At 41.1% G+C, this 253659-nt stretch overlaps 9 protein-coding genes and 1 pseudogene across 14 annotated transcripts; 5 read left to right on the forward strand and 5 right to left on the reverse strand.

Moving 5' to 3' along the window:
• The first annotated feature begins 28004 nt into the window (after positions 1-28004).
• nckap1l (NCK associated protein 1 like) lies at positions 28005-60865 on the forward strand. Its single transcript, XM_015959112.3, has 31 exons — positions 28005-28213; positions 29169-29279; positions 29534-29626; positions 30509-30565; positions 30778-30920; positions 31810-31900; positions 32019-32156; positions 33210-33258; positions 33872-34028; positions 36272-36328; positions 36430-36526; positions 36665-36774; positions 36924-37056; positions 37152-37233; positions 38296-38354; positions 38443-38588; positions 38676-38808; positions 38965-39084; positions 39427-39566; positions 40113-40244; positions 41560-41778; positions 42047-42177; positions 48218-48315; positions 49793-49886; positions 50517-50599; positions 51983-52063; positions 54283-54376; positions 54458-54574; positions 55147-55256; positions 59606-59695; positions 59944-60865. The coding sequence occupies exons 1-31, from the start codon at positions 28124-28126 to the stop codon at positions 60058-60060; spliced, it is 3372 nt and encodes a 1123-aa protein (XP_015814598.3). The 5' UTR covers positions 28005-28123; the 3' UTR covers positions 60061-60865.
• Positions 60866-64500: 3635 nt separating this feature from the next.
• On the forward strand, positions 64501-81409 carry LOC107385307 (dual specificity calcium/calmodulin-dependent 3',5'-cyclic nucleotide phosphodiesterase 1B). The gene is made up of 14 exons (XM_015959109.3): positions 64501-64693; positions 66327-66440; positions 68687-68869; positions 69142-69208; positions 69329-69445; positions 69715-69855; positions 73065-73165; positions 75114-75239; positions 76762-76863; positions 76959-77079; positions 78602-78683; positions 78944-79061; positions 80780-80916; positions 81259-81409. Exons 1-14 carry the CDS (start codon positions 64641-64643, stop codon positions 81354-81356), a joined length of 1560 nt encoding a protein of 519 aa, XP_015814595.1. The 5' UTR covers positions 64501-64640; the 3' UTR covers positions 81357-81409.
• Positions 81410-85086: 3677 nt separating this feature from the next.
• On the reverse strand, positions 85087-120221 carry LOC107385309 (protein phosphatase 1 regulatory subunit 1A). The gene is made up of 7 exons (XM_015959110.3): positions 119869-120221; positions 105889-105949; positions 96738-96775; positions 96549-96612; positions 95658-95840; positions 88427-88555; positions 85087-85391 (listed from the first exon to the last, which is right to left on the reverse strand). Exons 1-7 carry the CDS (start codon positions 119947-119949, stop codon positions 85312-85314), a joined length of 636 nt encoding a protein of 211 aa, XP_015814596.1. The 5' UTR covers positions 119950-120221; the 3' UTR covers positions 85087-85311.
• A 9756-nt stretch (positions 120222-129977) lies between these two features.
• Positions 129978-132805, reverse strand: npffl (neuropeptide FF-amide peptide precursor like). Its single transcript, XM_015960094.3, has 3 exons — positions 132183-132805; positions 131201-131316; positions 129978-130426 (listed from the first exon to the last, which is right to left on the reverse strand). Exons 1-3 carry the CDS (start codon positions 132330-132332, stop codon positions 130306-130308), a joined length of 387 nt encoding a protein of 128 aa, XP_015815580.3. The 5' UTR covers positions 132333-132805; the 3' UTR covers positions 129978-130305.
• A 4841-nt stretch (positions 132806-137646) lies between these two features.
• itga7 (integrin, alpha 7) lies at positions 137647-174050 on the reverse strand. Of its 4 annotated transcripts, XR_008560389.2 has the most exons (26): positions 173616-174050; positions 159530-159657; positions 159181-159260; positions 158846-159101; positions 157566-157697; positions 152084-152291; positions 150224-150420; positions 149965-150053; positions 149758-149885; positions 149488-149583; positions 149359-149420; positions 149066-149235; positions 148818-148964; positions 148537-148652; positions 147681-147867; positions 147532-147606; positions 147356-147435; positions 147188-147265; positions 146177-146279; positions 145874-146089; positions 145526-145642; positions 145332-145445; positions 142097-142195; positions 141843-141968; positions 141208-141372; positions 137857-138035 (listed from the first exon to the last, which is right to left on the reverse strand). XR_008560389.2 is itself a non-coding variant. In XM_054736022.2 (25 exons), exons 1-25 carry the CDS (start codon positions 173822-173824, stop codon positions 137880-137882), a joined length of 3345 nt encoding a protein of 1114 aa, XP_054591997.2. In that variant the 5' UTR covers positions 173825-174050; the 3' UTR covers positions 137647-137879. The 4 variants fall into 4 exon arrangements, 3 of the variants coding, with proteins under 3 accessions (XP_054591997.2, XP_054591991.2, XP_070406022.1); XM_054736022.2 differs by lacking the exons at positions 141208-141372; positions 157566-157697 and adding an exon at positions 156858-156965 and having other exon boundaries at positions 137647-138035; XM_054736016.2 differs by lacking the exon at positions 141208-141372 and having other exon boundaries at positions 137647-138035.
• Positions 174051-192697: 18647 nt separating this feature from the next.
• Positions 192698-194599, reverse strand: LOC107385304 (cytochrome c oxidase assembly protein COX14 homolog). Of its 2 annotated transcripts, none has more exons than XM_015959107.3 (2): positions 194532-194599; positions 192698-193108 (listed from the first exon to the last, which is right to left on the reverse strand). In XM_015959107.3, exon 2 carries the CDS (start codon positions 193097-193099, stop codon positions 192923-192925), a length of 177 nt encoding a protein of 58 aa, XP_015814593.1. In that variant the 5' UTR covers positions 193100-193108; positions 194532-194599; the 3' UTR covers positions 192698-192922. The 2 variants fall into 2 exon arrangements, with proteins under 2 accessions (XP_015814593.1, XP_054592201.2); XM_054736226.2 differs by having other exon boundaries at positions 194439-194560.
• A 195-nt stretch (positions 194600-194794) lies between these two features.
• LOC107385303 (pre-miRNA 5'-monophosphate methyltransferase) lies at positions 194795-196183 on the forward strand. 2 transcript variants are annotated; one of them, XR_011520124.1, is made up of 3 exons: positions 194795-195025; positions 195318-195955; positions 196045-196183. XR_011520124.1 is itself a non-coding variant. In XM_070549375.1 (2 exons), exons 1-2 carry the CDS (start codon positions 194819-194821, stop codon positions 195855-195857), a joined length of 747 nt encoding a protein of 248 aa, XP_070405476.1. In that variant the 5' UTR covers positions 194795-194818; the 3' UTR covers positions 195858-196017. The 2 variants fall into 2 exon arrangements, 1 of the variants encoding a protein (XP_070405476.1); XM_070549375.1 differs by lacking the exon at positions 196045-196183 and having other exon boundaries at positions 195318-196017.
• LOC107385909 (UPF0739 protein C1orf74 homolog) lies at positions 195906-197650 on the forward strand (annotated as a pseudogene).
• A 2872-nt stretch (positions 197651-200522) lies between these two features.
• On the reverse strand, positions 200523-210041 carry LOC107385302 (protein shisa-5). The gene is made up of 5 exons (XM_015959105.3): positions 209785-210041; positions 207881-208040; positions 205994-206139; positions 201809-202027; positions 200523-201485 (listed from the first exon to the last, which is right to left on the reverse strand). Exons 1-5 carry the CDS (start codon positions 209849-209851, stop codon positions 201304-201306), a joined length of 774 nt encoding a protein of 257 aa, XP_015814591.1. The 5' UTR covers positions 209852-210041; the 3' UTR covers positions 200523-201303.
• Positions 210042-212772: 2731 nt separating this feature from the next.
• On the forward strand, positions 212773-219330 carry alas1 (aminolevulinate, delta-, synthase 1). The gene is made up of 11 exons (XM_015959104.3): positions 212773-212916; positions 213729-213962; positions 214232-214414; positions 214488-214628; positions 214755-214974; positions 216031-216215; positions 216317-216496; positions 216617-216781; positions 218354-218622; positions 218717-218879; positions 219001-219330. The coding sequence occupies exons 2-11, from the start codon at positions 213758-213760 to the stop codon at positions 219159-219161; spliced, it is 1872 nt and encodes a 623-aa protein (XP_015814590.1). The 5' UTR covers positions 212773-212916; positions 213729-213757; the 3' UTR covers positions 219162-219330.
• The last annotated feature ends 34329 nt before the right edge of the window (positions 219331-253659 follow it).

The following is a 253659-nucleotide window of genomic DNA, read 5'->3' on the forward strand; positions in this document are numbered from 1 at the left end:
TCCTATTAAATATTCCATCATTTTATATGAACTGGCTCTCAGAGTAGAGCTAACTGGGTCTTCTTGGGTCTTTAAAAGATTTTCAGCTCAAACAATCCCAGTCAAACCATTAAAAAATAAATGTTTTTGCTTTTTTGAGCAAAATTAACTTGTACATCTCAAAACAAACCTTCAGATTGGAAATACCAAGTGAAACTCTAATAAATAGACACTGGTGCAAAAGTTGATTTATGTCAGTCAATCAACTTAAAAGGTGAAACTAATATGTGAGACAGACTTATTACAAGAAAGATATTTCAAACTTTTATTTGTTATAACTGTGATAATTATGGCTCACAGCTGATAAAATCCTCAAATTAAAAACCTCAGACAATTTGAATATTGTGAAAAGCTTCGATAAAGTGCCACACTCTAATCACCCGCTTAAACCAAAACACCTGCAAATTGTTCCTGAGGCTTTAGATGGTCTCTCAGTCTAGGATTATTTGCTGAAATGAATGACGTTTGTAATTTATTCACCAAAAAATCTAAATCAGATCAAAATGTTTTGTTGAATTTAAAAGTTTATCAAAAAAAAAGTTCTATAAATTTTTTCAGGTAATGAGAAATGAGAATTTACCTTTAGGGAAGAAATTTTAGATTTTCTATTGAAAATCAGCCTAAATTTCACATTGAATGATAACTGCAACACAAGATACTTTCACCAAAATTCAGGTGAAAGTTAACAGAAAGGATGATCACTCAGTTTTTTGTCGTTAGAATTTTACTGGTTTTTTTGAGCATTTTGTTTTGTCTTTCTTTAGTTTCATGTTTCAGCAGAATCTCAAATAAACATGAAAGAAGTGAGTGAGTGCAACAACTGTTCACACTAATCTGCCCGTTTTGAGAGGCGATTCTTTGTTCTCTATCACTGCTCGGTCTCTCTGGTGCTCAGGTCATGGTCAGTACTCTTGCTGACTCTAATCTGGCTGCAGGCAGGCCACCCGGCTCACGATCCCGTGAGGAGACCCCTCTGTGTGGCTGCTCATTCTTTTCAGCCAGCATCTAAGCCTCTCAGGAATGCTGAACTCTCATACTCGCACTGAGTGTCCAAAACATGCATGTGCAGCATCAGATTTGGTGTCAGAGCTGTTTTGGTTCATTTACAAGACGTTCGTGAGCCGTTGATAATAATTATGTACAGTGTACTCAGATAAAAGTTTTATTAAATATATAAGAGATTAAAAAAGCACAAAAACTCCTGACATCTTAAATGCAGGCTACTGATCTAATAACCCATGAGAGAAAAACTGTAACATTCAGCATTAACTTAGAAAGCTGTTCAGACTTTAGTCCCTTCTGGACCCTCCAAGTCTTACAGAATTATGCTGAGTCACACGTGACGATGTCTCAAATGGGTATGGTTGAACTCATTTACCCAGAGGCTGGAGAAATGGGTCGAAACTTATTGACTGAAACACTTGCCCCAGCTGTTTTCTGTGCAAACCCAAGGATACTGAATGGATCAACCTGATCAAAGACAAATTCATGTTTTAGCACATCTCAGTGTCATCTTTGCTCCTGTGTGTCGTGTCTTGCTGCCATTATACAGTTAAATCCCATGATAGAACCCTTCCCTTTTTACCTTCAGAATATGTGTCCTCTAGAGTCAACGGGCGCATTACTTGTTTACTCCGAGAGAGTTGAGCAAAACGTCACATTAAGATGTTTTCATGTGATCTTTTATGTTAAACTTCAGACCAGAAATGTTCAAGCATTTAGAGGATTACCACATGTGATCATCTCACAGTTTAGTTTTAATTGTTCAAACCTTCTATAATTGGCTTTTTTCATTTCTTTTTTGACAGAGCGGAGGTCTGTACTGTACTCTGGCACCACAGGTAACTTAGATAGGACAACATGGCCCTTCAGACTAAACCTCCTCATTCCACTTCCCTTAATTCCCTCCTCTTCCTCTGCTCCTGCCAGAACCCTTGACTTTGAAACGTCAGAGTTTCATCAATGGCCTTTTTGATCGTGCATGTTTAGACACAAACATGAGTTTAAAAAAAGAAGGTGGAAGCTGTTGATGATGGCAATTTTCCAAAAGTGGTAGAAGTGAGAGTGAAAAAGAATGACCTGAGGGTGGAACGAGATGATGGAGGAGGATGGGATGGGGGAGGAAATAGACACAGAAAGCTTGCATAGTGGGTTTTTTTCCTGTCTCTTAAGGTGAGTCCACGGCTGCACATGGTTGGAGGTTTGACTCTGTGCTCCCTTCCTGATGCTGCAACACAAAGAGACTCTGTGAGGAGGACTTCAGGAATGCTGAGGGGTGGCAGACCTGTGGAAGAGAGAAGGGAGAAAGAAATGGGCTCAGTAATGGATAGGGACTGACTTGGACGTAGTTGGGGGGGGGGGGGGGGTGCTCCCACTTTTTCCAAAGTCAAATTTGGTCCCCTGCACTTTTTTTGTCCAAAAACAATATCACGCTATATCAGATAGACACTGGTTGAGCACTAGGACCAAGCAGAAAAAAGAAACTTGTGTTTCCCATTAGAACCGCCCATAAACTCATCTTTCGGCTCTGCTGATATTTGCTAACGTGTGATTAGCCGTTCCTGCCACCTGTGTACTTGATAGTTCTGCATTCCTGACATTGCATAAAATTGTCTCTAGGCTTTAGTTTTATACATATTTTTTTGTATACTTACTGTAAACATCCCCTTAACCTTGGTCCTCTTGCTGGTTGTTTGTGTGTGAAAATCGCAAGGCGTTCCCTGACCAGGTGAGAGACATAGTCCCCCCAATGTGTCCTGGGCCTCCTTCCGGTTGGACATGCCTGGAAAACCTCACCAGGGAGGCTTCCAGGAGGCATCCTGACCAGATTCCCGAGCCACCTCAACTGGCTCCTCTCGATGTGGAGGAGTAGCGGGTCTACTCCGAGCCCCTCCCGGATGACCGAGCTTTTCACCCTATCTCTAAGGGAGAACCCAGCCACTCTGCAGAGAGAACTCATTTTAGAAGCTTGTATCCACAATCTCCTTTTGGTCTTTACCCAAAGTTCATGACCATAGGTGAGGGTAGGAACGTAGATCGACCGGTAAGTCGAGAGCTTCGCCTTCTGACTCAGCTCTCTCTTCACCACGACAGACTGGTACAACGCCCGCATCACTGCAGATGCAGCACCAATCCGCCTCTCAATCTCACGCTCCAGTTTTCCCTCACTTGTGAACAAAACCCTGAGATACTTAAACTCCTCTACTTGGGGCAGGACATCATCCCTGACCAGGAGAAGGCATTCTACGCTTTTCCGAATCAAGACCATGGTCTCAGACTTAGAGGAGCTGATTCTCATCCCAGCTGCTTCACACTCAGCTGCAAACCACTCCAGCGAAGGCTGAAAATCACCTAAAAGTTACTGAACCTAAATAAACCTAAACACTGCAGAAATAAGGGCACGGGGGACACTAAAGATAAACAAACTAATGACTTAAAGTGTTATAAGAACTAAATACACTGAAAGGCTGGGGGATAATAATACCTAATGAAAGTAAATGACACAATAAGGAGGGGAACCATGAGGGGACACAGGAGACGAGGACATGGAACGTGACAGACTAAACTAAACTGGTCAAAGTAGGTTGTAGTTAAGCTCATTTATAATAGATTAAAAGAAAAGAGCCACTTAATGTTTGTATGCTGTTCCTTTTACTTCTTATGTGTCTCCAAAATTCTAAACAAATTAAAAGTTCAGATACCAGCCCCCTTGGTGTGGAAACCCAAAATATAGTGATCAGTAATGTGTTCAATGGGATTGGATGTTTGTTTACTTGCCCCTTAGGACCCATTGGGTGAATTGGACTTTCTTTTCTTTTCTTTTCTTTTCTTTTCTTTTCTTTTCTTTTCTTTTCTTTACTTTTCTTTTGAAGGTGTGTGTGGTGTTGGCAGAGAGAGCTTAATGCCACATTAACAGAGCTGTGTGGGTTTCAGTAATCCCATCCAGCTCTAACTGAGAGGAGAAACACTGGTCTGTAATCAGGGCTGCTGAGAAATGCAGGAAGTGGGTCATTAGACCAAGTGAGAGGACTACCTGCAAGAGTGGACAAAAGAGCAGTGTTCTGGATGAATCAAAGTTAACAGTCCAAAATAGATTAAATGAAAAACAGACATACCACAGCATATTTATCTAGTGGTTTGTATTATTAATAATCTATGTGCTTATGAACTTGTTTTAGTGAAGTTAAGCTGAAGGCAAGGACAACTGAGGCCCTGTCCACACGTAGCCGGGGATCTGGACAGGCGTAGATATTTTTCTACGTTTTGGCCTGTCATCCACACGAAAACGGATCTTTTAAAAACTCCGGCCAAAGTGAAGATCTGCGTTTTCTCCGTTTTGGGTGTCTGCGTGTGGACAGACAAAACCGGAGTTTTAAGGTCCGCAACGTCACTTTCTGCGACAAAAAAATGCTGACATCATGTGTGCGACCTGTGTTTACACTAGCCAACAGCATGGATGCCCTCAGAGCTGCGCTCGCTTTATCAATTGTCCAAGCGCTTTTTGCTTGTTTGTTTTTGCAAGCGGAATTGCTGCTCCTTGCGGAAGACCACAGACGACGCTGACTGGATACAATTCGGGGGAAGTACTGCCGCCTACAGGTCTGGCATGTCCTTAACAATGTATTTATCCGGGTATGTGTGGACAGAGTTTTTTTTTAAACGAGGTGGTGTGCATGCAAGTTTTTGGAGGGGCGGATATTCATTTTTAAAAAACCGGCTACGTGTGGACTAGGCCCGAGTCTGTGTTTCTGTTAATGCATAAGAAGTGCTATTCAGATGAGGGGAGTCTATATGTGTGCAGTTATAAACAATATTTGTTTGAAGTGTTTGTTTGAAAAACAGAATGTAGTCGAGGGGTGTGAGATAGCAAAAACTAAGAGAAAGGCACTGCTGTGGAGAAAATGCTGGATAACCTTCTTAGGCACTAGCAGCAGTTCAACTCAGGAACATATGCAATCTCTAAAAAGCTAACCAAAAAAAAAAAAAAAAAAAAAACACTGAACCGTTATGAAGAAAACCAATTGCGCTGAAGCCCTTTTCATTTCAAAAGATTTGGCGATGGCGGCATAAAGGGGCATGCGGGCTGCCGAGGACTTCTGTTTGTCTTGGACATAAATTGCTTTTTATTGCCATCAAAGCCGTGATGATTGTAGGCTATTGTTACAAATTTACATCAAACCATCTCTGGCCTTAAAGCATCCAAGTTGAATATTAGCCCTGTACTCACTGGAAGCATAAACAGCGAGGAACAGCAGCGACTGCTTCAAAAAGAGTCCTATATAGTCTATGTGGGTGATTCAAACCAGCTGCGAGGCAGACATTTTCAGTGCTTATAGTAGAAAGTAGGGGTTAGGACCTTCATCAGTAACTTGCTGTATACAGTCCATGCCTGTTGCCTTCTGGTGATGGATCTGGAGATGGTAAGGGCCAATTTTATTTAATTACTACTGTTATATAATGAGTAAAATAGTATTGATAGTTGTCATTTAAACATTAAGCAAAGAAAAAGTTCTGTTGTCATTTGAACTATCGAAATTTTATCTAATTTTTGCAATTTAGTCTATTGAAACTTGAACAAAATATTTCCTTCAGAGGAACGCATTAGTGTTGTTGAATAAGTGCTGTCTGCTTAAAATATTCTGATTAGTCTCCTTATATGAAATTACTATTGTACTTATTCTAAAGGCGGATTCACTGAACAATAGCCTGATTTATTATCTTTTGATTAACATTTTAAAACAAAGCAGCAGCAACAACATAGTTAATTATTTTTAGACTTTAATTGTGATAACATGGGCGTTCCTTTGCAGTTTGGTAAGAAACTTAATTTAATGTTCGACCAATTTTGATGGCATTCAGAAAATGCTATTGTAAGTTTATCTATGATGTGAATGTTTGAGCTCTCATCTGCAGATAGTTTTTACTAACTGTAATGTTTGTTATGTTACTTTCTTTTAGGCTTCTTGGGAAGTAATTTGCACATTTCCTTAGAGAGAGGAGGAGGGAACCTTGAGTAGATGGCTGACATAAATGCCCATCCCATGTTTTGGTTCCAAACAATGAGGGAAAGGGTAGAAGCGATAATTGTGTGAAATCTTAAAATCTAAATCCTGTTGGTTTATTGTGAGGATTAGGAGTCAAATTCCTTAGTTGTAGCTTTATTTTAACAGTAGATAGATTAAGGTAGAGCTTTAACACTGATCTCAATGATTGTTGAAATTTAACCTGTTTCGTTTTTGACACCACTCTGCTGAACAAAAACCACACTAGATAGTTTTGTGGAGCGGGTAGGTGTCCTGTAGGGAGAGCTATTTATGTGCTTTATGGCTGTTAGCTTTAATGCTAGCGGTTAACATTTTCAGTTCACTGATCATTGATAAAAAAAGCACAAGAAGTGGCAAAAGAAGAAGTTTGCATTTTTTTTGGCATCATGTCAGGAACTTGAAGTAAAAGTAAGAAACTAATGTCTTTGGAGGTTAAGAAAATGACTAAAGCCAGAGTGGACATCAGCGCGACCTACAATAGTATGAAGTTCGATTTTTTTGCACAACAGTGTGGATCTTTTTACCTTGTGGTTTGTTTTAGTATTGGTTGGCTCATGTAGTATTAGCACGTTGTTAGCACTAGTTACAGCAGGCTGCAGCAGGGTCGTTTACGACAGCTGTAATTCCACTTTAACCTGTAGGGCAGAGGAGCAGGAAACTGCTCTGTGTTCATTTAGGTATTGCATATTATGTTTTATTTTTGCAGAAACATTATAGCAAAAGAATATGGCAATCTCTTTAAACACCTAAATTGTGCAACACTTGTAAATCAGCAGATGCACCTAAATTGAGTGCAATTATTATCTTTTAAAATATTGACTCAGTCAACGTTTCACCTTCATCTCTGTATATGAAAATAACCACTCAAATCCATGCACATTTTTCTGCTGCTCCCTACAAAGCCTCCTCTATGTGCTTGTGGAATCCTTTTTGTGGTTTTAGGTGGAACTGGTCAATACCCAGAAAGGTAAATGTCTGCATCATGAAGTGTTCACCTCATACAGACTCTCGATGTTTTTCAAGCAACATAGGGAGGTCTGTCAATGCTGAACACGGGAAAGACAAGACCCTGATTTATCCAGACTACACACAGAATAATTTGCTGTGTCTGTTTGAAATGCCAAATTCTCCCTAAAACATTTTTAAATGACAAACTGGTTTCTGCAAATACCTTTGACAAGAAAAATGACAAAATATAAGCTTTGAAATGCTTCCACAGGAACAAGGAGCCAGAGGTCTCCTCCTGTGCAGTGGTCATCCACAAATCTATTGACTATGATTACAGCAGGAGCAAAATGGAAGGGTAAAGAATAAAGAGTAATTAAAAATTAAGAAAATAACACAGAAATACATTAAAAAATGACTGTTTGTGTTGTAAAGTGACTTGGGGAGTAAGGTGCTATATCATATACTGTCATATACATGTAGTAGCTATGGAGGCTATGAAATCACAGACTGATGGTAACCTGGTTTTGTTGCTGCTGGACCTTTTTTTTTTTGTTATCCAGCAGTGTGGATCTTTTTACTTTGTGGCGTATTCAGTATCAGTTGACTCGTGTTAGTGAGAGTTGTTTTAATCCCACTTTCAACCAGTCTGAGGGGAAACAGGGAAACTTATTAAATGCTTGTTTAATAACTTTTTTGAGGAGCATCAGTTTTTAAATCTTTTTTTTCTGATTTTGATTCTAAACTGTCATCCTAAAATAACCCTTATGTTGTAATAAAGTACTGCATTGCATTGTTTGCAATGGATCTTACTCATAGGGGCAAATTAATTCTTCTGTAGTTAAAGTTAGAAGGAGGAACACATTTGCAGCAAAGAAAATGACTTCATTATCTCCATCTACCTCTTCTTTTGCTCTATTTAGCAAAAAGGAACATTTGAAGTTTCGTCTCCTGCAGATGGGTTCCACATTGCAGGTTTAATTGCATTCCTCATACCAATTTTCCACTCATCAACTAAAAAAATCCTGTTTTGTCAAAGACTTAAAATGAATATGGCATGCAGGTTACAGCATAGACATTTGTTCTGAAAAAGCAAAGACAGCACCTAAACTGCACCGCTTTCATTTTATGACAGGAGAGAAAACTCTCAGAGAAGCTAAAATCATCCCTTTAAATCTAAAATAAACTTAAACCAGTCTTGTACCCTGGTGAGAATACCAGGAGAGTAAAACACAATAAACAGATTTCTCTTTCAAAAAGTTCACAACAATTGCAAAGCCCTATATGTCCGACCCAACAGCCCAAGTCATACTATAGCTTTATTAGTCCTCAGTTGGTTCCCATTAGAAAGGCTTTGTTGGCTACTATCTCTGCTCAAGAATCTCAAACAAGCTGAACCTTGGCTCTGTTTGTGCCCCTCTAACCTCTCTCAGTACCCATTATGTTTCTTCAAGCAGTTTCCCTGGAAACCAACCAGCTCTCCCACTATTAGTGGTCAGTGTCAGTGGCCTCTCTGCTCAATGATGGTGTTGCAAAGCAACTGACGTGAGTACAGGGTATACCGGTTTTAATTTGTTTAATTGTTTTGTCTTTTCTGTTATGTGTACTCTGTAAAGGTCATGCTGCACCTTGGGTTGTGGACACAGCCCTTTAGTGACAAAAAAATCCAATATGACTTCCTGTCATATTCTGTGTCCTTGTAGTCCCCAGCTCCCTCCTGGTTTCCCCCAGGTGTCTCTAGTTTCAGGTTTATTAATTTGCTTATCTTTAGTTTTCTGTACATTTATGTTATTTAGTCAGTATCTTCCTTTTGTACAATGTGTTTCTCTCCCACTTAGTTATTAGTCTCTCCTGGTCACTTTGGTTCACACTCCCCTCCTCTGTTTGGTTTTCCCGTCCCATTTAGTAACTGATCTCACCGTTCTCTCCTCAGTTCTCTCTCTCCCACGCGCCTGCTCCTCGTCTCCTAATCACCCAACCATGTGTGTATATAACCCTGTCTGCGTCTCAATATTTTGCTGGCCCATTGCTGTTTGTTAGTGTTGTTTTGGCTCTCTCAAAGTTTCTCCAGGTTTGTGCTCATAAGTGACCTTCTGTTTTGTTTCTTGGTCATTCTGTGTTTCTTAAGATTAAGCTTGGTTCTGTGCCTTAAGATAATTGTTCTTCCTCCTGTAATACAAGGAATTTATTTTCTTAAAACCACTCCTGCCTCATGTCATTCTGGGGGTTTCTGCATCTTGGGTCCAACCCTCCTGCTTGTAACGTGACACTTTCAAAGCTGGTCATCATGAGACCTTTAAAGTAACACTAGATGTTTTTTTTAACTTTAAGCTAGAGTTTTAACATAGATCTCAGTGATTGTTGAGTCAGAAACTCGACTAGTCTGATACCTCTCTGCAGCCCTCTGCCGAGGAAAAAGTTGCACTCGATAGTTTTGTGGAGCAGGTAGCAGTGTTGTGCCCATCAGACTAAATATTTTTATTAAAATATAGCTTACAAAGGAAATACTGTACCTTCATCCTACACACCTCTAAACACCCTGTGGATGTGTTATTTTTTAACAACAAGCTGTATTAAATGAGCCCACACTGATCATTTCAGTCGCTGAAGTAACTGAGGACAGTGGTTAGAAACTTTTACAATAATTTGGAGAATTGTTTTCTTAGATCTGCGATGACCTGGCAACCTGTCCAGGGTGCGCCCCGCCTGCATTCCCGGAGACTGCTGGAGAAGGCCCAGCACCAGATCCAGAATTTGTTGAAAGGGTCACATATTTAGTTTGGTCTTGGGGTACCTTGGGATTCCCTTGGAAAAGCTTATGCATTATATAGATGTGACTACATTTCTTTTTTTACGTTTTTGCCTCACCAGACTGAATCTGAGAAGTAGAAAATGGACTTTTGTTTTATAATCAAATTGTTATCCATCTGATTTTGTGAATGCACTTGATGAAAGAATGTTTTTCTTGGAACTTTTACAGTAAATGAAAGACATAGATGAGGGGATGATCAAAAGGGAGAAATAGCTTTGGGTGGCCTGTGAGCTTCCGATTGTCCCATATTGTGTTTGGGAAACGCTTTATTATGTTTTGGGGGTGTCTATATTTTCTGAAGGCACCAGTCTGAGTCGGTACATCCTGTTTCCTGGAGGGAAGATGTTTGTCTCTTTCCTTTTCAATCCTGGGGAGCTGCCTACAGAGCTGGAAAAACTTGAAGGTCAGGATTGTTGATGTTTTTCCTGAAAAGTGTGTGTGTTGATTTTGGATGTGAGATGAAAGCGGGAATGGCTGGATAATGACATTAGTTGGAACAATTGTGTGTGTGTGTGTGTGTGTGTGTGTGTGTGTGTGTGTGTGTGTGTGTGTGTTTGTGTGTGTGTGTGTGTGTGTGTGTGTGTGTGTGTGTGTGTGTTTGTGTGATAAATCCTGGGGAAATAAAAGTGAGGAAAATCGTTCATCTTCAAATGCTGTTTAAGCACTCAACTTAAACCCCTCACACCAGCTTTAACTTTTTTTTGGTAAATAAATGATGTTTACAGTGGGATGCTTTGATCCTCCTGTCAGTTTAGTCGCTGCATTTTTCAAACAGGTTACGCATGAGAATGTGCACAGTGGTTACAACAAGGATTCTAAAAGTTCAGCATAATAAAAACTGCTAATTGACACTGCTTTCCATGTGCTGTTGATGTTAGAGATAGCCTCCATCGTGTGTTATCAATATCAGCGCAGTGGAACATTTAGCATCCAAGGCAAAATTCATGCTCTCCTCAGCTGATGGCCCAGCTGTGTGAATATGTGTGATTTTAAGTTTGTCATTGAACTGAAGGAACTCTCATTAGAAAGCTTACATAAGTTGTGAGTACACTGTAGAAAACAATATAATGACAAAAACAAAGGCATTTTAGTGCAGAACCTATTTTATACAAAATTATTTCACCTTTACAAAAATGTAGATTATGTTCGATCAGAAGAATAAAGGACACCGTTTAGTCATCATTCTAGTGTAGCAATACATTGATCTAAACTGATACATTGATTAAATGGTCATCAGTCCCAAATACAAACATTTATAGAATAATTATCTATGAAATGCACTTTTGTTTTTAATTTGCTTTATTTTGAAGTATCACTGACATGTCATTTTCCACCTGTTCCTGAACCTAACCTGCACACCTGAAGAAGCTAGCTTCATGGCAAGCCATGAGAAAAACTGTGAAGAATTTGTTTCTCCCCTGGGAAATGGTTGCGTTTAATCACTTGTAATATGATATTACCTCCATCAGTGAATCCTAAATAGGATCAAATCCGAATGGTGCTATGACTGAATTAGAGATAGTGACACCCTTAGCAGAAAAGTAGTATGCTTTAAGTAAATTTTATGAAGTATGCTTGGGTGTAAGTAACCCATGAGATAGTTTTTCCATTTAGATTTCATCTTTAAGCTGCTGTACTTCACCTTTTAGTTGTGCGTGGTTATGGGCACAGTTTGTTCACTTCTCCTAAATACAGTATGTCTCTGTCAGGCATCTTTTCCATCCCCACTTAAACTCTAAAGAGCAGGTTAGAGGGCGAAGGAATGCAGTAATCTGAGAGTGCTAAGATGGCGACAGAGGGGGGAAAGTACAGCTGGGATGGGTCTCAGGGTTCACCAGGGGACTGGCAGAAAACTGTTCAATGTTCCTATCTTGACAGTGTATAATGTTCATGCTTTCGTTCTTTTTTAAACACAGAAACAGTTTTGTTTACCTGTTTGTAGCTACGGTTTCGCCGACAGCTGCCGGCTTCTTCAGGCTGACGCTGATGGTGGCGCGTCACTTCCTTCTCCGTTTATCTGCGGGCAGCAGAGGACGTTGTCGCCCTCTACTGCCCGCTCTCCCCTCTCCGACGATGCAGTCCCATGCGTGGTCCAGCGTGTAAACTCCGTCGTCCCTGTTCATGGTCCCACATCCACGTCTCCTTATCTCTATTGCTTCCTTGATCCATCTTTTGTATTTTTGTTGTTCAGTGGTTATGATCCGTGTGCTGTCCCAGTCCATTATATGGTTTTCTCTTAAGCAATGATCTGTTACGGCTGACTTTTTTATTGTACTTTCTGCTTCTTCTTTTGCTGCTCTTGTGTGTTTACGATTTGCCTCTTTCTCGCACTCCTTTCTGTGTTCTATTGTCCGTGTATTGAGTTGGCGTCCGGTTTCACCTATGTATGTTTTATTGCATATTTTGCATGGGATTTCGTAGATGACTCCACATTTTTGTCCAGCTGATATTTTGTCTTTTGGGTGTACTAATCTGTTTCTAACTGTTGTGTATGGCTTTGTTGGTGTGTTTATGTTGTGTTTTTTCATTGTTGCTCTTATTTTTTCCGTTATGCCTCTGATGTATGGTAGGGTTATCACTGGTTTTGGTTCTTGTCTTTCTGGGTTTCTGGTTCTTTTTTTGGGTTGTTCTTTGCTTTCTGTTTTTGTTTGTTGTTTTCCTTTGTTTATTGCCCATGTCGGGTATCTGCAGGTCTTTAAAGCGTGTTGTATGTATACCTTGGACAGGTACAGGCTTTGGGGTTCTATGTGGTTCACAGTAATTTGACTATAAACATTAAAAGAGAGAAAAATGAAATCGAGCAAAAAGAAGGGAGAAAACTGCTACAGCTGAGCAAGGTTTGGAAGAGGGTGTGGAGTTTTCAGCCAGCAGTTGGGCTCTTATTCATGGCAGATTGGACATGAACATTGGGCTCTCTGTGCCTACAAAGGTGAAGTCTTCTGACCGATGCTATCTTTATGAACTGACTCCTACAAAAAGCCACAGGTTACAAAACTGAACCTCTTCCTCCTAGGCTCTGCCAGGAGGAGGGTGCCACCTACAGGTGATGAGAGTAAACAAGGAACGGACGTTTTGTCAGATATGTTCATACTGCATCCCTCAGCAGCTGAGTGTTTCATTCTTATGCATATAACTGAAGTTGTATTGTTGATATTGTAAATTATAAATAGTTTTAACGTTTCAGTGACAATTTGGTGATAATAATTTGATGAAGAACACCCTTGTGATGTGTCCTTGCGAGCGTCTGCAGCTCTTTTAGACTCTGGTCTACTTAGACTGCAGGTTGACAGTGAATCACACTGTAACCAGATAACTGGCTTTCCTTCTGAACATAGATTTAAAGGGGACATATTATGCAAAACTAACCTGTTGCATCTTTTGTGCTGCTATTAGGGTCTCAATTGCCTCTATAAACACTCCAAACATGAAAAAAACAACAACTGTCTATCCATGTTCTGTCAGTGCTTGGTTTTGGGAATTCTGTGCCTAAAACAAGCTTTTTCAAAAACTCTCTTTTTGTGATGTCACAAATGGGAAATTAGCACATAACCACTTTTCACATGCAAGCTAAAACTGCTGCTGCTGGAGTAGCAGCCGCTACTCTGAGCTCCTCCAGAATATTGGAGCTGCTTAGCTTAGCAGGGGATGAGTGGGTGTGGCCAGTTCCAGTTTTTATTTTATTTAAGTGATCGAGTCCGGAAACGATGCATTCTGGAAGGTACTGAAAATGTCAAGAATAAAATAGCTGAAATTGTTTCATGTGAGAGGGATTTATGCAAAGAACTTCATGAAAATGCTTTGTATTGACTATATAACTATTATAACTTAAGACAAAAGTCATAATATGTCCCTTTTTATATCAGTCTAGATTCTAAAGGAACCAGGTATCATGCTGCTATACAATCGACCAAAGGCACACATTTAAAATAAAAATTAAAATAAAATACAAGTGTTGTGTTTGATACTACATGTTCAACATACACAGTTTATTCTAATAACAGATCTGCAAAAACAAAATAACTGTGATGCTGTTTTGGGTAACAGATTTGACTTTGGAGGTTGTGGAAGCAGAACACAAGGCAGAAAAACTGAACGATGAGATGCTCACATGCAGGAGAGGAAGACAAGACGAAAAAAAACAACAACTATAAACCTGCAGTAGAAACGTTTTCATTTTCATCTGTCAAGCCCATCCAGTGATAGAATAATGATGAATTTGTTTACCAGGGTGTCTGATTTGAAGACACAAACGTGTCTTTCCAACGATCCAAAATAAGCGCTTTCGTGGTATCAAAATGTGTCTTTAAAACAGGAACTAAATGTGAAATCAATGGCACATATCAAATGGGATCAGAAAATACTCTCACACACTCCCATTCATATTTTTGGGAGTTGGGGATTCATGGTCTGGATGTAGATGGGTGTGGGTTAGACTCCCTATTGTAAATTGCATTTTCTGCATTTTGACCTTGATCATTGTGTAACTAGAAAGACCAGTAGAGGCAGGGTTAAAAAATCCTGTGCCATGGGTGCAGAAGCTGTTTCTTCATTTTTACAGACATTTTAGAACCCTTTCATTTTGGCTAACTTTACCTTTCTACTCATGATGAGATAATCTGGCAAGATGGATGGAAGATGGGAGAACAATAATTATTTTCTAGATGAATATAAACATGCGGCACCCATTATTACAACCACACCAAGACCTGCTACAATCCCCAAAACCTGCCAGTGAAGTAATTTACTCTGTTTCTCACCTTTATCTTCAATTCAATTCAATTCAAAAATACTTTATTAATCCCAGAGGGAAATTGATTGTTCCACCATTTTATTCTTTACCGTTCTCATTTCTTTCTCTGGACCAAAGTCCCCCTCTTTTTATTTCTTTCCCTGTTATTCCCCCATGTAAAAAAAAATTATATATATATATATATATATATATATATATATATATATATATATATATATATATATATATATATATATATATATATAACTGGCAGCTCTACTGTGTTCATGATGGTTCAGGGCAGATGTCACATTAGTTCAAACTGTGGAAATCCTTTCAAATATAAAAACTCTTGAATAGGTTTTTTTTTATTGAAAACAACTTTTTCATTCTCAGAGAGGCTGCAAATATTCCCAAAACTGAATTAACTATTTCTCACTTATCTAATAATCCTGATGAAACATGTTTGGATTAATGAGGAGTCAAAATTAGAATAAAAAAAGTAGCTAATGAAATCACCTGTCATTTAATTAGAGCTACTAGCTGAGAGGCTGGCAGGCTGCTGAGCTGTTTCTGATGTGGTGCCAAACCGTCTGCAAGTAATTTGCATTCTTTTCACTGAGAGGTTTCACAATTTTCAGCTGCCAGTTAAAAAAATACAAACTCCAAAAGCCTCACAGACAGTTTACAGTTATTTTCAGCAAATAATTCTGATTTCAATCTCAGATTTAGAGTAATTGAAAAATGTATGTCTATATTTTTATTATCAACATGATCTTGGTCACCAACTTGAGAAAAAGTAGGTGGAGAGTGTTCTGAGAAGAAAAAAATAGCCAATAAATAAAGCTACAAATTGCATTTTGAAAGTGTAAAATATAATGAACAACCTGCTCAATGAGCCCTAACAGGCTCTCTAGGATGCCAAGTTAAAAAAAAACTCAGTGGAGTGGAAATGGCAAAGGGTGCTTGGGAAATAACTCACTGAGCCATAGTGCAGACGTATTCTCACTCACACTTTGAGTTGATGTGTACAGTATCCTGGTTTGTTCAGGGTTTGGGTTTTTCTCTGTGTTTTAGTTAAAATATTGAATGTAAAGCTAATTTAGTTACTCATGGCAGGCAGCTTAAAAAAGTTAAATGGGACTGGCAGTGCATTCCTTTTCTATACAGAAGTCAGAATTTCCAAGTTGCAAGAAGGAAATGTCTGCTGTGATTACTTCCTCCAGTTTTGGAATTCCAGCTTGGAAAGTTGGGGATTCCTGACCAGCTCTTACCTCAATACTATCATGTAGTACTGACAAACACTATTAATGTAAAATCTGTGTCTGAATTTACAGAAAGCAGAAAAAGTACTTTATTATTGGATGTTTCTGTGTTTACTGGACCATCAAGTTTCTGTTCTGACTTGGAACTGGAACACCATGAGGTCAGGTAGGACGTCCCAGGTGTCAATTCTGATTTCTGAGGCCAATGGATTACAACGTAAAAGTAACTCGTGTAACTCGGGTGTTGCACTTTATACAGTCTCATCAGAGACTACACATTGAGAAGTGTGATTTGTTTCACACAGAGATTGGAAAGTGATGATGTACAGTGTTTGGGCTTGTCTCTGAAACAAGATAGTGATCTTTCTTTCTTTAATTCTACCTCTTCTATGGTATTGGGCATTACCATTAAATTACGTCACGTCCGTTGCTCTGATGGGTCCTAGCACTGTCCAGTTGGGTGCAGAGACAGTTTGAAAGCCAACTGTTATCCATCCCTGAGACTGAGTTCTTGCCAAATGGGATGTGGCCAGATTACATATTTAAATCACTTGTCAGGCTAGCAGATCTGTAAATATCTGCCCAACTTTACCAAAGATCCACTCCACAAAGTTCAAGTATTTGCACACAGTTTAGGATATTTGAGGAAAAGATCTTTATGACTTCAAAACTATTTTGACACTTGACTCTAAGTTCTGGAGAAAATAGTCGAAGATAAAAAAATAAACACAACTGAGGTAACGTAACCCTTCTTTTACTTTTTAATGTATTTATTCTGTTTAGGATATTTATGAATGTCACTGCATAAAGTATGTTACTGCTGTTAAAGTCATCATAACTTCTTCAAATCAGTAAGGGATCAGTTAGCATTTAACACCACTTTTAAAAGTATTTACTTTATTATTGTTATTGCATATTTTGTGTTTCTTTCTTTACAAGTAGGAATTTACAACTAGATATTTTCAATACCTTCCAGAATGAGCCATTTCAGCTGTGACATTACAACAAGGGACTTTTTGAAAAGGCTTATTTTAGGCATACAATTGCACAATATGTATGTCCAGTTTAAAAGATAAAGGCCAACCATTGTGTAGATTCATTACTTTTTATTCCTTTTCAATATTTCACTGAAAGAAAAAAAACATGATGCCTCTTCTGTCTCTGTGCCATGTCCCAACGTGCCAAAGAAGAATGCCGTCTCTTTCAACTGCACTTGATTTTTTTCACCATTTAGATCTGTAATTAGATGCAGCGGTGTGTTTCACAGCCACAGGCCAAATCTACTCTGGTTTTATTAAAAGAAAACTTCCAGCTTCTAGCCAGACATTGAGAATGTCTGAGATAATTAGAGGCCTGACAGACAGGCGGATTCATACATAAAACAAGGCAACCATGTAATACATGTGTTTTATTTTTAAGGTGGCTTCAGATCCACAATAATTTACAGGAAGCAACCAATAGGAACTGGCAAAGTTTCTGAGCTAAAGTTAGGTCTTGCACATGGAGTGTAAGACTCATGCAATCTACTTACCATTTCTCTTTAAACCAAACATCCGGTGAAGAAACAACTGATGACATCAAGTAGCTAATAAAGGAGACACAACATAACAGAGCAGCCAGAGGAAAGTGAGAAATATCTGTTTCCTCAAGCTACTGTCTGGCATAAAACCTACAATGTAAACTGAATGCTTCTTGCTGCAGAAAAACCTTTGTTTTTCTAATCCAATAGCTTGTCTTGTTTTCCTTTTGAAAAAAAAAAGATAAACTATTTGTTACAGATAGGGTACTCAAAATCCAGATGTCAACATTAGTCCTCCTTTAGAAAAACGCCATGTTCCTCTTTTATATTTTGTCCACAAGATTAAAACTAAACACTTTTAGAACATAAGATAAGTCTTTATGCAGATGATGTTTTACTCTTTCTCCGGAATTCTCAATCGTCTCTCTCTCATTCAACAGAACTGATAAACTCTTTTTCAAAAGTTTCAGATTACTCTATAAACTGGTTAAAATCCACAGTTCTACCAATTAATTTCTCTTTTGTCAATTTGCTTAATACACAATTGGAGTCAGGGAATATCACATACCTGGGAATTAATGTCTCTCCCAAGTTAGCAGATCTAACCAAACTAAACTACATCCCACTTTTAAAGAAAGTGGAAGATGATCTTGCAAGATGGAAATCCTTACCAATATCACTCATGGGGAGAGTTGCTACAATTAAAACGATGGTCTTACCCAGAATAAATTACTTATTTTCAATTATCCCAAACAAGCCACCAGCTGACTAGTTTAAATCTCTGGACTCCTCAATTACTAAATTCCTTTGGCAGTATAAACCTCCACGAATTAGCTTAAAAACGCTTCAGAAGACCAAAGACAGAGGAGGACTGGATCTACCCAACTTTTATTATTATTTCTTAGCCAACAGGCTGCAATATATACCAAGATGGTTGCAAGATAACCCACTATGAGTCCTGGTTAGATATAGAACAGACACTTTGCAATACGATAGAGCTTTCAGACTTACCATTTATTAGCTCAAGCATAAGAAAACATGAAGGCTTCAAAAGTATTAGTATCAGCACCTCTCTGACAGCTTGGTGGGAGTATATTAAAATGACAGAGTCTTCACTAGTACCATGCAGACGCACACCTATCTGGAATAATCCTGATATTTTGCAAAATAATAAAATGATGAACCTTCCGGACTGGAAAAATAAAGGAATCCTATACCTGGAACACATATATGAAGGTGTCACACCCTGTCCTGTCTTCTCCTAGGTTGTAGTCTGTGTCTCCGTTAATTGCTCCCACCTGCCTCTTGTTTCCCAATCACCATAGCTCCTGTTTCTCATGTATTTAAACCCCTGCTGTTCTGTGTTCCTTGTGGTGTCATTGTTCCAGTGTCAGCGTGCTTAATAAACCCATGTTAAGATATCCTACCTGCCTGCCTGTTTCCTCCCCGGTCTGGATCCACGCCTTTCCTCCGCTCCACTCCGCGCACGTCGTGACAGAATGACACCACCCGAACCCGTTGATGGATCCAGCCGGGAGATTCTGCCCTGGGAGAACCTGCTCCAGTGGCTCACGTCCGACCACCGGCCAGCTTCTCCATCTCCTTCTGCCCCAGCTCCGCCTCGCCGCCGCTGGCGTCGCCGACCTTCGGCCGCAGCGTTCCTCCCTGTCCTCCCGGAACCGGAGGCATGTTTGGACCGGGAGCCGCTGCCAGATCGCTCCAGCTATGAGGGCACGAGGCTGGCGATCTGTTCCCCCGGAGTCGGTCCACGGCGTGGGGAGAGACGCCGGAAGCCACCACAGCCCAGCGCTTCTGGACGGAGCTTCGAGCCCGCCGCTGGCCGTGCCCGGCGCGGCAGTTCGGACACGCCCCCGGCCAGACCACCAGTCCCGTCTCCTGCCGAACAGGAGCCCCCGTCGGTTGCAGAGGAAGGAGCAGCAATCGCGGCCCGGCTGATGGAGCAACGGGCGGAGCTCGGCCGGTTCCGCGAGCTCCTCAGCCGCAAGGAGTCTCACCTGGACGCCCTATCCTCCTCGTCCCAGGGCCAGAGGAGCGAGCGCGGGGTTCCCCCAGCGGAGCTCGCCGGTCAGCGGGCTGAGCTGGCCCAGCTCCGTTGGACGCTCAGCCTCAGGGAGCTACAGCTGGACGAGCTGACCTCCCACCTCTCCTCATTGCTCCAAGCCCTCCTAGCAGCGGCTCTGCCACCGGCCCAGAAGCAGACGGCACCGGCCCATAAGCCGACGGAGCGGGCCGAGAGACGGAGGGTACCGACCCGGAAGCAGATGGAGCCGGATCCGGTCCAAAACTCGGCGGTCCAGAAGTCGAGGGACCAGAAGCCGACTCCTCCGGGCCAGAAGCAGACGGTTCCGGTTCCGGTCCAGAGGCCAGCGGTCCAGAGGTCGACGGTCCGAAAATCGAAGGATCAGAAGTCGACGCCCCTGGACCCGAAGTCGATGGTGGTCGACGCCCCTTCCTGTTCTGAAGTCGACGCCCCGTCCTGTTCTGAAGTCGACGCCTCGTCCTGTTCTGAAGTCGACGCCCCGTCCTGGTCCGAAGTCGTCGCCCCTGATGACGACGTGTCCGAAGTCGTCGCCCCTGATGACGACGTGTCCGAAGTCGTCGCCCCTGATGACGACGTGTCCGAAGTCGTCGCCCCTGATGACGACGTGTCCGAAGTCGTCGCCCCTGATGACGACGTCCCGTCCGAAGTCGTCGCCCCTGATGACGACGTCCCGTCCGAAGTCGTCGCCCCTGATGACGACGTCCCGTCCGAAGTCGTCGCCCCTGATGACGACGTCCCGTCCGAAGTCGTCGCCCCTGATGACGACGTCCCGTCTGTAGTCGTCGCCCCTGATGACGACGTCCCGTCCGAAGTCGTCGTCCCTGATGACGACGTCCCGTCCGAAGTCGTCGCCCCTGATGACGACGTCCCGTCCGAAGTCGTCGCCCCTGATGACGACGTCCCGTCCGAAGTCGTCGCCTCCTCTTCTGATGACGTCCCGTCCGATGACCTCGCCTCCTCTTCTGATGACGTCCCGTCCGATGACGTCGCCTCCTCTTCTGATGACGTCCCGTCCGATGACGTCGCCTCCTCTTCTGATGACGTCCCGTCCGATGACGTCGCCTCCTCTTCTGATGACGTCCCGTCCGATGACGTCGCCTCCTCTTCTGATGACGTCCCGTCCGATGACGTCGCCTCCTCTTCTGATGACGTCCCGTCCGATGACGTCGCCTTCTCTTCTGATGACGTCCCGTCCGATGACGTCGCCTCGTCGTCTGATGACGGCTCGTCTGATGACGTCGCCGCCGCCTCGTCGTCTGAAGTCGGCTCGTCTGATGACGTCGCCGCCGCCTCGTCGTCTGATGATGGCTCGTCTGATGACGTCGCCGCCGCCTCGTCCTCTGAAGTCAGCTCGTCTGATGACGTCGCCGCCGCCTCGTCGTCTGAAGTCGGCTTGTCTGATGACGTCGCCGCCGCCTCCTCCTCTGATGACGGCTCGTCTGATGACATCGCCGCCGCCTCGTCCTCTGAAGTCGGCTCGTCTGATGACGTCGCCGCCGCCTCGTCCTCTGAAGTCGGCTCGTCTGATGACGTCGCCGCCGCCTCGTCCTCTGAAGTCGGCTCGTCTGATGACGTCGCCGCCGCCTCGTCCTCTGAAGTCGGCTCGTCCGATGACATCGCCGTCGCTTCGTCCTCTGAAGTCGGCTCGTCCGATGACGTCGCCGTCGCCTCGTCCTCTGAAGTCGGCTCGTCCGATGACGTCGCCGTCGCCTCGTCCTCTGAAGTCGGCTCGTCCGATGACGCCGCCGTCTCGTCTGGGGATGCTCTTTGCACTCAAGAGGCCGACGCTCCGTCCAGCCCGGCGTCTCCACGGTCTCCAGTTCCGATGGTGGTTTTGAGGGCAACGCCGGCCCAGCCTGCAGTGACTTTGTCGCCGGCCCAGCCTGCAGTGACTTTGTCGCCGGCCCAGCCTGCAGAGCTCCTCCTCTGCCGCAGGCGCCGGCCTCCAGAGGCCCGTCGCCTTCTCTTCTGCAGCAGGCGCCGGCCTCCAAGGACCCGTCGCCTCCTCTGCCGCAGGCGCCGGCCTCCAGAGGCCCGTCGCCTCCTCTTCTGCAGCAGGCGCCGGCCTCCAAGGACCCGTCGCCTCCTCTGCCGCAGGCGCCGGCCTCCAAGGGCCCGTCGCCTCCTCATCTGCCGCAGGCGCCGGCCTCCAAGGGCCCGTCGCCTCCTCTTCTGCCGCAGGCGCCGGCCTCCAAGGGCCCGTCGCCTCCTCTTCTGCCGCAGGCGCCGGCCTCCAAGGGCCCGTCGCCTCATCTGCCTCAGGCGCCGGCACCCGGACTCTGCCGTTCCCTGCTGCCTCTCCATCGTCCTCTGGGCCCTCCCTCCGGGTCCCCCCGCCCTGCTCCTGGTTCCTGTGGGCGTCTGGGATCCGCCCTTTGAGGGGGGGGGGGGGGGTACTGTCACACCCTGTCCTGTCTTCTCCTAGGCTGTAGTCTGTGTCTCCGTTAATTGCTCCCACCTGCCTCTTGTTTCCCAATCACCATAGCTCCTGTTCCTCATGTATTTAAACCCCTGCTGTTCTGTGTTCCTTGTGGTGTCATTGTTCCAGTGTCAGCGTGCTTAATAAACCCATGTTAAGATATCCTACCTGCCTGCCTGTTTCCTCCCCGGTCTGGATCCACGCCTTTCCTCCGCTCCACTCCGCGCACGTCGTGACAGAAGGATTGGACTTCATCCCATTCAATATAATAGTCTCCCAATTTGGAATAGATAAGAATAGCTTTTTAGAATACCACCAAATTAAATCTGTAGTAAAACAAAAATGTAAGCTCAATAAAATAGAATTACAAATACCACCAAGGGTATTAGACTTCTATAATCTCAAACCCCCCAAATTACTGTCTAAAGTATATAAGACACTGTCCAAAATAGACGATAGAATTTTAATCCCTATTGAAAAATGGGAGGTGGATCTATCAGTCAGCTTTGACCAGAACTTCTGGTCCCAAACTTGTTTAAAAACGTTTAAAATGATCAGACACTCCAATTTACAATTAATTCAGTACAAAATTCTAGACAGAGTACACTGCACAGGTCATCGGATGTTCAAGATGGGGTTTGTGTCGTCTGACACCTGTACACACTGCACAAACAACGTTCCTGACAATTACATTCATGCACTGTGGTCCTGTCCACCTGTCCAGGAATTTTGGGGTAGAGTGTGTGAAGACCTGTCAAAGTCTCTGAAATGTAATTTCCCAACCACCCCGTCTCTTTGTTTACTGGGAAACCTGAACGATGTCCCGATTGAAACATCTGTGGTTCACGTGGTTCTGACTGCCATATGCATCGCTAAGAAAACTATCCTCTTGAATTGGAAAAATAGAGAAACTCTCTGCATTAACCAGTATAGAAATCTTTTGTCAGATCATATTACACTTGATATAGCCTCTTCTTCCACTTCATATCAATCTCTCTGGGCTCCTTTGATTGGTTCCATCACATAGGGAGGGTGGGGGGGTCGTTGATGTTGTCCTGCGGGATGGTGTGGGTGGGGGTGTGTGGGGTCTGAGTTTGGAGTATCCGGATGTTCCCTGGAGGTGGGTTCACTGGGGGTGTCTGGGACTGGGGGGCCGTTGCCCCCCTCTGGAGGTGCTTGGGTTGCCTTGGGGGGTGTACTACTGGCGGTTGTGAGTGAGGCCCCGTGGGGATCTTGGCAGCGACCATGGGTCACTGCCTGGCAGCTGCATTGCCCCTGGGCGGGTCTGGGTGGGGGCCTGGGGGCTCGGGGTTTGGGGGTGGCTGGCCCCGTGTGGGGATCTGGGCGGGGCCTTAGGGGTCGGGTCCTGACATGTATGCTGCCGGGAAGAAGGCAGGAACATGCAGCAGTGCCTGGCCCGGGTTCCGGGGCCTCAGGTAGACCTTGGCTCCTCTGCCATTCCATCACAGGGGAGGGGGAGGTCCAGGAGGGGAGGACCCAACCTTACCTGGATGTCCCATGTCTTATATATTCTGGAAGTTGTGCAAATGCAGGGATGGGCATAGATATTCTGCAGGGGTGGGGCTGGGTTGGTGCCCTCGGACTCCGTGAGGCACTGTAATGCTGCTGCTTTGGGCCCTGGCAGGATGGGCTGGGGTCTCCATGCCCTGGGTGGCAGTTTGACAACAGAGTTGCCTATTGGGGCCAGTAGGGGAGCTGGCTCCCTGGAGGGCTAAGCCCAACCAGCCATTCCTCCCCATCCCCGCATATTTCTCTCCTCCTGCTCCCTCACATCATCACACAAACATGCACATAGGACCTTGGGGGGTGGGCAAGTCAGGGAGTGCGGGCATGGACCCCATTTCCGCATTCCTGTGGCAACCTGCCCCCCAATTTTATTTGCACCTTATGCACTCCCACTGACGACATTCCACACAAACACACACTTAGGGCTTTGGGAGTGAGCACGTTCAACGACATTTGGCAGGGGGATATCTCAGCCTCCTCCCGGGTGCCAGTGCCCACTTCCAATTTTAAACCGCACTTAGACACCGAGGGCTGAGGGTGTAAGTGGGGTGGTGCGGTGGCATCAGCTGGCATAGGCCAGATGATGCCCACACTGCCCGCTCACCACAGCCATGGAATACACCTCATGATCACACAACACTATATTGGAGCAGGCGGAGGGAGACTAGGGGTCTTAGCGCACCTCTGTTGTTGCTTGGCTTCCTGGGGCTGGAGGCTAGGAGGAAGATCTGGCCGTCTGGTTGGGGTCTGGGGTGGTGGGTTGCTGTGCTCAGCGTTGGGCGGTGGAGCCTGCTCATCAGCACCCCAGCAGAAAGGGTCAAACTCTGGTTACCGGTGATGGTTGTACCCAATGTGCAGCAGTACCGGGACCAGAGTGAATAGGGTGTGTATGGGGAGCATGAGTGGGTGTCCGGCGTGCATTTTTGTAAGTCTTGGGTTGTATGTGCATGTGTGAGCATGAGGGAGGGAGTGTGTGACTGTGTTTGTGTATGACTGTATATGTCAGGTGGGGCCTTTGACTCCTCCCCTCTCCTGGAACTTCTTTTGATGATATAGATCTTCGTCCCCCCTCCCCCTGCCACACCTGGTGTGAGGGGTTGTGCCTTGGTCTGCCTGAGTGTTCGTGGCAACCGGGTCTGGGGGTTTAAGATCTTTGGCATCTGCCTGATCAATCCCGGTGGCTGCCTGGTGGGGTCTGGGTCCCTGGGCTCTGCTGGGTCCCCGGCGGGGGTGGTTGCCCCTGGGTCCCGGGTCACTGGGTCCCGGGCTCGGCCGGCTAGGGGGTGGGAGGCTGCGGGCGGGCATGTGGGCTTGCCGCTGATGTCTCCCGGGACTCTGCCGGCGGCTGGTTGTGGCCCCCCGAGGCGATCCTCTGTGCCTCTCGAGGGGGGCGGGGGCCTTTCTGGTTGCAGTCTCCTTGGGGTTCCTGTGTTCTGGGGCAGCGCCTGGATCTCTGGGACTTGGAGCTCCCCGGTCTCCTGCGCATCTTTGGGGGGCAGATCTGTGGTCCCTCACACTCTCTGTTGGACGCTCCTATAGATAAACCTTACATAAACAAGCGCATGTACACACACAGGTGCTCACATGGTGCTCTCAAAAGTATGGGCTTGGGTACGTTAAACACAGGTCTTAAGACTATGGTGGGCACTTAATGCACTGTGATTTATTATCGTGATTCTTCAGTTAAGCAATGTTGATTATATTTCTTCATCAAGTTGACGCAGTGATAGCTTGATCTTGTTGTATTGTTGTTGTGTCCCATTTTTGTTTTTGTTTTTTTTTTTTGCTTTTTTTTTGTCTTTTTCTGCAGGTCCAGAAGCAGACTCTTGTTCATTATTGTTTATTTTTGTGGACCCCCCCCACCCCCCCCCCACCCCCACCCCCCCACCCCCACCACCACCCACCGTTTCTTTTCCTTTCTCTTTCACCTCTGTCTCAGTGTCTGTTCGGAATTACAAAGCATTCAAAAACAATAACAATAAAGTTTTAAGTATCAGGTGTGACATTAAAAGCTGACGCTTTGATGCTCCACCTGAGAGTAAATCTGCAAGGCTTGTTACCAGCATTCAGACATCAATTCTGTTTGCTTCACAGCCAGACAGGACACGGTAAAAACAAAAAAAGACAACAAAAAAAAAAACTAAACACTTTTTTAAATTCTCTTGGTAGTGGTAGTCATCTTATTTTTTTGAGAACTGAATTTGAAAGATAAGGTGAAGTTTATTTAAAAACTAAAATAAATCTCAGAAACAGCAACTAATAGATGTTAAAATGAGAGAAAAACAAGTTCTATTTATACTTGATTCCTGAATAAATGCAGTTGAGATGATAGCAGGTGTGAGTGGCTGAGCAGAATCAGGTGAACTGAGGACACACTGGGAAAGGAAAAATAGCAGAAAACAAATTAACAAGAAACAAGACAAACAGAAACAAAAGTAACTCACACCAAAACGTTGTTACTGATTTAAAAATATGGTATAAATGTGCTCATATATTGGTAAAGACTGTTACTGTGTATTAAATTACACTAGTTTTTTCGTGCTCTATACAAAAGTAGGAAATTACTTCATTAGAAAAAATATATGCATTTTGTTGACTAAAATTGCTTATTTTTATCGACTAAAATGGGACTAAAACTAAAATAAATCTAATGACTGAAATTGGACTAAGACTAAAATTAATTTTTAGCCAAAAGACTAAGACTAAAATAAAATTAAAATTTCCTGTCAAAATTAACACTGCGAGAGAGCCAAGTTCCTGTTTTTTCCCACTTTTATAAAATTACAGGTTTTATTCTCAACCAACTTCTGATAAAACAAAATCAAATTAGCTTCCAAACATCACACCATGAGTTATTTTTTATTGTTATGTAACTATTTAAAAAACACGAATGAGTTCCAATAACAAATATTTAGAGGTTCAGATTGGTGTACAGCCATATTTGTACAACCAGAAGCCTCACAGCACTCTGCACACATTTTATTTATTAGACAGACCATGTGCTTTGCCATCTTCCTCCTCTGACATCTGGGCTGCAGCCGAAGCTGGGAGCACGTCGCCTATTATTACCATTACAGATTGCAAGTGTTCCCCAGTGACCCTAATGTACACAAATGTGAGACAACAAAAAATATCTAGTTTTGTTGTTTTTCTCTATTGCAGAAGTGTTTTGTATTCCGTTTTCATCTGTACAACAAGTTGTGGTTTAATACATTTTAGTTATTTGATGCATCATATTACAGTGTTACAGCAGCTTTAATCATTTTTATCTGATTCACTTTCATTTCAACAGATATCCTCATTTTATTGTTTGAATATTTATCCATCCAACTGAACTCACATACACTCTTCAGCACTGAGAGATTCATAATCTTAATCTTTAATTATTAATCAGGTAATATTCCCATTTTCACATGACTTTAATCCACATCCACCTAACTCCATCCTCTCCTCTTCCTGAATCCACATCTTCCTGTCTGCTTTCCTCAGAAACCTTGTTAACAAGACTGCCGCTGTCTCAGCCTCTGCCAGCAGGGAAATAATAAACAGATTGTTTCTTTGAATCCCCTCAGTGCTAAACATTTTTTTCCTTTTTTAATGGTGCAGTATTCCAGGTTTTCTTGGTCTTTGGTTAGTGGTCTACCTAAACAAGTTCCAGCACCAGTTATTATAGTCATATGGAAGAAGCAAACACACACACACACACACACACACACACACACACACACACACACACACACACACACACACACACACACACATACACATACACATACACACACACACACACACACACACACACACCTGACTGCTAAATAACTTTGGGCTTCTCTAGTTTACATGACAAAGTCTTCAATCTGAGAGTTTCAGATTACAGGAAACTTTCCCAAAACCTAAAGTCTGACTTGAGTTTGTGAATTTGTTTAGGTAAAAATAGGTTAGGTTAGGGTAAAAATAATTAGTGATTAAAATTTAAACCAACTTTCATTCTGATTAAAAAACAAAACAAAAAAAGTGAGTTTAAAATAATATGCTTCCTATTTCGGCCCATATTTGTGTTTTGGATCTAATGAAACAAGCAATAACTTTAATGAAAAGTTTCATTTTTTAAATGTATTTAATTTATTTTTTTACCAAAGTGGGTTAATTATGTTCACTCATTGTCATTAAAATGTTTAGCAAAGAAGCAGCAAATCTGCTGGTAAATACTTCCACCTGGTGGTTGAAGGAATAACATTATCCACACATTAATTCAATCAGGAATCTTTTTCATTGCGTTTACTTTTCTTACCAAATTATTCAACCATTTAATGTTTAAACTTGTTTAGATATCTAAAAGTCTTCTATGTAACATTTGCCTTTCTCTTGTTCTTGCTGACTGCTTCCCTTCAGTAGAATAAAAGGAAGTGCTAGAGAGAACAAAATTAGCAGTGAGGAAGAAGGACTGTTTGACACATTTGAATAACAGCCTTATGAATATTTTTTTCCTGTTCAGCACAAAAATAAAAAGTGGATTATTTTTAATCTCATGAATAAATAACAAGTGACTCAGTCGTATATAATTTCTTGCCATCCAGGAGTGGCACATCCTCCTTTTCTCAGTCATTTTGTGAACAGTTGACACTCATGGCTCCACCTCCACTCTAGAGCCCCATGTGATGCCGTGACAGGGTGAGGCTCTGGGTGCACTTGTTTCTGAAGGTTCAGCAGTGTCAGGAGGCCAGGGTTTGAACGGAGGGAGAGGTGCAGTCCGAATGCAGCCATGGACTACCAGCAGAAACTGGCTGAGAAACTCACCATCCTCAATGAGAGGGGGAACGGCGTGCTGATTCGTATGAACTACATTAAGAAGGTGAGAGGACACGAGCACTCTCAAAGAGGCGAGCAGAAGCGGCAAGAAATAAGGAACTTATTCGTCTCACGAGAACAAACAAATCTATTCACTTGATATGAAAACACAAAGAGATACAGAAAGTTGAAATATCAGTACAAATACAGCTTTTCTGCCAGTCACTTAGTTTTTGTTTTAGAGTAGTTATTTATCTATATTTATGGACCTGTTGGGGCTTTAACTAATGATACAATCTATGTTTTTAAGAAGAAAGTCAGAGCTCAACAGTAAAAATAGCAACATTTTTTTAAAAGATTCGGTGAACTCATACTGCACCTGGACAAATGCACAAAATATCCCCATTTAAGCTAAGCTTTGTTTTATTGTTCTGCTTCTTGTTTTGTTTGCTGGAGTTTCACTGTAGGCAGTTCTGGCTCCAAACTTCAACTGAACTTAATCCTTCCAAGAGGAAGTGCAAACAGGAAGTCAGCATGTGGTGTCTGTCATCTAAAACGTCACTTATTCTGAACTGAAACACTTCCACACAAGAACTCTTGAAAACATATAAAAATGACAAAACTGAAAATGAGTAAAAATCCCATAAGTTATTTTGATTTCTGAAATGGTTAACGGCCTGTATTTGTATAGCGCCTTCTGTGGTTCTACAACCCCCCACATTCACACATGTGCACACATTCACGACTATTTCAACAGTTTGACAAAAAATGGAAAATGTTTGGTTTGTTGTTGTTTTAGATATTTGGGAATGTGGGCATTGGTGTGGATGTTTTGTAAACATTCTTTCTATTTATCAAAACAAATAACTTGTTTCACGTTGAGCTTTTACAAAGTCAAGCTGAATGCACAACTTATTTATAAAACTATGACACATTTGAAACTCTGCACCACCCATTATCACCATTATCACTTCGTCACACAATCGAACACATCTTCTTTAATGTTTTTCCTCCTCCAGATCTGTGCAGACTCCAAACTGCGTCCATCCTTCCTCACAGATAAAGCAATGGAACCTGCAATCAAATATATCAACAAGAAGTTTCCCAACATCGACTTCAGAGGAAATAATGTAAGTATGAAACAGTTTATTTGCACTATTTTATTTATTACCACATTTACTGTATTTATATTATGCTTGGTTGCTTTTGATCTTAAAAGTTACATAATTATGGCAACATCCAACAACAGAAACACCTTATTAAACAGTCTTTCACTCTCTTTGAATATATTATGTGTTTATTAATGTCGTCATTTTCAGTTTGAGCTACGTTCTTAATGTAAATGAATCAAACTTGATATGTGCTGTTTTTTGTTTTATTGCAGAACAATCTGACGAATATCCAGCGACAGAAATCTGATATACTCGGAGCCACAAGCAGCTACTACGACTCGTTTATGGATGTCATTGAGTTCAGGGTGATTGTTGTCTAATTAGGATTTCAGATGTCAATATTTTCTGGTTGGACTAGGCATTCATTAAAAACCAAGTTCACTGAGAAACCCTTTTTTACTTGTTATTTTTGAAATTTGATCAGTCACTCGTGAACATAATCTTCTACCCCATTTCCTGCATAAGCCACTGATAGAAAATAGACGAAAAAACGTTTGGATTAGAAAAGCCTTTCAGATCTACATCACATTGCTAAATTAACATTCTGCAACCATTTTGGCTAACAACAGGGAAGGTTGTTGATGGTTTAGCATCCAGGAGCACATCTTGGCTAGTAGAAGCTAACCATTAGCATTAGGAACTCCACAACACCACTGAACTCCTTCAGGCATGTTTACTTATGAAAATAAAACAAAAACATCAATGTTGGTATGCAAACAGAGGTCATGGTAGAGTTGTGTTGCTGTTAGCCAATTAGAGGTGAGATGTCAGAATATCTGGAATTATGACTCCAAAACCTGCCTCCTCCTCCTCCTCCTCCTCCTCCTCCTTCTTCTTCTTCTTCTTCTTCTTCTTCTTCTTCTTCTTCTTCTTCTTCTTCTTCTTCTTCTTCTTCTTCTTCTTCTTCTTCTTCTTCTTCTTCTTCTTCTCCTCCCCACTCCTCTGGCTGACTTCTTCCTGAAACAGGAACACAAGAGTTTTTCCCCCAAGAGGCTCACAAGCCATTCATTTACACATACTAGAGACCACTGCAAATGTATAGAAAAACAAGTGAACTTGGTCTTTATACATTCACAAATAACTAAATTTTGATGTTTTAGAAATATGCTAATGATCACTAATCATTCAGATTTCTTCATAAATAAATGTTGTTTCTTGTTCCTAAATGTGTTTTTGCTTTTTTTCAGGATCATGTTTATGAGTTGCTGAACACCATAGATGCCTGTCAGTGCTTCTTTGATATTGTAAGTAAATTTTGTAGGAATAAAACTGCTTTGAATAAAAAAAAACATCAGTATGCAGCACATTCATCCTACTCTCTCCAAACCCCAACAATTAAAAGTTGAACTACATTATTTCTAATGTTTTACTGCAGATTCATTGATTTAATTCCCCTCCATGCAAAAAAAGTGTTTAAGAGGAATTTTAAATAATGAAACTAAGGTTTTCATTTCAGTCTCTGAACTTTGAATTCACCAAGAACTACTTGGACCTGATCATCACCTACACATCTGTTATCATCACTCTGTCCCGCATCGATGACAAGAAGGTCCTGGTGGGGATGTTTAACTGTGCCCATGAGATGACCAACGGATGCAGGTGAGGGAAAACTCAACCTGTTTGAGCTTATCCTTCTGCAACTTTCTATTATAGATGAAAGAATGTGAGGTCTTAGAGCTTATTGTTGTTATTGCTTTTAACATTATTATGGCACTAGGAAGAGATCATATCTTAATTAGAGTGTATTGTTTTTTAAACCTTGGAAATTAGATTTGATTTTACACCCTAAACTTTAAACTTATTGCCTAAAACCAATTAGAACAAACAAAATGCTTTTATTTTACTGTTTGATTGTAAAATACTGAAATCCCATGACACATGCAGTTTAGGTTTGAGGTTTACATGAAAATAGAGACACACAGGACCAACAACCATGCATGCACACTCACACTTAACAATTTAAAGAAACCAGTCACCCTGACATCATGTTTTTGAACTGTGGGAAGAAGCTGGGCTACCCGGACAGAGCCCACGTGTGCGCAGGGAGAACATGCAAACTCCATACAGAAAGACCCCAGGCCTTGCTGTAAGGCAACAGCACTAACCACTGCACCATTGTGCCGCTAGGTTCTCTTTTTTCAGTCATTATTGTTTAGAAACCCCATCGGCTCATTCCTAATTCTTTTAAAGAGTATTTTGGTGGTTTGTAGTTGTTCCACTTTGCAGGATATTTGTTTGAACAAACAGCAGGATGTTTGTCTTAATTTAAGCAATGAACCTAAAACAAAAACATTTTACACTTGACGTGGAGCTCGCATTTGACTAAAGAGAGACCACACAGAGCCAACCTAATAGTCTTACAAGTATTCCTGTCGTTCAAACAAATGCTGTTTTAAATCTTCTCTCCAGACGCCGCAGCTTTTGCTTGATTTCCTGTTTCTTGTTTTAATTTAAAATTTCTTGTGAATCTTTTTACCCACATCTATAGCGACCCCTCCTACCCCCGATTGGGCCAGATGTTTGTGGAATACGAGCATCCATGGAAGAAGCTCACTGAGGAGTTTGGCCCTCATACCAGAGTAAATCGAACTCAAATATGTTTACCTGTTCTGAGCAGGGACAATATGCATTAGATTTGGATGCAGCGTTGGCCTGATTTCTCTAATTTTCTTCTCTTGCGCTTTTTTTAAATTTCAGTCCGTTACAGCAGCGTTGCTCTCGCTGAAGATGGTTTATCCACGCAGGAATCTGCCTGCAGAGCAATGGCGGAGTGCCCAGCTCCTCAACTTACTCAATGCTCCTGCTACCATGATGGATCCGGCCTGCTGTGACACAGTGAGTTCACTTCTGCATGTTTACTTCTGCATCTCAGAGGAGGAGAGAGAAGTTTTTGAAGTTAGACAAGATTGTTTTCCTTTAAGGCATAAACAATTATTGGACAATGAGTGGCATTGTTATATGTTGTTATGGTAGAAATAAATGTATATTACTCCATAAATGTAGTAAATTTGTAAAGTCAATTCAACATTTCATTTCTTACAGTGTATTTTTTGTCATTTTCAACAGAAAATTAATAAAATTAACTAATTTTATGAGCTAAACTTTAGTATACTTGCCTGGATGAAATAACAACAACAAAGATACAGAATTTGCATGGAGCCATAAAGAGAACCAGATTTTCCAAAAATCTTCATCAAATCTTACCTTGATAATTGTCTGTATTTTTATGCTGATTTTTAGTTAACCATAAAAACTATCATGTAAAAAATGAATATTTGGAAACAAAACATCAAAACGTTTTACTGAACAATATAGAAACTAAACCACATCTTTTTAGGTCTTTTCTAAACACTTTTCACTGCAAGCATAATGCTTGTGATAAAAACAGAATGTTAAACATGGTTGATTGTCCTGTAAGTTTGTCATGGATTTTATCAATATGTTTATCAATAACCCATTACCTATAGTGAAGAGAGAAGGAGACATAGAGCAGACAAGTCAAACAGTTATAACTGTGGCAAGATGCCGAAGCAAATGCCCCGAACATCTGTTCACAGACTTTATTTATAGAGAGGAAGATAAGAAAGGAGGAGTGAGGTCATTGTGTGAGAGAGGGAGAGTCAGTGTGTGTATGAAAACAAGAATGTGTGTGTGTGTGTGTGTGTGTGTGTGTGTGTGTGTGTGTGTGTGTGTGTGTGTGTGTGTGTGTGTGTGTGTGTGTGTGTGAGTGTATGAGAGGATGCAGAGAGGCATAGATCAGTACATATTACATCCAGTTGGTTGATTAATATACATAATTAATATACATAGATTTTTCCACAACAAAGTTAAAGCAAATTTCAAGCATTACCAAAATATTTTCATTAATGACCCTGGTATTTTCTACAGATGGCGTGTGAATACCTGCCACTGGACGTGATGGAGCGTTGGATCATTAGTATGTATTTTTGTTCCAGAAATCCCACTTTGTCAAAGTAAAACAACTTGGAGGCTCTGCTACTTTGTTTCAGACACACACACACCTATCAGCAGTGGTGAAACTCAAAGCTCAAATTCAAATAAACGGATTCAGTTCAATTACATCAGTTACTGATTTTATTCATTCTGGTTACACTTTCAAAACATTTTAATTCATTTTTACTAACATATCAAGTTCTAGCCTGGCAAGCCGTACTATATATGTGGATTTTTCTTTTATCTGATGGTACCATCTTGCTTCTGTCGCTGTGATTGGCCTGCCAAACCGATAGAACACTGTTGATTGGTAAGGCACAATAATGCTCAGGCCTGCTGAGACTCTAATGGAGAGTGTCTAGGTCGACCTGAAGAGCAAAATCATTTTACTTTGGCTACAGTCTAGTCTAGATTTCTAGACTAATTAAGTTCTGCATTTGTATTCAATTGAAAACCAATTTCAGAACGTTTTGTTAAAGAAGGAAAGAGCGGAGAGAAACCCAAATTCTCCAGTTAATGTAACCTGACCTCTAACAACGATGCCTCCAGGCCTTTAGATCTATATCATGACCACCATTAACTTCCCTTCCTTGCAGTTGGCTTCCTGTTGTGCCACAACAGCCTGAACTCAAACCAGGCATCTCTGGAGCTGTGGAAGATGGGTCTACGGAGCGGCATTTACCTCACCCTCATCAGAGACGAAGTCCTCAACATACACAAAGTCTCTGAGGACCTCCTAGACTCCTTCAAAGGGTACACAACCTTTATTCTCTTCACACTGCGGATTTTGGATGTAGGATTTAAACCTCTTTCTCAAACATCCTGACACCTTAATTTATCATCTGGTAGTTCTGATTATCTGTTGGCCTGATGAATTCTAACACGTTTTAGGAGGGATTCATTTTACATAAAGTCATTTGATTCCAAATGTCTTTTTTTTTTTTGTTGTTGTTGTAAAGGGTTTAATTTACATGTTATTTAATGAACCATGAGACATGAGATTCCATAGCAAATATGGAATCAATCTAATGGATCTTTGGGTACTTTAACCAGAAGATTGGAACTTTTTATTACAGGGATTATGTAACACTTCGTATTGACTGAGAGACAACAGAAGAGAGAGTCAAGTTTTAAAAGTTTAAAGATTTATGTAAGGCTTGACTCGAGCTGAGCTGAACCGGAGCGAGAGTTCGGATTGTAGCTTGTGTTTTGACCCAAGCGCGGAGTGACTGACGCCAGGCAGATTGACATGCGTTTGCTCTAGGAGTCAAACCATACAAAGCTGGTGAGCACGGCGGTTCCAAAAGGAAACAAGCTGACTTACTGTGAGTCGGCAGGGTGAGTGGCTCGGGCTGATCTGGTCAGAACGGGTTGAATGATCGGGTTGGGTTTGGTCAGAACTCGGAGCATAGTTCGGTTAGAATCGATGACTGAGTGGTTTGGTGTTGAGTCGTACTTCCTTATGTAGACATGGCGGGTGACGTGGGCCGGAAGGCTGGCGCTGGGGATGCTGGGTAGTGGAGTTCGGTTGGGCTGCGTGTGTGTGGGATCCTCCGGGGGAGGATGTCGTGGGTTGTGAAGGAGGCAGCATGACAATTTATTACTAAACAAATTAAAACTAGAAAAACTTTAAACACTAAATATAAGGTGTAACTAAGGTGAAGTGAGACGGAGAATGGTGTAGTGTGGAATGTTGTTCAGAACCAGCAAATCCGGAGAAACGATTAGTTCTGATGGGAGTGAAGGTGATGTCTTCGCGCTAAGCTTTGATTCAGAGATTCATAAACACATAAGACGCCATTCTGTCGGTCTACGTACCCTTGGCGGAAGTCCCCATCTAGATCAGGAGGTGTAGGGGTCCAGCTTGGACCTTTCTGGAGCCGAAGCCTGTAGAATAGCCGCGGCAGCTGACCAGACCGGTCTTTGAGATATTTCCGGGTCACGACAGTTTATCGGCATCTAACAAGACCCAAAATGGGGTCGTGATGGTTCAGCTGTTATTCTGAAAGGAACCGATGCAGCAGGTGGAACGGCACAGATTTATCCAGCTTGTCGTTGGTTCTTTCGGCTGAAGATGAAAGTTACGGATTGGCCACTCCCAAAACTTCTCTCGAACGCTTTGAACTGCGTTAAAGATAGTTTTATACTTTGGATGCTTTGGTTTATGGTCGAATGAAAAGATGACAGATTTACCAAGCACCACCAAAACTATGCCTCTGTCAGATCTGGCAGATTCTGATTGGATCAGTAAAAGCAATGTGTCATGTTTTAATGCTACGTGTGATCAGTCTCTTGTGGAAACATTTAAAGTTATATTACTTATTATATTCTACAGGATTATAATAAAGTAATTAATATTTTGATTTCACAAATTGAATAAAGTAATTAATATTTTGATTTCACAAATTGGTTCTCATTTTATTATTGACTAACACTTTGTTTGATTAGCTTATTAAAAATAGAGTTCTTTGATTTATTAAAAAGAGAGAGTCCTTTGTCTTCATTCTTCTCTTTGTCTTGAAAGGAAAACAGTTTAGGAGCAGATGCATGAGACCTTGAGCAATATCTCATGCAGATTAGTTCTTGCTGAGGAGAGGGGGGAAATGACTTTTAGGTGGAAAACAGTCATTTCATTCCGTTACATAGTTGTTTATTTAAACAATGTTTTTTTACATAAAAAAACACAACTAACTTTGATTAAAGATTCATTTATTGCTTAATGAAAAACAATCTTACATTTTGTTTCATAAATAAATAAAACAAAATAAACAAGCAATTACGAAGAACAATGAAATAATGGGAGCAATGAGAGATGATTCATAGCTCCATGCTGAAAGGATGTTATTAATAACAGAGCATTTCTCATAAAAATTTTTATTTTCTTCTAATAGAGGCTAACACTAACAATATAAAAAGTAAAACAAACATCAAATCAGTGGGTTTTATTAGAGCCCAAGTTAATTTCCTAATGAATTCTTTGTTTCTTTTCATATCAGATACCACAAGCGCATTGCTGATATCAAGGAATGCCGTGAGCATGTTTTAGCCAACTGGTAAAAGTGATTTATTTGCTTTTTTTTAGAAACATTCAATGACTTACTGTTAGTTTAAAGTGGAAACATGTGTTTGTATGTAATTTTTCATACATTTTCAGTGGAGCTATGCACAGAGAGAGGAGGAATTTTTTGAGAGGAGCTCTGAAGGAATTATGTAAAGTTCTAGAGGATGAACCAGGTCTTCTGGGACCAAAGGTATAAGAACTGTGAGAACTTTAGATAAAACACTGGATGAGTTTACTTTATTTACTTTATTTTATTAGTCCTTGTAGCTGATCCAGCTTCTGCCACTTCCTAAATCCTTCCTTCTTTCCATTTCTGGGAATCCTGAAGGCTCTGTTTGTCTTCATGGCATTGTCGTTTTCCCGCGACGAGGTCCTGTGGCTCGTCAGACACTCTGAAAATATGCCAAAGATCAAGATGCCAGAAGACTACAATGACAAGTAGGTCATTAGGATGTTAAGTTTCACTTTTGGTTTCACTAATGGACACTGGGGGGTGCTAAAAGCAACTCAAAACTGCATAGCACCCCTTTAAAGTCACCTAAACAAGGATTCTGAGTTTAATATTTATTGTTTTTGGCGATTTTTAGTCAGATGGCTGAATTGCTGTTCTGTATGGAGAAGTTACGAGGGCTAATGAAAAAGCACAGCCATGTAGTTCAGCGTTATCATGTTCAGTACCTGGCTCAGTTTGATGCTTTGCTTCTGAATGACACCATACAGGTATGTGAACTTTACAAAATCAAATATAGACTACCGTATGAATAACAATGAATGATTCTCCTGGAGGTTTATCTTAACCTAACACTGTTTTTCAGAACATGTATGTTTGTCCAGAAGAGGAGTCTGTCCTGTTTAGCTCCTTTGTCTCAACTCTCTCTGCTCTCTCCATTAAACAAGGTAACAGAACAATAAATATCACATTCAAACTTATGTCCTGGAAGCACTGTTACCTCACCCGGATGTGGGTCACTGTGCCCCACTCTGAAGCCAGGCCTAGATTTAGGGCACGTTGGCTGGGTTTTCACCCATTAAAACTCAAAGAGGAGACGTGGGTCCCCCTTCCCACAAGCTCACCACTCATAGGAGGGGCCAAAGAGGTTGGGTGAAGTGCGAGATTGGCAGTAGCTGAGGTCGGCGACCTTGGCGGTCTGATCCTGGGCTAAAGAGGCTAGCTATTGGGCCGTGGAATGTCACCTCTCTGCTGGGAAAGGAGCCTGAGTTGATGTGTGAGGTTGAAAGATTCTGGCTAGAAATTGTTGGACTCACCTTGATGCATTTGCTCTGGCTCCAGAACCAGTCTCCTTGAGAGGAGATGGATACTCTTCCACTCTGGAGTTGGGCCCCCTGACAGGCGCCGAGCAGGGGTGGGCGTCTTGTTGCCTGTACCTGTACCTTTTGCCAGTGAATGAGAGGGTAGCCTCCCTCTGCCTACGGAGGACGGGTCCTGACTGTGGTTTGTGCTTATGCACCAAGCTGCAGCCCAGACTGCTCCCCCCCCCCCCCCCACCCACCCACCCCCCACCCCTCCACCCCCCCCCCCTGATCTGAATTCAAGATGTGTTTTGCTATTGGCCTTCTGTGCACGTCATGGATTGTCCATAATGAACATCATCTTTAAGCATAAAGGTGCCCATATGTACTCGTGGCACCAGGATACCTTAGGTCACTTGTCCTAGATTCTCAGGTTTAAAGGAGGGGAGGAGCTGTTGACTGACTGCTACCTAAGTTGGCTTCGGTGGTAGGGGAGGCTCGGGTAGATACGCTGCTCCTCCACATCGAGAGGAGCCTCCTTGAGGCAGGTCCTTTTTCCTGACCTGGAGAAGGCCTTCTACTCTTTCTGATTCAAGACCATGGTCTCAGATTTTGTAAATACTGATCTCAAAACTTTAGCATTTAGTTGTTTCGTGTTCAAATTTACCATTACAGATTGCACTACTAATAAATTAATATTCTCTTTAGTGGAAAACAAAGAAGAATTTGATTTCAGAGCTCTCAGAATGGACTGGCTGAGATTACAGGTTAATATTTTTATATCATTCTACTTCTTTTGCCATTAATCACCAATTCACAACCTCATAAGTTCTGTTTGTTTGTGTTTGTCTTTAGGCCTACACGAGCGTGGCTAAGGCCCTTCTTCCAATGAAAGACTACACTGACCTGCCAAAGGTGATGAACTTGATCCAGTTTCACACCAGAATGGTGGACAGTCTGGAAGATATGCTACATGAGACATCTGAGCTCTCCATCCTCTGGTCAGTCTTTTAAAAATATATTTACATATTTATACTTTGAAATAGATTTTATGAATCCTTGTTTACATATTTTCCTCTTTTGTCCAGTTTCTACCCCCGTGTCTTTGAGAAAATGTTCAACCAGAGCAGTGAGGAGATGCCCATGAAGCGATACCTCATGTCCTTCCCCTTGGCCTGTTCTCACTTTAGTCAGTGTGCACACACTCTTTGTCCAGAAGAGGTCAGTGTTATTCTGATCACCACTTGTTGGCATTTTATTTAGTATGCACTTACTGTAGATTATTCTGTTTATATGTATTTCTGTGTTCACCTGTGCTTCTTTCTGTGCAGAATCTCCTTTATTGCTTCTCTTGTTGTTTTGCCTTTGTTTGTGCAGGCAGACATATTGGAGAAGCGAAGTCTGAGCCTGTGTGTGACCTTCTTGGACCAAATAGCTAAGCAGACCAGTGGTGTTATGTTAGAGATATGTGCTGAGCAGCGTAATCTCAATGACCAGGTGGAGTCTGGGTCTATTTAAACATTTGGAAACCTAATTATCCAGCAGGAATGGGATTTTTACTCAGTCCGGATCCAGAAATAATCAGAGCAGCTTCAGCTTCTGTGTATTTAGCTGGAGGCAGAGTGGAGAAATCCGAATGCAATGATAAGAAAAGACTCAAACTTTAGAGATGATGCCTCCTGAGCACTGGTTCTAGATCAGTTTAATAAAATTATACTTTTTAAGTTAGTACTTGTGATTCATTTAAAACCTGAATGTTTTTTGCTATATTTACTCATCTGGGTTTAACTCTTCCACCTTTCTTTCTCTCTATCCATTCATTCCGGGGTAACCCTGAAGCTGCTGCCCAAGCATTGTGCCGAGACCATCAGCGCTGCTCGCCACAGAAAGCAAAAGAAGCAGTTGCCAAAAAATAAAGAAGTCCAGAAGGAGAAACCTGGAGCTGAGAGTCTGAGAAAAAATCGAATCATAGAAACAAAGTCAGATTTGCCTTTATTTGTTTATTTTTTTCTCCCTTATTATAATTTTCTCGTCTTGTTTTGCAGCCTAACTTGTAATAATTATTCAGTTTGATTCTTGAATCCGACGTCTGAAAAATTCTTGGTTTATTACATTAAGAACAGCCAGATCTGACACGCAGAGAAAACATGTCATTTGTTTGATTTTGAAAAGCCCATCATTTCCGTTTTGCTCAATAAAACACTCTAGTATGCATTTTTGAAATAAAGGACACTTGAATTAGTTGAAGTTGATGGAATCTAATCCGCCCAAGAAACATTGGAAACCTCCTCTTACTACACAAAAGCTCATTCGACACTTTTATTTACTTCTGTGTTTTCATTATCTTTTTTCCATATATGGCGGCACTTTCAGAGCTGTAATCCTGTCCTTTCTCTTCTGGTTTCCTCCCTTTGGCCTTCAGTTCTCTGATGTCTTTATGCAGAGGAACATAAATGAATACTGAAGTCATTTTCAAAGTATTTATCCGTACTTTGTGTCTCGCCTTTCTCTTTTTTGTCTGCCAGTATGGACAAGTTGCACCTGACTCTGACAGAGCTCAGTTCCTCCTACACTCTCTGCACGGACTTCACTGTCTTCAACCACATTGTTGTTCCCACAGAGTTCCTGCTTTCTCACCTCGAGATGCGTCTTTCTGAGTAAGATGGGGGGATTTTTATATTTCTGTCAAAGTAATGCAGAGTATACAATACATGTTGGAGCTTCAGAATATATAATAAATTCATAATTTGCATATTTTCTGTTCAGTGAGAAGCACTGAGGATATTTTCATGAAATATCAGAAATGTGCCATTTAAAGAGCCTGCAATTCCATTGCATGATGATCAATATTGTTGTAAATTACCTAACTAATCTGCATGAAATCTCTTTCTGTTTTGCTTCCAAAAATCAAAGTCACTTAGAAAATAAACAGAAGCTGTAGAATGTGCTGCCTTGTAGGTCCCTACTGCCTCTGTAATCACCCCATGTGTGAATTAAAACCAACCACCTGGTTTCTGTCAGTGTTTGGTTTTAGCAATTATGTGTCTCAAACGAAGGGTTTCTAAAGTCCCTGTTTGTGAAGTTACGAGTGGGGAAAATTGCATAGAAACGCTCTAAAGTTGAGGAGCAGCAGCTCAACATCGACTCCGATATCAGAGCTTCTCAGCTTACAGCAGCCTGAGTGGAGGATGGGTGGGCGTGGCCAGTTCCAGCTTGTTTTCTCAAAGTGACAGAGCCCTGAAATCTATTCTGGAAGGTACTGAAAATGTCGAGAATTAAATAGCTGAAAAAGCTTTATGAGAGAGAGATTTTTTGCAAAGACGTTCATAAATAACTTTTGTGTCAAGCGTAGAACTATTAGAACCTAAGAAAGGGCTTTAAACACAAAAAGTACAATTGCGACACAACACTCCAACCTGTTGGATATATTCACACTTTTCTCAGCATGATTCTTTATTTTTTAAGTTTTCTTTTATCTTTGCCCTTCAAATAATCAGAGGAATCTTGAGGAACTCGGCTCTTGTGAAACATCTTCATCACTAGAAAGCCTTTGTGTCGATCCACTTTACAAATCTGAGCAAAGACTCAACCTGTCGCTCCTCAGCTCAGTCTCATTTCAGTATTAACAGCTGTTTAGATTAGTGTCTGGTCCCAGGATGAGCTCATGATACTCTGCATATGTTCTTTTTAGTCTCTTTGTCTTATTTGACGTGTATCTGCTCTGCCACATTAAATTTAATGTTCTCGAGTAGCAGCATTCCTGCTAGGGATCTGATTAGTCCCTATGTGGCTGACACTGTAAATAAAACAAAAAGAGAAACCTGATGAAAACATAAATAAATCTGCAGTGAAGCCTTGCAGTTATAAAACCCGAATTGTCTCATCACCACGGCTCATTTAACCTGCTCTAAAACCTCGTCTGAACTCTGTCAGCCTGGTGACAAGTGACTTTGTCAAAACATTTTCCTCCAGGATCATCTTAAAAATGATCAATTACAACCAGACCACCCAGGAGATAGCACGTCCCACCGACCTGCTGGCTGGGATCAGGACCTACACAACCAGTCTGCACAACCTCTCCTGCTACATTAACGTGGACATCACACGGCTGATGAAGAATGTCCTGCTGCAGCAAACACAGCCGTTAGACTCCAATGGAGGCCCAACCATTACACACCTCTACACAACCTGGTGGGTCATTAAATACTCATGCATTCAGCTATTTATACACTAACAAACACTTATGGCATATAAGCATTAGAAGAAAGCACAGCTGCTCAAGCATTTAACACAAAATGTTGCAGCATTGACAAGTACATCGTCTAGAGCTTGCTTTGCCCCATTTCCTGCCTCTCTGTGTTAAGCAGAGGAACACTCTCTTTAATTGCCCTCTTTATTTCAAATTCTAAGGGTTAAAGACACTCATTTGTCTGTACTAAATATGCTTTCTGCACCTTAGGTACCTGGAGGCCCTTCTGCGTCAGGCAAGCGGCACCCTCATCGTTCACTGTCCCACGATGCAGTGCTTTGTCAGCCAGACGACCGACAGTGAACTCACATTTAGAGCAGAGGAGTTCTCAGATGTATCAGGTCAGCACTGAAGCTGAGATAAAAAATAATGCTCATTGTGTCAGCTAGGCTTGGGCGGTATCCAAATTTTCATACCATCTAACTTCCTCCACATTTTACCATGGTGCACGATCCTACCGGGACTAATTTCAAAATGATGACATAAGCCTCAAAGTGGAATCACCAAACAGTTTGTTTGGACCTTCACTGTTAAGAAACTGAATACCAAACACTATAACTAAAACAATAACAACATAACACACATCATTTTAACAAGTTAATAAAAACACAGCTTATAAAAAAGATTTTTTGCCTGGAAAAACCAGTATGTTTACCTTTTCTGGTTTAATTTTAGGACACTGTGGACCCACTAATGAAAACCCGCTTCCATTAGCTTGTGGCACCAACATACAGGTACTTTGTGGCTAGTTGCGACATCTAGGGAAGTTTGGCTGCATATTTTCTACCAGAGAAGTGCACTATCGTCTTTAACAACAGGCTCTAGAAAGACATCTGCTATTTCAGCCACGGCTCGCTCTGTGCCGACGGAGCATGCGTCTTTTGTTGATCTTTTATTTGTACAAACTGCATCCTCAGTGTTTACTGGCTCTCCTTTTAAGTTTGCATCATACCTGAAATACTTCAAGGCTGCAGAAGTTGTGCTGTTTTTAGACACCAAGTTACCTGGTGCGCGAGCTGCAATTTTTCTCTCGGCGCTCGCCGTCTCCAAGCAGTTAAAGCCGGGGTTCGTAGCATAATGTCATCAAGGAGAGAATGAGATCATTTTGAAAATTGAATGGATTCCCCTCCTGTCATGGTCTGGGGAACACGTCTAACCCAAGACATGCAGAATCACAACAACTCACGGATTGATGGTAAAAAATAATATTTATTTATAAACGGGAACTGAAGGTGCACTGGTAAGTCCAGTGGGAATCGAGAAACGGGAGTGTCTAAGGAGGGGAGAGCAGATACAGGTGAGTCCAGGGAGGTAAGTCTTAACTTGGTGGGTGCAGAGAAAAGACTTACTGGGAGATGGGAAAGCACAGGAATGAGGGAGGGCAGGTTGAGAGCCGGGGTGTATCCAAGTGAGGGGTTCAGGAGAGGGAGCGTGAGGAGGGCAAGAGAGCGGGTTGGTTAGGAGGAATGGAGAATGGTTGAGAGCTGCGTCCAGAAGTCCTATGAAGCATGGGTGAGTAATCCTGAGAAGTCGCTGAATCAGAGACGTTCCAACAACCTGGAGACGGGTAATCACAAAATCCAAAGTTCACAATAGTCCAAGAAACTCTAGAGTACAAATACCAAGTAACACTAGGAGGCTAGAAACTACCAAGCTGTAATAATCATCCGGCGTTGAGGTGTGTTCTCCATCCTCCATAAGTAGCCGGGCCCGCTGATTGCCAACAAGATGCAGCTGAACCTCCCTCTCCTGCAACACACAGCTCAGAGGTGGAATATTGAGAGGAGTACTCACCCTGGCTCATGACAGTACCCCTTCTGGAAGCAGTTGAAAGCCACTCCTCATACTGCACACAAATAGCTTTGTAGCTCTAACGGCGGGCCTATGTGGCTGCATGTTTTTGATATGTTCCTGCTCAGACACACCTGATTCTAACTGCTGAATTATCTCCTCAGGCTTCATCTGGTACAGCAGGAGCTGCTAATCACTCGTTTTAATGAAATCTGCAGTTTTCAAGCAGGACAATATCTAAAACTGTCAGGAATCTGGTACTCGTGATGCTAGCACAACGGTGCTAATGCTACAACCTTACATCCAATGTATCGCCACGCTAGTCACTTATCTCCAACCAATGTTGTGCCTGAAGGAGTTCATTGAATAAGAATAGTTTTTTCAGTCAATTAATCAAATTTTATTTGTGTAGCACCGTTCACTGATTTAACAGAAGCCCAAGGCGCTGAACATGACATAAAAACAATAAAAGAGAAAAAAGACAATAAAACAGGTTATAAACCACATAAAAAAGTAACTAAAATGATAAGACAGACACAATAAAAACAGATATGATAAAAGATTAAGAATCTAAAAAATCCATGTTACGTAAAAGCCAAACGATAAAAAGAGTCTTCAATCTACTCTTGAAGACCTGCAGTGATGGGGTCTATTTGACAGCAAGTGGGAGCTCATTCTGTAGTGTTGGAGCAAGGACTGAAAAGGCCCTATCACCTCTTGTTTTGAACATGTAGTTTGTGGGACGATGAGAAAATCCTGATCAGCCGAGCGAGGGGAGCATGTGGGAGCATGCATCTGTAGCAACCCAGCAGGTTCTCACAACTTGGTTTGTGTGGCTGTCAACGTTACGTGTGAACGCTAAAGTGAGTGCGCTCATTTTGGGTCCAGCTGATTTTTTTCCTACTTGAAAGTTGGAATTTCTAAGTATCAAATACAAATGGAACACATCATTTATACAGGGAAGACATCAAATCTGGAAACACCAGTCACAGACTGTCACCAGTTATTTGTATGCTTATTCTTTTGAGGCTGGTTGTTGCCCTTAATGAAACACAATGACAGGCAATGAATTTTATAACTTTGGGCAATAAAGTCAGAAGACACATTCACAAAATTTGAAAAGTGACTTAATGAAACAATAATTATTGTTTACAAGTTTTGTACTTTGAGGAGCATCCTTGTTTCCTACCTCAGCCTGGTTCTTCCCTTAGATTGTTTAATAATTTCTCGTTTTATAAAAGCTATTCTAACAGCAAGTGTTCCCCCAAGTCTTTGAGAATTTACTGTAAGGGCAAAAGCTGCAGCTGGGTTTGAGTGTGGACTGAAGGAGTGGCAATAATTGGAAAATAACTTTTCTGAGGGTATTAGCATTTTTGAAACTGTGAACTTAGTTAAATAATTTTAATTATGAACCATGAGCTGTACCAGTTCATTTAAAAATGTTTGAACTGCACTTTGAACTAGTTCGTATTTATGACATTTTCCATCACTGGATCTGATACAAAGAGATTAATCCCTTTTTGTTCCGCTCCCTCCTCTTCCACAGTTGACAGACTGACATTAATTCAGTGCAGTTTGAGTTGGTATTCAAGCTAGCTTGGTGCGCTAAGGTGACTGTGCGTCATGGTGTCACCCCACAGTACATGCTGGGAACTGGGGCACATTCTCATTGATTGACAGCTTCCGCTTGTGTATACACAATCCTATTGGTCAACGATCTAGGCTTGTGTTAATGATTCACGTTGCTGTAGAGACCCGGGGAGGGACTTAGGGGATATATAAATTATGAAATTGTATCTACTTTATATAATAGAACAAGGTCAGGTTGTCATTTTTAAGTAACATTTTTTATTTTATTTAAAATTTTTAAACTATGTAGGTTACCCCTGTTTTAACTGAGTTGCTTTCAGGTACCCGTTTGTTATCATACTCACATAGAAAACACTCTACAGCTGCTTATTGCCAGTTGTGCCTCTGCATCACAGCTGCCAAGTTTAATTTTAGCCGAGTAACCAAGCTGAGTGAGGCCTGGGACTTGGCTGCACTCAGGAATCTGCCTGTGTCTATCTAAACCTGGCAGTGCAGAGGATTGTAACCACTGCACTTGCTGACAGCATGGCTGCTTCAGGGATCTTTTAGGTTTAATGATGATTGATTAACATTTAGCTCAGGTCAAGAGAGGTAACTCCTCTCGAGGAAGAAACACAGAAAATGAAAACAAATGAAGACTAACAAACCCAAAATAATACCTGCATGAGACATTCCTAAAAATGTATAACCCTGAGTCTAATTACACCACCAAGGAACATTTTTGCCTGATTATTTCACCATTAAAACTGGATTATTAACTACCTTATAAATAAAACCCAAACTGGTCTGCATTATTCTGAGACTTCTCCCAGTTTGCACCAACAGAACCGGAGGATGGGGTGTGTGTGTGTGTGTGTGTGTGTGTGTGTGTGGGGGGGGGGGGGGTATCCAATCCAAAATATCAGAAATGTACCAGCACAGCAATGACTTGTCCATCGACAATAAAACTCGTTTTAGTATCAACCATGAGAACACTTTTTCTATTCAAACCTCATTTTCATTTCCTCTGTGGGTCATCAATGGCCTTCTTCAATAAATTTACTTGTTTAAGTTAAAAAATCACCAAGTCTTTCCACGTTGTCATGACAACACATCCTGCAATGGCTATAAGTCCAGCTGATGGATGAAATTAATGCTTTATAAAGATGTCCTTGACGTTTAAAACTGAGTGAGCTTTTGACCAAGTATCATAAAATATCTGATGTGCTGAAAGTTTTTTGAACAATAAGTTCACTACGGAACCTTATTTTTTTAATGTATTTTTTTTAATACAATCAGACACTCTTAGTTACACATGCAGAAAATTAAAATAGTCTTCTACTCGTATTTTCTGCATTAGCTGCCAATAGAAAATTGACAGGGAAACACTTGGGTCAGATAAAGCCACTCAGATCTACGTCACACTGTCAATTAGCCTTCACAGACTAGCCAATTTGTGGCAGCTTCACATCTGGATTGGCCCATTCCGGTCTTGGTTGGGTCAGCCCACCCCAGTGTGGCATGTTTTTGTGCACTTCCTTCTCAGAGACACGGATTTCTCAGAGAATCTGGGCGGGACAAAAGAAGCACGGATAAGTCAGCGGTGTCCTCCTTTTAATAGTTAACAAAGGCAGCTGTGAGTAACATTGTTTTTGGAGGCTCTGACGTGAAGCACACAGCTTCTTACTCTCAATGAGGAGCGGTGCTGCTGTGGGCCCCTTTCACAGCAGACTGTCCTCGCACTCCTGCGACCAGAACGGCAGGTCCGAGCTGTAGTCAGAGAAAATGAATCACGCATGCAGGAGGCTGCTGCTGGCTGATTCTACCCACCAATCAGAGGCTACCTCTACAGTCAGCTGATCACAGAATATGCACAGATTACCCAGATGTGAATCCACCATTGGTGTTGCAACCGGGGATGGCTGTGTTGAAGTTAACCGTTAGCATGACCGTTAGCTAGTTATTTGTGGAGATAAAACATCACCGTAGCAGAGCAAACACACTCAGTGGTAGATTTGTGCTGCTGTTAGCCAATCAGGAGTAAGATTTTGAAATATTGTGAATAGTAATGAGTAAAATCCAAATTCTGCTGTTTTTTTCTACCCTCTCCTTCAGCTGACTTTACTTCCTGAAGCGTTAGAGCTTTTTTCCATAGAGACTGTCTCACTAGGCATTGGTTATTAAAGACCAGAGCACATGTATTTAAAATAAACTCATGAATGAGAGTTTAAATGAAGAATTGTAGGCATGAGAAAGCTGAGTTTGAATGTTTGAGTACTCTTTTTTTTCCTTTCTGCTGAGACATGGAGGTAAATTGAACGGGTACACAAATGTTCCTGTTTAATTATCGTGAACCCACAAGTTCAAGAAATGACTCACCGTTTGCATGAGCCCAACTCGCAGATCTCTGTCTTCCTGCTAAGAGCTGGTATTGAAGCTCAGGAGGACGTGAAGTGTGGATTGAGTTGTATTTATTTTACACCTCTTGTCCTGCAGGTTATTCTCACACTGCCTGAATTACGTGGACTTTAGCATTGCTTATTACCTAGTCCACTCTTCCATCTGCTAAGGCTGTACTTGTGTTTCTCCTCCACAAAGTTCCACCTCCACATTATCTCACAGCAGCATCAGAGCTCCTCACAAATGCTAAAGTTACTCCCTTATGTGTACCGTTTCAGGCACACACACACACACACACACACACACAGACCCTTATGCTTCAATAATCGCCTCCACACATTGCCTATATTTACTCTGCAGCGAGGCATCTGCCTGCTTTGTCGTGACTCAACCCATTAACCGACTCCCCTCTAATCCACACGTTATTCATTTAGAATTGGTCACAAGTCAAGCTGAGTCACAGGTCTAATAGCTGCAGCTTCATTGGTTCATTGCTTAAACTAAACTCACCCATCAATATGAATGACCTTTTGAGAGGGACTGCAGCTTTTTTTGTTTTTTAGAATTTCTGTTAAAACATCTAGCTGATTGATCTCTCTGTGACTGATGACTTCTGAACAGAGTTGCAAGCCCTGGCAGAACTAATTGGTCCATACGGCATGAAGTTTCTGGGTGAGAACCTGATGTGGCACATCACCTCTCAAGTCAGCGAACTCAAGGTGCAGTATGATGCAAACGGCACACAATCATATTCAGTGATGTTGGGTTTTGGTGTTATCTTTAGTTCATCTCGGGTATTTGTTGTTTTCTGGAGTTTAGGATGTGGGTTCTTTGAGTTTAGACTTTTTTTTCTCAGCTCCAGTCACACAGCTGTCATTTTAGCATCACTTCTCTGTATAAGGTCCTCAGTTTCACCACCTCAGAGTCATGTCATCCTGCCGTCTTCTCTGTGTTTATCTGCTCTGTGTGCTTCTCTTAATCTCTTCATGTAAGTTTAGCTGCTGCATGGCCAGCTTTTATATTCAGTTTTATTATTATTTTAGTCTTTTGTCCATTTGGGTCTTCTTCATCCAAGCGTGCATCTTGAAACTGACAGTAAACTGGCAAAGAATAGTTTTTAATCTGAACCTATTTCCTTACAGACTCTAGCTAAAAATAAAGAGGTTTTTCCCGGTCTACAGTAGTGTGTAGCATCTGCTTTCCAGTGCAAAAACCACTGATGGTGTAAGAATGAACACACTCTTGTTTGTATAAAATAAAATAATATTAACCCATCTTTCAAGAATAAAACCTGCACATTTAAGTGCATTCTTTTTTTAAAATAAAATGTCACCTTTAGAAGAGGGAGGTGTGTGTGTGTGTGTGTGTGTGTGTGTGTGTGTGTGTGTGTGTGTGTGTGTGTGTGTGTGTGTGTGTGTGTGTGTGTGTGTGTGTGTGTGTGTGTGTGTGTGTGTGTGTGTGTGTGATTAAAACAGTATTTGTCCTCTTTAAAAAAAATCACATCTGAGACCCAGTAAGGATGCCCCCCACCCTTACACACTCCACACACACACACATGCAGAACTATCTTTGATCAGCTGCTCTGAGATGGAAAACATCTCACTGTGCTCTCTCCAGAGTTAATCAGCTTAGAGTTTAAGGCTACCCTGGGATTTGTTTTGAACCTACTTCCTGCAACAGACCACATGAATTACTTATATGGACAAATATGTGGTTAAGTCCACGAGCTCATTGAAACTAAGTGATCCATTCTGATGAGTGAAGGTAAATTCCACTCATCGTCTTGAATTAGGAGAGAATAAGCAACATCCATCCATGCATTATCTAAACCACTTCCTCCTCAATAGGGTTGCAGGGAGTTGGTGCCTAATTCCAGCTGTCAACGGGCGAGAGGCGGGGGGACACCCTGGGCATGTCTCATGTCCATCACGAGACAACTGATCACACACTCACTCATGTCTAGAGATAATTAGTGTCTCTAATTAACCTAATATGCATGTTTTGGGCCTGCAAGACCAAACCAGTGCCCACAGAAGGAGTGAGCAATGTATAAAACTTAATTCTGCTGTGCATTTCTCACCACACTGACAACCCTGACTGAAGGAAAGACTGTGGTCTTCATCACAGTCACAGCAGTTATAGCAGTCAGCTGAAGGTGGCTTCTATCCCTTGTTCCTCTTCTCTCTACTCTGTCAGAAAATGGTGATTGAGAACATGGACGTCCTGGTGCAGATGAAAAACAACTTTGACAAGCCAGAGGAAATGACCATTCTAAAAAAGAGGCTGACAGGTGAGAAGTGGTGAGGAAGAAATACCACGAGAAAATGATGAGACAAAGAGATGTGAAGACAGCAGTGACAGGTTGAGAAGTTATAGAAAAAGGGAAACAGATGAAACAGTACGAGAGCACAGAGTATCACTACTGCAGAGGCTTCCAAACACATTTTTGCTTTTCTTAATATTTCCTTGCTAACGTTCAATCCGATTCTAAGATGGAAACTGCTCCAAATATAAAGAAGATCTGTTATCAATTAATATTCAACACACATTGAAATTTTGTGCAAAAGAAACGAATGATAAAACACTGAGGTTTAAAGAAGCTTTGTTCTCTACTGCTGTTTCAAAGTTATTTTTTGTATGTCTCCTTTTTCCATGATTAGTTTAACAATAAGAATTTAATCATTTAAAACTTTAGGGTATGTGTGGAACTGGATCTTCATAATTGAGATGACTATTTTAACATTTTTAGCTCAGTCCCTTTTTGTCCAACAAGACAACAGTGTTATTGTCTATTAATGCAGCCATATCAGTTAAACATTGATACAGTCTACAGAAAGAGATTTCATTCTAATCCTGGAGTGCATAGTGTTGAACTCGCAGGATTTGTAGGAATACTGATGGGTTTCATCTGATCTTCTAGGTGGAGAGAATGTCCTGAAGAGGACAACCATCATTGGGGTGATTTTGTCCTTTAGACTGATGGTGCAGGACTGTCTGCAAGATGTAAGATCCAACAGGATTGTGGTGATTACTCAACTGACCTTTATTGGAAGTTTACTACGTGAAGTGCCTTGAGACGACTCTTGTCGTGATTTGGCGCTATACAAATAAACTTGAATTGAATTGAATTGGTACAAATAATCATAGTGGGGTGTGAAAGGCTGGCAGGTTTATTAATAATAATAATAATAATAATAATAATAATAATTTGTTGTTGTGTTACATTAAATTATAGTCAACATATCTCAGAACAAATACATTTTCTTTGCTTTGTTGTTGATGTAGTTGACATTAAAGAGATTAGCAGGTGATTTGCAAAGTTTCTGAAATATATCACTTCACATTTAAAGAAAGAAGATGACACAACCTAAAATCAAGAAGCTGCATCAGTTATTCCAGCATCCCGTCAGAGGGTGTGCTCTGTTGATCTCATAAAAAAATGCAGAAAAGGTCATTTAAAGGAGACACATTATATAAAACTCACCTTTTACATCTTTTTGTGCCACTATGTGAGTCTCTGTTTCCGCTATAAACACCTAAACCTAATTAAAATGTGGAAGCCGTCCATTGATTTTGTTGTCGCTGTTTGGAGTTAGGAATTATGTGTCTAAAATAAGCTGTTTTAAAATGGAATAGAATAAAACCACCTCTCACAAGCAAAATAGAGGTGCTTTTGGAGTAACAGCTGGTCTACTCTAAGCCCCTCCCAGAAATCAGAGCTTCTCAGCTTATAGCAGTCCGAGCGATAGAGCGGTGGATGTAGCCAACTTCAGCTTGTTTTCTCAACAAGAGTCCTGAAATGGCTCATTCTGAAAGGACTGAAGCTGTCGAGAATAAAACTGCTGAAATTGTGAGAGGGATTTTATTCAAAGTACTTCCTAAACATGATTTCTATTGACCATAGGACTATTATAACTAAAGAAAAATGTCACAACATGGCCACTTTTATAACAAAAGGAAGGAAGTTACATTTAACGGTTGTATTAAAAGATCAAATCAAACTTTACATCTTCTAAAGTGATTCAACATTTTCCAATTATCATTATTTAAACAATTTCAGCAAATATGTGAACCAAAGTTAATATTAACATTGTAGACAATATGAAGACATGTTATACTTCACAGCAAAGACAGCTCCAGTTTCAGTTTACTTGGCGTAAACAAAAACAATATTTGTGACTTAATGAGTAAATGTGAACTTGAAAACCTCTGATTTGATATTGTAATGCACATCAATGACACAGCACTCAGTTTTACTAAGAAAAGAATAAAACATTAACATTAAAGGTGCTTAGCTAAATTTAGCACATTAAGCTAAAGCACATAAATCTGTGTATCTTCTGTGATCGAGTAAAATTGTCTCATATAATTGTCTACAATCCTCAGATCCTGGGGAAACATTGTCCCTTTCTGTTGAAGCCCATCAAGTGCCTCAGAGACTTTATCACCCCTGATGCTGACATCCAGGTAAACACAGCTGTTATACATCAAAACAAACACCAAAACTCTAAAAGCTGGACAAATCACTCAAAGGAATAAAGCAGCATGAATACCAACATCTCAAAAGAACATGAAAAGTTAGCTTTTTAAGTTGCTGCCTTTGATCCAGTTTATTTACTTGTTGAGGAAGCATCTTGTTGTCCTCTGAGGTTATGAATGCAGAACATATCGTGCACATGAGTCCTTGTAGAGCAGACGGATGGTATGCATCAGTTTGGGAGCTTCTGAGATTCAGCTCTTCTGTACCCACCAAAAATGAATTCCTAATCTCCCTCTGGAGCAATCTGTGTGACTGTGACTCATGAACTCTCCCTCCCTTTACTTACGTCTGGTTTCTGAGTGAGGCATGACAGCCGTGCCACAGCCCAGGCCAGGATAACCCCAAAGACGTCAGCAACCCTTCTCATGCCTCCGTGAGAGAGACTCTGATTGCTGCTGCAGCTTTGCTCTCTGAACCACATCAGTGGAAACATTTTGTAGACAGGCCAACCATGCATGCAACCAGAAATAGGGCAAGATCAAAAGTTGTGTTGATACAAAGACACCTCACAGTGATTTAGAGACACTCTTTAGACAATTCACCTAGTAGAGCAGTAGTATTTATTTATTTATTTATTACTATAGCAAAGGAAGTGCGGCTACAGTATGCAGCTCATTTTGAAGTGGTAATACGATATAATGAGTCACAAGAAATAAAATACATTCAAATTATAATAAATTTCTGAACCTCACATTTTAGCCTGCATTTTCATAATGCAAAGCACAGAAGCAGACTTATTATTCATTTTTGGTCTACGGCTCTCCTCGTTGCTTTGTAAAAATCCTAAAACATGCAGCTCAACCACAAATAGTTTGAGATGAAGTTTAGCTGCAGCAAATTGTCAAAAACTCACAATAAACTACAAAGAAATTGTAGAAAGATGGGATATTAATGACAAAATGACAAAACCCCTTCCCTTTTTGGAAGAGAGTCTGTAACTCAGGACGATTTCATCATAGGAAACATTAATTTAAATTTAAATCACCGAAAGATGGACCTTTAGTGACCAAACTAGCCTTTTGATATCATTACTGGTGTGTATGCCACTGTAGATCAACGTTTCTTTAGATTTCTGAAGAATTTACAGTAAAATCTTGAACTGATACCATGCACTCTTGCTTTTGAGTCAAAGTCAAAGTTTTCCAGCAAACTTACTCATCTTATTCTTACAATCTTCACACATCTTCTTCTGAGATTTTTTTTCTTTTCCCCCAGTGTCTCACACAGAGGGACAGTATTCTCAAGAAATTCCCAGATTACATCCTAAAAATCCCAATCACAGAAACTGGAGGGGGATTTTTAATGTGTCATGTGACTTACTAGATTTCTTTTTTAAGTTTTGTTTTTACACGGGAATTATTATTATTATTTTTATTTTATATTTTTGCTTAATTTGTGCATTTCCCTCTGCCTTGTGCATCAGACTAAGTTAGCAATGAGTAATTAACACAGGTTACCCTAATGATCGACTTGAAGCAGTTTTATCATTTCTTTCCATATTTTAAAACTTAGGCTCTTTGCATCAAGCCTTAAAGGTGTGGTTCACTGAAACCCCATTTTTAATTATTATTTCTGATTATAATCAGTCACTGTCAGTTTTTAATGCAGGCTAAACATGTAGATAGTCTCCTACACCTATCTCCTGCATTAGCTTCTGCTGGAAAATAGACATGAAAATCTAGGATTAGAAAAGCCTGACAGATCTATCTCACACTGTCACTTAACATCCATGGACTCACCCATCTTGACTCACGACGAGGAACGCTGTTGTTGGCTTAGCGCTCAAGAAACAGCAGCAAATGTCCCGACTAGTTTGAGCTAACCATTAGCATTGGCGACTTCACCGCACGGCAGAAGTTCCTCCAGGCTTGAGTTATTTGTGGAGATTAAAACATCCATGTTGCAAGTTAATTATCCAATCCGAGGTGAGATGACCAAATATCAGGAAATAAGAATCCAAAACGTAACTGGTAGTTACTGGAAATGGTGCACAGGGTATTCATTCCTACTAGACACCACTGCAAATAGATTGATTAAACGAGTGATCCACACTTCTATAATACTTTGGGGTTTAAAGAAGAAAGCTGATTGGATATGTTTTTTAGTGGAACCCTTCAAAATGTTGTCTTTCTATATGATCTCACAGGTAACTCTGAATGTCTTTGAGCTGGCGTCTGCTGCAGGACTAAAGTGTAATATTGATCCTGACCTCGTTGTGGCCATCCGAAATATGAAAACAGGTAAACTAAAAAGATTGTGCAGTTTGAATTACTAATCATACATTTGTGATCTTTTATTTTATTTCTTACTAAAACTGCCAGATAACACATCATCTGAAGAGGAGCATAAGATCTCCCGTTTGCTGCTCATCTACATCGCCGTGTCCCTGCCCATTCTGGCTCTGGATCCCAACTCCTTCTACAACCAAGTGCATGGAGGTGCATAATCAGTCGTAGAGCCTGCTTGACAGTAATTATCCTCCAGAAAGCTAACGCTAATCAGCTGTTCCTCCAGCCATTATTTACCAGCTGCTGATAGTGTGTATAAAAAAGGCACTCCAACCTGAAACACTGGCATCATACTTTCCAGTCTGACACGGTCCGAAGCGAGGCACGTCGGCTAATTAGAAACACGTTTTTGTTGATGGACTTTTGTTTACAGATAACTCTGGCTGACGTGCATCAATTCACTTACTACTTACGTTGGCCCGAGCTCTTTCCAGCTTCCAGCCTAGACTCAAACATTATGAACAGCTAATGGCCAAGATTTCTATCAGAGCATAAAGTGGCATTTGTCTCAGATTATTTGCATTGCCTTTATTTTCCGTTGATATATTTAAAATAAATTAACCCCGTGAGCCTGAGGAAATAATGTCCAGCATGCTTCCTCTTTAGTGTTACAGATGATTAAGTGCATTTCTCCAGTCGCACCAGCCATAAAAACATCCTCTGTTACTAAGTACAGGACCTGCTTTTCCACGCTGATTTTCTGTGATGTTTTTTTTTTTTAGGCCACAACAACAACATCCACTGTTTAGCTACAGCCATCAACCAGCTGGCTGCTGCCATGTTCACTGTACAGAACAAGAACATTGAGCAGCAGCTGAAAGAGTTTCTCTTGGTGAGTATAAACACTTTTGTGACCGTTTAGTGAAAATAAAGTTCTCTTTTTACCAGTGTCTCAAAGCCACACATCTAAGGGCAAATGCTCATTAATGCAAACACCAAATGTTTGGTTCTATGCTTGACTCATGCAGAGCTTTTTACAATGTGCTGAATAGCAAAACTTCTGCCTTATTTGCATGAAATGTAATAGTTTTATGTATCTAAAATGTACTCAAATAAATTAAGTGTACAAGAAAAATATCTACTCCCCTGAATGTTTATCCTTAACGCCTGCTCACTGCGTAAAGTTACAGTTCACTTATTTAGGTTTAGAACCATTAATTTCTTACCTGTTGTTCTTCGAATGGCCTCAGTTAGGACAAAGATTAGCTCTGACTGAACTGATGAGCTAACAACTAAATACAATGTGACCTGTTACAACATATCATAGAAAATGTCCAAAACTGTCCAGAAGCTCAAACAAAGTATAGTTGCTGATAGGGGTTGTATCAACGAGTTCACTAGTCGACTTCACTGCTCTGTAGTGACTTTTTATGACTTTCATAGACTAGTCGCTGTCATGTGATATTGACCGACAAGATGCAGTCCTTGGAAAAGACAGCAGGTGACGAGCCCCTACACGTTGGGAGTCGACGCACTGTGCCAGAGAATCGGTATCTGACGCCCACAGTAAAACGGACATTTGACCGAATTGTGACCTTTACCCTCTTGCAATTTAACCTTCCCCTCACCCCCATCCTAACCTTAACCAGGTTTTGCATGCAAAGCTCTGATCGTTGACACGCTCCAGACATCTGCGTCCTGAGCACGGCCACCGTAACATTATCAAATTAGGTGTCGCCACCTCAAAAACAAATTCATCATGTCGGCTCATTTCCTTTTATGTTTTCTGTCTTTTATTTGTGCCTGATGCTTTTCGCTGCTGTGGAGCGGGGCGCATCACCTGTTTTGACCTGTGATTTCACCCCACCGGTGCGGCCGGCGCGCAGCGCGCACTCCGCTGTTTTTGCGGTCGGTAGATCTTTTAGAACTGCAGTTCAAAGGTAATTCATAAGGTGAATATATATGAAGCCACGTAGCAGCTTTTCTTTAGGATTGAGAGGAGATGCAGGAAGATAATAAACAGAGTGTAAGGCCTGACTCGAGCTGAGCTGAACCGGAGCGAGAGTTCGGGATGTAGCATGTTTTAAACCCAAGCGCGGAGTGACTGACGCCGGGCAGACTGACACGCGGTTTGATCTAGGAGTCAACCGTATAATGACTGGAGAGCACGGCGACTCCAAAAGGTAACAAGCTGACTTACTTTGAGTCGGCAGGGTGAGTAGCACGGGCTGATCTGGTCAGAACGGGCTGAGTGATCGGGTTGGATCTGGTCGGAACTCGGAGCACAGTTCGGTTAGAACGATGACTGAGTGGTTTGGCGTTGAGCTGTACTTCCTTCTGTAGGTGTGGCGGGTGACGTGGGCCGGAAGACTGGCGCTGGGAATGCTGGGTAGTGGAGTTGGGTTGGCCTGAGTGGGTGTGTGGTCCTCCCCCGGAGGATGTCGAGGGTTGTGAATGGGGCAGTGTTACACAGAGACAAGACAGAAAAATAGTCAAATAAAAACAAGTTAGTTTTTGTACCTGGTGGTTGCTACAAACAGGCACCATTGAAGGTAATCAGAAGTGAGGAACAGAAAATGAAATAATTATTTTAATGTTTGGAGCAGAAACTCTGAGAGGCTGCAGGTGCATCAGTGAGTTTGCAGCCGCTGCGTAGGGGGAGGGGGGGAGAGGGCTGAAGCAGGGGAACAGTAAAGATGCAGAAACTACCATTGTTAAAAGAAATGTGTTTAATTTTGAAAATGTGGGCTCAATTTTATTTGTCAAAAACTCCAGCGACCCAACCCGCTTCAGTTGTATGATGTCATCAACGACTAATCAAATTTGACTCGATTTTCAATACTTGACTGTCGACTTTAAAACAAATTAAGTCATGCAGGCCCTAGTTCCTGTGGATGTGGATGAGGTTCTGGTGGTCCGTCCAAATGGTAAATGGGTCCGGGGTACCCAACAACCACTGCCGCCATTCCTCCAAGGCCCATTTAATGGCCAGGAGCTCCCAGTCGCGTATGATCTAAGCTCCAGCTCTAACAGAAAGAAGCTCCCAAAGCTCGACATCGCTCCAGTTTGCCATTTCAATTGGTTCTGTTTAAAAAAAGCTAAACTTACACAACTACCATACCATACCATACAATACCATACCATACCATACCGTACCATACCATACCATACCATACCATAGTTTATTTATATAGCACATTTAAAACGCAGCATGGGAGCTGCCTAAAGTGCTGCACAGGCTAAACCAAAGCACAACCAATCTAAGCAACTAAAACAGAAGATAAAAATAGGGATTAAAAACAGATAAAACACGAGGAATACTAAGAACACATTAAAACAATAAAAGAATAAAACACTAAAACGAGTCACTGTCTAAAAGCCAAATCATAGAACTGGGTTTTTAAACGAGATTTAAAAACCGCCAGGGATGGAGCCTGCCAAACTGTAATGGGTAACGAGTTCCACAGCTTTGGGGCAGCATGTACAAATGCTCGTTTACCCCATGATTTGTGTCGCAATCCGGGGCGTGCAATGCAGCAGAAGGTCAGCCGACCTAAACGTGCGCGGGAGTGAGCAGGTCAGAGAGATAGGGAGGTGCCAGGTCATTGAGTGCTTTAAATGCAAAAGTCAATAACTTAAACTGTACTCGGAAAATGACAGGGATTCAGTGAAGATGTGCCAGGACAAGGGTAATATTGCTACGTCGGTCCGTATTTGTCAAGACCCTGGCAGCAGCGTTCTGGACGACCTGCAGCCGATTCAGGGCAGAGACCGGAGCACCAACTAGGAGGGCGTTTGCATAGTCCAGGCGAGAGGTAATGAAGGCATGGATGGCATGGAAGGCAGTTTATCTGTCGGGCCATTGAGAGTTCAGCATCCAGCTTTACCCCGAGACTTGTCAGGCACTGTTTGGGGTTGAATGTTAAAAGGTCACAAACAGGGTCAGTGACATGGTGGTTGCGGGAGTCAAAGACAATAGACTCAGTCTTCCTTTCATTTAACTTTCAGAAATTGGATGCCAGCCAGCCCTTCACGTTGTCTAAACATGCAGCCAATCGCGAGCCCGCATTCTCCTCATCCATTGCTACAGTTGCCGATCAGAGCTCGGCTGCAGTTCCACATCAATGACACCTTCCTCTGTTGTGCCAGGGCATAATTATGCATTCACAAGTTCAACATTGCACCAATATTACTATCAAGCATGGCAGCACGAATGCCACAAAATTCCTGCATCACCATGCCACCACAGCACATACACAAGACACAACATGGCGGCAGTATTACGCCACAGTGTGTCTTACAAAAGTAGCTTAATAAACATTTTGAATTTTGAGTCAGAAGTACCAAAGTAGCTAACTCTGTGGATACGTTTAGCTGTAAATAACCATAGAATGTGATAATTCTGTAAGTTTAAAAAAATTTTAAATGTTGAAATTCTTTCTTTTAGGGAGGAAAAACACTTTCTGACTGGCACCTCTCAGCCTAGCCAGTACCTCAACTAATCTATGTTTCTCCTAACTGAGGCCAGTCAAAGAGCTTTCTGCAACAGGTTACAATGTCATCATTACTACTCTTTTGACAGAAACATATTGAAAGCAACGTAAATGCTGAAAATCACTCATCTATTTTCACAGGTCATTTTCAGATTGTAAAAGGAACAATTTATTAAAAAGTAATTTTTTGATTTAAAAATAATCAAACATTAATTTTGATGTGCACTCCACTGGGTTTATGTTTACATCTACCGGCCAATAGAGGGCACCACTGCAGGTTGCCAAACAGTTTGTTCGGCACAGCGAGGCTGGCGCTGTGGAAAATGGTGGACTTGGCAGGTCAAGCAGCTGCTTCTGAGCCCTGAAGATGTCGTTATCATTCTCAGAAGAGGAGCGACCATAAAAGATCTAAAACCAGAGTGAGTTTAGGTGAAGCCTACAACAGATGAACCCAGATTTAAAAATTTCAAGTATCGGCAACAAACCTGGAATCCCGATGGCTGGAAACCTTGTTTGGCTGTTGCAGCTACAACCTCCACACACTAGATGTCGCTTTGGTATTCGTGTTCCACATTCCACCTTTAAAGATCTAATATTGTGATTGGAGTTGTCCGGTTAGAGTGTCTTTTAGTTAAAGAACTTTTTCAAGACACTGCCAGACCTTTGGCCCTTTTGAGATCATAAGCAGCATCATAAAAGTATTGCAGATGTTAGATTTGTCTCCTTTTAACTCCTTGTCCTTCCACAGCTGGCCTCCTCCACTCTGCTCCAGCTGGGACAAAATGTGGAAAAAGTGGAGGTCAAAAACAGAGAGTCTGTCTACCTGCTCCTGGATATGGTAGGATTACTACAAATTACTGATTTAAAAAAACTCCTGATCATCTTTGATGACTCAGTAGGAAATAAATGAATGAGTGACATTGAATTAATTGAAGAAGTTTTGTAATGAGATTAATTTATTCACTTACAGAGAAAATAAAGTGTTCTGTATAACTGATGCAAAAATAAATTAGATCAAACATACTTTGTTTTTCCATTTGTTACTTGAAAGTACTCAAATGTGTTTTAATTCATTGATTTTTGCAGATTGTGGAGGAGTCTCCATTCTTGAGCCAGGACATGTTGGAGAGCTGCTTCCCGTACGTTCTCCTCCGAAACGCCTACAGGGAGGTGCACAAGGCCTTCGTCATCACTGTGACCTGAAAACTTTTTCTCTAAATACGTTATTGACTCAAATTGTTATTCATATCTCACTTGGATGCTTTTATTTTATTTTTCCTGTTATGCAGGCTCCAAATGGCCTTTCATGTGAGTGAGCATGTTTCACATAAACAAAGATCAAACTTCATGCATTAGATCTGTGCAGCTTCCATCAGCACCTTGAAGCTGTGTAGTTTTACTAATGGAAACTTAAATGATTAAAATCAAAAATACATTTAGCAAAATCTGCCTTTAGATATTAACCATTCACCCATAAAGTTCGAAAAATCATCACACCTCCATCACTAACATATTTAGTATTTTCCTCATTTTTGGTATTATTATCAATTAATAAAAATAATGTTTTTTTTTCTTTGGTCTGAAATCAACATATTATGTCTTTGCATGAAAAGTCTTCTCTTTCTCATATTTGATGAAGAATTTAGATGAAGCACTTGAGTTTTTCATGAGTAAAAGTTGCTGCTAATTTTAGGCAAACCTTTTTATGATAATCTTTTGCACAGAGTGCTGTCTCTTCAGTCCTTGTCCTCAACGGGCTCTCCCGCTCGCATTCAACCAGTGCTGCAGCGGCTGCGTGCACTCAGTTACCACTCTGGAGATGCATCTGTGAAGAGTGTGTGCATGCATCTGTGTAGGTGTGTGTATTCAAGGTTTCTGTATATTTGCTTCCTCAAGAGGCTCAAGAGGTTGAATTCCCACTCAGGGAAAATTTGTCTTAAAACATTCACAAAAACAAAAAATATGTGACAACAGAATAAAAAATACTAAACCACAAGTTTGATGACCACAGCAGTGATGCAAATGTTTGACCTGTGGATATAAATAAGACACACACTCATCCTTTTGTTGTGCTTTATTAGTGCTCAGAGAGCAGTTTGCAACCTCAGGTGGGAGGTTGGCTTTTGTTGTTTTATCATTATCCAATAAAACATCTAAAAGCAAGTTAAGGGGGCATTCATCCCTCTTCTGTTCAGAATTCCTCTGCTTTATTTTGTTTTTAATCAGGAGGATTTATTTAGTAAAAACTAAATGTTCAGTTATGATAAAAAAATCCAAAAGCTGCTGCATTTATCTGTAACACCAGTTCAGTTAAACATGGCAATGAGAAATAAATCAAACTCCTTTTACCAATCAAATGCACTTCAAAAGAAGAAAGAAGCTTTTAAATTAGATGTTTAAAAGTGATTCTAACTTAAAATGACGTATTTCATCATGACATGCAAGCTGTGGAAATACAAACACTTTGCTGTTTTGATTAGCGTTGTGTTGTTCCAATAAACTTGTGCTTGTCATCAACAGTTCCCGTCATTTTTATCAGGTTTTACAGGCTTGATGAGCCAGACTTCTGCATGAAATCTTCTGCAATTTTCCTCAAAAGTGATGCAAACCATTTCAGATCTGAATTTCACAAGCCTGAATAATCTTTACAACATTAAAGCTAACCTGATTAATTCTATCCAGAAGACCGCTTCAGATGGTCCAACGGTGGAAAATCCGGCTCATTCAACACAGAAGCCGACCTTATTCTCTGCTAGAATTTTTCAGAACCAGGTTGATCACTGCTTCGTGATAGACGTATACCTCTGTAAATAATGAGTTTATTAGACCCATGCAGAAAAGACAATCGTCTACCTTTTCTGCATGTTGAAGCTTCGCTGAACTCTTCCCTCCTCAGCTTCACCGTGCATCCTGTCCCGACACCCTGAGGGACGGTTAATGATGGAAACTCTGGTCCCAACGTACAGACTCTCTGTTGATGGTGTTGGTGACACACTGCCTCTTCTGTTGAGTTGTTAAGCACTAAGGTCTCTCCCTCACACACATTAAAATACACAGAGGAGCTCTGAATGTGTGTGTGTGTGTGTGTGTGTGTGTGTGTGTGTGTGTGTGTGTGTGTGTGTGTGTGTGTGTGTGTGTGTGTGTGTGTGTGTGTGTGTGTGTGTGTGTGTGTGTATGCATTAAAACACATAAATTACATCAACATACACCACCAAACAAACAAATGTCTTGAATTTAGATGATAATTCAGACATTTAGTCATTCTGAAACTCTCCAAAGAGGTGACGCACAAGCACACACACACACACACACGTTCTAGAACATCGTCATGACACGGACATGTCAGATACACAAGAGTTCATAGAAGTGTGCGTGTGGCGTCACGGGCAGCAATGGAACGGTAAGGCTAACATGATTTGTGTTTTGCTCAGCATTAATTGCTCTTAATGCGATAAATACATTTGACTCTTTATTTTAAAATGTTATTTGATCAGTGTAATCTGAGGCATATTTCGTATTTTGTGTATCTGGAGTAACTGATGACTGAGTTTTATTTATTTTCTGCTAATGGCAGGTGGTATCTGCCCATGCAAATCATTTACCTGGCTGCTATTTAAAGGTTAAACTTCTGAGAGGTCAAAATTAATTTCTAAATAAAACATTTCTAATATTTTTAAATCATGTGGTTCAATGAGATTTGACCCTTGCAAGTTTAACTAAAACTCATTAAAAAACTTTTGATTATACAATAATTATCAATGTAAATGTGTATAGAGGATTTCTGGGAACTAAAGAGGGAAATTTCCATATATGTAGATTGAAGTTTCATCCTGTGACATAAAATTTCACTCTAAATATTAGTTCTGCAGTCATGTAAGGTTTCGATTTGCACAATTTGTATAAAATTATGACCTTTTTTTATACAATGTGTCACATTTTGAGGAAAACATCACTTGTGTGTGATGAAATTATTTTCTTCTGAATAATGAGAATAATTAAGAAAGTCCCTAATTTAAATATGCATAATTTCAGTGGAAAACACGTACTGCATTATGCAGTAATTCAGCCTCAAACCAAGTTTGTAGCTGCTGAAAAAGGAAGGTTTTGTGGTGGAGTTTTGATATTTGCAAAACCAGAAACTGTAAAACTCAACTCCAGACGTTCCTGATTTTATTTAACATCTTCACTTTCTACGGTTGCTAATGAAGTTAATCATTACCAACAACACTTCTTGTCTTAAACTTAGTGAACAAAACAAGCCCAATTATTCCGTTTGGGGCACTTTTTCTGTAGAAACCTGAGTAAAACAAAACACAGAGGAAGAATATGTTGTAATCTAACTGAACCGGTCTCCTTATCAACCACATCATCAGACAAGAACAAACACGTCAGAGATGTCTGAGTTCAGTCAGAATTTCTTCACACTCTTGCCAAACCAGAAATATAATCCTGTGCTCTTTTTCTTATATCTAATGCAGCCAACGTTAAAATGTGATGCACACGCAACATTTTCCCCCTGAAAGGATAATTGTCTCGGGTCATTTTGTGGACAGAGAGTCTGCTTATCAGAGAGTGAAACTATACAAAAATGAGAAGTTTGCAAGTCCAATACATAAAAGCCTTTCGCTCTGCTGCTTTTTGTTACTCAGATGTATCTCACTTATTTTCTAAATATGTTGTTTTTTTCCAATGCTGTTTACTTTTAAACTAAAGTGACACAAGAGACACCAATCAGATGTTGTAATGTGACTCCTCATTTTTACACTATGTTGTGCCATGGCAGAGAGCACGGGAGCATGAGAGTCAGTCTGACCCGACAGGCGATGAAGGAGATGGACAGCAGGCAGGGGGTTTCCCAAGCCACGCCGTCGTACGGCTCTCACAACACTCTCTAAATAAAGACTAGTAACAGATTTAGGATCCAGAATTGCAAACGTGTTCAAAAACAACTTTTGGTGTCTCCAGTGATCATCTGCTTCTCTGTGATGTCCTTTTATGGGGCCCAAAGGAGCCCAAACATCTTTTTTTAGCAGGATGTGCCCTCTGCACTTCTCTCAAAACAACCAGTTAAGTCTTTATTCAGAAACCATGGCTGAAATGTTTCTTTTATTTTTTTTTAAATCTAAATAGATCAGTTGGATTATCACATGAAGAAGTTTTATTCTACACTTTCTGCATGTGCAGAATAGACAAGCGTGTAACTATGGAGTTGTTGTGGATGGCTGTCGAGGGCAACGTTTGCCTTCAGAGCCTCTGGTGGGTTTCAGTGAAAGCTTCCCTGTGTAGTTCCATGATTTGCGGCTGCGGTGGAAAGTTCTCATTTGGGATTTGGAAACACATGGCTTGAAAGCCTCGCAGTCAACACTTCATCAGCGAGTGAGGTCAACCCTCTCACACTTCATACAACCGGCGTACACAACCACACAAACACTCACTCACTGGCTGAGAAGAAAGACTGCAGCTCTGTCTCTATCCCACTATCACACACACACACACACACACACACACACACACACACACACACACACACACACACACACACATGTGCACACACTGACACAGTTTGGGTACAGAGTAACCAATCAGAGAGAAGTGGAGTAGGTCCCTCCAAAAGTGGGTGGGAGAGCTGCTGAAAGTGCCTCACATAAAGTTAGAGTTGGTAGTTTGGAGAACTTTTCATCGTACTACCTCTCAGAAATAATTGTCTATTTTGACCATTCTCGTTTTGATCTTTATATTTTTGTTGAACTCTGGGGTCGATTAGAGGGCAGCTAGAGTGCGGAATGGCTGAACTGGTGCGAATCCGAAAGAAAAAGCTGCAGATACCTATCTCTAGGTAAGACGTGGGATTAGGAGTAATGCAGGTTATTTTAGATGGCTGCACTTTACTCCTCTGTTGTACTTTACAACATGGGTGCATCTTCAAATAGAACACAGAGCTGTTTGTTTTTTTGTTTGTGTTTTTTTTTTTTGTTAAAAGTTGCATTTACCTCCAGTTTATATTTGCTGAAGTGGAACCATGTGACTTAAAAATATGCTGCAGGTTCACAGATATCAATCAAAGATGTTATTTTTGCATGTACCTCAAATGAATGTTCACTTCTTTCTTAGAACAAGAGTTGTTTTTTTTTTAGTTTCCACTTGTCTGTTCTGCTGAACCCTTGTCTCACACATGCTTCTGCGATGGGAAACAAAATGTGTTGCAGAGGAGGGTCATGTGGTTTTGTTTTGGTTAACTCAGTGATGTGCCAGTGTGTGCAGAAATTAGATCTCCAATGTTTGCTAAGCAACTTTAGGTGTAGTTTCTCATGCAAAGGGTCATTTATTCATGGTCAACAGTTAATGCATTTGATCTGATACAAGTTCTAAAATTGTCACTTGAGTTTTAATTTGAAGAGTTCTTGATATATTAGCAAAATACTAAAAAAAGAAAATGTGCTGACAAAGCAGATCCTTCGATGTTTGGGGGATAGATACTCCAAGAGAGTGACACTTGGCAGTGTAGTGATTCAACAAAGTCTGAGCCAAAGGAGGGTTTGTTTACCTTTTCTATAAACAACGTATCACGAGTGCACTTGACGAGTAATTTCCTGTAGATGGCCTGACAGAATCTTTCGGACTCCTAACTGTTAAAACAGAGAAACACAGCCTTATCGTGAAAGCTTATACTTGAGATTGAAAGTGAGCCATGACATTCAGAGGCTTGCTATTTTTATGACTCGACAGCTTTTAAAAGCCCCTGCCAGTGTGATAAACACTCCAAAAGCTGCTAGCGTCTCATCCCTGGGAGCTGGCTTCGCTGTTTGGCCCTGTGCAGCCTCAGCTCCACATGAGTAGTCAGTTACAAAGCTTCAGAGGAATTATTCGTCACATAAACACGTTCATGTGTTAAACAAGTCCTGTTTTAAACAGAATTTAAATACAACTTGCTGATTTTGGATATAGGAAGTGATTTCAGGAGATGTGCAGCTTTTCTTTCATAATTTGATCAGACATTTTGAACTTGCTCTCAAAACAATGTAAGATTTTTTTTTCTCATTTTACCAGATAGTTTATTTAACATCCTAAACATGGAAAGTTTTTCCTCTCATGGAAAATCCAGGACTAATGATGCATTTTGTTGCCGGTTGTCTTCGGACTGGTTGGCACTCAAATTATTTCCAGATGATTCGTTTCTGTTTGTGGGAATTTCTAGAGCTGCTGTTAAAGGACTTTGTGGATTGCTTTGCTCTCACTCAAAACAAACAGTTTTGGCCATTTTCTCTCCAACATCAGATCATTTTATAGAAACCTGTCACACAAGGTGCCCTGCAGGGTCTCAGGACATTTCCAAAATGCTTTGACTTGTTTTGTTTTATGATTATTGTTGTTGGTAGGTTTGGAGGAGATATCTATATTTTTATTTTGGTTAGCATCACAGAACCAGAGGCTGATTGTGTGTGTGTGTGTGTTTTATTTTTTTATTTTAGTCTTAGGAGTATGCTGAAACAGCTGGACGAGAAGGAAGTTGATTTTGAGGAACTAAAAAAGAATTTGAACTTTACTGCTTCGTTACTGGAGGCCGTTTACCTCGATGGAACAAGGTAAGACAGTTTTACTTTATGTTTATCATAATGTAAATGAGGAATATAAAAAATAAGTCTGATTAGTGAAAACTGTCTACAAGAACACCTGCTGAGCTTTAAGGAATTAGAACAGGGCAAATTGATTTAGCAGTTTTGAAAAAATGATTAATACTAAATTAAAAACATCCATCCATCCATTACTATCTGCTTATCCTGGGTCGGGTCATGGGGGCAGCAGCCAAACAGAGGCCCAGACTTCCCTCTTCCCAGCTCTTCCAGGAGAACCCTTAGCAGTGTAGGGCAAGTTACTTCAAAACTGTAATGCATTATTTATTACTTGTTACCTTCACTGTTAAGTAATTCATTACATTACAATATTACTGATTTTGAAATGTAAGGCATTACACTACTTTTGCATTACTTTAAGTTACTTTCACCAATACAACTTCAGTATGAATCTGGTAATCTGACGCTCAGTGAGCTCATGACATATATGTGGAAAGTGATGTGGTGTCTGAGCTAGGATTGCTGTTAAAAACAGTCAGATATAATAACAGTGCTTTAAAATGATTGTTTATTAAATAAAAGCAACAACAATCTGTACTCTCAGCACGCTGCCATCTTATATTAACTGAGCAGGGAGTGAGGTGGTGGGGGCTCCAAGCGTACATTCGCTTTGGTCCCCAATACCTTGATACGGCCCTGGATGTGGGACTGACTTCTGGGGTGATCTGATTCTATCACATGTATAAATATTAAATGCTTATATGTTATTGCTTTTCATTGGTAAAAATGTGTATTGGGGATAAATCTACTTACTTTTTTCTTTTCAAGCTCTTTGTTTTGTTTTCTTGATTTTATTTGAATAATTTCCTGCCCTTTCTCTCTCTAACCTTCCTGCATGCTGCATGTTTTCTCCGTCTTCCAGAAAAACTGTTTCCTAGATTTCCTAATTTCTAACTAATCAGCCAAAGGGATCTACCGAATGCCAAAAAAAAAAAAAAAAAAAAAAAACATAAATAAAAGCTTTATATGTGCTGCGCTGCAGCAGCAATGTGTTGAAATCACCGGGGCACAGATTATGAACTCAGCTGAAAAGCACTTGAAGTACCAGAGAATATGGGCTGATATAAATCATCGCAAATGAATTACTTTGTTTTGTGGAGCGATTTTGTGAATATAACAGCGGCCGCTCGCAGGATGCAGCTGGAGTATTTGAGCCATTATCTCTGCGTCCTCTCTGCTCATAGAATGCCCGCAAAGCTGAGTCCATAAATGACGTCATATATGTGGATACTGGATTTTTTTTCAGGCTTCCTGTAATTTGAATTTTTAGGAAACCCACATCTTGATTCTGGGTTTAAATATGCATTGTAATTACTGTGTTACTGACAATTGTACCGAGTAAATATTACCATTTTCTTTTCCTCTAATGCCTTACATTACCACATTACAGCAAAAAGCAATGCATTACCGTAATTAATGACTTTTGTACCGCGTTACTCCCAACACTGACCCTTAGACATTCCCTGGTCAGTTGAGAAACATAGTCCCTCCAGGGTGTCCTAGATCTTCCTTTGGGTCTCCTTCCATTTGGACATGCCTGGTAAACCTCATCAAGGAGGCGTCCTGATCAGATGATCGAGCCACCTCAACTGACTCCTCTCAACGTGGAGGAGCAGTGGATCTACTCCGAGCCCCTCCCAGATGACCGAGCCTCTCACCCTATCTCTAAGGGAGAGCCCAGACACCCTAAGGAAAAAAATTTATTTTGGCTGCTTGTGTCCATGATCTCGTTCTTTCGGTCACCACCCAAAGCTTGTGACCATAAGCGAGGATAGGAATGTACCATGCCTTAGTCCTGAGAGGAACATGTTTCTTCAGATTCATGAGTGACTGAAGTGTTTTGATCTCCAAAAGTCAGTTTATTCAACAAAGTTCTGTTGAGAAAACTAAAAGACAGAGCAGTAATTAGACAATCATGATGCATCACCTGCAGAGGAATGATAAAAATCAACAAACCGCTAAATGCACCACGTGGGGTTAGGGTAGGAAAATGTTATAGTGGAAGAAGATGGATTGCCCTGGAAGTTCACGAAGCTCATATTTCACTTTTAACCTGAGAAAAGAGTGAAAACTGTTCAATGTTTATCCTGAATTCTATGATCCACAACTTCATCTAATAAACTGACTTTTATTTTCAGGAAAAAACTTCTAACAATCATAAAACATATCATTATTTTATGGCTTGTGTCCTTTCCCAGGCAGTGTCTGGAGTCTGAAGATGACCTCCAGCAGCTACAGTCGGACGGCGTGCCATCAGAGGTCACTGATTGGCTGGCGTCCACCTTCACTCAGAGGATTCGACGGCCCGTTAGACGCTCGGATGAGAAACCCAAGTTTCGCAGCATTGTGCATGCGGTGCAAGCTGGGATATTTGTGGAGAGGTGTGCTAATGTTTATGTTGGTCTTTATTCTTCCTGTCAAACCAAGAGGAAGTTGTCAAATAGTTCTTCAACTCATTCAGGCTTTAATTCCTACAGCCACAGTAAACGCCCACAGCTACTCTCCACCGTGAAACATTAGCCTTCCCTTTCCTTTCAAACATCCTTCCAGGGACTTTAGAAGAGTCATATAAACAACTTCCGAGTCAAGTTTGCTGCACAGCATCAACATCTGAACTTAAACTGAACTCAACATAAACATTGCATTATTCCAGGATGTTCAGGAGGGCTTACACCGCGGCCATGCCAGACCAACCAGCAGAGGTCGTAAACTGCTTGAGGGTAGGTCTCTGCTGATCATAACTCGCTCAGGGTTTCAAATGTTTGCTCAGTAAATCCCACATCTCCTCCAGGAGTGCATTAGATCACTAAAGCTGTCCCTGTTCCTCTGTCTCTCTGCAGGATGTTGATCGCTGGAACTTTGATGTGTTTGCTCTGAACTCGGCCAGCTCTGATCACGCACTACGGACTCTGGTCTTTGAGCTGATCACCAGATACGAACTTAACAGTCGTTTTAAGGTCTTTCGGGTTTTGATGATATGATATCAGTTTCCTGTTGACACAGTTGTTCCATATGAATTCAATGTTAAATGTGTTTATGGATTGAGTGTCCCATGGTGACATAATTGCTGTGGATTTAGTGTTCTTTGTGTAAATAGAGGAAAATCTGGCGTATGGATTATTTGTGGAGATCACATGCACCATTTAGCCATCCATCTTAACCTCATTACCTCAGTCAGCTTATTTTGATTTTATTGAGCGTACTGATTGTGTAATGCTGCTTTCAGATCCCTATCTCGTGCATGACAGAATTCCTGTCTGCGCTGGAGAGAGGTTACTGCAAACACAACAATCCCTACCACAACCACATCCATGCCGCCGATGTGACTCAGACTCTGCACTGCTTGCTGCTGCGCTCCGGACTCGTGGTACAACACACTCACCACAAATATGCCTTCATTGATCATCTACTTTAAGGCCTCTCTCTTATTGGTGCCAAAGTCTATTAAAGAACAACACAACACTTTACATCTTCCTGTTCCAGGGTTTCAAACTGCAGTTTTCTAAATAAACACGTACATTTAGCAAAACGAGGTATAAATAAAGCTGTTGCTTTTACTTTTAAAAAGAAAACAACAACTTCTGATATCTTTAGGAGTCATTTCACAGATCAGTGCTCTTGGGGACCAATGTCTATTTCTAATCGTGTTGAACAATAGTGCACACTGACCACTTTGCACAACGGTATGAATCATTTTTGGTCTGCAACTCTGGTTTTCTGAGAAACTTCCATCCATTTAGCCTCTGGGGTGTGGAGGTGAAAGGTTTAAAAAGAAAATTAAAACACACATTTTATTTTGTAGATCAATTACAAATATGTCAGTATAACAGAACACACAGTCCCCTCATATTCTCGCAATCCACCGAGCAGAAATCTGCTGGTGAGTCAAATCGTCATTATCAGCTTTCCAACTTCAGTCTGCACATAATGCATTCAGCTCTTCATTATCTCAACAGTGCTCAGCAGTTTGAGCAAGGAAGACCAAATTGTTCTGCAAACTTTCTCATGCATAGGGCTGCATTTCTATAGTGGAGGAGGCTCTATGAAATTCATGTGATGCTCAGATGCATCAAGTTGCTCTAATTTAAATGTTGCCTAAGAAACAAACAAAAAATAAAAACCTAAAATCCTGCAAAACTTAGTAACATTAATATCAGTTTGACACAAATGTCCTTCGAGTTTGAACTGAACAAATTAAAGCTTCTTGAAAGATGGATAAGGCTATTACCTGGTGATATTTATCGATATTTACACCTTTTCTTGTAGATGACACAATGATGGCATAAGAATATATCCCATAATAGCTTATGTAAAGGGACAATTTTTAAAAATGTAATGTCCATATTTACTACATTTGTATCCATTTTTGTGGATGCAGTAAATAATATTTAAACAGACCATGACTGAAGAGAATAAAATACAGACAGACACAATTAAATTAGAGATGATGTGTTGTGTGGAAAAACAGGAACACTGTTGGGTTATTTTTTAATAATACCAGGTCACCTTAAAGAGAAGTCAAATGCACAGAGGATTAGTGCAATAGTATTGTTCAATTCTACTTTGCAAAGTGGAGAGATGAAATGAATACATACCCAAGCATGGTTCACAAGATCTCTCAGCGAACATTCGTTCTCCGAGGGTATTTTTAGCAAGCACAGACAACACATCACATCACATTCCTAAACTGCTCCGTAGAGATTCAGGTGGAAAGCTGTTTAACGTAGGGAGTAAAAACAATTCCACAACTTCCTCATACAAAACCAGGTTCAGTCAACATGCTGTTTCCCATGGGAGTATAAATGATAACACAGACCAGCGTGGTCTGAGGAAGGTCATTTTCCTCCCTGTTGAGACGGGAAAGCTGGCAAAGGATAACACTTGCATTTTAATGATGCAACAGGTGTTTTACTTATAAGGTAGCTATGATTTTAAGCAGTGATGTCAGCGAAAACCACTCTTTCTCTATCAAACATCTTATATCTTCAGTTTCAGCTGTTTTGAAATATCTGTTTGATTTTTAGGTACGGTTTAAATTTTCATTCTAAACTAGATGCACACACAATCAATCCTCAAAGAAGAATCTTTAGAAGGCCTTTAAATGTGTAGTTCACTGAAGAACTATTTTTAAATTATTCTTTCTGAAAATAATGGGTCACTCTGAGTTTGTCATGCAGGCTGAACATGAAATTACTCTCCTACCTATCTCCTGCATTACCATCTCTGTCAAGCTTATCAAGTTTGCAGTCAACACCACCGTCATTTGGACTCAACTTGGACAGGGATGAGTCTGCCAGTAAAGTGGAGGCCGAAGGTTGGTGTCCTGTTGCAGCCACAACAACCTGTTGCTCAATGCTCAGAAGACTGCGGAGGTTGTTGTGGACATAGGAAGCACACAGCCCCATTTCCCTCCATAACAATCTGACACTCCCATCACAATGGTGGACTCGTATTGCTTCCTGGGTACCACCATCACCCAAGACCTCAAGTAGGAGCCCACCATTACCTTCATCAAGGCCCAGCAGAGGATGTACTTCCTGAGGCAGCTGAAGAAATTCAACCTGCCAGCACAGTTGATGAGGCAGTTCTACACCGCAGTAACAAGTCCATCCTCATCCCATCATTCACTGTGTGGTATTCTGGAGCTCCCATCAGGGACATGAAGAGACTGCAGCGTGTTGTGCACTCTGCTTAGAAGGTCATTGACTGCAAACTTCCTTCTATAAAGGACCTGTACACCTCCAGGACATTGGGGCATCTAGGTCGGATCACAGCTCACCCGTCTCACCCTGGGCACAGTCTTTTCGACTTGCTCCCATGTGGCAGGAGACTCTGATCCATTCAGACCAGAATGTCTCACCACAAGAACAGTTTCTTCCCCTCTGTGGCTGAACTCATGAATGACAATCGTAGAAGACTGAAGAGAAAGCAGAGTGGCTGGTTCATATACCCGCTGTTATCTATTATCAAACTTACCAAGAATTTCAGAAACACACGCTCTGAGACGCAGAGTATCTGAGTGTAGGGACAGGGTTAGTTATGTGTCATGCGTTCTTAACTTAGCCTTACTTCTTGTCTGGTGTGTGAACAGATAGTGATGACCTCATCTAGTAAACATACTAAAACATTGAGCACATTAATGAGACATTTCATTGCTTATCATTATACATGGCAATATGTATTGATTTTTAATTATAAAATCTTCTTTCTTCAATTATTATTTTTTATTATAAAATAATTACTTTAATCATGAAATCTTCTTTCTTCTGGGAATAAAGAGTTCATTTTAAAAGGAGTTCTCTGTGAAGAACCTTGGGGAAAGAATGTTACTGTTCATCTTTATTATCTGTTGGAGTTGCGCTCATCTGATGAAAATGCTGAGTTGTGCAGACTGACACACTCCTGACAAGGGAAGACAGACAGCAGACATGTAGTAGCCAAGGTTATTTGCTCTGGCTGCATATGACCTGTGGGATCTTTAAAATCAGTCCATTTCATAACATTACAGTGGTCTAAAATACATACATTTATGCACTTGTTATTTCTGTTTCTCTTTCCTTTCTTTGGTCAATGAAGAACTGGCTGACAGAGCTGGAGGTCATGGCGTCACTCTTTGCTGCAGCTATTCACGACTTTGAACACACAGGAACCACAAACAACTTCCACATCCATACAAAGTAAGCTTTCCTTGTGGAACACAGCTTATTAACCTTGTTTGTTGTGCATTAAAACAAATCTCATGTATAAATGAAACATCTTGTTGTGTGACTAAATAGAATCAGAGGAAAGTTTTTTTAATGCAGGAAAAATGTCTCTTTTAAGCTTTCATGAAATTTTGGGAAAAGGGAGGGAGCACTCTGGAGCAAACGTCCTCGTAGAAGGAAAAATAGTATTTTTAGCCTTTCTAATGCAGTCTCCTGGCACCCATCAACTCTGGTCTTTATTTTGGGATTAGAAAACAATGATGCCTTATCGCAACTAAAGTTTAAACCAGCTCCAAATTCTAAACAAATGACTTTCTCAAAATCAGAAGAGAAATCTGTGATTTTACACACACGTGATGGTGACTGAACTAACCACTCCCTTCTATTAAGGAACAAAATCTGTGTACATTTGTTTTTCTAAAAATATCTACATATAATTGGAATGTAATTATTCTAAACTCTTTAAACACTAATCTAATTACCTACTTGGCAGGGCAGTGCAGTACTTATTTTGTTCCCAAACATTATTTTAATAACTTAACATGATAAATACACCGCCAGGCTAAAATTAAAAAGTTGCCACCATATTTAAAGGTCACTCTCTAATGTTTTGTTGGACTGCCTTTAGCTTTGATTTCAGCCCGCCTTCACAGTGGCAATGTTTTGATAAGCTTCTGATAAGGTTTATCTCCATCCAGTGCTGCATTAATTTTTCATCAAGCACATCCCAAAGATTCTCAATGGGGTCTGGACTCTGTGGTGGCCAATCCATGTGTGAAAATTAAGTCTCATACCCCCTGAACCACTCTTTCACTATTTGAGCCCGATGAATCCTGGTATTGTCATTCTGGAAATTGCTCATGGTATCAGAGAAGATGGAATAAATTGATCATTCAGGATATTCAGGTAGTCAGCTAAGCTCATTCTTGGAGCACATCCTGTTGCTGAACCTAGATCTGACCAACTGCAGTAACCCCAGATCATAGCACTGCCCCCACAGGCTTGAACAGTAGGCAGTAGGCATGATGGGTGCATCACTTCATCTGCCTCTCTTCTTACCCTGATGCACCACTACTCTGGAACAGGGTCCATCTGGACTCATCAGACCAGTCTTTAAAAATGTGTTGGACAGTTTCTCTGCTTGATGCAAATGATCTGACCCTTCTCAGACAGACTAACATATTTTCCACCACCAAATATGTCTTTCCATGTGGTTGTTTAAGAAATGAGAAGCAACTCAATCAATCAATCAATCAAAGCTTTATTTATAAAGCGCCTTCCTCAACCCTGTCAGGAAGCCCAAAGCGCTGACTCAAACTCAAACTCAAAGCACCAGGTAACTTGTTGCCAGCTGAAATATCATTGCCCATGCAGTAATTATCCAATAGGAGGCTCGTACCTTTGCTTAGTTGCCCAGGTGATGACATTTTTTGGGCCAGGCAGTGTATGTAGTTTATAAAAAATATGATACAATCTGCAAAACTATGATAAACAAAAAATGTTCCTCTTCTCCAAACACAAAGAAAAAAACTTCTAACTGGTGAATTCATGGATTGTATTTGGTATAAAAACTGCTTTAAATCTTAAAGACTAGCGAGGATTCGAACGTAAATGTAATTTTCACAAATTATAACAGCCTGATGAAGTAGATTATGCAAATGAAAATACACAGAAAATTCTCCTAATTACCTCACTAAATAGAATAATTTCAACACAGACTTCTTCTCAAGCACAACATTAATTATTAAAGGCATTCAGTCACAATGACTAAATTATCCCCTTAGGACTTTTCATTCTGACTGCTTCAGCCTTGAATTACTAATAGACTTTACTTTAATGCTCATTACAGTTTGACAAACCTCCTGTTGCTACATCTTCCTGTGTCCCAGTTTCATCTCCTTTTTTCTGTCTGTACTTCCAGGTCAGAGTTTGCGTTGATCTATAATGATCGATCTGTTCAAGAAAGTCATCATGTGAGTGCAGCGTTTCGCCTGCTGCAGGAAGACCAAATGAACATCTTCATGAACTTAACACGGGAGGAATGGATGTAAGATGTATTTGTTTTGTTTTGTTTGTTTGTTTGTTTTTGTTACCATTGAAATATTTCTAGTGATCAAAATTGGCTTAACAGCTTTACTGAAATGTTATTCATCAGATACCAAAACAAAAATGAAAAATAGTGAAATTTTAGGGAAGGCAACACTTGATAATGAATGTGTTTTATGTATGGAATTTGTGCTTCTGATGAAATAATATGCTCAAGCTATTAATATTGTCAGAAAAAGCCACACAGGTCTTTATCTCAACAGAAATTAGCAGATATGGACACACCCTTCTTGGCTTCTTACCAGGAAAGGCTGTTAGTTTAGCATCCAGGAGAGAGCAGAGCTAGTCTTGGCTAGTAGAAGCTAACTGTTAGCATTAGTAACTCCACAACATGACAGAACTCCTTCAGGTTTGTTTTACTAGTGGAGACAAAACTTCAGTGTTGCAGAGTAAATGGAGGCAGCAGAAGAGTCAAGTTGCTGTTAGCAATCAGAGGCAAGATGTTTGCATATCATGAATAATAATGAGTAAAACTCCAAATCCTGCATTTTACTGTCCTCCACTCCTTCTAACTTCTAAAGTGGAGGAGTATAAGTGGGTCTTGTTCACAAGGGATGGAAGAAGGAAGCAAGATAATGATAATGATAATGATAAGCTCGTGTCTCGGTTTACCGGCCAATCTGCATCCAAACCCTCATCTATAGTCATGAGCTTTGGGTAATGACAGAAAGAACAAGATCGCCAAAAAGAGTTTCCTCTGGAGGGTGGCTGGGCTCAGCTGTAGGGATAGGGTGAGGAGCTCGGCCATTCGGTGTAAACTCGGAGTAGAGCCACCGATGCTCTGCAATGAGAGGAGCAAGCTGAGGTGGTTTGGGCCTCTTGTCAGGATGCCGCCTGGACGCCTTCCTGGGGTGGTGTTTCAGGCATGTCCTGCCGGACAAGGTCGACCCAGGACACGTTGGAGCAAGTTCATCTCCAGTCTGGGCCGAGAACATCTTGGGGACCTGTTGGAGGAGCTGGTGGAGGTGGCTGGGGAGAGGGCTGGATGCACTAGTTGAGATGCTACCCCTGCAACCCCGACCCGGATAAGCGGAGAAAAACAAACAAACAAACAAACAAAATAATCGTTTCGATGTTAGTACACCAACAATATAAGTCTAACTACATATTGATGTTGCGGTAAAAAGCTTAAAGGCATTCCTATCATTACTGGAGCTTGAGATAATTTTTATTCAATAGACTAATAGAGTTTCTGGAGTTGTTTGCCTGTTATATCACTGGCACAGTATGTGACTGTCATTCACTGAGAAGCTCTGCAGATATCAGCAAAGATAAACACAGCAGTACACCTTAACGGGCTCCTCTGGCAGTCAGTGTTGCTATGGGAACAGGGAAATCCATCAAGAAAAAAACGATAGAGGTTACAACCTGCCCTGACTCCTCCTGTTTACCAGGTTTGCTTGATGAAATCCCCTCTCGTCATTCAAGGTCCTCCGTGAGTATTTCTGCGTGTTTGTTAACAGGGAGCTGCGATCCCTCGTCATAGAGATGGTGCTGTCCACTGACATGTCCTCCCACCTACTCCAGGTCAAATGCATGAAAGCCTTTCTACAGCAGCAGGAACGGTAAATGGCAGTGCCGCTCTGTGATGTAAAATCAGTAGGTTGCACGACAAATTCAACAACATAAATAGAAAGTGTGTAATGTTTGTCTCCATCAGGATTGATAAGCCCAAAGCGCTGTCTCTGCTACTGCACACGGCAGACATTAGCCATCCATCCAAGCCCTGGGCGCTGCACTCTCGCTGGACTAAATCCTTAATGGAGGAGTTTTTCAGGCAGGTAAGAACCTGAACTGACCTCAGCCGTCAAACTGACCTTTTTCTTTCCAGTCTTTCCTCCTTCATACCTAAGCTCCTAAAATTAGATTCAAGTTAATCAATTTATTTTCAAACAGATGAACAGGCAATCGGAAAAGGCTTGGTTGTTTGTCTTTGGATGACGTTTAAGAAAGTCCCTACAGTGCCACATAGGATAAAACACATAAGCACACAGCTGAAAACTGTATTTTTTATTTTGTTGGATGAAAAAAACTTTTTCCTGTTCCTATCAATGAGAAGATGTCGTTTGAGATTTCTGCTTTGCTGTTATGTGCAAAGAAACGACAACCAGTCCTTCATGCCAGAGGCATACACCTCAGAGTTCTCACTTCTCATGCAGTCACTGATATCTATAATAATTTGTCTTTTGATCTGTGTTTTCCCTTAAGAAAGACCACTCATAATAATTTATGTTCCTAATGATTCACAAAGACGCGCAGTTCTCACACTGACTGGAGCACAGAGCTCATAGCTGCAGCCCCTCAGTCTCATAAAGCCTCCCTTGATCTTTCCTTGACTTTGACCATATCTCTCATCAATTTGTTCAAAGAAAAAAAGAATTTGCTTCATAATTTTAGAAATGGAGTATTCTTTTTTCCTCCCAGTTGATACCTGATGCTGTATATTGTTCTGCCATGTTGTATTTATACGTATCTCAGCGTGAGAGATGAGTCAAACGGCTGAAAACCTAGCAGCTCCAACAGCAAATCAAACGGGGAGAGAGAGAATCAAATGGATTTGTTATTTTTCAGATGTAATAAAACCTTGTACGTAACTCTGCAGGTATGAAGCAGATTCAGAGGGGTTGTTTGAAGATCCTGCAGACTGGGTGAAAATGTTTTCACTTTTATGTAGAAAAAATCAGGAAACAGAACCACACGTAGAAAACAGTTTGATGTCACAGAATTTATGAGTTAATTATGAATTAAAAAACTTAAATATAAAAAACAAACCCTTAATGTCATCATAGTAAGTTCTGACATTAACATACTCAAAAATAAATAAAACTCTTGAGCTCTACATATTTTAGGTAATCATAATTAGCTTAGCATTATTAGTTTAGTATTAATTGAAATGTCACCTGAACATTAGAATATGCATCAAAGTCCCTCTGTGGAAACCATTCAGAAATGAGTGGTAAATTACAAAGCAGTCCTTTGAAAGAACATCTGTGAGCCTCCTGCCATCTAGAGTCTAAAAGGAACCCCACGAGAGAATTATATGTGAACATATTTTAATTTACAAATCAAAACACAGAACTCTGCAGGAGGCTGGGATTTGGCGAGAGGAAAAACAGCATCAAATACTTTAGTTTTCAGGAAATGATTTACTGACAACAGAGCTGGGAGGAATTCAGCTGCATAGGATTAAAACTATAGAAGTTTCAGATGGAGATCGCTGGAACACAATAACCTTCAAGAAGTTATTTTTAGGTGATTGTTTGGGATGCCATTGCATCTTCTCTTGTTTTCTATCTTTGTGAGGGCGATAGAGAGGCAGAACTCGGCCTTCCCTTCTCTCCTCTGTGTGATCGAAACAGCACTCTGATAGCTGAATCCCAGATTGGTATGTCTTATTCAACACACACACACACACACACACACACACACACACACACACACACACACACACACACACACACACATCTTGTGACTTATAGTGTTTATATTCATAACTGATAAAATCACTTTTTTCTCCTTTTTTTCAACAAACTTGTCAGATTCATTGAAATGTCTTTGCAGTTCAGGGAAGCGTTACACAAACTCATTGAAATGTCTCAACTAATTTTTAATGCTAACTAATGACATCACTTTGTTACTTTGCAGGCTTCATAGACTTCATTGTGTATCCCACATTCTCTCTGCTGACAGAGATGGCAGAAAAAATTGTTATTCCTTTGGTGGAGGAGAACCCCGGTCCTTTAGATCCCTGCAATAGACACAGGTACTGATTATTTTTACCTCATTTTTTGTTTAGTGTCTATAATTTATTTAAGTGGTCTCTTAAAAAAACACTTTCTTAAATAGAGAGTAACTGATTTGATTTGGCTTAAAAGTACAGCAACTCGGCGAGAGCGATGAGTCACACGGCTAAAGCAGCTCTTGTTTGTTAGAAAGGTTAAAAAGTGTACAAAGAATGAATGAAAAATGAAAACTTGCCAATGCAACTGTTTGTGGAGCCACATCGTCAGATGTTACATCCTCTGGAGGTCTTCATGGTTTTAAAGAAAGCTGAGCTCAAATCTAGCTAAGTGATAAAATTTGACTCTGGATTTTATATTTTTTACATTTGTATATATTTTTTACAATTATTTGCTATGACATGAATTTGATGGGACTTGATCCTAAGCATGACACAAACATAGGAGCACAAAAAAGAAAAATAATTGACTAAAAAATCATTTTGAGATCTCCTCTTATAACTTTATTAGATAAAAAGTCAGTGCGAAAGATCTTGACTTGCTCCATGAGACAGCAGCGAATGTCTCGGCTAGTAGAAGCTAACCGTTAGCATTAGCAGTTCAACCACACAGCAGAACTCCTTCAGGTTTGCGTTATTTGTGGAGATAAAATATCAGCATTGCAGAGCGAACAGAGTCAGTGGTAGAGTTGTGTTGCTCTTATCCAATCAGAGGCAAGATGTCTGAATATCAGGAAATGTGACTCTAAATCTTGCGGAGGATATTTGGAGCCAAGTGTGAAGCAGCTGGGATGAGGACCAGCACCTCTAAATCTGAGCCCATTGTTCTTGACCGGAAAAGGGTGGTTTGCCAACTCCAGGTTGGGAGAGAGGTCCTCCCCCAAGTGGAGGAGCGAGAGATCGACAGGCGGATTGGGGCAGTGTCAGCAGTGATGCGGGCACTAAATCATTCTGTCGTGGTGAAGAGGGAGTTGAGCCATAAAGTTAGGCTCTCAATTTACCAGTCGATCTATGTCCCAATCCTCACCTATGGTTATGAGCTTTGGGTGATGACCGACAGAACGAGATTGCGGATACAAACGGCCGAAATGAGTTTCCTTCACAGGGTGGCCGGACTCAGCCTTAAGGATAGGGTAAGGAACTCAGACATCCGGGAGGGACTCGGAGTGAAGCCGCTGCTCCTTCGCATCGAAAGGAGCCAGTTAAGGTGGTTTGGGCATCTGGCCAGGATGCCTCTGGACGCCTCCCTCGGGAGGTGTTTTGGGCATGTCCTGCTGGCAGGAGGCCCCCGGGTCCACCCAGGTGTACCTGAAGGAAATACATCTCTAGGTTGGCCAGGCAACGCCTGGGTGTCCCAGCTGAGGAGCTGGTGGACGTGGCAGGGAAGAAGATTGCCTGGGAGGCCCTATTTGGTGCCCTGTGACCCGGACTCGGATAAGTGGAGGAAGGTGAGGTGAAGAGACTCCAAATCCTGCTGTCTGCTGCTCACCTCTTCTCCGGCTGTTTTCTGCTTCCTGAAACAAGAGCGCCAGAGCTTTTTTTCTCTCAAAGATCAACTCACAAGGCACTCATTTATACTCGAGACCACTGCAAATGTATTAAACAAATGAGTAACCTCAATGCACAACCCTGTTGATATTTTACACAGTAGTTTCTCAGGTTTTTCACTGAGCTACGTCTTCGTGATGACCGTAGTCCTTTGTGATGAATTCTGGGTAGAACGTTCTGTTGTTTGTCTACAGTAATGTTTGGAAGGAGAGCTCCAGAGGTCTGCAGTGGAGTGTGGCACACATCACAGCTGAACTGGTGAGTTTCCGCTCCACTTGGACTCGACACACTGAAGACAACAAGATCAAATGGAAAGAGAACGGATCGAATGGTATGTTCGTGTTGGTTGCTGTTGTAAAATCAGTTTTATTAAATGCATTTCGGGTGATTTTAGTTTGAAAACTGGCAGCATTTCTTTGGTCGTGTTAAGAAAGTTCATATAAAGGTAAACTCAATTGTATGAAGGCCTCTACTACAGAAACATAATGGATATGTTGTCATAGGATATCAGTGATTTGGCCAGAACAAAGCCATATTGCTCCATCACACTGATTTGATTTGTTTTATAAATACATTTCAGAGCGACCTCATGTAGAGATTTACAGTTAATGCTTTTATCTTTAATCTGATCAAAGATTTTCCGATGCCTTTTCCAATTTTCTTTATCCTCAAGGATTTTCTGACTCCAGTGTTGCAAAAGAACAGAGACCCAGACAAGAGAAGCTGCCTGAGAAATCCACGCAAGACTCCACTGGAGATACACAACATTAGACGAAACTGCAAATATCCACTTTTTTTTTTTTTTTTACTTTTTATAAAAAGAATATCACAAATCTTTTTGTTACGACAATATTTGTAGCGGGAAATAATGATGGGGACTAAATGTTAAGATCATCTTCCAAAGGTAAGATGCTGTGCAATAAGGGGAAAAAATGTCCTTTTGTCTTATTTTAAAACTAGTAAACAGTTATTTAAATAGAAACTGTACATGCTGGTCATGTTGTATAATAGAGCTCATTATGGTATTAATTTAAGTTGCCACATAAACACAGGAACATTGTTTCTAGTTGTAGTTTCAACTACACACAAATATTTAAACATGCGTTATTAAACTTTAAAAATGGGCAAATTTGGGACTCTTGTGGTTTGTTTTTAGAGCTGTGACCCTCCCTTTCTTTGTCTCCATCTGACCACATTTCTCAAGTTTGAATGACATTGTGAGATTAGTGCTGTAGATCCATGTGGGGTGGATCAGCGAGTCGATGTCTGGGCGTACAGCTTTATGTCTTTCATGTAGAGGAGGTGGCTGACTGTGGTTCCAGTCTTGAGTCGGTATCCATAGCCAGTCTGATTATTTGGCTGAGGGGGTTCAGACCTATGCAGAACGGCAGTGGGGACAGGGTATCTCCTTGGTATGTGCCACATTGGATGGAGACTTGGGCAATTGGTTTGCAATTGGCCTCAAGGGTGGTTTTCCACAGTCCCATTGACTTTGCAATGAAGGCTCTCAGAGTCCTGTTGCTGTTGTACAGCTCCAAGCATTCATCCATGAGTCCAGCATTGAGTCATAGGCTTTCTTGTAATCAATCCAGGCCGTGCACAGGTTTGTGTGTCTGGCATTGCAGTCTTGGGTGACTGTTCAGTCTCCAAATATGCTTGACTTCTCAAATGTTCCAAGACATGGTTGTTTTTGTTTGATTTAGAATAAAATGTGCATTTCATCATGCAGCTTTTTATTGTCATTGGATCTTTATGGAGGTCAAGTACACTAACAGAGGTATCCTGACTCATAGCTGCTTGTCAGTGAGAGCATCAGATGTAGGTTGAAATTGTTACTGAAAGTACTTCTGAAATCCTGCCTTCTTTATGAAAAATGCATGCCTTTTCATGCTCTTTGCTCTCACTATATTGAATTATTAACACAGAAAAATTATTTATAGCACAAAATTGCCTCAACTAAACCCGTGTGTTGTGGAGCAGTGTAAAGTTTAACCTAACTTTCTGCAAATATATTTTATTTGAACATTTTAATAGATCAGATCCCAGTTTTCTCTGGGTTAGGAGTAAGTGGCTGATAGTAAACTGAGCCATCAGCCTGAACAGATAAAACATTCCTACAACGGATGAATGTGAAAGAAACAGAAGCTATATTCAACTTAAACATTTTATTGTATCAAACAAAGTTAGATTACAGATGTACCGGTAACTGTCTATCAAGTTCAAGTAAAACTGGAACAGAAGCTCTCTAGGTGTGATTCTTTGAAAGTACACTACCACCATTCAAAACACAACAAACATTAAGTTGTTCATTAATACACTGCTACAAATAAATTTAAAAAGCTGTTAAAAGAACATTGCTGCACCCAGGAAATCAGCTTTTCACCATGTGACATCAACACTGAAGCTATTTTGTCTTCTTTTGACTTTTTTCTCTATTGTTTCTTTCAAACAAGAATGGTGTGAAAATTATGGAAGGATTGTCACATACTGTAACTTACAGTGAAATGCTGTGGGTCATTTGTATTTTCTCTAATACATATAAAACTAGAACTTTAAGAGAACGCAGAAATTACAATGTGTGTCCCGCCCCTGTAGGTAAATGTTGTTTTTGTTTGAAATTCATTTGGATTGAGACCAAACATCCTCACTACATTCAGGCAAATGGAGGTTTAATGATCAGGTTCTCAAATAAGAATCTGTGGGTCAAAAGTGAGAGAGCCAGTTGACTCCCTGGAGATGAGTTTTCCCTTGTTAATCCAAAATATGTAAATCGATCTGCAGGCACATTCCTCTGTAATGAACTCGACTCGTCAGCTGCACATACAAGCATGGGATTTAGCAGCCAACCATCTGCTGTGTCACTCTCCTACTGTAAACAAGCATAAATCTGCAGTCAGTTGGATACTTGATAAATAACCACTTCATAAAAAAGTAAAACTGCTTCTTTTTTCAGCCCAACTCAAATTATTTCCTCTTTTGCACCTCATTTAACCTGATAAATATAATGGAGGAGCTGGACTCAGGTGGGTGGAGGGACACACACACAAACACACACACACTCGTGCATGCACTGATTCATACACACTTACTCCCACTGCCCATTTAGAATCACCAGTTCATACAAGCATGTTTAAGTGTGAAGGAAACCATAGAAAAGCTATGCAAACACAGGGAGAAAGTCAAAAAACCCACAGGTCTAAGATTAGAACTTAACTAAAACGTTATCCCATTCTTAATGTTTCAGTAAACTTGACTTAACTCAAACACATCCTCTAGAAGCTGATTTTTCATCTGAATATGTACCAGAAAACACATCCAAAATAAAAATAAGTTTAAAATCCAAAAGGGTTCAAATGAAGGCAACTGGAAGAAATGAAATGTCTTCGAAAAACCAAAGACGTCCAGTTGCTTTCATCTGGACTTGTTTGGATTACCATGACCTGGAGGACTGAGAACCTTCAAATTTTAAAAATCAAAGTTTTTATTAAAATGTTCCCAACAAATGGGCTTTCTTTTATATTTCATCATAAGAAGGCTTCAGATTTATGTAGAAATATTGGCTTTTACTGCTGAAAAGATGCAAACTGTTCACTGAAGCTGGATGCTGATGCACACATCGATTTTTGTAAATCCAATTTAATAAGCCAAAATGAAAAGTTCACATATTTTTAGTTCAAATGAAAAATATTTAGGATTTGCTGAACTAGTTATTTTCCTTCGTATTTCATGATTTTGTGCCAGTCTGCTAAAATCTTCCCACAACAAATATCCAAATGTCATTTTCTTTAATGAAATGCTTATTCTACTTGTTTCTTTTCTTTTTTTGCTTCAAATAAAACTTCTGTCCAACACCAAAGATGAAATCCTTAAAGCTCAAAAGCCACGCAGAAGGTGTGAAAACAAAAAGTTTGCAGCAGCGGTTCCTGTGCTCGGTTTTTGCCTCGTTCATGCACAGCGCTGACTTGTTGGTCATTCAGAAACATTCACAAGCAACACAATCACCGTAGTTACAAGCATAACACTCTTGACAATGTGCAAGGAGAATAAAAACACTGGGAAAACACAAAGCTGTCACACCTCATTTGCAGATTTGTGGTCTGATAAACGGGGAAACACATCCCAGTCATGAATGATGTGTGTGAGACAAAATTTAAATGTGTCATATAAATAGTGGATGGTTACTTCTCATGTCAAACAAAAAGAGTTATGTTAAATATGTTAAAGTGGTTGTTGGTTAATAAAGACTAGAGATCAACTTACAGACGTGCGTTGATGTTGGATTTCAAATTTACATTTTTTAGCTCCAGTTGATGTGCTGACACAGCTTTGTTACTCTAAGCTGTAACCATATATGCTAAAGTCACATGAAACTTTTGGATACTTTCAAAAATGAGCCAACTTTATGTTATCACCCAAGGGGAAAAATCAAGTTTTAAGAAAAAAATGTGATGGTGTAAATGAGACATGAGATCACTCTCCCAGATTTATGCACACAGTACACTAGCTTTAAATCAGCGCAGAAACAGCTGTAAAAACACACAATATTGTCTCTTTACACAGATGTTTCTCACAAAATAATCGTAGAAATATTGTTTCTTGTTCTCATAGCTAAGGTCTGTTTGTAGACGCCCTGATGTTTCTGAAAAGTGAATCTGCACTGACAATCTTTTGTCATTTTGTTGGGCTACCGGAGCCGAGTGAACAACATAGAGCTGCACAGGCTTTCCTATTTCTCTTTCTCCAGGCTGCATTTCTTCGTCTTCTCCAGCGTTGGCTGATTTGCACAGGATGCTTCTGCTTTTGTGCCTGAAAAACATAAATTACATCAAGAGGAGGAAGTGATGTAGATGACTGGTGAAAAGACTTTAACAAAACATTGAATAAAGATCTGAGAGCCCGGTTAGTTTTCATTTTGAGGTTCTCTATGCAGAATCTTTCTCTGTTTTTTTTTCTGCAGAAAAACAAAGAACAGAAGTAGGCATCACATTAATTTATGATAGAATTTGCAGGAATCTTGATGCATGATTACCAGAATTGTTTATGCATGGCTGAAGGACAAGCATATTTCAGTAATAGTGTCTTTATTTACGTAGAACTTGATACATGGTGTGCCAGCAGACTAAAGTGCTGTACCAGAGGAAAATAAGACTAAACATAAGCACTAAAAATTAAGGAATTAAACCCTGGCCATTAAACATTATTTTAAAAAAGGGTGTTTATTGAACACCCTTTTTAATTAATATTTGGATTCCTTTAAAATGCAGCTGAAAACGCACTTGTTCAAGCTGGTTTTGTTGTGACCTTCATCACCCTCTCTTTGTTCTGCTCTCCCTATCTATAGTATTCCACTTTCCTCAGGATCCACTGATTTCCCTCTTTCCTATTCACTCTCTCTCTTTCTTTACATTTTTAAATCACAATTGTCTATTTTTTGCTCATTTAAAATATATTTTTAATCATTTTCTAAATTCTTTTTTATATTTTTACATTTTTTGTTTTTATGAAGCGCCTCATGAATTTTATCTTGAAATACGCTATAGAAGATCCTTTCTTCTTCTTCTTCTTCTTCTTCTTCTTCTTCTTCTTCTTCTTCTTCTTCTTCTTCTTCTTCTTCTTCTTCTTCTTCTTCAATTTGTGTCTATATCAAATATCAATTAATACAGGCACATGAATTAGAAACAAAACAATGAGAAACTTGAAAAATGAACAGATTAAGTACCTTTAGACATTTCTATACATTTACTGCAGAATTCTCCCATTTTTCCAGATTAGTGTGGAATAATGTGTGGTCTGGTGTATTTTTTCTGTTGAATGATCACTACAGAGACCAGGTTAAGGCCTGAGAAAATAATGGGATTTCAGGCCCTTTTAAAGGGTAAATATGGAACACGGACATCAAAGCAACATCTAGTAGGTGGAGGTTGTAGCTGCAACAATACAACAAGATTTGGAGTCGTTGGGGAACCAGGTTCACTGCCATATGTGAAAAGTTTTATTTGTGTCCATCTGCTGTAGGCTTCACTTAAACTCACACTGGTTTTAAATCTTTAAAGGTCGCTCCTCTTCTCAGAAGGATAACAACATCTCCTGGGCTGAGAAGTAGCTGCTTAACTTGCCGAGCCCGCAATTTTCCACTGTGCCACCTCGCTGTGCTGAGCAGACTGTTTGGCACCCTGCAATGGTGCCCTCTATTGGCTGGTAGATGTAAACATAAACCCAGTGTTGTGCCCATCAAAAAGAAAACATTTGATTTTTGTTATTTAAAATATAGCTTTTAAAGGAAACACTGTACCTTCATTCTGCACACCTCTAAAAAGCCTGTAGGTTTAAAAAAAATGAAATAGCTTTTTAAAAAATTGTTCCACATTCAGCCTTTAAAGAGACAATGTGTAGTTTTTACTGTTATTCTCTGGAAATGTCCATTGAAACATTGAGAATGAATCAAATGATTTTTAGTTGCCAAAAAAGTACCATTTATCTAAAAAAAAAAGGGTCACGCTGAGGTCACATGCTTTCTGCCCCACAGGTAACAACGTTTGCCATAATGTTTTTAAACTAGAGACAGTCACAGCAATATGGTATAAAATGACCCTGAAATGTATGCATGTACTGCCCCCTAGTGGTGGGAAACTACACACAGCCACTTTAATATTTTTTAACAAAGGTAAATACAAGAATGCCCAAACATGGATGTCCAATGAGGGCACACCACCGCCCCGACAACCTTCTGTAACTTGTGCTCTTATTTTGAAACTCTTATTCAAAAATGACATTTCAATTCATCAGATTTTTAGCCTAGCATGTTCAGAGTAATAAAGAATGTTTTGCTTAATAAAAAAAATCATGTTTAGTTTGAGGGCTGCGCAGTGGTTAGAGCTGTTGCCTTGCAGCAAGGAGGTCCTGGGTTTGCTTCCCGGCCTGGGATCTTTCTGCACGGAGTTTGCATGTTCTCCCTGTGCATGCGTGGGTTTTCTCCGGGTACTCCGGCTTCCTCCCACAGTCCAAAAACATGACCGTTAGGTTGATTGGTCTGTCCAAATTGTCGTTAGGTGTGAGTGTGTGTGTGCATGATTGTTTGTCCTGTGTGTGTCTCTGTGTTGCCCTGCGATGGACTGGCTCTCTGTCCAGGGTGTACCCCGCCTGGTTGCCCGTTGACCGCTGGAGATAAACACCAGCCCCCCCCCCCCCCCCCCCCCCCGACCCTGTGTGGACAAAGCGGGTTCAGAAAATGGATGGATGGATGTTTAGTTTGAAGCAGACTTTAATTTGCTTCCTTGTGGATTTTACTCATTAAAGATTCAGCTCGAACCATGCATAAACAGTGTCTCCAGTCGCAGAAGAAACATGTTTGCAAGCTGCTTCCTGTTTTCCCACAACATCCCACCATATGGATCCCCAAGCCATCTGGTTCATCAGGTAGTGATTATTTAGACACAAACATGTTTAAGCCTCAGATTTCTCTGTCAGCAAACAAGTGACAAACGGGCCCGTCTTGATTCACCATTGCTGGAAAGAAACACTCCTAATCAAGATGTATTAAATTAATTTGAAGGGTTGAGTTATATTTTAAAATGCAACCCTCGTGTGAGTTATCATGTCATGGTATTAAAGTGGATATTTATGTGTACAAAAGTAACAAGATTTCAGAAACAGAGCAGATATCTTCCAATAATTTACCCATGAAATACAGAACAGAGCCACTAATGTTTGTTGACATACCGTGATTAAATGTCGCCATGACAAGCTTGTTGAACAGTTTAACACACGTAAGTAACAAATCCAGCATGCCCGGTGGCAGCAAGACGAAATAGGAATGGAGAGATTTGTTTATTTTTATGTACCTGCTTGTGTATTCTCTCGTTGCGATGATAAATCTGCAGCGCTGGCCACAGTTGGGCTAACATCTTTCTCCTTAGAGAGGGGGCATTCAAGTCCACCATCAGCCTCTAACAGACTCTCCCTGGAGAACTCTGCAGGGGGAGGAGACACACAAAGAGGATGAGCTGGAAGACCAGGCTGACCTGCCAAAATCAGAGCAACACACAACACTAAGCAGTGAAATGATGCTGCTGCACAGAACCGCTCCTCCTCTCATCAGTCAATGCCACCTGACATTTCCAGCTGAAGGTTATTTACTCTTCACAACCAACTTAAACATCTGATCTTTGATTGAATCCATACCCGGCAGGGCTGGTGTTAATGGTCATTGATTTGTGTTCCCAAGCTTCCTCTTTGTTTCTTTCATCTAGACTGAGAACTTCATTTGCGGCTCCACCGGTGAACAATTTATAAAGAACATGGTCAGCTGGAGTGCAGCTTTTAAGTTTCACACACACACACACACACACACACACACACACACACACACTCACAGAATAAATAGACTAAAGCATCTGGCCAGTGAAGGAAAATTTAACTGTTGCTCAACGATGCATTAGTCTTGGGTAATTACTGAAGACTTGTGTGTGTGTACTGCACGCCTCCGATCATGACGGCGATTTATTTATCCTGAGTAAGCCCCCACAATGCGGGACAGAAATTGGGGCCAATGTGGAAGTGAAATAAATTGCAGTTCCACCCTCATCCGCTGGGGGCTGGTGTCAGAAGAGAGCAAATCCTCATTGACTCCCATGTTAAAAATACCAATTTCACAGCAGAAATAAACATGTTTACAGCCTGGTACCAAAACATGTTTTCGGTTTAAATTATCTAGTTTACACTCATGACAACTCTGAGAGGGGTGAATTTTTTTCTCACTCTTCTGTTTAAGTGTATTAAAAGCCTAAAATTTTGAATAATTAATGAGCATCCGACCCACGTGACTGCAGAGCTAGCTAGCTCCGGGGAAAGGCCTCAGTCTGAGCCTCAGCCTCGCCTGAAAACTGTTCCGTCTCTCAACTTAGACCATTAGTTGTAGTGTTTGTGTATTCTGTTTTGGATATTTTTTGTGCAATTGTTGGACAAAATGACTTGCTGTGCCATTAATTGCACTAATAGAGCGTCCAAGGAGTCTCCACTTCATTTTTTGTCGGTAAGTAAAATCATATTTATGTATTTTAGGTCACTGCCGAGCTGAGCTTAGATTTTAACATGTACTGTTTAACCATGAAATTTAAATGTAATAGGGTAAAACCCAGTGCATTTAACATAATGCTGCACTTTAGAAAATGGGTTGAAATATAACATGTTGGTGGAGCTGGGTTCCGACTATCAGCTTGTGGAGCTCTCGGGAGACCTCTGTTTTCCACCCGTTTCTCCCCTCCCCACAGCTCGGTGCATCCCTGATTGCCGCGGCTCCTGTCTGCTGCGCGGGCTGCCGGCTTGTGGAGCTCTCGGATGGAAATCTTTCCACCCGGTTCTCCCCAGCTGCAGCTCTGCGCATCTGAGATTGCAGCGGCGCTTGTCTGCTGCGCGGGCTGCCGGCTTGTGGAGCTCTCGGGAGACCTCTGTGTTCCACCCGGTTTTACCCAGCGGTCAGCCCGGCGTATATCTGACTCAGAAGCTCTGGTGTTGTGCACAGTTAACTCCAGTTTTGCTAGGTTGCTACCTCCGTTAGCTTAGCTCCCACCTCTGTGTTAGCTTTGGGTTAGCTTCAGGTTAGCTTGTAGCTAGTTCGACCAGATGTCGTCAGTTGATCCCAGCCTTACAGCCCCACCCTCAGCTCTACCTCTCTTCCCTTTTGTGGAATTGTCTGGGCTTGACGGAACCTGTGACACGGTCAAAATGGCGGTGGTGGCCACCTCCCATTTCCCCTCAAAAACATGTTATTGGAGCCTATGGAAGTGAATTGTGAAGAACTGAGATGGCGCTTGTGCACGGTCACGCTGCGAGCTGCTCGTCCTCTTTACGCACTGATGCCTTGCATTTTATCGGTTTTTATTGGAGTTTTATTGGCTTTTATGCACTTTTCTTGTCGCTGATCCCTTTTTTGAATGGTGTGGATCCTCTGCTGACATATGATCGAGCTGCGCTGCTGGGGCTTCGTCCTTCCGTTGATGTGGCCGGCGGCGCGCGCTGGGAACCGGGCTGTGCGAGCTATGGGCCTCACGGACGATGCTGCTGGTTGAACTGCCCGCGTGCTCTCTCCACCCAGGCCGTGATGTGTCGGCCCTCTGTCCGCCCCAGCTCGAGAAGGAAGCATCGGAGAAGACGAGGAAAGAGAGGTAGCCGGCGCGTGAGACGTCGGCCTGGATCCCTGAACAAGCGGCTGGCCCGATCCGGCCCAGCTTCTGACCCGATGGTTCCGAGATGTCTCCTGGATTACTCGGCGCCCTGCCCAGGGAACTCGGCCGGCTCTGATGGTGTATCGGCACCGCGCCACGGCCGATCGGCTCGAAGATCACGCCAGACTGGGGTTTGCTGGGAGAATCTGCGCTCGGTTACGGGCACAGAGTTAGAGGGGACTGGGTCCGTGCGCGATCTCTGTGCTGCAGCCCCGCTGCAGACCCGGTTTGGTTTGGTCAATGCCAGGTCTGTGCTGAACAAAACTTTTATTCTTCGTGACTTTTTTATTCAGCATGACCTGGGTTTTCTCTGCATCTGTGAGTCCTGGATCCCGTTTGGCGACACAAGTTCCCTACTCGAGCTCATACCACCTGGCTGCTCGTGTTTTAATATCCCCAGGTCACGGGGCAGAGGTGGAGGGATGGTTGTTGTTTTTAAATCCAGCTTTCCTTGTAAACAGCTTACACCCACCATGTCATTTTCTTCCTTTGAACTGTGCTTATTTGAACTGTGCATCTCCCCCAGCCTGCTCGTTGTGCTGATTTATCGGCCTCCAAAGACTGACTCTAACTTCCTTAATGATTTCTGTGATCTTGTGGCAGACTGCATCCTAAAATATGATTATGTCCTATTTTTTGGTGATTTTAACATCCATATCTGCTGTCCTGATAATGTGCTTGCTAAAGGTTTTTTTAATTTGCTAGAGTCATTCAATCTAACTCAATGGGTATCATCCCCAACTCATGCCAGGGGTCACACCCTGGACCTGGTTATCTCTTATGGTCTACCCATCATGAACCTTGTGACTTTGCCTCCTGTGTTCTCTGACCACTCTCCAATACTCTGTGATGTTACGTTGCCATGTCCTGTCCCTGTGTGTGAAGCTCCAGCTACTAGGTTCAGAGCCCTGGATGCAGAAACAATTTCAAAGTTTGTGGACTGTATGTCTGTAAGGTTAGAGACCTTTAACCCTGATCCATCTAACGTTGATCACTATTCACAACACTTTGATGTACTTTGTAATCAGGTCCTGGACGTGGTTGCCCCTCTCAAGCTTTGCAAGTCTCGGCCTAGGAGGGAGCCTTGGCTCTCTGATGTCACACGGGCTTGTAGGCGGGCGTGTAGATCCTCTGAGAGAAAGTGGAAAAAGGATGGCCTACAGGTCTCGCGTGAGTTGTTCAGAGTATCTCTAGTTGCTTATCAGGATGCAGTGAGGGCCGCCAGAATGGCCTATTTTGCAGACATCATTGAGACAAACTCCAGTAATCCTAAGATTCTCTTCAAAACGCTAAACTCAGTTCTGGTGTATCAGGAGCCTAGCACCATGTCTCCTACAGCTGCTGGAAACTCTGAAGCTTTTCACAAATTCTTTGTTGATAAAGTGTCGGGCATTAGAGCAGCTATTTCTGGTAACTCTGTTGACCCTGTTCCAGTTCCTCCATCACCACCCACCCTGAGCTCCCTCAATACTGTTTCATACTCTGAGCTGAGTAAGCTAGTTGCGAGGCAGAAGCCATCTGGCTCTCCACTTGATGTTCTACCGCCTCGTCTCTGGAAGGCTGCCTTTCCGTGCCTTGGCCCTTCACTTGGTCAGATTATCAATGGGAGCCTCAGCACAGGTGTGGTCCCAGCTGCTTTGAAAGCAACAGTTATTCGGCCGACCCTGAAGAAACCTGGTGCTGATGTCTCTGTGATAGAAAATTACAGGCCTATCTCTACCCTGCCCTTTACATCTAAACTGCTTGAGAAAGTCGTTTATCAGCAGCTGGTCTCACATTTAGCTGACTCTGATCTGTTTGAGGTTTTCCAATCAGGGTTCAGGTCTGGCCATAGCACAGGGTCTGCTCTACTGAGGGTCCTAAATGACATCTATCTATCACTAGATCAGGGAACATCTGTGCTGCTTCTGTTATTAGACCTGACAGCAGCCTTCGACACAGTTGACCACGTGATTCTACTCGATCGCTTGGAACGATGGGTTGGGATCAAAGGGTCAGCTCTGGACTGGTTTAGATCGTATCTCCAAAACAGGACATTCTGTGTTAAACTGGGTGATGTTTTCTCTTCTTGTGAGGGGCTCCGGTGGGGGGGTCCCGCAGGGGTCGATCCTTGGTCCACTTTTGTTTGCCATTTATCTGCTACCTCTGGGGTCAATCTTTCGTAAACATGGCCTATCATTCCATCTGTATGCTGACGATTGCCAGATTTACTCTCCATTGTGTCAGGAGAAAGGTCACTCTATTCAGTCCTTTGTCTCCTGTGTTAATGAGGTGAAGTATTGGCTAATGTCCAACTATCTACATCTGAATGAGGGAAAGACAGAGCTCATTGTTTTTCACCCCAACAGCAGGAATGTGGATCGTTATGCTGATCTTGGCCCTCTTTCTCCATACTCAAAACCAGTTGTTACCAGTTTGGGGGTGAAACTTGATGTAGGACTTAAATTTGATGCTCACATCAATTCTGTGATCCGGTCCAGTTTCTTTCACCTGAGACGCCTTGCTAAAATCAAGCATATGCTGTCGAGAGCCCACCTGGAGCGGGTACTGCATGCCTTTGTAATTTCTCGGCTTGACTACTGCAGCTCTCTCTACGCAGGGTTGTGTCAGTCAACACTGCGTCGCCTACAGGTTGTGCAAAACAGCGCTGCCAGGTTCCTGACTGGGACCAGGAAACGGGACCACATCAGTCCAGTTCTGGCCTCCCTGCACTGGCTTCCAATTTCCTATCGCTCACAATTCAAAATACTCGTCTTTGTTTATCATTTCTTCCAGGGTGGTGCTCCCCCCTATCTGGCCACACTCCTGAACAGACATTCCCCATCACGCGCTCTGCGCTCCTCTGACCAAGGCCTGCTCGCTGTCCCTCGGTCTAGGTGTCGTACACATGGGGACCGGGCTTTCTCAGTCCTAGCACCGTTACTCTGGAACCAGTTGCCACCCTCAGTTAGGCTGTCCCCTTCGCTGCCAGTCTTTAAGAATCACCTAAAAACACACCTCCTCCGCTTGGCGTTTCCAGAACATGTTTGATTATGGCCCTCTATTATGTTGAATCCATTCCACAGTTTTCATTGGTACACTCAATCCATCCACTCAATCCAATTGTGTTTCACACATTTGTATTTTACCGGAATGTTTCATCTATCTTGTTATTTCCATTTTGTATTTTGTCATTTGTATTTTGTAATTTGAATTTCTTTTATTGTTGATTTATTCAGTATAATTACTTACAACTGTACCATGTTCAGCGCTTTGGGCTTCCTGACAGGGTTGCGGAAGGCGCTTTATAAATAAAGCATTGATTGATTGATTGATTGATTGATTGATTGAATTGTCCAGTATATATGTCAATGATCCTGAGCTAAGCCGCTCCGGTCATTAGAGGTAAAACACGTTAGCTCAGCCTCTCTGCCTGTTTGATCATGACCCTGTCCTGCTGGGAGTTTAAAAATAAAAAATCAATACCATTCCTAATCATAATGTGTGGCCTAAAACAGCAACTCTATTATCCCGTGACATTCTAATATATCTCAGAGTTTAATGATTATTTATATTTTTTAGTACAAATAAATGATTGCTGGTGTTTTACTGTAAACCCTTCTGATCATAAAATTGTTCCAAACTTTGAATGAAGCTGGTTTCCATAAATGTTTAGCTCACTAGCAGCTAAATAACTTCATATTTGTCAGACTTAAGTTTTGTTTTTTGTTCTTTTGATAAAAGCAAACTTCATCCATAAAACATTCTCCTTTTTAAACATTCTTAATATTAAATTTTTCATCTGTGTTTTACTTCTTTTTCTTGTTTCACATAATGACCCGTAAGGATTTTTTCTCTTAAGGTAAAATAGGTCAATGGTCAATACAAGACATTTTATGAAGTTCTTTTCACTAAACTATATCACATAACCAGTTTTATTTTGACATGTTCAGTATATTCCAGATTGAGCCATTTCAGGCCTTTGTCAATTTAAAAAAACAAGCTGGCGATGGCCACGCACACCCATACCCCGCTTTGGCTGCTATAAGCTGAGAAGCTCAGATGTCCAGGTTGGGCTCAGAGTAGAGTTGCTGCTGCTCTCTTGCAAGTGAGATGGGGCTCTATTCTAATTTCCACATTTGTGGCATCCCAAACGGGAATCTTTTGAAATGACTTCTTCTGACAACTAATTAAAAATAACACTGACAGAAGAAGGATGGACTGTTATTTTTTCACATTTGGAGTGTTTATAAAAGCAGTAGAGACGCACATGGCAGCATGAAAGAACACAAAACCTGACTTTTGCATAATATGTCCCCTTAAAAAAGTCTTCTGGAACATGATTTCTATCTCATTCACACATTTTCATCTTACTTTTCTATTTTTTCCCAGTTTATGATTTCACTTGACTTTTTATATTTCCATTTATATTGCTATTTGTTCTCTGTTTCAACATGGTTGTATTTTTCTTTACAGCAAAATAATATATGCTGCTTTTATGCTGCTTTTGTTTTGGGGTTTATTGCTCCTAAGTGAGAACTGCCCTGGATTTTTGCAAGTAAAGACTAACATTGATGTCCTCATCGTATGAGAGTGGATCTTTTACCAGCACTGGTAAAATGTGACATTCTTATATTTCACAGAAAACCACTAAACCACTTTAATAGCTTTGTTTCTTTTCAGTGCTCAAACTCCTTCTACCTTTATCTCATCCTGCTTTCTCTTTTTTACATTTTCTTTCACGCAGACCACGTAACTGATAAAACAGTTGTCAGTTTGGTCACACTGGCTGAAACTTAAAGGTAAAAATAACTAACATACTTGTATGAAATTGTATACCCCAGAAACAAATTTCCATCAGTTTCATCACCTTCCATTTGGCAGCGCAGTTTCTCAAAGGCCTCTGCTGTGGCCTCGTCGTCGTGTGGGAGCTCCTCTCCGGTGGGAACGGAGTCAGGACTGGGTCGGTCCGACAAGCAGCTCTCTGAGGAGCATTCATCTCCACCTCCCTGCTGCTGTCTGTACAGGTGGTGCTCTACCAGGAACTGCAGTTCTGGAGGTGCAGGAAGACACAAATACGGCAATCAGAAGGTGCAAGAAAGGACAGTTATTGTGTGAGTAGAAAAACAGAAATATTCAACCAAAAAACCTAAAAAAGAAGAGGGAAAAGCTGCATCAGAGCTGAGAAAACTACCTTCAGGCATCCTTTTGTAGTTGTATTCTTCTTGCAGAGTGAAACTAACATAATGATGATTGCTACTGGAAAAATAAAACATTATCCTCACAGCATAATAAGCAAAGTACAAACAAATACAGCACAGCTCCAAATTTAAGCTGCAAACTATTCACTTATGCTCTCTTGCTTTACTGCACACTAAGTGCTCCAGCAACCAGTCTCATTCTTGAAACTGTAAACCTAAAATAGCATCTGCACTGCTGTGACCTAAAAACAAAAACGTAAAGAATGCATCAAGAGTTGGGAAACTTCTCCAGTTTTTTTCTTTTGAGTCCTATGGCTGCTTTTTGAGAGCTTGCACAGGTCAACGTGCCTTAGTCTACACAGACCCATTTCTTAAGTCTAAAACAAGACTGAGGAGGAGCCCTGGTCTGAAAACAGATCATGAGTTTTAGTTGAAGAAAGCTGACAAATTTAGGCGTTGGACACTAAATTTGGAAGTAGCTTAAACTTCATGCGTGTGTGTGTGTGTGGGGGGGCAAATTTGCAAGGGTGCATACATCTTCTGCAAGAAGTAGCATCTACCTTTCATTGTCGGTGTTCCCTTTTGTCCTTTCCGTCGTTGTCGAGGAGAATTCAACAAGGCTGCCTGAAAAATATCCACTCAGAATCAGCTTAGCAGAACAGAGAGAGGGACGAGAGTATTTCAACAGATTCGGAGCTAAATTTGTGTTTATCATGTAATGTCTTTATTTAGAGCTCAAATTCAACTACCTTGTACAGCTGATTTGGAAGTCGATCTTCGTCTATTTCTGTGGAACAAAAAAAAAACATTTATTTTGGCATCAAACTCAAGTATGGTAAAAAAAAAAAAAACGATTTTAGCACAGTGATAGTTTCTGTTTGTTGTGCATCCAGGCAGGGCCGTGCAGAGACTTTTGAAGGGGCGGGTTTTCAAAGTAAAAAAAAAGGGGGGGGGGGGCACTTATAGAGCAAAACTTTTAAACAGATTCACGATCCAACAAGTTTCAAAATTCAGATAATGAGACCCTTGGGTTCAAACAACATAATAAACTAGGAAAAATATGGTATTTTGTGTCATAAATTGAAGTTAATGTTAGTTCATAAATGATTGTTTTAGTTTTTAAAGCTGACTCATATCTAGAGATGTTACAACCACATGTTTGCCCCTGATCTGAGTCCAAGTTGTGTGATATTTGATTATCTTTCAATACTGAGTCCTGTTCTGATACCAGGTGGTGATGCAACGCATTATAAAAGAAGAAAGAAGTTGTCCTTCTGTCTGTATTTGTCATTTTATTTTAGCCTTATAAGGTCACTCATTCAGGAAGTACAGTAGTATTCAAGATTCAAGATAATTTATTATTATTACACAGGTGTACAACCAAACTGACTTTGTGCTTACTAAAGACAGCTCTGGTAAGAGGTAGTAAAATAAATGTAAAATAAATGTAACCACAGTTGCAATCCAGTGTGATCTACAGCTATGTTAGCGGAGATCTTTTTCCTGTCAGTAGGAAATCCTTGATCCCATTCCATGATCTCACTGAACTTATCACTAAACATGAGAGCTCTGCTACCAACCTAACAACACCCTTTACACAAAGGCACCATCATCACATACGTGGCAGGAGTCTCAGATAAACTTAGAAGAATCTTCTCCAAACACAACATCCCAGTAAACTTTAAACCCAACAACACCCTCAGACAGAACCTGGTCCATCCTAAAGACAAAACACCCAAACAGAAGCTCAGTGGCATTGTTTATGCAGTCCAGTGAGGACTGTCCAGATGTTTACATTGGGGAAACTAAACAACAATCACACAAGAACATGGCACAACACAGGAGAGCCACCTCTTCAGGTCAAGACTGCAGTCCACCTACACCTGAAGGACAAGGGACACACCTTTGAAGATGACAAAGTACACATTCTGGACAGAAGATAGATGGGGAAAGGAGTAAAAGAAGCTATCTATGTCAAATGTAAAAAAAAAATCTACTTTCAATAGGGGAGGGGCTTAGATTTCACCTTCCCAGTACCTATAATGCAGATTTGAATCTCATTCCTAAGCAGTTTCAGCCTAGGTCACACCTTCCTGCATCTAATCAACACAACGACTCATCAGGGGATGGAGAGGAGGGATACTCAGAGTAGTTTCTGCTCGTTAAATAACAACAGACAGCTACAGCTTATAAGCTTGACTCTCCCATATTCCGGTCAGAATTGATAAAGTTTCTTGGATGACAAATGAATAGTCTTCAAGAAACCAAAGAAGTCCAGTTGCCTTCATTTGCACCCTTTGGAGTAATCGTTGATAATAAAAAATACATAATAAAGTAATAAAACTTATATATTTATGCTCACATTCACTTTCACCATCTCTTAGTGGGAGGCAGAAAATGTATCACGTTTAACCCTCTTATGACCATAAATATAACAGGTATTATTTTTTGGTTTTATGGCTTTAAAATTGTAATAAAAGTGTAAAATGTTTGTAACTCTGCTCCTTTTTTCAGAACAACCTCAGCTTTCAGTGTCTGGTGTGTATTTAGTGTTTATGTTTATTAAAGTGTGTAAAACTGCAGCTTAAATGAAAAGAAAAACGGATTTGAATTTTCTTTACATTTATTACTAAACAGGAACTTCTAAATGACTTGAGCAAAAAGAACAATTTAAACTCAGAACTGCAAACACTCAGAAAACAGCGTGACCTCTTGCCTCACGTTTACCAGTTTTACTGCAGCCCTGTCTGTGACCACAGGTGTGTTCAGAGAATAGGATACAGTAAAATAAATGAGGTAACATAAGATAACACTCACACATCACAACTGTAGGTACATTTCTACGAGCATTATAAAGATCAATAAGCTGATAAAAAGGGAAATCTAAAATTCTGCACTGATATAAAATTCTATTTTCAGCTAGATAAATATTTAATGTAAATATCAATGATGCTGGAATGAATCTGAATCTTCCATCTAGTAAATAGTGTTCAACTAAAAACCAGTGTGACTGTAATCTGTCCGTCCTCATGTCACCATCTACAGAAACAGCCTTCTGGGACACCTGACCAACCAGGTGGATTTTCTGCCAGAGCCAGATAGTTGCTTTTTAACTCACTATTGTGGATTTTAGGTTCTCTACTTCTGCTGCTCTGCATTCATACATGAAGTTATGAGCAACTCTCTAGCGAGCAGCCAAAGTACCTCTGTAGATAACCCTGTATCTGAAACAATGCTGATGCTGCAAATTCTGGTATTGTATATTTATGCTTATTTTCTTCATAAAAAGTTTATTTTTGCATAATCTCTTCAATTCAACCTAAAGTCTGAAATCTGTAAAACACAAAAAACATAAATACTTTGTGAAATAGATGCAATTTCAGTTTTGTTTGGTTTATTTGAATGAAATTTAAATCACTAATGAAAGCCGGTGGAAGATCGAGAAGAAGAGAAACAACATTTTTTTAATAAAAGGGCCCTAAGTAATAAAAAAGGGAGCAGTTTTCACTATCAAAATGGCTAAAGGGAGAGGAAAACAGTCCCTCCCACAGTAAAGCCACAGATGGAATCCTAACCTGAGTATCTTAAAACTGCATCTAATCTACAAATTACAGCTGTGAACTTTTTTCTAGGACACCAGCTTGTTGCTTAGCAACCTATGCATCCCTAGACACAGGAAACTTATGTGTGTGTGTTCCATCAAATGTGTGCATAATAATCCTGCATATGTGTTGGCTTTTCAATTTTCCTGTGATGCATTTGTTTCTAGGTTTCCCAGTTTGCACCACCACCAAATCCAGAGATCCAACTTAAACAATTCTGAAATTCAGTTTTGAGTTGAATTTGTCTATAAGTCTGCTTAATAATAGCCAAAAGCTGCCAAAAGTCAGGTGGTTTTATTTCAGGCATTATTTATTTGATTCCAGATATTTTCCAGGAAACAGGCGTAATGTGCACCAGACATGGTTTGTAAATTTAGATCAACTGTTTTGATTAAACCCTGCAAAACAACAAACTGGCTGTAGAATAAAACTGTAAAACAGATGTCATCTTGGAAAAATACACATTTATTTGCATGTATCCAGAAAAAAACGATGAAAACAAGCATGATGGATATTTTTATTATGTTTTTAGTGATGTCTTAAAGGTGGGTCTAAATAATAAAAAAAATTATTAATCAAGTTATTTATTCTTGTTAGTTTATTCTTTACAGATCTAAAGTAAACCACATCTATAAAGTGAAGCTGATGCAGTAATAGTTTGGGCAAATAGAAAACTTAACAAAATAATGAAATCATGTTGGTCAAACACTTTTTAATGATTACACTTCGTTCATTTTTTGCTTGTATTTTGTTTGTTTTTTGCTGTCATTAAATATTTAGACAATTTTTTACAGTTGTGCTCAAAATCCCTCCTGTGGATGATAAATGAACCTTCAGCATGCAAGCTCATTTCTGGTTTTATCTCATCTGCTTCATAGCGCACACAGTTTAAAACACCTCAGATCCGTTCACTCCAGAGAATAAAATTTTAGTTTTTACGTTAAAGTTGGCAGTTAGAATGATCGTTATACAGCAGCTGAAGCTGAAACCTCGGAGGAGAAAGCCACTGCACTTTAATTTGTGCAAACAAAGTGCTGCAGACACGGTTGAAAAGCCTATTTGGGTCAAGAAATGTAAAACTTGGCATTCGCCCGACAGATTCTGAAAATGTTTTGGCTGCGTGTGCAGCCCATCTGCACTGCAGGATGGGAGAAAAGGTCAATAAAAAAGCCGTTTCAGCAGAGATGAGTCTATCACTGGAACTCCCAGCTGACTGATGGAGACAAAGCAAGATGAGAACAAAGAGAGGTTTCCCACTTGCAGCTAAGTCTCCTTGTTTCTACTGAGTCTGTTCAAAGTTGCTTAGCAGCATCAGATAAAAATAAAAGCAAAGCAAGAAAACTCTTTTTCACTGAGATCAGGAAACAGAAAGCTGCACTTCAAAATACTCTTTTGTCTTTTGTTGAGGCTCTTGTTGCTTAAAGAGAGAGAGAGGAAGAAGGCTATTTATTTAATTAACCACAAGTGGCTCCTTTCTTTTTATTTTAAACACTTACTTTTGTCTGTACCCAAACAAAAGAGCCACTAAATGCTCATCTGTATCAGCTACAGTCCCATCTCAATAAGGATGATGAAAACAAAACATGCTGTTACTATGGAAATACAAACATAATGGTATCCATCACCTCTGTGTGCGTTCAGAACAATCCATTCTAATTCGTCTCTGTTCTGGTCCAAAACTCCTATTTTTCATTCTTTAATCCCATTAAATATCTTATTTTTTATTTTCTTTACCTTTCTCTAATTTAGTCCGTTATTCTGTCCGCTTAACACTACATTCTTGTTTAATACATTTAAGATGGAACAAAGAAAGTGGTTGACTCAGTTGACAGGAAGATGACAAGACAGCCAATAATAAAACTTGTAAAAGTAAGTAAAATGTTGAGATTTTAAACATCATTCAGGGTCGGATAGGTCCTTCAGAATCCTGACGAATAAAGGTTTGTAGAAAAGAAACGAGAACGCCTTTCAAAAACGTTATCATTTAAATATTTGTTGAAAATAAAAAATTGTGTTGCATATTTTCCCTAGCGATAGGGGGCAGAACACATCTAAACATTTTCAGACAAGCTGCATTTTTGTGTTTGAGTGAGACCTTCAACAGATGGCCATTAGGGTCAAACATCTATGGAAGCATAACCTCCGGCAAAATGATAAGCACATCAGACATCTTTGTATCGCCTGATTTATACTTCTCGTCTGCGTTGGTGCTTAAACACGCAAGAGCATTATGCGTCGGCACAAGGGGTCTTTGACAGGCTCACAGAGCAAGATGGAGACCGCAAGCTTGTGATTGGTAGGGACACCGCTTTGTCAACACCGCCATTGCCCCGTCAAAAAGTAAAACGACATTTAGTGGCAGAAACGCAACAGGTTTAAGAATGCATCACGGAAAAATTCCATGACATGGCAAAGAAGGAGCATGCAGGGCGCTTCTGGCACCTAGCTTTCTGATTGGCTACAGGTAACATTGAACAGGAATCAAGACAATCCAACATGTTTAATAGCTTTGATATAGGATCTGAGCTGTTCCAACAAGTAAACCTGAGTGCACTTAACACACCGCACATGACAGGAATATCCATTTGGAAAGTTCCTGATCCCAGTTTTTCTTTTTGTTTGATTTCAGTGGAAGTTCCTGAAGAATCAGTGAAGACAAATTCTCCAGAAGCCAGGCTCCGTCTTGGAGAACCCAGAGTTTTGATCCATCCTCCATCATTACTTCACCTTGAGTCAGGATCTCCATTGATTTTTTTTCAACTGATGTGCTTTTGAAGTTGAAGATGCTCAGAGGAGGGCAATCTGCAGCACATTTAATAATGTAGGGCTGTGCCTGATGTGGGCCACACCATGACTGAACCAGCATCACTCCTCTTCCCCCTCATCATCATATCTCCTCACCCCCCATCTTTTTGAAACCATCTCTTTCTCCCAAGAACTCATAAAGATCACAACACCAGTGTTTCTGTCTGCCTCTGCTCGTCTAAGTTCATCCAGTCTCCCTTTGTAATTTTGTTATCATATGAGACGTTAAAGATACCGCCTGAGATATTTTTCTGCGCTTTTTTATTTCTTGAAATACTCTTCACATTCTGATGGTAACCAAAAAACGAAATGTTCTATCAAATAATGAAAAAATCTAATCACCTCTGTAACCTACAATCTTGGAAAACACTTATCCAGTCATGTGCTGGTTCCCCTGTCAAACTGTTAGATCATAACCCATCCATCAAACTCCCCTTTTGAATGACTCTCACCCCGCTGCACAGAACACCCTCTGTGTGTGAAATGCTCGCTTTCAGCTCGGAGCAGCTGAACAGTAGGCTAGCTGAGCTGCCAAGTGTCATGGACATGCGCCCCTTTATATTTGCAAATCACATTTAGGGAGTTGTTTACCATGTTCTGTTAAGAGTCTGGTTCTGATATTGCTATTGTTTGGAAACGCAGCTCAGTGTTGCTCCAGAAGTGTGTGTGTGTGTGTGTGTGTGTGTGTGTGTGTGTGTGTGTGTGTGTGTGTGTGTGTGTGTGTGTGTGTGTGTAGCTCAAAACAGGGTTCCTGCTCCTGCATATTGCAAGCCGTTAACATTTTCTGTCGCCATCAGATTCTGAGGTTATAGTGGTGGTGGGGTGTTTGTGTGTGTGTGTGTGTGTGTGGGGGGGGGGGGGGGGGGTTGAAGAAAGGGCCCGGACCTTTAAATTAATACTATTATTTTTTTTAATGTAGCTTAATAAAACGGCTTTTTCAGAGACTGACAAGAAACAGAGCAGCACTTGCCAAACTATAGACACCACTAAGATATGCACAAGATGGATTTGATTCATTTAGATACAACAACAAAACTTGCTTTGGATAGAATATAAATAAAGAAATACATAAATCATTACATTTTATTAAATCAAATCAAAAACACAGACATAAGTCAACCTTTCGGATATGCAGAAATTACAATAATAAACGCTTCAGATGCCTACTCCTTGGGATCTGTTGCAGGAATAGAGTTCTCTGGAAAATCCATGAATACTCTTTCTAATTCTGACATCTGATTTCAGATTCCAGTCCCTTTGATTCACAGATACTCCTACACTTCACACCTTCTTAAAGCTCATCATTGTTGCACGTCTCTGACTCACTGTGGAGGGAGGAAGCTTTGTTAAGTTGTAAACTCACATTTGGATTTCCCTTGTGTTAAATTACTGAACCAAACCAGCAGATTTAATCACACAAAATGACAGAAATCAAATGCTTTACGGGGAAAACATGTTTTTGGGCATGTTTTAATGCTTTGCTCTAGATGCCATGGTAAAAATGTAAAGCCTTTAAAATTTTTGATAACATTTTTTGATGAATAATATTGAGTGTGTGTATTACACGACGAAAGGCTCATCGATTAACCAGCTCGATTTCTCACTCGCAGAGAAAGACCCCCCCCCCCCCCACCCCGATGTCTTGCTGATCATCTCTTTATGCTGCAGTGGGTCACTTTACACACACACACACACACACACACACACACACACACACACACACACACACACACACACACACACACGCACGCACGCACACACACACACACACACACAGCAAAGCAGAGCAGAGCAGAGGAGCACAAGGAGCCAATAGATGACTCATCCAGCAGGATATCTCCTCAGAGATTCGCTGTTGTGTTTGATCATTAAGATCCCGAGAGCATGCATGGTTGTTTTGGTTTTCTTAATGTAGTCAGAGATTTATTTGATGTGTAACGGAGCTGAGGTGCAGCATCACAGCAGTCACAATTAAACAGAGCTGACTTTTTACTAAACAAAACACCCTGCTACTGGAGTAATTGGAGTTCTTCTCCTCAGAACAAGCTCATGGGTTGTTTGTGCTTGTAGAAAGACCTGCATTTAAACAACGTGCAGCTTAGTGGTGGAGAAAGAAACTTTAAAGCCATTCATTACCATTCTGTTGGGATAACACTAAAAATACACTCTAATGAACAAATTTCATGCCAAAACACAGCTGGGAAGCGACAACAAAATAAAATGTCTGGGTGTTTATGTGTCTCCAGGGCAACCAAGAAAATACCATCTATTGATGTGAGTGTCACAGTGAAAAGATAATGTGTCCAAACCAGGACTAGTCCACAATCCCAGAGGCTTTTGTTGCCGTTATTCAGAATGAAAACCAAATATGCTGCAAGGATAAAAACTGCATACAAAAGAACGCAGCAGCAGAGCTGAGGTTTACTAATTTGCATCTGAGAAGAATAAAGCACTTTTTGTCTAATGTTGTTTCAGCTGAGATAATCTAATTAAAAACCCAAAAACAAATCAAAAATCCAAACATGGCAACGATAAATCACTGGGTTAGACAGAGAACCGTTCAGTCAGATAATCTGAGAACCATTTTTCTAAAAAAGAACTGAATCATTGTGCTGTGATGCAACATCCAGGAATATGAGCTAAACCGCAACAAGTTAAAAGTAACACAAACGCTTGAGGTGCCTAAATAAAGTTAAACAAGAAGAAATCAGTGGCGTTTTTCAGTAAATGGTGACACCACGTGCTTTTGTTTAATAGTGTTTTTACACTAATTAAAAACCTTATTTGGCCTAAGAGAAACATTTGATCGTTTCCTAATATTTAAAACCTTAGAGGACTGAAAATAAAACATCTTATTTCTTCTTTACAAGAAAGATTAACTTAACTGAAAAATATAAAAAACATACGAGTGAAAAAAATGCAAGCTAATGAAAAGCTAAACAGATAACAGGTTCACACATACAGAGAGTTAGAAACAAAACCCTAAACTTCCAGTTATGTGCGATGGAATTAATCTGATGCTGTTTTTTGACAAAACAATTCTTGATTTGGAATTATTTTACACTCTAAGAAATGAAATGCTGAATTTAAAAAACCAGGCTATGTTAACTGGTTCCACTAAACTTAACTGCTTGACTGTTAAGATAAAAATATACATTGCTTTATGTTATGTTAAAAGAAAATGCATTTTACTCTGTACATTTAAGCAACTTGGTTTAGTGGAACCAACTGTCATAACTTGGTTAAGTAAATTCAACAAGTAATTTTAGAGTGCATTTTGAAAGTATTTGCAGATATTGTTGAAGCCTGTGTGTGTTTTTGTGTTAGTGATCTTTAGAGTCATGGAGTACAAGCTGTTTTATTTGGGACTGGTGTCACCTTATATCAAGCAAAACCCTCAGTAGCTTCAAATTAGCTATCAGTGAATCATCAATTAATGAAGTCCAGCTGACACACACAACAAAACCAATCTGAGTGTCGGCGTGTGTTTTACCTGGTGATGACTGATCACTGGATGCTACTAATGTAGCAGGTGTGGGTCTTCGTCTTCTGATCTGGAAAAAAAAAGTTTATTTTAACAAATTGCTACGAAAAAAGAATAATTACAATTTCCACAAAATGAGATAAATCAGATTATGATTAATATTCAGGTCAATTTAGCACATACATTAGAGTTTTTCTTTAATATGATAAAAGGCTGCAGTTTAAGTGTTGATACTTTAGCAGCACCTCCAGAGTCACACACGCATAAACCTTTGTTCTGCAGCTGATGGGTTGCTGAGTAAAGTTGTTTCTAAATGCTGCTGCTGCTGCTGCTGCACTTTAAAAGCAATGCAAACTCAGCCTGAACAGAGCATGTCATGTTGTGTTTTATTCCTGTGTTAATGAACAGAAATCTGAGCTACGTTGTCAAGTTTCAGTGAGTGAATGCAAAAAAGAACACTTATAAAAAGTTAAGCATCGTCTGCTGTTAACTGAGAAAAATGCATGAACCAAGTGTCACACGCAGTTGTTCTGATTTAGAAATGTATAAACATCAGAAAATAATAGAAATGAATCTGTTTTCTTAGTCTGCTTTTCTCTGTCAATCCCAACATCTGTTCAGTAGATCTGACAGCTTCCTGAGCAAACATACACTCAAATATATCAGCTTCAGAAGCTGTGCAAGGCTGTAGACCTAAATTAATAAGCTTCACCATGATATTGAATTGCTGATGTGACGGCAAAAAGGCACTGTAATGATAAATGAGAGGAATCAGTAATAGCAGATTTTAAATGAGTATTCAGATATGAAGAAGCTTTATTTGAAACCCAGCTGGAGTGAATAGATAGTGACACTGAATGATTTTCTTTTTATAACAGCTTGTAGAGATGGGTAACTGTTGTAAACACTTGTTTAAAAAGCACATGTCAGACAGATTCCCATGTTAGCTCCCTGCAGCCATCCCTTGGATACTTACAGGTAAAAATGACTGCTAAATAAACATGTGAACAAATTTTGTGTGTAGATGCAAAAATATCCTCCAAACTGGAGGCAGCTCAACTAAAGTAAGATATTTTTATTAGATGCATCCCTGGTGTGGATTACAGTTTATTACAACAATTCAAAAGCAGTTGTTCTACAGTATGTGTGAATGCTGATAGTATACTCACACATCAGTTACCTCATTAGACTCGTGTGGGTGGCAGTGTGTGAAGACACAACAATCATTTGCAGTGAAATAATAACAATGATGTAAGTATTTTAGGAATTTTAGTGGTTTGCTTTTCTAATCCAGAAGCAAAATTCTAAATGCATTTTGTTCAGAATTTATGACAGACTAGAAAAGTGGATTCAACATTTAAAGTAAAAAAAACATCATCCTAACTAAGGTTGTCAGAATATTTGCACATGTTTGAAAAGCACGAATTTTACAAATAAACAAACTACTATCCTTTCTGCTTGCATGTTCTACTATAAAGGACAAAGTCTGAATGTTTGTTCTGAAATCCCCGTTAAGATTCTTGTGAATTCATGGACCTTGTCCAACAAGAAAAAAAATTAAAAAAAAGTTTTGTCCGTTGTCTTTAGAAGTTGCATTACTTTAAAAGTAGTTTGAAGTGACCTCCTGTGGTCAAATGTGGGTACTGCAGTCCACATTTCAAAACAAAGAGTCTGCTCTGAGCGGCTTTTACCAGCTACGGCTCAGTGCCAGAAGATTCTAGATGACAAGTGAAGACAAATCATACAAAGTGAGTTGATGAGTAGAATAATCTGTTGCACTATGGTATTGAGTTTTTGGTCATTTAAAAAAAGTAGCCTGAGATTAAAGCAGACAATTTGTTTTCTGTTATCACTGTTAGCTCAACGTTAGCCTTTGGCCTTCTTTACATGATATTAGAGTGAAGGATGCTGTAGCTGCTGCTCTGCCAGTGCAGCCACGTGAACCCCACAGGCTCAAAAATAATTGGCTCTGAAACCAGGAAGTATGGAGGCAGGACAGATTGTGAACAAAGACTACTCCCCTCTTTGGCCTTTTCAAAAGGAGAAAAATGGGCAACCACTCGGCCGGCTGAGAAGAACATCTGTTTCAACATAAACTTTCTTCCAACATGATTAAGTCTTTAGACTGTTTTGTTATTATTTCACTGTAAAGTTTGTATGCATTGTACCTTTAAGTACCCTCTGTTCATTGAGCTCCACTGGCTACCGCTAGCAGCACGCATCAAATTCAAATTGCTAACACTAGCATACAAAGTCCGAGATGGTACGGCTCCCATCTACCTGAATCCTCTTGCAAAGGCTTACATCACGGCCGCTCCGGTCATCACAGGATCGTCAGCTAGCAGTGCCTACACCACGCTCAGGACAATCCAGGCTCTTCTCATGCATCGTTCCACAAATGTGGAAAGACCTACCAAGCACTGCCAGAACAGGGGGTTCCTTTTAAATTTTCAAGAAACTCCTGAAGACCCTGCTCTTCAGAGAGCATCTTCTAAACTAGCACCCTCTCTGCACCAGTCCTCCTCTCTACTGTCCACTCCCTGTTCCCTCCTCTCCATGATTGATGTCAAGTTGTTGTTGTTGTTGTTATTGTTGTTGTTAGCCTCAAGGGCAACATGCCGATTGTCACCTGTAAGTCGCTTTGGACAAAAGCGTCTGCTAAATACATAAACATAAACATAAGTAAGTTGTTTACAGCATTTTATTTCCGGGAAAAAAAATTCTGATGAAAGACAGATAATTTGGTATACATGCACTGTTTGTGTATGAATATGTCTTTTAAGAAAAACAACAGATATTCTTGCTGAACTTATTTTTTAATTGTATATTTCTGGATTTTTTTTAATGTACAGATGGAATTCATGTTTCATTCTAGCAAACTATGTGGGCTCGCGATTTGATGACTACAATACAAAATGTAAATAATACTGTACATGCCCTGAAGCACAGCTGTTGCAGTGATTATAACCAGGATCATTGTTATTCCTCACACCCCGCAGCAGAGAAAACTCCCCATTCTCCACTCTCAGAAATAACAGCGCTCGCTGGCCGAGCTCACCCCTCCAGCCGCTACGCCTGCAGATCAGCCTCCAGTCTGGTAAAAATGCCCTTCTGTCACTTCTCACAACAACAAACAACAATAGCCTTGAAATTGATGGGTGGGCAGAAAAGGCTGCACATGATGAATATTCTAGCTGCGTGGGACAATTTATGCTTAGATGGGAAATATTTAGGTCAGAACAAATCACAGTTGTGACTTAGCTGTAAAGATTAGATGTCTAAGACTAATTTAATATATCTACAATAAACTGTTTTCTCTCTCCTTCCTTCCCATAATAAGTTTCAGGTTAACTTGTTGATAAAATTATAAAAAAAATGAAACACCACATTTATACGACTATAGACCTGCTGTCCACCCAACATAAAAAGAGCAATACCATTTAATAATATAATGTTATTGTTCAAAAAAAAAAAAAAAAAAAAAATATATATATATATATATATATATATATATATATATATATATATATATATATATATATATATATATACAATGTGTGTACAATATAATTATAGCCTATTGTACAATATTGTTTTATTGTACAAATGTGATGCATATTGTCTAGATTATATTATAATGTTCAAAAGTGATAATTTTATATTTACATATATTATAATACATATGTAATGTATATACTTTTATATATGTTATTATATATATTTTTTATATTCATATAATTTCATTTTTTGTGCGGCTGGCAGCTTTCTGTTTCCGTACTTTAGCTTAGGCAAGCAAAAAGCAATTTTTCCTTAGTTTTATGCTTTATTACTGAGATTTCAAATAATGGACTAAAATAGCTACACAATAAAATAAATATTCATTGGATTGATTAAAGAGTACTCAATTAATTTAGCTCATGTGGTAAATTTCCACAGCTTTTTGGGATTACAAGTTTGAAAGTTAATCTATGGAAGAGGATTAGGGTCACTGAAAAGGAAAAAGAGAAACGAATAAGAATTTATAATTCTTACTAAGAATTCTTGTTTTTATCTCAGAACTTTTAATTTTTCTCATAATCTGACTTCTTGACTTCTGAGAAAAAAGTCAGAAATCCAAGAAAACTCCCTCCTTGTGCCAGGAGACAAAATAGATATTAAATTATTCATTAAGTCTAAAAGAAAGTTTTGAGAATTTGTCACTAGAAAGATCAGAAATCTCTGAAAATAAAATGCTGCAGAAGTAAGAGGCACAGGAAGCTTTTACAAAAATTTAACAGATGAACACATAAGGTCTCCAGCACTGTTGAGAATTTATGAGACTCCTCATTCTTCATTCTGTCGTTAGATGAATGATTCTGGTATTGCTCAGACTCAGCCCTAATAGATCCTGATCTCCATCTTTGGTCTCACTTCCTCCTCTCTGATGTACGTTTTCTTTTATGGGAGGTTTTACATTCTTTAGCCGCCCTCTCTGTTTATATCAGAGCTTTGTTTTTATCCCTGACATACCTCCTTATTGATTCCCTCTTATTGACTCACACTGAAAATCAAGCAGGGAGAAATGGGTCCAAAACACATAAAAACCTGTAATTTACTCCCTGAGATGAAAGGATTTTTTGCTCCTGGAAAATTGCAAAGATAAATTTCTTGTTTGTGATGCAGCAGAGGATAATGAGTATCATATGGGAGCCAGAATGTGACTGTTCAGCCACTTTTTCTGTCCGTTCCCTATCACTGTTCGTGATTTCAGATGAAGACCGATCAAATTCCGTTACGTTTGGGATACATAACTTGTGTTATTTCCAGATTTGTTATTAGCTTATGTCTGTGTGGCAGTAATGTTTGTGTTGATTGCTTCCTGCTGGAGCAGTTTAAAACACGACCATTGGAATTTAATATTGAAAATTTACTTTAAAATACATATTGATTTGCAAGATGCAATAAAATTAAACAACTACAATAATAACAATAATAATAATAGCAACAACAACAATAATAATAATAATAATAATAATAATAATTTAACTGTACAGCTGGGATGTGTGTGTGTGTGTGTGTGTGTGTGTGCACGTGCGGGGGGGGTGTTCGCGTGTGCGCATGTGTGTGTGTATGCTTGTATGGTCAGAATTTGTTATTCTTGTTGTAGAAACATACCACATAGCATACATCGGTAACACTTTATAATAAGTGCACACTATTAAGCATTAGTTAATCATCAGTAAAGCATTGGTTAATGGTTATTTAATCATTTGTAAAGCATCTGCAAAAACATGATCATAATTACTTAACTAAGAAGTAGTAAATGGTTTGTAACATTCTAAAGTAGTTTATTAATGTATTTATAATAATTGATAGATTATCTATTGAAAAAGAAGTGGGTCGGTAGGGAGCTGCATCTTTGGAAGCCGTTAAGTGACAATTATAAATGTATTGTAAGACATCTGTTAACATTTAGTAGCTGACTGATGTAGTCGTGAGATTCAGTGTTTAGAAAACATCTAGTGAGACTCTAGTATGTGTCGTAAATGTTTAGTTTATAGTATTATATAGGGTATATTAACTATTTACTTACCCTTTACCAGTGGGGTTGTATACTGTTTTACATCATGAAAGGACTGGTTTGTAAATGATGGAGAGCAGAGTTTATAAATGATTAATCAATGACTTATAGATCATGAAACATCATGAATAAAAAGTGTGACATAGTAGCTTCTTCATCATGAATAAAGCCTTAATAGTGGTGCTTGTAAGCCGTTAAGTAATTATGATCATGTTTTGCAGATGCTTTACAAATGATTAAATGACCATTAACCAATGCTTTACTGATGATTAACTAATGCTTAATAGTGTGCACTTATTATAAAGTGTTACCCATACATCAAATCCCATATTTTTACACTTCTTTTGATGTTTTAATTGATTATGGTCGGATTCCTCTGGTAAGAAGTATTTTGGTAACCAGAAGTAAACTCCTTACAGTGTGGAGCCTGTTGTCTAAGTGAACATCCTGGAGTTTGATGTTTATTATAAACTATGAGTATGATAATAACATTTCATTAAACTGAAGATAGAAATCAATCATTAGTGGAGGACATGAGCCCTTCTGATGTAAATAGATTCTTTTCTGTACAATGGATGGTGTCATTAATTAAAAAAAAATACTTATTTGACACTTTCACATCATCCAGTGATGTCACCAATAACTGGCTTGAAAAATTATAATATCAGCCAAACACATTATTTGGTTTGGATCAAAAGAATATTCTCTGCTGCTTACAAGCTCCAGAGAGATGCTCCTGACTGACATGTAGTTTTTCCCTAGAGGCTGATTCCCAACGCTGGGAGGTGTCTGGGTACAGGCCACACTGAGCTGAGGGTGAAGACCCCTGCTATTCTTCTATTAAACATGCTTTTAAATGTGTATATTCGGCGATTCTCTCTGTTTTCCCTGTGAGACAGATTGCTGTGCTGTCAGTCGGGTCACAGACAACTTTATATAAATATATAGGCCCACTTGAGAACCAGCAGGCAACTCAGCGTGATCCTAGAAAAAAACTGAACATATATTTTAAAATGAAAAAGACCCCTGTGGCAATAAGGTGAGCTGTGGTCTTACTTATTGAGGTCACAAGCTGTAAGAACCCTTCTGGGTCTTTTAGTGGAAAAAAATTAACACATTTTTGTTTTTAAATCTTTAAGAGGAGGATCTGTCTCATGGTGGAGAGCAGCAGGTAAACACAAGGCTGGAAGTGTTTTAGAGCTCTTACACTGAATGCTTCAGGTGCAGCCACCAGATAACAGGACAGATATGAAACATTTTATCCTCCATTAATAAGCTGCAGAACTGAAATTCAAATTACTGCAGTAATAACTAATGCTGATTAGTTCTGCTTACTTGAAAAACACACGTAAACCAACTGTACTCAAAATTATTCGTACATGGGACTAGTTAATTGTGTGTTAGAACGATAACAAAGTAAAATGAACTTAAAAACAAGTTAAAGTAACTAAGACACACTAGTCTAAAGTACTCCGAAATTTTCTTACTGGACTAGTATTTCTGAGTTTATCTATTTATGCAGTAGTAAAATGAAAGTAAATGTTCAAGTTATTTGAATTAGTTTGCCTTCGTTATAATAACTTACTTTTAAGTGCATGTTACTTTGCATGCATACTAGCTCCAACACACAATTACCTAGCGTGGACTTACTTCAAGTTTGTTTGTAAAGAAAAAAGAAAACAGACGGAGATGATATGCAAATGTTTAAAATGTAAAAAACCTAGCACTACCTGAACACAGAACATCTTTGTATATTATTTAAAACAAAGTCTGCACTACAGTTGAATTTGGTACTCAGATGTTCGCTCACATCCCAATTCCAAAAGTTAGGAAGCCCCCCCCCCCCCCCCCCCTACAGATTTGATGAAGGTAGAAATTATAAAACTGTGGACATGGATTGTAAAAGATGTGAAACCGCACACGCTTCAGACTCACCTTTATTAGGATACCGAAAAGAAAGATCAAAAATCAATGAAGTGTGAAAAATGAATCTGCAGATATTTTTTCTGAAGGGAGTGTTTGTTGCTCTTTGTTGCTGTCGCACATTTACTCCCATTTAGTAGGATTGAATGGATTTTTGTTGCCTTCTCTTTTTGTTTACCTTAAACAAAAGCTACATGAAGAACAATTTAACCTACTGTATATCAGGAAATTATGACCTGCACCCAAAAATGTGGAAATAAAATGCAAAATTTCATTATAAGTCATTCAGAATTATACGTTTTTGTCATCAACTCCAAAAGAATGTTTGCTTTTTCTGCTTCCTAATGAACATTTTTCTTTCTGTGAGTTTTTCTGTGACATCAAGTTCTTCCTGTCTTCTTTCAAATGTCTCTGAGGAGGCAAACTCACTGATGTAACTTAATGTTTTGTGTTTTATCTGTAGTCATGCTGCAGCGTACATGCCTTCTGACTACAGTCAAGAGCACTGAGGAGAGGTTCCAGCTGCACTCTGCTGCTTTCTTACTGCACTAAAATGCCATACAGGCAAAGTTGGGTTTTATTGTGTTTTCCCTTCCAGTGTGGTGTAGTTCAGTGTGTATTCTTTTCGTTTAGTTTTTATTGCATGTGTGCTTTTATTCTGAAAAACCCTGGAAGCTGGGTGGATGTGTGCTTTTATTCTGACAAGCTCGGACAGATGACATCCTACCTGGGCAATTATCTGCACCGGTGGGTGACTAGGAGTTTGTTATTCGACGTTGATGATCCCTCCGATCTCTTTGCCATGAATTTCTCCAGCCTCATGGACACTTTCGGCTTTACCCAGCATGTTTCTGGCCCCACACACACCAGGGGACACACTCTAGACCTTGTTTTTACCCTGAGTCTGAATGCTGACAGTGTTTGTCCTGAGGATGTTTATATTTCAGATCACCATTGCATTTTCTTTAACTTGTCAGTTTCTGCGTCCCCACCTCCAGCTCGCCATATGGTTAGTACTCGTTTTCTTAATGAGAGCACAGCTAGCAATTTTTCTGCTGCTTTTGATCCACCCTGTTCTTCTGAGAACGACCCAGATTCCTTAACTTCTCAGTTTAACGAGCACTGCCTCTCCATTCTGGACAACATCTGTCCTGTCAGAACCAGATCAGTTCCTGCAGTGAACCCTACTCCCTGGTTTAATGACAGCCTTCACAGCCTGAAGCGCCAATGCAGACAAATTGAGCGTTTGTGGAAGAAAACCCATCTCCACATCCATCTGCTGCACCTAAAGGATCTTCTGACATCCTTTAACTCTGCAGTCAGAGACGCTAGGGTTTCCTATTTCTCCAACTTGGTGTCCCAGAGCAAAGGGAACCCCAAGGTGCTGTTTAACACCATCAGCAGCATCGTCTCTCCTGCCTCTCCTACAGCCTCCATCCACTCTGTTACAGACTGTGAGAACTTTCTGTCTTTCTTTGTGGACAAAGTCAATAAGGTTAGATCTAGCATCTCTCCTTCAGCCTTATCTCTGCCTCTCCCGACTCCAACCAGGCCCATCATCCTAGATAGCTTTGCTCCGGTTTCTTTGCCTGAGTTAACCAAACTAGTTAACTCTATGAAGACCTCTGCATGCCCCCTTGACATCTTACCCTCATCTTTGTTTAAAAGTGCTTTTCAGTCCATCGGTCCCAGCATTCTCTCTATAATTAATGCTTCTCTGGTTTCTGGTCAGGTCCCTGCTTACTTTCAGAACGCTGTAATCCACCCGCTTCTTAAAAAAATGAGTCTTGACTCCTCTCTCCATAGCAGCTTCAGACCCATCTCTAAACTTCCGTTCATCTCCAAGATCTTGGAAAAGGTTATGGCTAAACAACTCACAGCTGCTCTTGATGAACATAACATATATGATAGCTTCCAGTCAGGTTTTCGTAGAGCTCATTCTACTGAAACGGCTCTTCTTAGGGTCTCTAATGACCTTCTGACTCACAGTGATGCAGGGGACTGTTCTGTTCTGGTCCTGCTGGACCTGACTGAAGCCTTTGACACTGTTGACCATCACCTGCCACTGGAGAGGCTCAGAGACTGGGTAGGCCTATCAGGATCTGCTCTGGAGTGGTTCTCCTCTTATCTCTCTGAGCGCTCCTTTTCTGTGGTCGTCTCCAAGTTTAGGTCCTCCACCACCTCTCTTACCCATGGTGTCCCACAAGGTTCTGTGCTGGGGCCTCTACTCTTCCTCCTCTATTTGCTTCCTCTTCAGCACATCCTGAGCTCCTTCAAAGGAATCTCCTACCATCTTTATGCAGATGACATCCAACTGTACATCTCATTTAAGCCCCATGAGATGTCTAAGCTGCAGCTGTTACACACCTGCTTAGACTCTATCAAAACCTGGATGGCTGGGAGCTTTCTTCAGCTGAATGAAGATAAGACTGAGATCCTCATCTGTGCCCCAGACAAGCTGGTTCCCAAAGTCAGAGACTCTCTTGGTCAGCTTGCTTCCCACACCAAACCTTCTGTCAGGAATCTTGGCGTGACCTTTGACCCAGCTCTCACCCTGGATTCTCATGTCAGTTCTCTTGTTCGCTCTTCCTTCTTCCATCTCAGGAACATTGCTAAGCTGAGTCCCATTCTGTCTCGCGCTGAACTTGAGACAGCTATCCACACCTTCATCTCCTCACGCTTAGACTACTGTAACTCTCTTTTCACGTGTCTGAGCAGAACCTCCCTGAACCGTCTACAGGTGGTTCAGAATGCTTGTGCTCGGCTTCTGACCAAGTCCTCCAAACACACCCACATCACCCCGCCTCTCCTCCAGCTTCACTGGCTGCCAGTCAACTTCAGGGTTCATTTCAAGATCCTGGTTCTGGTCTATAGGGCCTTACATGGACAAGCACCATCTTACATTGGTGATCTTCTTAGTCCCTACACCCCCAGCAGATCCCTGCGGTCCAGTGATCAAAGCCTACTGGTTGTGCAGCGCACCAGGCTAAAGACCAAAGGTTACAGATCATTTGCTGCTGTGGCCCCCAGACTCTGGAACTCTCTCCCCCTGAGCCTGAGATCAGTGGACTCAGTGGTCTCCTTCAAAAAGCAGCTCACTTGTTCAAGCTGGCTTTTGTATGACCTTCTTCACCACTCTCTCTTTATTCTGCTCTCCCCACCTATTCCACCTTCCTCAGGATCCACTGATTTCCCTCTTTTCTTTTCACTCTCTCTTTCTTAACATTTTTTCTTTTAAATTGCAATTGCTTATTCTTGCTCTTTTAATTATATTTTGAAACATTTTCAAAATGCTTTTTTTTCTATTTTTACAATTTTTATATTTTTTGTTTTTGTTTTTGTGAAGCGCCTCATGATTTTTATCTTGAGAGGCGTTATAGAAATGATATTTTCTTCTTCTTATTATTATTATTCTTTGGAGACGACAGCAGAGCGGAGAGTTGCCGGGTGGAAGGACACCGATTGTCTGTAACAAAGCTCCATGAAGATGCGGGCAGAGAATTCCTCTGCCCTGGCGTGTGAGTAGCGGTCTGTGACAAGGTGTGACCCGCCGGTGTGTGATTGAGCAGTGACTGCCGTCTAAATTCACTGACAGGCGGGGCCCACGATGGAGGAGGACGACGGTGTTGCGCGGAAGGACGTCCAAGCCAGTGATTGACCTGCACGAGGCGGGCGAACGAGGAGAACGGCAGCGCGGCGGACAAGCGCCCTGAAGGAGGCGGTGGTGACAAGGCCAGAGGATCAAGGGGAATGGTTCTGCAGAAGAGGAACTTGCCTCACAGCGCCCAGATAAGGCTGCAGACTCTCTCCGGCCCTAGTTCCGTCAACTGAATTTACTTTGACTGGCTTAAAGCTTTTTAGTGGCTTTTTAGTTAGCTATTTTCTGAATAAACCCTGGTGTGGTGGCTAATCGGCTGATTTCTTTGGTTTTTAGCAGTCACTCTCAACTTTACCTGGTGTAACCCTTGGGTGGAATTTTATATTCTTTGGTCATATACTGTAGCCTACCTACCCGGTAGTAAGGTGCCACAAAAACACAAAAATTAATAATTACCAATAACAATGACTATTAGCCACAATCATAGTGATTTTGATTATTCATCTTAAAGAGCAAAAGCACTGAGAACCTAAAACTAAAGCTCTGTAGGGATTTTTGAGAAATGCTTTGCTGTTATATAATTAAATTAGAACAACTTATTAAAGTCTATATCAATCATAGCTGCAGTATGACAATCTTTCAGTGGAATAATTTATTGTTTTCGGTGATTTAAGGGGCGGCCCACCAAAACAAAACCAACTTCTGAGTTTTAGGAGTTATTTTAAGCTACTTTCTTTTTTCTGTCAAGTGAGAGTGTGCTGCTATGTTAGACTTTTGCGTAGTAATTGGAAAATAAAATAGCATTCAAACAAAATTTGGAGGGTGGCTTATCTGGATTTTGTCCCTGTCCCTAACTTGGTAACACCAGTAGCACCACACGAAATTAAAGCCCCGCCCACTCCCACACACACTGTCTTGGTGCTTTTTAAAGCATTTCATAACTTATTACAGCTAAATGTGTTTAAAAATGAATACTGGAACATGAAGCAGCAAAGTAAGAACTACATTTATTTATTAAATTATGACACTGTCACCATTCTGTTACATGAAGGGGGCACTCTTGCTCATGCTCAAGCCAACCACTAGATGGTGGATCTTTTACTTATTGATGTGTGGTTTATTTTAGGATTAGTTGGATTGTGTTAGCGTTAGTGCGTTGTTACCACTAGCTACAGCAGTCTACCGCTGTCATGACTCCCATCTTTCAGCCTTCATTCAGCACACCTGGTCCCCTCATCAAGCTCCAGCCAAGCCCTGTTTTCCCTGGCAACTTCAGTCTGCACCTCATCAACTCCATTCATCTCACCTGTTCCTGTCGTCAGCTTCATCCACTTCACCTGCTCCTGACTCCTCAGCTCATCACTCACACCCACTTCCCCTGCTATATATTCACCAGTCAGCCACCAGTTCCCTGCCAGATTATTGAAAGCCTTTGCAAGTAAATCTTCCAGCCATCCACCCTGCCTGACCTCAGCCTCCGGACCTCGTTTTTGCTCCTGACCCCTGCCTTGTATTCTGCCCGGCACCACGACCTTCGCCTGTCCTCTGCCTCGTCTCCTGCCTGTTCCCTGTTCTGCATGTCCGATCTGGTTTTGACCCTCGCCTCCTCTTCGACTCTGTCTCCAGCCTCGCCCACCTCTGGTAACTCTGCATCAAATAAAGACTTTTAAAGGTGCTTTTCAGTGTTTGGTGTTCTTACGGGTCCTTCTAGTTCAGCTACATGACAACAACAGGGTTGTTTATGACAGTTGTAATTCCCCTTTCAACCAGCAGGAGGAAGGAGCAGGACACTGCTCAGTGTTACTTTAATTGGTGAGACAAAGCAGGTTTGAACTCTTCCAAGCAAGCAGGATCAGAAAATAACTTTTATCGCACCACCGACTCCCATTCTTTTCAGTAGGAAGTAGATGGGCGTGACTCAAGCCCCCCATATAGAAAACAGCCAAAACCATTTATTTCTGAAAATAGACTACCTTATTGAACCCATGATTGAAACTATGCTATCAAATGCATTACTGTAAATCCCAAAGTCAATTTTGTTCTGCTGAAACGAATGAATACACCAACACAATAATCAGTTTTGAACAAACCAGCTCACACCTGATGCCATTTATTATCGTCCCAAACTTTCTGTGTAGTTTTCAGTCGGTCGACCAAGGACAAACTCCCAGAGACAGAAAACATTAAGCAGTCTCCCAGCATCCACTTCCCCCGAGTTTCTCAGTCAAAGTGGGGGGTGGGGAGTAAAGATGATGGGAGGCAGACTCCCACATCCTCGCTGGCTTTACTCAAAGCTCATTCATTATGGACGACCTGTTCTGGTCATTTTATATTTATTAAATAAAGGAAATGTGGCATGTTCTTGCACCCCTATTCTCCATAAGCTCTAAACCGGTACACACGTTTATTTTTCCTTTTGAATTATTTTATCTGCAAATAGTTTGTTATAATCAAATCCATCTTCTTTAGTTAGATGGAAGACATCCTTTTGATTAAATCAAATTTTCCCAGCCTTTTTTCTATTTGGTTTAGGATGAAAGCAGTTACTGAAATAGGCCAATTAAACCCCTGGAGACGTGTTTGAACAGCCACATCACTTTTTAACAGCTTAAAACTGAGTGGCTCTTAAAAATCTGCCAAGTGTAGGAGGATAAATCAATCCTAAATCCATTGAACTCACAAGTGCTCTGCTTTCAAAAGACGCATGCTAATCAGAAAGAGTTACCAATGCTCTTGGAAAAATTTGTCCTTGTCAGATTCTCAAAAACCATCACAAGCATAAAATGATTTCTTTTTAGGTAGTTTTTATGAAAAGAAGAGAGAACTAATGCTTTCCACTTCCTCTGAGAAGAAGATGCATAAAGAAATCACTAAAAGCTTTAAGATGCCAAACTGTTCTCATCCTTACTTGTTCAGCTGCCTCTGGGTCCAAGTGGGTGTCCAGCAGGGGGACAGTGAACTGTATCTTCCTGGGGCTCCCGGTTTCCATGGCGCTTGACGATGTGGGAAGGAGAAGAATGGATGAGCGAGATTCCTCACAGAGAGGAAAAAGAAGGTGGCTAAAAAAGGTAAACGCTCCAATTTGATCCCCAAAAACAAGCAAACTCCTCTTTAATTTTGGTCATTCATCACACCATCCTCTGACCACTTTGCTTGTTGGACACTTATCCCATATCAGACTTCCTCAGCACCTGCCGGTGTCTCTATTCCAGCTTCCCTCTCCTTCCTCTCTGCCTCTCCAAGCTCCAGCCAAGGGCATTCAGATCCAGGGACACCTCTCCTTCGCTCCCATTCGTTGCTTCAGACCCCCCCTTCATGCGTCGCTCCTCCCTCTCTTCACGTCTTGGTTCCCCTGTATTGGCTGTCTGAGCTCGGAGCTGTTCTGCTGCAGCGTCTGCACAGATGGCAGAGAGAGGATGACAAAGACAGACTGTCTCTACTGAAATGAATAAAACACATGATTCGTGGACTGATTTAAGACTTATTTTTAATCAACAACCTACATGTGCATAAAATTAATACTTTTCTCTGTTATTCTTAGTAGAGCGTACAAATTTTCTCCCACAAAATTGAATTTTTGGCTGATTATTTTACTATTTTGCATGATAATTTAAATCTTTATTCGTAAGTCAGCATTTTTGAATCTTAAAAGAAAATAAAGCAGTGACATACGCTGAGCTTTGCCAATCCCTGACCAAGTCTGACCAGCATGACTTTATTGATCGTCTCTTGGCCTGAGTGTTCCTATATCACACATCTGCAGGGTCCTGATACCGGACACCAGCCAGGGAGCATATGGTGGGATGGATATTCAGTTTTTTCTAGAGACGCTGGTTGTTAGGCAAAAAAATCAGCATCTGTTCCACAAAAGTTTCACTTTTTCGTTTCCCACGACATTTACTGTAATAAGATGTCAATTGGAAATCAGTAGTTAGAGACTCTTGAGATAAGTAGTTAGAGACTCTTGAGATAAGTAGTTAGAGACTCTTGAGATAAAAAAAAAAAGAAAATAGAAATTCTTTGACACCAGGCTGGTTAGTTTGATCATGCATAAAATAGAGGCAACTTATGAATATAAATTTACTCAGTGTCTGTTTTCTTCATTAAAGAGCAAGTAACGTCTAAATTAACTTATTTTTGCTGATGAACTGTATAAATGAGTGTCTAACCCCGGCTTTCCACAGGAGCCGTCAGCAGCACGTTACTGCAGCAGCACGTCATAGCTGCTGATAGGAACCGCTGTGGTCAACAGAACCTTTTCCACTGGAGCCGTCAGCAGCCGTCAGCAGCGCGAGTCGGCCGCGTCTCAAGGTTGGTTTATGCTTGACGCGTCCGCGAGGTCCGCACAGCTCAGCGCGGAAAAGTTGCGTCATTTTGCGTCATTTTAACTACCACGCCCCTCCACCGCGCCTCCACACGGCCCAGAATTTCCGCAACGTGCACCTCGGAAAATTTCTAACCACGCGGACGGACGGACGCGGAAAAACATGGCGGACCGGCAAGAACTAGTATGGCAGAGGTTCGTAAATACAGACATTTTTATGATTCAGCTCTCAGAGATCACCGTGATCAACATGTTGTTAATAATTCTTGGAAAGAAATAGCTCGCACTGTCGGAAAAGACGAGAACGCTGTTAAAAATGCTGAAATGCCATGTTGTAAACAGTAATTTCTACTTCTACTATGGTGTAGTGTTGGGTGCTTGCCGTAGAGCTCCATGCTGCCCCCTACAGTTTGGGAGAATATTGGCTCACCGCAGAGACGAGCCGCACGAACCATAAAAGCTGCGAGTTGTGAAGCACGTTCCATCCGCGAGCCGCATCACCGCGCAGAAAGTGAATGCGTCAAGCATAAACCAAGCTTTAGGAGCAGCATGTCGCGGCCTTTACGCGCCGGTTCTATTTTCTACGCGTGACGCCTCTGAAAAGGGTCAAGTTCGATATTTTTGGGGAAGGAAAGACAGGAAATCGGACGCGGAAATGGAGAGAAGCTCCTGAGATTTTCAGAATAAAGAACGTACTGCCTTCCGGTTGCTTTACTTTAAAAAAGGTTACTAACTGTGCGGCTCCGTGAGAAGTTATCACACAGCTAGCGGTCTCCTTTGTTTTTCAGATCCGTATTGGAGATTATAAAACGGACAGAACATAAAACACAAACCATGTTGTAGTTTTCTCCTGCTTGTTGTTGTGTTTACTGACGAAGTCACACGTCACTCGTGTGACTTCGTGCTCAGCTGCTCCCCTGCTGCTTCGCATCTCGTGGGAAGGGCCAAGCAGCAGCTTACGCGAGCAAGACGTACAGCTGCAGTAACGTGCTGCTGACGGCTCCGGTGGAAACCCGGGGTAATAGTGCTTTAAATGTGTGTATTCATTATTTTAGCATTTTGGTGCATTTTCCTTAAAAATTAAAAATTCTGCCTAAATACCACAGTATAGCGCCACCTTCAGCTAAAAACATAGAGTTTGAGTCATTTTGAATACACTTTAGCCAATGGCTAAAGAGAAGGATACTGCACAAACCAGTAGAGTACTACATAGCAGCTCTGTGTCAAAGTTATAAAAGCATTGAGAGTCTCGGCCACGCCTTGTGGCGAGTTGGGAGTTGGATTTGCAAGCGAGTATAGGACGGTTAGCGGTAGTTCAGCATTAGCATATAGCATTAGCATATCATAATCTTTAGCATAGCTTTTAGTGTTATACATACTTATTTAGTGTTAGCTTGGCTGTTAGATATTGTAGTTTAGTGTTTGGCTGTTAGTGTTATTAGGAAAGTAGTTCGGGTTTAGTGCTCCATATCGTGTTAGTATGGTGAGAAGGTGTAGTGTAGTGGGTTCGGTTGCTCTGTGGGGTTGCACTTTCCACTGGACTTAGAAATTAGGCGCTAGTGGTTGCACGCTATCGGTGTACTGGAAAACAGTCAGCTCCCTCCTGGTGCTGCAGTTTGCAACCAGCATTTTACCTGCGATTCCTTCGGCAACATGATGGAGTTTGATCTGGGTTATTCTACACGTCTCCGTTTGCAGAGGGAGGCTGTGCCCACCGTGGCTCTTCCGCGATTTAGTTGCAGCCCACCGACTCTGCTCCCCCACCATGGCGGGCTCCAGTCTGAGGTGAGTAAGCTAAATAAAAATTTTAACATCTTCTAAAGACAATTCCCTACCTAAATGCAAAGTTTGAGAGACGTGTTTCGGGCTGATTTGTCAAGCTCACAAAATGTGGAACAGGATGTAAGGTTAAAATCAGCGGCGAATCAGAATATATCGAAGCCCTGGCCGACGAAACGGTCCACATGACTATTACTGTCAGGCTCAGAGAAAATTTGGGTTGTTTTTGTGTCAGTCGGTAATTCTGCAACAGTGGCTCTAAAGCCTGATTTATGCTTCTCCGTCTGTGTCAGTGCGGAGACACGCAACGCCATTATCCGTCCTTGCGCAGGGCTCCGGCAGGCACGCAAGTACATACGGAGTCGAGCCCACTTTTTTAAACATCCGTCGAACGAGACGGATTACGCAAGCTTGTGATTGGTCAGGACGCCGCTGTTGTTTACAGCGCCGCCATTGCAAAGAGAGCCGAGGATAACTAGCGGCAGACACGGAGCAGCTTGAAGAATATCTTAGGTGTGTTCTTGCTGTGTCTTTGTAAATCCATGCTTTCGTTCTTTTTTTAAACACAGAAACAGTTTTGTTTACCTGTTTGTAGCTACCAACAGGTAAACAAAACTGTTTCTGTGTTTAAAAAAAGAACGAAAGCATAGCTTGAAGAATACCTCGTGAAAAAACTCTAAAAATATGAACGTTTAATTATCCCGTGACTGGAGGAGTGAAAAGATGCGCAGCAAGCGTTTTATTTGTGGATGGAAATGACAGGAAACGTGGGTTTAGAGGTGGGGAGCGCATGAAGAGGTGGGAGAATGAGAGACAAATATGTCAGTGTTAAAAAGTCTCTTATATACACAAAAAACACAATATAAACACACTATCTTGGACCGATACATGACAGGATACCGCAGAACAGCGCTGCGCCCTCTGTTGTCCTGCCGGGGAATTGCTTTGCAACACTCCCCAGGAGACGGAGAAGTATGAGAGCAAAACGCAAAGGTGAATTATATTTAATAATCGTCTATGTAAACATTTTATTATCACCTTCTAGTTTTAATTTGTTTTACAGCTTATTGTTACATGTGATTTTATGCTCTTTTAAACATTTATACAGGTGCTGGCCAGTAAATTAGAATATCATCAAAAGGTTGAAAATATTTCAGTAATTCCATTCAAAACGTGAAACATGTACATTATATTCATGCAATGCACACAGACCAATGTATTTCCAATGTTCATTACATTTAAATTTGATATTCATAAGTGACAACTAATGAAAACTCCAAATTTGGTATCTCAAAAAATTAGAATATTCTGAAAAGGCTGAATATAGAAGACACCTGCTGCCACTCTAATCAGCTGATTTACTCAAAACACCTGCAAAGGCCTTTAAAAGGTCCCTCAGTCTTGTTTTGAAGGCACCACAATCATGGGGAAGACTTCTGACTTAACAGCTGTCCAAAAGACAATCATTGACACCTTGCACAAGGAGGGCAAGACACAAAAGGTGATTGCTAAAGAAGCTGGCTGTTCGCAGAGCTCTGTGTCCAAGCACATTAACAGACAGGCGAAGGGACGGAAAAAATGTGGTAGAAAAAAGTGTACAAGCTCTAGGGATAACCGCACCCTGCAGAGAATTGTGACGACAAACCCATTCAAAAATGTGGGGGAGATCCACAAAGAGTGGACTGCAGCTGGAGTCAGCGCTTCAAGAACCACCACGAGGAGACTCATGAAAGACATGGGATTCAGGTGTCGCATTCCGTGTGTCAAGCCACTCTTGAACATGAAACAGCGCAAGAAGCGTCTCGCCTGGGCCAAGGACAAAAAGGACTGGACTGATGCTGAGTGGTCCAAAGTTATGTTTTCTGATGAAAGCAAGTTCTGCATTTCCTTTGGAAATCAAGGACCCAGAGTCTGGAGGAAGAGCGGAGAAGCACAGAATCCACGTTGCATGAGGTCCAGTGTAAAGTTTCCACCGTCAGTGATGGTGTGGGGTGCCATGTCATCTGCCGGTGTTGGCCCACTCTGTTTCCTGAGGTCCAGGGTCAATGCAGCCGTCTACCAGGAAGTTTTAGAGCACTTCATGCTTCCTGCTGCTGACCAACTTTATGGGGATGCAGACTTCACCTTTCAACAGGACTTTGCACCTGCACACAGTGCCAAAACCACCAGCACCTGGTTCAAGGACCATGGTATCCCTGTCCTTGATTGGCCAGCAAACTCGCCTGACCTTAACCCCATAGAAAATCTATGGGGTATTGTGAAGCGGAGGATGCAATACGCTAGACCCAACAATGCAGAGGAGCTGAAGACGACTATCAGAGCAGCCTGGGCTCTCATAACACCTGAGCAGTGCCACAGACTGATCGAGTCCATGCCACGCCGCATTACTGCAGTTATTGAGGCAAAAGGAGCCCCGACTAAGTATTGAGTGCTATACATGCACATTCTTTTCATGTTCATTCTTTTCAGTTGGCCAACATTAGAGAAACAAACATTTTTTCATTGGCCTTTAGAATATTCTAATTTTCTGAGATACCAGATTTGATGTTTTCATTGGTTGTCACCTATAAATATCAAATTTAAATGTAATGAACATTGGAAATACATTGGTCTGTGTGCATTGCATGAATATAATGTACAAGTTTCACGTTTTGAATGGAATTACTGAAATATTTTCAACCTTTTGATGATATTCTAATTTACTGGCCAGCACCTGTAAATGTGCTGTTTCTTTGTTTTTTACATGGCCACCCAGTTTAGAGCTCCCAGCCTCAGCGTGTCTCGTGACACAGGGACCATAGTCCCAGAGCAGCGTCCACACCCCTGAAAAGACCAAGATGGGAGGTGTCTGCTGTTTCAACCCATTTTCTAAAATGCAGCATTATCTTCCTGAAAATGGTTCCCTAAAAGCTAGGTGGGACAACAGAAAATGTGTTTTAGCGTGCTTATGTGCTACAGTAACTCAGAGATATCCTAGTACAGAGAAATTAAATCAGTTTTAGCAAGCCACAAACACCAAACAGCTACACGTAGTGCAACACTGAAAACAGGAAACGCTTTACCGCCAGGTCCAAGTTCATAACACCAGAAAAGTGCTGCACGGTTTACCCTAGCTATTGCCCTTGATCACTTCCTCCCCTGCAGCCATTAAAGCCTGTTAGCTGTGATAAACTGCTGAGTCGTGGCTGTACAATTACTGAAGACCCAGACCTCCCTGTTCAACATGGCTGCCTTCCAAAACGATGACGGTGAGGTTCAAGAAAGGGTCAACAAGCCTCAGATACATGACAAATGAGCTAATGCTGTTTGTGTTTTCTGGTTTTAATCCATAGACGGATGGGGGGATACGTGTACCTCTCAATTTGTTGTCCTGTTTTCATCTGATTATATTTTTCCATGCTGTCTCTTGATGTGTCTCTCAGTCTGTCTCGTCTTTTCTGCAAACACACAGCGACGGTTATCTGGAGCCCCCCTGCAGAGTCATGAAATTCAGATGAGTTGAGTCTTCTGTAACTCAGATATGCTGATCAGAGGCAGCAAAAATGTGGAAGACAGAAGCCAGCCTGTCATCATGCATGCTCCATTTGTTTTGCTGTCACTATTATTGATTTTTCAAACAAATGTCAGTGAACTGGGGCTGGATCTGCTCATTAAATCCAGAGCAGAGCTTACATATTAGCTGTTAATTGTACTAGTTGTCCTACATCAAAGCATGAAGGAGATTAAACCCAAAAGTCCTTCAACTCCAGTGCATTTTAACATCAGTGTGTCTCTGCAGAGACATACATCATTCCATGAGTTGCTCATTTTCTACGCATGATGCTGAATTCAGGGGATTATTGAGCTGCAGCCTTTGGACCAAGTGAGAACAATATAAACATGGCTATCCGTTTACATTATTGTCCTTTTCATTCCTGCTGTAGTTAGAGGGTCTTTGTTGTGTGAGATCCATCCATGATGTAGATGTTATGCTGTATCAGCTTCCTTCAGGCTTCAGGTTCTGTCTCTAATTTCTTTGCATTCTTCTTCTCTCCTTTTTAAAACAAGACATTCTCTTACTTAGTTCAGCATCATAAGTGTATATTTTCATTTAGAATGATTGTTTAATCTACACGAAAAATGTCTTTATGTTTCTAGTGTTGCTGCTTTTCTTCATAAAACCATAAATGGTCATGTTTAATAACTCCACAGTAAAAAATCAACACCTGAATTAAATTAGCACCAGTTTCTTTTTTTTTTCCTGTGGACTCTTAACCAGGAACAAGGACGTATTAATAACAGATACTTGCTAAGAGGGATGGACATGATTTGTCTCCCAGTAATTGGCTGTGGAAACCATTAACCCGAGGAGTAATTGCATGTTGCCATGTTTTAATTAGTGCTCCAGCTTATTGTATGCTGTTTCTCCAGGTGCCTGTAAATCAAGACAACAGCTTGTGGACAAAGACAGCACTTGACTTTACATTAAAGAGATGCTGGATAAAACTATCCTGAGCCCATTTAAACAGACCCGTTATTACTCTGTTGCCTGAAGTGAACAAACTATGTGTTTGGCTATGGATCTTTATAAAGAAACTGTGTTTTATTATTTGAGCTGGTACAGACAGATGTGTGGTAAAATCTTAGATCATTACATTCCAGTAGGAGGATCAAATGTGGCACCAAGAGACTGATTAACCCACTGTGGACCTGCTGAAACAAACTTTATGATACAAGACTGCTAAGATTAACCATTGCTGGGATTTGAACATTCAAACATCAGCATCAAGAAGCTGAGACCCAAACCTTTATCCAGCTCTATCAGGTGATCTTGTCTTGTGGAATGAGACAAGTTGCAAGATAAAAATAAAAAATAAAAATGAAGAGAGAACTGGAAATAAATTATTTTCTAGTAAGAAAGCTGCAATGGCAAGTTTGGAAAACAAATTAGCTTCAAACATTTTTTTATGCCTCTTAACAACGTTCTGGCATAGTATAGCTATAAATATATTGTGGAGATTTAAAAACAATAAATAAATAACAATTAAGAAAAATAATTAAGTGGTCATCTTGCATTTGTCAAGAGAACCTCTACCAAAAGCAATTATTGGGACATGCGGATGCTGGTCTCGCCAAACCACCGCACTTCCCTGGGTCCTCCGCTCATAACACACTCACATACTTAGCAACAGAACACCACTGGTGAGAGGTTCTCTGCTCAATAACATCAGAGAAAGAGAAACAGCCGGCTGCTACCACTTCAACTTTAGGACAAACTACCAGAGTCCCAAAAAGAAAAACACCATTTGAAGTCACAGACAACAAAAGATGTTTGGACCTAGAAAACGGCGACTTTAGCACACTCTCCTTTACTGTGACTAATGTGGGTTTACAGTTATGGCCTGAGCATCTCAGGGAGGATACCCAAGATGAGAGGAGAGTGTCTCGTGACCGTGTTTCAAAACCTAGGTTGTTCTGTAGGTTTGTTACAGCATATACATCTTCTATCCATACTGCCTAACATTAAAAGAATATAAATATCATATTTATTTGTTTGTTTGTTTGTTTGTTTATAAACTTATATTTTTGGGGGATAAAGCACTTGAGATGAACCATCTTGGTTTGAAGTGGGTCCCCATTGATGTTAACAACGTGAACAAAAAAGAACCAAGATAATATAAACAGCATCCTAGTCAGCGAAATAACAGGCATGATAGTAGTGTTTAATAGTGCTTAAGATATGTTTATCTCTGGACAATCAATTATTTATACATTCTGGCTGCTCATCAACTCATTATCATTATTATTATTATTATCCATCCATTTTCTTATTCTCGCAGGGTTGCGTGGGGCTGGTGCCTATTTACAGCAGTCTCTGGGCAAGCAGACGGGGTGCACCCTGCACAGGTTACCGGTCCGCCGTAGGGCAACACAGAGACACACAGGACAAAAAATCAAGCACACAGACACTCACACCTGAGGACAATTTAGACAGATATCAACCTGACAGCCATGTTTTTGGACTGTGGGAGGAAGCACCTGGAGAAAACCCACACATGCACAGGGAAAACGTGCAAACTCCTTGCAGTGAGACCCCAGGCCAGAATGTGAACCCAGGACCTCCTTGCTACAAGGCAACAGAGCAAACCACTGTGCCGCTCCCATTATTATTATCCATCTATCCATGATCTGAATCCTTTTGGCCATGCAGGGTCGCTGGGGGGCTGGTGCCAATCTCCTATCTCTGGTAGTCAACGGGCAAGCAGGCGGGGAACACCCTGGACAGAAAGCCAGTCCATCGCAGCATCATTATTATTATTATTATTATTATTATTATTATTATTATTATTAGTAGTAGTAGTAGTAGTAGTAGTAGTAGTAGTAGTAGTAGTAGTAGTATAATAATTATTATTATTATTATTATCAGTAGTAATATAAAAAATATATAAAATTAGTTGTTCCTTCAAATAATGGATGGCTATTAAAGTTTAAACATTACCCTTGAATTTTGAAGATATGAGTGTTGATATTAGTGATATTTAGCATTTTGTTGATATGTGTTCAATAATCCTATTTAACCCACGTGTTTGTATTGCTTTACTTGTGGTGACCTGTCCTTGATTTTTATAAATGAATGTGACTGGAGCATGCCTAGCCCAACCCAGAACCAGTAGTGGTCTACTTCTAAACCTTGGAGCCATAAAAGTTAATTCACACCCTAAATCTGAAACCAAGAATTGGACTTTTTTCAAAATGGCAATGAGCCAAATGTTCTCACAATTCTGAAATGTCCCCACGTTACAGGTTAAACATGAAAAAACTGTCCTCACCATGCTGTACACACACACAGACACACACACACACACACACACACACACACACACACACACACACACACACACACACACACACACACACACACACACACACACGCATCCCTTTCTGGATCAAAGCAGTATTTATTTGACTGAAAAACAGAGAAAATAAAATCAAAGGCCATCACGTTGCAACAAACACGTTTAGTCCTTGATCACATTCCAGTCAGTACAAACAAAGTTTGCTCAGAACACCCCAAAGGCACATGCAACAATATAAATTAGACAAAAAACATAAAACAAAACATTAATGTCATCCTTAGATAAAATTCAAGTGTTGAATGAGGGTTACTGGTTCTAATTCAATGCTCATTTCAATGTAGTCTGTTCACATCTGTCCAGTGCTTGGCCATGTAGGATGTAGTAATGTCTGGATCTGCCTGCCAGATTATTTCTTGCCAAATCTCTGGGGCACGGCCATACTCCAGATCTGACCGGGGGCTGCCTCCCAGTCCCGGGGTTGTATCTGATCCTCCAACACAACCTGCCCTCTGGAGCTGCGCCCAAACCTGCGTGGGAGGAGAAACCAGAGGCCAAGCAGATGTAGTTCAAGCTAAATGATTTTTTTTTCACTTTTTTATGTACAGATTTTTCTCAAGAATCCTATTTAAACTCATTATTTAGTAAAGGGTTGAAGCCATTAAACAGAAATGTTTGAATATGCAATTAAATATTTAAATTCAAAGTATCAATCTACATTCAGATAGTGAGGATTTTTTTATTATATAAAGGTTAGTTACCCCTAAATCACAATGTTTTACTTTAATAGTTAGAATTACAGAAAGAAATAAGTGGCACTGCAGGGATTTCCTTGTTAAACTTTCAGGTGAGGCCACTTCAGATAGAAAAAAACATGTTCCCATTTTTATTAAAATAAGAGCATTTACCTCTTGAGTCACTTATCCAAATGGATGCCTCTGGTATGAATAATAATGGTACTTATTGCTCTCTGTGCCATTTGAAACTGCAGATGTTGAGAGTAGCAGCAAATAGTTTAATGGTTTTTTTTCATACCCAACTTCAGATAACAGGAGCCTTAGAGGCAGGGGTCGGAAACATGCAGCTCTGCAGCTGCATGTGCCTCGTCAGCTCTTCTGCTGCAACCTCTTACCACAAATGCATTTTATTATCATAATAAATTGGGACTGATTTAGCAGTTTGCCATCTAGATTTATGCAAGATGAGTATGGGATTCAGGCAGGCAGCAGAACTAGAAAAGGGAAGGTCCTGCTTTGCAGACTTTGTTATTAAAGGATGAATAAAAGCACTGCTGATCTTCTGACCTCTGTGGCTGATGGAGAACAGATTCCCTGATTTCTCGTTGGGATCCGAGCAGCAGAGCTCTTAACGCTGAAGCCAAAAGATGATCATCAAAGCTGTTGTCTCTGCTGTCAGCCTCCTAGAGCAATCATACACATTTAACAGAAACACACACACACACACACACACACACACACACACACACACACACACACACACACACACACACACACACACACACACACACACACACACACACACACACACACACACACACACACACACACACAGAATCATAAAATCTATCAGAAAGTGTGTCTTTTGTAATTTAACAAAAACATATCAGTTCCAGGTTTCCTTGGGTGTCCTCAAGTATCATGAGACCCTGAAATGTGTGTCTGTGCACAAAAGCAAAAAAAATGCTCTTTTTATCTTATTTTCATGCAACACTCTACTCAGATCTGTCTGCTCCAGCATGCTACAAGAAGATTTTTATTTTAAATTGTTATCTGAATTCAAGCCTTTTATCAGGCTCCTTCCAGCCTTGGATGTCTCGTGTGAAACCTCAGAATAAAAAGTGTTTTGTTATGGTGTTGCATGAAAAGAGGTGCTTTAAAAATCTGACAGGGTTATGCCATTGAGCCTCTTGCTCAGTAAAAGGCTTATTTAAAGGCTGAAGCTCATGAAATAACAGAGCGTGCGCCAGTTGTTGTGACTTCTACTTGTTCACAGCATCTTTCAGGTTACCCTACTTTTAAATGACAACACTTGACATAAAAATGAACTTTTTGTAAGATTACCATTTTCTAGCCATCCACGTCTTGTTTATGTTTGCAACTTGACAGGAATGGAGGCTTTTTAATGTATTGTTGGACTAACATCTGTATATATTTGCATGCCGAAGCAGAATAAATATGTCAGAGACAGCTTGCATGAATTCAGTTCCTGGAGTGAAGAATTTGCATTTCAAATATGTGAGTGATTTTTTATTTTATTTTTTCTCACCAGCCCCAGCAGGCGGTCGGCCATGTTCTCCTCCGAGGAGCCAGGCTGGATGTCATTTTTATCCAGAAAGCCTTGGACGTGAAGAGCCTGACTGGCGCCAGCCACCTCCATCACCAGAGCCAGAAGAGTCACCACTGCAGCTGTGTCCATGGTCTGAAGCTGGAGAGCACGTCAGAATGATGCTGAACTGCACCAGAGCAGTTTAAGATGAAGCTCCTGGAACACAGAAACGGCTTCGTCCGATTTGGCTTCTCTCTATGTGGTGTCTTGGCTGAATTCATTGGCGGCAGAACCCGCCCTGGTTTTTTTATAGACCTGGAGGTCAGGGGCTGGAAACCCCCAGGAGAGTTGGAGAAATATGCTCCTGTAAAGAAGGGTAACAAGGGACCTGACGGAGGAGAACATATAAGGCTTAAGCAGGTCCATTTGGTGTGGCATTAGTGAGGACTGAGAGCCTGAGTGCATTATTATGAAGTCCTCAGGGTGGAACAACACAACTCTCACAGTTATTAAACAGATAAATCCCTGCAAATGGAGCCTGATTCACTGGTCCCTGATGTCCTGTAGTTCACACCTGACGTGCAGAGAGAAGAACATTTATGGACAAAGAACTCGTGCATCAATATGAGTAGTACTACTCGGGACTAGTTTTGTGACCTAGAGTCTTAAAATAATGAACTAAACTGCAAAAATACAAAACAGACTACTGTAAAGTATATTTAAATTATGGACATTTAAACTTATTTTTAAAATAATTTGTCCAAAATAACCCTCAAATATGCATCTGATTTAAATAATTAACTTCAATAATACTATTTAACCTCTTCAAAAGATAACTGTCACCATACAGCAAATTTCAGCTGAACCACAAAGTAGGTTATTAAAATAGATTCTGGCGTGATGACTGAATGACTTAAAAAATGTTCACATTTGTGTTTAAAATAAATATAGTAACCACACATGCAGAAAAAAATGCTTATTTATGACCATAAGTGTTCCATGTTCAACTCCAGGCCCCCTGGTGTTGGCCAAGTGACATAAAAAATTTCACTAATCAAATACTGTAACGGTCCTATTTCATGCAAAATTCACTCTTTGGGGCTTTTGGCCAAGTTTTATTTTAATTTCCTCATGAAAAACATCCCAAAAGCAATTTTTGGCTCCATTCATGCATCTTCCTTTCTTAGCTCCAAATCCTCTGCTGGTGTGCTCAGCTGCTGCAGAAGCCAGGGTGGGTGCATGGTTGCATCATCATGCTCTGCTCCTCCCCATCCGGAGAGTCTCAAGTCTGGATCCCTGCTCACTTGGACTGTAAACACTAACGCCCAGTATGTCTGTGTAGCTAGAGGGGAGATTAATCTCCACAGTTGTGGAAAGGGGATTCCTTTCGTATCAACCCTGCACTTTAAATAAAGTTTACCCAAATTAGATTTTTGTCTGCAAGAGGAACAGGAATCCTATCCAGTCTTCCTGAAGAATTGGCAAATAACCCGAGCCAGAATGTGACCATGATTCTTTTCTTTTTTCCTCCTGCGTCCTGTCCAGCTGTAAAGCAGAACTGATGTTTGAGTGCCAAAAGCAAGCCTTATAGATTCAGCTGTAATGGCCTGATGTCAAAACTTTATTGGCAAAGCATTTGGTTGATTTTAATTCCAGTGGACTTGGAGATGGAAATGAAATAGAACGGAGGAGAGGAAAGGACTGCTACAGAAGAGGGAGAAGATATACGACTAAAGCAGAATTTTCACCAGTTTTTGTTCAAGTTGATGTTATCATTGTATTCCTCCTAAAGTGAAGCACATCATGTGGAAGTCAGTTAGGTAAATAATAAGCTATAGAGCATTGGTAACTAGCCACCCTCACAGTTCCTCTGGCTGTTAGTGATTCGTTGCCAGAGTAACTCTCACCTGACTAAATAATAAATGTAAGAGACTTAGTGAAGGTTTATAAAGTGCCTGAAAATCCTCTTCCTGCTACCAGGCTCAGCCAGTGCTCATCAGCTTCCATAATTGTGTTTATTTCAAAGGAAGACAGCTCTTTCCTCTATTACTGACAGTGACATACAGCTAATAAAGCCATATGTGTTCTCTCTGCGTGTGTGTGTGTGTGTGTGTGTGTGTGTGTGTGTGTGTGTGTGTGTGTGTGTGTGTGTGTGTGTGTGTGTGTGTGTATGTGTGTGTGTCATTCACTTCCACAGAAAGGAATGACACGTCAACAGGCTTGGCTCGTCAGTGTACCTAATGGGTGACAATCCGCTTAAACACAGTTTCATCAGCATCGTTTAATTTCCATGGCAACCAGGATGACATCTGACAGATTCAGAGGGGATTTGGCTTTTATTACTATAATGAGATCTGAAGCTTTGATTAGGAGGAGAAACCTAATTTGCTTATTCTATCTTGAGAAACGAAGAACATCTGATTAGTCTGTGCTGTGATTTTGAACATTTGTTCAGTTTAAACGTGAAACATCTGCAACACACCTGATGTCACTTCTTGTGTTATTTATGGGATTAAAGACAAATCTAAAGTATTGTATAATCATTTCAGAAAGGCAAAAAATATGGTTCAAGGTTTGTCAATAAGGTGAGTTTATTCCTGGGTATTTTTTTTGGACTGTGATGTATTTGTTTTATTTAGGTTTACACTGAAAATGATGTTTTATTTTTATTTTTAATGACAAAACTCACCTGATAATGTAATGTCCTCCTCGTGGAGATCAATGAAATCCCATGTTTTATTTAGCATGCCAAAAGAAAGTTTAGATTAGATTGTTTTTAATAGAAATTAGAAGAAAATAAACACTTTTTAAATCTTAAATGCTATTTCATCATCAGTTTGTATTTTTCTATTTACATGATGTGAATTTGTTCTTTATAATTTTGTACGTTTACAACACAGAGTCCATTTTTCTGTTGTGGATTGTTGGATTTTACAAAATAAAAGGCTTGTGTCGGTTTATAGAGTTTCACATTCTGTCTCCCCCCTTTGTTGTGTTTGTGAACTGCAGCCTTCAATATTCCAACGTTTTGGAGCTTTACTGACTATAATCTAGACCAGAAGAAAATGTCAGTTTTATTTACCTTTATTTACAATGGTAAAACAGGACAGCCAAACAGAAAAATAAATAAAACAAATGACAGAAAATGATAATTGGGGGCATCAGAACAGTGACAGGACCTTCATGCAGCCGACACAGATGATTGTCCAGCAATACCTAAATCCAAGCGGTCCCACCATGCTTCCCATCCAATCCAAAACATTTAATAAAATTTAAGCTTTATCTGCTTATTTCAAACCCATTTTGCCTTCTTGTTGTATCACTCCATCATTGGAGGGATGAATTACCCGTCCACCTGTGTCCAACAGATGTCTGAAGGCGGCATCATCTCATTAGCAGCAGCATCGTTTGTAACCATCTGCCACATTTACAATAAGGCACGTGTTCAGAATTATACGTCAGGCCTGAAACAAATGCTCCATTTCTCTCAAAATGAGTGTTTAAGATTAAAATTTAAAAGTATTTATTCACAACTTGTTCATCTCCAGGTGGAAAATACACATCAAAATGCAGCTCAGCAAAAAAAATAAAACTAAAACTAACTCCAAAACCTCAAGTATATTTCTGTAATTTTATTTAAAAGTCCACCCTCTAAAGCCATGTACACACGTAGCAGCATCTTTGTAAAACTTAATATCCATCTCGCCCATCTCGGATTAAAACACTTCGTTTTCAGCAAACATCCAGTGCATTGTGACACACAAGCCATGCCATGCCAAGCCTGTAGGTGGCAGTAGCTCCACAAATCTTTGGCATCTTTGCTGCAAAACATTCCTCACGTGGCATACGTAGTAGGCAATGTCCGTCCTTAACTTCGCCCTTCACTTGTGGTCTTCTACACAGGTCACACGTGATGTAATTTCTGTCTCAGACAGTGACGTTGCAAACCCCCAAAACCCTGGTTATTTATATCTACAAGCAAATGCTGACAACAGATAATTTGTAAATCTCCACCTTGGTTGGAGATTTAGAAAGAATAATTTTTAGTTTTGTTTATCTTAGCTTTCGTGCGGAGGACAGGCCAAACCGTAAAAACAGATCTTTGTTTAGTGTGATACCTGGCTACGTGTGTACAGAGCCTAAGAAATGTAAACGTTGAGCTTAATTAACCAAATTACATCAACTGGTTCCATTAAAATTAGTTTCTTACATGTAAAGAGCAATAAACATTGTTATACGTTGTTATGTTCTAAATTAATGTATAGGCATGTTTCAATTGTTGGAGCTTCAGGAGATAAGATGTCCCGGTCCTCTCAGCTGTTGTCTCCATTCAAATTCAGCTTTTTCAGGATGTTGCACAGATGTCAGCAATTCACCACTGCTTTGGCAGTGAGTACTGTCATTGATCATCACCAAAAGGCCTCCACAGTAACATTAATAGCATTAAAAGTTTTATTTCATCAAAATATTTCATGAATGAAGTCGTTGAGGGGGAATTCCACCGTGCTTTCCGGCGTTGGAAGTTTGGTAATGTCAATTTTAAGATTGCTGCTAATTTTCTTTTGTGTCAGTTCTGCTTCACAAGCAGCTCTACTACTGCTGGTTGTCTGTTGATGTAATTTCCTGCTAAGTTACAACCAGTCAGTGTAAGTATACCAACATTTCCACCCAGCAACTCCACCGGGCCAATCTGAGCACTTACCCCCGATCACATACTCAGAAAGTTCCTGAAAACGACCGTTTGGCCATCTCGGTCGAGTGAAGCTCCTGTAAATTTACCTGAAGAGGAAACACGCCTTTTGTTCCTCTGTACATTTAAGCAATTGTTTAGTTAGTGGAACCAGTTGGCATAACTCGGTTAAGTAAATTCCACATTTCCTTTTTCAGAGTGCAGGTGGATTTTTTAAAACTGTAAATATTGGTTTGCTTTCCTGACATCCTTTGTTTTCATGCAGCAACAGCTCTATGGACATGTTTCATGTTTTTATTCAAGATCACTCAGGCAGTAGACACGTGATGTACAGTGGATTTGACTGGCACTACTTTAAACAAAAGGGGAAAGAAAAACATAAATGGCTTTGTTTTAATTATTTATTTTAATAATGTTGGGGGAAGAAAAGGAATTTGTTTGGGCAGCCATTTGAGGTACATATTCAGTTTTGTGTTCTTAGATTTTACTATTACAGCAAAGGGAAAAGACCCCCAAGCATTCTTTTTTATAAAGGCGTTTTCCTTTTCTCTTTATTGCCCATGCTCATTTTACTCTCACAGTAGTTAATAGTCTTATTCACACATCAACCCTATAAATCAGTGTGTTTGAATGCATCTAATGGGGTCTGGCACGTTTGTGCATTCATGCATGTCTTTGATTTTCAGTCCTCCTTTACTCTGCCAGTCAGAACTGCTGACAGCAAAGTGTCAGCGCTGGGAAACATGTCGAGCAGCTATCTGATGTTGTTGTTGTTGGCCTTCAACATTCACTTGTCAAGCTGTGAGTCACGCTGCAAACAGACTGAGGCTAGCAGTTAGGAGGCTGCAGAATGAAGGGCGTGGATTGGCTCTCAGGTTCATATGTACGCACTGACAGTGTGCACAAGATCTCTCCATCCCAGTCATTGTGCACGTTTCCTTTAGTCAGTTAGTTTCGATGCAAAGACAGAACGAGTGCCACATTTGAGTTGTTCGAGTCAAACAGAGTTACAGTGTCCCATCGCTCCAGTGCGTGGCCCATTCCTTTTTATGGACGCATCCGGACTTCTCAGTCTGGAACTGTGGCCGGAGCTCGCGTGGAATCTTCACCGCGTGGTACTGGGGAAGTTTGTCTTTGTGGTGGCCACGTTGGAAGAAGCCACACTGTGCACACGCAGGAAGGAGAGGGAGTAGAAGTGGAAATTAAAGAGGGAAAAAATAGGTGGAAGGAGGAAAAGACAAACAGAATTTACTGATGTCACAAATAAAAATAAATTTGATCTAAAAGTCCTTCTGTAATGACTACATTTTGTGAAGCACACCAAAAACAACAAATGTTGCCATGCTCCAAGTTTATAAATCTACATTGAAGAGACTTTTTAGCCACATTGATGAATTGAGTTTCTGTGTAAAAGCAATTGCTACCATTATTACTGTCCAGTTTTGAAATTAAAATGTAATTATCTGTGTCTATTCTTACTTTTTAAGGACTTTTACCAACCATGAAAATATTATACATCTAAATTATTTGCCTTCTGAAAAGCCTTTTTTAGAGTAATAGTGTTTCCATCCTTCAGGACTGATGAGCTAACGGTTAGTCCAAATGCAGCTATGACCCAAGTGGATCATTGTCATCTTTAAACAGCTCCAGTGTCCATATTTCACAGTTTTAGATTGTTATTTAGATGTAAAAACCTGGTTGTTTAATTTAAACATTTCACTTGTGTTGCATCCAGGTGTGAGGTCTGACAAGAATGTCACATTTTGAGCTGAAGTAAATAGGCAAAGATTGATAAAGTAATGTTAGCATGAACTGAAATTTGCTGGATTGGAGCTGTTTTAAGATGGCATTAACCGACTTTGGGGTTGGGTTCAGCTTGTTAGTTGAATCCATATGGACTTAATTCCTGAAGTGATGATGGATGTAAACATACATATTAGCTGCCATTTAACAAGCTTCCACATCTACTATGCTAATTGTTTATATTTTTCACACAGAAACACATTTCAAAATTGCCATAAAGCATAAGAGTATAAAGCACCATTTAACAAACACAGTTAAAGATGAACAAAAACACCCAGTGATCCTAATTAAAGGTTCATTCTGGCACCTGGATGCAAATCAAACATGGTTAAAAAATGTATGACATGTAACTTAAAAAAAAGGAATAGCCTTCATAGGCTGATGCCAGAATGAACAGGTGCAGATAATTAAACAGTAAGAGGCACCACACACAGCACAGCAGGCGTGTCAAAACCCTGAGGCGAAGACGGCTGGATGGTGTTCAGCAGGCACCAATTACAGACCAACGCTCAACAATTATCATCTTTGCTTCCTAATACTGAATGAATGTGAGTTATTAATGTGTACATTCAACTAGCAGGAGAGAACTATTGTTTTAGGTCCGTTAACCAATTTTAACGTTGCCTCAGTGATACATGACCAACTGATCCACAGCCGGAACTGAAATAACTCAGAAATATTATAAATCTTTTAAATGAACTAAAGCAACTAAAATTGCATTACGAGCTTAACTACACTGTAAAAAATAGCCATTACTTTGTATTAACCAGTGCACAAAAATGTGAGGTAAAATGTATTAAAGCGTATTAGAAATGATCAAATTGTGTAAAATTAAGTACATAATCATTATTTGTTAGAATGTATTTTCTGATCAACACCCAATCTTGTTGATTTATTTTAGTCATCATCTTCAGCCGCTTATCTGCAGCCACTTGGGCCAGCTCCTCCAGGGGAATCCTAAGGTGTTCCCTGGCCAGCTGAGAGACATTGTCCCTCCAACGTGTACTGGGTTTTCCTTTGGGTCTCCTCCTGGTTGGACGTGCCCAGAAAACCTCACCAGGGAGGCATCCAGGAGGCATCCTAACCAGATACATGAGCCACCTCAACTGGCTCCTCTCGACGTGGAGGAGCAGCGGGTCTACTCCGAGCCCCTTTTGGATGACAGAGCTTCTCACCCTATCTCTAAGGAAGAGCCCAGACACCCTGCGTAGAAAACTTATTTCACGCGGTTGTATCCACACTCTCGTTCTTTCAGTCACTACCCAAAGCTCGTGATGATGGGTGAGGGTAGGAAAGTAGATGGGCCGGTAAATCAAGAGCTTTGCCTTCCGGCTAAATACCCAATTTATTTTAGTGTTTGCCTAGAAAACTAGAAGCTAAAAAGCAAAAAACTAACTGTTAAAAACTTAATTTTTGAAATACAAACTATCACAGAGACTTACCAAGATGAAAATGAAAGGAATTATAGTAAACTTAAGTAACTCAAAATGTGTGTCTCTGTCTCGTTGCAACATAAGATGTTTCTCACTGGCTTGTTAGTGTTAAAGGTGTGGGAAACTCGTTTAATCAACACATTTGCAGTGGTCTATGGTAGGAATTAATGCCTTGCAAGCTGTGCTTGATCAGCAGAGACAAGCCTGTGGCAGCATGGCAGGATTTGGAGTCTTATTTCCTGATGTTTGTACATCTCTTGCATAACAGCAACACAAATCCACCACTGACATGCAACGCTGATGTTTTATCTCCACAAATAATACAAGTCTGGGGGACTTTTTCTGAGTGGTGATGCTAACGCTAACGGTTAGCTTCTGCTAGTAGAGACATTCTCTGCTGTTTCCTGGACTCTTAACCAACAACAGCCTTCCCTGTTGTGAGTCAAGATGGGTGAGATCCATGAATGTTAAGTAACAGTGTGATGTAGATCCGTCAGGTTTTTCTAATTCTAGAGTTTCACCATCTGTTTTCTTTCACAGAGAGATAAGAGATAGGTGTAGGAGACTGTTTTCATGTTGAGCCTTCATGAAAAACTCAAGAGTGACTGATTATAATCAGAAATATTAATTTTAAAACTGGTTTTCAGAGTTCCACACTTTTAAATGTTTTAATCCAAATACTTATTTTTATTTTTTGGATTACATGATTAAACATCTATTAAAGTAAAATGATCAAATTAAATAAAACAATATTCTTTCTGCCTTTCTTTTCTTTACTTATTTATTTTTACAACACTAGTAAGAAATTATGGTCACATGCCTAAAAATCCAGCTTGTAATTTTGACTCTAAAAGAGATAACTTATCAACAATTCCAACTCATTCTGGGGGTAAAAAATATGAACTTTTTGTATTAAACCGCACAAATCAGAATGGGGCCTCAGGCAGCAGGAAGCAAGAACACTATCAATGACCCTGTTGTAGACATCACTGCTGTGGTATTCGAGCCAAAGCTGTCGCTCTTATTTCCTGCTTTAATGAACACCACCAGCCTTAGAGCGGGCCGAGGAGCAAAAACCGGCGTTTGGGAGGATTTTTACCGCTTGGAGGAAGAGGAGGAGGAGAAAGCAGGCCGGATGTAAATAGTTCTGATATCATAGTTCTGATGCCTGCTTCTCCACCTCCGAGGGTTGGACCCCCAAGTGGGCCCGGTAGTACTCTGTCTCATAGTGCGGGCGCCGTTCGCTGCGCTTGAAGAACCCACACTGAGGCATCGGATCACCACAGGGGAGTGGAGGGAAAGAAGAATGTTGAGACAAAAAGATTGTTTAAAACACAGAGATGAGACAAAACAAAAAACAGTGTGAAAGGAGAGAAGGAAATTTGGAGCTGAGCTGGAAAGATGGATATGTATACAAAAGGTAAAGTAGAGAAATAATACAATGATAGAGGAGACAATTCTAAGTGTTTATGAAGGATTTCAGGGGTTGGAAAAAACTTTGATTACACCTACTTATTTTACAAACTAGCGTTTGTGAAATAATTAAACACTAAATAAAAACTATAATAAAACATTTACCTAAACAAAATGAGTGTTCATGATTGCATCTTGTCCTCTGCATAATTTCAGTGATTTATAAGAACCACTTTAAAAAAGCCCATTCATATACAATATTATTGCCATTTTAAGGCGGATGCACTTGTGAAACAAAGAAGTAAAAGTTGTGAATGTTACCTTCCACAATAAACAGACTAGGAGAGTCAGCAGCAGGATGCCTGCCAGGATGGCTATCAGGATAATCCACCAGGGGATCCAGTACTGATCAGCTAGACCTGGTTCTGGGTAAATCATCACTGGAATCTGTTATGGATTATACGTGCAGTTTATTTAAAACAATCCATGTCCGAAACCGATTCATCACTTCAAAGGGTGAGAAAATGTAGTTCTATTTTATGGTAAGTGTTTTACTTTAGCCATCAAGAGGATACCTGAGCCGCTGCCTCCCTGAGGACCAGGTGTTTGATGCTGGACTTCACAGTGATGTTGGCTCTGACCAGCAGCTCCAGAGCACTGACTGACGGGAATTCCTGATGCCAAGAGTGAAAAAAATCAATGAGTAAACTTTGTACTTAGCCATTTAAATGTGACATTAGATATTTGAAATTTATATGACTATTTATATTCTCAATAGCAACACTGATATAATAAATATTAAATAGTTGAGACAAAATGTGAAAAAAGGATGTAAAAAGAAATAAATGTAATGATTAAAGTTTATTAATTAAGATTAATTAATTAGAGAAAAATACCCCATTTGAGCCCAAGGGGGCCGGAAAAGTTTCACATCACAACTGATGCCCTATATATCAATAAAGCTGCACATCTAACAAAAACAGCAGAGCCTGTGCTACAAGACCATATAAACGTTTTTACATTCTCCAAACACAACTAAAACTATATTTAAAAGGGTTGTGACAAATCCCTCTTCATTAAGAAAAGAATTGCCACTTGTTCAGAGGCAACCTGTGACAAGAAGAACTGTGAGAAAATGGTCACTGAACGCTGAAGAAGCCCTGCAGGGTTGTTTTGAGACCACAGATTGGATGACTCTCTGCCAAGGATATGAAGAGGACATCAATGCCATGGCTGGATGTGTCACTGCCTACATAAGCTTCTGTGTGGACAATATCATACCCACCAGAACAGTGAGATGCTTCGCTAATAACAAACCCTGGATTAGCAGTGAACTGAAGAATCTGCTAAATGAGAAAAAAAGAGCCTTCAAGGAGGGAGACAGGGAATTATTGAGGAGTATACAGAAGCAACTGAAGATCAAGATCAGAGACAGCAAGGAGGCATACAGGAAGAAGCTGGAGAACAAGCTACAGAGGAACAATATCAGAGATGTCTGGTCAGGGATGAAGATCACAGGCTTCAAGCAGAGGAAGGATTGAACAGATGGCAGCCTGGACACAGCCAGTGAACTGAACAAGTTCTTCAATAGGTTCAGTTCAGGAACAAACCCAGCATCCTCCTCGCCTGTCCCCAGCCAATCAGACATCCCATCCTCCTCTGATCCAACATTTTCCTGTCACACGCCAGCTCTTTTGTCCTCTAACACAGTCATGAACTCTTCTGGTTCTATAAATTTGTCTTCAACCAAGTCAGGAGATGCTGCTGCCCCAGTTACTTCCCCCTCCCACCTATCTGTCTCTAGAAGTCAGGTGAAGAGGCAGCTGGAGAGAGTGAACAGGAATAAGGCTGCAGGTCCAGATGGTGTCAACCCCAGAGTACTGAAGGCCTGTGCAGAGCAGCTCTGTGGGATTCTGCAGCACCTCTTCAACCTCAGCCTGGCCCAGGAGAAGGTTCCAGTTCTGTGGAAGACATCCTGCCTTGTTCCAGTTCCAAAGAAAACTCGCCCATCAGTCAGTGACGACTACAGACCAGTTGCCCAGACATCCCACATCATGAAGGTCCTGGAGACTCCTGTTGGTCCACCTGAATAAGCAAACTAGAACATGTCATGACCCGCTGCAGTTTGCTTATCGCCATGGAGTTTGAGTTGAAGATGCCATCATCCAGCTGCTTCAACCAACCCACTGTCATCTGGACAAAGCAGGCAGCACTGTGAGGGTCATGTTCTTTGATTTCTCCAGTGCATTTAACACAATTCAGAGTGATGTACTTTGCCAGAAACTCCAGAAGACACAGGTGGGGGGCTCAACTATTGCCTGGATTAAAGACTACCTGACAAACAGAACACAGTTTGTGAGACTGAAGAACTGCACATCAAACCAGACAATCAGTAACACTGGAGCACCACAGTCTGTTGTTGAGAGTGTAATCTCTTCAGCCATCGTCTGTTAGGGTAGTAGCATCGGAAGCAGGGACCTGAAAAGGCTCTACAGCCTAATAACAAAGGCCGGTTCTGTTCTGGGGATGACTGTGGAACCACTGGAGGAGATAATGCAAAGAAGCATTCTCCAGAGAATCAAGAAAATTATGGACAACTCTGAGCATTCTCTTCACAAGACTGTCCAACAACAGAAGAGTGTCTTCAGTCAGAGGCTTCTTCAGTTTCGCTGCAACACTGACCGCTACTGGAGATCCTTCCTGCCAACAGCCATTGTAATATACAATAACTCTTTGACAACTTGATTATTATTATTATTCTGAGCTACTACAGCAATTTCCCTCTGGGATTAATAAAGTATTTTTGAATTGAATTGAATTGAACTGAAAAGAAGAAAAACATCTGTTTTTACCGTTATATAGATTCTAGGTGGTAGAAAGCAGGCAGGCAGTAACTTCACCCATATGAACTTTATTAAAAGCAGGAGGGACAAGCATGCACACAGCAGTCATCTTGTAATCCTCAGCAGAGCATCCATGTACATTCGTCAATAACACTTATACTAATAAATGGCCTGAATTTATAAAGCACCTTCTTAGGGTTCTACAACCCCCCAAGGCACTTCACAACACACACACACACACACACACACACACACACACACACACACACACACACACACACACACACACACACACACAATGAAAGTTAATATTATTAAATATTTCAATGGATTGTTTTCAATAAATAAGTAAAAACATTTAGCTATACCCTTGAAAATCACTAACTCCTAAATGTTAACTTTTTTGTGTCTATAAGAATTATTTACTCAGGTGTGTGTGTGTGTGTGTTATCAGTAACAGTTATCTTTGTAATGACACCAAAGTAAACAAATAGACTTCGTGATTACAGAAATGTCCTCATTAAAGTGTGGGTATATCATCTGTGCCTCACTGACATTATTTTTTGTCGCTTCGGCACAAATTGTCTTGAACAATTAAAATGTGATTAATCAAGATTAATTAATTTCAAAGCCTCTAATGAATTAGCCCCTATTTTAAATATTCAAAAAATACATTTACAATTTTAAACGAGTTTCAAATTCTATCCTCCCTTCAGTTAAAATGGAAAACAGCAAATATATTTTTTTGGAAATATTACATTTATATGACTCAGTGGCCACAAATGAAATTTCCAGTAACATCCAAGCATTCATCATTCTGTACGTGCACTTGCTGCAAGTATTTGTCTCCAGGTGCATTAGCTAAGTACTTAAGCTGAATCTGACTGCCACGTATTAGAAAGACAGTCAGATTAAAAAGGTCATGCTTCTAATTTTCATGTGTTTATGTCAGAATGTAGTCCGTCACCTCTATGAAGCTGCCGTTCCACAGTCTGGCATGGATTTTGAGGACTGCCTGACCAGTAAAGCTGTGGAGAGGACACTGGAACAGCACGCAGCGCGCCGAACCAAGGAGACAATCCTGAGGAAGAGAAAAACAAAAATTCTTGTGTTTGCATCATTTTTAGATCGCTGGATACATTTTTGTTTCTTTGTTTTTACCAGTTTGAGAGACTTGCGTCTCTCTGAAGCTGCCACAGCGGGCGTGGTACGGCCATTGCTGCTTTTTGTCATCACTTGATCTTCCTCCTCTGGATGGGAGCGGCGAGCTCTCCCCACCTGTTGAGAAAGATTTGTGTGAACATTCTGGCTTTGTAGATAAACTCAGGAATAATTTGATATTTCCACAAATCAAAAATTGTCAAATATTGGGAAAAAGTATATGCATAGTTATGTACTATAGTAAAACAAGACAGTAAACACTAGCATTAGCAGCATTTATTACTAGACTGATTCAAACACGATCAAACACATTAAAGTTAGCTGTCATAAATCAGATGTTTCTCATACTCTCTGATCAGCAGGTAGTGAACTGCCAGCAGGAGAGGCGCTCTGCAGCTTCAGAGGATTTAAGGCTCCTGCCGGAGTGCATTGTGTGTCTGGGTGGCCCAGAAATGTCAAGTTAGCAGGGTACAGGAGCCACTTCCCATTGGCCAGCTCATTGGGCCACATGATGTTCAGGAAGGCAGAACCAAGGGTCTGGAGAGCTTTTCCGGGATTTGTCACCTATAACATATTAGACACAAGTAATGTCATTAAATTCTGCTAATTACTGCATATTATTCATGTCATGCATCACAATTTTTTCCTCACCACAAACTCTAAATCCACAGGGCTGCCGATGTCCTCCAGACTTGTCATGGCGCTCTCTCCTTTCACCGTCCCACTGAAGAACAGCTGGTGAGGACGAGCCAGTCTGCAGGAAAACACGATCAGATCAGTTGGATGCACGATCACACAGCCTCACGTGTCTCAAAGGGGCTAATAAGTCCTACTGATGATTAGAAGTTTATATAACAACTTGGGATGTGATAAGATTTGTGCCAAAAAGATCAAGACTCATTCAAAATACCTCAGCATTATGCAACCAAAAACAAAATTTCAGAAGCAAACATGTCACTAAATAAAGTCTATGGAGAAGTTTCTATATGGCCACTCACTCCATGCCCCCACCAGAACACTGATGAGCATTTTTCAGGTTTCAAAGACAAAAATCTAGAGCAGATGCAAATTCAAGGTGCAGCAAAAGCAAAGCGCTGAAGGCAGAACTAAAACATGCTATTCAGAGTAAAAGCTTAAGCAGTCTGAAAAATGCAGAATTGAAAGAAAGAAAGAAAGAAAGAAAACTATTTTTATATAGCACCTCTCTAGATAAAATCACAAAGCGTTTCACAAAAACAAGACATTTTAAATATGAAAAAGATGTTTTAAAAAGATTTTAAAAATGTCTAAAATGACAAAAATAAAATAATTGGGATAAAAATTGTAAGCGATTGATCAAATATGATTTATGATTAGTTAAATAAACAGTTAATGTTTCATCTTGAAATATAAAAATTAGCTTATAAATTAGTTAGCTTTATTTTTTGTGAAATCTTTTTTCAGAAATTCCTACTTTTGCTTCTGAATTTTTTATTATGTTTTTGTTGCTTTATTTGGGTATATTTTGTTTGAGATAGTTTTTAATGTCTTAGGCACAAATCTTATCCCATACAACTCAGTATCTCAGATAAAAAAAATTCTTTATATAAACATAAAAATTTCCCAACATAAAGCTGCTTCAATGTATATTAACCAAGCCTAATGGAAAATCCTGCAACTCACCCACTGACAGAGAGAGGGAGCTCTATCACTACTTTAGCATAAGCTGTGATGGGATCCAGGTCAGACTGCTCACTGATACTGATGATGAACAACAAAGACAAATCAAAGGGTCATTAAACCAAAGCTTAAGGCTGCTAAAACTGATTCCTGTTGTAGAGGAGCTCTCACGTTGTCAGCAGCAGATCTGCTGTTAACTCAGTGGTTTCAGTGGTAATGTTAGCTGTGCTCAGGTTGATGGTGAATTTTAGCTGGAAGATAAAACGCACTTTATTGTTTTAAAATGACTAAATCATTAAGGTACTCCCATAACTTATTATGCTAAACATAAAAACAAAACGTCTTACTTTTGCGTTTCGTTTGACGGGGTTTCCCAGATCACATTCCACCTGGGAGCCATTCTGGTTCGCTTGGCACCTCATCTGCAGGATGTTCAACAAACACCATCCTAAACGAGGTTTACAGTATGAGACAGCTCCTCTAGTTAAAGACATACCTGGGTCGGGACCCTGGAGCCAGCGTATGACAGCGTGTTTGGGAGCGTGATTAGCAGCTGAGCAGCGTGAGCATCGTCACCGTCCTCCTCGGGATAAAGAGGGTCAGAGGGCAAATTGGTGATGGTTATCTCCAAAACAACCAGACGCTGGTCTGACAGAGAAAGCACCTGCACACCATCCTCGTCTCTATGTGAAGTTAAAGGAGAAAAAAGGACAAAAATGTATGTGAAACAATGCATTGATGCAAATGAGCACCAGTTTAACAGATTTTAAAATAAAAAAGGTTCATGAAAAATATTTGTCTTTCTGTTTTTTCTTTTCAACTTCACAGAAATGCATTCTCTTATATTGGTTTTACATCTTGCATTAGGCAAAATTATCACTGATATATCTGAACTTATTATTTAGGCTGTGCCCTTAGTGGGGGCGGGGGCACAAGGGGGGTCCAGGCTTGCTGTCTAGGTGGCACTGGCCCACACTGGATCCCCCTAGAACCGCCTCTGCTGCATTTCAAGAATGGGAAATCTTAGCTCAATAATCAGCTGATGAAAAAAAACATTTTTGAAACTGTTCATTTTAAGATTTGTACTAACATGATGACCAGCAACAATGCTGATAAATTAGTTTATTTAATGACAATGGTAAATTACAGTTCAAATCCAAGTTTAAACTAAAAGTCCAGGTAAAGTTTCTATGCAACTATTACTCAGGTAGCACCTTTAACCCTTTTCAAACCATGTTTAAATTAAAAATGATTACTTTTCATTGTATTTTAACACTTGTTGCCATAAATTCATTAGGAAAAAGGACAGTTAGGTGCTTCAGAAAGACAGATGAAACAGGTTTGGTACTAACTTTGGCAGAGGGGTGAAGAAGTCGGTGTTGTGAGGTCGAGTTCCAAACTGGAAGCGCAGTTTCAAGTTGCTCTGACAGATTTTATCGCTGCCACATCCTTCTCTCAGGAAGTTCACCTTCACAGTTAAACACGTGACAAAGGTTAAGCTGCAGATCTGAGTGTCAAAGCTCAAACCGCAAAAAGTTCATTCCTGAGATTAACTTTAATTTTTTTTTTAAAGAAAAGTAAATGTTGCTTATTTATACATAAATAGAATGGATTTTCCCCTTTTGTTACAGACCTCAGAGTGCAGGGTATTTGACGGAGTGAGACTCAGCACAGGTGGTAGCCTCTGCAGCCTCTTCCCATTGTGTCTACGCGGCGGCACAGGTTTGATCGTATGAGTTATTGCTAATGATATGGGCCGCAGTTTGTCACGGATGTTGTCCTGCACAAACAGAAAGAAACACAGTTTTAAATAACTAGTGCTTGCAAGAATGCTTCTACTAAAAGAACAAGAGAAGGAACGGGCCGTCATTAGCTACTGACGTGCAGCTGGAAGACTGCAGTGATGCACGCTGGATGACGCTGCCGATGGAGCTCCACTTCTTCTGTCTGTGTGTACTCAGGCTCCAGCGAACTGCGACCCAGGAAGGTCATGCGATGCGGAAGGCCCAGCTTCCTGCGCTCTGTGTCAGCTTCAAAATGCACGACGAGGGCTTCAGGAGAGAAAAGAAGAAGCAACACATGAAGGGATGAAAACGTTCAGAAAGTTCACTATTCTATGAATAAAATGAGAGAAATCAAACAGTTATTTATTTAAATACTCCAGTAGAACTCACTAATGTGGGGTGAGTAGTGTTCTGGGTGGGCTGTGAAGGTGAAGCAGGCCTGAACGTCAATGCTGAAACAGAACATTAATCCTTATTTACAGAAATGAGCTTCTAAAGTAAAAATCAGGCTGTTCCTACCAGACTCCATCTCTCCCTTTGCAGTTGAAGTGCTGCAGATCAATATATTGAGGGTTAATGGATATTTCTCTGATCACATGAATGACTGGTTGAGACCTTAAGCACGGAGACAAGACAGGACTATTAGGATGAAATAGTGACATTTATGCATTTTTAAAACTTCAATAAAATGAGATAAAATTTGATGGGTTTTTTACTTTTGTTAGATATTTGTAGTAAAATTATTCTATGTGTATCTGTTTTTTAGTGTTTCTAAAAGTATTTTCTTACCTAAAAAGAACTACTGAATCATTCAGAGAACCAATAGCTACATCTGGGTATTGGTTTTCATCTATATCCAGACCACCTGAGATGGAGTATCCGAAACGTCTCACATCAAAGTCGGAGCCATCCAGAACCTAATAAATCAGGGGTTTTCCTTAATCATATTACTATAATACTAATATTTAACTTTCATAGCTTTATTTCTGAATCTACCTGTGCAGGTTTTGTCTCAATTCCAGAGTCTGAGCCTCTGTAGATGAAAACTTTTCCATCTCCATCAAACGGGGCACCCACTGCAATATCTGTAACAAATCATTTATTATTATTATTATTATTATTATTATTATTATCATTAATTCATAACTGTCTTCAACTGTCCAACAGCTTTGTACACTTGTTTGGTTATAAATATCAGAGGTTGTTAGATTTTGGACCTATGAATTTAATAAGCACAGAAAAGCATTGCTCACACCTCCATATCCATCCTGATCAAGATCTCCGATGTTGCTGACTGTCATCCCGAACATGGAGTCATACGTCCCGTTGAGGCGGATCGGTCGAGCCTGATCGTCCCAGTGACCGAAGGGGTTCAGATAGACATAAACCGCTCCACCTATCTCTGCTTTACGGTCGAAAAAGTTAGGAGCTCCAACAATCAGGTCTGTCCAACTAAGGAAACAGAGACAGAAAATGTGGCCTGTAAGTTTTCCATAGATTTGTTTTTTTTAGGTTACTTAGGAAAGCTCTCAAAGTTCACATCAAAGAAAACATTTTCTCACCAGCAGAAAATCCAGATGGGGCAAAATGTATTTATTTTTATTTTTTTTGCCAAAATCGTTGCTTCTTTAAAAGATGTCAATTATTGCAAATAAATCATCCAATAGCACATCTGCATGATTTCTGCAAAAGTAGTGAAAGGACAAGCAGCTGCATAAAACACAACTGGTTTTAGTCCAATCTGAGCTGAATGGACCTTTTGGGAGTTAAGTAAGCAAGAGCTGAAATCAGACAGGAGACACAAGGAGAAAATCTTTCTGCAGAGAATGAAACATAATGCAGATTTTTGTCAACCGCACAAATATTTTAAAGTAGCAATTAATACGCGTCCTGCTTCTCCTCCTGCTGGTTGATGCAGAATAACAACTGTTGTAAGAAAACCTGACGCAGCTTTGCAGAGAACAGAGTCGCCAAACAAAGTTATTGTAATTGTATGATTAATTGGCAGGTCAGAAACCAACAAATGTAGGCCATGCCAATGTTCACTCTGGCTTTATAAAGGACTGATTGTACTGCAAAATGCCTTGGGGGGTTGTAGAACTATAGAAGTGGCTATATAAATACAGGCCATTCACTGTTACTATTTTTTGTGTGGTTTTTATTGACAGTAGGCAAACCGAAAAAGCTAACTGCTAGCCATTATGAGCTACAGTCACAGTAAAGCAGGTAGAGACCTGCCCACTAGTGTTTCTTCTCGTTTCTATCATTTGGAGGATAATAGTTACTTTAGGTATAAAATTGCCTCATATACAGTAGGTTCAATAAGTTTCAGAATATAACTATTTTAAAAAGAAATTGTTGATATTGTAGTTATCTATCTCAACAATATGCAAATATTTTCCCCAGCATCTCTTTTTAATTTCAGATAAATGCCTTCACATGCTTTTGTTCCAGCTCTAGCATTAGGCTAAATTAGCACAAAAAAACCAGTGCTTAGCATGCTTAGGCACTGCCCTCAGCTTGGGGGAGCATGGGGGGGGGTCCACACCAGCTGTCAGAAGGGCACTAGCCCCCCTCTGGAACCACCCCTGCTTATAAAGGTCACACATGTCCATCTAACAAGTGCTGTTCAACGCTTTCTAAAGGTCACTTGACTGTGAAAGTGGTGAGAAAGCTGCTGGGTGGGTTCAAACTGGACTTCATTAGGAATTCCTGCATTTCACACACACACACACACACACACACACACACACACACACACACACACACACACACACACACACACACACACACACACACACACGCACGCACGCACGCACGCACACACACACACACACACACACACACACACACACACACACCATTTAATCAACAAACATTTATAATTTGTGGTGCTTTAATTGTTTTACAGTTGAAAAATATATGAACCCATTGATGTTAATGGAAGAAACTCGAAGAGCCACAATAAAGGCAACAGTGATAAACTTTTGGAACAACATGAAGCAGAAACATTTCACATTATGCAGTAAAAACATAATAATATGAGGATTTGATTTGTCATTTTTCACACAGCAGTATTTTTAATTGGGTTTTTAAGCTTCTATTCTCTCCTCACCCATCTTTGTTGAGATCTGCCGCGGTCACTGAATACCCGAATGAGGATGCAAGCTCCTCCCCCCAGAAGATGTGCTGCGGCACCAGTCGGTGCATGTTGTCCTTCTTCAGCAACACCACAGCTCCAGTGTGATTGGCCCGAGGTGCGCCGGCCAAAAAGGTCAGCTCCCCGAGGCTCATTATCCCCATCGCCGAGTCGACGGAAAACCCTGAAGGAGGGAGGAAGAGGAGGGATCAGGGGTTACTGTTGACTGTGAGGTTTTGTGGCTCAGCATCTCCACGTTCCTCTCATCTCCTCACTAATGAAATGTGTGCCTTAAGTGAATATTGATTTTGTGCCAAACTCATGATAAGTGTAAATGTCTCGTGTTTTCAGAGACTTTAAAAGCAAACAGGTTGTTTGTGGCAGCAACACAAGATGATTCACTGGCCTTCGCTTTAGCGTGGCATCAGTCGCCTCTGTGGAGATCAGTATGTAAATAAAGTACAGGTGCATTAATCAGATGTATTGCCTGAAGCTATAGTGTGTGTTTTCTGCAAGACATGTGTGTGTGTGTGTGTGTGTGTGTGTGTGTGTGTGTGTGTGTGTGTGTGTGTGTGTGTGTGTGTGTGTGTGTGTGTGTGTGTGTGTGTGTGTGTGTGTGTGTGTGTGTAGGAATGGGTTCTTACGTAATTCAAGATAATAGAAGAAGTGAGAAGAGGAGGCATTTTACTTCATGACAATATTGTTTCAGAAATGTCTTACAAAGTTGTCAGACTCATTACAAGTATCAGAGATGCTGCATAAAGGGCACGGGTTAGCAAACACATGCATTTCACATGCAGACGGAGTGAGCAGTGGAGATTATTCATGAGACGTTTGTTAGTGCTGAGTAAACAAGCAGAAGGAGGAAAAACAGACACAGGAGAGCAACTCCAGGGTGGGACGGTATGAAACGGGACATCCCAGCTCCTGCAAAACAAATGGATAGAACCGAGGTACTTTGCCGTCACTCAGATGGTCACTCTGAATGCCTCCACAAGAGATTAACACTAAAAACCCTGTTTGAAACCTGTCTTCTAAGACGATGTACTGGAAACAACTTAAAGAATCATCCAAAACTAACCTGGGAACATCAACAGAATCCAGCCAAAGGTTCCAAAAGGAGAAAAAGTTACAGGAACAGCAACTGCTTTATATTTTTTAATCATTTTCTTGAGCCAGTATGTGCTAAAATTACCCTTTACAGGGTTAATGAAATGTCACCGCCCCTTGTGGCCAGAATACCGTATTTGCCACTTCAGACTGGCGGGCCGCTCTATTGGCACTAAGAAAAACATGTAATTGACATGCCTGGCGCTGCAGCACGTGTCCTGCATGTTTTAGATCAGTGGAACTCACTCCTGGTCCTGGAGTGCCGATCTCCTGCATATTTTCCTTGTTCTTCGACTCCAACACACCTGATTCAGTGACTGAATCGCCTGTGCATCATTTATAGATTAATCAGGCTCTTCAGAAGCCTGTTAATCACCTGCTGATATAAGTCAGGTGTGTTGATGCAGGGTTAAAACTAAAACATGCTGGATACCAGCTCTCCAGGACCAGGAGAGAGTACCACTGTTTTAGATCATGACAACAGCTGATTTGTTTAATTTATTGATCTCTCACTCCTGTAGACACGAAGGAAGGCTGGGGAGACATTTCAGCTGTCAGATTAAGGTGTTAAAAAGACGAACGCACAGCAAGGAGATAAGTTCCATTTTCGGCTTGACCACAGATAATTATTTATGGACACTAGGGGGAGCTAAAAGCAAGCAAAACTGCCAAGTGTGTCTTTAATCATCTTGTTCATACAAGAACGTGAAAGTTATAAAAGTTATGATGTTATAACGTGATATCGCTCTAAATTATTTTGCATGGGTGGCAGCGCTATGCTTCCGTACATTTCCTGTCACCTCCATCCTCTTTTTATTATTTTCACATCTAGATCAAAGCATTTGTAAAATCTATCTTTGTCCTTTCAAAAATCCAATGGACGACGTTTAATTTGGCCTTGATGGATATGAAACGGTTGCTTGCCTTCGATCACGAACACTACCTTCAGAGTTCACTATTTTACTGTCCATATGAAGGACAAAATTGTTATTTAACCTTTAAAAATCTGGATATTTTGGACGCCATTAATTCAACTGGTTATCTCGCTGTGATAAACACACATAGATTTGTCATTTCATCTTATAAGGATCAGTGGAAGCATGCAAATTTTAAATGAAGGCTAAAAGGTCATGAGGGCATTAGTGTTGTCAAGGAGACGGTTCAATAAGATGAAAGGAAGCAGGCTTAGAGGAATGTGAATAGAGAGATTTATGGCAGATCCACACGGTGAACAACAATAACTAAAGCCTTCAATAAAAATCAGCTGATTCCTAGAATCTGGCCTGTTGACCACACACACAATAATATTCATTAAAATGTTTTACTCTTTATGTTGTAAAGGTGATCTTTCCAACACACAGCTGCAGCTCATCAGCTGTCATGAACTGTCTGTAATCAGTCTAAATACCTTTAATAATTCTGACTTTTCCTGTTGCACAAACATGAGAATAACACTTTTTATTCCCTGATTTGCCTCAACGAGATTCATGCTGATATTCAAATATAAACCGTACACGGGACTCATTTAGCTACGATTTTAAAAGCACATCTAAATGCAAATCAGCCACAAATTAATGCAAAGTCCCCTTTTCTCATAAAAACTTTTTAATGTATTTCCTAGAAGTCATTCATGGTGGATCAGTTTGCAGGTGAGTAACTATAAATGAAGACTAGACAGTCAGGTTTTAAGTGGGCTCTCAGTTCTGCTGTTTTAGTAAACATAAAAAATAAATAAAGCTATGAGCACAAAAAAAAGAACACTGAATCTATAAATGGCAGCAGAAGCCACAATCATTTTAATGCACTCTACAAAATGTCTGTTTACTAAAAGATTAAACTAAGATGACAGCATGTTATGTAATCACTGGCAAAGATATTTGTTTAACTCTGATTTTTCAAACCAAAATTGCAAAATAGCAGCACACAACAAGAAAGTACCATTCATGTTTCAAAAGCTAATTCTGAATTAATCTATATACATTTTACAGATTAAAAGCAATGTGTATGTAGGAGATCTTCTTTGATAAAATGAAGTAAGGCTGAGGTGCTGTTTGGTTAAATATAGGCCGGAATTTCCAACACTCTGAAAGGTATTATTTAAAGGGATATTTTGCAACTTTTTCATATTTTTAAATGATTTGCTTGAGCCGGGATGTGCTAAAAGGATCTTTTACAGGGTTAATGAAAGGCCACCCAGCCTCTACTGCTCCCTGTGGCCAGAATAACACATTTCCAACTTCAGCCTTTTACAACCCAGACATCACAAGATCTCTCAGATACTTAACAAGGTTTTGCTACAGAAACATCTAGCTTACATTCCATGATTTCATTCATTGTCTGTTATCTTGTACAACCAACATCATTTCATTCATACTTTGTTATGTATAATCACTAGTTTAGACAGATAGAATTACATTCATTTTTATAAACTATATCCTTGACTCTGATTTATTTAATTCCACTTTAAAGGTGTGGGAAACTCGTTTAATCAATACATTTGCAGTGGTCTCTTGTATGAATAGTTAAAGAACCTAAGGTAATATTAAATCAAACATCCAAAGGCCAATCAGATTGATCATTCATAATTATATGGAATGTCACATCTTATTGATCATAGACTTTCATATGTATCCACATCTAAACGCTACACCGTGCAACGCTGTAGTTTTTTAGCTGTGGTCAAAGATGGCGTCTGGCAGTGGAGAAAACATCTTTCTTTAGAAGAAAGACATTTAGCTCTTATTCTTCTTGTGGTTTTAAAGACATCTCCAAGTCATTTAGAACAGACGAAAGAGCCACTGCGACCTCCACTTCAGATGCCATCTTTGTTGTTTATGAGAAACTGAGCGTGGCAGTGTGTGACGTACGCTGCTCAACGTTGATTGGCTTGGTTAGAATTCTCGAGGGGTGTGGTCATTTCAATGGGAGCGTTTCTAGGCCCTTTCCTTATCTTAAGGAAGCATTGACATGGCTGGCCAGGCTAAATATTTTATCTCTGCAATACAATCGTATCATGCGTATCAACTGCAGTCGTTCCATGCGACTAGTTTAAAGCAGAAATTGAAAACACACAGAAACAGAATTACCATCTTCATGCTAGAGTTTAGCTAAAAGTGCCGACAGAACCTCGCACTCCAGCAGGGATTCGTTTAGTTCTACTCTCATTTGTTAGTTGATCCATTCAACACAGTTTTGTTAGGTAAAATTCAAAAATTCAGCAGGAAAACCATCACCAAGATTCCCAGGAAACCATCATCCAGACAAAAACACAGAGAAGACAAAAGGACTGAAACGCACTAAAGACAACTAAGTTGTAGACAGAACAAGCTACTGAACCCAAAGAGACAACCATCTTTGCATTTCAATAAACTGTTACTGATGATGATTTTAAAAATATACTTAATAGCCATTAATAAAATAACAATAAAACATTTTTTTTATTTAATTAAATTAACTTTCATTTGAAATCTACTGTTATGGATGGCTTTCTCTTTAGGACAGTAGCAACGTGTTCCTACAAGTTTAACACTAAAAATTTGAAATACAAGACATGATTCTGAGATAAAGTAAAGACAAAGACAGAGACAAAGAGACCACTACAAGTCCAGCCCAGTCTGAACAACACCACACGCCTACAAACCTAAGTAGCTATTATGAGCTACATCCTCAAACGGCGTGGGCCTCTTGGAGGGCTCCAGAGTTTTGTACAGCAGTGCATCTTCAACGGCGCTAGCCATGAACAACAGCCCTACGGCCCAGAGCCAGAAGACAGAAAGAGACAGAGGGACGAGTGTGGGAGGGGGTGATGGGGTGGTGACATGGTGAGGGAGAAAAAAAGGGGAGAAGAGGAAGTGCAGGTGAGGGAGGTTGTGATTGAATTGGTGCTTTGTTTTTGTGGCTCTGCAGTTCCGTTTCTCCTGCAGAACCACCAGGTTTGGGCAAATGACATTTCAGACTCAGACTGCCCACTTAAAAGTTTGTCATATTTTCCTGCTTTCACACAAGGGTGGAGGACGGAATGGGGCTAGCGCTTCTGCAGCGGGGACGCCACATACAATATTGTTCTTGTTTCCTCAAAAAAGATCAGTAATCAAAGGCATTCATCTGAAGCCACGACGAGCTTCAGGCATTTTGACGTGTGCACCGACTGTGAGAAATGGTTCACAAATTGGGTTTTTTGAGTCACACGCTGGGCCAGAAATAATCCCCAGGGTGTACGAGTGACACTGTCTACCCCTCTCTACCAGCCTGTTGCTGTACTTCCTGTGCGACAGTCTGAGCTGTGATGTCATCCTCCCCCCCAGCCCTCTCCTCTTCCTTTGTTGAAGCAGGGAGGGGCGAATCCTACCCAGGTAACTGTGGTTAGGAACAGGGATGAGCCTGGAATTATGTTCTTTGTGATCTGCAACCTCGTATGGGCCGTCGTCATAGTAACCAAGGTCAAACACACTCTGGTTTAGGAGCTGGACTTGCATCTCACCTGGAAGGGAAACAGGTGAACGCAAAGCAAGGCAACAGGAAAACATTCACGCTACATCTCAGACATTTCAACATGCAAAATACATTTATCACTTTATAAGCACGCCAAAGGAACAATGGCATGAAAAATCATCCAAGCATTTCCTGGTTTTCCTCAACAGAAGTAAGCAAATATGACTGAGTATTAAAACTGCATAAAGATGCAGCTTCACTTTCTGATCTGATCAAACGAATGTGCTGACAGATTAAGCATAAATTTAAAAGCTTGCTTTAATTCTGTGCATGCCTCTGTCTGTGTCTCTGTTCAATCAGTAGATTGCACCATAAATTATCCCATTAACTGTTGGTAGCACATTAATTAAGCGATTTACATGGAGTGCCTTTTCTTTGCATTGCTTACCACCAATAGAAAAAAGATTTATTTAATTCCACTTTAAAGGTGTGGGAAACTCATTTAATCAATACATTTGCAGTGGTCTCTTGTAGGAATGAATGCCTTGCTAGCTGTGCTCGGGGCAAAAAAGCAGAAGCTACTGGATCAGCACGGACGAGTCTGCTGCAGCAGAGTGGCACAGTAAAGCAGGATTTGGACTCTTTTCTCCTGATATTTGGACATCTCGCCTCGGAATGGATAACAGAAACACGACTACCACTGATTTGCAATGTTGATGTTTTATCTCAACAAATAACACAAGCGGCTAGGAGCTTCTGCGGTGTGGTTGTGTTGCTAAATGCTGACGGTTAGCTTCTACTAGTCAGGATGTTCTCTTCTGTTTCCTGGACACTAAACCAACACCATGTCTTCCCTGTCATGAGCCAAGATGGGTGAGTCCATGGATGTTAAGTGACAGTGTGACGTAGATCTGTCAGGATTTTAAAATCCTAGAGTTTCACCGTCTATTTTTTATCAGACGCTAATGCAGTAGATAGGTGTAGGAGACTATTTTCAAGTTCAGCCTGCACGGAAATCTTACAGTGACTGATTATAAAAAGAAATAATCATTAAAAATTGTTTCAGCATTCCACACCTTTAAAACAACAGCACGTTTTCAAAGTAAAAACAAATTTGAGTTGGGCAACATGGTTTCTCACAAAGATTTTAAAGTAAATTTCTTTTTCTCTCTACTGGTTACCAGTTAGACACGCTACCTTTCCAGTTGTACGTTCCTGGAGCCCCAAACAGTATGAAGTTGTTGTCTGGAGTGAAGCTGACAGAAAGGCCCTGCTGACAGAACCCAAACTGCTCGTGCCCCTGTGGTCGACCCTCACAGAACTTCCATTCTCCACCATCCAGCTCATCCCTCTTCGTCAGGTCGTCGCTCAGGACGTAGCAGCGTCCTATGGGATCTCGAGTTTCTGAAGACTGACTGACACGTTGTCTCAGTTCATACAGGTGGGCGCAGGTCTTAGGCGAAATAAGGAACTCTTGGTTTGATGCTCATTGCTTCTGGTTTTTCACAAATTCCAACTAAGTCACTACTTACCACCACCTTTCCTCCAATCCCCTGACTCTTGACTGTAACTCCAAGCCACTGGTTGTCTTTGCTCTCTCTGTCCAGACTTACTAAGTAAAAAACACAAAAGGAAAACATTGGCATTGCACTTGGACTGGGTAAAATCTACTTCAAGTAAAGAACTTTTAATTTTTTAAAGATGATAGAATCATGGTCAGTTTATATGTATAGAAGGATATATGTTTGTTTAGATGACTGACTTGTTCTCCTTCCTTGTTGCTTTGAGAGCTCTGTAACACTTAATTCCTTATTTATGTGATAATAAATGTGTATTCAATTCAGTTTTTCCATTAGAAGATTTGCTTCAGCTGTGACTCACTGTCTTCATCGATGTCCACCCTCTCACAGTCGTACTCCTCTGGAGTGATGGGACACCTGAAAAGAGCTCCTGGTCGACTTCCCTTCAACAGGCCCCGGCCTGCTGCTTGTGGAGCCCCCACGAGGATCCTAAAGGTCGGAAACATTTAAGATTAACGAGAACGCACATCTCATTCTGTTACTCCTCCTTTAATAAATGTCAGATAAATAAATAGATGAATCCACCTTATCAGTCCTTAAATCCTAACCCTCAAACAGAGCAGGAGAAAGTCTTTTGTATTGTTTTTGTTTACCCTGAAACACAGCTATAATCAATCATCCTTTACAATCAAGAGAACGTTTTTCTTCAGTGAGGCAGTGGCTGATATTTTGGGGGCAGTGTCACTGCCCTTTGCCATATTTGGAATTTGAAATGGCTGATTCGGGCAAGGATGCTATTTAAAAACTGAGTGTTGAGCTTCATTCCACCCAACGCTGTCGACCGTGGTGCATGAAGGAGAGGGAGGAGTGCAGGAAACACAGGAGTTCACAAAGGAGAACAAAACAGAAAGCTATTCTATTCTGTTTAAAATCATCAACAGAAGTGATTTAGTAAAATCTCATTTCACTATTATTGAAGTATTTTACCTACACGTGACTTAAGTTCTTTGTTCAATGACAAGAGTGAGGTGTTTAAATAAAAAAAACTGATAAATATGTTAAAAAAACACAATCAATAAAATAACAGCTGTTCTTTATATTTATCTATTTATCTCTTAATGAGTCTTAAAGAAGAGATAAAATAAAAATATTGATTTATTTCACTGATTCTCTGAAGGGAGCCATTGTCATGTCTGGAAAATTGTTGGCAACCCAACTCCCTTTGTGTCTTTAATCAAGACACACATTTTAAAGACAATAAATAAAATTTTATTTCACAAAATTTTATAAACTGTTTATTTAATAAATTACAATTTAAATATATAAACCCCTTGACAGGTGATGTCTTGTGCCCAAACTCCCGCCCCCCGCAGTTTCTGGCTGGGGTGCAAGAACATGGGAAACCCCTGTTGATCACCGTTGTTATCAACTGTCAGTTTTTACTCGACCCCATGAAAGTTTTCAAGTTAAAGTCCCATTAGTCATCACACACTGGTGAAATTCATCTCTGCATTTGATCCATCCCTGTGGGAAATGGTGAGCAGGAGCTGTGGCTGCGCTCTGGAACTATTTGGTGGTTTAACACCCCAGTCCAACCCTTTAGACCCTTCCCAAGTCTTTTTCATGACCTGACTGGGATTTGTACCCCAATCTCCAAGTCCCAGGGCAGACACTCTACCACTAGGCCAATGAGAAGGGGTGCCACTGATATTCAGGAACTCAAGCCTGACAGCCCTGTAACTGTAAGAGAAAATACAACATAACATCTCTGGTTCAGCAGGAAAAAATCCGACTTTCATCTTATTTTCTTCTCAGCTTTAACTTCAAATAAAGTCAAATTGCTTTTTGTAAACTCATCAGAAGTGGAATATTTAAGTAATTTCCACAACAATCTGAGCTGAGTTGTTTTGTGGCTTATGTTCCAGCTGAAGAAAAACCTGATGCAGCATGCAGTCTTCTTGGATATCATCACTTTTGTTGTGATTTTGCATGAGCCAGTTCTCAGAACAATTACAAGACAGATCTGTCAGTAGTAAAGCCTCAGATACTGATACCACCCACAGTGCATGGCAGCTCATCTTTCTATTTTTTGCTGCTGCAGTGCAGCTGTGGGGCCTCAGTAATGATTCCTCACCATAATGAGTAAAAACGCTCAGCAAAAACATTTAACGAGTCTAATAATGATGAACATCACTGGTAGTCCACTTGGAAAGAGCTTTGTAAGAAACAGGATTACATTAACACAAGTGTGTGCTGGGGGTTGGAGGTAACACCTCTCTTTGCAACTCCCACATGAAGATCCACGTGTCATTGGGATCAGGATGGGAGATTTTGTTCTGTTACATCATTATTATTTAGAGAAGATACGGGATGACGCATCACATCGGTGTGTTAATAAATACCTCTGAAACTTTATCAACACAAACATTTCAGAATAATAGAATCAAACTTTTAAATGACGTTCCATATCCACTTAGAAGGTCCATACACCACAACTATTTATTGATTTTATTGGTTAGTGCTAGTTAAAAATGGTGTTGCTCAGCATACCGAGAGGTACATCTGTTTGGAATTTCACACAAAAATATAGAATAGAATAGAAAACAACAGAATAGAATCACAGATGAGCAATTCTTCCCATTGTTACCACCTATTTTCTGTTTTGTAGTCAACCTCAGAGTTGAAAGTTGACTCAGACTGTGCCATCATGATCTCCATTAACAAACTGACCTTCCAGTAAATCCACTTTTATATGTATGTGTGTGTGTGTGTGTGTGGTACGTGTGTTGTGTAACTGGGTGGGAATTGGGTGTTGGGTGTGACGTGTTTAGTGAGAGACCCACATGAATCCTGTTGCTACCATGCTGGTACCAGCATTCACATCGCAGTGTTTGTGGATTACATTGCCAGGATGGACTCACAGATTAGATAAAGGTTTTGGATTCTGTCTAACGGGCCCGGTCATGTCTCACACACTGATTTAAACAAGTCTAGAGGTGTGCTCAGACACAGTCATGCTTTTCCCTGTGCTGATACGGGCAGCATTTTAATCTTGAACTGATTTTTTTTTTTTTTGGCCATTTTCACACTCTTAGATTAGCTTGTTAGCAACAGAGCTGATGCTAATGAATTTTGCTTTGGTACACCCATGAGAATTTTATTGACTACATATGTACAAAACCTCAATCTTAAAAAAATTTCTGGAAAATAATAACTGCTGTACCTGAATTTATGGCACCTGTGGGAAATAAATAAAATGTGGACTGATTTCAAATTAATTATTGTGAGAAAAAAATTGTTTGCAGCAGCAAAATATGCAAGAGTTTAAAGCAGCTATCTGGAGTTTCCCCCTTTTGGTACAAGATTAGCAGAGGAGTTAAGTTCCTGCCCCGTACCCGGAGGGTTACAGGTTCAAGCCCCATCTGTTGTAGTAGTTGTGTCCTTGGGAAATACCTAACCTGCCTTGCCTGCTGGTGGTGGTCAATAATGTACAGAAGTTGTGCGCATTTCAGGAAATAGATCATTGTAAAACAATGTGTTTTAGCATTGTTGGTCAGGTGCCGTTCAAAGAAAGTCAGTGCTTCCAGTCGTACTCACAGAAGTAGGAGGATACCTGTTAAATCCATCCGTTTCTGCTGTGATCTGTGATTTATAACCTTGCTTTACATCTCCACAGTAGCCTCCTTTTCTTTTTTGTATTGAATCATCACAAAAATAACAGACCCTCATCACAGATGTGTTCACCAAGGGGTGCATGTGCAGTGACCCCAACACTTTCTCTTCACAGTCGCATCAACCCTTCCCCCATCACACACTTCTTTAACCCCTGATGTGCACACACACACACACACACACGCACACACACACACACACACACACACACACACACACACACACACACACGACAGTCTAAGTTCTGTAAACAGTTTACAGAAAAAGAAGATTGTGTCTCTGAAAGATCAGTTTAATCCTTTCTCACTCACATCTTGATAAATTTGGCTCAAAGGGCTGAGCATTCTTTTGTCATATTACATTCTCCTCTAAGGGTTCACCCTTTTGATCTTCTATTCCAAATCAGCTTCCAACACGAGCAGTTCTTTATGCTAAAGTTGAAATATGTATTTTCATTGTTAATGTTATGATGTTGTTCTTCAGTAAGACCTGAAAAAATAAATTTTAAAACAAAATATAAACAAACACACACTTTGTTCTCTGAAGAATTTAAAGCTCTTCTTTGTTTTTGTTTTTAGAACTAAATTATTGACTTTTAACTAAAATTGGGGAAGATTTTTAAAAATTCTAAAATAAAAGCTAATTTGATAAAAGATTTTTGGAGGATCTACGACCAAACACCATAAAAGTTTCAATCTTGTGATTTTTCCACATGAAATATTTTTGAACAAATTCTGCCCTGGAGTGTCCCAGCTGTGTCTTTTAAGGGACAACAAAGTAAAAAAAAGAAAAGTACATAAATCACACACCAACGTTTCATTTCACAGATATTAGTCCTGTTCCCTCTTGTGTGCTTAGGCCCTTTAACATCTGTCCATCATACTCTAGTGTCAACCTGTTTCTCTGCAAACAGCAGCTCTAAACAATCAGGCCAAGAAGATCTTTAAGACTTCTACTGTTGTCTTGGAGTAAGACTGTGACCTCTGATCCGTACACTAACTTCCACACACTCGTGCAAACATGTTAAAAATAGGAAACCTGTGCAAGCTCAAGTATTTACTCACAAACAGGTTCTCCCCTGACAACAAGAGGCTGTGCAACATCTGTGCAAACTACAACCATGTTGACTTCAAGCTGAAGGTTCTGGTTCAGAAAATCCAGATTTCACACCTGACTCCGGTTCTTCTTTTCATTTCTGCCGAAGAGAAAACAACAGCTGAGAATGAGGTGACCGAACATGCGTCATCCCATTTTTAACTCCTCAAAAAATAACTTGCCTGGAGAAATACTCGTTGGCAAACACATGAAAAAGTGCAAAAAGAGAGACAGAAACAGCTGCATGCATGAGGAACACGTCCTCTGGGACGTTGTTTTTCGCTGCTCGTGTTTGTGACTCAACTTCCTGCCTAAATGATTCCTTTATGGACATCCAAAAGATGTTCATAATAAAGAAAACAGAGAGAGTAGATCACAAAGACTGTAAAGACATTAGTAACCTTATCCTCTGCAAATGCATCTTTAACAAGTTCTAAAATCACCACCTGCCCCCCCCCCCCCCCCCCCCCCCCAATCAATAAGTCAACGGTCAGTTTCAGACCAGTAATGATTGCCCTCAGGTCTGACATGTAAGGGGACACAACACCATCCGTCCCCTGGTCCTCTTTCTTCTGTCCTTTTGTCTCACTCCTTATCCACTCACCCATCCATTGATCTATCTCTGGATTATCTCTTATCTTTGGGCTTCCTCCTGTAGGATATTCATCCATTCATAGATTTCAGGACTGCAGTACAATCCATGAGAATGGCTCGTTTTTTTTTACGTTTGTAATCATTTTTCTGTTTCATAACAGCTAAATGTCAGGACTACAAACAGATCAGCCCTTTCCTTTATTTAATGGAGTTGTTTCAAAGTCTAAATGCATTTGTCTGCATTATTGGTTCCACCAAGCTTAAATGGCTGTTTCCAGAGGACATCCAACCATCAGCATCAGTATCACTTATTGGATTTGTTTCTATCATATTTTTGGTCCATAACATGATGCTATCTACAGGTCCTTCTAAAACAAATTAGCATATTGTGATAAAGTTCATTATTTTCTGTAATACTGATACACATTAGGCTTTCATAAATATTAGATTCATTACACACAACTGAAGTAGTTCAAGCCTTTTATTGTTTCTGATATTGATGATTTTGGCATACAGCTCATGAAAACCCAAAATTCCTATCTCAAAAAATTTGCATATCATGAAAAGGTTCTCTAAACAAGCTATTAACCTAATCATCTGAATCAACTAATTCACTCTAAACACCTGCAAAAGATTCCTGAGGCTTTTATAAACTCCCAGCCTGGTTCATTACTCAAAACCGCAATCATGGGAAAGACTGCCGACCTGACTGCTGTCCAGAAGGTCATCATTGACACCCTCAAGCAAGAGGGTAAGACACAGAAAGACATTTCTGAATGAATAGGTTGTTCCCAGAGTGCTGTATCAAGGCTCCTCAGTGGGAAGTCTGTGGGAAGGAAAACGTGTGGCAGAAAACGCTGCACAACGAGAAGAGGTGACCGGACCCTGAGGAAGATTGTGGAGAAGAACCGATTCCAGACCTTGGGGGACCTGTGGAAGCAGTGGATTTAGTCTGGAGTAGAAGCATCCAGAGCCACCGTTTACAGGCGTGTGCAGGAAATGGGCTACAGGTGCCACATTCCCCAGGCCAAGCCACTTTTGAACCAGAAACAGCTGCAGAAGCTCCTGACCTGGGCTACAGAGAAGCAGCACTGGACTGTTGCTCAGTGGTCCAAAGTACTTTTACCGGATGAAAGCAAATTTTGCATGTCATTCAGAAATCAAGGTGCCAGAGTCTGGAGGAAGACTGGGCAGAGGGAAATGCCAAAATGCCTGAAGTCCAGTGTCAAGTACCCACACTCAGTGATGGTCTGGGGTGCCATGTCAGCTGCTGGTGTTGGTCCACTGTGTTTTATCAAGGGCAGGGTCAATGCAGCTAGCTATCAGGAGATTTTGGTGCACTTCATCCTTCCATCTGCTGTAAAGCTTTATGGAGATGAAGATTTCATTTTTCAGCACGACCTGGCACCTGCTCACAGTGCCAAAACCACTGGTAAATGGTTTACTGACCATGGTATTATTGCGCTCAATTGGCCTGCCAACTCTCCTGACCTGAACCCCATAGAGAATCTGTGGGATGCTGTGAAGAGAAAGCTGAGAGACGCAAGACCCAACACTCTGGATGAGCTTAAGGCCACTATCGAAGCATCCTGGGCCTCCATAACACCTCAGCAGTGCCACAGACTGATTGTCTCCATGCCACGCCACATTGAAGCAGTCATTTCTGCTCAAGGATTCTCGACCAAGTATTGAGTGCATAACTGAACATAATTATTTGAAGGTTGACTTGTTTTGTATTAAAAACACTTTTCTTTTATTGGTCGGATGAAATATGCAAATTTTTTTAGATAGGAATTTTGGGTTTTCATGAGCTGTATGCCAAAATCATCAATATTAGAAACAATAAAAGGCTTGAACTACTTCAGTTGTGTGTAATGAATCTAATATATGTGAAAGTCTAATGTTTATCAGTAGATTACAGGAAATAATGAACTTTATCAAAATATGCTAATTTTTTGAGGAGGACCTGTATTTCTTCAGGATTCATGTTCTGAAAATGTTTGCTTCTTTAGTCAAGATAACAAAAAGAAATCATTTTGTGGTGGTCTATCTTAAACACATCCAACTCAGAGAAACTAATGTGGAATCAAGTTAAATTGCACTCTTTAGTGATCAATAAATGTTTTCAACTATTTAGAAATAGACCATTTATGAGAAAGTGCCAATTAAGAAACTGATTAGATTGGTCCTGTTGTTCAATAAAAATGTGTTTTATAGTTTTTTAAAAAGGAGAACATGCAACCCCCTTCCAACATTCCTTATAGTTATTTTTTGTACATTCATTCTGTTTTTATTCGTAATCCATTTCTTGTTCTTTTTCTGCCCGTGCACAAAAGGAAGTGATGCCACCAACACCAAGATACTCACTGACACGTGTCAGGTAAAAAACAATTTTTTTTACTAAACTGTGTAAGAAAAGAACAAGAAATGGATTCCTTACATTCATATGTCACACATTTAAATCTATAGATTTTCTATCTACAGCACTGGTCCTTTAGGATTATTCTATACCATGACATTAAACCTGTAGACATTATTTGTTTGATCTGACATTAATGTACGTGTTTTACTTTTTGCTTCAGTATATTTAAAAAGATTTGCAGGAAATTAAATTCATGAACATAAACAATTTAGTAGATTAGCAGAAGAAATATATTTATTTTTGAATGTGAAATTATGAGTCATATAACCACCATATTTCTAAAACTCTTTTTCTTATAAAGGTTATTAAAAACACAGTTTTAGAGCTTAACTCAGACTGCCGAAGCAAAATATGTCAAAGGAAATCTATTTCATTAATAGTTACAAGAATCGAGATCTAAATGGTCTCTTTGTGCAATCAAAGCAAATCTCATCAATAATAAATACGAACAAAGACCCTCCATCTGCTGTGTAATTTCCTGTCAAAAATCATTCCAGTATCATTTCCTAACGAGCTGCCATCAGCTGATTGATTAAACTGCGTCTGTATCAGTTCCAACCTAAGGGCTTCGCTGCACAAACACACACAACCATGAACACACTTAATCAGATGGCAACCCAGCAATGATTTATTCATCCCTGCAGCTTCTGTACACCTCCCCCCATGTATGCATCAAATGATATTCAGAAGCAATATGCAACTCGAGGTAATCCCCCCAAAACATGGCAGAAATCATTTTCTCATGCAACCTCAGAACCTTTCTGAACTACAGTTTCAGGACCAGCTCATCTTCCTCCAATAAAAATGTTCCCTGCACTGCCATCAGCATCAAATCTAAGTTGTACATTTCCTCCTGACTTTGCAGACTGTCCCTGTGTTCCCAGAGAGCATGTGGTCTGCAGAGTAATATTAGTGAAAGCTCTCAGCCGGACAACCCTGCGTCCCACTGAGCTTTTGTCCAGGCCTGGGCAGCACAGTGGAGGAATGGAAGAATGCAAAAGAGACTGAGTAAAAAGGGAGGAAGACAAGGCGTGTGTGTGTGTGTGTGTGCGCGTGTGTGTGTGCACGTCTGACTGTAAAACCCTCTCTATACACCCATTGCTCTATCTGATCTTCTCTGTACACAGGGCAGTGCAACAATTTCTACATTTATGAAGTCTCCATGTGAACGCCTGATGAGAAACAAAAAGAAAAGGAGAATAAAAGAGAGAGTGGAACAAAAATCTCGAAGTGAAATAGGGAGATGGTCCATTCTGAACTCCCAAGCTTGGGATGAAAAGTAGCTTTTATCTGACTTTTGTGATGCAAATCATCACACAGAAATCTGTCTTTGTGTTACGAGTGTGAGGGGCGGGTCAGCGGGGCACCATTTAGACACATTTATGGGTTTTGTTCCAAAGAAAATAAAGGGTAGGGAATATTGTTCCTGACTCATGACCACAGCAACAAATCAGGGGTTCTGACAATGGAGGCTAAGTAAAAAAGTAGAGTTTATTTCTGGATTAACTTTCAAAAAAGTTAGCATTAAAACGAGCATCCAACATGGTACCAATATTAGCCATCCTTGGGAGAGAGTCAGGGGTCACCCTGGACAGATCACATGTCCATCACAGGGCCAGACAGAGACAAACGACCACTCACACCGAAGGTCCATTAAGAGCTACCAGTTCCCAGAGCTTTAATCTTTTCAGCCTGCACGAGGAAGCCAGAATACCTGGATAACATCCACACATGCAGGGAAAATGTGCTAACGAGGTGAAGAAAGGCTCCAGCAGGGAATCAAACCAAGATCTTCTTGCTGCAGCACAACAGCACCAACCAGCTGTTAATTCATGCAACCAACCACAATTCCCATCAATCCATCCATCCATCCATCCATCTAAAAGAGCCTGACTTACTGCTATGCAGACCAAGCTCTGGCACCAGTCATATAGAGACCTAATAGCTCGTATCAAGGGGGCTGGTACCCCATTGTCTCGGAATATCCCCCATGGGGTACTGGTTGGGCAACCTCCCATGTGTCCTCCAGGATCCCTCTATAGGGTATAGAACTGATCCAGTGTTCCACGGCCAGGACGAATCTGAGGTTCGACAAGCCAGCGTTCCCTCCTCTCCAGAGCCCCTGGGAGGCTCAGGAATGTGATCTCCCTGTAGTTGGAACACACCCTGCAGATCACCTCCCATGTCTGCCAGGTGGTTTGATCTGGCTTAGCATCATTACAGCAGAGTTTTTTTTTTTTTACAGTGACAACTGAGCTGTGACAGTGAACAGCAGCAAAGATGGCGGCAGCTCAGAAATGACACTTGTTTGAAACGGCTTTGGCATCAACTTTGGACGATTTAGACTTGGGCCTTTCTTTGAGACAGGAGCAGATCTTCTACTAATTCAGCTGTGTATGGCAGATTGTTGGTTGGTTTTGTAGCAATAAATTGTCGCATTGTTCTTTGGTCTGATGGTCCTAACGCTGTACAGTTGTGTGCAGAGACAGTTTAAAAGACAACTGAGCTCTGTCTATGGGTCGTGCCCAGACTGTATAGTTACATATATTGCATGGCTTGACAGTCTACTCAGTTACAGCTACCTTGAAAAGTGTAAATATAGTCAATACAGTTAAAAGACCTCAGTATTTTGAATATTTCAGAGCAGGATTTTGTAGTTAGTAAATGATAAATCAACTCTGCTTTGACCACTTTTGTTTTTCTCATCTTTTGAAGTTTTGGAAGTCCTCCAGACTTCTACCACGCACCAGTCATCTTCTGAAAGAAGTGTTTAGTTAAGGAGAAGATTTGTTCAGCCTCAGAAATCTCTGTTTTAGATTCTCGTTTAGAGACACGATGTCCTACATTTGCAACCTGAGAGAGAGCTCACAAAAGCACCAAAGCAAATCAACATGTAAACACAAACATCACGTAACTGAAGACTTCCCGCTTTTCCTTTTGAAAGCAACACAACCAATTTTAGGCTCATTAAATCATCTGTGAGAAAGAATGATTAACAATTTGTGGCAGCTTAGGGAAAAACAGTTTCTAACAAACTGGCCAAAGAAATAAACTGTTGGGGAAAGTTATTAGATATATCTTAAACATAGCTCTAAAAGAGCTGACTGGGTCAGGGCAGACACGTACTATAGATGTTATCAAAGCCGATCAGTCACAGATCTTTCAACAGATGATCTGTGGCCTACTGGGTGCAGCAGAGCAAAGCTTCCCCACTTGACTCTGAAAAAAGAAACAGTTACGTTGAATTCGGGGCTAACTTACAGAAATGTCACACAGATGGGAGCCAAATTGCTAATTTATTCAATTAACTTTCAGCTTTATCATTTTTATTTTGTTGAAGAAAAAAATCCAACACTGCATAATAAAATTTTAATGGGTTCTTTGGCTTTTTCAGCTTTAAATTGGAAAAAATGGTCAATTAAACTGCACTGGACTTCTTAACAACTTATATTTTTATAATTTGTGTGTGTCACATTTATTTTTAAATACCATTTTAGCATGAACATACAGCTGCTGAATTTTTGAAACAATACGGGCCCAGGAGGCTCCCTGTCCTCAAGTCTGTGAACTATAAGCGGAAGCACTGCTCACATCATTATAAATAGCTGACAAACACATAACTCAGACTCAAATACCCTCTCATCTTATCCTCAGTCTGGCATCAGCCGATGAAGCCGTGTCAGTTAAAGCTCGGGGGTGGGGGGTGTTCTGCTTCAAAACAACCAAGACAGAAAATGTTAAAGGTTTACAGGTCAGGGATGACAGACGGGGGCTCTCTGAGGGTGGCATACCTCTACTTCCTCGAGACGTGACACTCAATACAAGATCTCTGTGTTGGCTTCACATTTCCTTGACCCTTGTTGTCATACTAAAAAAAGGCTGTCACGTCTGAGGCCACACACACATATAAACCAGAATTTTTACATTTTGTTGTGTTTTACTAAACTGTTCTGGGATGGCAACATGACTAAACTGGCCTCTGTTGGTGTGTAGATCACGAGCTGCGAGATCCAATCATGAATAAGCGCCGAACAGAGCATCAAAGCAGCAATATCATATTCTCGACCGAATCAGGTAGCATAAAAACACAATGTGCATGAAACAGAATGGCCACAGGCAGCAGTAACAAAAACGTGAGGTACAAAAGGAGGGGAAAAAGAGTCAGGAGCATTGAAGTTTCAGGCAGATAGTTGCAGGATGGTTCATCAGACACGCAAAATGATACCTGCAGCTACACGAAGAGCCACGAGCATGAATTAAAATAACTTTATCTCAACTGAAGGAGGAATGCATGTTGCCAGCTTTACAGCCATAGTTGTAATAGTTTGGAGAAATTATGGAGTTTAAGCAGTTTTAGGCAAATTTTGAAAATGACACAATAAACAATTTTTCATTTACTTTTAACAGGCAGGCAGATTATATCAGGGGTGCCTCTGGGAACTGTGCTTGACACACAACTAATAAAGTAGTCATGTGAATTTTAAAAAATGCTCTAATGGTCAAATACATTTTTACAATTTAAATTATTATCAACCATTTGTTAGGCTTTTATTTTCTCATATGGTTGTTCAAAATAAAGTGTTTAGAAGAAAGTAAAAATTGAATGAGAAATTGAGACAGAAAAGACAAAATATTGACCTTTTAAACTTAAAACATTTTTGCTTTTCTTTGATAATAGTTTAACAGTCAGGTAAAGCATATGTTTTCAAAAGATGGGGCCAGATCCACGCTGTGGCTCACAAAACACTAAAATGGGTCTTAAGGTGATCCCCAAAAATTAAGAAATAATCTAAATGAGCTCTTAACTGATTTAAAAGCTAAAGATAGTAGTCCTAAATGGAAACGAGAAGAATAAAGTTTAAAGTGTTTGCCATTTCATTATGGTACTTTAAGCCTTTTGAGCTGTTTCTGTAAAATGTGGCCTGTCAGATGTAGACTTTTACAAGTCAATAGATATTTAGCAGGACAGATACGAGAAAGTGCAGAGCTCACTAAAGTTAAATGTGGCAACAAAAAAAATCTGAATTTTAAAAGTTGGATATTTTGCTCAAAGTCTTTAAAGAGAGAAAAATGAAAAATCAGGATCTTTATCAGGTCAGGTGTGCAAAAACATGAATGCTACTGCTCACTCTACATAAACTTTGATAGACTTGCTAAATATTGCCATTTCAACAGGGGCGGCTCTAGGGGGTGCCCAGCGTGGGCTGGTGCCAGCATGAAAGCAGTCCTGACCCCTGTGGGCCCCTCTTCTGAAGGCAGAGTTTAAGCATTAACAAGTAGTGTTTTTGTGACGATTTAGATCCTTTAGAGCATGAGAATGCATTTATCTGAAGTTGAAAAGAGAGGCTGAGACAAGTGTTTTCATGACGTTACTGAAATGAATAGCTAAAGTATCAATATGTTACCCAAAATAAAATTTCTTATTAGTCCAGTAGCAACAAAGCCAGGTCACCATCAGGCCATGATTTCATAGCTTCCATTAGCTCCCTTACATTAATCCCTTCATTGACTAAAACAGGCAAAATTTTCCAACTAATTTCTCTGATAACTGGTTGGTTTGTGTTATTTAATCAAAGCTGGTTACAGATGATGAAACAGTATCTAAAATCCCAACTCTACAACCATCTTTCATCACTTTCATTTAGTTACTGAAACATAAAGTTGATGTCAGAATTTACAAAAAGAGAGCATTATTCATTCTGCTCTTCTCCATTTGGCGCAACATCACATCAGCTATTCACTTCAGGCATTTACTGACCATCTTCCTGGCACAAACACTGCAGATCTCTCAGGAGTCATCCCTCTTGCTTACGGCGATGAGCCATGCAATACTTTATTATTAAAGTCAGTAAGTTAGGCGAGTGCTGCTGGGAACGGTGACATGACTCTGTCTGATGTCATTCCCTCTGTCTCACCAGGCGTCAGGACGACTCCGGCACAGTAAACTGAGGAGCCAGCAGTTATATATGGAGCACTAAAACAGGAGCCTATTGGACATTAACTCCCTTATTCTAAACCGTTGTGTTTTACATAAACACCGCTTCCATTTTATGACACTATGCATTTACATGACACCACAATTTCTTAACTTTGATGACCGATGCCTAAATTTGCTGATAAATAAACATTTTTTGCACCCTCAGAGGGAGTTCTGCATCCATTCTATCAATATCAATGTCATCAGTGTCAGGGGAGCTGCCTCTTATTTACTGTCCTGCAGCAAACATTTTTTTTAAATTCCTAAGCGGGCTTGTTGTCATAATTTATTCATGCTTTCTGGAGGACATGACCAGAGTCTATTTCCAGCCAAGCAGAAAGACCCATTAAAACAGAAGCTGAGAGCAAACTGAGCAGACACATCAAAATCCATCCAGGGTGGCTGACAGGCAGCACCTGTGTCAAGAAAACCTATTTCAAAATGGTTAACGATCAATCAAAAGCTGTTCATTGGGGGTGTTTTTCCCCAACCTTTCTCATCTAAGCACTCTAACTCTGTGATCAGGCTGCTGGAACTGCATTGATTTGGCAAATCGGGTACTGATGCAGCATAGAAGTGCTGACTGTACAGCACAACCTCACATTTCAGAGCAAAATGCATGTGTTGATAACAGAAATCACAGTTAAACGGAGAATCAAAGACTCTGAGACCCATAGATCCACTCACCAGCTCTGGGACTCTGGGTTAAGCTGCTGGTGAAGTGCTACAGAAAACCCAAAAAAGGTGTAGCGGTCTCCTAACTTATGAAGGGTGTGGGTAGTATCCAGGTTGAAGCAGCGAACCTGAGTTAAAAGAGTTATCAGAGCCATGGAGAAGAAAGTCCAGAGATGAAAAGAGAAGGGGAAAGTGTTTCCATGTCCCATCTGGGCTGCCATAGCAGAGAGCAGGTTCTCCAGCAGAGCAAGTTCAATTCAAGAGGAGCACAGGGGAGATTCCCGTTAGAGCTCCCAGAGCGCTGAAAGAGAGGGAAAAGCAGCAAATCCTGTTAAAGTCTCCTTGTTTCCAGCTCTCTTTCTGCTTCACGCTGCCTCTCAGCTCCGTTTGCTGCTGTCAGTCTGAAGAGCAGACTGTGAAAATGCGGCTGCTACTACTATGTGTGTGTGTGTGTGCAAGTGTGTTTCTCTCAATGCATGTGCGCCTCCCCCCTTCTCTGTACTCAGAGGGAGACAGAGGACAAGTGCCTTGAATAGCCCGCTCACTCCTCCCCCCCTACCATCTCTGCTACAGGCCCTCCATTCCTCCTCCCCTCAGTGCCTCCCTCCTCTCACTCAGCTGACATCAACAGTCAGGGGACTTGAGCCAAAATACCAGGCAAGGTTGTTAGGATACTTGGAGGCTACTGAACAGAAGGAGAGAGGGCAAAAAGACAGCTGATTGTTTTATCTGCAGAGTTCACACGGCCCCAACCTCCTCCTGCTCCTGCATCTCAGTGCTGCAGGTGCTCAAAGGACTGGGCGGCAGTGGGAAAACAGTTAGTCACAACCTCGAAAGTCAAAAGGTCATCAGATAAATTAAACTGAGAGTTGTTTTCTTGCTCTAAACTTGAAAGCTGTGACTATTTTTACAACAGCAGGGATCTGGAATGAATCTGAGATACAGAAGGGACTAAAAACTTTATTACAGGCCTGAGCACATAGGAAAACAAAATTTTGATTAAAGAAATATTATGCACTTTGATAAATTTCTTATTCATTTTTTTTCTTCATCAGAAAGCACTTTGTAGTTCTAAGAGTTATCTACATTTATAGATGTAGAGCCGCAACAGGACCCAGAAATAGGAGGAAAGGAAAAGAGCATTGGAGCTGTTTATAGACTGTCTGGTAATGCTGGCTGTGTGAAAAAGTCCAGCAAAGACCTGGACAGGAAGTTAACACTGAGGAGAGACAGTTAGAGATGAGTCCTGAGAGAAAAAGTCAAACAATGAGGGAAAAACGAGGAGACAGGAGGGAGAGGGTGCGACGCTTTTAGCTGATCTCTGCTCTGCTGGAGTGGGACTGAGCAGCTGTTAGTGTGACTGTCGAGACAATAAACTAACGTCAGCAGTTATAAAGAAACAGGTGATGTTTTCAGGAGTCTTGTGGCAGGTTAGTTTACTTTAACAGCCGTGCCTACAGGCTAATCTTAATCAGTGAGCTGTTAAACCCAACCAAAGAATAATTTCTGAAACTTTCTCTCTTTACTTTTTACTTTAGCAGCAAGTTCAAGTCAAATCTTTAGGTTTTTGATGTCAGTTTTGAGTTGAAATTTGGGTTTTCTTTTAACTTTAACTTGAAATGTGATATTTTTTGTCTCTGTGATTGTTTTACTGTCCTCACCAGCCTGTGTCCTAACCCTGTGCATTGGTAGGACGCGGGTCCTTTAGTGTCCTTCCTTTGACTCTTAATTTTTAATTCAAACCTGGACCTCCCAGCTCTAATTTGTTTCTGCTCATCCCTTAAACAATGTTTAATCAATTTCCCTCTGGGATTAATAAAGTATTTTTAATTGATTTGAATTGAACTGAGTTCTTTTTGCCTTTGGTGAAAATAACCCATCTGATCATTTTTTTTTAACAGCAGTTTATTTTCCATTTAACCAACCTTTGAACTGCTGCTACTTTTCTTTTTTTTTATCTGGAGATACAGATTATAATTTTCAGTAGAAAACGTTTTTTTAAATAGAACTGTTCATCACAACTTGCTCTTTATGATTTTTTTTAAATCAGTTTAGGATTTCTGCCTCTGACTATCATCATCACCAGATAGACATTCTTTTTTTTTTTTTTTTTTTTTTTTTGCAGTGAAACTCTGAGTTCTTCTCATGTGATCTGGCTCCATGAACCAGTTTCTGGTGCAGCACCTGTGCATTAACAGAAAAGACGATGCTTATATTGTTCCCTTTGTGCTTCATGTATTTCCTTGTTATAAGACGTGAGAAAGAGAACTCGAAACCAAATTTCATTGTTGTGTAAAAATCTTTGATCCACAATAACGATGATTCAGTAACAGCACATATATTCATGTTTAAAATAAATGCAAGATGGCAACAAACGCTTTATTTCAAGATTTAAAAATATTGTGTTAGTGGCCTGTCACGCTGCGAGTAGGGGGGAGGTTAGGACCCAAGATGCAGAACCAGGGAGACAACGAGGCAGGAGTTGAAATAAACATAAAAATCCTTTATTAGGAGTGATTGTCCAAAAGAAAATCCAATGGGGGAGGAAGCCAAAACCAAAAATCCAAAAATCCTAGTATGAAAACCAAGAAACCTAGAGACAAAGTGCTCTCTTAAAGAGCAGACCTGGAGATATCCAAAAAAAATCCTGGAGACCAAGAGAGGGGTGCGAGATAACGCTGACACAAACAATGGACCAACAACCACACAGAGACGCAGACAGGGTTATATACACAAGGGCTGGGTGATTAGGGAATTATGCACAGGTGAGACCAATAAACAGAGGAGGAGCACAACGGAGCAGGGGAGGAAACCAGACCTAAAAATGGGGAAGTGAGCAAAATGAACTAAAGGGAGAAAACAGACTAGATAAAACATTTAACAGAAGACTAATGATAAAAGCTGTCTAAGGAAGAACGTAAGGGAAACCTAGAGAGCCTGGAGGGGGTTAGGGACACATAGTGACACTGAAACCTGGGGGGAACACCTAAGGGGAAAAAACCTGGAGTGGCCTGGGGAACACAAGGAAGCTCATGAGGAGGGATGCAGACAAGGAGACACATAAGGAAAACCTGGAGAAGGATGGAGAACACAAGGAGACTCATGAGGGAGATGCAGGACGCAGACATGGCCTACCTGAACTGATGTTTTTACATGTTTGCTTGAAATCAAATTTTAGAAGCTCAACAGTTCAGTTTCCTTGTACTTTCTATCATAATGCAACAAATGCTTTGAGTAAAGGGGAAATTCTGATTATATTCCTCATAGACCTGCTTTCTTACGCTGAGCTTTGATGGTGCTTTTACAGACTAAGTGCTCTCTGCTCTAGAATACACCCAAACTATCATGTTTGCTGCTGAATCTGTTTTCAAAAGGCTGGCCTCCTACTTATTCTCACGATCACAGCACGTTGTTTGTTTGCTGAGCGCTTTCGATTTGAGACAGCAGGAAAATCTCCACAAACCAGGAAATGCTAAACATGTCATAATGGCTGCATGGGCAGGAGGCCAACTGAGAGTGCCTGTGCACAGAACAAAACAGTCGAGGGAGGAAAAAAACACAATAAAAAGGATGAAAACCCTGCAAAATGGCTACCTGTAAAGATTTTCTGCTACAGTTGCATCTCTGTTCAAGAGCTCATTAGCAATCAGTGCCACACGTCAAGGAGAAGGTCTGTTTCAGAAAGCAGCAGCGGCATGTTCAGCCAGGGTCATCCCTCCCTATTTAGCCCTCCCAGCACTTTGATAACCAAGATAGCTGCAGTCAGCACTATTACTGTATTGATTAATGGACAGCGCTATTGGGGTGGGGGCTGGTTTTTATGGGATTAAATCTAAACACGCCCACAGCCATTTGACCACATGGGGTCCCACAGGACGAGGCTAAACTGAGTGCAGAGATTTTGTTGTATTGACAGTAATAACTGACTATTATGGATGTAACCCTAATGCATTTTTTATGGTAACATGATTTATAAATGAGGCAATGTGCAGTTTTTACCATTAATCTCTGGAAATAACCATAGATGTGTTGTTGAAAATAATGAAATTATGCCTAGTTGTTGAAAAATATTGGTGGCTTCTTAATATATAACTATAAAATTCAGGTCTAAATGACATGGGAGCGGGTCTAAGGCCCAATCCCAATATTCTCACTGTCCCCTGCAATCCTGTGCACTTGGAGGAAGTGCACAGTAAGGCTTCCAGTGCATTGCACACAATTGTACAAATAATTGTTGAATTGGGACAGGGAGCGTTGCGTCATCGACCACAACTCATGCTGGGATGCTGGTCGGTGCTACTTCTTTTAAAAACCTTTATTAACAACTTTCAAACAAACAACCAAACAATTATTTCAAATTAATTTACATTGATTGCTGCTTTGTCTAAAACATTCAGAGCTTCAAATAAGAGTCCTAAAATGAATTACTTTCATTAGAAAATGCATGTTTTCAGAAAAGGCCTTTTCTCCCGCAGCAATGGATTGTGGGTAATACACTGAAGTGCAGCTCAAGGGTGCAAAAGGATCATGATCAACTTCCCCACTTGAGAATCGGGACACCCCACACACTCGCACCCCTGGCCGGGATTGTGCAATAGATGGGCGCAAGTGTGGAAGTGCAAGAATTGGGATCGGGTCTAAGTATCTGGGCGACGCCATATTAGACGCCATGTTTCTTTCTGCGGGAGCCCGTGAGGACAAAATGTATTTAAAAATTTGTAACAAACGGTTACCAAACTTTCACCGTTCGTAAAAATTGCTGTTTTACATATTTACCTCCACTCGTTTCCAGTGATGAAAGGAGTCTGATGTGTCATTTTGCTGGATGTTGAATGTTCTGACGAAGCACTTTTTCAAAAATTGAGTTCCCAGGGATTTTTGACCCTTATGGCCATCTGTTGGTAAGGTCCTACTCAAACACAAAAATACCACCTGTTTGCAATGGTTTACTGCCCCCTATCGCCAGTGAAAATACACATTGTCACTTTAAGCAAGGTTTTAATAAACTTTTGTATTTGTTGCTTTGTGAGAATAAAAGCTACGCATTTTTTCCAGACATAAATAAATTATGCAGCTTTATTACAAGAAAAAGATTAATTTTAGGTTGCAGCAGTTTGAGAAATGATTGAAATGTTGTGATCATAACATTTTAGTCAACACAGCATAAAAATCTCAGATCTGCAACACCCTCCCCTCCAGATGGCCAGTGTTCACTTGTCTCTTTGGTCTTTGCAGTTTATTTTTATTTTTAATTTTATTTGTTTTGCTGCATATCTTTTTAACATGCAAACAAGTGTTTTAGTACCAGCAGTGTGCTCGATCAGTACTATAAAGTACTGGGATTAAAATTGAAACAAGTCGTCCTCAAAATGTAGTCCGAGTTTTAGCATCTGAAAGTTTCATATGAGAGACATGTCCTGATAACTCTTGAGACAACGTGATTTTTCATTAATTCAGCAAAAGTTACATCCCAATTTAATAATGCAGACTATGAAACCTCCACAGTAAAAAACCAAACTGCCTCTATCTTATCTTTTCTGATCTCTCTGTGTGTGTGTGTGTGTGTGTGTGTGTGTGTGTGTGTGTGTGTGTGTGTGTGTGTGTGTGTGTGTGTGTGTGTGTGTGTGTGTGTGTGTGTGTGTGTGTGTGTGTGTGTGTGTGTGTGTGTGTGTGTGTGTGTGTGTGTGTGTGTGTGTGTGTGTGTGTGTGTGTGTGTGTGTGTGTGTGTGTGTGTGTGTGTGTGTGTGTGTGTGTGTGTGTGTGTGTGTGTGTGTGTGTGTGTGTGTGTGTGTGTGTGTGTGTGTGTGTGTGTGTGTGTGTGTGTGTGTGTGTGTGTGTGTGTGTGTGTGTGTGTGTGTGTGTGTGTGTGTGTGTGTGTGTGTGTGTTCACTTTCACTAAATCTTACAACTGGTCTAATATATTAATGTTTAACTTTTTTGAAATAGATAAATGTGTAATGTTTGAGAGGTGGTTGGCAGTTTTTACTCACTTTTGTCATGAATGTAGACAAAACAAAAGAATAACTGAGCCAGTTAGACGCTAGCTAATGGAAATAATAATAATAATTATATAAGCTGCTAGAAAAAATACTAAGCCCATTCAGTCAAGTCAGGAAAAAAAAATTGTGAGATCCCATTAGCATCAGGCTAAAGGTTACTGAGCCATGCAGTGGATAGCAGAAAAAAATGGAGTCTCTTTACACACCTTAAGATTTTTCCCCCTCCCTGTTTTCTACTGAGGTTCTACTTCTCTCAGCCTTGTGAGTTGGGTTTGTAGATGCAAACATTAATTACATTTTTGAAAGAAATGCTAAATTAACAATAATTATAAAGACTTTTATTTTCTTGAACAAAGGTTTATTGTTGGTTTGTAAATCTGTTAATTAAGTAAACTGAACAACTGTGTATAATTTAAGTCCCTTGGTTTAATCGTAGACACAGTGGGAGTGTTAATGTGTGAGATACTAATACAAATATGGATGGTTCGTTGTGTTTCGGCAAAATAAAAGTAGATAAGAGGTGACCCCTGGTGGCCATTTGGTTTAATTGACGCTAAATATTCAGATCAGGACAAAAAATGTTGGTTTCACACATTTGATAAACAGTCATGTTTAAAATGAAAGTTATAAAGATGTGCATGATCAGCTAACAAACAAACAAATAAAATATCTCTACAAAGATGTTTTTGTTAATCTTACTCTTGTAGTTAGCATTGATGATGGTTGTCCTCAAAAATGTTAATTGAAAATTAAGACAATTTAATAATGAAAACACAAATAGTAACATTTCTGTAAAAATCCTGGATTTTTCTCTATTAGTAAAAACACAAATCATTTAAAAATGTGTCATGTTTTTAATTTAAGGCTTTAGTTTTCTCCCTGTCTTTTAGACTTGAGTCATAAACAGAACTTTTCTTTTGAAGGAACTGAAGATTTCCTGGGACAAATTGAATTAATTTGCCTTCCTACAGAGGATTTACATGCCTTTTACCCAACGTAATTCATAAAATTCTCAGAAAATATTTCATGTCTCTAAAACATTTTGAGTATGTTCTGAGCTCAGGGTTGATAAGGAGGTGTGTAGGGTGGATGTGCGAGCTCAAATGATCACAAAAGTGTATTTGACTTGTTTGGAGACTGCAGGATGAAAATCAGACATCTTTCTGTCAATTATGCGAATGCTGCTTATTGAGGATCTTGAAGAACTGTAAAGACAAAATACATTTGTTTAATTGAGAAATGTTGTTTCTATAGATTAATTTGAACATATGAATTTGTTGGAATTTTATTTGAAAGACCAAGATCTTTGTGTCTGGTCTACACTCAACTAGCGGTTAGCTCATCTGTCCTCAAGGACATAGACCCCAATTCTCCAGAGTTTGTTCACACAGCAATCTACAACAAGTAGTATTATAGTATTTTCAACTTTTACACAGAAAAATACTTCAAATGGAAATGCAGGGGAATCCCCTCATAGGCTTTCAAATAAGCACTTTATCATAGTAAATGCTGAAGTGTTTTTAATGTTGTTTTGTAAGGAGAACTGAACCAACAATCTGAAGTTTACAACCACTGTGGTCCAAAGTTCTCATTATACTGGGGCAAACATGAATAGTTTCCACCTGCTCACCATAGGCCTGAGTGGGACTTCTTTGGTCTGTTTCCACTATTGGAACTTCCAAGTAATTTTACCTTGTAGCACGCATGTCTCCATTTCACCTGGTCATTCCTGAAAGGAACATTTTTCAACCCAATGGAGTACCTGAACTGGAACTACTATGCACTCAGAAATGCCAAAGGATTTGATGGAAAGCTGAAATATCTAGAAATATAGACAGACAGTAGCCAAAGCAAAATGATTTTGCTCAGCATGTTGGTCTAGCCGCTCCATAGGAGCCTCAGCAGGTCTACCATTGGCCCGATCAGTTTTGTGTTACGCTAATCACATCGCTCTATCAGTTTGGTGCGGGGATGATGCAACAGAGTGAGAAAAACTGAAACTGCAGCAGCTTGTTTGAAATGGCTTTGGCATCAACTTTGAACTATTAAAACTTGGGCTTTTCATTAATTCCAGAGCAGATAGAGGTCCTTAAGTGCTTTATTTAGAAAAGGCTGTATTTGTGTCTTCTTCAACAGTGTATAGCCGACTTCCCCATTGACTAACATCCGTAGTGGTGAGTACTTCACGTTGTTCGTTATCCAATAGCAGAGACAGTTTGAAAGAAACCATAGATTCCGCCTGGCTCTGTCTATGAGTTGGGCAGACTATATTTACATATAGCATATATAGCTTTCCAGGCTAGTAACCACTCTGTGGTCTCAGAGCGCTATAAAAACAGCACTACTTCTGGTCCTTGAATAGATCTTACAGCCACTGTCCCATCCATCAAATTGATTAAATTACAGTGTACTATGAAACAATGAAAAAATTTATTTTATTAATGTCCATGGACACGTTTTGGCGCGGATCAGTGAAATCACTGACTGCTGAAATGGTTGCAAAATGCTGACGTCTTAGCAAAGTCCCGAAAGGGCTGATTCTGTATGGAGAGACAATGGCTGAGAGAATCGAGCCATCATATTTTCCCTGTCACCTCCCTCCCTTCAAGAAAATTCCTGAAACTCCTCTAGCAAAAGCATGATTTTCAAATGATTATTGCTGCACTGCTTAATATATAACAAGGTCGATCGGCTAAGGTGATTAGAGAAAGCAACACATTACCAACTCACTAGTTTGTCTATGTAATGGTGGTGAGGGTAGTAAGGGTAGGTCCTCATTTCCTGGTACAACCTGAATACCCCCATAGGCTGGCTGATGCCAAAAGGGAGGCTGAGGTAGGTAGACTGTTGTGTTGAAAACAGAAAGTCACATTTAGTTTGGCTGAAAAAAATGACAGACACAAAAGTAGATATTCTTCCTCCGCTGCAGCACAGTTTAATTTTTTTTTAAATAAAAATCAAGACAGGCTGTGATCTATTGGCATTTCCCATAATGCACCCAACCTGTTCCAAACTCATCTCATGAGTGATGTTCAGTTCATACAACTCAAATCCTTCAGATTTGGCCCCTTTCCAGTTACTAAAGGTGTGCCCCAGGGCTCTGTGCTGGGGCCCTTTCTCTTCATTATTTAGCTTCCTTCTATAGGTCACATATTCCAGAAATGTAACAATCAGGTCCATGGCTTTGCGGATGACACCCAAATTTATTGTCTTCCAAACCAAATCCTCACTCCCTCCGTCCTCCTTTTCCTCCTGTTCAGTTGAAATTACATTTTGGTTCTCCAATAACTCCCTTAACCCTCCCGCAGTCTTCATGGGTGACCCCGCCAGGAAAGTTGACCATAGAGGAGTGAGCACCACCTCACTCACCCCTGCCACGTGGACCTCAAGGAATAAACCATCAATCCTGCTCAATGGTCAACTTTCCTGGCGGGGTCACCCATGAAGACAGTGGGAGGGTTAAATTAAACAGTGACGAAACAGAAATGTAATGTGTGTGAATGGTTGAGATACACTGTAGTGCAAAGTGCTTTGGAGTCTTCTGACTCTAAAAGGCACGATCAGTTTATGTTTATGTATTTAGCAGATGCTTTTGTCCAAAGCGACTTATAGGTGATAATCAAGCCAGCAGGTTGCCCTTGAGGCTAACAACAAAACACTATTCAGTCAATAGTGTGATAAGTGTGTGTCTTTTATCATTCATCATTTATCATCACTTGGTCAGCCTATTTTCACCTTTGTATTATCAATCACCTTCGCCCCTCTCTCTCTCCCCCTGCTTCTATCATCATTTGTAGTCTACTCTCCCAAATTAATTACTGTAACTTACCCCTGGTTGGTTTCCCTCCAAAAGCCCTCCAAAAGCTTCAGTAATTCAGAACTTCGCATACGAGTCATCTCCAACACTGTATGTCACTAAAGGGTTAGTAGTAGTAGAAGTAGAAGTAATCTGGACAGCTTGGAGAGTATAAAATGAGATTGAACACACTAAGCTTCAGTCATAAAAGTGCCTTACCTATCTGAAGTTGGTTTGGGGGTTTTCTGAGGTTCTTGTAGAGCCAACAGCCAGGAACAACGCGACAAATAAGAATCACAATGAGGAAGACAATGCTTAACAAACCAAGGATGAGTGACAGAAACCCAAGATCCCTGAACCTTCAAAAAATAAAACATTTTTAATAACAACAAAATTAGAGCAGTCAATTCCAACACTCATCACCAAGCTTGGAGTACTGTAATCTGTGCTTTAGTCAAACTATTTAAACTTGGGTGCAGCAATGACACACAGGTAAACTCTTACGCCATATCCACACATGCATGGAAAAGGCGGTCCAGGCGGTGCTTCCCAGAGGTGCATCCAGGTTTAAGGCCACCATATGTTCTAAAGAAAAGCAGTCATTTAAGAAAGAATACAATCAATAATTGTAATACTTATGTGAGAGTTACAGGCAACTTAATAATGTCACACTGTGGGGATGTTTAGGACCCAAATATGCAGATTACCCAGGATGACTCGAGGCAGGAATTGCTAAAAGTAAAAATCTTTTATTTGGCAGGATGAAAACAAAATCCATAAGGCAGCGAGCCAAAATCCAAAAGTCCTGGGACACCAAAAGCTCACTAAGAGCACCAAAAACCTGAAGACACAAGCTAACAAAGCCCGTACAACGCTGACAAAAACACAATGGACCGACAACCACAGAGAGACAAGACAGGGCTTACATAGACTGGGAAGATGAGAGGGAGATGAATTGCAGGTGTGTGGGGAGAGGGACCAGGTGAACACAATTACTAACTCAGGGAGGAGGAAGAAAACACTGGTGGGGAAAAAAAACACGTTAATAATGAAAGGCTGTAACAAAGGAAAATGACCTAAGAGAAAAACAAAAGACCAGAAGGCATGAACCATAACTAATATTCTAAGGGGAAGCTGACACTAAAGGAAAACACTACAGAAAGAAACTGCAGGGGCGTGGCTAAGAGGGGGCCAAGAGAGCACAGGACCTGGGAGAGGGAAGTCTGAGGAGGGAAACCTAGAGGGCAAATGGGGAACACCAGGAGACATATGAGGAAGACGCAGACACAACACATGAGGGCGCTAGAAGACACAAAAGGAGACCTAGAGACGAATGAGGACAAAAGGAGACACATGAGGTGAGACGCAGACACAGACCATGACATAATAATAATAATGCTTCTCGTAGATTATTTCTTCAACCTCTCCAATTCTATACAATACAGCCACATGATGAGCACAAACTCATTTAACCTAAATGCTTTAGCTTAGTTTCACTGAAATGCAATGAATTACAGTGAGACAAGCACACTCACCCTGAGCTGCTGCAACCACAACCAAAAAAAATCACAAAATGAAGTGAATCAAAAATCAGAAATGAAACCAAATTCAGCCATTAAGAGATGTGTTAAAACCTGCATGCCCCTCCTATCCTGGCTTTCACTAACCCAACAGCATTCCATAACCACAGGTAACTTTTACCAGTGAATAAATCCTGCAGATATAACTATTATAAACTCCTCTGTGGTACAGCAGCATCTCTGCAGCTTGCAGGAAGGTCCTGCAGAGAGTAATCAAAACTGCAAAGAAAATAAACACACATCAGCCTGCCCTGGATGACATCTTCACCGCTCGCTGCCTTCAGAACACAACAAACATCCTAAAACACTCAACCCACCCTACTTACCATCTTTTTATGCTTCTTCCATCAGGGCAAAAAAACATGCTCCAGCAGGTTGTTGAACAGCTTTTAAACAAGAGTTATCACTGAACTGAATGTTGCTGCTAGGAGGTCACACAAAAAGTGATTCTGCAGGATAATTAGTGCACTACAGCACTTTTGGTTGTGTTTACATCTAGCTAGTTATTCCTGACACGTTACATATGTCACATGACTTACTCTGTTTGCATCTATCTATGCATTACTTTTAGATTTGTCTTATTGACACTATTATTATTTTTTCACACCAGGCCGACAACAGTCAGAAACCAGTTTGTGAACAAACCTCTAAAGTTAAACTTAAACAGTTTTGGAACAAACCATGTATTGAAAAGGTACTGCTGTCAGGCTAAATCTTAATCACCCGATTACATTTTTGCTGTTTTGTCTTTACATCACACCATCTTGCTAACAAGCCTCATTTAAAATTAAACAGGAGAAACTTGGGCAACAAACTTGGTTTAAGGATGACTTCTTTAAGTTTCAGGTTCATTTTCTTACACATGACTGCAGGAACTGACAGACACCACCCAGGCCTGCTCTAAACACGTGTTTTTGTCCCCACCCTGTCCCCGTAGTGTGTTCTTCTACTCTTACAGACATCAGAGTTGTTCTTATTTCTTGTTCTTTTCAGAACTGAAGGCTTTCAAATAAACGTTTCAAATCTCAAATCATACTTTATTGGGGTAGTAGTAGGGCTGGGTGATATGGCCTAAAATTAATATAACGATATATTGAGGATTTCACCTCAATAATGATAAATGGACGATAACTACAGGTTTGTGCAGAAACAAAAGTTGTCCACTAGATGGGGTTGTCACATGTATTACAATACCAAAGACTTTGAAAATGGGACCCAATGCCTCCCTGCTTGACACACACCATTAAGGGGTTGAATGGGGGGGGGGGGTTAAACCACCAAGTAGTTCCTGAGCCTGTGTGTGTCTGCAGCTCACTGCTCCCCAAGGGGATGGGTCAAATGCAAAGAACAAATTTCATTTACCAGTGTGACAACTAGTGGGACTTTAACTTTTTTTTACTTTAACTGTAGGCTGCCTCCCCTGCGACCTGACCCAGATAAGCAGATGAAAATGATGGATTTTTGAAACAGATGATTATGTTTAATTTTCTGAGATGATTAATGGCTGTACGTTTTCCTCTCCGCAAGGCTCTGAAGCAGCCCCAAACCATTAAGCTTCCTCCACCGTGCCCCAACATGTTTAAGGGACTTCTTCTTAAGTTAAGAATCGTATATCTGTCACAATTTTTTCTCATCAGGTCTTCAAAACACCAATTGTCTTTTCTACTCAGGCCTTTTTCTGGTTAAAACACGTTAAAATAGTTATTTCATAACGTCAACCATCTCTCTCCTTATTTTTGTTAACTTCCAGGACTTCTTGGTCATGTTCATCCATCACCTAGCAACAGTGGGCCTCGTTAGCTTTTCCTAGGCCAACAACATGGCGCAAGTGGGGAGCCTTGTGCTGTGTGTCCACGATACCTCTGATTTCCTGCTAGAGGTCAGAAACGGCAGCGAACAATCATCCCTTTCAGAGAGATCACACAGTGTGATCCTCCGCTGAGATTAGGGATAATGACTTTTGCATGACTTTGCATCTCCTTCATTTTATTATAATCTTGAATTCTGGGGCTTGTTTTTAAACAGGCAGCCAAAATGGCCAACTATGCCAAGTACCAGCGCCTGTGTGACTTCCTCTTCATTGTGTTTAGTGTGGTTCACTTCATCACACGACTTGTTAAATATCCGTTATGGTGAGTGGAAACGAGACACTTACGGTGCATTAAAATAAATCATGTTACTCTGTTTTTTTTAAGAATTTGTGTTTTGGGCAAGAATTGAAACAAATGAGCTTTTTGAAAGTTGTTTGTCTTATTTTTCATTTGTGTTTGATGATGTCTGAGCAGCAGATTAGAAGCTGAACATGTTCATCTTTTATTTTTTAATCCAACTCATTTGTGGTGTTTGTTTCAGCACACATACTGATGCAAAACTCACAAAGCCTCCCTTTACAAGATCACACAAGGCTGTTAAAGGAAAACCACAATGTCCCAGCCATGTAACAGTTTGCATCCAGTTTGCAAACCAGATAAGCTAATGTCCCAGGACGTATGTTGCTTTGTCAGATCACTGAGCCATCCTTCCATTTCCTGTCCAGACCTCTGAGGTGTGTGCTGACCTTTAGATGTTAGGGGACGTTTAGAGAAAGACTGTTCCTCAAAAGAGACCTGGACATTGCAGCTCTGCCGCCTGAGGGACAGACGCTGATGCTGCTGTGGACATAAACAGTAACGTCGGACATCTTTAGTGTAATAATAGGATTCGGAGCTAATTGATTGTGAGGCTCCTAATTTGTCGGCGTGAGTCTGTTGGCACAAGGATTAAATAATAACTTGAGTTTAGCTCCTGGGCTCAAACACGCCCCTCGTTCCCCTGGCCTGAAGCCAAAACAATCAGCAGCCCAACTGACTAGTCACAGGTCCAGAGGCACAGCCGGGCTTCCGGTGTCAGCCCAGTCCCGCCTAACCGGGCTGGATGGGTTCCCACTCAGGAGCGTTAGGCATTGGTTCGGTCCTGCCAACCCTCCAAGTATTGCTGTCAGGGTCCACCTGATTTAACTGATCAGAGCCATTCTGGATTGAAAGGGTCAGCCCGGGTCACAGAACCTATCATTGGCAGAAGTAACCTGAGCAGCTATATTTAGTGTCTTGGTGTGGATGAATGATAAAGCTAGAGTTGCTACTGAAGCTGCGAGGACTGAAATCCATACCTTTGTAGGGGAAGATGGGTCTGTTGACAATCTTTTATCCCTTAATAGGATTTAAGGGAATGGGTGAATTCATCAATGACTCACTTTACATTAAACTCAGTCTGTTACATTCAGTGCTGCATAAAACGTTTTTACCCCTTACAAATGTTTTCTGTCCCAGAGACATGTTTCAGATCAATAAACAGATTCCATTATCAGTCAAATATATCCCGGGTTATTATAAAATGCAGTTTTTTCAAATAATGGTTTTGTTCATTACGAGGGAAAAACTAATCAAACCAACAGGCCCTCTGTGAAATATGTCGTCGCCGTCTTCTTCCTCCGCTTATCCGGGTCCGGGTCCCGGGGGCAGCATCCCAACTAGGGAGCTCCAGACCGTCCTCTCCCCGGCCACCTCCACCAGCTCCTCCGGCAGGACCCCAAGGTGTTCCCGGACCAGATTGGAGATGTAACCTCTCCAACGTGTCCTGGGTCGACCCGGGGGCCTCCTGCCGGCAGGACATGCCCGAAACACCTCCCCGGGGAGGTGTCCAGGAGGCATCCTGACCAGATGCCCAAACTACCTCAACTGGCTCCTTTCGATCCGGAGGAGCAGCGGTTCTACTCCGAGTCCCTCCCGAATGTCCGAGCTCCTCACCTTATTTCTAAGGCTGAGCCCAGCCACCCTACGGAGGAAACTCATTTCGGCCGCTTGTATCCGCAATCTCGTTCTTTCGGTCATTACCCAAAGCTCATGACCATAGGTGAGGATTGGGACGTAGATCGACCGGTAAATCGAGAGCCTGGCTTTCTGGCTCAGCTCCCTCTTCACCACGACAGATCGGCTCAGCGTCCGCATCACTGCAGACGCTGAAATAGGTCATTCATGATTTACAGTAGCAAGGAGGTCAGGGACTGTGATTAACCACAACGTTTGGAAAGCCGAGTTCATGTTTACTAACCACACCCAGGTGCGATTACCATCAGACTTTTAGATTGAGGCAACCTCTTCAGTAGAACCTGCCTGAAAACATGATGGAGACTAAACGATCTCAAAAAGCAACACATGTTCTAAAGAAGACCAGAAGACCTAAAGCATCGCAGGCCTCTCCTGGTTGAGGTTAGGGTTAGAGGTCATGTTTGAATAATTAGAAAGAAATGAGGAATAATGTGCATATGTGGAGGAGCTCCTAGACCTGGCTGAATTTTCCTCAAAAATGTATTTTTGTGATTCCCAAGACTGTGGAGCAAATATTCTGCAGACTGTCAGTGGAACCTTCTGGTAGACGTCCATCTTGTTACATCTGGGGTACGACTAAAACCCGATAGCGTAGTCTACATTTCACGTCACCGCTGAAATGCTGCTGGGTGCAAGTGCTAGACAAACGAACCGCATTTATCAATTAAAAACACACGGACCGAGCGCTTGGACGTCGATAAAAACAACCTGACAGACGCCATATTCAAACGTTAATACTCAGTTACTCGTTACTCACAGTACTCAAGTAACATTTTCTCCAAGTCTGTTGTCATGTGTTTTCATGTGTTTTATTGTTTTTTTTCTCCAGGGTCCTGAACTCTACTATGTTTGAGAGCTGGGCCATCGTCGGGCCGTTTCCATCTTGGTGGCTCTTCAACATCCTGCTGCTAGTCCTCCAAGTGCTGTACAGAATGCTGCTTTCCTCAGGGGTGTGTCCAGGGAGTGGCCTGGGGTAGCAAATGCCACCCTTGGAATCTGATTGGCCACCCCAGGTGCCACCACACTAATTTACCTTTAAATAGGCTTTTCATTGTCCACAAAAGGCTTGGGGGTAAAACAAAAAAAGCATAACCATTGGTGCCACCGATGCACAAAGTTGTGCCTCACCTGGGCCACCCCATTTTAAAAGATGTGGACACGCCACTGGCTTTCCTCCAGTTGTAACTGCCAAAACCCTTGTGAGGCCTCCAGTTTGGTGAAATAGTTGGCTCCTGCCATCTCTCTGATCATTTCCTCACGTGTGGGTATTTGGTAGTACTCACGTTTGGTGTTTTCATTTAGATCTTTTGGGTCCATGCACAATTGCAAATCACCGTTCTTTTTCTTGGTGACCACCATGTAGTTGACCCAATCTGTAGGCTCTTGCACTTTCTTGATCACCCCCAGGTTGGTCATTCTGTCCAGCTCTTGCTTGAGAGCTTCACGCAGCGGAGCTGGGACTCTACACGGCGCATGTACAACCGGCTGGGCATCTTCCTTCAGCTGGATTTTATAGGTAAAAGGCAGCGTACCAAACCCTTTAAACACATCAGAAAAGTTCTGCACAATATTATCAACATCAAACTTTGGGTCTGTTTCTATACAGTACACTCTTTTAACTAGACCTAGTTCTTCACAGCTTTCATCCCCCAACAGCAATTCACATTTTTCATTTACCACAGAAAAATTCACATGGTGTACCTTCCCTTTCACATTCACTTTGAGTTTACAGGTACCAAAACACTCTATGGGTTGGCCATTGTAATCTTTCAACCCTGACCTCATTCTGTAAATGTGCGGTTTAACCTGCATTTCTTTAATGTCTGACGTGCTAATCAGGTTAGCTTTAGCACCTGTGTCCAGTCTCATGGTAACTATAACTCCATTAATCAATAGAGGAATGATTCTGTGGTAGTTTTCCCATCATCTGATTTGATTTGATCTTCATTCACAAGACCAACAAAGAAAGTGTCACTTAGATCTGTGTCTTGATATAGCACCCGCTAGAGTCCTAGAACCCCCCAAGGTGCTTTACAACACAATTAGTCATTCGCCCATTCACACACACATTCACACACTGGTGGGGATGAGCTACAATGTAGCCACAGCTGCCCTGGGGCGCACTGACAGAGGCGAGGCTGCCGAGCACTGGTGCCACCGGTCCCTCCGACCACCACCAGCAGGCAACGTGGGTTAAGTGTCTTGCCCAAGAACACAACGACAGACTGAGCGGGGCTCGAACCTGCAACCTTCCGATTACGGGGCGAGAACTTAACCACCATCGCCCAACAAGATGAACCTTTTATGAATCTTTTATTCATGTGTTCAGACTCACACACTGCTAACTTCCGTCTCCGTGCTTCACTATTTCTGGTAACATCATCCTTGTAGCCTGTCTTACAGCGACCTCTAGTGGTAACACATTGCAATAACTACTGATCATAACAAGAACCACAGCAGCTGGTGACGTGGGAGTGAGAACTCCGGGAGCCCCCTGCAGTTCGCCCCCCCTCACAGCGCTACTGTTGGTCTGAGGGTGTTCCTCTGGCTCACTCCCACACATCACACTGACGGCGTGGGCACACACATTCCTTTGTTTGAGAACTGACAATGGACGTGCAGACACTGACAGAGTCGGGACTCTGAAAATGATGCGTAAATGCTGCAGCGACACAGAAATCTGTTCAAACGTGATCTGCAAAGTCTCGTATAGCTAAATGTTGGGATTAAAGTTTGACTTCAGATGTCACTTTTGATGTTTTCCCAGTTTTAGTGGTCAAATGAACTTGACTGTTTGCCTTCAAGGGTTTATTCACACTGGACTGCACAGAGCAGATGTGCCACAGCAGATACACACCTTTTTTGGTTCTTTTTTAAAACACAGGAAAGGTTTCTCTTTACTTTGCTGACAGTTTCGTTTGCAGCTGCAAACATCTTCAGAGCGGACGCTGATGGTGGCGTCATTTCCTACTCCGTTTATCCGTGGGCAGCAGAGGACGTTGTCGCCCTCTGCTGCCCGCTCTCCCCTCTCCGATGATGCAGTCCCATGCACGATCCAATGTGTAGACCCCGTCGTCTCTGTTTATGGTCCCACATCCACGTCTCCTTATCTCTATAGCATTCTTTATCCATCTCTTATATTTCTGTTGTTCGGTGTTTATGATCCTTGTGCTGTCCCAGTCCATTATATGGTTTTCTCTTGTGCAGTGATCTGCTACGGCTGACTTCTTTATTGTGTTTTCTGTTTCTTGTGTGTCTTCGACTTGTTTCTTTCTCACACTCCTTTCTATGTTCTATTGTTCGTGTGTTGAGTTGGCGTACGGTTTCTCCTATGTATGTTTTATTGCAGTTTGCATGGGATTTCGTAAATGACTCCACATTTAAGTCCAGTTGGTATCTTGTCTTTTGGGTGTACTAGTCTGTTTCTAAATGGAGTAGGAAGTGACGCCACCATCAGCGTCAACTCTGAGGATGTTTGCAGCCACAAACGAAACTGTCAGCAAGCTAAATAGAAACCTTTTGTGTTAAAATATGCAATTGGAAGTACACAGCAAGAATGCACCAAAGATACCACACCTCCTAAAAGGAAAGTGTTGATATTGCTGTGCTTTTATCAGCAGTTGAAGCACAAGTGTGTGTTTTATGAGTGGCAGTAAATGAACGACCATTTGCAATCTGCTGTGGATTTACTCTTTAGGCTGCTTTGCAACTTGTTTTAATGTTTTTACTGCTTCTTCCTCCAAGACCAAATGTGTATGTAGTTGTTTGACTGCCTTTAGACAAATCCAGGTATGAGGACTAGAACTGTTAATTGCATTGTCACGAGTGCCTTGTATAAATACATTTTCAAATAGATTTTTGTTGTCATAAGATTTTTTTTATTTCAGTTCTGTGATTTAAAGCATTTTATTATATTATAAAACAAATAACAGCCACCATCACTCACAATCCTCAGTCATTACAGATGTCACAGGCCCCAAATCGATTTGATCAGGTCTTTTGCCCTTATTTTACAATTTGAACCAAAGAAACAGGATATGTCCACATGTGTGCAAACAGCACAGGAGTTCCTGTCACATCAGTCTTTAATGACTTCAGAATCCTGGTTCTCTGCAGCCAGTTTCAGCTGTTTCTGCCTCTCCCAGTAGCGGTATCCTCGCATCGCACACAAGTAGCCTCCGTAGGCCGTCAGCAGCATCATTGAAGCAGAAAAGGCCTTGTAGCCAATATCGGCCAGACGCTTTCCTGACACCATGATGGGCCCCTAAAAGAACCAGAACAGGAAGTCAGAGGAGGTTCTGCACCAAAGCACGTTTACTAGTCGGGGTATTGATGTAGTTGTTAAATCCTTTAGAAGATCACTTTTAGATTGCTTGCATGAGTTTCACGATAGTAAATAAATATTCCACATTTAAGTTGTTCAGCGATCATCTGAAATGGTTTTTTTCTGCTGCTGATACTGATAAGTGCTGCCAGGTTTTGAATGATTTTCAGTGATGATATCTGGACGTTTTCTGCTTATGTCCATGGTAAAATGTCACTAATATCAAGTGGATTCACAATATTTCTGAAACTGGTCAGTTTTTGACTTGAAATGGTTGAAATCTTAATTCTGTGCACAATCATCCATCCATCCATTTTTGTCTGCTTATTCAGAGTTGGGTCGCGGGGGCAGCAGCCTAAGCAGAGAGGCCCAGACAATCAACTGACCAAGTATTAAATATACAAAACAAATAAATATAAAGAAATATGAGTTGATATTAATGTTTCAAAGCATTTATTAAGCAGTTGACTTCAGGAAATTAAATGAGCATTAATACAGATGCCTGACAATATCTGCTCTACTAAAAAGCTATAACTTAAATGGTTATTTTACTGACAAGTTATTTGATCAGTTCGATATCTGGCTGACTGATTAATCAACTGACTGACTAATAATTCAATGAACCCATGAATTAACCGACCGATTAATCAACCAGCAGACAGGTTAATCAAGTTATTTGACTGGTTAATGCTTTGGTCAGTTGAACGTGTTTAATTTCCCTCTGGGATTAATAAAGTATCTTTGAATTGAATTGAATTTGAATTTTATCTGGTTGGCTCTTACCTGGTCGGTCCATTCCAGAAAACAGGAGTGATGGTGAACTCTGTTAGTGTTATACGTTTTTTTTTTTTTTTTTTTTTTTTACTAATTTTTAAGTTAGGGTCTGTCAAATAAAGTAAAATAGGAATAGATCAACATCTGATGGTAACAGCTGAAGGAGATTATGTAAAAAATCATTTAAATTATTCATTAGCTTTGCTACAGAAATGTAGCAGCTGCTATCAGCAATATAGCTATGAGTTTCGCAGATGAATATGTTTCATGTATTTTAGTCCCATAACAAGTCGAGTCTCCTACACACTGGTCAACAACACATCAATCATTGGTAATACCACCGATTATGTTTGGAACAGTCGTAAAGCAGAAGAATCGAGGATGCTATAACTTCAAAATAAACCACACACGCTGCAAAAACGTGACAGTTGTTCATAGTACGAACAAGCGAGCAACAGAAGCCACGGCGATAAAGCTCTCTTTTACGTTCTCCTACCTTTTATTATTTAGCACAATGATCACAGCAAGGTGTGTTTTCTCGCCTCAATGTCAAAGCATCAGGCTCTAGAGTAGCTCTCTGAAAACTCACCTTCAATTTAGTAAGCAGCGGAAACTGCGGAGTTTGAAATAACAGCGAGTGAAGCTGCTGCGCCACCTGTAGACACGGAGTTAAACTGCACTGCTACGTTCACTGACTTTCTACTTGTTAGCTGGGTGTATTTCTCAAAAACATAACAATAAATAAAATGAGTTATTTTTATAATCATAATAATGTATCTATTTCCACATATATACGTGAAATAGTGTAATGTAATTATTGAAAACTGGTCATGTTTTCCTCCCGGAATGATTTAGCTGGCACACACACGTGTCACGATGGCAACTTGTCCGACTTGCAGCAAATCTGTTGATGAAGTGGAAGACCCAGGCGCTGCTCCTTATGGAAACTTCATTAACTACTACACCTTCAACCCTCCGGAGAACCGGCTGAGTCTGATTCCAGCCACACTCCTGCGGGATTTAGGGCACAATGACAGTCGGGAGGAGGACACGTTGATCCTGGACGTCGGGTGTAACTCAGGGGTGGGTGAGTCTCCGACTAAAATAATCAGTTTCAAAGTAAAAAGTGCAACTTTTTTTCATCCTTATAGACAATCCTTATATTAATCATTTTTGACGTAATAATTTTTTTAACAAAGACATTATCAAAAGCTTATGAAAACCCTTGAAGGAAGAAAACCTGGACAATAATTGCTTTATAAAGATGCAAAAAGACCATGTGAAATAAACAAATGCAATATGCTCAGAATTTAAAAATATGTTGCTATTTTTAAATGAACACAACAGTATTTTTTCCTGTTTTCTGCTTTAACAGGAACTGAGCGTTGCCTTCTACAAGCATGTTGTTTCTGACCTCACCCCACCCAGGAGGAAGGTCCACCTCCTGGGATTCGACTTGGATGAAAAGCTTATTCGTCGAGCACAACAGACCAGCCCTGAGCACAGTAACATCACCTTCATGCATCTGGATATCACCCAGGACACGAAACAGCTGCAGGACTACCTCAGACAGCACTGCTGCACCCATTTTCACCTGTGTTTGTGCCTGGCGGTTACAGTGTGGGTCCACCTAAACCACGGAGACTCTGCCCTACTCCAGCTGCTTTCACACCTGGCCTCCATCAGCAAGCACCTTCTGCTGGAGGCCCAGCCCTGGAAGTGTTACCGCTCTGCAGCCCGGCGGCTGAGGAAGCTGGGCCGCTCTGACTTTGACCACTTTAAGACCCTGAAGATCCAGGGGGACGTGGCCATTCACCTCAAGGAGCACCTGGAGAAACACTGCGGCATGCAGCTCATCCAGAGCTATGGCAGCACCTCGTGGGACCGTCAGTTGCTACTTTTCAGAAGGACATAAGCCAATAAAGACTTTAATACACTGCAAGAAATCTCTGATTTTGACTTAATGTCTCCTCAGCTGGTGACCTAATGTGTCAGAATTAAGCCAGGATGATGGTGATTCTCTTCTCATTTACACTAAAACAATCCAGTTCCTGTAAAAGTCAAAAGCTTTATTTCTAACTGACATGTTTCTTGTCTTTTAGGCATCTTAAACCAACAAAGAAGAAACAAACAACTCCAATAAATACAGAAATATTTCTTGTGCTACTTTGGAAACAAATCATCTTTACATGTTTAGTTTTCATAAATGTCACCTCTGATTATCTTAAAACAAATAACTACATTTAAATAGCATCTTTGTGATTGTGATATTTTAGTCCTATTATTAAGGACTTCAAATTTGTGATTTTATGCAGCCATGTCAGTTCAGGACCTTTATGTTGACGTAGCTCGCAAAATCTGTCTGTTCCTCAGAGTCTGGACCTCGCTGCGCATGTCTCGGCTGTGGAGACGGGGTTGAAACCTGCTCTTCTTCATGACAGTAATGGCGCCTGTGCAGCAGCACAGGTGTTATGGCTCAGAGCCATTTGGGTTTTTCCCTGTGTGTGTGTGAGTGAGTGAGAGAGGAGATGCAGCACCTGGCTCCAATCTCACTAGATTGCCTCCCGGTTAGATTCTCTCAGCTGATCCTGATGACCAGCAGCATAAAAGTCAGCCAGCCCTCAGTTCAGGGAGCAGCAGGCTAGGGAGGTTCTCTCTGGTCTGTTGTCTCCTCAGCAGCTTTTGTTTTTGTTTTGTTAAGATTTATGTAACAACTTTGAGAGCTTAACTCTCTGTGTTTAACCGTTCGCCTTTTAGGGGTAAAGGACACTTTACCCCTTTGCTTGCTTTTATAAGACATCACTCAGTAAAAGGGAAATCGTGATGGTCTTTCGTGGTTTTTGTATTAATTTGGTTAATATGAGAATTTAGTTGTTACTCGTTTTGCGTTGCTGATGATGTGTCTTGTTAATCTGTGTTTTGAGTTTATATTTATGTAAATAAATGTTGGTTTGTTACTTTTACCACGAGAACATGCGTCCTCATTGTTACCCCAGGCCCCCTAGACAGCCTGGATCGTAACAACAGGTCCAGCAGTATCTGAGCTCCTTGCAATCCCTCCAGCTTGTGTCTGAATCCCTTTTCACTCTGGATTTAAATGGAAACAGTCTCATCATCAACACAGGAGCGGTCAGATCAAATCTAGAGCGGGTGCTCTGTGATGACAGCGTGGCTGTTATTGATGTTTGCCACTCGCTGGACCAACCTGCTGTCTCTAACTCACAGAGAGGAGAAATCAAGAGTGTGATGGAGGATTTACTCCTGCTTTTGGAACAACAAGAAGAGGCTGAGAAACCTCTATGTTGAGAAATCTGAGGAGTGGAACCTGTGCGCAGTGTCTGGAGTCTTACTGGGTTTCCCCGTCACTTACTGGTTCGATCAGACCGAGAGCTTTGAAAATTGTCTGTCCATGACTCCTCTGATGGTGATAACGGCTTCAGCGTCATGGCAGGCAGATGGCCCCCATCACAGATGTTGCCTGTATTCCTTCACCCTCCCAGCTGCTCTGCAGGAAGAGACACGGCCCAAGCTGGAGGACTGGGAGCTTCGTCTGCAAGAAAGATTTAAACAGCAGCGCATCTTGAAGGATCTGAGGATTAGTCAAGCCACGGTCTCTCTGCCATCAGTCTGTTTGTGATGCTGGTAAAAGTCTGTTTTAAGATAAAATTGGTATTCTTTTAATCTAAAACTAGGTGCAATAACATTGAATTGGGTCCTTTTCTTCATTTTGTACCATTTAAGTGTTATTTATCTGATGGGAAATTTCACACGCCACATTCTTTTGACAAGTACACATAAATAATGTGAGCATAAACGGTCATTAAATGATAACACAATCCAGTAATGCCTCTGTGAATACGTTGGCTCTAAAGATATAATAATTAGCAACAGTTGCTTGGCCCTCTGAAACTAAATTTGGCTCATTATAAAAAGTTTGGGCCATAAAAACCTGAAAACATTTATTCTTGATAGCATTGACGGATTAATGATTCAATTCCTGTTTCACTTTTTAAAAAAATCTAGATTTATCAGATATTTGAGTCGCGAAGCAAAGTAATTAAATGTAGCAACTCAAATTTGATTAAATATCTTAAACATGCCTTTGATCCTAATGTAGTGCACAATTTTTGGAGGGCAACAACGAAACAACCCAGATGCATTTTGGTCCAGATGAGTCGTACTTTGTGTTTTTATTGTGTCTGTAGCTTGTAAATGAAGATTAATGATCCGTTTATCAGGAAACAGGAAATTATGGGTTTGGCTAACAAATGCTCATCAATAATATTGATTCCTGTAAAACAGGTCCTGTTAACTTGTGCATCTTTAAGAATTCAAGTCCTTTTTCACCAGCAGTAAGAAAATTATTTAATACAAATTTCTGAACTTGCACATGAAGGTGCGTAATCTTGAGAAGATTTTGCACAAACTTCATCTTTGAGTGGCAGATTTCATAAGAAAATGCTCACCAGATGTCTCAATGAACGTGTTTCTTAAATAAATTATGAAGACAACCAGAAAGCTTCTCAAAGGCAAACTAAGTTAACATGAGAATCCTAATCTCAGCTACAGTTAGACAGGTCCTATTTTTGCAAGGAACAAATATCCTCACTACAGTAGTTTCTGTTTCCATTTTATATAATAAATGCTATTTTATTAAATTATAGGAACAAAGGCAGTTAAATAAAGAACTTAGCATATAAACTTTTTGTAAATGTAATTTTCAGACTCTTTTACAGGCTGTTAGGGCCCTGTATGACCGGTGTCAGCATTGCCGGCTGTAAGTTAGGCTTGTTTCCACTGAGAGTCGGACTCCGCCAAGGCTGCCTTTTGTCTGTTCAAAACTTTTATGGACAGGATTTCTAGACACAGCCAATGTGCTGAGCGGATCCATTTTGGTGGCCTAAGGATTGACTCTTGGCTTAATGCAGGTGAAGTGATCCTGTTGGCTTCATCAGACAAACGATTGATAGGTGGATTGGTGCTGTGTCTGCAGTACTGTGGGCGTTGTACCGGTCTGTTGTGGTGAAGAGAGAGCTGAGCTGAAAGGCAAAGCTCTCGATTTACAGATCGATTTACGTTCCCACCCTCACCTACGGTCACAAGCTTTGGTAGTGACTGAATGAATGAGATCACAGATACAAGCTGCCAAAATTAGTTTTCTCCACAGGATGGGTGGGCTCTCCCTTAGAGATAGGGTGAGAAGCTCGATCATCCAGGAGGGGGTTGTAGTACTCGCTGCTCCTCCACATTGAGGAGCCAGCTGAGGTGGCATCTAGTTAGGATGCCTCCTGGACGCCTCCCTGGTGAGGTTTTCCAGGCACATCCAACCTGAAGGAGACCTAAAGGAAGACCCAGGACACGTTGAAGGGACTATGTCTCTCAGCTGGTCTGGAACGCCTTGGGATTCCCCTGGAGGAGCTCCAAGTGGCTGGAGAGAGGCAAGTCTGGGCCTCTGTTTAGGTTGGGTCATACCCACTGAGTCACATTTTTAAGTGACTCAAGGTGGTACAACTTCTTAAAATGACATGAACGTTACCAACCTACACACATCCTTTCATTTTTTTACTATCAAAGTTATTGACATGGGAAAATTATCTCGATACGTCAGAAATTATGAGAACAATACATTTTCGATTTATTGCCCAGCCCTAGGTAGTAGGCATTTTGTGTGTGCATGAGACTTATACCGGTCTGTCCCGTGCTTCTTATTTTGACCTGCATGCATGTGGCTCAAGTGGTTTGTACTGTTGCCTTGCAGAAAGGTAACGTTTGAGTCTTCCTCGTGCATGCTTAGGTTCTGAGTACCCTGGTTCCTCCTAAAGATCAGAAACATGCACATGTGCGCATATATAATAGTCTGCTTTTTATACATCTTTTCACAGGAAAGTTACAGGAAAGTGAGAGCCATAAATCATAGTGTTCCTTTCCTTAAATGTAAACTTCAATGCAAGAAATAATCCACAACTACAGAAAGGTATTTTTGTATATTTATGTTTTACTGTTGCCCAGTCCAGCCCTAAAAAGTAACAAAAAAATGCATAAAACACAAAGGCATTTATTTCTTCATTGCAAGAACACTGAACAACCAGGACATAAAATAATATTTTTACCACATTTGGAGGGAAAAAAAAGACAGGAATTTTTTTAATGGAATAAAATATTAAATGAAATAATAAAAAAATCACAACATAAATAGTTGTTTTCTGGACCATCATTATTCCCTTTCTTGTAGTTAAACTGAATTACAAGGAAAACTTTTTAAGAACTACTTTAAAGGTAGTTCAACAGGCGATGCAGGAAGCCACAACATTAGAACACAAAAGAAAATTCACAGAACAAAAAGCATTAAAGCTGAAGGCAATTAAAGGATTTTTAAATATATACATAATTTTTGTAACAGGGGAACTATAGTCAAACTTTAAAACAGCACTTTTTAAATGACGCTAAAACCAATCTAAGGAAAACATTTTAACCAGTAGAAATACAATTAGGAAACTTAAAGTGCTCTGTAATAAAAAGCACACTCCTGTTTCATTTAAAGCAACCCGGCTATAAAGGCACAGCTGTTTCTTGCATTTTGAAACGTTTCCTTCTGAGGTTTAACTGAACGTTTGGCAGACTGAGAAAAAAAATCTCAGGTAAAGCTACCAGTGTAGTTTGAGATCATTTAGATGTGCTTCACATGTAAACAGGGTAATTCTTACAACCAAAGGGCAAGAAAAAAATTCTAATAAAAACTATTTTGTATATAAATACAAAATGTGCAAAAGTATTCGAGATTGCCCTTTTCCCTTTTGATGGACTGTTGATGCAGGAATCTTATCAGCCGAGTGGTAAGGTTGTGATCGTACATGACTTACACGGTGCTTCACACGTCTAACAACACAAAGCTTGGCTTACGCAAGTAAAGAAATGAAAGGTTTACAGCACTCCTGCTGTATGGCAGTTTTCCATTTTCTGTCACTGAGCCCGACAGTGGTTGGCTGGTGAACAATGAAGGCAAACAGGAAGATGACGCATATGGAGAGTACTGACGAGTTACAACACACTTCTCTAAAACCAGACAGTGGTTTCATGTTTCATTTACTTAAGATGACTGAAACAGAACCACGAGGAAACTGAAGACCTTTTTCAACTGCATATACATGCAACACCAGCCAAATGGAATCAACGTTTTCACTTGGTGACTTTCAAACATGACATAAGGTCACTTGTTCTTATCAAACTCCCAAGTTTAAAAGCTAATAAAATAAAATAAAAAGATGCTGCAGATGCTCTTCTCACAGATAAAAGCAAGTTTTCGAGTTCTGCCAGGTTCAAAACTGCTGAAGCATGTTTGTAACTGGAGGTGTGTTTTTTAACTATCCTGTTTTGGGTGGTGCAACAAAATCCGGGTTGTATGCAGGCTGAGACAGGTAGTCCATCTGAGCAGGTGGAACATTTGGGTGAGGCTGGACAGGAGGCTGCAGAGGGTAAGCTGGCTGTCCAGGACCGTAGGCAGCCTGGCTGTAAGGCATCGGCTGGGGCGGGTAGGAGGGACCGGCTGGAAATAGAATGGAAAACAGCATGAGAGACTAAAAATTATCTGAGCATAACTGCAGCTGTCTGTCGGGCAGAGCATGAGTACATCTTTGTTTATTTTTTCCTCTCTCTTTAAAAAGCTGAAAATTTATGTTAGCATGGGTAATCCACCCCACCTTCTGTTAATCAAAAACACCAAAACACACATTGTAGCAGGGCTCACTGCTTCTGAAGATGTGTTTTTTGGCAGGGTTCAGTTTGTAATTCAACAGAAGGTTGAATTAAATCAGTATGTGTGTGTGTGTGTATCATGTTTTCTGTTGGTGTTCGTCACTGAGCACTCACTGGCTTCCTGATATGTTGGTGGTGGTGGGAACTGCTGTCCCTGATGGGGAAATGTAGGCATGCCCTGAGTGCCGTAGCTGGGCTGCACTGGCATGGGCTGGTAGGGATGATGCTGGGTCGCCTGGTAAGGCTGAGGGGGGCTGGCCACTGCGGTTGGCTGCTGTGGGTACTGCTGAGGAATGCTGGTAACCACCGTGGTGTGGGTGGTAGCTACCACAGCTGGAAGCAAAAAACACATGCAAAGTTTAGGAATATGATATTTGTAATTCCATGCTGTAGTTCTTTTTTAAAACACAGAACAGTTTTGTTACCGGTTTTCCCGCTACGTTTCGTTTGCGGCTGCAAACTTCCTCCTGGTAGGAGGAAGGAGAAAGTTTGAAGCCGCAAACGAAACGTAGCGGGAAAACAGGTTAAAAAAACTGTTCTGTTTTAAAAAAGAACTACAGCATGGAATTAGAATACGACACAGCAAGAACACACCTAAGATGTTCAATATGATATTTAGTTTAAGGTTTCAGGATCAGGTTGTGTGAGAGAAACTAAGTAAACAAACAAAAGTTTTAAGGAATGACCTAGCTCACAGTAATCCAAACTACTACCAACAAGGCAAATCTGTCATAAACCACCACAAACTCAGAGAAGGTGACTAAACGTTAGACTGATGTGTCCGTTTAAATGTTACAGAAGTTTCATTTGGTGTGTGGTAACAGCAAAGTGTTACACCAGAACAAAAGCAAGGTCATATGATCGTTCCACACAGATGCAATATTTTACTCATACCAACATTTCTGCTTTTGTCTAAAGGTAAAAATTGAAAACCACACTTTGAAAACAGCCGAAAGTCACACCAGTTCAACACTGAGCTGAAAGGATGACCTTTTATAAGCTTCTAGACACAATAAGGCCCTGATGTTGTTCATTTCCTATAACGTTCAGAAACCATTTGTTTGCATCCTTCTAGTTTAATTTTAGTTTTGATATCCATTTACGTTACCCTTTTCACCTGCCAAAACCTAAAGATGGTGGAAACTGAGAAAATAAATGTTTTTAAATTTTAAATGATGAGTTTACATAAAACATCTTTATAAACTATTTTGTCTAACAAAAGTTTCTGCTTGGAAACGATACGCCCTTTGTGAGTCCTCAACTTCCCTGAAGAAACCAGCTGTGACTAGACAAGTTGTGCTGGAAATAAAAAAAAGTGTGTTCTTTATTCCAAACATAGCGGGCGTCATCACAACCACTTCCTGTATGCAGCGTGGAACATCCTTGAGTTTTTCCTCCCTGTGGTTGTTGTGGAAACTGTGAGTCATGCCGAACATTCCTGATTCAGATCCCCGGCTCTTGGAGAAGCCTCAACGTGTGATTTAATCTGTTTCGGCCTTTTTGCCAAAATGTTTTTATCTGCTGGCAGAATTTAAGCAAACTGGCAAAAGGACTGAAGTTACAAGGAAGAGCAAACTAGTTTGAGTGAAAACACACACACACACACACACACACTTGAGCATTTTCCACAAATAGACAAGAATTGATCGTTTACTTTTATATTTTGTATCATCTTAGTACAAACAGTTTCCCTCACAGGCTCAGTGGTAAACACAATGATGGGTGGATCTTTACGGTTGTATGAGTATGAACATATGTCTTCCAGGTCTCACACTGATAACAGAGCAGGCATGCGCTTCAATCACACTAACAAAACAACAGGCGAATAACTCAAGAGCATCGTTTGTAAGCAAATATCTATTTTCACCTCTTTGAAACCATTAACTTATTTTATTCCTTTATTTCTCTCTTTTTTAGTGTCTTCCATGTTGAATTGTTTCATAAAGAGTTGAAAGACACTCCAGGAATCTGAAGAACTTGAGTGCATAAAGAGAAAGGGAGAAATAAACTAAACTCCCCAGGCTTTGATCTGATAAACTGTAATAACTAAGATAAACTTGACTAGACTAACCCGTCTGATTACTGTATTGTAATGGATCATTCATATTGGGTGTATTTATTATCACTGATTCATCACAAGAGTTGTGAAATAAATTCTTGTTTTTAAGTCATGAATATGAATTGATGATTGTTTGAACATTTACGGTGACAGCATGGCTGACTAAGGGTGCCGCTATCGTGCACAGCAGCGTCAGCAGAAGCCTGACTAATCTACTAGGTCTGCACGACATAGGGGAAAAAAAAGCACATTGATTTTAAAACATGCACATTGATCGATAGCAATAATTACTGATAACTACACCATAATATAGACAATATATTTTATGTGCAGCCTGGCCATTTGTGGTATTACTTTATGATAAACAGGTTGGGTGGGTTATTGATTCTATGCAAACTTTTCAATCAGCCATCGTTTGATTTTTGTCCGACTTGTAAAAATCTAAATCCTGCCGTGCTGGTGAACTACTGCAACCTTTTTTTTTTTTCAGGACAATTTCCTCCGCCTCTCCTTACTGCGACGTCTTGTTTACGTCACCTGCTCTGTTTTGGTTTGAGAAGGGAGGGCTTGGTGGCAGAGCGTGCCTGGGTCTGTGTTTTTGATTGGTTGGGAATAATGACTAGTATTAAGCTACCTAATAGGCTATAATGGGAAAAGGAAAGAACTTTTTATTGATCCATTTTCTTTTCTATTGCACCACACATCTATTGATATATATTTATTGTTATTGAATTACTGTCCGGCCCTATAATCGACTATTCTTAGCAGCATTGACCAAAGGTTTAGGTTAAAGTCTACATCTGTAAATCTACAGCTGAGGGTCTCCAACCCTGGTCCTCCAGAGCTAATTGTTTAGAAATGTTCTCTGCTCCCAACACACCTGATTTTAATCAGTAGGTAATGAACAGGCTGCTGTTGATATCGATGACCTGCTGAGCAGGTAATTCAACCACTGAATCAGGTTTGTTGCTGCAGGGAAAACTGAAACAGGGCAGGGCTGTGCTCAGGCCTGTGGGCCTTTTAGAGACAAACAACAAACACATATTTACATATGTAAATAGTGACACCTTACTTTGACTCAAATAAATATTAAGATACTCAGGCCAACAGAACAACTACAGTGGTTTTGAAATTGTGATTTTTCAACCCATCATGAGGCAAATCAGATGTTGTTTTTAATCACATATCTATATTTTTGTTACTGTCGAGTTATCTGTAAAAACAAATAAACATTTTTCTACCTGTCTGAAACATTCAGTTCCCCATTTGGGATGATTTTCTTTAAAACTGCTAATTACACACTGGTGTTTTATAGTAGCCGAAGACAACAACAACAAGGATATGCAGTGAAACGTATTAATGAGGGAAACATTTTGAAAGCTAACTACAAATCAGGTTTGTTTTTACCCACCAACGCCATAAATCACAGCTCTGAAAAGGAGCAAGTGGAAAACCTGAATGAGGGTAAAATCCTAGCAGAGAAACAAATGCAGCAGCAGCATCAAAGCTTGGCAGAAACCATAATTTATCTGTGATGACTCGATGCTGTGTCATCAGCCTGTGGAAAACACTGAACACTAAAATGCATCAGTTTGTATAAAACTTTACACACCACTGATTGTTAAAAGTTTGGTCACATCTTCACACCTGTGTTATTAGCATGACTAGACCATGAAGTAATGAAAGTCATTTGGTGGTAAGGAGTCCCAAAGTGAAGAAGAAGAAAAGAAAATATCATTTCTATAGCACCTCTCAAGATAAAAATCACGAGGCGCTTCACAAAAACAAAAAATGTAAAAAATATAAAAAAAGAATTTGGAAAATGGTTACAAATATATTTAAAATGAGCAAAAAATAGACAATTGTGATTAAAAAATGTTAAGAAAGAGAGAGAGAGACTAGGAAAGAGGGAAATCAGTGGATCCTGAGGAAGGTGGAATAGGTTGGGAGAGCAGAATAAAGACAGAGTGCCTGATATTCCATTACAAAAGTGCACAGTGAAAACCTCCAACACACTGGAAACCAAGAGCCTCATCCTCTTATTCTGAATCTCATAAAAGCCAGTTTGTCTGCAAAAGCTGAGGAGCTTGTTAAAAGTTTTTTGGTCACTAAAGAAGAGAAAAATGAAGAACCATAACATTTTTGGGATACATTTAATTAGTTGTTTTGTTTTGCATGTTTAAGAGGCAGTTCACTAAAACCGTTACTAGAAAAACAATCAAAAGCTGAAAACTACTTACGTCGTGGCTTGCGGCATAAACTGTACAGGCAGCAGCAAGGACAAACACAGCAGCAGACTAAGATGAGGATTGCCAGGAAGCCGATAACACTACTGATGACCACGGGGACCAAAGATGTGTTGGGGAAGGATTTACCATTATTGTAACTGAAAAAGAACATTTTAAAAATGAGCTAAAACAGTGATATTGTTCTGTGATTTATTACAAAACCCTTAGTTTGTTCATTCAATTCAACTTCATTCAACTTTGCTTAAAGAGCAAGTCACTTCAAATCACCATTTTTTTTGCTGATAAACTATATAAATGAGTGTCCAATTGTGCTGTAGACAAATGTAGTCAATAATTCGGCACTTTAGTGCATATTAGTTAAAATTTAAATATTCTGCCTAAAACTGTCAGCGATGCACAGTCGTCAGGCAAAAACTCAGCACTGCATTTGAATTTAAATCTGCCATCGCTATTGACTAAGAGGTACACTATGATGTTAGATGGTACAATATGATGTCACAATGTCGTGAGTGTGTGTATTTGTTAGAGGCTCCACCCTCTCGGTCTGCTAGGCAACAGCATTTGTTGCATTTTTCAAACAGGAAGTGGGAGTTGAGTAAGAATCTGGTAGGGGGTGACTTGCTCTTTAAAGAGCAAGTCCACCCCCAAATCAACTTTTTTTTTTGCTGATAAACTATATAAGTGTGTGCCTAATTGTGCTGCAGACATGTGTGGTCAATAATTTGGTACTTCAGTGCATCTTAGCTAAAATTTAAATATTCTGCCTAAAACTGTCAGTGCTGCGCCGTCGTCAGGTAAAAACTCTGCAACGTATTTGAATTTAAATCTGCCACCGCTATTGGCTAAGAGGTATGCTATGATGTAAACTGGTCATTATGATGTCACAATGCCGTTGTGAGCATGTGTGTGTGTGTGTGTATTTGTTAGCGGCTCCGCCCTCTCGGTCTGCTAGGCCAGTGGTTTCTAACCTGGGGGCGCCAAAGTCTCTCAGTGGGTCGCCAGGACCTCTCCACTTTAAGGGGTTAAAACTTCATTTATTACTTGTTTATAGCCTACATTTTGCTCACATTTTTTTCATGAGTGAAAAGTTTACTGATATTAAGACAGGAAATAATTAGTACAGAAAAAGTAACACACTTTTAAGAACATTTTGCTCAGCTCACTGTTTTATTTTCAAGTGTCAAAAGTTCATTAAAGATAGGACTGGTTGATTAATCACAGCCTTTACAGTAAATAATCTAGTATAAACAGTAATATACACATTTCAGCACATTTTGCTCAGTGTATTTTTTATGTGTCAAATGTTTATTGAAAGGAATGATTGATTTATCAGTGTTTACAAGAAACTATGTGTTCAGAAAAGTAATACAAACTGTCAAGCACATTATGCTCTGTTTGGTTTTGTTAATGACTTTGTTCTGTACTGGAGCCTACTATTACTGTTATCTATTGAATCAAAGCATATTAAAATGTGCTTGAACAATTTTATCATTTATTAATACTGTTTGTACTGGAAGAGAGAATAGGAGGGGGTCGTCAAAAATTTTATTGGTAAAAAAGGGGTCCCTTGGGAAAAAGGTTGGGAACCACTGTGCTAGGCAACAGCATTTGTTGCATTTTTCAAACATGAAGAGGGAGTGAAGTAAGTTTCTTGTAGGGGGTGACTTGCTCTTTAAGTGGTCATGCAAAAAAGCAACTTTGCATTTATCAATTGAAAAAACATTTTCTCTACGTCTAATCTCTACTGCACTAATGGACAAAGTGAAACTGAGACAGAAAACCCACAAGCATACAAGTATAAATTATAAAATGAACTTGAAAAAAATTATACACCGAACACTTTTACTGCAAATAATCACAAAAAAAGGGAATAAATACCATTTGTCTTGAGCATCGTCGCTTAATCGTCGGAAATTACTAGAACAGCATTCTCTGTTTGAGCAAGAACCACAGCAAAACTGAAGATAGGAGCACGTCTGATATGCATGGTAGATGTTGTATGAATCGGTGTAGGCTTTACAGTCATCGTCGCCCCACGCTGTAAAAGAGTAAACAATATTACGACTTAAAGCAGAGTACAGTGAGGATTTTGCCATAAAAATATTACATCTGATTACAAGTTCAGACTAAACTAAAGATGTGGAACACTGAAAACCCATTTTGTAATGATTATTTTTGATTATAATCATCAGTCACGCTGAGTGTTTCATGCAGGTAGAACATGAAAATAGTCTCCTACACCCATCTCTTGCATTAGTTTTTCATTTTGGACTCGCAATGCCATTATGTGTCGGTGCAAGGGCTCTCCAACAGGCATGCAGAGGGCGATGGAGACCACAAGCTTGTGATTGGTCAGGACACCGCTTCCTTTAAATTTATCAACAGCACCGCCATTACACCTCCAAAAAATAAAGACATTTAGCAGCAGACACAGAACAAACTGAAGGACGCCTCACAGAAAAAGTTATAAAATATGAACGTTTATTCACCCGTGACTAAAGGAGTACAAAGTTACGCAACAAGAGTTTTATTAGTAGACAGAAATGATGAGAAACGAGGGGTTTAGAGGTGCTGATCGCATGAAGAGGTGACGGAGAATGAGGGATAATTTAAATTTAAACACAATCGTAAATACACTATCGTGGACCAAATATGTGACTGTAATGGTTGCAGGATACCCCAAAAAAGTGCTACGCCTTCTGTTGTCGTGGTAGGGAATTACTTTGCAACACTACCCAGGTGACGGAGAAGTCCCAAGTTAAAATGTCTTTGTCAAAGCGCGTGTGTGGCTCCACACTCGAGCTGATGGAGGAGTATAAATCAGCTTTTAAAGGTGTACTTCATTGTTCACATCTCTAGTTCCCTTTGACAAAACACACCGGATTTCTACTTTAACGGTGAAGCATCTCATGATCACAGGAAGGTGTGAAGCAATCAGAATTGCATTTCCTTGGCACCTTCTTCCTGTAATAGATGACATACGCTCTAGTTTCAACTGTCATACTAGTCAAAGCGATAAATTGGTCTATCTCGTTAAGTTAAATGGAGTTGTGGTGTGCTAAATGTGTGACTATGTAGGTACCATCTTAAACTGGGAAAAAAAATAAAACATGGAAGATCTGAAGTACAAAACACATTATAAGAGTTTAAAGATCCAACTTTATACACTGATATTGTTTCCAACTGAAAGAAAATTTTAATACACCCCAACAAATGTATTATTTGATCTCTATTATTTTTAAAACATTACAGATACAGGAAATGACGTATTCTTGTTTGTCAGGCCCTTCTGTTAAATCACAAACTAGAAAACACACCCAATCTTTTAAATAATTGCTCCCAAATGAAAAACTTTTGCTCTTATTGTTGTAATTTATACCATTTTAACACTATAGTGAGTTTAGGTGTGCAGTCCCAAAACATTAAAGCCATTTTCTCCCATGTTACTAAAAAAACATTTATTTCCCTTCGAGTAAATAAAATGTGGAAGCAAAGTCATGATAACAATTAATTTTAATACGTGTTCCTCTTAATAATTAAGCAACCCTGTGTATAGTCGTAGAACCAGGTGATGATATTTAACAGGCTAGCTGTGATAAACCGACGTTAATAATTCCACGTTAACTCGCGTTTTCTTCCGCTGTTAATCGAGCTTTCGGTCTCGTTTGTTGTCGCCCTTAATGTGTTCGGAGGAAGTCGCGTGCTTTAGCCTCGAGAGCTAACCAACATTAAATACACACACAAAAGCCGTTAATTAAAAGCCCCGAAAAGACCACGCTTACCGAATACACAAGTGGCGAAAGTCGCACAGAGAACTACTAACACTACATAAGGTAGTCCTCGCGCCATGGCTGCTATCAGAACCTCGGAGTGGAGGAAACCGAAAGTTTGACAAACCGGAGCCTCCTTGCTGGAGGACGTTACGTGCGCCGCGACGACAGCCGAAGCTCCGCCCACATTCAGAGTTTACTTAAGGTGGAACTGACATCCTATTTATGGGGATGAAACCATATCAGGTGGATTCTCTCATTGCCAGGTACCCTTTGGACGGACAGTGGTCTAATCCACGAGAGAACAGGAACAGAAAAGATAAACACAGTAGGGTTGGGTCCTCATCTGTATGGACGACCAATAAAAAAACAAAACAAAGATATGGCAGCAATGACTGAAACACAAATATTGGTAATGGAGAGTGACGACAACAGCAGTGTGAGGAAATGTGGTCAGCATAACTAAAGGGATGAGCCAGAATAACCCAAACTCCCCTGAACCCAAAACCTCTGTCTGACACCCAAAAGGAAAAATATATATAAAACAGAGCTTCCAGAGCTTCTTAATTAAGGTGCAAAATGTTACATTTAATTCTATATCTGACAGGAAACCAATGATGATGCTAACTAACATTTGAGGAAAAACTGTGCAATCTCTCCTCCTTAACTCTCAGCAGAATTTTGGATCGTGTAGGCTAATAAAGTTTATTCCAAAGACAAAAATAAAAATATGTAGATAAAGCTAAATCTAAAAAAAAATGTAATATCCCCAAAATCAATCATAAACTGTTGAAAAATGCACCAAAAAGCAAACAAAAACAAAGGTTTGCAAAGATTGCAAATATAAGAGATGGCAACCTTGGACGGAATTTATTTTTTAGCCAAATTTGAACTGCAAGTCTGAATAAACATTTCTTGTAAAACTGAAAATCCCCAGTTCATGTTAGAAATAATGAGAAAAGTCACATGAAACTGAATTTCTTGTGACAGACTGTGACAATTTTGTTTGGTAATCAGTTAGTTTATCTGTGAGAAACCACAATGCTTCACTGGTGGTGTACTGTAGTTTGAATCAGCAGGATCACTGTTTTCTACTGAATATTTCTGCAAGACCTTTATTGTCTTGAAACAAATAGTTAATTTAACCAGCAAATCAATTACCCCAAGACAGAGTCCCATGGCGTTTCACTCCTGTTCCTGACGTGTTTTCATTTGTGAATGATGACCGACAGTCATGGGAGTAGCTGGTCATATGAGGCCCAGTGTGAATGGAACTTTAACCCTCTGGAGGCAGGCGTTGCAGATTTGCAGCAGTCAAAACCTACCTGGTTACTCCACATATGTATTTCATGAGCATTTTTTAACTCAGACGTACCCCTGAAGGTGTTTATCCTTTTATCAAAACTTATTTTGAGCCTGAGAGGGTTCAAATTGGGACTTTCCATCAGTGGTGCAAATGTGAGACAAAAGCAGTGAAACGTGATCATCAAGTTAAAATCAACTTGCGTTTGAATGTGAATATGTTCTAGAGAAACCATTTACAGATGTATTTATGTCTCAGTCATGACAGAAACTGGATGAACAGCTTTGTTGAACTATATATACAAATTCACCAACTAATCTACATTTCTGTTTTAGCTGCTTCAATTTCCTTAGCAGGAATCAGCCATTATGACTCGATCTAATTTCTGACTCAGAGAAACAATTTTTACAATTCATGTGTAACGGCTTAAGAAGAACTGGAGGGGGCAGCAGAGCACAGTAAATATTACCACACTTCAGGTGAGGCAAAAGTAAATTAAAATATATAATCAGCTAACGTTTATTTCTTTTTAAAACCGATTTTTTTAAAAAAGGTCACAAAAACCCAGGGTGGTGTTGTTACAATATTCTTATCCTTAATTTATTTATACCGCTATTTCTTGCTTGCCACGTGTGTGTGTGTGTGTGTGTGTGTGTGTGTGTGTGTGTGTGTGTGTGTGTGTGTGTGTGTGTGTGTGTGTGTGTGTGTTTGTCCTCACAAATGTGAAATTTATTCAATGAGTGCAAAGCACTGAAGTAAAGTTGGTGTGAGGTCACCATCAAATATAAATTGGTGGTCCTAGTCAAATAGCAGTGGCAACTATGATTTGCTTTACATGTAAATTTCATTTTAACCTCCAAAAAGTAGCTCTTTTACGATAGTGATTAACTTTCACCAGTGTTTCTAAATGGTTATATATCAGTTGTTGGACATGAAATCAATACTGGATAAGACAGACAAAATAATACTAAAATATTCAGATTCAGGTACTGTTTTTGATTAAAATACTACATGACTGTTATTATGAAAGCAAGCTGAATCATAAAACCACTTAAATTTAACAAGTTGTATTTTGCAACAAACTAAAACTATATAAACATAATTGTAATTGTATATCTCCATGTTATCTGACATCTTTGGAAACAAAACAAAAAAATCACTGTTTAAACAATGTTTTGATAATGATGGCCTGGTGATATGAACAGCCTTTTGGATAATTACGGTGAACATTATAACGTTTCTAGAGCCAAAAGACTGGTGATAATTGGGTACTGTGATAATTAAACTGTATTGCCTACTTAAAATTTTCAACAATAAGGAAAATACAGGGAAGGTTGCCTTGCTGGAGGGGCACGTTTAAAAACAAAAATAAAAATAAAAATAAAAAAATAATTCCAAACCATTGCTTCAAAACTTAGTGTGTGGTTATAACAATAGCTTAGTGGCAGTATTAATATATCATGAGGGTAGGATAAATGTATTTTTCAACTTTATTGAAAATTACTATATCTATATTTACTATTTATATCTATATTTGTTACTATTTACTACACTATCTATATTTTATATACGTTATCAATATACTACATCAATGGATTACAAGAAAATAATCTCGCGAGAATATGACGTAGGGGTCGGTGGGAGTGTGAGGTATTATAAACCCTGGAACGTCGCCGTCCTTTTCGTTCGTCCTCAGTGCAGGATAACGAAGCACTGACAATCTACTCTCTATAAGGAAAACAAGTACATTATTTTCAGGTCACATCTGTGGAACGACCTTGTTTTTATCTTGTTCATCACACGGCATAGCAGGATTATACGACCTGGTGTTAATTTTAAAGGTAGGTTTATTAATGTTCTAACCTCATAGGCGGCGGCTTTAGCATTTTAGCTAACATTGAGCGAGGTCAACCTTCAGAGAGCACAGGAAGATCTTTAAATATGATTCAACTTTATGCTTTCTAAAAGCATTACGTTCAAAAGTTATTATTATTTTGTTAACACCAGGTACTTTACATGGCAGTAATGTAACTATATTTAACACAAATTATATTTATTTCAGGTTGCGAACGGGTTTCTGAGTAAAACCACGAGATTTTACCAGCTTTCACTCTTAATGTAGTCTATAAATTGATATTTCTATCTATTTACAAACATTTTATTAGCCTTATAAACTTTATCTTTTGGATGAAACTGTACACAAGTTTTGGACTTTGTCCTGGAATGTGGAAATCTGACATCAACTGGGAAGGAGTCCCTGGGAGAGGAAGGGTTTTTAGGAATTGTGTAAAACTTTCCCCTTTGTTTTGTAAGTACACAGACACTTGTTAGAATGAGTAAAGAAAGAGGTGACTGGCAAGTGATTATTTTCCTAGGTGTGAAGGTGCAACACAGATCCTTTTTCATGGGTATTTTTAATTCTTGACATGGTCATTTAGAGTTTTAACATGAAAGGTTTCTGGTTTTTAAGACAAAACAAACCTTAATTTGACGTCAAAGGTTTATCAAAGACCTTGACAGTAGTGTGACTTATATTTTACAGAACAAGGCCCATGTATACGACTATTTCCAGAACTCCATTTTTAGATAGTGTGACCTATATTGGCTATTGAGCTAACTAATATTTAATATATTATTGTTTTATTTCTTCTAGCTCTTTTAACAAGCACACCACTTCTCATAATGGATGTGATCATACGCCGTTGCCCGTTCTTGGCTGGTATGCCTCAGGCCTTCTTCCAACAATCCAAAAAGTCTCTGGTCACTTATGCTCAACGCTGCCCCATCATGATGGAGCTGGCTTCGAAACCCATGGCCCCTTCAATGGCTCGAGCACTTTGCTCTTCAACTTCTTATCATCAGACTGACACCAAGGTTGCAACTGATGGTGAGTGTGATAAAGGACAAATGTTTAAATTCTCTATTTGAAAAACAAATGTACAGCTGTGTAGCATGCTGGTTTTTAACCCGCTGGAGGCAGGCGTTGCGGATTTGCAACAGTTAAAACCTACCTACCTGGTTACTTCACATACATATTTCATGAGCATTTTTTAGCTCAGAAGTACCCGTGAATGACTTAGTTGTTTGTCCTTTTATCAAAACTTATTTTGAGCCTGAGAGGGTTATCTGTACATGTACACATTTTTCCACCTGCAGCCCCTAAACAGGAAGTGGAGCCTAAGCTGCCTGCTGGTCATCCCGTGGCTCCTGCAGGTCAAGTGGTGGCCTCCAAATGTCCTTTCCTGACTGCTGAAATGAACCAGAAGTACAGCGGTGTGGTCCGCCAGGTTACCATGGAGTTCCAAGAGGATGTAGAGGAAGTACGCACTGTCCAGAAAGGTAACTTCTGGTATTTATTTATAACATTTTAGTTCAACAGGCTGTGTATTAACACTGTTCTTTTTATGTTCAGAGGTGTCACCTGCCCAGGTGAAGCAGCCATCCTTGACCAGTACCAGTAAAGCTGAGGAGCAAAGGAATTTGATGAAGACTCTCCTAAAGCAGCGTCCAAAGAGGGTCACCCACCTGCTGCAGGACAACTTGTTCGGCAGAAGTATGGTGTTTTTTTTTTTGTTTTTTTTTTTTGCAGGCCAAGTCTTGCGTATTATCCAGTTTCCTTATTGATCAACTTTCTGTTGCAACAAAGTTGAGCATGTTTCACCTTCCTGTCCTGTCACAGTGTCCCGCTTCGAGTATGATGATTTTTTTGAGAAGAAGATTGAAGAGAAGAAGAGCGACCACACATATCGTGTGTTTAAAACTGTGAACCGCTTGGCCACCGAATTCCCGATGGCTGATGACTTCACTGGCTCTCTGGAGGAGAAACGGGAGGTGTCTGTTTGGTGCAGCAACGACTACCTGGGCATGAGTCGACACCCTCGAGTTGCTCAATCCATCATGTAAGTAATAAAGTATTAGTTAGCATTGGGGATAGACCAATATATCATTCTACCAACACATCAGGGTTTAAAACATTTTTGTCAAATTGGCGAACCAAACCGAGCTCATGGAGCAGGGCACCACGCATCTCATTGTCTAATCATTTTTATTTTTGTGGCGCTGTTACGACCGACTTGATCAGCGTTCGGTGTTCTAGTGGTGCTTTTGAGACCAGAAACATTCAGGTGTCCCACGCTGATCAGTCAGCCTAGTCAAAACTAATAAATACACCTGAAAACAATTCTGACCTTCAGTTTACCACCGCCTTATTAGAGTAACACCTTTTAATGTTTTGAAGGTGTGACGTCTTTTCCTGTCATGTTCCCAAATATTACTGCACATTATACAGATTTGTTTATTTTATTAATATTGAGAGTCACAATTTCAAACTGTCGGTGCTCATTTGTGGTATTTTCCATGAATTGTTGTTATATGAGCATAGAGTTTATTTATTCGAGTAGGTGTAGTTAACATTTCCTTTACACAATTTGAAACGTTTTCAAAAGAGGAGGAATATGTGTAGAAATCGGCCAAAATCACCATCGCACATCGTCCATTGGCTAACCTCCACTTATACACATCAGCAATAGAAAAAACCCAAATCAGTTGATCTCTAGTTAGCCTGCGTAGTCTACCATGAACATTTGATCCAGTTCTCTTTGTGCAGGGTCTGTTATGCAACAAGGCAAATGTTTAATTTACCTTGTCTGCTCCACTGATTGCCTTGAAGCTTTTGCCCCGCTCTGAGTTGCAATAGAAAAAACTAGAAAGGCTGAGATTCTGTTAGTAAGTAGACATAACCCCACTGCTACAAGTGGCCACTCCATTTTATTGAATAGAGTGGAATTTGGCTAAAGTTCAGCTGATAGTTTCTTTATACATTCTTCGTCTTGTTTGAGCCTGTCTGTTTTTCTCACTCTTTTTTGTGTTTTAAGCCTTTTAAGCGAGAAAGCTATTTATGTAGAAATTCTTAGTATATTTGAGCAATTCCTTATCTGCGTGTTGTCTGTTTCCAGGGATACTTTACATAGGCATGGGTCAGGGGCAGGAGGGACCCGGAATATCTCTGGGACCAGTAAATTCCACGTGGAACTGGAGCAAGAGCTGGCTGATCTTCACCAAAAAGACGCAGCGTTGCTCTTCACCTCCTGCTTTGTCGCCAATGACTCCACCCTTTTCACCCTCGCCAAGATGCTGCCTGGTAAATGAACCGTGCACTGCACAATTATTAAACAAAAAAGAGAGAAAAGGACTTTGTTTTGAAGTTTGCTGATTCCCTTTATCTATTTAATCTGTAACCAGGTTGTGAGATTTATTCGGATGCAGGCAACCATGCGTCCATGATCCAGGGCATCAGGAACAGTGGTGCTAAAAAGTTTATATTCCGTCACAACGACGTGGCTCATCTACGCGAGATGTTGCAGAAGGGAGACCCTGCCAAACCCAAGATTGTGGCCTTCGAGACCGTCCACTCCATGGATGGTGAGTTTTAGTTGTCTTTCTTTTATTTATCTTGTTTTGTTTACCTCTGCCACAGGAACGTTCTGACTGGACCAGGGTGCTGGATGACCCGCTTTGTCCTATCATTTCTCCATGTCACAGGTGCTGTGTGTCCTCTAGAGGAGATGTGCGACTTGGCCCATGAGTTTGGCGCCATCACCTTTGTTGATGAGGTTCATGCTGTAGGTCTATACGGTGCCAGAGGAGGCGGGATCGGGGACAGGGATGGGGTTATGCACAAGATGGATATCATTTCAGGAACTTTAGGTAAGAATCAAATCTCTTCTAAAGCAGAGTGATTATATTTAACTTTTTTAACATGTCCACGCTACTGATGACTAGGGTTGGGCATCATTTGATTTGTGAACGATTCCGATTCCAATTCCTCGCTTCGATTCCGGTTCCTATCGATTCCCAATTCCGATTCTTTGAAGACAGGACATGTTTTACATGAGCCAGCTAACCACGATCCTACTAGATGAAATCTTAACTTCAACATGAATTCTAACTCTACAAACAATAACATCGCCATCACTTAGACAAAAACATGTTTTGGAGAAAAATTGAAAAAGACTTGCAGAACAACCAGTGTGTTTGTTTCTGACCACGACCAAAGTCTGGAAGAAGCCTCTGGGATGAGAGGCTAAATGTCTCCAACATATCCAGAAACGTCCAGCTGTTTTCAGCTAAAACTCTCAGGATGATCATGTCCAGGATGACTGAGAACTACACCTCCATGCTGCAGCAGCATTCAGACAGGACAGAAAGTGAAACCTAAATGTAGCTGCTGTCAGTAACTAACAGATTTTAAACATGAAAACTCTCAACAGAAATAGTTCAGAAAGGAAATTAAAATGTTCACAACTTTGTGTGTGATTTATTATTATTATTATTATTATTATTTATTGTGGCAGAAGCTGGTGTGGTTCACCACAGAGAAGCTTGTCTAGCATGATGACTTTTTTCTACAGGTTATTGTTCAGCCTTCTGACGCTTTGTGTGTGTTTTTATTTCTGCAGTGAGACAAACTCGCCTCACACCGTCTAGAGTTTGTTCTTTAAAGCTTCTATTAAATCCACCGTGTTGACGTATTTGAACAAGTTTCCTCTACGCTGCAGGAGTTAAAGTTTATATTACGGAGTAAAAGTTCGGCAGACGCGTTTGTTTATATTTGGCCGCTGCGAGCCGGGTGGGGGGAGGGGGGACTCGGTGCTGCACACAGACCGCTGGTGTGATCAGCTCTGAAAAGCATTGATCACAATTTGCAGATCACGTTTATTTTTCACGGAGATCGGCCGCGGATTCCTCACCGGCATTCTAGGAATTGAAACTAGGAATCAAAATAAAAAAAACGTTGAGGGATTCTGGGAAAAATGAACAGTTGGAACCGGTTCCAATCAATGCTCAATGCTCGATGCCCAACCCTACTGATGACTTAGACAAATGGTCTTGATTTCTACTATGGTGTTTTATTTTGCTCTCTTCTTTGGGCCAAACCTCCCAGTCACTCCCAGACTCATGGTGCTCTTTGTGTTTGTGTTATCGTGAGGATTAAACCTCAGTTGTTGTCATCCAATATGCCAGAGAGCTCAAAGGAGCAGGAGCAACTCTGCTGTTGCTAGGAGACCGTGGACTCTCATTGCGCTCTGATTGAGTTTCCTTGTGTGGCTGTCAGGCTGAAGGGTTGATTATTTCTGCAGCTCTTGTGTAACAGCTGTTAGAGAGAGGTTAAAAGTGTGTGAGCTTTTTTATAAATCAGTGTTTTTAAATTAGTTTTCAATGATTACTCCAAACGTTTTTCTAAATCGCAGAATTAATTTATGTCCTCTTCATTTGCAGGCAAAGCTTTTGGTTGTGTGGGCGGCTACATTGCCAGCACCTCAGCCCTGGTGGACACGGTGCGCTCCTACGCCGCTGGTTTCATCTTCACTACCTCCCTGCCACCGATGCTCCTGGCTGGAGCCAGACAGTCCATCCAGGTCCTGAAAAGTGAAGAAGGTCGCACGCTGAGACGTAAACACCAACGTAATGTCAAGCTGCTCAGACAGATGCTGATGGACTCAGGGCTGCCTGTCGTTCACTGCCCCAGCCACATCATCCCTATCCGGGTGAGCTAACGTACACGCGGCCAGGTTAATTCTACATAACAAACCCTTATTTACACTTTTTAATCACATTATGTGTCTTGTTTTTTCATCTTAGGTGTCAGACGCTGAGAAAAATACAGAAGTGTGTGACATCATGATGAACCGCCACAACATCTATGTGCAAGCCATCAACTATCCCACTGTCGCAAGAGGGGATGAGCTCCTGCGCATCGCCCCAACTCCTCACCACACCCCTGAGATGATGAAGTACTTTGTTGGTGAGATGATGGAAAAATAAAAAAAAACAAGCTTATTGTTATTAAATTCAAAATAGGATCTTCAAAGTTCATTTGGAAATGAAATGAAACACAGGACCTGAGTTTGTGTTTGTCTCTGCAGAGAGGCTGGTGCAGACGTGGAAGGAGGTGGGGATGGATCTGAGGCCCCACTCATCAGTAGAGTGTACCTTCTGCCAGCAGCCACTGCACTTTGAGCTGATGAGTGAGCGGGAGAAATCCTACTTCAGTGGCCTAAGCCACCCTATATCAGCCTGCGCGTAAACACTACTAAACCACTGCTGGCTCGGAGCGGCACATACACACTCATTCCTCTATCACTGTCATAGAATGTATTACTCATCTTTGATATGTCCTATTATGTGAGCTATTTAAAATATTCTATGTTCAGATGTTCTATAATAACCTCCAAATAAAATATTAAGAAAATAAATGTTTGCATTTTGTGGACTGACTGCTTGGCTGAGCCCAGAGTGAGTTGGACTTGCATCAGCATGGAGACTGACTTCCTTCCTAAGTGCAGGAATAGCACGTCTTTACCAGTTCTGACAAACAGGTGGAGGGTTTAAGCTTCATGATGAGCCGTATAGCTGAGGCTTTGGTACCTTGAATCACCTTTGGTTGTTTACCTCCTTGGGAGGAGATTAAAGTCTGTGTTCTAAGTGTTGCAAGGGTGATGCCTAAGGCCACCTCCTTAATTTAATCATGAGCAGTAGTGTGCACACTCTTAAGTCCAGTTAGGAGCTCTTGAGACCTTTCAATAGGGAAGCTTGCAGTGTAACAAACAGAAATCTCATCTCAGAAAGACTCGAGTAAACATACAAGATTGGGATGAAAGTGGGGAGAAATCTAGCAATAAAGTATTTCAGACAAACTACATTGTCAAAATTGAGTCAAATCTGTTTAAAACAAACATTTCATAATTTTCTGGTCAATGTGGAGCACATTTCCGTGGTAAAGTTATAAATGATTGTACCTGTTGTAGATTTTGTACTTGATTGCCATTTTGAAACAATAGCTGCTGTAGTTGAGATCTAACTGCTAGTCTGTGAACAGCAGTCTTTAAATAGCTCTATTCTAGCATTGTTGGTTATTTATGTGGAATTTAGTAGTTATTTAAAGGCAGTAGCACTTCTTGTGCATCCAGGGCTCAGGTCAGATTTCCTATGTATTCTGACTGCCTTGTAAAGGAAAATTTGACCACAGTGTAAAAGTTCAGGTTGAGATGGGAGAAGCCTCAGCCTGCTATTGGGCTGGGCCCATTTGGACCACAATGACAAAATGGAAATGCTTTTCTTAGTGGAACCACTTCAGGCCAGACCCTTAGAGTAAACTGAGACTGTAAATGTTCATTAAAATTAAATTTCATGACTAGTGTAACATTTTGCAGCTTAAACTTAGCCATTAGCTTGTCCATCTTGCAGAAATGTAAACAAAAGCTTTCCAAGCAACTGTCCTTCCCAGGTAAAACTCCACATTTATCATTTTTATGTATAAATAAAAGAGAAGGTTTTTCGAAGATGATAATATGTTTAAAATGTTTTAAACATCACAATTGGCTTATGAACCTAGAAAAAATAGGTCACAATAGAGTCTGGCTCTACAAACAGGCTAAATAAAGATTGAGGAGCTTCATTATTTTCGTACTCTGGTGCTGAAAGTGAAACACAAGGTCAAATGTTTTCTTTTTCTTTGATTGGTTCTCATCAAATCCCAAAATAAAAATGTTTTCAGTGCTTTTAATGAAAGAATAGATCACCAGTCTGTTCAAGTGTTATCCCCATGTGGGTTGTGTTTGTTTTTCAGTTGCGTCAGACCAGGTGATTTAAATAAAAAGGCCCCATTCAGTATCTTATTACTCAGTTTTTGAAAACACACAGCGTGATTTTACCTGGTGTAATCTTACGCAGCGTGAGGTGGACCTACTAACCCAATAACCTCTAAAATCAGGCAAAGATTACGTAAAGGTGACCGTAAAACCCATATTCCCCCAAAATAAAGGTCACACGGACAATAAAACATGAGAAAAACGTCTCACTTTTTCCACACAAACAACGCTTAACTCTGAAGATGAACTATTGTTAACTCAGAGTTACTTAGCTCTAAAAAGATGACCTTACACTGTTTCTATTACAACAAACAACCGTGTCCCAACTTGTCAGGTGTTGTAAATATGGTTGGCTCATAAAAATGCAGAACATCTCTGAAAATGGAAGTGAGAAACACGTCTGGCCGTTTCAGAAAAGCCATGTTGGCTTACCGGTATTAATAAATGTTTCCACTGTGAAAGCAAATTCTCATGAGTTTGCATGAGGGAGCAGCTGCGTGTCACTAAAACAAGACTCGTCGGGTCTTCACGTTTTCTAATTTTAATAGTTGTTTCATAAAGTTTCATTTAAAATGTGCCGAACATCAATGATGTGAAACTGTTTGGTATTAGAAATAAAAGAGTAGCAAAGAAAGAAAAGAAAATATGGATAAATAACGTATCAGGAAATGCACCAAAAATATGTTTACTGGATTTGTTTTAGGAACGTGTTACTTCTAAGTTCATTTGAAAATGTTTTCACTTGAAAGCATGTGAAGACATTGGATGATGTAAAAGCATTTCAAAATGGACACAAAGGAAGTAGTTATACAAAATCCAGAAGCTAGTTAACTAGTAAATACTTTTTTTCTAAATGTGAAAAAGCAGCATTTCATCTGTTTCAAATCAGAACAAAAAGCTTATTTGTGATGAATGGCAACGAGCCTGTCACACCACTGAGAAGGAATTTCCTCCTGGGAGTCTGGGGATGGAATCCCACCCGGGCCCTCGTTTCTCCACCTTGCGACAAAAGGTTAGGTCAGTTAGGTCCTGAAGCAGCAAAGCAGCCCCAGATCATCACTTTACCACCACCGTGTTTGGTTGTTGTTGTCATGTTTCTCTGAAAAGCAGTGTTAGTTTTTCCACAGATAACAGAACATGACACAAAAGTTTCACTTTTGTCTCTTCGGACCACAGAATATTTCTAATAAAGTCTTGGGAACAACTAAGAGGCTTTGTAGCGAATTTGAGATGGACGTTGTGTTCTTTATGGTGATTGGATGTGTTTAGTCATTGATGTTATTTCTTATTTCTGCGTGGCTGGTGAAACCAAAGACCTGGTTGTTGTTGGATACCCTTGGAAAGAAAGAAAGAAAGAAAGAAAGAAAGAAAGAAAGAAAGAAAGAAAGAAAGAAAGAAAGAAAGAAAAAAGAAAGAAAGAAAGAAAGAAAGAAAGAAAGAAAGAAAATGATCTTTTATATAGCGCCTCTAGATAAAAATCACAAGGCACTTCACAAAAAACAAAAAAATTCAAAATGCAAAAAAAATAAAGTTAAAAGAATGATTAAAAATAAGGTTAAAATTAGAAGAAAAAATTATAAGAATTGTGATTAAAAATCTTCCTATAGTAAATTAAATTATCTAAAAACCTGATGATTATCTTTGTCTAATTTTTATTTATTTTTTTCTGTGCTGATCTGATGAATTTAAATTTGCCCAAAATAAATCAAACAAAAAAAAAATTGTTATTCTGTGACAGGACATTTACATCAAATACAACACTACACATATAAACTAAAATGGTCAAAAGAAAAGATCCATCCATTTTCTGTACCCACCTAACCACGCAGGGTTGCAGGAGGCCTGGTGCAGGTGGGCATGGATGTAATTTTCACTTTAGAAGTGAGGGGGACATGGGGGTTCGGGGGGGGGGGGGGGGGGTATCTTCACAATATTACAGTATGCTCTAATGGGAAACAGGCTTCAACACAAACTGTTGTTTTCCACTTGGTCCTAGAGCTCAACCAGTGTCAATTTAATTTAGCGTAATATTGTTTTTGGATGGTAAAAAGTGCAGGGGTCAAAACTTGACTTTGGAAAAAGTGGGGGGGACATGTCCCCCCCCATTACGCCCATGCAGGTGGGTACACCCTGGACAGGTTGCCAGTCTATCGCAGGACAGCACAGCGACAAACAGGACAAACAACCATGCACACAATCACATTTAAGGACAATTTAGTGAGACTAATCAAACTGACAGTCATGTTTTTGGGCTGTGGGAGGAATCCGGAGAACCTGGAAAGAACCCAAGTATGCACAGGGAGAACATGCTAACTCCATGCAAAAAGACCCCAGGTTGGGATTTGAACCTATAGGACCTTCTTGCTGCATGGCAACAGTGATAACCACTGTTCTACTGTGCAGCCCTATGGATCTGAAGATCTGAATGGTTTTTCAAATCAACTTTGGTGAGGGGAGAAATCCTACTTTAGCGGCTCAGGCATCTGGTAGGATGTCTCCTAGTGAGGTTGAGCACATCCAACCAGGGGAAGACCCAAAGGACAACCCAGACCTTCACATATTCTGGGTTGCTCTGAAAAAGATGAGGTAAACATTTCATTAGAATAAAAATGTGTGTTTTTTATAGAGACAAAGAAGAACTGACATTTGGTTTTGGAGTTTAACTTTTCTCAGTTCTTTACACATTCTATATCTTTGATGATAGAACCTTCTGAATCTTCTGAAAGACATTTTCCTTTCTTTGTGGGAATTTTTTTTCACAAGACAAAGGAGAGAGAGAGAGAGAGAGAGAGAGAGAGAGAGAGAGAGAGAGAGAGAGAGAGAGAGAGAGAGAGAGAGAGACCTGCTTGTTTGTCCCGGATGGAATCTGACCTCAGAGGCTGCTTTTCCACGGATACTCGATCCTGCGTAGCTGCCAAGCTTCACGGTCCAAACAAAAGCGAGAAAGGATGAAAGAACAAACTCACAGTGACTGTTTACAAGAGTATTGAACTTGGTAAAAACACTAAATCACAAGCCCACTTGGACCTGTGAGCATTTTTAGAAAGTTTTAATTAAAAGATTAATTTTACAACAAAGGTAGCATCCTGATTTGTATGTTTCTTTTAACTAAGCTACATTAAATCACTGAACCAGTAAATCTAAAATCTCAGTAATTTCCTGTAAATAGAGAGAACTATTTGTAAATCAGTGCACACTGTTTTCATAAAAAGATCATTTTGAATACCCAGTAATGGACTGTAGATGTGACAGTTCCTAAAGGGATTCCTCACTGTTCTCCTCCCAGTGATCCAGCTCTTCCTGGAGTATCCAAGACCAACTTTGTTCCCAGTGAGTACTGGTTTGGTCTGTACTGGTGTCTGCTGTGGGCTGTGACCAGAAAACCACTAAAAACAAGCAACCAAGATGCATCCTAAACCACTTTCTTAACCACACTGTCCGACTTCTTTTAATGAGGAGGAGCAGCGACTATACTTTAAGCACCCCATCTCCAGGCCAGGCCACTCTACAAAGGAAGCTGGGATCTTTTGGTCATGATCCAAATCCCTTGGACTCAGGTGAGGGTTAGAACACGGACAGACCAGTAAATTGACAGATTTGTCTTTTGGCTCAGCTCCTTGATCATCACAACAGAAACCTTAGTTACCGCAGTCGAAACCTCGATCCCTCAACACATTTCTCTCATGAACAACACACCAAGAAGAGAGATTCTCACATCTCTTAATTTAAACTGAAGGTTTAAAATAATTTTCTGTTGTAGGCTTTTAACATTTAAAAAATGTTCTCATTAATTCTTCTACCCAAAAACAATAGCTACATATCATTCTCCGTCACACCTGATCCAACAGCTGAGTGATCTCAACAGCTGGTCCAACCATGCAGGACGGTTGCCCCAGAGGATCAGAATTATGCACCATAGTTTAAAGTTTAAACCAAGTTAACAAGATTAAACCATAAAAGTGTTTAAGCAGAAGGTGAAATTCATGCTTTTTGTCTAATATTTGCTCATTTATGTTGGTGCCATTGAGCCCTTTTATTTAACGTGTTGCCAATCTTATCAGTAAGTTAAAGCTACTATAAAACTATACGATGAGAAACCTGGACTCATGTGTTTGAGAGGTTGTAACAGCCGTAAGTACGTGGTCTCTTTAAGACAGCCAAAGTCGTCTTATGATGTCACTACTAGCATGCGCCACTATACCCCGCTATTGCAAAACTTGGGAGAAGCGTGCTGCAGTTGGACACTTGCACTGAATTTTCTCTCTCTCACTCGAGTAACGTTATGGGTTGTATAAACACTGCTTGTTGCAGGTATGGCGTGATAGCAGCCGTTCAACCGGGCATTATATGGTTGTGGAAGAGTGTGTGTTTATTAAAGGACAGACTTTGTGGGATTCCCCAGAACCTGAGTGGTTGTGAGTCATTCCCTGTCCGGTAAAGTGTTTCTGCCACTCCCGCTCCGCCATCGAACACAAATAAGGCGTTACAAGGTGTAAGCCAATTTCTGAGCAGATATTCAGATGTGAGCTGGGAAAGCCCAGATGTTTTGCAGCTGTGACATCTGCAGCTGTGCTTGCTGGCTGTTCTTCAGAAAGCAGAACTTCTAAAGAAATGCAACCCTTGTTATCGCACCTGCGTTTCCTGTCAAGTAGAAACCAAGACCAGAGTGATGAAGCTATATTAAGAGGTTTATGCTAGCATGCTAACAGCAAGCTAGTGGCAACATTTGATAAATAAAATGATAAAAGTGATCTAGTTAATTAAAGTCAAATCAGATTGCTGCAGGGCTGCTAACTCTCACGCGTTGAGTGTGAGACACAGGCATCTGACCCTCTTCACACGTCTCATGCAATACCTCAATCATCAGCAGGGCTCTGAGGAAGGCTACAGTGTTAGCCGAAACTTCTCAGCTTAAAAGGTAAATACATATCTTTACTACGCAATGGAATTGGACGGCTTACACAGAACAAATGTACAAAAGATAAACTTCTGTCTAATAACAAAACAGGCAATAAAAAATAAACCAAAGATTTACCCAAAATATGAGAAAAGAAAATTTTAACAGAGATGAAATGGTCTGCACATGGTTAGTCCTAGCCATGCATAAAACAGCTTATGGGTGTACTAGGAGTCAAATGAATGTTTAAAATGAGTTAAATTTTGACTGAGTGCAAAAACTGACAAAAATAACAGAGTGGCATTTTGGAGAAATTCAATTGCTGTGTCTTGCTGGTTGACTTTGTAAACCCTGCAATGCTTTAAATGCACAAGAAACACACACACACACACACACACACACACACACACTGGAATGAAGTCAGACCACAAGTTAAAAAACTTAAAAAGCACCATTAAAACTTATATTTTACCATATCTGTAGTGTTTTTTTTTTTACCTTTTTTCATGTTCTTATTCGACATCAGTTTTCTTCCAGAGTTAAAAGTTGCTCAGTGTAACATCTAACTTTCATAACAAAGAAACCTAAGGTGGCTTGAGCCATGTGATGACACAAAGGTTTCAGAAACACCACAGAACTTGTTTCTGTTTTTCTTTATGTTACTCTTTCTGACTCTGTTAAGAAATTACAGTTATTTTTCCCGATTTTGTGGATTTTAAAAGCAGAAGTCAGATGAAGGCGTCATGCTTCATCACTGACATCCCCATATAGTGTAAATCAGACAGAATCACAGCTAATCAGCTGTTGATGAAATCATAACTCTCTGAAGGTTTATCAGTGGATCCTGTGACATTTTTTAAAAATACATTCATAGACACATTCTCTTTAGATGGTGGCATCCATCAGAGCTCATACTTTTCAGGCCGATGTTTCAACACAGCCTTCAACAGTTTAGTTAAAGCCTGTAAAATTGTCCTTCAGAGCTGCTGGAATGATCATCCGCGTGACTTCAACCACAGAGGTCATCTGGCTGAAGGCTAATTTCTGATAATCTTTCTTTGAAGCTCAATCACTCATTACATAGAAACAGGACCATTGGTTAAACAGCCGGAGCTCGTGGCACAACTCTAGCTTTGTAACTCCAACTTCACCTCATGAAGTCAAATGTTATTTATTAAATTTCTGTCATCATCCCTGTTATCGTGTGTCCTCCAGTTTGCATGGGGATTTTTCTTCCTGCACCTGAGTTTTGGAAACAAAGCAACTATTATTGGTAGCTTTCTTTGAAATGTAACATGAGATTGTCTCAACCGAGCGCATTCTTCTTGTTTCACAGAAATAAAAAACATGGTGTGGTCCTGTTGGATGTGTTTCAGATTTTGAGCTGCTCAGGCAAGCTTAAGTTTGAAACAGAACGGATCTGCCATAACCAAACTTTTCAAACTGCCCTGTGAATTTGTTCAAATATGATAAAAATATGATGAAAATAATGCATTGGTTACCCTTGACACAGACTGTCATCAAGGTCCAGATAAGCACAAGGTCTTTGGTGCTTCCAGGACTTAATCTGATTTCTTCACAGTTACAGCAGAGAGCATGTGGTTTATTTTTAATGAAGCAATGACTATAGAGTTGCAAAACTCCAAATTTTAATGTAAGTTTCATGTAGGCCTTTAGTCATGATTGTATCAAGTAACTTAGATTTTTTACAGCTCACTTCACGTTGTTAAAAATTATACGTTTAATAGAAAAGTGTATTGTACAGTTTTTTTCTACTGTGATTTTTCAAATACAAAAGGTTTCAGATGCCTTGTTACACCTAAAGCATTAAAAAAAGCGCAAAATGTGTTTATTGAACAAAGCTCGAGCTCAAACCAAGCATCAGTAAATTATGTTTGTTCAAATCTTATAATGATTTGGGTTATTCTAACGTTTACACCTGCTTCATGCTAAAATAAATAAAACTGTTGGATCTTTGATGAATTAATCACAAAGGGAACCAACAAAAATTATTATTAAATGTACTTCCAGCAACATTTCCTGCAAATTCTGTTTTAATGAGGGAACTGTTGAAGACACCAACAGCACCGACGTTTCAAAGTTGCAAACGTTTTGAAAGTGCAAACAAAGGAGTACTGGTTGTTGCACAGTTATGTCTGAAAACTATCATTACACAAAGGCAAATATTCCCTACGCGTTTTTTTAAAACCATAACTAAGGTTTTGGTTCAGATTTTTATTAAAAGCTCACTAAGTTTAGTTTGACATCAGACTATGCTAACTCAATTTTAAAATGTCAGAGACTTACAGGCCTTGGTTATGATGTTAAAGGTTAAAGTTCACAACAACACTGTTACAAAAGGACAGAACAAGAGAAGCTGGTTTGGAAGAGTTGCAGGAGAAAGCATTTTCTCCCCAAAGGTAACAGCACCATAACCTGGGTTTGTAAAGTTGCACCTGAATGAATAATTTGACTTTTTGTCTTTTGGTCAAAAAAAAAAAAGCCTGAATGTTTTGCCACGATGCAAAAGACAGAGGACAACACGTCAACACAAACACCTAATAACAACTGTCAGCACGGGGGTGGAGGGGTGATGATGTGCAGCTAAAGAATCTAGGCCACTTGCAGACACTAATTTGACTACAAACTCGTCTGTAAATCAAAATAAGGCCATCTGTCTGGCTGCTAAAGCTTGAACCAAATTGAGTCATACAAAATTATAATGAACCAAAGCACAAAAAACAAATGAGAAAGTAAAGAATCAAAGTATATGAATGACTCCCGCTATGCCCAAAGATAAGTCCATTGGAAAGGTTGTATGTGTGGAGAAGGGACTGAAAGAGTTGTGCTTAAAACGATTCCTGCAAAATACAGAAATAAAGCAACATTGTAAAGACAACTGAAAAAGTTCCACAAGTTCATTTAAAGTTTGAATTTTAAAGGGTGCATTTTTACTATCGTTAGCATTTACTCTAGTAATCTTCAAGTACTCTTTTTTTACAGCAGCTACACTCCTTATTCCTTGTTTTGTTTGGACTAATTACTCACAGACTTGCCCTGTATTTCACTCTACTGGCAGCCACACTTGATCTACAATAAAGTCTAATAATAACTGCAGACGTTTCCTGGTAAACATACAGGATGATACGATCAGAGAAAAAGGAAAGACTAAAAGTATGTTAAATGATCATCACCCTGACAACATACCTGGAAGGATGACAGACGTGTGGGGTTTTCCGCATAATGGAAAAATTGTGACAGTAAACATAAAGTGTGTAATCAAACCGGTCTATTTTAAGTGATATTGTTATGACTGCAGAGTCCGGAAAGTTTATAGTTCTGGTTTGGATGGCATATGATGTTGGTTGCAGAACACAGAATGTATGATTTTGTGGGAGTTTTTAAAAGGTTTCAGTGTTTATATGAAACAGATAATGTCAGAAACTACTAACCTGTCATGTGGGGTTCCTCAAGGCTATGTGTTAGGTTCAGTTCAGTTTATAAATGTATCATGTTGTGTTATATTAAACATCTCTTTCCACATTTATGATTTTACTTTTACATTAAGGGTTAAGACAATGGATTAACCTGGCTGCCTTTTAGACAGATGCCCTCACAAGCAAAACTAAAGTCACATTTGTCTTTCTTTAATATTTAGGTCCCTTCACTGGTGAGTCATTGTGAATTAACTGTTCAAATTTAAAATTGTACATTCTTTTATTTTGACATTAAAGATGTTGGACTATACAGCATAAGGAATTAGATGTTTCTTATTATCATTGTGTTGATGATGGACTCAAGCTGGGCCAGAGTCCCAAACTGACCAGCTGGACATTGCCGTCCATTGTTGTTGGTTAGAAGCACCTGCACACAGGACTTCAGGAAGAGCACTGATGTCACAATATTCAAGTATAACATTACTGCTCAAGAGGTATCTTCAGTGACTACTCTTAAGGGTGAAAAAATAGCATTGGTTCACACGTATAAATATCTGGGTTTCTTGACTGATGATTCAGTCACCTTCAAACCTCATGTGGAGAATCTTGAGAACAAGCTGAAGTTAAAACTGCGTTTTTATTTGAAACAAGTTGTGGTTTTCTTTTAGTGCAAAGATGCGACTTGTTGCAACATTTTTACCTGTGTTGGATTATGGAGATATTTTGTACATGAATGCCTCTGCTAAATGTCTTCAGTCGCTTGACACTGTGTTTCATGCTGTTTTAAGGTTAATCACTAACCGTACCTCCTTGACTCATCATTGTGATTTACTCTCAGGTGGGATGGCCTGCCTTGACCATCAGGAGGAAATCGCACTTTTACAGATTTATATACAAGGCAATACTCAGTCTGCTACCTTGCTACATTAGTTCCCTACTAAAGCTGAAAACCGCAGGTCACTATTCTCTTCGTCTGCAAGAGAATTTGTTGCTTTTTATCTCATTTGCACGTACTGAACTTGGAAAGACAGCTTTTGTCCATTTAGCACCATCGGCTTGGAATGAGTTGCAGACAAAATGGAAGATGACAGAACTTATTTCGCTGAATGATTTTAAATCTAAATTAAGAAATCTTGAGAGCACTTCACTGATGTGCAACTGTTTTACTTAGATTGTTTTACAGTTTTAAATGTACTTGTTCTAAATGGTTTTATTTGTGTAAACTTTGTCTTGTATTGTTATGCGATGTTTGCTGCAGGACTCCCTTGAAAAAATGGACCTTTTCCTGGGTAAACAAAGGTTAAATAAAAAAAATTGATTCAAATCTTTAATAAAATATGCTTATGTTTGAAATAAAATACTTGTGAACAGCTGACTGTGCTCAGCGTTTTGCTGTTGTTTTGTAGAGAGCAGGCCAGCTTACAGGAAACTGTTTTTATCTCCCTTGACTGTTTGAAAATTGGATGTCTGCTGCAAACATTCAATGTGTAAACATTTAACTTAGAGCCTGAAGAGCCTTGAGGTCAAACAAGGAACAAGGACGTCAAAGAGCAACATGCTGTGATAAAGGTTTCCATCACAATGGTTCACTTGGCAGGCTTCAGTGGAGTTTCCGTCTCTGCCTCAAACCGTAACACAAACAGCTGTTTTCGTGTTCTTTACATGTCAGAGTTAAATAAAGGGTTTTGACTGAACCATGGTTTGTTTTTGAGAGATAAAACATTTTATTTCAAGTAGATTTTTGTATTTTTGCATACGTGAGCCCAGCCACTGATGAACAGATTGCTTCTGCTTTGGAATGTCATTCCTTTTCCTCTCTTTGAGCCAACAAACAGATCATTCTTCCTTGTGATTGCTGATGAAAAAAAGTGCTTCAGTAAAACAGATCCTTCTTTCCTGCAAAATCTGTCACAAATAAAAAGGTGATTGTGCATTTGTCGCAGGATTTTCTGGGTACTAAAATGTTCATTCTGTTCCATGAACTTGACCAGATAGCTTTGTAGGTGACAAGGCATCACAAATGACATGGCATCATGACCTGCAGCACTTTCTGCTCAGCAGGTGAAAGAGTATCAGGTAAATCATGGACAGACAATCATGCAAAAGGTGAAAGTCATAAAAGGGCTTGCACATGTTTATGGTTATACAACAACAGCAGTTAGCATTTATGCTGCTGCGAATCATTTGCTGAATGACAACCATACTGCTAATTACCACTTTATTACATAAAGCCTTCCCGCACAGATAGAAGCATCACAGATTTTCAGGAACTGCATTTCCTTCATTTTTTCTCAGCAAGACGTATACGTTTCTTCCTGGAGCTGATAGGGGAAAAAATCCTGCAGAGTGGGAGTTTCTTTCTGCAGTCTGACAGCAGTAACCACCAACTACAGGAAAAGGCATGCTCAATGCACCTTCCAGAGAAGCAATTCTAAAGATTTCCTTCATCAATGAAGAAGAAAACTAAGGGTTTATTCTGGCAGAGTGAAACTCAATAACTGTGTGCTGATGTGGGGAGATAACATGAAGTAAAAGGACAAAGAAACTGAGAAAAACGAGGAGCTAATGAGAAATAAACACAGGACAGTTTGTTTTGGGACTTGAAAAGCAGAAACCTGATCCTGAACTGGAATCACCCAAAGAACATTGAAACGAGTTCAATAGAATAAAGGATTATGGAGCAACATGCAAATATAAATGAATATAAAACTGACATAAACAAGAAAAAAATCTCCAACAGTGATAGAAAAAATGCCCGCCAGTTTACAAATGCCTCCTTCTTCTTCTTCTTCTTCTTCTTCTTCTTCTTCTTCTTCTTCTACTTCTTTATTACATTTTTAATCAGTTGAGAGCTTTTTGATGTCATTAAATAAGACAAGTTGTGACATTTTTCTTAAGCTATAACCGTTTTATGGTTGATACAAACATGTTTGAAAAGTTAGTTGCACTAAATCCTATCACATAAACATTTTAGCAGTTTTGTTACTGACATTTTCAGTATTGTTTTATTTCAACGGAGAGTCAGGTTTAAAAAGTTAAGAATTTATTACTACCAATTTAAAGATGATAATTTAAAAGACAAGTCATAAATGACAATTTATGAAAGCTTTGATATTAAAACTTGGTATTAAAGCAACCTGTGTCTGGATGAAAACTAAAATTGATGTGTGTGTGTGCGTTGGATGTGTGAATGTAAGTCTCAGAAGGTTTCTATCTCAGAGAGAGAAAAATGCGTTCTGGGTGAAAAAGTTTGGTTTGCAGCTAACTAAATTATTTCTTAAAAGAAACCGGCATTCCAGACGCAATCTGTCAGAAGTGTCTACCTCACCCAGTTAGGAGACCCCCTTTGGGTCCGAGATGTCAGGTGGGATGATGAACCCCCAAGCACGAGGTGGGTAGAAGAACCGTAGTGTGACCAAATCGGTCCTGAGATGTCTCCGGGTCACAACGACTGATGAAACTGGTTGCGTCGCAAAAATCAATAACTCTGAAGGAGTTTTGCGTCAGCTTGTTGCAGATGGCGTTTGTTGTTGAAGCAATTCTATCAGAGTGACAGAAAACCTTAGTAGAGATTTCGAGTGGCCGACCCGATCCCCTGGACTCTCTCGTGCCACGGAGAGATTTTGGTGAGCTCAAGAACTGAACTTGAACTGAGGAGTTTTAGTTTTAACATACCTCGGAACACGCTCTCTCAGAGATAGAAAGCTTTGGTGTTATGGAACAAGGACATGTGAATGCAGTTAACTTTACCCTGATTTATGTGTCCTGCATTGTGTGTATAAGTGCACAGGACCTTCTGTTACTGTTAAACATTACTGATTATCATAAATAATAATTATTATTAACCAAAGAATAATAATTAATTTCAGTAATTAAGTATATTTATAATGAACCTTGATGATTGTTTATGAACATTGTAATAGACAGTGAAAAGAGTTTATTAAAAATTATTCTTTTAAATCTTGAAGTGTCCTTCGTCTTGTGGATGGAACAGCAGTCAGATAAAGGCAGTCAGATTAAAGATGGTTTACAGCAGACTTTGTGTCGCCTGTGATGGATAATCTGTAAATAGAAGTACAGCCAGTACAGCTTGACCCAGCTGAGGAAGTGTGACCTTTGGGTCACAAATGAGGCCATTCATGTTGCTACAGTAGAGACTCACATAGAAGCACAAAAGGATGAAAAAGGTGAGTTTTGCATAATATACCCCCTTTAAGACATATCTATGAAAACATATAAACTTCTTTTTGCATCAGTTTGACACTGAATGATTGGTTTTCTATTTGAGTGTGCACAATTTGTGAGTATTGCAACTTTTTAAAGTGACAGTGTGTAGTTTCCCTGGTGATAGGGGCAGATCTGCTCATCCTCAAGTTTTTCCCATTGGACCTCAAGAGTTAGAGCCAGAACATACTTGCCTTTAATTGTTTGAATGCTGAAAAGCATTCAAACTATTGTTTTCCTGTTTCTTTCTCTTTATTCTTCCATATTCTGCTTCCGTACACTTTTTGAACCTCTTCTTCTCCTTCAAATTTTGAGCTATTTAAACCATTTTATATCAAAACGTTCAACTCGTTAAGCTCTTTCCGGCTATTACTTTTGGCATTGATATCTTTCAAATTCTTCGAGTTATTAAGCTTTTTCTGCGAAAAATTTCCCATTGAAATGAATGGGATTGGTCAATTTTCAGCAAATTCCTATCACTTTTTGACCTCAAACTCTCTAGGGTTCCTTTTAACTTTGAGCCTTTATTCAAAGTTTAACAAACTCACAAGACTTTCCTGTTTAACATATTAAAGAGGCTTTTTGATATATTTTACGGTTTTTCTAAAATCGCAGGTAGAAGTTGAGGTACGACTTGAAATTTTCAGAAAAATTCACAAACGTTAGAATGGAGAAAGATAGGAGCAGTGACCCTCCCTTGCTCCATTTCCGGCATTGTCCCGAGAGAACCGTAGGTCCGATTGAAATGAGACACACACTGGCTTACAGCTAACGAATATACCTTCGTTTTGAGCTACAATTCATGACTGTACTCCAAACACTGTGGTCGTACGGTTCATTTGTTTGAGAAAATTCAAATTTAAAAAAAGGTCTCTGCTCTCTCTCACTTGAAAATTCCCCACTCTGTTTTGAACTTCACATTTTCTGTGAACAACTCTTCACTACGCCCAGACCGTTTGGACTACCAAAACAAATCATACCTCAAAAAGTAGGAATTTTTGTCAGCTTTTCAGAATGGGTTTCATTTTATCTGTAAGTGTTACCGTTCCTTTGCTACAAGCCTCAGAAGGAGGAGAGACCCAGCTTTTCTCTAATTGAAACCCATGTTAAAGGATCAGAGATTTTCTCCTCAAAACGGCTTCAGACAGCTAAAAGTTTATCGTCATAGCTTCTAGACAATTCGTGGTAGGCACATACAAATCGGCACAGATGATCATCAAAGTCTTCTGCCACTCACGCTTTTTGAATTTTTCAAATCGGTGCAGTACTTTTCGAATGGTGATGAGAAGTTTGACAGGTTCAATTTCACTTCTGAAGGACAGATTTCAAGGGTTCTCTCGTTAACAGGAGCATAGGCGGAGATCCCAGGGGGGACAGGGGGAAGCGTCCCCCCCTCACACAAAGTTGTCCCCCCCACAAAAGTTATTGTAAATGTATAAATGCTATCAGTAAACCTGTACTGTCTTCTAAAACCACAACGTAAAAGTTAGTCTGCAAATACAAAACAATGTGTTTTTAATTGTTGAGAAATTATAGTCCACCCCACCCCCCACCCCAATTCCTCAAGTTGGTACGGTCGGTCCACACGCGCTGTTTCCAACGGGCAGGGCTGCCGGCTTTGCCTCGCTCACAGCTTCACAGCAGCCCGCAGGCTCACAGGAAGCGGGAATCAAAAAGCCAGCGGTTTCCAGCGGTAAGTCAATTATCTCACGCTTGTTCTACAAACTTAAATATGTATGTCAAATGTGGTCATAAATTGGGCCATTCCCATCTGTACCGGGTCGGCCCGGGCCGAGTAGCCCCAGTCGGCCCCAGCCTGGCCCGGTTGATTCCACACATCCTTGTCTTAAGCCCATGTGGGCTGATTCTACCCACCAATCAGAGGCTTGCTCTAATGGAAGGTGTGAATGGGCTTATTCTACCCACCAATCAGAGGCTTGCTCTAATGGAAGGTGTGAATGGGCTGATTCTACCCACCAATCAGAGGCTTGCTCTAATGGAAGGTGTGAATGGGCTGATTCTACCCACCAATCAGAGGCTTGCTCTAATGGAAGGTGTGAATTTGCTGTCAGCAGTGGGCGTGTTGGCCCTGGTCGGCCTGAAGCAGTACCCCTCGGGAAGAGGGCCGAGAATGAGCCTTGGTTGGCCCGGGAAAATTCCAGGCCACCCAGATATGTAAACAACCTACGCTACCCGGCCCGGGCCGACCCGGTACAGGTGGGAATGGGGCTAATGATGCAGGAAGATGACAGACACAGGACAGGAAAATAGTTCAATAAAAACAAGAAAACAAAACAAAGTGTTGAAAAGTAAAATGTAGGTAGATTTATCTCCACTACACACATGTAATATTTAAACATTTGATACAATTCAGATCATCTTCAAAACTCAGTCACACACCCAGGGCCGTTTCAAGACATTTTGGGGGCCAAGGCAAAATGACCCCCCCACCCACCCACCCACACACACACACACACACACACACACACACACACACACACACACACACACACATAAGCCCTTTTCAGACAGACATTCTGGAACATTTGCGGACAATTCAATCCGGTTTTTAACCGGAACTGTGTTTTCAGACACACCACTTTTGTACCGGAACTTGTCCTTTCGGCTGTGTTCACACAGCAGGGAAAAGTTCCAGATGTCTGACGGCGGCGGGGGGTGGGGTGGGGGGGTGGGGAAGAATCGGACTTATGTTAAGAAGAAGAAGAAGAAGAAAATATCATTTCTATAGCGCCTCTCAAGATAAAAATCACAAGGAGCTTAAGCATAATTCTGCGCACACGAAGACGCATAAGAGACCTGGATGGTTAAAGGAAACACTGAAGCGGTGTGAAGCGCTCCGTCGCGCGTCTAGACGGTACCGTAGGAGGCGAGCTGCCGTGGTTCGCCGCATGCTACAGCAGCGGGCTACCTAGGTGCGCACAGCGTCCCCCGGTCCCCTCCTCCTCCTCCCCCTCCCCCTTGTCCGGAACTTTACCTCACCAGTCTGAAGCAGCCACCCTGTCCGTAACAAGTCCGGACCTGTTACTAGGGGCTTCGTCCGGATAAATTCCAGAACACGTTATCCGGATGTTTGTATTCAGACACAAAGGTCTTCCGGACAGAGTCCGGAACATTTCCGTTTTGCATGGCCTGTCTGAAGGGGGCTATACAAACAAACACACAGACACACACACACAAACACACACACACACACACACACACACACACACACACACACACACACACACACACACACACACACACACACACACACACACACACTCACACTCACACACACAAAATAACATACAAGAGAATTAAAGAGAATTTAAGGTGAAGCGCTTGCACATACTGTGTTATTGTGTGGTTTGTTCTGTGTGTAGAAACAAGTTCAATTTGATTGACCGTCAGAAGGTGGGAAAGTGCCCTGCTCCCACCTAGCCCCCTGACTGGTTGAGAGAGGTCAATCATCTTCTGGCTAAATGGAATTACACACCCACACATGTGAGACATCAAATCGATCGGCTAGGCCTAAGGAATCCATCCATCCATCCATCCAACCAACACACCAAACAACCATCCATCCATCCATCCATCCAACCAACCAACACACCAACCAACCAAACAACCAGCTCTATACACTTAAAACTCTATACACTTACAACTAGCAGCATTGCTGACATTTTAACACTAGTCAGAAGGCAGGAACCACCCCCTCCTCCTTCATTGCTTTCTCATTGGCTGAGAGTTTTCAATCGTCTTCTGCCTAAAAGGAAATGTGCACCCACACGTATGGTACATGCTTCTATCTATCCATCCATCCATCCAATAAACCATCTAACATCCATCCAAAAATCCATCCATTATTTCATTCGTCCTACTCTTCAACCATCCCATATCAAATCTGAACATATGTTCATCTATCAGTTTCAGATATCAGCAAATATTTCTAAATTCACAGTCCAGCCAATTGTAAAAATGTACCAGTTAAGCTATTCTCATTCAAATGCCAGCTGTTTAACGTTTCAAATTTCCAGTTTTTGATAAATGTACAAAGATTACATTTGTCTGCTGTTTAGCATTTTGATCCATTCTTCGCCTATATTCTGAACTACATTACGCTTGTTGGTGATTTTTGCTTCTACATCTTCAAATACATTCAGCTCATTTTGACAGTTCTGCTTTGTTTCAGCTTCAGCTCAGCTGTTCGGCGGCTTCAGCTTACAGTTTCGGCTGTCCAGCATTCAAACAGCATTTGTGCAACAAATGCAATTTTTCTAGTTACACATGAATTTCCTGGTTTGAAGCATTGTTTCGGCGTGTTCTCTGAAAGTATCATGACGCTTTCACAAACTGCAATATGCAAGTAACAGGTAGGAGGAGTCGACAAAACAAGTGAAGCATACTTTCCATTGTGACTCTGTTTCTGGTTTAAAAGTCTTACATACTATGACACCGCTGCTGTCTTTTCCTGCTGTGATCTCAAAATTAAACCAGTTACTGATCTCTTCTATTGACGCCATGTTGGTTTTGATTGTACTTTACAAATCTGGGGTGCTATCAGTCAGCGTTAGCCACTGTACCTCCTAGTGGAATACTCCAGTACTACATGGAGTGCAGCAGCAAGTATGTGAACAAGATGTTGCCTGCTGCCTGCGTCAACGCGAGGTTAGAAAGCAAGTATATTCCCAGCCTTAAAACCCACTCAGTAAACATAAAGAGCCAATGGTAGACCTGCTGAGGCTAAAATGGATCATGGTTAGGTTGACCTGCAGAGCAAAATGTTACCGCAATACAGTTGGTCTATATTTCTAGGCTAGCATCTGAAACCTCCACCTGATTATATTTTATTCCCACTTCATGCCATTACATTTTTCTCATTGGCTTTCAGCCCAACTGTCATGAAATGCCTGAATCAGCTTTTTTCAAATCAAGGACTCATCTTACATCCTTTTGGACCCATATTATTATGCACGCATGAAGATCTGGTCCGTGTGATGCAGTGTCAGCTCTCGTCCTCATTATTTCTGTAAAACAGCAATATTTATGCACCTTCATATGACCTCTGACCTTACATGTGCCACTAACACAGCTGGCAAAGACTCACAAATAGCTCTTTTTTTTGGAGGAAGCTGAAAACTGCAGGTCTCTACTGCTGTTCTTTTTGGAGTGTTGACATATTTCAATACCATCTGCTATGAGAACTACTTTGAGGCAGACAGCATCCTCCCATCCCTAAAGCCCATTTCGACCTGCAGATGCAAAACACAGATCATGACAGACCTCTCTAATCCAGATCATGAACTATTCACATTCCTACCTTCAGGCCTTAAAGGGCTTGTCAAGCCTGCCTCAGAGTCTTTTCCACCCACATATCAATTTTGAAAAATGCAACATTAGTAGGCGTTGCCTGGCAGACCGAGAGGGCAGAGCCGCGGCAGTGACGACGACGATGGGTAACGAGACGATGCTAGCTCCCTTCACTCTGAGCAGTTATTAGAAGTGGAGAACGTTTCTCCCCCTCCTTAAAGTTGGTTTATGCTTGACGCGTCCGCGAGGTCCGCACGGCTCCGCGCGGAAAAGTTGCGTCATTTTAACAACCACGCCCCTCCACCGTGTCTCCGCACGGCCCAAGATTTCCGCAACGCGCACCTCGGAAAATTTCTAACCACGTGGACGGACGGACACGGAGAAACATGGCGGACCGGCAAGAACTAGTATGGAAGAGGTTCGTAAATACAGACATTTGTATGATTCAGCTCTCAGAGATCACCGTGATCAACATGTAGTTAATAATTCTTGGAGAGAAATAGCTCTCACACTGTCGGAAAAGACGAGGATGCTGTTAAAAATGCTGAAATGCCATGTTGTAAACAGTAATTTCTACTTCTACTATGGTGTAGTGTTGGATGCATGCCGTAGAGCTCCATGCTGCCCTGTTCAGTTTGGGAGAATATTGGCTCACCGCAGAGACGAGCCGCACAAACCATAAACGCTGCGAGTTGTGAAGCGCGTTCCATCCGCGAGCCGCATCACCGCGCGGAAAGTGAATGCATCAAGCGTAAACCAAGCTTTACCCAGACACTCAAGAAGAAAGGGACCAAGCCTATTTGGAGGAGACAAGTGGACCTGAGCCTTAAGCCTGCCGCACACAAGAGCAATCTGCTAAACGGTCATTCGAGGTCATTTGCTCAGCAGATTGCTCGCTGTGTGAGCCTGATTTTCACTGAGTTTTCCGCCTCATGAGACGCTGAGCCGAATATCTGACCAGTCAGATATTTTCCGCCTCACGGGGAGTAAAAATTCGCCGTGTGCGCACTACTGAGTTGCTAGCTGAGCTGAAATATTCTAGTGGCCAATCAAAGCGCGTTCTCCGCTCACATGACCCCAACATGTATTCAGATGCAGCCCCCTGCCCTGTCTGCGTGTCTGAAAAATAAACAAAACAGTACCTTGCGGATCGATGGACCCACTGTTTTCATTATCCTTTCAAAGGATCCGGGCGGCGGTTCTACCGGAAGGATTCTGGGTCTTCCTGGCGCATTTCTTGGAGTAAATTGGCATAAACTCCTTGACTGGCCAATCTTTTCAGCCACCGTACAAATACTTTCCTAACCTTGAAATGCTGGTGGTGGCGACGCTTCATCAACAAAAAAAGTAGAGGCATTTCCTCCATTTCCACCTGTGTCTCCATTTTGTTTATTTTCTGACATGCAGACAGGAGGCTGCCATCTTGGAATCATGTTGTGGTGTAATCTGTTTGTGTGTAACTGGGTTTTATTGTGAAGGGAGAGAGAGGGGAAGTGATTCAATAAAAGTCGGAGTTTGGGTGCTCGACAAGGTGTCACTGGAATCCTTGATAAAAACACGACATGGTGTCAGGAGTGGGATCACAGTAAGTCCCTTGTCATCGGGGAGTGACAGCAAGCAGATCTGAGAGCGGTAAAGAGTTTTTTCTCCAGACGATAAGATGTCGGACGAAGAAGCGGGAGCTAGCGCAACAGCTACACAGCCTCGCATGCCACCGCCTCACCTGCAAGCTAACGGCGGCTACAATGCGAACGTCAACTCACCCCCGAATGCCACATTCACCATCCAGCCTCCAGAGCAGTTTGATTTCTCAAAGCCACAGCAATGGGAAAAGTTGATAAGGAGGTTTGAAAGATTCCGACTTGCAAGCAACCTGCATCTTAGCTCAGAGGCTAACCAGGTAAACACACTCATCTACAGCATGGGGGATGAAGCAGATGATATCCTCCGAGGGCAAGCTTTATCAGACATACAAAGGCAGCAGTACCAAGCAGTAAGAGACGCTTTGGATACATACTTTGTTCCCAGGAAAAACATTATCTATGAGAGAGCCTGCTTTAATCAAAGAACACAGCAAGCTAATGAGGCAGTTGGCTCGTTTGTCACCACACTTTACGCCTTAGCTGAAAACTGCGGGTATGGGACGCTGCACGATGAGCTAATAAGAGATTGCCTCGTAGTGGGACTGAGGGACATCAGCTTAGCAGAGAGACTTCAGATGGACAGAGATTTGACTTTGGAGAAAGCGGTTAATCAGGCCCGGCAGTCGGAAGTCATCAAAAAACAACAGACGGACATCAGAGGGGAAAATAAGTTGGAGATAGATGCTGTGACAGCGAAGCACAGGGAACAAAAGCGTTCAACATTCAAGCCCCGACAAGTACGTAAATACACAACAATGTATAAAACACCAAATGGGAGATTGTGCTACAGGTGTGGGAAAACCCCTGTGCATGGTAAAGGACAATGGCCAGCAAAGGAGACAACATGTCACTCATGTGGTAAACGAGGACACTTCAGTTAAGTGTGCCAATCTGTTAAATCTGTGCATGTGATAGAAACAGAGGAAAGTGATGATACACCCGTGTTCCTTGGTTCTGTAGACGCAGGTTCAGACCCTTGGTATGCAGACCTTACTATCAGAAACCACAAGGTTAGATTTAAGATGGACACAGGAGCTGACGTCTCTGTTATCCCAGCCCAAATGTATTACTGCATTAACCAACATGATACAGAGTTATGTGAACCAGATAGACCTTTGTTTGGTCCAGGTGGCACTCCACTTGATGTGTTGGGAATGAGCAGGGAAACAATATGCAAAGGTGAACAGGAAATCCAGGAAAATGTGTACATTATCAAAGATTTGCACATTGCACTGTTAAGCAGGCCAGCAAGTGTAAAAAGCTAAACCTTGTATGTAGAGCTGACAGTATTGACATAAATGTGTTAAACGAGAACTGCCCAAAACTGTGTCAGGGATTAGGTTTAATGCAACAACCATATACTATGAAGTTGAAACCCAATGCTGTGCCTTTTTCCCTGGCCACCCCAAGACGGGTCCCCATCCCTTTGTTAGGGAAGGTGAAACGAGAACTGGAAAGAATGGAGTCCATGGGAGTAATCAGCAGAGTTGAAGAACCAACAGAATGGTGTGCAGGTATGGTCCCAGTGCCAACAAAAAATGACTCTGTGCGTATTTGCGTTGACCTTACTCACCTCAATGAAGCAGTACGCAGTACGCAGAGAAAAATACATCCTGCCTTCTGTTGAACAGACACTTGGATCCCTGGCGGGAGCAAAAGTCTTCAGTAAGCTGGACGCAAATAGAGGCTTCTGGCAGGTTCCGCTGTCACCAGAGTCAGCACACTACACAACATTTATCACACCCTTTGGGCACTTCTACTTCAACAGACTTCCCTTTGGAATAGCGTCCGCCCCAGAACACTTTCAGCGTAGAATGTCAGTGATCCTTAATGGGCTGCCAGGTGTGTTTTGTCACATGGATGACATCCTCATTTGGGGACAGGATCAGCAGGAGCACAACGCCCGGCTGCACACAGTGCTCAATAAACTGCAAGAGGCGGGTATCACTCTAAACCTGGAGAAATGTGACTTGAGTAAACAGGAAGTGAAGTTCCTCGGACACGTTTTGTCTGCAGCGGGAGAACAGCCAGACCCAGAAAAAATTAGAGCGGTCACAGCAATGAAAGAGCCGTCAAACATCAGTGAAGTGCGCAGCTTTCTCGGGATGGTTAACCAATTAGGCAAATTCATCCCAGGACTGGCCGAAAAAGACAAGCCCCTAAGGGACCTGCTCTCTAAGAAAAATCAGTGGGTTTGGAGCTGCGCACAGCAAAAAGCATTCAATCAGCTGAAAGGTGATCTGACGTCAACTCCCATTCTTGCACTCTATGACCCAAACGGAGTTAAAACTGTCTGCAGATGCTTCCTCCTATGGACTGGGAGCAGTCCTCTTTCAACAAGAGGGAGAGCAATGGAGACTGGTAGCATATGCGTCTCGTTCTTTAACGGAAACAGAACAGAGGTATGCACAGGTGGAGAAGGAGGCGCTTGGACTAACGTGGGGTTGTGAGAGATTCAAAAATTTTCTTATCGGAAGACACTTCTCTCTAGAGCCGGACCACAAACCACTGGTCAGCCTGCTAGGGCAGCAAGCTCTAACTGAGCTTCCACCCAGAATACAACGGTTCCGCCTAAGGCTCATGAGGTACAGTTACACCATCTCACACATTCCAGGCAAAGAAATCCTCACAGCAGATGCGCTGTCACGTGCACCCGTGGACCATGACCCTGATTCTAAGGCTACAGCTGAACTACTGGAGGACACAAATATATATGTGGAAGAAATAGTCAAGTGCATGCCTGCTACCCCATCATACATCACACAGTTAAGGGAACAGCTTAAAACCGACAGCATATGCTCAGACGTCATGGCTTTTTGTCAGAGCAGCTGGCCTGAATACAGCCATCTCACAGGCCCAATTAAAGCATATTGGCCACACAGAGACACATTAACAGTACACGGCAATCTGCTACTCAAAGGCGCCAGACTAGTGATCCCTACTGCTATGAGCCACTCTGTCCTCATTGCCCTACACGAGGGACATCAAGGAATGTCTAGATGCAGAGAGAGAGCCAGGGAGACAGTATGGTGGCCTGGTCTGAGTGGGCAAATAAATGACCTTGTGAAAAATTGCACCATATGTATCAAAGAGCGTACCAACCCAGTGGAACCTTTAATGCCAAGTCAACTCCCGGAGAGACAATGGCAAAAAGTTGGAGCAGACCCTTGTACGTTTAACAACAGCAACTATGTGCTTCTGGTGGACTACTACTCTAAATTTGTGGAAATAGCCAAACTTACTCCCACAAGATCGGAGGATGTTATAGTGCATCTAAAGTCAATCTTTTCCAGACATGGGATTCCAGAGCTTCTCTACAGCAACAACGGACCTCAGTTTTCAAGCCAACAGTTCAAAGACTTCGCAGCAGCTTATGGGTTCATGCACGTAATGAGCAGTCCAGGATTTGCACAAAGCAATGGTGAGGCTGAGCGTCATGTTCAAACTGTGAAAAGTCTACTAAAAAAAGCAAAAGACCCATATCTGGCACTTCTAGCCTATCTGGCACTTCTAGCCTACAGAGCGACCCCATTGGCTAATGGATATAGCCCAGCGCAACTACAAATGGGACGAAGACTGCGCACACCAGTTCCCCAGCTTCCTTCTTTACTCAATCCCAGCCTTCCCAACGGAGCTACAGTGTTGACAAAAGCAAGAGAGAGGGTGATGAAGGACAGTGCTGCGTACAACAGGAGACATCGTGTGACAGAACTTCCTCCGCTCTCTCCTGGGCAACCAGTGTGGATTACAGACACCAGGCGAGAAGGGACTGTCATCTCCTCTGACTCCACACCCCGCTCATACATTGTAGAGACCCCTTCAGGAGCCATCAGGAGAAACAGGCATCGCCTTCAGCCATTGCCAGATGCCACACCAAAGTTACAAACCCCAAGCACGCCAGTCAGTCCAACAGAGAACGCCCTGCCTGCTTCAAACCTATCGGCGGCTACTACTCTGACTCCATGCTTTCGTTCTTTTTAAACACAGAACGGGCAGTAGAGGGCGACAACGTCCTCTGCTGCCCGCAGATAAACGGAGAAGGAAGTGACGCGCCACCATCAGCGTCAGCCTGAAGAAGCCGGCAGCCGTCGGCGAAACTGTAGCTACAAAACAGGTAAACAAAACTGTTTCTGTGTTTAAAAAGAACGAAAGCATGGAATTAGAAAGACACAGCAAGAACACACCTAAGACACTACTCTGACTCCTAAGATAGCAGACGCAAGCCCTGTTAGAACTAGGGCTGGTAGGGTTGTCATAAAAACACAACGACTAGACTTGCGAAGTAGAAAAAAACAAAAAAAGAGGAAAGTTCTTATAAGCTGAAGAGTAGAAAAAGTCTCTACGAAAGGTTCTAAGGGGAAAAAAAGTACAGTGTTCTTATATGCAGTAAACTTTGTCAGCTCTCGTCCTCTCATTATTTCTGTAAAACAGCAATATTTACGCACCTTCATATGACCTCTGACCTTACATGTGCCACTAACACAGCTGGCAAAGACTCACAAATAGCTCTTTTTTTGGAGGAAGCTGAAGACTGCAGGTCTCTGCTGCTGTTCTTTTTGGAGTGTTGACATATTTCACTACCATCTGTTATGAGAACTACTTTGAGGCAGACAGCATCCTCCCATCCCTAAAGCCCATTTTGACCTGCAGATGCAAAACACAGATCATGACAGACCTCTCTAATCCAGATCATGAACTATTCACATTCCTACTTTCAGGCCTTAAAGGGCTTGTCAAGCCTGCCTCAGATTCTTTTCCACCCACATATCAATTTTTAAAAATGCAACATTAGTAGGCGTTGCCTGGCAGACCGAGAGGGCGGAGCCGCGGCAGTGAAGAAGACGGATGGGTAACGGGGCGAAATTAGCTTTTTTCACTCTGAGCAGTGATTAGAAACGGAGGACTTTTCTCCCCCTCCTTACCCAATCCAGAAGAAAGGGACCAAGTCTATTTGGAGGAGACAAGCGGACCTGAGCCTTAAGCTGCACACAAGAGCAATCTCCTGAATGGTCATTCGAGGTCATTTGCTCAGCAGATTGCTCGCTGTGTGCGCCTGATTTTCAGTGAGTTTTCCACCTCATGAGAAGCTGAGCCGAATATCTGACCAGTCAGATATTTTCCGCCTCACGGGGAGTAAAAATTCGCCGTGTGCGCACTACTGAGCTGCTAGCTGAGCTGAAATATTCTCGTGGCCAATCAAAGCACGTTTTCCGCTCACATGACCCAAACATGTATTCAGATGCAACCCCCTGCCCTGTCTGCGTGTCTGAAAAATAAACAAAACGGTACCTTGCGGATCGATGGACCCACTGTTTTCAATATCCTTTCAAAGGATCCGGGCGGCGGTTCTACCGGAAGGATTCTGGGTCTTCCTGGCACATTTCTTGGAGTAAATTGGCATAAACTCCTTGACTGGCCAATCTTTTCAGCCACCGTGAAAAATACTTTCCTAACCTTGAAATTCTGGTGGTGGCGATGCTTCATCAACAAAAAAAGTAGAGACATTTGCTCCGTTTCCACCTCTGTCTCTGTTATGTTTATTTTCTGACATGCAGACAGGGGGCTGCCATCTTGGAATCATGTTGTGGTGTAATCTGTTTGTGTGTAACTGGGTTTTATTGTGATGGAGGAGAGAGGGGAAGTGATTCAATAAAAGTCGGAGTTTGGGTGCTCGACAAGGTGTCACTGGAATCCTTGATAAAAACACGACATGGTGTCAGGAGTGGGATCACAGTAAGTCCCTTGTCATCGGGGAGTGACAGCAAGCAGATTTGAGAGCGGTAAAGAGTTTTTTCTCCAGAAGATAAGATGTCGGACGAAGAAGCGGGAGCTAGCGCAACGGCTACACAGCCTCTCATGCCACCGCCTCACCTGCAAGCTTACGGCGGCTACAATGCAAATGTCAACTCACCTCCGAATGCCACATTCACCATCCAGCCTCCAGAGCAGTTTGATTTCTCAAAGCCACAGCAATGGGAAAAGTTGATAAGGAGGTTTGAAGGATTCCGACTTGCAAGCAACCTGCATCTTAGCTCAGAGGCTAACCAGGTAAACACACTCATCTTCTGCATGGAGGATGAAGCAGATGATATCCTCCGAGGGCAAGCTTTATCAGACATACAAAGGCAGCAGTACCAAGCAGTAAGAGACGCTTTGGATACATACTTTGTTCCCAGGAAAAACATTATCTGCGAGAGAGCCTGCTTTAATCAAAGAACACAGCAAGCTAATGAGGCAGTTGACTCGTTTGTCACCACACTTTACGCCTTAGCTGAAAACTGCGGGTATGGGACGCTGCACGATGAGTTAATAAGAGATCGCCTCGTAGTGGGACTGAGGGACATCAGCTTAGCAGAGAGACTTCAGATGGACAAAGATTTGACTTTGGAGAAAACGGTTAATCAGGCCCGGCAGTCGGAAGTCATCAAAAAACAAAAGACGGACATCAGAGGGGAAAATAAGTTGGAGATAGATGCTGTGACAGCGAAGCACAGGGAACAAAAGCGTTCAACATTCAAGCCCCGACGAGAACGTAAATACACAACAATGGATAAAACACCAAATGGGAGATTGTGCTACAGGTGTGGGAAAACCCCTGCGCATGGTAAAGGACAATGCCCAGCAAAGGAGACAACATGTCACTCATGTGGTAAACGAGGACACTTCAGTAAAGTGTGTCAATCTGTTAAATCTGTTCATGTGATAGAAACAGAGGAAAGTGATGATACACCCGTGTTCCTTGGTTCTGTAGACGCAGGTTCAGACCCTTGGTATGCAGACCTTACTATCAGAAACCACAAGGTTAGATTTAAGATGGACACAGGAGCTGACGTCTCTGTTATTCCAGCCCAAATGTATTGCTGCATAAACCAACATGATACAGAGTTATGTGAACCAGATAGACCATTGTTTGGTCCAGGTGGCACTCCACTTGATGTGTTGGGAATGAGCAGAGAAACAATATGCAAAGGTGAACAGGAAATCCAGGAAAATGTGTACATTATCAAAGATTTGCACATAGCACTGTTAAGCAGGCCAGCAAGTGTAAAGCTAAACCTTGAGTGTAGAGCTGACAATCATCGTCGTCTTCCTCCGCTTATCCGGGTCCGGGTCGCAGGGGCAGCATCCCAACTAGGGAGCTCCAGACCGTCCTCTCCCTGGCCACCTCCACCAGCTCCTCCGGCAGGACCCCAAGGCGTTCCCGGACCAGATTGGAGATGTAACCTCTCCAACGTGTCCTGGGTCGACCCGGGGGCCTCCTGCCGGCAGGACATGCCCGAAAAACCTCCCCGGGGAAGCATCCAGGAGGCATCCTGACCAGATGCCCAAACCACCTCAACTGGCTCCTTTCGATCCGGAGGAGCAGCGGCACTACTCCGAGTCCCTCCCGAATGTCCGAGCTCCTCACCCTATCTCTAAGGCTGAGCCCGGCCACCCTACGGAGGAAACTCATTTCGGCCGCTTGTATCCGCAATCTCGTTCTTTCGGTCATTACCCATAGCTCATGACCATAGGTGAGGATTGGGACGTAGATCGACCGGTAAATCGAGAGCCTGGCTTTCTGGCTCAGCTCCCTCTTCACCACGACAGATCCGCTCAGCGTCCGCATCACTGCAGACGTTGAACCAATCCGCCTGTCGATCTCCCGATCCCTCCTACCCTCACTCGTGAACAAGACCCCGAGATACTTAAACTCCTCCACTTGAGGTAGGACCTCTCCCCCAACCCGGAGTTGGCAGCTTTTCTGGTCGAGAACCATGGTCTCAGATTTGGAGGTGCTGATCCTCATCCCAGCCGCTTCACACTTGGCCGCGAACCTACCCAGCAAGAGCTGAAGGTCAGAGCTGGATGAAGCTAGGAGGACCACATCATCTGCAAAAAGCAGAGACGAGATTCTCCTGCCACCAAACTCGACACACTCCACACCACGGCTGCACCTAGAAATTCTGTACATAAAGATAATGAACAGAACCGGTGACAAAGGGCAGCCCTGGCGGAGTCCAACCCTCACCGGGAACAGGTCAGACTTACTACCGGCTATGCGGACCAAACTCACGCTCCTCTGGTAAAGGGACTGAATGGCCCTTAACAGAAAGCCACCCACCCCATACTCCTGGAGCGTCCCCCACAGGGTGCCCCTGGGGACACGGTCATAAGCCTTCTCCAAATCCACAAAACACATGTGGATTGGCTGGGCAAACTCCCATGCCCCCTCCATCACCCTTGCAAGGGTATAGAACTGGTCCACAGTTCCACGGCCAGGACGAAAACCACATTGCTCCTCCTCAATCTGAGATTCAACTATCGATCAGACCCTCCTCTCCAATACCTTGGAGTAGACCTTTCCAGGGAGGCTGAGGAGTGTGATCCCCCTATAGTTTGAACACACCCTCAGGTCACCCTTCTTAAAAATGGGGACCACCACCCCGGTCTGCCACTCCACAGGAACTGCCCCCGATGACCACGAAATGTTGCAGAGACGTGTCAACCATGACAGCCCTACAACATCCATAGCCTTGAGATACCCAGGACGAACCTCATCTGCCCCCGGGGCTCCGCCGCTGTGTAGTTGTTTGACTACCTCAGCAACTTCTGCCCCCGAGATTGGACAGTCCATCCCCAGGTCTCCCGGCTCAGGTTCCTCATCGGAATGCGCATAGGTTGGATTAAAGAGCTCCTCAAAGTATTCCTTCCACCGTCCGTTTATAGCCCCAGTTGACGTCAGCAGCTCCCCATCCCCACTGCTCCTCCTTGAACCGTCACCTTATCGTGGTGTAGGGGTTTGAGTGCCCTAATGATCCTAGGAGCTATGTTGTCTGGGGCACTTTGTGCCCCTGGTAGGGTCTCCCATGACAAATTGGTCTTAGGTGAAGGGTGAGACAAAGAACAGTTCACAGGATCTTTCATGTAGGTAAAGTCAAAGAGTCTGAGTACCCGGCCCGGAGGGTTACTGGGGTCCCACCCTGGAGCCAGGCCTGGGGTTGGGGCCCGTGAGCGAGCGCCTGGTAGCTGGGCTTTCGCCCATGGGTCCGGCCAGGCCCAGTCCGAACCGGATACATGGGCTCATCATACTGTGGACCCACCACCCTCAGGAGGAACATGAAGGGTTCGGTGCAATGTGGATCGGGTGGCCGACCAAGGCGGGAGCCTTGGCGGTCCGATCCCCGGACAAGAAAACTAGTTTTTTAGAGCTGACAGTATTGACATGAATGTGTTAACAAGAACTACCCAAAACTGTGTCAGGGATTAGGTTTAATGCAACAACCGTATACTATTAAGCTGAAACCCAATGCTGTGCCTTTTTCCCTGGCCACCCCAAGACGGGTCCCCATCCCTTTGTAAGGGAAGGTGAAATGAGAACTGGAAAGAATGGAGTCCATGGGAGTAATCAGCAGAGTGTCATGTTGTGTGGGTCGAGATGGTGGACCAAGTGTGGTGGAGGGTTCCAGGAGGCAGAAGAGCAGGCACGGATGAAATAAAAATGGATTTAATAGCAACGGGAGTGACAGGACAAAACGAGACATGCCCATACAATGATCCGACAAAGGACAGGAGCAAAACAGGTGGTATAAATACACAAGGCTAATTAGGAAAACATGGGCAGGTTAACGAGGGACAGGTGAGAACAATACGGACTAATCAGGGCAGGAGAGAGACAGTCAGGAGGGCAGGGGCAGATCGTGACAGTACCCCCCCCCCCCCCCCCCCAAGGGGCGGATACCAGAAGCCCACAAGGCCACACAACACAGGAGACTGGGAACACTTGACTCGACTCGGAACAGGACTGGGAAGACTCGACTCGGGACGGGAACACTCGACTCGGGACGGGAACACTCGACTCGAACAGGGACTCGAAGACTCGACTCGAACAGGGACTCGAAGACTTGACTGGAACACGCAGACTTGACCACGAAGACTTAACCAGGAACACGAAGACTTGACCAGGAACACGAAGACTTGACTTGAACACGAAGACTTGACTTGAACACAAAGACTTGACTTGAACACAAAGACTTGACCACGAAGACTTGACGGGAACACGAAACAAACTGCAGCAGCAGGCGTGGGACCCAGCAGGAACTGCAGCAGCAGGCATAGGACCCAGCAGGAACTGCAGCTTGAAGGACCTGCAGGCATAGACCCTGCAGGCGTGGACAAGGAAGTGGGACGAAACAGCAGTAGCGACACGAGGGATCCCGGAGCGGTAGCAGGTACTCGACCACAGTTCTGAGCAGGTGCACACCGTGACTCGACAGGATCCACAGGCAGGCTCGGATGAAGGGAAGCAGACATGGAGCGGAAGACCAGCCCTACCACCCCGGAGAATGTTGGCGTGCGTAGGGGGTTTTACCTCCATCAAAACTCCAGGAAACGGTAGCTTCCGTAAAAAACAGGACGGGGCAGAACAGCAGGAGAGGAGAAAAGACCCTGACCACCCCGGAAACTGAAAGGATGCGCCAGGATCACCCAGAGGTCTCGACCACCCCGAGAACAGGTAGGATGCGCCGAGAAACACAACTCCAGGGCGGAATCTCCCTCCGCTGAAACGGGAGAGAAAAAATAATAATCCTCCAGAACAGACGGTAAGCTCACCACAAGTCCAGGTTGGTCGGATCATTCTGTCATGTTGTGTGGGTGGAGATGGTGGACCAAGTGTGGTGGAGGGTTCCAAGAGGCAGAAGAGCAGGCACGGATGAAATAAAAATGGATTTAATAGCAACGGGAGTGACAGGGCAAAACGAGACATGCACATACAATGATCCGACAAAGGACAGGAGCAAAACAGGTGGTATGAATACACAAGGCTAATTAGGAAAACATGGGCAGGTTAACGAGGGACAGGTGAGAATAATACGGACTAATCAGGGCAGGAGAGAGACAGTCAGGAGGGCAGGGGCAGATCGTGACACAGAGTTGAAGAACCAACAGAACGGTGTGCAGGTATGGTCCCAGTGCCAACAAAAAATGACGCTGTGCGTATTTGCGTTGACCTTACTCACCTCAATGAAGCAGTGCGCAGAGAAAAATACATCCTGCCTTCTGTTGAACAGACACTTGGATCCCTGGCGGGAGCAAAAGTCTTCGGTAAGCTGGACATAAACAGAGGCTTCTGGCAGGTTCCGCTGTCACCAGAGTCAGCACACTACACAACATTTATCACACCCTTTGGGCACTTCTACTTCAACAGACTTCCCTTTGGAATAGCGTACGCCCCAGAACATTTTCAGCGTAGAATGTCAGTGATCCTTAATGGGCTGCCAGGTGTGGTTTGTCACATGGATGACCCTTCAGGAGCCATCAGGAGAAACAGGCATCACCTTCAGCCATTGCCAGATTTCACACCAAAGTTACAAACCCCAAGCACGCCAGTCAGTCCAACAGAGAATGCCCTGCCTGCTTCTAACCTATCGGCGGCTACTACTCTGACTCCTAAGATAGCAGACGCAGGCCCTGTTAGAACTAGGGCTAGTAGGGTTGTCATAAAACCACAACGACTGGACTTGAGAAGTAGAAAAAAAGAGGAAAGTTCTTATAAGCTGAAGAGTAGAAAAAGTTTCGACGAAAGGTTCTAGGAAAAAAAAGTACAATGTTCTTATATGCAGTAAACGTTGTCAGCTCTCGTCCTCTCATATTTCTGTAAAACAGCAATATTTATGCACCTTCATATGACCTCTGACCTTACATGTGCCACTAACACAGCTGGCAAAGACTCACAAATAGCTCTTTTTTTGGAGGAAGCTGAAGACTGCAGGTCTCTGCTGCTGTTCTTTTTGGAGTGTTGACATATTTCACTACCATCTGTTATGAGAACTACTTTGAGGCAGACAGCATCCTCCCATCCCCAAAGCCCATTTTGACCTGCAGATGCAAAACACAGATCATGACAGACCTCTCTAATCCAGATCATGAACTATTCACATTCCTGCCTTCAGGCCTTAAAGGGCTTGTCAAGCCTGCCTCAGAGTCTTTTCCACCCACATATCAATTTTTAAAAATGCAACATTAGTAGGCGTTGCCTGGTGGACCGAGAGGGCGGAGCCGTGGCAGTGATGAAGACGATGGGTAACGAGACGATGCTAGCTCCCTTCACTCTGAGCAGTTATTAGAAGTGGAGGACGTTTCTCCCCCTCCTTACCCAGACACTCGAGAAGAAAGGGACCAAGTCTATTTGGAGGAGACAAGTGGATCTTAGCCTTAAGCCTGCTGCACACAAGAGCAATCTGCTAAACGGTCATTCGAGGTTGTTTGCTCAGCAGATTGCTCGCTGTGTGCGCCTGGTTTTCACTGAGTTTTCCACCTCATGAGACGCTGAGCCGAATATCTAACCAGTTAGATATTTTCCGCCTCACGGGGAGTAAAAACTCGCCGTGTGCGCACTACTGAGCTGCTAGCTGAGCTGAAATATTCTAGTGGCCAATCAAAGCGCGTTCTCCGCTCACATGACCCCAACATAGAATAGAATAGAATTCAACTTTATTTTCATTGCACATGTACAGGTACAGGGCAACGAAATGCAGTTTGCATCCATCCAGAAGTGCTTTAGCCGTGATATAGATGTATAACAATATATATTAGCAATAATGTAGATGCGTAAGTATGTTACAGAAATGGATCTATTACGCATGTTATAATGTACACGGTATGAAGTATGTTAAGATTATTCTATGACCATAAGTATCTACAGGCTGTAGTTAATACAAGCAGTCCATGAGTTTAACGTGGGTCATATGCCAGGAGGCAGAGTTCAGGAGTCTGACAGCTGTTGGGAATAAACTGTTCCCGTACCTGGTGGTCTTAGTCCGGAGGCTCCTGTAGTGCCTCCCAGAGGGCAGCAGGGTGATCAGTGCATGTGATGGGTGACTCCGGTCTCTGATGATTTTCCCTGCCCTTTTCAGACACCGCTTCCTGTAGATGTCCTTTATGGCAGGAAGTGGTGCTCCGGCGATGCGCTGGGCAGTTTTCCCGACCCTCTGCAACGCCTTCCGGTCCGAGGCGGAGCAGTTCCCATACCAGACTGTTATACAGTTGGTCAGGATGCTCTCGATGGTGCAGCGATAGAAGTTCACCAGGATGTCTGAGGACAAGTTGTTCTTCCTCAGAGTCCTCAAGAAGAAGAGGCGCTGGTGAGCCTTCTTGACCAGCTTGGAGCAGTTGGTAGTCCAGGTGAGATCCTCGGAGATGTGGACTCCCAGGAACTTGAAGCTGCTCACACGCTCCACCACTTAAACATGTATACAGATGCAGCCCCCTGCCCTGTCTGCGTGTCTGAAAAATAAACAGAACGGTACCTTGCGGATCGATGGACCCACTGTTTTCATTATCCTTTCAAAGGATCTGGGCAGCGGTTCTACCGGAAGGATTCTGGGTCTTCCTGGCGCATTTCTTGGAGTAAATTGGCATAAACTCCTTGACTGGCCAATCT

This window comes from Nothobranchius furzeri, chromosome 3 (assembly GCF_043380555.1).
Source record: "Nothobranchius furzeri strain GRZ-AD chromosome 3, NfurGRZ-RIMD1, whole genome shotgun sequence".
NCBI lineage: Eukaryota > Metazoa > Chordata > Actinopteri > Cyprinodontiformes > Nothobranchiidae > Nothobranchius > Nothobranchius furzeri.

Excerpts from the sequence above, each read along its gene's own strand:
- LOC107385307 (XM_015959109.3), top strand. The coding sequence starts at position 64,641 with ATGGCTGAACTGGTGCGAATCCGAAAGAAAAAGCTGCAGATACCTATC. Across the intron at positions 73,166-75,113 it reads AACTTCCACATCCATACAAA|GTCAGAGTTTGCGTTGATCT; the intron begins GTAAGCTTTCCT and ends CTGTACTTCCAG. Across the intron at positions 76,864-76,958 it reads TTTCTACAGCAGCAGGAACG|GATTGATAAGCCCAAAGCGC; the intron begins GTAAATGGCAGT and ends TGTCTCCATCAG.
- npffl (XM_015960094.3), bottom strand. The coding sequence starts at position 132,332 with ATGGACACAGCTGCAGTGGTGACTCTTCTGGCTCTGGTGATGGAGGTG. Across the intron at positions 131,317-132,182 it reads CCGACCGCCTGCTGGGGCTG|GAGGCTGACAGCAGAGACAA; the intron begins GTGAGAAAAAAT and ends TGATTGCTCTAG. Across the intron at positions 130,427-131,200 it reads GTTCTCCATCAGCCACAGAG|GTTTGGGCGCAGCTCCAGAG; the intron begins GTCAGAAGATCA and ends CCTCCCACGCAG.
- LOC107385304 (XM_015959107.3), bottom strand. The coding sequence starts at position 193,099 with ATGGTGTCAGGAAAGCGTCTGGCCGATATTGGCTACAAGGCCTTTTCT.
- itga7 (XM_054736016.2), bottom strand. The coding sequence starts at position 173,824 with ATGGCAGCCCAGATGGGACATGGAAACACTTTCCCCTTCTCTTTTCAT. Across the intron at positions 159,658-173,615 it reads AACCCAGAGTCCCAGAGCTG|GATCCTCGTGGGGGCTCCAC; the intron begins GTGAGTGGATCT and ends TCCGACCTTTAG. Across the intron at positions 142,196-145,331 it reads GGAACGGCAGCTTCATAGAG|GAATTCCCGTCAGTCAGTGC; the intron begins GTGACGGACTAC and ends TCTTGGCATCAG.
- alas1 (XM_015959104.3), top strand. The coding sequence starts at position 213,758 with ATGGATGTGATCATACGCCGTTGCCCGTTCTTGGCTGGTATGCCTCAG. Across the intron at positions 213,963-214,231 it reads CACCAAGGTTGCAACTGATG|CCCCTAAACAGGAAGTGGAG; the intron begins GTGAGTGTGATA and ends TTCCACCTGCAG. Across the intron at positions 214,975-216,030 it reads CGAGTTGCTCAATCCATCAT|GGATACTTTACATAGGCATG; the intron begins GTAAGTAATAAA and ends GTCTGTTTCCAG.
- LOC107385303 (XM_070549375.1), top strand. The coding sequence starts at position 194,819 with ATGGCAACTTGTCCGACTTGCAGCAAATCTGTTGATGAAGTGGAAGAC. Across the intron at positions 195,026-195,317 it reads ACGTCGGGTGTAACTCAGGG|GAACTGAGCGTTGCCTTCTA; the intron begins GTGGGTGAGTCT and ends CTGCTTTAACAG.
- LOC107385309 (XM_015959110.3), bottom strand. The coding sequence starts at position 119,949 with ATGGAAACCGGGAGCCCCAGGAAGATACAGTTCACTGTCCCCCTGCTG. Across the intron at positions 96,613-96,737 it reads TTCCAAATCAGCTGTACAAG|GCAGCCTTGTTGAATTCTCC; the intron begins GTAGTTGAATTT and ends GATATTTTTCAG. Across the intron at positions 85,392-88,426 it reads ACGAGAGAATACACAAGCAG|GCACAAAAGCAGAAGCATCC; the intron begins GTACATAAAAAT and ends TATGTTTTTCAG.
- nckap1l (XM_015959112.3), top strand. The coding sequence starts at position 28,124 with ATGGACTACCAGCAGAAACTGGCTGAGAAACTCACCATCCTCAATGAG. Across the intron at positions 30,921-31,809 it reads GAGATGACCAACGGATGCAG|CGACCCCTCCTACCCCCGAT; the intron begins GTGAGGGAAAAC and ends CCACATCTATAG. Across the intron at positions 33,259-33,871 it reads GATGGAGCGTTGGATCATTA|TTGGCTTCCTGTTGTGCCAC; the intron begins GTATGTATTTTT and ends CCTTCCTTGCAG.
- LOC107385302 (XM_015959105.3), bottom strand. The coding sequence starts at position 209,851 with ATGGCGCGAGGACTACCTTATGTAGTGTTAGTAGTTCTCTGTGCGACT. Across the intron at positions 202,028-205,993 it reads TTTATGCCGCAAGCCACGAC|CTGTGGTAGCTACCACCCAC; the intron begins GTAAGTAGTTTT and ends TTTTGCTTCCAG. Across the intron at positions 201,486-201,808 it reads ACCAACATATCAGGAAGCCA|CCGGTCCCTCCTACCCGCCC; the intron begins GTGAGTGCTCAG and ends TTCTATTTCCAG.